The following is a 285,219-nucleotide window of genomic DNA, read 5'->3' as shown; positions in this document are numbered from 1 at the left end:
TAGAGATAATGAAGCAAGTGAATGAAAATAATTATATCCAAGAAACTACAGATTAATGTAAAATGTAGAAAGGCGGCCTAACCGTCAGATTGCTAGCAATGACTAGGATGACTTCCTAACCCTGTAGTGCCATTAACTTAGTTTGGCTGAACAGGTTAAGTAAAGTGACCATATCACTCCTGCTTCCCAAAAAATGCCTAATGACTCTACAGTGGCCCCCGAACTAAAAGGGTGGTGGATGATGATTCTCCGCACCAGGATTTGGCGATTGGGTCCCGTAATCCCCAATCGCCCTTTAAAAGAGGAAGTATATAAGCTATTTCTCCTGCCTTTCTTCGTAGTGTAGTGGTCTGCACGCTCGACGCGTATCCGAGAGGTCCGTGGTTCGACTCCTGGCGAGGGCATTGCACATTTTTCATCTCTCCAGATTAAAAAAAAAATGTCCTAATGTTTCTACAAGCTTCAGTTACTCATTTCCTCAAACATTCTTTTTAAACACTTATAAAGCAAATTCGTGGGGGGGGTTAGTTAGTATGGGAAAGCATTACCAGTAGACCCATGGTACATCGCTGATAGCCACCATACATTTTTACTTGTGCATATACCTGTCTTTTCGTTCTCCATCCAGAATGCAACTGACTTCGCATACATTTAAAGGGGGAGTTGAGATTGTCAAGAGAGCGCATTCTACCTCTTGAAAACCACGTTACTAGTTTTGCTCTTCTAAGATAAGAATTCCTATTTCCGACCTTGCATTATATTTGCCGACAGTTAAATTTGCGCAGGTGAAGTCCGAGCCAACTTCGGGGTAAATTACTCTGTGTGGTCTTTGACGATTAGTTATTTAAATTTAGCTTTACATTTAAATTTCTACTTTGTGTTTCTCCCCATAAATGCTGGCAGTCTTGTAAGCACCAGATATGCCTTCTGTTCATCATATTAAGTTTTAAATAAAGGGTCTTTTACACCCTTCTTAAGTTTTTGTTGCACTTCAGGCTTAACGATAAGTCGCTTAACGTCTAACAAATGGTTGGTAACAATGTCCAGTAGTGAAAGACTTAAAATCTTATTAGTGGAAAAATAATGTAAAGTCTTAAATGTGGAAAACATATGTGATATGTTTCTGCCTCCCAACCTAGCAACCCTGATCCAGCCGATGAATTATTCAGAAGCTAAAGAGAACTACCGATTCCGTTTCACTCATCGATAATGTGAAGGTTATGTCCTTGAATTTCAGAATCAATTCACATTTGAAAGATGCAGTATTTTCTTTAGCTCATGTCTGGAGAGATATTACTTGCCTATTGGTGTAAATTTTATTCTTGATAATGTTCGTAGATGACAAGTGAAGTGACGGAGGATTATCTCAGTTTTAAAATACGTCCAGCCTTTCCGTGTCTGACATCTTGGATTAAGTTGCATGTTCGAAGATCAAGAAGAGGAGGTGCAGGTTTGGATGGATCAATTATATTCCCGGGGCACTCTCGCAGTATGACTACGAAAATAATTTGACGTGTGCTGAGAAAGAAGAAAGATAAGGAGGAATAGGGAAAGGATGAGATGAAGACCGTACTTAGAACAAGACGTTACATGGAAAAAAGTTGAGGAAGGACTGCAGATTTTCGTACGTTTTGCCAAGCAATATTCATTGTGTTAGTACATGAGGTTATGAAGCTTCCTTATATCCGCGGCGAAATTTTGAATACTTTGACGATAATCACATAAACAGGCAGACATTTAAAGCTGTATATTATCACACGAAGAAATGTGTAGCTTTCCTGTGGTAACATACATGGTAATTTTAAAATGTTTTTTCAGCTTTTTTAATATAAAATGTTTTTTAATTTTTTTAATTTTAAATAGTATGCATGATTTCCGTTTTAGTTATTTAATAATGACCGATAGATCAAAAAATGTGACTAACGGACTTTTCATGCTGCAGTTTCTACACATGGCATCACAAAACATGAACGAATTAGCTTTAGAAATACGTATTAAATTTATCTGAATAAATCTCTTATCCGAAATCGGTGAGGTACCGTTCCTACCGGTTAAAAGAGACTCTACTGTTCCCATTCTAACGTAACAGTCTGTAACCTGCTCTCAAGTCATTGGGTATGGTCGTATCTACAGTATAGCTCAGTGATATAAAACTCAAATTGCATGCAGGCCGCATGCACGATCTCAAAACAAACGGTGGTCAAGATTTGTTTTTTAATATTTCAAAAACTAAATTTTAAATAATTAACTAAATTTTAACTTAATTTCAAACTTATTAAATATTGATCAAAATATAGATAAATGATAATAATAATGACGCAAAGGAAAAATTTCAGATTTATCTTGCTTATTTTCTATCTGTGACTGATTTCTGTTGGTTACGTTCCGTGATTCAAGTGTACTGGCAGCTAAATATAAAATTTGTGGACTGACATTTATTTCAAATCATTATAATAATGTTGATTTAATCATTAAATAACTTGCTTTTAGCATAAAGCAAACAAATTATGAAAAGTTATTTTCAGAAAACATTTCCCCAGTGGAATAGAATATGAGGAAAAATAACGGCAACCTTTTCTCTTTTATTAATGCATCAATTTTTTTACCGACACATGCAGAAAACATACGTATGACTCTATGTAAATAATTGTACATTTTTCTATTTTTCACTGCAGCTTGGCATATACTTTATGGCATATCGAATTTGCTAACGTCAGTAATCCTTAGAGAACAATTACTAGAAACTATCTTCATCACGTATTATAAATGCTCATCTGTCAATCGAACCCTTTTATTAATTTTCACCTGCGAAAAAACTGTTCACATATAAATATATTCACAGACAAGGCTAGTATTTTTATTGTAAAAATTCGTAACTGAGGATATTTTGAAAAGTAAGAATAAAAGTTAATCAGATCTGTATTTTCAAAAATCTTTGAATAAAATTTATATCCTTATTGTAAAATAATTAGATATATTTGTAGATATTTCGTAGATTAGATATATCTGATACCTTCTTCGAGTTGACTTTTAATGGTAATGCAACTAATTTAAAATAGGATTAAATCTTTAAATTCCTTTAAATGCACCTTCAAATTATTGTCGTAATAATGCTATTTTTCTTGCGTATTCTTGAGACTTTTTATTTGGAAAAATAGGGCAAGATGTAAGACATAGAAAATACGTGAAAAGTTTTGACTTCAGTTGTGTTTCCCATATTTACAATTTAACTTTGAAAGCCTTACTAGAAGCATACATGTCAGTGAGAAGTTTATCCTTTCCTTGCAGCTCTTTTTTAAGAATATGCAAATATCCGGTTAAATCAACGAGAAATGATAAATTTTTTATCCATGTGTGCTTATGCAGTTCATCGACGATATTACTTTTTGCGTCATAAAAAGTTTGATTTCATTTATTAAATGAAAAAATCATTTTAATACAGCTCCTCGACATAACCACCTTACCTCGTTATAACAAACCATTTATCCGTAATCACTTAAGTTTCTTCAAACAAGTAAAGTCTGTATGATTTAGAGCTCGGCGACGGGTAACGTTTGCTGCTGTAATTATCGTTTTCGTAATATCCATTTAGTAACATTTGACCACAGTGTGCTTCTTGATGAATAATGCAAGGAACAGCACAAAACAGATTCTAAAATATGTTCTTCTTTCCCTATATTCCTTAATTTTACCTCTACTTAATTTTTATACCAACCGTAGCAGCTGCACCATCACTAGCGAATCCAATCATCTTATATCAACTTAATTTGTTTTTATCTATTACAATTTTTATTTCAGAAAAATATCTTGGCCCACAGGTTTTCCTTTCATATGAAATGTTTCCAGTAATTCCTCAATTACTTCAACTTGAAATCTCGTATGAAACATTAACTGCTGTTGAGAATGTTATAAAATCTGCAACATTTTCATTTAAATGACATAAGAAATCCCTAGCGATTTTGCTAATACGTTCCGCTACTGTGTTGGCTGAAAAACGAACATTTTAAAATGATTTCTCATTGTCAGGGCAAAGAAATTCAGCAGATTTAATCAAATAATTAACGACATTTATTGATGTTGCCATCATTAAATCATTAACGACATTTATTGATATTGCCATCAATAAATGGTTTTTATCCTCTTGCAATTATGTGTGCCATAGCAAAACTTACATGAACTATTAATTCATTGGAATTGCTTCTGTAAAAGCACTTTGTGGTTGTTGTAAGCAATATTTTAAAACTGTAACTTTTCTTCCCTCGGTTTAGCTTTTAACTTTTAAAATTTTTCTTTATGATTCGTTTCGTAATGGCGACGTAAGTTGTATTCTTTTGGAACTGATATTTTCTTATTGCAAATAAAACACACAATTTTATTGTGCATACCTCTACAAAAATACGTAATTTCTTATTTATCTTGGAAAACACGTCCTTCTTCTGTCACTTTTCTTTTACCCTTTGTCTAGACATGGCCTGCAGTTTAATCTCTTAAAATCAAAATCACAATTTAATTTTATTTACAACTTTAATTCAGTAAGATGAATTTTCATATGAAACAACACTACTGATGTAACGTTGATCTAACAAAATGAACAAACAGCAGCTTCAATGAGCCATACGTTAGTTTGTCTCCGTCTGTTTAGGAGTATGAATTGCGTAGCTGTACATACAGCTTACAAACTACTGACTGACTCAAGGAAAGTATCAGTGCTAACTCATTACACACCAGGGAAAAAAGGACACACCAGAAATATGAAAGTTCTGCCAGCTGTCGGCTGGCGAATAAATTTGTTGATTGTACTGACGTCCCACATTAAACAGTCATGTGGCCTGGCATACAAGCATACAAAGACTGTAATTTTTTCATCTAATTGACGTCGTAATTCTATTCATTCGATTTCTTTTTCATTCCTTTGCAATCGCGCATATAAACACAGTCCATATATCAATAATGTTGTATGACAATATTTTAAATTGTCATCTCCTGAGATGGGATGATTAATGTTCTTTTTTCTCTTAACTTCCATGTGGGTCTCTCGGAACGCTGCTATACGCGTTACATATGTACTTTTGGTTATGTGCCAGGACTAACATCGAACTCAACTGGAATGTAATGACTGCTAGAAGTGTTTGATAGCACTTTTTATTTTCTTAATAAATACCACATTGCAATCCACTGCGCGGAACAATGTACTATTAAAGCAAATACATAAATGTATTGACAGGCCGCCAGTTTGTGACCAATGGTAGAGTCATCAGATATGTTCCCCTTTGTATCTACAGCGGTTGAATCTTAAACATCATTTGGGAGTGGAAATTTCATGGTATTATGTCAAAGGACATATACGTAAATTTCTTTATGTCCTCGGCGTGAAATTATAACTACTGTTGAGGATAGCTGCTGTTATGATGTTTTAATAAAATGCATCCAGTGATGTAACCATGGACTGAGAAACATGGTTGGGTGAATTTGTTTATAGCAGTAAAAAGTTCCTTTAAAGTTGATTAATTTCTGTTATCGTCTGATATCTCATCAGAATACAATGAATCTAGAAAAAAGATTCTAATAATTACAGATGCATCATGTGCATCCATTATATATAAACCGATGAAATATAAATCTATTGAACAATTAACTTGGAAAAAGATTACTTCTTGGGAAAAAAAGAAACAAATTATCCAGAAAGGAAGTATGAGAATGATTTCATCTATTCTGTATAGTCCAAGCAGTTGAATCGAGTCAATCACAATTATTTCAAGAAGGTAACGTAAAACAGCAAGTGGTTCTTTCGTAAAATGTTTTCGTCCATCTTCTATATTTTCAGAACACTAACTATCCTCTAATTACTTTCAGCAAAGAGTCATAGTGTAAGGTTTATCCCAAGCTTTTAACAATTATCTTTAGTTAAAGCTACTTTCCTATCTCTACTAATTTTAACTTACACTTTCCTACAAGAATGTGTTTTTAGAATCGTGATTAATGCAAATGAGTAAGAGCAGGTATTTGAGTGGAAGTTCCGCTGACTTCGTTAGAGAGCCAGAGATTCTGACTAGTGCGCTTTTGGCTACACTCTGCCTAAGCTATTACTACGTTCGGCCGTATCTCAGGCCCTTGATAGCTTCGCCAGCTTAATTGATATTTAGGGGCCAATTACTTAGAAATCTTGATAGCTTCGGCTATATCATTTAGTTGAGCTTTAGTTAAGTTTCATTTCTTATTATAGTTCAAGCCCAAGTGAAGGCTTTGCTATACGCCCTGAGAATAGGACCATCTGTGAAATTCTTATTTTGAAAATTTTTTGGCGAAAATTTGGCGACCAACCCTGCTACAGCAACCTGCTAGTTTTTGTTTGGACGCCACTTTGTTTTCACGAAGTAAAGACATGTTTTTGTTTTTTATACAACATTTTTTCCCCACAATCTGCTAGCCGAATTACGCTTTTGCTAGAATTTTTATGGAACAAAAGTACTTAATCATGACGAAGATTAGGTGCGAAATTGGAACAAAGTGTAGAATCTCCCACTGCTTGCCGCGTTACATACACGGTATCATCCATGTACACGTCGACCTATTTTAAAAAAACATCCCAGAATTGCACAAAAATGGCATTGCGCACACTCTTGACTTTATCCATGTACACTGCTAAAGTCCTAGCTAGTAACCTTTATCGCCTTACCAAAATGTCGCCAAACTACCTGTTACCATATTCCAAAGATTAGCCAATTTTCTATTAGGGACAAAATTTGAAAATAAATAACAGTACATATCAGCAGAAACAATTTTTATAGAAGCTATCCAGAGCAAATCATTTGAATACTTTCATGTTTACATCCCAAATAGTATAAATAGCACAGTGAATGTAAAAACGTATGACGACACTTTTAACACTCTGTAAACGTGAACATTCATCAGTTGACTGTATCCACAGCCCACACATTCACTTTTTCTAATATAAGATACTTTTCAAGACCGCAATAAGTCTATTAATTTATCTTTTAAAGACGTTCTATGTTTCGAACGCAAAAATTTCTGCTTTCAAGATGCTCCTCATGTTTCGAGTTGACATCAATTTCGTGAAAAATGGCATATTTTTAAGATTTTCAAAATGAAGCTTTTTTGTACCTAAATCTTGGGCATCAAAAATGAAATCTCTTGGTAAGAGTAAAACAGTTTATCAGCATGAACACTACATTTTCGGTTTATATCTAATTTCAAAATCAACCGGTCAGTGAAATTTTTTTCCACACTTCACAGCGTGATAACGAGTAGGTTGGATCGCAGTTACACCTTGCAGTAAAATTCCTGAATGATTAATTAATTTCTAATTTTACTTTTAATACTTCATTCCAAGATCACACCTGACTGCATATCAAACAAAGAGTTTAAATTTAGTAATCTTATTTTTTTTTTTTTTTTTTTTTTCAAATCACTTACTACTTTTACGATATTTCATTTTAAATAATTGTGTTATTCTCAGAGCATAAGCTTGTAGTTCTCTTGCATTTTTTGTTAGGAGGGGAAAGAAGAATCATATTTTGTGAGATGAGCGGATTTTTTCCCTCCTTTCTGCAGACCTTCGTGGTGTAACGGTCAGCACATTCGGCGCGTATTCGAGAGGTCCAGGTTCGAATCCCGACGAGGACATTACACATTTTTCATTGCTCCTATTTTAAAATAATAACCTAATGGCTCTACAGTGGCGGCCGAACTAAAAGTTGATGGATGATGATTCTTCAACACCAGGATTTGGCGACTGGGTCCCCTAATCCCGAGTCGCCCTTTAAAAGGGGAAGTATGTAAGTTATTTTCTCCTTCCTTTCTGCATGCTAACGTGGTGTAACAGTAGCACACTCGGCGCATATTGGAGATGTCCAGGTTCGAGTCCCGGGGAGGGCATTGCATATTTTCCTGCTTCACAAAAAAAAGCTAATCACTCGGGACATATAAAAACATTTTTTATGAATTCTCTAATTTTTCTAAGAAATTTTCTTGAAAATCAGAAATTTGGAAAAAAATGTTTCCGTGATTCGAACTCGAAACTTTCTATTTAATTCCAAGGTTTCTTGCAACGATTTCTCGAGCACAATCGCTATGTCCGATCTCGGAATGAAACAAAAAGAAGCCCTCTTGATCGTAGCCTGAGTAAGTACCATAGTAATCATCACTGCTTATAACGACCTTGCTTCGATAACAGTGAAACCATAAAGTGGAAGATTAACCTATTTCGAAGTATTTCGAAATATTAATCGTTAATCGTTAATGCAATATTTGTAGTATCACTGATAATAATGGAGTCCATCTGAGTAATAGTTCATCATCAAGTTATATCTATTCAAGGTTTCACGTACATGTCTATGAAAAGTACAATGTTATATATTTTGGATACGAAACATTCGAAAACGTTGTTCTAATAATATACGTAAGAAATAGATATTTAAACTGTTTGACGAATTAAGTTGTTTTCAATGAAAGATAAATTATAAAATTGACAATGTATGCTAGCGCACAAATAAATAGTAGAAGAGTTTTCAAAAGCAGAGAAAAGGATAAGGAAGAAATTCGGAAAAGGGTACATCAATCAAACTCTGTTGGATGAGATTAGAATCTAAAAGGAAGTGAGGTGGATATGCCTGTGGCAGAGGAATGCGCATATTTGTCTTCTAGTATTTTTACAGAATATCAAACGAATCATTAGATTTTCCAGACACGCACAAGCGGCGGAGCAGCATTTCAATGCAGCTCTGATGAAATGGTACGAACATTTAAAAACGTTTAAAGGTTTCTAATCTCCAAACCTCAAGACGAATTTATGACCTTTCCTGTGAATTTTCGTTGGCGTTTCATTACGTTTTATGCATTATTGGTTATAGTTAAAGGCAGGGCCGGTTTAAGACTTTTATAGAGCCGAAGGATTTTAGTGCCCCTACATACATTTACAGCTTAATAACCATTCTCCCCATTTCTCTTTTCTCGGTCTTGGTTTGGCTACACCATACATTGCATGGTAAAACTGTCAACGGGAAATTTTTGTAGTACCTGCTTTCCTTGATGCCTTAAGTTTTGTTTAATGCTTAATCTAGCTCAGGTTAAAGGCTACCGAATGAAAATAAATTTTAGAGTGGGTTAAATTTAACTTGTAGAGACATTAGAATTTTTTTTTATGCTGAGGGAAGTGAAAAATGAGCAATGCCCTCGCCGGGACTCGAACCACGGACCTCTCGAATACGCGCCGAGTGTGCTGACCACTACACCACGAAAGCATGCTAAGAAGGCGGGAAAATACCTTATAAACTTGAAAAATAAATTATGTTGCTCGGAACTCTCTTTTCTTTAATTCGATTAGAAGTTAATATTGAATTATTTATTTCAAACCATTAATACTTCAATATTTTACTAATTACGTATTAATAAACTACTTATTATATTTAAGTAGCATATTAAAAGCTGAATTGATTTTAAGATTATTAAATTTACCATTTAAATACGAATTAATATGTATAATATCTTAATTAAATGCTTAAGCTAGTGAGTTTATGTAAGGCTTAGTATTATTTTCATAGTATGGTCTGTAATAATGTTCTTGAAATTTTGACAAAATCACTAGGACCCAAAGGCGTACATAAAAATTACCCAGTCGAAAAACTGATAGTTTTCGAAGCTATAAATAGCAGTGACTTTAGCTTGGCATTACTGTTTTGATAAAATAAAGCGTTTTCGCTACATGCAGTACACATTTTCCTAGAATTGGCTGCAAAAACTTGATTTGCTTGTAAAACCTTATTGCTTGTGAATTGTTAAATGGGAAGCAAGTTAATGTAGCATTGGAGGATCGATACAAAATGTGCATATTTCTGGATAAGGTTTAATTGGAAAAATAGCAGAACTTAAAGCAAAACCTGATTAACTGCATTTTAATAAAGATCGTGTTAATGGAACATTGAGTACTGAAACCTTTTGTTCAAAGACTTTGTAGTTATAAAATTCAAAGCTTCCTTCTTTATGCACATGATTTCCATAAAATGAACTTGAAAATAGTCTATAAATTAAATGCATAATTAAGATCTATTTTTAAAATCTGAGTAAAATTATATAAATTTAGATACGATCACGTTTTAAGCATTTTTAATTTGATTTCAAATTCAAATTTCATAATCAGTAACTACATAGAAAGAAATGTGAAATATAAAAGCTTCATATTCACACGTGACCATATCTTGATAGTGGACCTCCATAAATAACTGTTAAAAATTGCATTTCGATTCTCACTGTTTCCAAAAATTACCAAATAAAAACTTTCAATTAAGATTTCGGTAATTGCAGCTGATAGAATAATCTCATCTATGTATTTTTTTGCTTCTTTGTTAATCGTTCTAAGCACCCCACATATTGAGGAATAATTATCCTATGAAAGTAATGAAAGATAAGCATCGAAAGCTCTAATTGAAAATGAGCTCTGTAATTTTGTAACTGAATTAATATTCTTCAGTTACAAAAGTAATTCTGAAAAATGAAATAAACTGAAGTAATTTTAGAAAAACATTCTGTAAATATAAAATGTCCTAAACCTAAAAATGGAAGTTGTCCTAAACCGGTATTCTTATGCATGCAGTTCGTAAAACATGCAATTCGAGGAAAAAGTTAAAATCTGAGTTTTTTATTACGACAAGAAATATTCACATGCTCATGCAGTTCAATTTTTGTTAAATAAAAATAATATTGATTGTACAGAGTTAAGTAAAAGCAAATCTTAATTTCTTTACTAAAATGATAAAAAAAATCTGAAAGCTTTCAGATTTTAGGCCCAAACGGGTGATTTTGTTCCATTTGCAGAACATACACGTTTCGAGAGCATTTGGGCTAAAAATATTAACATGTTTTATTCCTTACAGTGCTACCACTGCTTGCTTAGAAATTATTAAGTTTTTTAATCAAAAACTCCTTAAAGTTTTACAAACTATGAAACAGATAATAAAGCATATTCCAAATTCGGGTTTTCAGGTGCCCATGTTCGGGTGGAGGACTATGTTATTCAAAATACGACTACTCTAAGTACCGTTGTTTTTGCACACTGTGAGAAACATGCATACGTTCATGAAGATTCTTCATTATTTAGTTGCTTTAAATATAATACAGGGTGATAATATTTGGTGGCAACAGTTTGAAAAGGGATACATCGCATTTAAGTGATTCGACGCAAAATGCCGTTTTGAGACTAATAGCCCTTCTGGGTTAACGCTCCTTTGGGCTAAAGAAAAGAAAAAGAAAAAAGAACATAAAAAGCAAGCAACAGGATACAATAAAATTCTGTTTTAGATTTAATATAGATAATAATGATAATGGTACTACAGAATCTTATTCATTAGGGTTTTAGTTCTGATATAAACAATTAAAGTAACATGCTGCAAAACTTTATTATCATTTAGTTTTATTTTTGATACAGACAAAATTGCCAAGTAGAAGAGACAGAAATATATTTTGGAGTTACAGTATGCAGGGCTTAGTGCATTTAATTAACAGAAGTAGTACATTTCATTTGTAGGTACCGGCGGCAGGTAGTGCTTCTGACTCCATATAATGATTAGTACATTTGCGAGGTTGCGTAATACTTCCTGCATCTTTGAACGCAAAGTATATTTACTAAAATTACGAGAAGCTCTTTACATACATATATATAATTCATACATAGCATAGAACAGTTCTTGTAGTATAGTCCCCGTGGCGTGAGGAAAAAATCTGCAAACTGAATTAGCCACTTCTCCTTAATTTTTCAATAGTATTTTACATCCTTTGATTCGTTATATATGTAACGATATCAGAGAAAATCAAGATCATTGGTTCGTCAGCCTTCCTGAAATCAAGAGGCTTTGACGGCAGACAAAGTGCAGAAAGTTACAATCTCTTGACACTGGTCGCGAAGTTATATCTCCTGTACTGTTGTTAATTGGAACGGATTATTGTGTCTGCCATGTCAGACCATGCCGTGTGGCACATCGTAAGAGCTTGAAAACAGTGACCGCACACACGATTTTCTCATCTCTGTGTGGTTCGCCGCACGTTAAAAGAAATGAATGCATTGAATCTTCACAAAGTCAACTCGTAAATAACAGTGAAGTCATTGCCCTGAATGCTGCAGTAAATATCTTATTATTAATGTTGGTGCCATTCAAATATTTCACAATTCGATTAAGATGTAGCTGCTATTTATAAATGACTCATTTTGTTCTTATAAGAATATATTAAATGATACTGTTATGGCGTTAATGATAATGTGATTCAACATTATTAATGTTTCGTTTGATAAGGAAATGTTTCAGAAGCGAGCAGAATTATGAGCTTCGAATAAACATTTGCTTGCACTCATGATTTAATCATTTGTCAGCCTTGAAAATTTAGCGATTTAAAACTAGATTTAATAAAAGCTAAACTTAACTTACGCAAATTCATAATAGCGTTAGCTAGCTGTTGCAATTTCCACAGGCCAAAAACTGGTACTTAATTGAAGATCTAAAACTTAAACACTTGTGCGTTTTGAATTTAAAAGCTACCTTCACTGTTGCCCTTTCTTACAGAAATTCTCTCGAACATTTAAGAAGAATTCGCAATAAATCAAAAAAATATCTTAAGAAAACTGACGTTCTTTATTTGATTTTGATACGCGTGATGACTTTCTGAAATGCTTAATAACAAGCAGCGGCACAGATACTTGCTATTTTTCTCCTGTGCGTGCGTGACTTTCCAGAAATTATTTTCATCGCATGATACCCCATTGAGTTAGAATCCGGAACATAGATATCATGCTAAAGGCATTTCTATCAGAACGGTTAGAAAAAAACTTAGGTTTTGTATAATTTACATGTAATAAAAAAATTTACGAAACGTATTTATTATGTAATTTTATTGAAAGCGCAATTTAAAATTATTGAAAAAAAAATGGTATTATTTTATCTCTCAAAACTACTTAACTTTTTTTATAAACGCATTTGATAGGCTTCATGTTAACTTTTACAAATTCTCTTGAAAAGTATACCAATGTAATTACTTTGAAACTAAAACCAAATCATAAATCACTCAAGTAAAAAACTGCAAAAACCTTTTCTTATTGAAGACTTTTTGTGATTTCAATAAAATTTCATCCTTGTCATTGTTTGTCTAGTAAATCCAAGTGTCTAGACGCAGGGGTTCCCAACCCTATGCCCGTTAGCACCATGGCGCTCGTCGATCGTTAACGTGTGCTCGCTGCTGTGCGATCACAATAAAAATGTTTTAATTTTCAATAAAATTCTATGTGAAAGTTTTCTCATGTTTAATGAAAGAGAAATTGCGTCCAACACAGAAACCAGCACAAAGCGAAGTGCGACCGATCTCTTTTTTTTTTTTTTTTTTTTTAATTTTTATTAATTTATTTTTTTTATGTGCATGTATCATTAACTCTATCCAACTATAAATTCACTTCGGAAAAGTAAATGGTGCCCGCCGTCCAACAGATATTCTAAAATGTGCTCTAAGAGACAAAAAGGTTGGGGATCCCTGATCTAAAGTAAACCTAAAAAGAACTTATGCCATCAACACCTAGATTAATCTTCAACGTTTAGTTTGGGTCATTGTCACTTTGGATCACTGTTTATCAAATGATGCTTTTCTTTTATAAGATATTTTTCCCTTCTTCCAGCATGCCTTCGAAGTGTAACGGTAGCACCCTCGGTGCGTATTTGAGAGACCCAGGCTAGTCTTGGCAAAGGCTCTGCACATTTTTTCACATCTCTTGCTTCAAAATAATCTAATGATTCTACAGTTTATCCAGGAGAATATCCTACGAATAATAAGTTGACTGTAAGAATTACGGACATAATTGGTAATAAATAATAATTTGAATGTAAGAACATTGTAAGATGAACCTAAATCAACGGAGTTAATCCTCTTTAACTGAATATCGATTTAATTTTCGATTAATTTACAAATGGCGCAGTGAAATAAAATCCTAAAAAGTAATCGCTAACAGAGGAGTGCTTTTACGCTGTGAGAAGATGCTGCAATGGAGACCATTTTGATTATTCATTGTAACTGCACTGAGCACCGATACCACATTCTGTTGTATTTATGAATGCTTGTTCAAACACAATCTGCGTTTTGTTATGAGATATCTCCAGAGTAAAGCAATATTTCATATGGAATGACCATGTTAGTCACTGCATGAGAACAATTGCCTATGAATCGCTCGTAACATGCAATTAAATGTGTTAGGAAAAGAAAGAAGTACACAAGAGTCAAGGTATACATTCCAAGATGTCAGTGCAACATTATGAAAAGAGTACCAGGTGGAATAGTGCAAGTCACATCACAACGTTCCATCCTGTACTCTACTGAGTTCTGTTCTGTCATTCTTCAAACTTCAGGATTATTTAAACACAGATTCATTCACAACGTTTTCTAGTGTCCGTCATTATCATGAAGACAGCATTTCTGTCAGTACCTATCGTGTACATGGGGGAAAAAATTTTACCATTAAATAATTTAATTTCGTTTCTGCCTGCTAAAGTGTAAAAACTATTATTCGAAAATTTTTTATGCAGTCATTTCGCTTTTTAGTTTCTGTCATAGTTTATCACAGTTGCAATAGTAGACGCCGAAATATTGTAACGAATATGAAAATTTGTAATTGTGACGCATTTTGCAAGCATAAGTTAAATTCTGGGATATTACTTTTAAGTTCAACAATCGGCAGTTTATCGATATAGTAAGAAGGTAACATTATTTTCTTTTGAGAGAAAAATGTATTTTCAGCCATTTTCATTAATACGATTTACCAAATTCTATAGTTTAGGAATAATATTAGAACGCTAAACTCAATAAGCCGTTGCAAGTAGTGCTGACATTTCACAAAGTATCATTGGATAAACATGAAATTAATTCAACAAATACAAGAATAGTATGCAAAAGACTAGGAAGGTCTGAGATGTGACCCAAAGAACGGCTGCTCTGCCAATAGCTGTCTTTTACAGACACAGCATGCCACAAACTTGAATTGAAAGTTCGCAACAAGTTTTTCGTTTGTTTATTTAATTATAACAAAGCACTCGAAGGCAATCTGCCTAAGGTGTGTATTTAATTATGGCAAAGCACACTAGGGCTATCTGCCTAAGGGGAGGGATGCCTTCGTGGAGGACTTTGTGAGGGAAACTGGCTCGTATACACGTTACACATGGGGAAAACCACGAAAACACCCATGCAGCCAGCCTGATCGCGGGATTCGAACCTCGGACCGAACTACCAGTGTTCAGCGACTTTACCGCTCGGCCGCTGGTGGGCCAATCTGCTTAAGGAAGGAATGCCTTCATGGAAGACTTTCCAAAGGAAAGTGGCTCGTAGCCACATTAAGAATGAAGAAAACCGCGAAAATGCTCATGCAGCCAGCCCGTTCACCGGGATTCGAACCTCGGACCATACTACCAGTACTTAGCGAATTTAACACTCGACTGCTGGTAGGCCTAGTTCGCAGCAAGTACAGAGTGTGTTTGCTGCAAAATACTAGTCACCGTCATCTTTTTTTTAAATAAGGGCTGAATCTTTCTGATCTTTGCTATCTTAATGCCTCTGATCTGCGCTATCTTTTCTAAATATCGTTTCTATGCCTAAATATCGTTATTAACTCCTTCCTCTCGAAGAATTAGATATCGTTTACCGATAACGATAGCGTACAAAAAAATTTGGAAATTTTTTGCCGCTGCTATCGGCAATTCCTTCGTTCTTTTAGATAATAATGTTCGTCTATGCAGAGTACAAATGAATATGCTGAATAAAATGCGCCCACACATAATATGCTAAAAGATGGTATGGAGTCAATGAATTTTACCAGATTTTCTACTGCATTTTTACCAGATTTAAGTTCTGACTGAACATGTTTAGGATACAATGGAGATACTAACTGCTCGCCTTCAACTACTTCCACAGAATGTTGTTCACATTCGATGGTTGTTTCAGTAGAAGTGGATAATGCGGTACTAAAAGAATTCCCTTAATATTTTTTTATCCAGGTCACTGGAAGCTAATGTCATTATAGCAGTTCACGAAAATCATACCATCTGACAGCAGAACGTTTTCTCTTCAATATCAGATACGTTTAATTCGAGCCTGTTAGTAGGGCAGTTTATAAATTTAAATAACTATGTCATTCTTAAGACTTCGTATTTCTTTTTTGTTGTAATTTATGTAGCAGTTTAACATTGTAAGGTTATTTTAATTTTATTAACAGTTAAATTTTAAGTTCCTTTCCTGCCAAATTCTTAACTTCAACTTACTACTTCCGGCCAGAACGTAGTTTTGGAATCACTCTGAATACTTAATGAGGAAGAGCGGTATTTAACCGCGAGGTCTACTTCCTAAGTGAGAGAGAATCAGAGTTTCTGATTTGCGCGCGTCTGCCTTTTTGGCTATTCTGTCGCAAAGCTGTTATTACGCTCGGCCGTACTCAAGCCCTTGACAGCTTCGTAATCAAATAGAGTTAAGGGGCCAACTCGGTTAGAATCTTGATAGCTTCGGCTATATCTCTTTTAGTTTAAAAATAGTTTTAATTTATTTCTTAGTCTCTTAAGTTCAAGCTTAAGTGTCGGCTTTTATTGTACACTCCCAAGACGGAGTTCTGTTAAATCTTATTTCAATAATAAAGGGTTAGTTACCCTTCCATCTTGTTTCTTGTCACACGAACTTAAGCGATTATTCGCTTAGCAGATCTTAAGATACTTCACTTTCTACAGTAATGAGAAATACACAAGAAAGAATCCCAGAACATTCATCACTGTCTTAGAAAATATATATCTGTCATACTTCGTATTGCAATATACCTAACAGCATTTTTCTCATTCATAACAGCATTTATAAATTTTGTACCTTGTAAGAACACTTAGAATAACTTTTCACGTTCAAAGATCTTGGAACAAAAACTTCGATACCCACAGCGCGAAGTGTGAAGTAACAGGAAATTTACAGATGTAATGTTTGTCACTGACCCAAATTGCTTTGCTTATGTAGATGTATTCCTATTTATCACTTCCTTAACTTCGTTTTTCATGTGAATCTGCCTTCTAGAAAACATTTACAAACATTGGATAAAAAATTAGACTCTTGCAGAATTATACATTTTTATATGATGTACGTGTGAGATTATAATTATACCAGAGTTGAGTTCGAAGTACTTCGAGATCTCGGTGCGATCTTCATTCTTTAGATGTACTTTGCATTGAGTTGCGTTTAAATTTCTTAGTTTGAAGTGGTAACCACTGATTTTGTTCTGTCATACTGTGAAAAACTATGCTAGTACTTCTGTGGAAAGTTTCAGAACTGTAAAGTGTTCCCCCCCCTCCCCGGAAAATAAATTTTATCAAGCTGTTATCGGTTCTGTGTGCATTCAGTCCATTACTAACCCCCATAGGCACGTCTTCAGCTAGTTATAAATTATTCTAGTTTAACAAGCTGCATTTAATAACAATCGTATCTTGATGGAGAATTAATTATCTATCGAATGAATTAACTCATTGGCACTTAATTTAGTTATATTCGTATAGGAATTAGAACGTATAGGAATTAGAAATCGGAAGCTATCTCGTAGTATTTTTAGTATTATAGTTTTAGTTGTGAGATTAAACTATGTATAATTTCTCACGTTTCTTCTCTGAAAAATTATTTATTCTAAAAGTTTAGTTCTTTTATCAACTGATTTATTGCAATCTAACTTATCAACCTTTCTTTTTAATTTCTTGTCGTATTTTGTTTATATTATAAAGTATTTCTCCCACCTTCTTCGCGTGCCTTCGTGGTGTGGTGGTCTGCACACTGGGCCGGTATTCCATAGGTCCGCGGTTCGATTCCCTGCGAAGGCGTTGCTAATTTTTCATCTTGCCTGCTTCCAAAAATACCTAATGTCTCTACAACTGTTTATAGTTTTTCTTTCTTCAGGTACCAGTTTTTTATTATTTGTATTAAGGTAAGAAATTCCTTCCTTCAAATAACATAATAGTGAAACCTCTTGAATACGTGCGCATGGAATTCAATGCAGCGGTGCTTTATGAACGCTGAAAGTACTTATCCAATAAAGAAAAAAGTGAAAGAAAACTTTCGATTGTGTTATCTGAATCTAAATGCCCTTAATTTTGTGGAAGTTAGAATAAATTTATGCAAATTGTAATAGGATAATAAAGGAAAGAAAACGAAACTGCTTAAAAATGTATGTTATCCAAGAATACAATTTATATTTTATTCAGTTTCAATAGACATATTATTTTAAAATTGCTTCGTGTATAAAGATATTGTTATGAATAAACCTTATTTAATATATTTGCATAACATTAACGTTGAAGAACCGCAGAAGCATTGTTATTTCGAAATAAAATATAGTGTTCAAATGTGCCATAAATTGTTCTGGAAACGCGAAATGCATCTGGCTAGATATTGATCCTTTTATTTACTGGTGTCGATGGATTAGTGCGATCGTGACCTACTAGCTTCGTGACCATGCGTTCTGATATCTTAAAAGAAGTGTAGCAAAAGACAGGCCGAGATTAAGTGTTTCTGTGGAAGATCATTCTGCAAGTGCGGATCATGGTCACTAGATACTATTTCACTCTTAAAACTTCAGAAAATGTTTTTTTTTTTCTGTTGTAAATGCATTCATGAAAGTCTACATTTGTAAAATAAAATGCACAGATATATAGAGTGCAAAAATAATCAATTTTCGTTAAGAGGATGATTGTTACATTCTTTTTAAACTTTGAGAAATCTAACTAAAGAAATGACATTGGAAGATTACTTTTAATTCATCTTAAAAGCTCAGGAATTCTAAAAACCTCGTGTGTACACAACATGACTTCCTTGTACGAAATATTAAAAATATACGCATTTTTCCTGCATTTCATTTAACCGTATTTCCTCGAATTTCATTAGATATATATTTCAATTAATTCAGTTCTTATTTCGCGAAAAGGAAATTTACATAAAATCTCAAAATATCTATATTAAAAATTGAAAGATATAGAAAAATATAAAGCACCAAATACAGTTAAAAGAATTTAAAAAAACAATTTATACAATTAAAATTACAGTTTCTACTCAAAAACAAGCAATTCGGCCAGCATGCAAGAAGGCAGATGTTTCGGTGCACAAAACTGAAAGTTTACTTTTGGTTTCACTCGGGAAAAAGACACTGAATGCGTAGAAACTAACTTTATTTATTGTGAAAGCTATGCTGAGTCAGTACAAGGGATAATTAAATATATGGGACGTAAATGATAATTCCAGAATGGATTAAGCATTAACTTAATTTGTAATAATAAAAGAAGACGTTACCTTGTTCTTGTGAAGCTTAGTTTCTCTAGATTGGCAACAAATCTACTATTCTGCTAAGATTCAAATGTAAACAAATATGGAAACTATGGTAAAAAAGTTAGGCTTAGCCTCACTTAAACAACTTTTAAATTGTTAATAATTTTAAAACTATAACATGAAAGTTACCTAAAGGCATAAAAACCTTAACCGGAAGATAAGAACAACATAATTCAATCATTTTTAAGCAAAAAAATGCCCAATTTACAAACATATAAGAATAAAAAAACTGAGCTCACTGAGCCGAGTAACAAAGGGGATATATATATTATATACATATATTTAAAGAATATAGTACATTTTAAATTAAATTTAAAGAATTGTATGTGACATTGCTGCAAGGAATGAAATTTGAGTTTAACAAACATCCTCTATTCGTAAAAAGCAAATTTAAAGTTAATTGAATTTTAAATGAAAGTGAATTACAAATAAATGATTAATTATTGCTGCGAACTAATCTACAGTATCATTTAAATTCTGAGAGCATATGTAAATCAAGTGCAAGTATCAAAATAAAAAACTGAGAATTTAAATGGTATTGCTAATTTAATTCACTAAAATTTAAAGCTAAAATGAACTACTGTATTTAAACAGAAACTGTAAGTAAAATTTTAATAAAGCAAAGTAAAAAAATTATAATTCCTAAAATAAAGAAAACCAATCTATTAGAACTTGAAAGTTTCATTTTAGGAAAAAAAATATTATCAGAGAAACAAACTAGGTAATTAGCGCTAAAAGCTGCTAAGTACTCCCAAACATTTGCAAAAGCGCAAATGAACCATCGAAATCTAAAGAAGAATCATCGCCACGCTTTTGCACCATCGTCAGCTGCAAAAGCGAAAATCATTTGCGTTTTTGCAGCTGACGATGGTGGTTCGGTAAAACCATCGAAACTAGTTCTGTGAAAATTTGAAAATATAACGCTGATTTTTGTTGTTTACTTCTGAATTAGTATTTGTTCGGCGTGTTATTGTGTCTTATTTATGGAAGCCAGTTTTTAATCAGAAGTCTGAAAGAGGAAAAAAATATTGTTCCGCTGCGCCGGAACAGAACAACTCAACCTCACTCTTTCGCATTTGGAACTATGCCAAAGAACATTTTTAATTCAGTTGAATAGTCAGACTCAGACGAACGCATACGCAAGGCAGCTGGAAGGCTGTCTATTCTTCACTATATTTGTTCTGTTCTCTTATTATAAGTTTTATATGTCATTTTCTTGTTTATACTTGTATTGTGCAATTACTTAATATAAGTATGTGCTTAAAACGAGGACGGGTATCTAGTTGCTTCACATTACATCGCAACAAATATTTTAATGTTATTTATGATGTTTTATTTTTTTTCTTCCCCTATTTCTTACATTAAATTATAATTTTGATACAATTAAATTTGAAAATAAAATTAGATATATAACTGTCTTTAAAATTGTGTTATTACTTACCGTTCATTTAACCTTTTGAAGCCGGGGCTTTGGTAGCAGTAAAAGCTACCAAAGGACGGGGAATTTTGAACCGAATGCTTTCCGCCCTTTAAGAAAACACCTCTTATTTGCAACAAAGATTCTTGTGTGTAGTTTAATGGATTCTCAGAGGTGTGCATCTATGTCGCAAAAGGAAGACCTTTGAAAGAGATAAATGGTTAAAACCCCAGGGACGTCAAATTTGACATTTCACTCCACTTTTAAGCCTGGAAAATGGGGGAAAAAGACATGGCCACTAAAGTGGACAACTCCGTCTTTTCAAAGAGAGGACTCTATGGCCACTATAATGGCCATCCCGTCTTCAAAAGGTTAAAGCAAGGGTTCTCAACCGCTGGCACGCATACCACTGGTGGTATGCAAAGAAGCAAAGTATTTTTAACTATTAAATTCAAATTTAAGCACCAACATCCTGATTGAGTTTTTACTCTAACACTCGTAAATTTATGTGATATGAGCTACTTTTAAGAGTGTTGGTGGTAGTAGTACTTTGTAGTGGTGGTACTAAAGGTCTTCAATTTTTGTTTAGATGGTACACGTTAGTCAAAAGGTTGAGACCCACTGATTTAAAGCATATGTCTTTATTACATCGCTCAATCGGGAAAATTTGCTTCGCACAGAAGCTTAAATGCCGCGTATGTAAAAATTTGCTCTAGAGTGATTTCATTTCTGGCGTTTAACATCTCTATGATAGATAAATCTAATATCTATTGAGATTCTGTGATTTATTTTACTTCCCAGTTTTCTATTCCCAGTCGGCGTCTTCCCATCAAAGTAATTATCTTGTCGGAGATAATAATGGATATTGATCACAGGAAAGAATTACTGCCGACTATGAAGACCAATAAAATGGGCACCCACTTGCCATTGCTAGGTAATTGTGGGATAATCGATGATAAGATAGATAAACAAATAAACAAATTGCCTTTCAACTTTATACATGTACGATCATCAAAGAGAAACTTCTTCAGGTAGCTAACTGTTTCATTATATCATTACTGATATGAATTATCTTCATAATATTTATGTTAATTCAGTACTTTAATGCCATGCCATTATAGTTTTCTCCCACTAATGATAAGTCTTTTGTATGTATGTTGAACTGACGTAGAAGCAATTGCTATTCACTTATTTTTCAAATATTTTAAAAATATTTGCGATATAATTTAATAGATATATCGCAACAGGTTTCAAAATAAATCGTATCGTGCAAATAACATATAAAACTTTAAATGATCAGAACTTTAAATGATATATCAGAAGCAAGAATGGTATTTTATCCGGATTAAAAGGCAGAGTCTATGTCGGACAATGATTTTTCTAATAAACCATTGTAACTCTTTTCTTCAAATAAAGGTAGAAATAAATTCTCTAAACCATGTAAAGCAAAAGTATGAAACAGACAACCATCACATATTTATATAATGAAACATCCGCACAGGCTGATCTTCTTTAGAACATTTTCTCGCAATCTTTGCTATCAGTTAAACGATGCCACAGTTTCATGTATATGGTGCAAGAGCTTCATCTCTTTCTCCAATGAGTCATAATAAGCAACAGCAAAAAAACAAAATTCCTATCATTTTACTGTATCTACATCTGAGAGTTTTCCTGTTTACTAAAAATGAAAGTATGTTTCAGTTTCAGAAATTCTCTTGTGGAGTATCGTCAGCATCATTAGTTAGCCACTGAAAAATTTCGGTGACATTGAAAAGTTACTGAAAAACATTGCAAAACTCAATATGCACTGGAAAATCACTGAAAACATTCTCCGCACAAAATATGGAAAATTAAAGTGAAATATACTGGAAAACGTCTAAAAATATTTTGTAGTTTTTGATGTTTCTGTTGTTGATGAAGCATGCATGTCTAGCTTTCTACATTTATATACAAGTCTGTCTCTCTCTATATAAGTTAACGGCTTATATATTTGAGCACTTCGAGTCGAAAGTCGACATTTATTGTTATGGCTAATGTTGGAAAATGATAGCAAATATGGTGTGTGTGTGATAGCATGCTTACCTATTAAGCCTTATATACCTTTTATATTAGGCAATTAATGCAATGTAAGTCTTTTGGAAAAGCTAAGTAGAGTAATGTGAGCTTTCGCAAAACGGGGATAGTTGCATTATTGCTGAGTGTTTGTATAGCAGGTGTAGAGACATTAGGTTTTTACTATGTCAGGAAACTGAAGGAATCCTCAGTACGGGATCCGAACTCTGACCTTCCGAAAAGGCGTCGAATGTGTTTCCAGTTACACCACGAAGACATTAGGAAAGGAGAGAGAAAATACTTTATATACTCCCCCTTTTAAAAGGACATTGCGTATAAGAGGACCCAGTCCCCAAATCGTGGCGGTAACGAATTATCCTCCACCACCTTTTAGTTCGGTCGCCAGAGTAGAGTCACTAGGTTTATCGATGCAGGAGACGTGAAAAATGGGCAATGCCTTCGCTAGGATTCGAACGCCGGACGGCCTCCCGAATACGCGTCGAGTGTGCTTCCAGTTACACCCCGAAAGCATGAGGAAAGGGAAGAGAAAATATCTTATGTACTCCCTCTTTTAAACGGCGACTAGGGATGACGGGACCCAGTCGCCAAATCTTAGTGGTGTCGAATTATAGTCCACAGCCTTTTTAGTTCGGGCGCCATTGTAGAGGTGTGGGTTTTTTTTTTTTTTTTTTTTTTTTTTTTTTTCTAGTCCAAAGGAACTTTGTCCCTGAAGGATTATTGTTTTCGTTTTGCGATTTTGTGTTGAATCATTATAAATGTCCGTTTCTTTTTTCAAACTGTAGCCACCAAATGTCCTGCATCATATTTGAAGAAATTAAATAATGAAAAATCTGCATAAATGTATGTATATTTCTCGCATTGTGAGAAAACAACGGTACATAGAGCCATCGAATTTTGAATGACGTAATCCTCCTATGAATATAGTCATATGGAAAAACAAATTTGAAATTTGGAATTTGTTTTATTATCGATTTCATATTTTGTAAAACTTTAACGAAGTTTTGAGTAACAAACTAAACGAAGCGAGCGACGCAACACTCTACAGGAAAAAAAACCTTTTTATCTCCAGCGTGCGGAACTGTGTATCGGAAATTCTAAAGGTATGCTCATTTTAAAATTATTTTGCGACATTGCTATAGAACTGAATTTTATGGTTTAAGTGCAAAGAATTATAATATTTAATAAATAAAGGTAACACAAAAAACGTTAAAAAAATGTTCCTTTGGACGTAATTTAAAATTTGAATCCTTTCAGTTTTTTTTTTTTTTTTTTAAGGAAATTTTTGGTGTTAGGAAACTGAAGAGATCATCAATGCTCTCTCCGGAATTTTCAGCTCCAGACCTCCCAATACACGTCAAGTTCGCTTGCGGTTACACCACATAGGTATGTGGAAAGGAGGGAGAAAATACGTTATATAGGAATGCATGTCTTTGACTTTCACAAGTTCATATAATAATCCAAAACTGAAGCAGCTAATTAGAGATTCCCTTTTCTTATATTCATGGTATCAGACATTCAAGGCTATAATCTTAACTCCTACCTTAAGATACTGTACTAAAACAAATTATGCATTGTTAGCTCATGGATTTATCCGATTATTTTTCTACGAATAAGTAACCTGGCAAGATTCTTAATCAGAAATCAATTCTTCCTATCTCTTTCTGCAATCTCCTTATTTTCTTGAACTATCACAGAGATGATATTCTCACGAATATCTCCTTTATTTCTTTTGCTTTTGATCGTGTCATTATTTCGACTCTCCCTCTCTTTCTCACGACTTATATTTTGCTTTTCAAATTTCCATCTTCTTGTTGAAGTTAGCTAAATACCTCATGACAATCTTTCATTTCTATTTCTTTTATTGGTTTTGCCCTCAACATCTTTTCTTCTGAGATTCCTTTTCCATATCAGCTTATCCTGAAGGCAACTGTTAATATCCTCATATACTCCTTCTTAGATCACTTTTCATCTCTTTTTACCCAGTATCATTTTCCATAAGGACTTGGCTTTTGTAAGCCGGTGAATTACTATTCGTAATTATCTTCTCGTATGAATTACTATTCGTATCTTGCCGGTGAATTACTATTCGTATCTTCTCGTAATTAAGGATGGTCGTGAGGGAAGTATGAATGGCATGTTCCAGCGAGGATTGTTGCAATCAAATTTTATTTTAACCTGCCTATAAAGGTAGTTGCGATTAAATAAAAGCAGTTCTTCTGTTATTCTTCACTTGTAAATAGTGTTTGTAAGCTAGTACATAAACGTCTATTCTTGGAAAACAAAGTACTAAATATATGTACTGATTTCTAAATTTAACATGTAGCCCTTAGTTATTTTTTATGATTTTACTGCATAATGACGGTTTTATTCCTTTTACCAATTGTGAGGTTTATCTATTTATTTTTAACTAATAGTTAATTTTAAGTTGCAAGCCTTTCCTATTACTCTCTTTTCACCTACGCTTTTCATGCCAGAATGTAAATGAGATAGCGAGCCTTTGAATCAGATTGAAGTGGAAAGAAGTGTTATATTAAGCAAGAGTTTCGGAAGTTAGTGTTAGAGCGTGTCTGCCTATTCCAGGCTACGCTGTGCCGTGATTATTAGCGATCTGATTCTGTAATGCTGAGTGCTTCTAGCCATTCCGCTTGTCTCGCCGGTTTTTCTATAAACCAGAGCCTTTCCTGAGCGTTAGCTTATTCTGTGAGCCGTCTAACACATTTGAATTTGTTCGACGTTACGTATTTCTGTTAAACCAGAAGTGCCTGGCTTGCGCAAACCGAAATTGAGTCTTTCTTAATTCTTGTATTCAAGTAAAAGAGCTATTTACACACTTCTTCTGACTTTGTCTGAATGCAGTTAAGATGAGGAAAAACGGAGAAAGTTCCAGGAGTAGCTGTTTTGAAAAATAAAACCGTAATGAGCCCAAGAACGATACTGAAAATTTTAAGGTTCTCCCAGTGTCTTCTCATTCGGTAATCAAACCAAGCACATACGATGGAAAATCATTATGGAGGGTATTTAAGACCCAGTTTTCGATACTGACGGAAACTAACAAGTGGGACTCCCACATGAAGACTTCGCAGTTGGCTGCATCACTCTGAGGCGATGTTTCAGATATCTTAGGAGTCTTATCAGAAGACCAAATTTCAAACTTCAATGCCCTCTCAAATGCGCTAGAACTGAGATTCGGGGGGGGGGAGAATGCGTAAAGGACTGTAGTCGCTTGCAGATGAAAGCTTGCCAGCCGAAAATCACGGAAAACCTTCAAGAACTGGAGACTGACATTGAGAGGTTGACGCATCAAGCATATCCGGACTGCCCACCTGATGTCCGTGAAACATCTGCCCCTGATGCATTTCGTCGATACAGTCAAGGATGTGGAAATTCAGAAGGCTTTCAGATTAGTGGATCTGAAAGACCTAAAATCCTCCTTGGTCTACGCTATGAAGTTCGAGTCGACTCAACAAGTGACTCAAAAAGATCGCCATTCTATTAGAATGGCTCAAATAGTAGAAATCCCAAATTCTGATGTCTTAAAATTGAGATAAGGAATAAAAGAGATTCAGGAAGCGTTAAGAAGGCTGAATACAAGCAACACTGAAAAAAAAATCAAACGCTGGAATTGCGAACTTGAACGACATCTTCGCAGAAACTGTCACGAGAACCAAGGCCAGGAGAGAGCTCTCTTGAAACCAAACCAGGGATAACTGAAATGCTACAATCTCGCGGGGCGGAGGTATGCAGAGATGCAGCTCCTTTCAAAATTCTTCAGATATCTTTGATGAGAGACGGGAATAATTGACTGTTCGTTGAAGGATACGTGAATAAGCATCCTTGTAAGATGATCATCGAGACGGGAGCAAATATAACTATTGTCAGAACAGATGTAGCTCTCGAATTAAACGAAACGTTCGCTGGACTTCGCTCTGTGTGACTACAGACAGTGACAGGTGGTAAGATCCCGATTAAGGGTAAAATTAACATCACCATTACCTTCGGAAATGACACCTACCAGCACTTGACTTTCGTCACAAACATTGCGGACGAATTTATACTCGAATTGGACGTTTTGTGAAATACGATTTTGCACTAAGACTTACCAGCACTTGGCTTTCGTCGTTAACATCGCGGACGAATTAATACTTGGACTGGACCTTTGGCGGAAATACGGCTTCACACTAGACTTTAGACATAACGAGATGCATTCTGCAAAGGAAGATATAGCGGTACGTGAAATGAAAATAGCATCCTTTCAACTCACCAAATAACAACAAAAAGGGATGTCACCATCTCTCCGATGACAGAATTATTAATAACCGTCTCCATAGAAAACAACAATAGCTTCAAATTTGAAATAATTGAATACCCCGAAAATAGCACAATTTCGACCCTGTGATGTTGGCCACAGACCTAGAACTATCCAGAAGGGTGAAGTGCTAGCAGCATGCGCTCGGGTCGCTTGTGTTTACGAAGCCCCACTTGCAATTCCAACTGAGGCAACTGGGAAATTAATGGAAGAACTTCTGCAAAGAGCAAAATTAACCAACGAACAAAGACGTGCGGCAGAGGAAACAATTAAAGAACTTGAAGACCTAATTTCTAGAACATCCAGAGATGTTGGCCGCAAAATCTGACGCAACATCGAATTGATACAGGGGATTACTCTACGATCAAGCAACATCCCAGATGTCTTCCATTCGCAATACAGGAGGAGGTGAAAATCTTCTGAAGGAGATGCAAGAAAGTGACATCATCGAACCATCCACAAGTACATGGGTATCTCCTATAGTTCTCACCCGGAAGAAAGGCGGCTCAGTAATATTGTGTGGCAATTACCGGAGACTAAATAATGTCACTAAAAAGGCAGTTACCCTCTTCCTAGAATTGCTGATACTCTAGACACCCTATTAAGACACAAGTGGTTTTCCACGCTGGACCTCAAGAGCTGATACTAGCAAGTGGGAATTCACCCCGATGATAGAAAGAAAACTGCATTTACTACCAGCCAAGAACTCTGGTAGTTTAAAGCTATGCCATTTGGACTCTGTAACTCTCCTGCAACATTTGAACGTCTGATGGAGGCAGAGCTTCGTGGCCTAGCTTACGATTCCTGTCTGGTCTACATAGATGACATCATTATAGAAGAACCAAGAAGACTAGGATCGCAAGATGTCTCCGTTCCTGCTTGCTTACCGTAGCACCGTCCACGAGAACACAGGCTATTCTCCATCCCAGGTGCTCTTCGGTCTCGATTTCTGTCTGCCAAGTGACCGCTCTTCAGCCGCTCACCGGATGTACATTCCTTGCCTGAGGGGTATGTGCAAGACCTCCAGGCCCCGTTGGAAACAGTACACAGGTTTGCTAGTGAGCGGATCAACATTTCAACGGATAATACGAAGAAGAGTTACGACGCAAGAGCCACCGAACATCACTTCCAGGAATATATGAAATAATTGGAACATCAGTTCTAATCATTTCCTATGTAATTTGTGTATGTAACTTGTAAATAGTCTAAATACATAGTTATTTTTTTATTTGTTTGTTTTGTTACCTTTTTAACCGGACTGCTTTTGTTTGTACTGAATTTGGCTTCTAACCAAGGATTATATTTCCGAGGACGTGCAGCCGTTGGGTGAGGCAGCGTTGTGAAACGCCGAGCTGCGGTGAAATAGCTTCGCCGCAAAGCGGGGTTAGGGTTAACATAAAGTGGTAGGGAAAGGCAGCGTTGTCATATATGGCGTGAAATCGTCTATTTGGCGATAAAATTGGCGATATGCCATAGACGGAGCGACAACATTCTAGAAAGCATTCTTAGTGGTTTTCTCGGGAACATTCTCGAAGGTAGGTTAAAGCTATGTGTACCCTGCCTGTACGGAAAGAGAAGTAGTGTTTTGAGTTCAGAAATTAGCTTGAGAGCGAGAGTCGGGAGCTGTACTTTAATTCAAGTTTGTTACAGCCTGAAGGCTACGTTGCTGATTGTTTCAGTGCGTTTGTCGTAGATTTCCGAAGAGTGTGGACCTGTCTTTGGAACTGTCCTGTGCAATAGTGCTTACTGAAGAATTAATTGTGCTTTGCTTTTTCATCAAGTGTTATCATTAATTACTCCGAATCTGCGAACCCCGAAGAACATAGCAATATTACTTAAGCAACATTGTAATGTATTCCTGTTATATGTACAATGTTTAATGTATAATCTAGGCAGTGGTTTAAATGCCCTACCTGCCCAAGTCCGAACACAAAACAGGACAAATGATGACACCGCCAGAGGTGGCAGAGCTTGCAATCTCGGTTACACCAAACAACAGTAGCATCTCGGCAACAGAACGGCACCGTGCCACAGGAAGGCGATGTTAATCTGGAATGATAGTGAATAGGTCTTTACGTAGTTACTCAGGATAAATAATAGATGCGCTTTGCACTTATACTTAATCTAACTTACAGCTCTTGCTGCAAATACTGCTGAAGATGTTGTGAACTTCAATAGTTTTTAAGCTTAGTTATAGCTGAAAAGCACCACATAATATGTACCATTTCTACTTTGTGACACGTAGTGTACATAAAAGGATGTGAGAAGAAGTAGGAAAAAAGTCATAATGGAACTTCAAAGTTCCATTTATTGTACCCTTTATCGTTCCCATCTAATGTTTATTTTTTTTTTCATTAATAGATTTTAAAAAGTTCATTTTATTTTTATCTCCTCAGTAGAACAAACTGGAAATGGTTTGAAATATAATTCTTAGGGTCGTCACGAAACATGTGTTATAGATGGCATTATTCACTTTTCAGTTCAATTCATAGAATATTATTAAATTAATAATTATTTTTATTACGAAAATAATAATGATAATAGGAAAAATAATTATGATAAATAAAATGAAACTTTTTTTTAAATTTTATTTTGAGACTTAAAATTTCAGGCCCTTCGATTTAAGAGGCACCAAGATCGTGCGCCTGTGCAAAAATCAGCCACTGCATCCCTCCATGATAATAGTTTGCTTGATTTTTGAAATATTTCTTCACAAACTTTTGGTCCACCCTGTATATCACAGCTAGAACAGCGATATTTAGTTTTCGCTCACTTGCGAAACTTCTAACTTCTCAAACAAAGATATTGATTAATTGGATATATAAATGTGTCTGAAATATTTCCAAAATGTCTTTTCTCCACTCGATATTGTATTTGGTTTTATCCGTATTTTATTCCGTAACATTATAAAACGTCTGTGCTTATAATTACCTACCGTTTGTAGACTATATTTAATATGGATCAAAGAAAAGAAGACAAGACAGTTTAAAAATTTCAAATTCTGAGAAAAATTACACGTAATTTTTTATTAATGTTTATTAATGTATTTGAATCACCAGTTCTCATTGTAAGTTTATGATATCAAATTTCTTTAGGCTTTGTGAAAGAAATTCTTAAATAAATTCAATTTAAACTCTAGAAATTCTGCATAAAGCTTCTAGAATTTACTTTATAGAAGCTTTTTATTTCTTCAATAATTAAATAGTTCTTTAAATAGATCTAATCGATCGAAATGCAAATCCTGAAAACTGATCAGTTCTGCTAAAATGATAAATGAAGTTACTTTGTGTATACGTCTATGTTAGTAATTAATATTTTTCTTCGTATTTTGTTTAAACATCATTAAAACCTGAAACACAATATCTCAATCGATTTATTTTCTGCTTTTTTATCACAATGTAGCGAATTTCAATAACAGGATCCAGAAACAAGATAAAAGATTGAGAGTTTCTTAAGAACACGGTTTATTAAAAGCAGATTTTCTTTCTGAGAAGGCTTTTTTTTGTAGTGGTTATATACCAAGCTAAAAAGGAAATTTCATCATGATCAGGAAGCACTAAAATGCCTTGCTAATGAATGTATTCTTCCCTTTCTTAGTTATTCGATTCGTTGTTCAACAGCATTTAATTATTTGAATTAAACATTGAATTGTCACGAAAATTCTGTTTTATGTCTTCAGAATGAGAAACTAAAACGTGTATTTCTTTTAATTTCTATGCCAATTTTGGGGATAATAAGAGACTAAATACAGAACTAACTCTAATAAGTAACTTAATAAGTAACTCTTTTAAGAAAGTGAAGCAAATTGTAAAGAATGTGAATTAAAATGTAAAGAATGTACCTGCAACTCAAATGTGACTTGTGGAAAATCCTCAAATAGAACGTGTAAGCGACTTATCGCTGTGTCTAAGATGAAACAGAACTTAATAAAGGTATAAAAGATCCTTGTATTTAAAACTAAGTAAGTTGAACAGAAGATACACTTGATGCTTACAAATCAGCCAGCATTTACGGCGTGAATTCAAAAGTAGAATTTTAAATTAAAACTAAATCTAAGTATCTATTAGCCAAACGCCACGCAGAGAAATTTAAACGCGGAAGTTGGCTCGTAAGCCTACACCGGCCTGACAGCACTATCGGCAAGAATAAAGCAAAGCCGAAGACAGGAACGTTATCTTGGAATGACAAGTAGTAACGTGGCCTTTAGCAGGCACAACAAGTTCTGACTAATCAATCTCAAACCCTCACTTAATACATGGAAGGAAAAGGGAAAATGAGAAGTGATAGTAAAGATTCGGAACATAAAATAACTGGTTAATTAATATAAACAAACCCTACAAAATTATTACATTATCTTAAACTACCTGTCTGTCGCATGCAGCAGTTTTAATAGGTGATATTTATGTCGAATAATACATAGAGTCGAATAATGCAGAGAATTATTTAGAGTATATTATTATTCATATTAAAAGGACCAAATGATGAAAAAATATTTAATGCGTCATTTAATACAGTAAAACCTCGGGACACGAACAATTTGGCTCACGAACAAATGATCTGAACAAAACGTCTCCGCGATGACGAATGGCGCTTGAGTTACGAATATTCAAGTCGACAATAAATGATTTTCAGACAGGTTTTACACAGAATTAATACTGAGGTGTGATAGTTTGAGGGACTTTTGAAACTATCATTTTACTATTTTTCATTGCTTTGCCCTCAATAATAAAGCCTTACCTGAATGACTGAACAGAACAATGAATTCAGCCTGCAGAAAATTTCGACGAGATTGTGTTCCAGGCAACAATTTTGAGGGTTTCGCGAGTTAAGATTTTTTTTTTTTTTTTTTCTTGGATGGTTTGGTCTGGTTTATGTGCTTACGGCAAAGCCTTGACTGCTATCCGCCTAAGGAAACGGATACTTTCGTGGAGGACTTTCTAAGGGAAATTGGCTCGTATACACGTTATACATGGGAAAAATCACAAAAACGTCTATGAAGCTAACTCTTTTGCGGAGTTTGAACCTCGAACCCAACTACCGATGTTCAGCGACTTACCGCTCGGCTGCTGGTGGAAGTTAACAATACTAGCTGACCATAAAAATAAACCTCACAGTTGACAATAGATACAAAAATATTTCAATTATTCAATACTATGAATTGATAGCTTTTCTACAAAAACAGAACTCCATATGTAGAGGACTCGTTTGAATCACAGTCCCTCTGGATGAAAAATCCGAACAGATTAAACTAAATAAATAAAAGTTCAAATACCTGGAGTTCTATTAAGAAAACGCAGTCGAATTCTGGTCCATCTTCTGGTACGTATTTATTGTAATGCAAGCGAGAGAATTTTTTTTCGTTTTTCATGTGTTATTTCTAAAGAAAATATTATGTAATTAAAAAAAAATATATTTTCATGAAACACATTTTTTGAACAAAAATGTAAAATAAAAGTACTTTTACTTTCCTATATTTATTACCCATTTCTGTTTTCAACTAAAACGATAAAACTAATTTGCATTTATGTAAGACTTAAAACTAATAATAATTCCAATTTTTAATTTATTACAGTTAAATGACACTTTTTTTTTATTTACACGAAAAAAAATACATAACTTTTTTTCTATGTAACTAAAAGCAAAATTCGCCGCTGGTTTTTCATATTGACCTAAAATAATAAAATTAACAGTGCGACATATTTCATCTATCCACACTTTCATAAAATTTTCTGAAAACGACTTTCGTCTTGGAATCTCACTTTTTAAAAAATGTTTTCTTCCAATGCCATGTGTTATGAGTTTTGTTAATTTTAAAACCGCTGTATTCCGCTGTAATTTTAAAACCGCTGTAACGGTTTAGAAGTAGATATTTTGAGGATAAGGACGAACCTAGAAGAATAATACTTCTAAGAAGAAGATAATCTAAGAAGAAATAGATTCTGATACCATTCAGATAGATTCAGCTTTGAAGAATAGATTCTAGGATTAATTCAAAGGAAAATGAGGAATAAAGAATTTGAATTTTGAAATTTTTGTTTTATTTATTGAATCTTATCGGATTCGAAGAAATGTTTTAATATGTGTTAGTGAGTTCAATTTGTATAAAAAAAATCAATAAATTAATGATAATTTCACTTGGCCTAGGAAGAAGAACAAGTAATCCGGATTATTAGAAAACCGGATATCAGGATTCGAATGTTACAATTGCCCATGACTTTTATCTGCATGTGGAGTACTGAGGGAGTTGTATGACTATACAGGAGATGACAACATGAAAAGGCGTACAAAATAAAAAAATTTATAAGCTTAATTGTCAAATTAAAAACTTCCAGTAAAACGTTAATACAACAAAATGAAGTTTTTAACAATCAAAAGAGGGTATTTATGAATTAAAATAAAGAAGAAAGTTTTGTGCTGCAATACATCATTGTTCCAGTTTTGGATGTAGACTTATAGTCATTGTTTCAGTTAGTTACATGAGATCGTCCGACAAAAGATAAAAAATTTACACACAATAATTTTCTTCCTCGTGAAATTCCCCGACTTACCATTTTCAAAGTATGATTTTGAAATTTTTGATTTGTGGTTGCAAGGTGTATGATATAGGAGATAACCGTGTTCATTGTGTAAAGTAAAAAAAAAAATTGAAAATAATAACTCTAACAGATCTTTGGGGGGAGGATTTAGAATTGAATAATATTAGCGCGTCTATAAATATGTGCTTTTAACCTGCTAAGGTCTTCCTTTAATTGTTTCCCTCCGAAATGATGTACCCCTCATAAATTTCCCATTCCAGTTTTTCACGATGTTAAAAAAAACTGATGTGGACACCACATGTACGGCCTATTAAATTATGCACATTTTTTGCTGCATTTCATTTAAACACAGAATTTCATTAGAGATATATTCCTCTTTCAATCAATTCAGTTCTCACTTCGCGGCAAGGAAAAAATACATAGTGTCGCAAAACATCTTCATTAAAAGTTGTAAAATGAACAAAAAAAAACCTATACGACAAAAATAGTTAAAAACCGTTAAAAAAACAATCTTTACAATTAAAATTAGAGTATAAATTAATAGAAATTAGGCAGAAAGGCAAATTTTTCGGTGCACAAACTTTTGGCTCCACTCGGCAAAAAGACAATGAAGATCGTGCAGAAATTGACTTTATTCACTAAAAGTTTCAAATGTAAACAAATAGTGGTGTCGTTAGGCTTAGTGGAGTTTAAACAACTTTTAAATAGTTGATAATTCTTGAGTTATTGCATGCAGATTAACTAAAGGCATAAAACCTTAACCGGAACTCAAGAGCAATATAATTCAATTACTTTTAAAGCAAAAAATGCACAATTTACCAACATATAAGAATAAAAAAACTGAGCTCACCGAGCCGGTTAAGAGAGCTGGTATATATATATATATACTAGAAAGCCCGGCCGTCATACGAAATGACCGCTGTTCTAGATATTATAAATTGCAATTAAAATGATTTGTGCAAAGGTGTCTGCTAATTTAAACTGAATTACCCAGGGCCAGCGGCGAGGACGCCCCTTTGCTTACTGCCCCACGGGGTTTCCACCTTCTATTTGCTTAATTGCTTAAAGTAGAGTGCAATGAAGGAAACCACAGGCAGACATTTCTTAAGAGCCCACCGCTAGCTCAATCAATAAAGGTGATTTAAATAATGAAATGTTAATTCACATGTCAAAGATCTCTTTGTACACAACATTTCTTGTGCAGATCTTTCCATCATTTTTAAACTCACCTTGCAGAGGACCATCCATTATTTTTAATTTTGCGTCCGTTCTTTCACGAACTCTTGAACAGGCAACATAAAGTTTACTGTGTCCAAATGAGGGTCCAGGTTAAAAAAAAAATGCCAACACGCTTAAGCGTTTGGCCCTGAGTTTTATGGATGGTCATAGTAAAGTCAAGTTTTACAGTAAATTGTCTACGTCTCAATTGAAACGGCAACCCTGTGCCGTGGCAACTTCACCCCATTGGCTAGTACAGTCACGCAAGCAACCAATAAACTATCGGCGACAAACAGACACTTAAGCCGTATATATATATATATATGAGGTGAAGTAAGATCATCTCCTCCGAAACGGCTGGCTCCCGGGCTTAGCGAAGCACACCGTTGGATTCCGCAGGTCCGTGGCACGGTATTCTCGTCTTCTTGGGACATTAATTAGCCGAGATATTAATTAAAAACTAATTTTTCCCTACATTTTCCACTTTCTTTTTTGGGTTTTTCCTATTACAGGGATTTGGCTACGTGCCAAATTTTTTCTCGAATATCTACGGAACGGCGCCGAGTTGAAATTCGAGACGCGTATCCTCGGATTCCAAAAAATTCTCCGAATCCATCGATACCATTCTCATCTTCGTACGACTTTACTCGGCCGAGATTTTAATTAAAAACTGCGGAAATCAATTTATATAATTTGGTTGCGGCCTACTGCAACCAAAAACAGAGTTGCACATCTACATGTTATAACTGCCCCATATATAAAATTTCAACGGCCTGGGTCCTGGGTCTATTCGTTTTTGAGTTATGCACGATATATACATACCTACGTACGTACAGACGTCACAAAAGTAACCTCTTTTGAATCCATTTTCAATCGATTTCACAACCCATTTTGGCATAAAGCGTCCTTTATTCTGTTCTGTATTGAAGTTTTAAAGAAATCTCGTCATTTTTTGAACGAACAACCACCTTTTCTAGTCAAAACTTACAGTATAACTGAAACAATTTTTAATCTCGTGCATCGTCTGCGGATATTCTTTGCGCGCGGTTTCTTTATATTTCTTAGTGGAATTATGTTGGTAGCATAGCAACGCAAATACGTTACAGTACAGATGTACAGTACAAAAACTTCGTTAAAATGGAATCGAGAGCGGTCAAAATATATTGGTAAGACCCGCCTAACGCTAGAGGGCGCTGAGAGAGCCATTGAGTGTGTGCTGAGACTCGATGGAAGTTACTCGATGGATGATGTGCGATTTCTGAGATTGAGATATTATATTTAATTAAATCAATTTATATTTTATTGATTGGTGATTATTGATTTTGATTTATTGATATGAGATGTGATGTTATGTTTTGCTGAAGAACGCATGAAGAGCATAAAATGAACACGCTTGTGGAAAATAAGCTTGAAAAACTGTAAGTATAAACTAGAGCAAATAGTGATAAATAAAATGAAATTAAATAAAAGGAACTGCTTCAAAAGCAGATGTTAAGCCTCTTTAAAACCACATAAATGCTTAATAATTTGTTCGTAGCTTTTGTTGACGTCATATTTTTCAGAAGCAGCTTTAGCATTTAAGTATTTATTCCGTTTGGCGGTATTAAAAATAACCACGAAAATGGTCAAACATTTCGCACAGTAGAAGTGCATCTAAGCTCCTTTTTGAATCAAAATAAATTAGGAAGAAAAATCCCATCTTCTCCTTGCAGTGTCTGGAGTAATGTCTATAATTAGACAGGAATGCTGAGGATTAGGCTTATTCAAAGTAGTCAAAACAATTTGTTTATCATATAAACTCACGTTACTTATCTTATAAATTACCTCTTTTTATAGACAACTTTAAAGATTTTATGTCTTTTTTCCTGAATAATTACGTAAAATTCGAGGCTGTGTGTATTTAATTTGGAGTTTTTTTCCCTATCATACAAATATAGAATCTGTTGTTCTCTTCGAAGTTTTGCTGAAACACTGATATGATAATACTAGGTTCTCAAATATAAATTTACAAATTAAAAACCAAAAAAGAAAGATAAACAGAACACATGTATGTTTAAAAATGCTTGATTGAACAAATATTTTTATTACAGATAGTTATCCAGGAGCTAGATGTTCGACACAGCACATATATTTTTAAAGTTTTATATATAGTATAACTTTTGATGTACGAATCGTGTTGGCATTTGATTTTTTTTAATCTCCGCTACTTTTCTAATCAGTTATTTTAAACTATCGAAATAACAATATTTCACAAAGTATCAGCAAATATTTCGAATTACCGAAAGCTTTAGAACTAGATATACTTGTTAGGCAATTTTAAAAATTTTTTATATTTTTAAGACTAACGTGGAGCGGACTTGAACATTTTAGATATCTTTCTCTGGCAACTGAATCCATTTATATATCTTTTTGGGGGGTCTGCGAAGGAAAGAGTATATCGAATGCTTTCAGCCGATGCTGCAAATTCGCGTGCCTGAGTCACTGGAAAAAAGAGGACGACACAACAGCCCAAACCAGTGATGCTTTTATATATGTGGAATTAAAATAGAGTTTCGCCTAGACACAGCTCGAGCTACAAATGGCCCTAAACTAAATCAGTTCGGTTTAAAAATAAAATTAATACTCAAAATTGTGGAATACGATAGCCTGGTCATTGAGACCCGTTACACGTATGTTTGTATGGGGGCATGGGAAACCAATGGCAAATTTTAGGGGTTTTCTAAACCATTTTAAGCAATTCTTTCCAACTATGCGGACCACAATGCAATAAACACATTAATTTGTGTCGTAACTTTTCGCCACTTCTTTCCCGGATACCTTGTGTTTTCCACGCATACCAGATTTCTTCATATCTACAAAGAATTGTAAAATGTTGCTTCACTACTTAGTTACCCTGAACTTATTGTTTCTTCATTATATTAAAGATACACCGACTTCAAAATAAAGTGGGATTGATATTATATCTCCTGTGCTAATCGACCCATTTACAAAATTCAAATCTTGCGTTTCTCATGTCTCTAAAGTGCAAGTTAGGACATATATTAGATTTATATATGGCATTGTTCTAACATTCTGTTTTTGATACAAAAGCGGACTTTTTCCGAAATGACTTGCCGATTCTTTTCCATACTTCGGTTCTACGACTCAAATTAGGTCTAGAAACTTAATTTTGAAAAATTTGGCGATAAACTTAATGAATAATTCCAAAACATAATTTCATTTCTTTTTAATTACGACGTCACACACATGGATATTCGTCAAAGGGAGAAATGCCCTGTCGTGGACTTTTAAGCAAAATTCTAGTATCCACGTTACCCAAGGAAAAAAAAAAAAAAAAACACCCATACAGCCCGTCTGTTAGCCGAAATTCGAACCACGAACCGAATTATAAGTATTCATCGACAAAAATCGCTGAGCCGTTGGCGGCCCAAACTGTAGTTTGACGCCCTTTTCCACTTGAACATGTGGTATTGGCCAAAATTTCCCAAATCATCCCCATTTGGGAAAGCGTTCACTCGACGATCATGTTCTTGACTGACGAAAGACCTAAAGATTATCTAGCAACGAAGGGACCGAACGCCTTGCAAAGGATGCTTATTGATGTTAGCTTATTGTGGCCGTACCTTACTCTACAAATAAAGACTCTCTAGTATGCTAGAAATATACTGTAGCGAAATGAGCAGCGAACATCAGCAATATACTTATCAGAACGCTATCATTTTACTTAAATGTATAGTAGAGATGATCAGTTGTTGATGTTAATGGTACTCTAAACTCCACTTTAATTAGCTGTGTAACGTTCATAAGTGTCGAGAAAACTTGTCACTTCGACTGTACACTCTCTGCCAGTAGTCATCATTGTTGAGGCAGGAAAGAGATGATCAGTGGGCATAATACTGTAACATTCGTCAACCCAGGTGGCTCTAATGTGACATTACTTCAAGTATTAATGGCAGTCGTCACAAAGAACAGCTTGACTGAAAACCTGTCTCAACCAATCAGTGAGAAAATTGCAGCTTTCGATACTATAACATAATATCTGTCACTATATCCCTGAAAAAGTCAGTTGCAGATTGTGGTGCCGTTACTCTATGACTTCAAATGTTTCAACTTCGGGCTCAACCTTATTTAATCTTTAAATTACCTAAATCTAATTATATCAGTTTTCTGCCAGTCAGGAACTGGAAGTCGGTAACGATTTTGTATAATTTTTGATACTTTCAGAGAGATAATGTCTTTCATTATTTGATACTTTCAGAGATATAATGAGAATAAAATATTTATCATTTTTCTCATTTGTAAAATGAAATAGTTTTCTGAAAAGTCTTTTTAACTCATTTTGACACTCTGATTTATTAATGAATCTTTTTAACTTTTCTTCATATATTTGTTACTATATTCATTTTCAAATCTAAATTTTCACATTTCTAAGAAAGACATAATTCTTGTATTAGTTTGACTCAATATAGCAGATGTACGGGGGCTATTTGGTTAAGGAGAAGAATGCCTTCGTGAAGGATTTTCGAAAGGAAATAATTCAGCATTTCTTTCACTGATATTTTTGCCGTACGAAGACACTACTAACATTTCTTTCAACAATATTCGGAAAAGATGGACATTTGTCTCCCGCTGTTTTGCTGTTTTCAATTAGTATTTTGTTTAAAATTTCATGTTTATTTATTGCAGGCTTTCTTTACTTTCATTTATTAAAAACATTTATAAAATTTCATAAAATGCTGATAAGAAAATGAAAGGGAAACATGTGACCAATATCATTTGGCTTCAGTGGGTCAAGTAATAACAAATACATATCCAAAATCCCCGTCGGAAAAAAGTGGCGGGAATTGGAGAAATATTAAATATTCATATTTGCTGTAATAAGTTTTTTTTTTTTTTTTTTTTTTAAGAGCGGTAGAACCTAAGAAGCAAGTGGTCAGCTTTATTCGAAAAGCTTTCATGCGCTGGTAAGACAATAATGATGATTTTAAAGTAAAAACTGTTTAAATATAGTTAAAATATATTTAAAAAATATTTTCTAATATATTTGACTCATGACATATATTTTTAGAATTATTTCGTAGAGCCATCAGTTTTTTTTTTTTTTTTTTTTTTAAACATGAGACGTGAAAATGTCCTATGCCCTCATCAGGACTCGAGCCCCGAACCTTTCGAGTCTTTCGAATATGCGCCTAGTATGCTTCCAGTTACACCATGAAAACATGCGAAAAGGAGGGAGAAAACACCTTATAACTGTGTAAAATTTTCTTTCATTCCCCATTGTGTTAAATAGCACGAAAAAAATGATTTTATTGCTTTGTACAATTTTACTCTGATAATCCGGCGTATTCATGACGTTCCGAACATACCGGATTTTCGGTAGTTTATAACAAACTACTTGAGTTTATTATTAGATTTGAGTTTTCGTACTAGATTTTTCTGCAGTATATATGCATATTTACCACGATCTTGAACACTCTGTGATATGTTTATGTTTATTATTATGTTATCTCATTAACTTAGGTTCATACTTATTAGTGTAATAGTATTTTAGGAATTTTAACGTATTCTAAGCATGTAAATGAATGTAACAAAGATGGATTTTATTTTGTTATGCTAGTATATTATTAAATGCAGAGGATCATTATTTGTTTAGCAAACGCTTCTCCACATCCACTTTTTATCGTTGAGTAAAGAATTATTGAAGTTTTCTAGCATTATTCTACTTTTATCTCCTTGTAATATATTTTCTCTTTTCTCTTCATAACCATAATAGAAAATCAATTCAATATAATATCAAATGAAAGAAGCGTAGGAGGTGATTCTATTCAAAAAATTTAATTTCGTGAACGTGTAGCAGAATAAAAAAGAGTAACCCACGCAATTCTAGAACGAGCTCTTAGATACTCTTAAAATAAATAATACCATGTATATATTTTTTTAATACTGCTCTCAACATTATATTTAGATTTATGATTTGAGCGTAGGAACAAATGTCTCCAGTCATTCCATGAAAATAATATAAATATCAGTTTGAAACATCCTAAAAAAATCTAGCAGATATTTAGGAAAAGAAAAAAAAAAGAGCTATTCATTTATCGTAGAAAAAGTAGAAGAAAGAAAAGAAAAACTGGTAATAGGGTTAAAAGAAGTGACATAAGTAAACGTAAAATTCTTCAGTAGTTACAAGACTATTGTAAAAGTCACCATATTATCCTGGCTATTATTGTATTTATTATCCATATTATCCTTACATTTTAAAGGCCTAAAAACATCCCAGCCCTTTTTATATACTTGTTCCTGTATCATTGACTGCAGTTGTATAATGTTGTCTAATCCCTCCAGTAATACCTAGATAAATAATAAAAAATGGCCTGTTCTAATTGTGTAATCATTTATGCACTGGCCTTGCTGCTGCTTGCTCAGCTTCTTGCAAGTGAAGGCCCATCAGCAGCCGGGCTAAAGTCGCTGAACACTGGTAGCTCGTTCCGAGTTCAAATTCCACGAACGGCCTGGCTGTATGGGCGTTTTCGTGATTATCTTCATATGTAATGTGTATACAGGCCAGTTTCGGTTAGAAAGTCTTCCACGAAGTTATCACTCCCCTTAGGCAGATAGCCCTCGAGGCTTTGCCGTAATCACATAAACCAAACCAAATCTTACCAGTGAATGTCTGTTTGAGAGTAAATACGCAAACTTGCTGGAATAATGCAATACTGCCTTTTCTTACTTTGATAAGTAAACTTTATCTTGCTAAAAAAGGTGGTTTCGTATCTCCAGTACCAAAAAATTGGATATCTCCCTCTTCGCTCTTATATGTTTCCAATTGGTCGATCTTCTTGGCTGCTGTGTACAGACGTCTTCCATCAGGTTTAATGAACTTTTTTATGTTAATTTTTACTAAAAACTGAAAGGCTGAATACACATATTCCGCACTGTGTACTTTAATTTTTCTACGGAACACAGTCTTTAAGAAATGAACAATATATTTTATTAAAAAGAAAGAAAGAAAAGAGAAGAACTTGAAACTCGGGAGGGGGGCGTGCGATTTTGTGACTAAAAGGAAAAGAAAAGAGAATGCTAAGCATATTATTTTTGTCCTCTTTAACGAAAGAATGTTATTAATTATGGGAAGAAAAATTCTGGATTATTATTAATCAGCGACGAAATGTGAGAAATTTCTATGAACAAGCGTGATGGAATGGGAACAAGAGTGATGGATCTATGGGAAGAATAACTATGAATTACAAAAACACACAAGTCTAGAAAACGTTCATTTAGAATTTAATGGAGTGGGACTAAGTATAACAAAGAGATAAGGCGTAAGTGTAACATTTAAATTTGCTAACTATTATTATAATGTCAAGAAAGTAAAATTAACTACTGGTTTAAGAATAAACTGAAGAGCAATATCAAAATGTTGAGTAATAAGATAATTTTCTATTAGTAAAGCTCAAATGCATCATCATTTCAGAGTGCGAAAAGTAAAGGAAACACTATTTTTAACAAATTAAGAAAATACTGCATGTAAAAAATCGCTCATGAATGAAACTGTATAAATTATCCCTTACACTTGATAACAAACATTATTTTAACCAAGCTTCAAGATTTTATTTTACTTTAATTTTACAATTATATTAAGCTATTGTTATTTTATTTGTCCTCTCATTTCTTATCATTACGAGTTCATGTTAAATGTGTTCACGGGCTCCTTGGGCGCCTTGAAGTTTGATGGAAGGCTTTGAGTTCACCTTAGACACCATGAAACTGATGATCACTTTCAGTGATTGAAATTCCGTAATGATTTCTTGGAACAAGAATCAAGAAACTCAATTAGAAACCTCTGCACTTCAAAGACAGTCCTAAAGATGGTACAAAGGCATCAGTAAATCCTTATTGAGTGAACCAGGCAGCGAGAGTTATAAATTCGGGATATTTAAAACTGCTTTTTTTTTTTTTTTTTTTTTTTTGGCCATGGAGAGGGGTGAAATCAGAAGCGGGACATTTTGGTAAATATCACATTAAGGCAGAATTAACTAACCTCAATTTGTCAAAAGTACAGGTCGTAAATGTATTGCATGAAAAAAACCTAATATGAATGTTATTCAAATTATATTGCTTAGGTGGTTGCCTCAAACCGACGATTTTTTATTTATTTATTTTTTTTTGGCTTGCTACGAAACATGAGTACACTAGAATAATTATTTCAATTAGTGCTAAGTTTGAAAGCAGGCGAGTGTCGATGAGTACACATATAGCGGGATAGGAGCACAGTTTTGAGCAGACATTTTGGCAGACCTGACCAAAATTTGATGGCAGTAGATGACTTGAGAACCAGAAAAAACTTTCGTCCTCTGTACCCAAAATAAATCACAGAATAGGAAAATGGGAGAAGATAGGAAACTTTTAAACTAGGCGGATGTGCTGGAATACAGAGGGTACAGAGAGAAAAGATTCCCCTCATATCAAATGAATATGGTGCCAATTAAAAATTTATTTCTCCCGGTGATTCTGGATGTATTGGCTCTGACTCCAAATTAATCTTTATTTTTAGAACTCCGTTTCATCAAAAAACGTTAATCCATGTTTTAAATCAAAAATAATCTTTATTTCGTTTTTAGCAAATGTAAACAACTCTTTAGAACAATATCATTAGTAATCTTTTGTTGCCATTCCAAGAACAACAAAAATTGAATAATCTTTTTGTTGCCGTTCTCAAAACAACAAAAAACAAGTAAAACGATATTAATCTGTATTTAAAGTTTCTGTATAAGTTCAAGCCTCAACAGTACTCCCTTCCCAGTAACTAAGTTACGGTAGAGCATAATATTACCTTTAAAACAAACTATTTACCAAAAAAAAAAAAAAAAAAAAAGGGGGGGGGATATTAATCAGTATTTAAAGTTTCTGTATAAGTTCAAGCCACAACAGATGTGTCAAGTAGATTTTGGCAGAAAACTTTTAAACGGTACAGATTATTTGACGTAGTAGGAATGAAGGTGTAGCAGTCCAAGACAAGGAATGTGAATGCATAGAGAAAGTAACTTTGAATGAGCAGGTTAAAAACGGTGGCACTGAAATTAGACAATTCATTTGCCAACTATGTGCCATCTATAAATCTTCTACACTAATAACTGAGTTACTAAAAAAATGGGGGGAACACTTTACTAATTCATAACAAACTGATATCAAATTTTATTATACTTTAACATGTTCACTGCCATCTATCAGAATACTCGCTGCAGTTAGCAAACTTAGTTTACTTGCCTAGGTAAGAGATAACTCATTTTTGATTGCCTTACCTAAAGCACCGAGCACGAGTATCACTGTAGTAAATGCATATTGTGTTTAGGTATGTGGCACAGAAGAAGGAATTAAATATACTTAAGCGAAATGAAATAATTTATTTCATCATCTATATATTATTTGTAGATATAGTAACTAAATGTTTAGAACTCAAATTGGAGGAGGGAGGTCATTATTTACTAGGGAAATCTTACAAACAATCAGTCAAATTCTTGTTCAGTGACTTGACATATCACACATGCAAGATCTTCGCATGAATGCACAGAATGGCTGAATACTGCTTACCTAGTGCCAAATAATCTCATAGTTGGCACAGGGAGCAAAAACATTATATCATATTCCATTTATGAGTATACTTGATGAATTTATTTACTGCTAAAAGTAATCTGTCAAATCCATATTTAAATAATAATAAAAAAGAAAATAATTTAATATATAAATAATAATTTATAAAATTATTTAAAAGCATAAGAATGCAGACAGGATCTTGGCTCACGTGAATGGACTCACCATTTTAGCTCTGGTAGCGAATGTGTTAACAGCAATAAACTAATTTTTTTATGTTTCACAACACACTTAATCTATCCTCTTTAGTTGATACGGCAGACATCTCTGCATCATTTGGAACATTTACTTGAACACACTGGAAAGCTGGCTAAACATGATGTTAACTTATCTCTAAAAGAGAGTTGTCTGCGTTATTACTATGAAAATCATTTGTGACAGTATATTAATCAAAATTTTTCACCAAGATGAAAATCGTTTGTGAAAATATCACATTTAGAATTTCACTGTTAAAGGAGCTAGGATGATGAGATGATGTGTTAATGTCATAGTCACACAAAATATAATTCCATCTGACCTCTCTCTTCAGGTTTAAAGATATTATCCTCACTCCTTGCTTATCTTGAAAATCTTCACAATCACACCCCTTATGCTATGATTCTGATTGACTATGCTGTATGGAATGAAATGGCTTATCACATAGATGTCTACAATATCAGCAAAGGTGAGCATATGTAAATACGCATATACATTCATTGTCGCTAAAACTCAACAGTAAATTATAAAGAAATTTCGCTTACCTGTCAGACGCATTCTCGCCTTTTTCATTTTCTCTAAATTTTATTGACGACACAATTAAATACATTTACAACAAAGAGAGGCACATATAAACTTTAGTTAATGTTTCGCGTTCATGTTACATCTCTCGCAATCCTCAAAGTTCTGCACTAGTCCAAGGCATTCAAGCGCACACAGCGCCATCTGGTGCAATACAGTTTCTACAGACTGCCCCCCGAATGACCAGAGGTTCATTCAAACATTTACATTAATACAAATTTAGCAAAAGAAACTCTTACAATGTAAAGTTCAATCAATTCACATATTAAAGAAACTACGCTTATTTACTATATAAACAAATTATTCATCTTTAAACAGTTTGTAAAGTTACCTGCAATAATGTATAATAAAGATAATAAGCTAGCAACTCACTACCTGTACATACATTAAAACTTTCATCATATATATGGAATGATCCTGTAACAATAATACAAATTAATAAACATATAATAAACAATTAAATTTATTCATTTATTTCAAGATTATACAAAAGCTGCACAGGTCTTTTAACTGATGTACCCGTTTTAATTTCACAAGACCTTACTTTTCCATCTCTGCCAGGAAATACTATTACAACTCTTCCTAATTTCCAAAAATCTCTAGGTAGCTTTTCATCATGAATTAATACAATATCATGAACTTTAAATTCAGTAATTTTACCTAAAGGTTTAACACAATGAACAGATCTCAGCATTAATAGGCATTCATTTTTCCATTCATTCCAAAACATACTTACCAATCTTTCTCGATAATTAAATCTTTTAATTAGCATTTTCCTATTAACTAAATCAGAATCAAAATGAAGCCTGGCAGGAGGCAAACTATTCACCCTGCGCCCCAATAGCATATGAGCTGGAGTTAGAGGCATAGGTTCCTGTAATTCAGAATAAACATAAGTTACAGGACGAGAGTTAAGAACACCTTCAATTTCAATAATTAGAGTTTCTAACTCGTCTCAAGATAAAGTAGTTTTTCTGAGAGTTTTTCGTAAAGCAAGTTTTACAGATTTAATTAGTCTTTCATAGAAGCCACCCCACCACGCAGCTTTCTCAGCTATGTAGCAACATTGGATTTTGTGGGATGCGTAAAAGTCTTTTACTGTTGGATGACTAATGACAGTCCACAAAATTTTAAGTTCAAGCTCTGATCGTTTGAAAGTTTTGGCATTTTCCGTCAAAACCTGAGAACATAGACCTCGACGAGCAATGAATCGTCGAAAAGCAAGAAGAAATGTTTCTGTGGTCATGCTGCCAACAAACTCTAAATGAAGAGCTCACGTTACTCCACAAGTAAACAACACGAAGTAGTTTTTCTCATAAGTCATTAAAGTGTCACCAAAATTATCAATGGTTTGATTCAATACTTCTAAAGAACCAATTACTTCATTAATATTGTCAACTAAATTTAAAATAGCAAATGCTGATTCATTTTGAATAGTTGGTAAGCTTAGAAAACGTAAACAACAATTATGTATGAACAATTATGTCTTTGGTATAAAGTGGTTCACCGAAATCTATGCCTACTACAGAAAAAGGAGGTAATTCTTCTTTTATATTTACTGGTAAAGGAGCAGTAACTTGCACACCAGGAGAAGAATTAAATCGTTTACACAGAATACCTTAAGATATTTTTAACAGTTTGTCTTCCTTTAATTATCCAGTATCTTTCACGTATTTCTATCAAAGTTTCAGAAATTCCACCGTGAAACACCTTGCTGTGTGCATCCCACACTAATACGAGGCGTATTCGGAAACTAAGTACCGTTTTGGAAAAAAAAAAAAAAAAAATAGTAAAACAATTTTTTCGAATCCAATTTTATTTTTACATGAAAATGCATGTCTTAAACTATTTTTCAACATAGTTTCCGCCAATGATCAAACACTTGTCATAGCGGGTGACCAGTTTTTGTATACCATCGTCATCGTCCAGTTTCGATAACCACAACTCCACAGCATTTTTCGTGTCATCGTCAGATCCAAAGCGCTTGCCACCAAGCTCACGCTTCATGTGCAGGAACGAGTGATAGTCGGACGGCGCCAAGTCCAAGCTGTACGGTGTGTGATCGAACTGCTCCCAATGAAACTGTCGAATTAACGATTGAGTGACACCAGCAGTATGGGGCCGAGCATTGTCATGGAGCAACACAATTCCTTTACTGAGCATTCCTCTTCGTTTGTTTTGAATGGCACGCCTTAGTTTTGTTAGTCTCACAATATCGTGCCGCATTAATGGTTTCACCTCTGGGAAGAAATTCAGTAAGCAAAACGCCTTTCCTATCCCAGAAGACAGTGCACGATTTTTTGTGATGACATTGTCACTTTGAACTTTTTTTCGGAGAATGAGTGTGTCTCCACTCCATCGATTGTTGTTTCGATTCTGGTGTGAAATGACACACCCAAGTTTCATCACCTGTCACAATTTGGTTTAAAAAGTTTTCTCCCTCATCACTGTAGCGCGTGAGAAATGTCAGGGTACTACCAAGTCGCTTTGTTTTGTGAACATCAGTGAGCACTTTTGAAACCCATCGGGAACACAGTTTGCGATAATTCAAGCGGTCAGACACAATTTCGAACAAAACAATACGTGAAATTTGTGGAAATGCCTCTGAAAGAGTTGTCATTGTGAAGCGTCTGTTCTCATGAATTGCTTCATCAACTTTCCTTACCAAATCATCGGTGACAACAGAAGGCCGACCACTCCGAGCCTCGGCGTGGACATTTGTTCGACCTGCATTAAACATTCTTTACCCACTTTCTCACCATTCCATCACTTATCGCGTATTCACCGTAAACTTCTGTCACTTGACGATAAATTTCGGCCGGTTTAACATTCCTCGCGTTCAAAAATTTAATCATGGCACGAATCTCACAGTCAGCGGGAGAACTAATTTTCTTAAACATTTTGAATGTGCACAGCAAACTGAAAACACAACATAGAACAACCAAAATGGCGACAATTGAAAGTCAGTGAACAAGAAAGACTAGTGCGCATGCGCGGGACGCCTACCACAGCGCTAGAATGAAACGGTACTTAGTTTCCGAATACGCTACGTAAATTCACAAAGTAATGTTTTGAGGGCATAATAACTGGGTGTCTTTGAAGGTAAGAAAGTCTTGACTTCTGAAGTCTTCCACCAACATGCATTATCCCGTCATTATTAAGAAAGGGATTCAGTTCTAGAATAGAAGTCTTAGAAATTTTTTTACTCTGTCTTAAAGAGGACAGCTCTTCCGCAAAAGCTTCACTTTGAACAGTTTTTGTCCAGCTAATTTCAGCCTCATTAAGTTCTTCAGTGCTTAATTCACCACATCGTTTAGTTTTAAATTTAAGGTTGTATATAAATCATAGTATCCAACTTGTAACGCGATATAATTTTCTTAAACTACTATATCTATTCAAATCCATTAAATGTGTCAAATTCGATTGCACTTCGCACACAAAAGACGATACTTCTTCCAGTTTACTTCTTTTTTCGCAATATACTTCTGGAGAAATCTCTAGACGAATTTCATAATTAGAGCCTTTTGGCTAATCCCCTTTCTTCAAACGAAGCCATTCTGGACCTTGCATCCAAATCGAACTGGACATAAACCTTTCCACGGTAGCTCCTCGAGATATGAAATCTGCAGAATTATGCTGCCCACTACAGTGATTCCAATCAACAGGATCAGTTCTAGACTGGATTTCGGATACACGGTTCGATACAAAAGATTTCCATTTGAAGCTTTTCCTTTAATCCAATGAAGAGCGATTAAGGAATCTGTCCACATATATACCCTAGACAGAGGAAATTTAATAATAGAAATAATCAAATATTGGAAAAGTCTAGAAGAAATAACAGCTCCCATAAGTTCAAGCCTCGGTAATGTCAACCTTTTAAGCGGTGCGATTCTAGATTTCGCAGTGATAACACTTGTATAAATACAATCATCACTTGACACGTAACGGAAGTACGCAACTGCTTCGAAAGCTTGATGAGAAGCGTCAGAAAATATATGTAGTTCTAATTCTTTCACCAACTTCCATGGTATGGAGAAATATTTTCTTTCGATTGTCAAATCTTTCAACAGATAAATCTTAGAGCACCAATTATCCCATTTTTTCTTCAAGTCAGTTGATAGCTCATCATCCCATCCTAAACCAAATTCCCATATTTCTTGCATTAATAACTTTACGAGAACAATAAAAGGTGATGCAATTCCCATAGGATCAAATAACTTCGAAGCTGTCTGAAGTACACTATGTTTTGAATTCTTCCTATCATAGATCATGTCCAGTAGAGGTTTTACATCTAACTTAAAAGCATCTTCTTCGGTGTTCCATATTATGCCTAAAACATTCAAAGGATGTTCTTTAATTTCTGTCACATCAGACAAACCTCGTTCACTCCATAAATTTCTCAATTCATCCGAATTAGTATTAAATTTTCTTAAATTTATGTTCGCATCTTTAAGAATTTTTACAGCGCTCTGTGAAAGTTCTAAAGTTTTCTCTATTGTATTTGCTCCGTAAAAAAGATCATCTACATAAAGTGCCGAGTCAAGCACTTCACAAGTTTCGCTTTGTTTAAGTTTATATTTTCAAATGTGGTATTTAATAGTCGCAGCAAGGATAAATGGGCTTGATGTCACTCCAAAGGGAACGCGAGTCATTCGTAAAATCTTGTAAGTTTTTTAATCACTTTCATCTGGAAACCAGAAAAAACGTAAATAGCCTCTATCCTCTTCCGCTATTCCTATGGTCAAAAATGCTCCCTGAATATCAGAGTTGAATGCATATTCATATTCGCGAACTTGCAAGATTACATCCAAAATTCTGGGATTCAACGGTGGCCCAGGATTCAAGCATTCATTAAAAGATTTGCACCCATTACCTTTTAACGATGCATCGAAAACCAATCTGACCTTCGTAGAGTCCCTATCCGATCTTACTACAGCTGAATGAGGCATATAATAAGAATTCTCTTCTAAGCCGGAAGGACATTCTTCAACGATATTCAGTTTTAATTGCTGCTTAACTATATTCTTATATTCGTCTTATATTCTTCTTATATACCCAATCATTTTCTTTCATTTTTACACTTAAGCTACGAAATCTTCGTTTAGCTACCGCGAAGTTGTTAGACAAGTTTTCTGGTTTACCGTCCCAGAATAATTTAGTTATATACATTCAATTTTCATATTTTAAATTATTTTCGAATTGAGAAATAAATTCCTCATTAAATTTGAAATCTCCACTGTATCATTTATCCCCATTGAATCTAACTGCCAAAATTGCGTTAGTTTTTCATTTAATGCGGCTCAACATTCAATTTTCATAATAGAAATATCCCGATTCGCATTTAAATCTGATGGAGGGATTCGACCTTGAACAACCCTTCCAAACAGAGTATCAATCAGATACAAAGATTTGTTTAATCGCTGTTTTTCTCCAGTATGAATATCCCAAAAATACTGTGCTCCAATAAGCAGAGACAATTCATTTGCTGACGATTTACTAAGTTTGACAATTGAATGTTTTTCCTCGAAAGTATTTGCATTATTTTGTTATGTGATACTTTAAACTGCGATCAGGAAATACAGTCAGTCAAAAGTGCTTCAATCGTTATTTTCTTGTCCGAATCACATAAATTACAAAGTGTAAACCGAACTACGTCATACGTTTCTTGTATTGGCACTCTAGAGCCGAAGGTGTAAACAGCTAGACTTTCTTGTCTAATAACGGGTAGTTTCATTTCTACCGCTAATTCTTAAAAAAAAAAAAAAAAAAACTCTGTGACGCATGATCTAATAAAATATTAATCTCTTTACTTTTATTACTGCCGAGCAAGTTTCAAGTAGTATGTCACAATCATCTGATTCATTCATACATGCTACGGAAGACACAACATTTAATTTATTCGCATCGACGGTCTGACGAAACTCCCGAGCAGGGGAAGAAGATTAAACATTGGGTTGATCGCAAATCAATTCGTGATGCATAAAACGTTTACAAATTCCACAAGTAGTTTTTGCTTTGCACTGTTATTGGACGTGCCCCTTCGAAAAACAGGCATAACATATACCATATTTTCTAAGAACTAATTTTCTCTGTTCTACCGATAAGGGACAAGAGGTAGAATCGTGCTCCATTTTCGGTTTTGTACAAAATATACATTTTTCACATCAACAATAAAAATGCAGAAGTAATAGGAATGTTCGAATTTATTTTTCCCGCTAGATCAACTTTGGTTTTATTAAATCTCTCATACTTTTGATTAGGTTTTTGTAAAGGATCAAATTTAGTTTCCAATCGCGAATCTGAAGTGTTTAAATTAAAAGTCTCTACTTAAGTACTCGTTACGTTCACGACACTGAATTTCAAATCTAAAAATTCCAATAAATCAGATATTTTGTTGGCATCTTTCGAATGTGTTTTACGAGAAAATTCTAAAGACAAACCTTTGGGTATCGATTTTAACAACACTGAATACAGTAGGCAACTGTAACTATTAGGGTTAATTCCGTTATTTTCTAATCCTCGAATATGTGTTTCGCATTCTGAGTAAAGTCTACGCAACGCTACAGTTTCATTTGATTTTCGTACTGGACTTAAGTTTAAAAGTCTTGCCATATGCGCATCTATAATAATATCTTTTCGACCAAAGCGTTCTTTTAATATGTTCAAGGCAATTTCATAGTTTTCAGAGCTTAATGTTAAACCACGTAAAGCTACCTCAGCTTCGTCTGTTAAGTACGATTTTAAATAACTAAACTTCTCTACATTACTAAGATTCACATTTTTATGGATAACTTCTTCAAACTGAGAATAAAATTCGTTAAACCTTAATATATTGCCATCGTATTGAATTATCTGCAAGCGAGGAAGTTTTACTGTATTCCGCTGCTCACTTCTGGTTTCTACAACATTCGTTCTTTCAGTTGCGCGAACAACTTCGCTTTCTTTCGTTTTAAGGATTCTATTCGCGCGAATTTTCCAAGTAATGATATTATCATTATATTCTTGCTGTTTTTCAATTTCTTCCGTTTTGCACAGTTTTTAGAATTTCCTCGTTAAGATACTTTAAATTAGCTTCTTTATCTAAAAGTTTCGCTAAAAATTCATGAATTAAATCAACTGATCTTTCCTGTTTGTTTATTTCAGTTTCTAACAATTTCATAGTGTCAGTTGCCGCGCGTCTGACAGGTGCTCTAATCTTTTTTAAAGCTTCAATATCCATCATAACAATTTAAATTATTCAATTCGCTAAATATGTTTTTCAGTATTCAATTCGCAATTTACTTTTGCTAAAGGTCACTCCCGGGTTTCGGCACCAAAGATATGTAAATACGCATATACATTCTTTGTCGCTAAAACTCGATAATAAATTATAAAGAAATTTCGCTTACCTGTCAGACGCATTCTCGCCTTTTTCATTTTCTCTAAATTTTATTGACGACACAATTAAATACATTTACAACAAAGAGAGGCACATATAAACTTTAGTTAATGTTTCGCGTTCGTGTTACATCTCTCGCAATCCTCAAAGTTCTGCACTAGTCCAAGGCATTCAAGCGCACACAGCGCCATCTGGTGCAATACAGTTTCTACAGCATACTGAGCATTTCTGAAATGTATAAAACATGACTTAATGAATTGGCCTCTATTTCAGTACAATAAAATTTCACATCAGTTGCATAATTTATTTATGAATAACCACATCCAGTGTTTACCAACAGTCCACCCATTATGCTTGTTAATAATATTTTGATTCTTTTCAACAATAATGTAACTCTTAATAAGTCAAGCAGGTTATTTGAATGCTGATTTCATTGTTATATTTAAATATCAGTATTGCAGTCATTTTTCATACAGCCATCCTAAAGAATAAGGGATGGAATAAGCAATATGACAAGGTATGAGTATTTCTAAAACAGAGAGTTAATCAACTTGCTTAGAAAACTGTTCTTACAATACAAAATAGAAACTTAATAAAATACTTACTTAAATGTGGAAGAATACACTACATACTTAAAAAAGCATTTTAAAAATGAATTTTATTTTGCATTTTATGTTACACTATGAATATTACAAACTATATCTGTAGTTGTCTCTATATTGCCCTTTCTTATTTCATTAAAAAGGGAAAAACATAATAGAAAATTATTTGCATGAATTATTGATAGCACTATAAATGAATGAAGTTTACAAGAATCTTATATGTGAATGCTACTTAAAAGAATACAAATTAATGGTGATTAATGGCATTTGAAGAGAAGCACATCAAATTGAAATTAAGGATTAGGAAAAACTAAAACTTATATTGATATTGATTTTACAGAACAGTTCTATGCATACTGAGTAAGATTAACAGGTAATTCAGAAAATATTTGCCCCTTGGAGAAGGAGGCCTCTGAGTCAGTGTTTCTCATCAGCAGAAAGTTTTATTTCTGTAAAACTATAGTCAATTTTACATCAAATTTTACCTCATAATCAGAAAAGGATTTAATTAAAAATGATGAATTGATTTTTATGCAAATAAGCTTATTCTGAAATGAATTATACGGCAAGGGAGATTTCCGTGGTTATATACCACAGAAATTTACCACATTTAACAGATGACTTCAAAAATAACATAAAACAATTATATATCAAATTATTGCCAAAGAAAATAACAGTATGATCATTCCATTGATTTTCTATTACCAATGGGTTTGAACTTTTTAATGGATGGAATTTATAAGTACCATTTTATATAACATTTATTATAATTAAGACACAACTGGTAGTTAAAAAAATCATTCTTAATATTAGTATTATCTGATACTTTCAGCTTAAAACCTAAAACCTATTTTAGGCAACTATATTTACATTATGAGTACTTATCAATGATATGCATGCTAAGAATATAGGTAACATGTAATTAGGAAATAACTACAAGAACATCTGGATAGTTATGCTAATTTAGGTAAAAAAAAAAAAAAAAAAAAAAAAAAAAAAAAAAAAAAAAATTCTGGACAGTTCTGAACAATATTATTTTATAATTAAAATTATCATTTTAGTAAAATGCCAATTTTGTTCTCATTTTAAAAATCTGTTTAAAATGCACTGCAGGTGCTAATTTGCAGGAGTAGTTTTGAAGAAGGTTTAAATATAGGATTTTTTTTTTTTTTTTTTTTTTTTTCCCAGCAACAGAAATGCAAATTTAGGAACATTATACTGATTCTAGTTGCCTCAGTACTCCAAATAATCATTACTTAAATTTTGATCAGTCATAACAAGTAAATATGGTTGTATCAATGATATCAGGCATAACAAGTTTATATTATGAGACACTTGAAACAAGCCTGGAAAAGAAAGAACATGTACTAACAACATAATGTAAGTTTATATTAAGTTTTCTTTTCCCACTTTTTTCCTCATTTCATGGCCAAAAAGTTATTTTAAAATAAGGCAAAGTGCATATTTGATATTTATCTTCAAAAGGATTTTACTTATTAATCTGGGAAAAACATTTTGATGTCTATTTTTCTGTTGTTCATGGTGTAAACATACTAATGTAAAAATTTGGGAGGGGTGTCCTCTGAAAAATTACTTAAACATTTTTATATAATAAAAATGGAGTTTTCAAATGACATTCTATAAAATTCCTATGTCACCTTTTCATCTGATGCATTTATACTCATCATAAATATGTATCACAAGTAGTATAATTAAACCAGAAGTTTATATATAAAAATGTCACTATGAATGGTAAATCTGAAATAAGAGTAAATGTATTCTAAAGTACATTGATTTTCTGAATTCATTTGAATAAGCAAATAATATTTCTATTCAATTTCATCTCATAGTATCATTTCTTCTGCTGACTATGAAATTTAATACAGGTAATATCAGAATAATTAATAGCTGCACAAATTTTGAAATAATAACACTTATTATACTCATATTCTTTAAAAAAAGTATACAAGAGTATGAGCATAATAATTTAAAGTATGTTTAAGTCTAATTCTTATACTTTAGTTCAATGAAAACTGATACTCAACAGAAAATAACTATTTTTTCCATACATATTGAATTATGTGAATTATATCCATACATATGAATTCTTACATATGTAATATTCTTGCATGTTTCTGCATAATTACATATGTAAAATACATAAATAAAATATTTGTACATGAGAAGTTAAAAAATATCTTAATATACAAATGATCATCAGCTTTTTCACATTAAAAAAAATATATATATATATATATATTCATGTAGCACTGTTCTTCATTTGTTCTCTTTTTCTTTTCTTTGCTGCTTCACGTTCTTCTCCAGTTATATATGGCTGACACTTCATATGGAAAATAGGACACTGAACTTCACTTCTTTCACCTGCACAGAAAAACCAATACATATTTAACAAAAAACAAACTTCTGAAAATACACATAAACTTTCAGCACCCTATTTTAGTTGTTTATGACAGACAGAAATTAGATCCCTAAACTTTTCATTTAAAATGTATAGCAGGCAACGAAAGTCTTACATGTAAAAAACGTGCAACACTGATAATGCAGAAGAAGATCTGTCTTAATTTTAGACCACTTTGCTTTACCAAATAATCATAATGATCTTTTTATTCTCACTCCACGACATTTACAGACACTTTATTTAACAATGTACTTCACATTGTTCTCCTTCCTATACATTATAGGAATTGCAGTGATTTTGTGCCTGAACAAAATCTCCTCAATGACAATTGGAATGATAGGAAAACAGTACGATTAATGTTTGAACATTTTTGGAAGAGGAATCTCTGAATGCCTGTCAAACTGTAATCCTAAACCAAATGGCATAAGGTTGTAAGAAATCTAGAATCAGGAGATATTGTGTTAATAAAGTATAAAAACTTACCTCCTATACGGGCAAGCTGATATAAAAACATACCCTAATAAGGACAATAACATGCATGTGGTGGATATGCAAAATGAAAAAGAAATATTGAAATATTTAACAGCAAAGATTTATCTGTCAACCAATAACCTAGCTTAAAACAATTATGAATTTTTTGAACTAAGCGAACTTAATAAGCTTTTCAACTTAAATTTTGAGTCATGAACTTTTCTTTAATCTTATGCATTTCGTTAAGTAATATGTTTTCATTCTGAATTTTACATATTTTGATAGTTGCAGTATTTTCTGTGTAAATTTCACAGTATATGTACTCATCCTTCCTATGAGTATTTCAAGAGTGACAATACATCAGGAGTGGAAATTTCAACACAGAATTTCTATTCCCTGACAAAAAAGAAGTCTTTAAGAATTTTTTCTCAATTTATTAGTTTTGTTTTGAATCATTGTGAGAAGAGGTGTAATCGCCCCAGAAATGAAGCATGATGCTTCTGATTTTTACAATCTGAACTAAAAGTAACCATACAGGGTATCCTATCTGACTGAGTTGTGAGATAAATTATTAATAAATGTGAAAGAACATACTTGAAGTTCACCAGTGTGTTTAGACAGTTTGGTTAAACAGTAAAGCATTTCAGCTAATTACATGGTTAAATGAGGATACATTATTAGATAACTATCCACAGTTAATTATCTTCACAAAAGAATGCCTTTGTAACATTTTCTGAACATATTTCAAATCTCTGAAAGAACTATTAATTAGTATCACATTTTACATAAACAAAGTTCTTGAGCCTTTTACTTTTAAAACTGCTTTCAGTATTTATAGCAATCAATTACCCAAATTAAAGTACAAAACTTGTGATGCTATATTACTATACATAAGATTTGATATTTAGAATTCTGATATGAAGGTTAAATTTCAAAATGCAAATTTATTTTTTAGAATGAAAGTACGTCAAACACGAACAGAATTACAAATACTAATATACATTAATAGCTCTTATGCATTTGATCAGTTCTCATAGAAAACTAGTTTCACATTACAATATTATATATATATATATATACCGGTGAGCAATTGCTAAGGATGGATCATAAACACCTAGTGCATTAAAAAGTAAGCTTGTTTGGATGCCAAGTGAAATAAAATTATGCTAGAATAATAGGACATAACAATACAGACAATTTATTGTGCTCAGAAATCTAGATGGCTTTGAAAAGTGTTCAAGGACAAAATGGTCATATTATGCTGACATAAAAGTGAAAAAAAATGCAGTTACTGTCAGGAGGCATTCTGCCATAAGATGTCAATTCAGGATATGGTCACCATGGAGGGTGATGTGAGATTCCACACATCATGTCATACTTTGCACAATATTATCCAACAACTGTTAAGGTGATTTATCCCATTCCTCTCTTGTGCATGTATGAGGATGTCCTTGTTACGAGTAAGCTTATTTGGATGCCAAGTGAAATAAAATAAAACCAGAATACTAGGACATAACAACAAAGACAATTTATTGTGCTCTGAAATCTAGGATGCTTGAAGTATTCAAGGGACAAAATGGTCATATTGTGTTGAACATGTTAAAGTGAAAAAAAATGCAGTTACTGTCAGCAGGCATTCTGGTGTAAGATGTTAGTTCGGGACATGGTCACCATGGAGGGCGATGTAAGATTCCACACATCATGTCATACTTTGCACAGAAGTGTAGCTATGATTTTCAGTGCCCAGGGATAACTGAAGATTTTGTGTCCCTTTCTATGTACCAAGAATGGAAAACATTGCATTCTAAAATTCTTTGACATCAATTTGGCGCCCCCTAGATGCTGCATCCCGGGGATAGATGATCCTCTTTGACCCTCCCTAGCTATAGCACTCACTTTGCACAACAGTTTTTGGAAAATGATGGAGTAATTTATCACACTCCTCTGTTGTGCACGCATGAGAGTGCTCTTGATTACTGGAGGGCATTGATTACTTGATTACTGGAGGGCAAGACTCCTCTCCAAAGCATCCCAAACATTTTGAATGGGATTCAGATTTGGAAAACATACTGGCCATATGAGGTGTTAAGTATCCTTGCTTTCTAGACACTCCTGGACAGCAACTGTTCAATGACATGTTGCGTTGTCATCCATGAAAACAAATTTATCACCAACAGTACCATGGAACATGCCACAGCCAACTCTATAATGGCCTTGAAGTGCAAAAAACATGTGATCCAGATGGTCAATGTGCTTTTGTGGTAGTGTGTGATTGCGAACCCGTGGTCGTGAATTTTTTGGATATATATTATGCCAATAGTGTTATAAGTGGATTATTTTGCTATTCTAAGTGCTTTTAATAACTTAAGCTTTATGCAATGGTAAATAATAGTTTTATCTATATTTCGGTTTATATCTTTTTAATTTTTAGATTTGTTTGGGAAAATTTGTAGCTGTTCTCAAGCCATCCAAGTGTTTCGTTTTAGCATTGAATACATTTACTCTAGTTTTAATATTTTGCGTAGTATTGTTTGGAATATTTGTTTGGTATACTACATCAGGAATTCTTTATTTTGATTATGTCTTTCTAATAACATATTTACTGCAGTGTATTTGGTTACAAATCCAATTACGACAAAAACGAGAATGTCACTACTTATTCTTTACCTAAATCACCTAAAAGAAGAGCTGAATGGTTAAGGAAAATTCCGCAAGATTTAAGTAAATTAAAAAACCCCGTAATTAGTATAAAGCATTTTGATGAATCACGGATAATTATTAGAAAGTGAGAAGAAGCTTCGTTTTAAAAGTAATATTACAATTTGATCATTAAATATCAATGTCCCTTTAATGTCTCTTTTACAAGATTACGATAAGGATTATATAATCTTTACCTTTGTGAATATTGATGATTATTCAAATTTACTAATTAATGATTTTTCTATAGAAAATGTTCCTTCTGATATTTTATCAGTGCTAGTTTATGTTTCAGGTTATGCTTCCATGAAAGAATTAAGGGTGTTAAAATGCAGTATTTGCCAGGATTGGTTGCAAAGTGTTCATTCGGTAGATTTAGCAGATGATATTTTTGGTTTCCTTAAAGAATTAGAAGGGGAAAATTAACTTTACATTTAGTTTTTAAAATTAAATTAACATTTTGAAGTTGCTTTACTAACATCTTCAATTGTACATTTCTTATTTGGTGAAATTCCTAAAAACATGGAAGATACATTTCTTATATAAGGGAAGCAATTGGGTATTTTATATAAGATATCTTGCATACAGTTAGGTCGAATTAACTTTAACTTAACAGATTCTTGCACTTGTGGAATGACTTTGCAAACTCGGTTAGAAAATACCTGTTTGATAACTTGTAAAAACTTGTTAAATAATTATACAAAATATAAAAATGACAAAATTAATATAAAATGTTCATATAAAAAAGTTAAAAAATTTACCAATTAATTTCAATTAATAAGTCACAAGTTTATTTTTATATATGCTTCTGCATAAATTATGTATAATATGTAGGATGTGTGTATATGGTACAGCTCCAAGTTTTATGAATCTATTTTTTATAAAGGAATAGGCCTGTAATTTGGGAATACAACTTTAAAAAAAAAAAAAAAAAAAAAAAAAAAAAAAAAAAAAAAAAGAGCCTAATCACTTACCTCTTACGTGGTTTGGAAAAAGTGATACAACATAAAATTGGAGCTGGCACAAATCGAAGGCTCTCCTTTTTATGAATGTAATTAGCATTTAATTTTTTGAAATTTTCTTGAAAGATTTATTTATAGCATAACATGCATGTAAGTTTATCTTCATACACAAATTTTCTACCATTTAAGGAATTTTTAATTCATTTCCCAGTTTTGACAAAATTGTGATACCCAAGTTTTTATTAGTGAATGAATATTTGCCTTCTAAAAATTTATACAGCTGATACGATGGTAGTGACATGGATTTTTACAAAATATTCTGCCCTTAATATTTATTTTAGTATTAAGAAAATCTAAATAAAATTTACATCCATAAGTCTATTGAATTTTTCCCCTTTTGTGGATTTTATATTATTTTGGGAACATTTTTTATTTAGATTACATAAATGGATTCCATTTTTATTAAAATTGCAGAAATAAAGTTTGTATGTGGTGATTCTCAATGAAATTTTTAGTTACATAAACAAAGTACAATTGTTTTAAAAATTATTGAAGATATGCATTTTACCACCTGTGAAAATATTACACAATGAAAAATTTAATGCAAGTCATATGACCTACTCACGTTTATTAATTTTACTTATATTTATTTTAAGAGAAAACTATTATTTTCGGCAAGTTAAACTTCTCGATTATAATGAAGAGAAAAAGATCGACTATTCTGATCACGTGACCTCCCGAAACTGATTTTGTTTCAAGGCCATGATAGAATCGGCCATACGAACATGCAAACTTGAGTCAACAGGACATCCTAGTTGCAACCATATGCAAGGGTATGTGGCCACTGATCATAGTGCCAGCCCGTACCATGATACTGCATTTCGGATACCAATCATTTTCTGCATATTTTCTGAATGATAAACAGTACCACTCTCAAGTCAGATCATTTGGCATCTATAATCCAGTAACAGATAGAACCTACTTTCGTTTAAGAAAAGTACACAAAACCCAGTTCTGTTAAGTCCAATTACAATGCTTTTAATACCATTGCAAATGGGCAGTAAGTTGCTGTCTGAGCAATGGAATGCACAAACAGGATGGTGAGTGTACAGAAAACAGAAACATCTGCTTACACTTTTTCGGAAGATTTGTTTTGCAAGTAACTGTCCTTTTTGTCGATGGCACTATGTACCTATCTTCTGCAGACATGACATTGCAAACACAACCTCTCGCATGACATTTGTTATAAATTTCATTTGCGTGAAATGATTTCCAAAGCCTTGAAACAACAATGTGGCTGACCTCAAACTCCCTAGCAGCATCTATTATTTTTTGCCCTTCTTCAATGTTGCCAATAATATGGCTACCCGTAAAATCATCTATGTAATGTTGGGAAGACATACTGAAAATTGAAATTTCATCAATTGATTCTTTTCAGTTAAATTTTGCTATTGAACAAAGAGGTCAATATGTGTCAAAACCTTTATCTCTTTTATCTGCACATCATGTGATGAACAGCATCAGCAATCCGAAATTTGCATAAACACAACACATCTTGCTGTATCCTGCACTTATGCTAATTTCTACATTTTACTGCCTTTGAATGCAACTATTTCGGTATTGCAGGTATGATGGCATAAGAAAGAATAACTATCAATGAACGTACGCCCTTACACATTTTCAACAGTGGATCTGTGACCAGCCACAAGTATTGGGATGAGGTCTTAGAACATTATGTAAAACTTTTTACAGGTGCTTGTAGATCTGACTTTTCATTTAAGGATGCCGAAGGATGAGCAAACCTCATTGATGAATTCCTTGAAAGCGAAGATGAGCAATTTACCTAGACCAGGAAAATCTCCTGATCTTAAGCTGATACAGAATATATACGAAATTACCTTGGAAAAGCAACTGCGTGGAGAAATCCTCCTCCTAGAAATGTAAATGCCCAGAAGACAGCATTGCAGAAAGAGTGGAAGTTGAATACCCAAGTTGTGATTACTAACTTTATTGCTAATATGAAAATATATTGAGATATGTGTGTACATGTCAGGAGAGATCAAATTCTTCATTATTATTTTTTTATTTATTTATTGCTTTCTTTTTCCCTGAATTCTTATCCATATTCTTATAATCTTTTGTTTTGTTTTGTTCTACAGTTTTATATCATATGAAGTGTTCTTAAATTTTTCCTTTTTATTTATGTATTATGATGCTAGGTATATGTCCATGAAAATTCATAAAATTATAATTTACAGTTTTGGAGAAATCCATGATTTCATGCATGCAAAGATAATTTTGAACACAAGTGTATTACAAACAACTTTCTTTTTCTTTTCTCTCTCTCTCTCTCTTTTTTTTTTTTTTTTTTTTTGAAAATAAATGGAAATAAAGAATTTGTTTAAAACTAATAAAAAAATTGTTCACTATCATCTAAACTACAAAGTGTGTGTGTGTGGGGGGGGGGGGGGTCAGATTTAAAAAATTATGAAATACATGCATATAACTAGTGGAAGCAACTTTTCCTATAATGCACATATTTATTCCCTAACAAATGTAATTGAATAATACTATCATAAATACCAATTAAAAGTCTGTGACTTACTTGTTTGTAAATTTCTCATCCTAAAGCAACCTTTCATGTTTCCATATGTCGTGCTGAAACTGGTGCTACTAACCCAGGAAAATGAAGCACCTGGATACATGACAGGGTATTCACCTACAACACCTGGTCCATCCACTTGTTCTTCACTGCCATTGTCATCAGTTATAATCCAATGCCTAGTTTCTAACTGGCAGCTCTCTGACTGAGGAGCATCAGGTGACATAGTCATACTAAAATTTTCAAATTTTTAATAATTATTACAAAACATTTTGCTATATTAAATACATTAATAAATGAAATTATAATAATAATAAATAACTAATAATCACAAAACATTTTCATGAGACTCTATATGATACTTCTGAGAGAAATAACATTATAGATTTGCATAATTATCTCTACAACAAAATTGGCTACATCCTTTCCCCATCAGCAGTCAAGTGGCAAGATCATTGAATACAAGTAGTCTCACATATGTTCAGATCCTAATGAATAGGCTAGGTGCAAGGAAGTATTCTTAATTTTCCCTATGTCTATCATGAATATGAACCAGTTCTCTTTCAAAGTCCTCCACAAAGGCATCTCCCCTCTTATGGACCGTTCCCACTGGGGTTTATCTGAGCTAACGAATGCAACTGACATAGCTGACCCATCTCCAAAACCAGTTTTTTTCCCATAGGGCAGCAAGTTGAAAAATCTGAACTGCAGGCATAGCAGAGCTAGTCGACACAGGGGACTGACTCCGTTAGCTCAAATACACCCCAGTGGGAACGGCCCTTTAAGCAGATAGCCCTCAAGTGTTTTGACTTAATCTGTTAATTCAGCGGTTCTCAAACTTTTGAATAACGCGTAACATCTAAATAAAAATTGAAAACCTGTAGTACCACCACTACAAAGTACTACCACCACTCTTGAACAAAGCTCAGATCACATAAATTTACGATTGTTAGAGAAAAAACTCAATCTGGATGTTTGGGTTTTAAATTTTGAATTCAATAGTTAAAAATACTTTGCTTCTTTGTGTACCAATATTGTTATACATACCACCGGTTGAGAACCCCTGCTTCAGATTATAAAAGAGATTTTACCAACTGGCATTTTGCATGGTAATTACATGAAAACCACAAGTCCTTTTCAGCAGCCTATTAAAAAATTTTAAAAACGTATTATTCCTGTTTTAGTAATTATTGATCATACATTTTCTGATGTATATTTTTCTGCTTTTCACATTTTGAAACAATTTTTAGATATCAAGCTAGATCAATATAATCAGATAAATTTAAAAAATATGAAAAGTGACCTTGCAACTTTACTTCGCATGACTGCCAACAGGTTCTCTTTGAACAGCACTGCATTTTGCTTTAAAATTTCAGAATATTTTATAAAAATATATATTCAAAATAGTATTTTGAATTTCTGAACTGTTACATTATGTTTTCCAGGTCATTCTAACTGTAAAAAAATGTTTACAAAGATAATCTGAAATATATATATTTATAATATGTACTTGTTATTTCAGGATGTATACCTGTGCATTAACAAATAATACTACATATAGCCATATGCTGTGCACTTCTATACTGCTCAGTTGTTTAGAGGGGGGGACGCAAGGCATCAATTTAAGATGTGCCAATACAACATCTTAAATTAAACCTCATACAAACATAGGCCATTTCTAATATGAATGAGTAATTTAAATTGTAAGTATAATGGACAAAGTCATTTTTACCTAAAACCTAAAGAAGCTGCATAGACAGCAGTCATAAGCATATGAAGCAATCTAAAATGGAAATAGAGATGATGCATTTGGAAAGATAAAATGACAGAATATAGGCTTGAATTAAGAATAATATTATATAAATCTTAACATAAATTATATTTCAATTTTACCAGCTTGTGATATTACTATTAAATTAATATTATATCCAAATTTTTTACACTAAACAATAAAAATAACCAAATTATAAAATAAAATTTTTAGTTATATTATTCATTTACTCTAATTTACATATAGTTTATTTACTGAAAATCCCAATTTAAAAAGTTTTTTTTGGGGGGGAAGGAAGGTGTGTGTGTGTGTGTGTGTAATTATGGCAAAGCCTCGAGGGCTATCTGCCTAAGGGGAAGGATGCCTTCGTGGAGGACTTTCTAAGGGAAACTGGCTCGTATACACGTTACACATGGGGAAAACCACGAAAACGCCCATGCAACCAGCCCGTTCGCGGGATTCGAACCTCGGACCGAACTACCAGGGGGGGAAGGAAGGAATAAAGAGAAATGGTTTAGCAATATTTGTTTAACAACTGAGCAGAATACACTATGTCTGTATTGCCAAGATGAAAAAAAAAACTCACAAGACTTCAATATTCGACATTATCTAAATATCTTGTAATTGATAATGCATGCCGAAAGGTAAAATTCTGATGGAACTTCGCAAAAGTAAGTTTGCAATCATGCACACATGAAGCTTAGAAAGAATACTGTATTTAAAATAATTGATGAAAATCAATTGTTTTAAAAACAGAACTCACAAAATTGGAACTAAACTTTAAGAACAGGACTCCAATAAAGAAGTAATTCAAAGTTTGGCATTTACTAATTATCAGCTTCATATTTATTTTTATGCATTTGCAACATAGCTGTATTCACTTTCTGAGCTTATTTTCATTCCCCTTATTATAATAACACGAAACTGCAGTTGAGAATTATACTGCAGTAAAATCAATATAAAATTAGGTCTGTGAAAAACAGATACAAGCACTATTGAACAAGTACAAATTCTCATTAATTATCAGGTTTTTAAATTAAGTCCCATTAATTATCAAGTACAGAAATACCCATCATGCCCCACTAGTTCCTTTTATATACATTTTTACGGATCAAATTTGACCCAAACCATGATTTTATAATATCAGAATGACAAATTGTTATGTAGATGGTTCTTCAGCTTTTATTGCAATCAACAGCTCAGTTTAACATAGTGAAAAGGTTGACTTCAAACCTTAGCTTTATGTTACCTTATTTTAATTCAGTTAGAAATACAGGAAATTCTACTTTCTAGAAAAAGGGGCAGAGAAACTGAAATCATGAAGGAATAGTTAAACATGCTAGTTTATTTATATGCAGATATGAAGTTAAATGATCTATACACTAAGTGAGCAAAATTTGACATTTCCTTTGATTATTGCACATATTTCTATTTGTACCATTATATCAAAGATTGCAAAATACACACATTTTCTCTAATTTGCTCTTCAGCATTCTGGCCATTATCTATATATTTAGTTTCTTCAAATAGAAAATTTGCAATTATAATATTTTGCAGTGAATTTTAATTTACATTGGAATATCTTGAAATTCTGGATACATGTAAATAAAAGCAGTGCTTACAAGATATACATATGTGACATAATACATTCTCAAGCTTATATTTTTATAACAATTATTTTTTTATAATTTACATAGCTATAAAAATATATTCCCTGTCTTATTGATATTGTCACATTTACATAAAATTAAATGAAAAAAAATCACAGCTGTTACTTAAAAGATTATATTAATAAATATGGAATATTTGAGAAACTCCACTACTGGCAACAGGAATTGTTTGCACGTGGGCAGTCATAAATCAATTTACCTACTGATGACATAAAATGTAGAAACAAAAAATAACCTTTAAGACATACTCTTTTTTGAAAATGTTAGCAGAATTTACATACGTTATTCGATAAGTATGAAAAAATTTTGGTGGGTTTATTTTGCTAACTTCTGGTAGGAAACATGTTGCAACAGAGACTGTTATATAGCCTGTTGTTTCTTCTGCTGCAGGATCATGAAGAAACCTGAAATATTACATACTTAAAATGTTTTTATATAGAAAAATGCAACTAATTTTGTAATAAAAGACAAAAATAATTTAATCATACTAAAATTATCAATCCTCAACACAGAATAAAATATAATTCTTTAATGCAGATAATTTTATTTTTAACATTAAAAAAAAAAGTGTCATCCTGTTTCAGAGGACAATAATATTACTATCCTTTAAACACATTCTCACTCACATAAAATATTCATTACTCTGGAAATACATTTCTCCCTCAAATCATACTGTCACCTGTGTACAGGTTCATAATAGATTGAATGCATGCTAGGTTGCTACGATGCTAGGTTGATAAAATTTATTTTTATCAAAAGAAACACTTCAGAGAATTGGAACTTTCCAAAGAAATAGTCGTACAACTCTTCACAATATCACACAGTACAATCAGCAGTTACATTTCAAACTACAGTGAATGTCAAATACAATGCAATGCACACCTGAAGAGAAAGCTAACATCGAGATATCTCAGTACTTCTCAGTATCAGTATCTATCTTATGCTGCATTGACAACTCACTGTCTTATGCTGTATTACAACAACAACTGAAAGCAGATACTCTCTATGGCCTTATACAGTTTTCAAGTTTTTACTCAATTGCCGAGATATTTCTTGTACTTTCCATTTCTCAAAATTACTGGAAGGCAATATGAGGGTCAAATTACCGTTACAGCTAATTCAGAGGTCAATTACATTTATTCAGTTAAAATACCTATTACAGTGATACAGAGACTAGACCAAAATCTCACCAAATTTGAGGCTTTTGGCGATTTCCTGCCAAATTTGCCAATGTAAATTAGTCACCAAAAACCATTGCCAGCTTTGTGATATCTTGCCAAATTACCGAGATACCCATTTACTCAATGTTAAATGGACTTGCCCCAGTGTTCTTATTCTGGCATAGCTTGCCTCTCTTAGATTTTTCATGTTACACTACACAGGAAAATACAATTTCACATATAATTGCACTAAAATCATCTATATATGTACAAAATTTGTAACAATACTTAATGTCTGCCAGCAGAGTTTCTTAAACTCTATGTCTTATTACCATTTTAGAATACAGTATTTCAAACATTTTAATGAACAAAGTCCTCGAGATTCTTCTCAAAACTGCAATGGAGCATAAAAACGAAAATTTTAACCTACATTCTAATTACCAAATTAAAATTAAACTTAATGAATACTCCCACTGATATTTAACTTTTAATGAACATAGACTTTACACAATGAAACGTTACAATTTGCCTCCAATTAAACTTAATCAATTGAAAACTTAATTTTTAATGTACATTTGATCAAGTTTTAATGGACACTTCCACTCGACTTCCATAATCAAATAACCAACCAAGTATTATAAAGTAGTTACTAAATTAAATATCAGTTGCAAATACTTCTATATATCTCCCACAAAATACAAAAAACAACAAAGAATGCTATAAAAAATTTACTTATTTGACTCATCTGTAAAACAAGCGAAAGAAATATAAGGAAACATGCATCTAAAAATCTCAAAACAAATATCAAATTCTGGAAAAAACTATTCATTCAGCCTTGAAATTCATAATATATAGTATAGGCAAATTTGTAATAAATATTGCATGCATACATATTATAAATATTGTAATAAAATTGAACAACTAAAAATTATACTAAATTAAAAACTTTCTTTAATTTACATAATTAGTTATTATAACATACATTTGCATAAAGTAATAATTTCTAAATTCTATTATTCATTTTCATAATTAAAGTAATTACTAGTTAAGGTTAGTAAAGGGAATTAGTCTTTTACAGAAAATTGTAATAAAACAGTTACATTTCTCAAGGGGGGGGAATCATTAACAGGTAAAGAGGGCAAATACAGGTTGATAAATTTTTTTTCCAATCTTTAATTATATTTTTTCTAACTGTGGTAAATTTTTTTTAACCTGAGTTCATTTTGAGCAAAAGAAACAAAGATTGAGGGAATTCTTTATTTGCTTTCTTTTTAAGATAACTAATTTTTGTTTATATATTAATATTAAAGACATGATTATTTAAAACAATTTATGAGATTTAGCAATGATCTATGATCAGTTTTATTGTTGATCAGTTAAGATGTTTGTTTTAACACCCCAGACATTTTGAGGAAAGTTCCCAATTTTTTAAAATATTTACATTTTTCACTAACTTTTATAGGGTTTTTCCAGCTGAGTGGAACACTGTTAATTCAAAAGCACATTTAAATATACATATATATATAATGAGCTTTTTTAATTTATGTGGACTTATTAAACATAAAAAATTAATTACAATTGATGTCTACATTGGCTTCCGAATATCTTCAGATAAATTTTTAAAAACTGCAAATTCAAACAATATCAAATTTTTTTTTTTTTTTTTTTTTTTTTTAAACTTTGGTTATAATCAGTTCAAAGCATGGAAGGAAAAAAAAATCACTTTTCACTTCTGGCATATATGCATTTAGCTTTTAACTAAGTGTAAAAACCCATTGGTGAGTATTACCAAGCAGAAGATGTTTAGTAAAGAAATTTATTTGCTTAGGCATAAAAGACACAAATCTACTAATTGCAGAGAAAGCATTTTAAACTCCTAATTGATAGTAAAATGCTACCTAAAAGGCTGATCTTGTATTATAACATAATCTTCATTAGCTAAATGATCAGCATGAGTCGAAAGCCAGTCTTGAAATGATGTCCCTGTAAAAGAATGTCAAAAATATTATTAATTAAATATAAAATATAATTAATAAATATTAATCAATTAAAATATAAGTAATAAATAAAACAGTAGCTAACTAAACATTGCAAAAGTTCCCAATCCAATCAATAATAATTTTATTTCCCCTGTTTAAATTCTACATATAGTTTTCTTGACTTTTACATCTTAATAATTTTATTCTCAAACTACTTTTTAGTACTTGCTTATTATCCCATTAACCATGAAATTGTCACCAAGTAGCTTGATTCATCACCAGTTATGGATAAGCTTAACTCAACAACTTAACATCTGCATTTTCATTTGATACAGTCATGTCATTAATAATACAAATTAAATTATAAATTTAAAATTCAGGCTTCCAGGTGCCCATGATCGGGTGGAGGATTACGCTATTCAAAATTTGATGGCTCTACGTACCGTCATTTTTCACAATGCGAGAAACATACATATATGCGTGGGGATTCTTCATTATTTAATTTCTTTAAATATAATACAGGGTGATAATATTTGGTGGCAACAATCTGAAAAGTAATTCAACCATTTATAATGATTCAACACAAAATTCCATTTCGAGACTAGTAGCTCTTCTGAGCTAATACCCCTTTGGGCTAAAAAAAAAAACTAAAGGCCCACCAGTGGCCTAGTAGTTAAGATTGATGGATACTGAGAGTTTAATTTGGCTTGGGTTCAAACCTAAGGTGAACAGGTTGGTTGAATAGTTGGTTTTTATGTTATTCTCCCTGTGTAACATGAACACAAGCCAATTTCTCACACAAAGTTCTCCATGAAAGCATCCCTCCTCTTAGGCAGCCTATGTGGCTTACCACATTCAAATAACATAATCTTAAATAATAATCATTATAACATATGGATAAACCTTTATCTACGCAAGCCAAAGAAATCTATTAGACCAGTGGTTGTCAACCTTTTAGCTAACGCATACCATCTACACAAAAATTGAAAACCTTTAGTACTACCACTACAAAGTACTACTACCACCACCACTCTTGAACAAAGCTCAGATCTCATAAATTTACAAATATTAGAAAAAAAAAAAAGTCAACCAGGATGTTGGGGTTTTAATTTTTTAATTTAATAGTTAAAAATACTTTGCTTCTTTATATAACCTATTTTTCTGTTGAGTACCACTGGTTGAGAACCTCTGTATTAGAATGTAAAAATGCTGTTATATTCTAACAATCCCAAATGACTTTAAAATTTACCTTCATTACTCAAGAAAAGAAAACATAAGTTCAAGGAATTTTTTTAAACATTTGTCATGATACTGCTTATTTTATTCAATTTATGAGGTAAGGTAATATATTACTAAATAAAAGAAAACATAAGTTCAAGGAATTTTTTTTAACATTTGTCATGATACTGCTTATTTTATTCAATTTATGAGGTAAGGTAATCACTAAATGTTACTTAGATAAATAGGAGTTGGAAGAAAAATTTTATCACTCTGCATTGTACGTTTTTTGGGGGGAGCTGATTAGTTATAACAATAAATGTAATATTATGTAATAAATTATTTTTAATTACCAAACTAGACTTTCTGATTAAAAATAATCTACTAAAATAAAGCTTAACTGCCTGTAAAAATTACCCTAAATGATCACAGTCAGGAAATTATTTATTGAGCATAACATACTGAAATTTTGAATTTGAAACATTACACACCACATTTGCTTTCATAAACCAAAACAATATACTGTTAAGAAATTTTTTTAAATATCTTACATAATGAAAATATTATGCTTAGCATTAAATCTTCAGAAAAAGGCTAAAGACAAAAAGGCTTCTGTATATTCTGTTTCAAACTGCTTTACACGATGTTACAACAATAATGAAATACCCAACTTACAATGATGTAAAAAATTATTTTTACATAAATTAGTACGAAATAAATAATATATGATATAAAAACACCCATGTACCTCTGATTATAAATTTGCAGTAATACAGAAATAAAAGCATTTGTGTACCTTTGAATATGAGTATGAAGCAATTTTAAAATCGTATACCTGAAATAAAAGCATCCATGGATCTTCGATTATGAGCAGATTCACTTTGAACTGGATAAAATATAGTATTAGGTTCATACCCGTCCTCGTCCGTAACAGCTAAATACTGAGTTAAACCAGAATGGAGACAAAGAGTTAATGGAATGCAGCCTTTTAATCCTTCCCGTTCCTGAGACAAAAAGGAAGCTATAATGAGTTTCTTCCAAAGTTCTGAGCAAAATAAAAAATGGTATTTTATGATACAACAATATAATTAATACTAAAAACACAATTTCTTAATATATAAAAAAACATACCAATATCAATTAAACCAAGCAAAATCCAATATCAAATTTTTACCTGTGAAACCAATAAACTTTATGTAAATATGAGATTCAATGATACGGCGTGAGCACAATAACAGTCCTTGATTTCAAGATGTCATGAAATAAAAAGTTAACCTGAGTTGACAAGATGGTAATTGTGATATGCACACCTAAGTCAACATTTTTCTTTACTTTCCTTTTGAGTACTCTTAGCATAATTCCCTGAGCTAAACAGCAGTGACATCAAAAATGGCAATCAACCCATAGAAACAATGTTGGTGCAAGCTACAATTAGTAAAAACATGAAACATGTACTAAGATGTACATCATATGTTCAAATAAACTTTGATGTTGATCTGTCTACACACAAATTCAATATGAAGTGGCTTAAAACAATAAGCGAAACAGATCGCACTTGCAATCAAATACTTTCTGACTGATTCTAATTCTGAAAGGGATATTCTAACTGACCTTCCATCTTGAGAGGAGTTGCACATAAAATGACCTGACAGTTTGTGACTTTTATCCATGGGAATTTACATGTATCTCCATTATTTGCAACACTCAACAACCTTCACGAATACATAAACTCTACTCTCAACTTCATCACACTAGACATATTGAGAATGTGTGTTCGGAGCTGGATTACAACCTCAGTGTTTCCTGTGTTACAGGTGGCATGGACATTGAATGTTTGAAATTCAAATAAGCGTCACTAAAACTTAGTGAGCTTATACAACTGTTTATTAGTAGTTTTTTTAGCATTAAATTTATACCTTTGAAATCAGGGATGGTAATATGTACTCAGTCCATAAATGAGTGTATGTTTACACACACATCAATTAAACAAAAAAACCATCAAATGTGCTTGGCACATTTGATGGTGACAGAACCCTTAAGTGTCTTTCTGTAATATTATACATACATTTACCAAGAATTTAAAAAAAAAAAAAAAAAAAAAAATCACATAGATTTTTTAGCACTAATATATTTTTTTATTTGACAATAACATAACCTTATACTGCAACATCAATTTCAAATTTTTATGAATGGAAACTTATTAACTGCCCCATAAAATTACACTTTGTAGGGGAAACACTGAAGAAGGTTTTATTGCACTAACATTTTGATGATCATGATGAATAAAAAATTTGATGTGGAAAATACTAACATCACAGTAAACTGAATTATAATGATTACATGCAAAAAATGTATGTTACCATGATAAATATGTAATAATAACAACAGTTAGACTAAATATCTTAAAATTATATAAAATTTACTTAATTTTTTTTTTTTTTTTTTTTTTTTTTTGCAAATTATTTGTGTATTTTTCCTAAAAGCAGAATTCTTTTAAGAAAACTTTTATACTAAGCTTTCTGGATATACCTCATACTTTCAACATTACATGTAATAACATAAATTATTTCACTAGCAAATTAATAAAAATTTCTGTGAAGAACATAAGAATTCCAATAGAATAAATTCAATGTTGGTTTTCTCAATAAGTCAAGACACATAAAGCATACTGAGTAAGAAACATATTGATAGGATGAAGGGTATGCAGCTAGGATTCACTCTTAAATATAAATAATAAATCTTTAAGAAAAAAACACTACACCTAAAAATAGAAAACAGTTACATAAGCCTGATTTTAACAATATATAACCCATTGCTAAAATCAATTAGAATCTTGTGTATCAGAATGCAACAGATATTAGTCACACGGGAAAACGCAGAAAAATTTCATAAAAAATAATCAAAGGAATATTTTTGTTTAAAATCAAGGAATAAAATGATCAAATAACAAATCTTATGTTTTAACTAAATAAAATTGCAAGAGAATAAGTTCAGAGACAAAATACTTTTTTTATCAGTTCCTATTATACATCATAAATTTGACATTAACAATCTTAGTAGCAATATCTTTCAGAAAGTTCCTATTATACGTGATAAATTTGACATTAACATCCTTAGCAGCAATATCTTTCAGAATCTCTTATAATGTGCTACTTATAAAGTATTATTAACCTTAACTTATATGATGATTTTTTTAACAAATATTTTTCAAAACATTTAAATTTTTATCAAAATTTAAAGATCAATAAAAAATAACTGAAAGTATTATTTAAAAAGTGAAAATAAACTCAGAATTAGATAAAAAGCACCAAGAAAGATCAGACTGTTATTATCAATTTTCAATTTAGTTAAGCCAATAAACATGCAAAGATATTTCTTTCAATTAAACTACACACATAATCTTTTATTTTTATAATTTTTCATTTTGCATTGCTCCTTTTATTATTAATTTTTCATTGCTTTTATTATGCTAATTTTAATTTTAATGATTTTACCACTATTATAACCAGTTTTAACTTCCTGTACAAAAATCTTAAAAAAATTTTCACTTTTAATTTTAAGACCTTTAATCTTTTCCTTACACCTTTTACTTCAGACAGGATAAATATGATTTATACTCCTTTTGAACTCAAACTTATATATATTCAGTAAAGCTAGCATTAAAACTAAAGTATAATCAAATATATTTTAAATATATTTGTCATATAATTTGTTAAATAAGTAATTATATAAACTACAACTGATTCAATGTATGACATTAAAATGCACATAATTTTTAAACAAACTGTTCTTACTCTGAATCCAACAAGTATAGTATCAAGATCTAGCAAGGATTCACTTTTATAATGACCTGGAATGCTCATGCTACCCATAATCCTTAAAAGATAAGAATAAAATAAATAAAAGGCAATAAAACACAAATTTGTTACATAAAAATGTTTCAAATTATACCTAAGAGACAAAAATACATGTTACCCAGGGGAGGTTAATCGTTGGCCATTGTGGATACGATAACTACACCTCATGTCAATGGGCAGTTTTTGATTTAGTCCTAATCCTTCTTCAACAACATCTAAATCCTCTTCTGATACTCCACCTAATAAAATATACATATTTCCAATTTTTAATTTAAATGCAAATTTCAATTCCAATTTTCAGTTTAATCTCCCAATTTAATTAAGTAATTGCAGTTAAATAAGCAATATCTCTATAATCAAAAATCTCTAGTTTTCCTGATCATGAGCTGCTTTGAATGGATGAAGATTTTCTTATATAACTGATATATAGTAAAGTACAAGACAGGTGCTAAATATTAACTGAGAAATTGAGTTACAGGCCTTCTTTCTGAGATGAGAATTCCAGAAAATTCTTTCTAATCAGTGCACAGATGAAAAAAGGAAGTATTTTGAAGACGCCAATATCCACATGTGTATATTTTCTATAGATGCATTCTGGATATACATACAGGGTTATCCAAATTAAACTTCCCCAACTCAGAGGCCTGTGCAGAGTGTTGTATGGATCATAATGTGATAAAATTTTAAAAACAGACACTTCAGATCATGCGCTCGAGATTTATTACACAAAAAAATTAGTACAAGAAGTTGCCGATAGGTGGTGCTGTAACACTAGTAATGTGCATATTGCAGCAATGTGATTTGCAGAAATAAAGCTTCTGCACAACGTATCCAAAAGACGAGCCCTACAAAAGTGGAAGACAGGCCTTGCACAGGCAGTTTTTTCCAGCTCGCTGATGCACAATGGCGACATTGAAAGACAAAGCTCTGAAACTTTTCTACCAGAATGACGAGAAATCCTGTGCTGCGATAAGAGCATTCCGTTGGCTGAAGATCTTACGCCGAGGACCAATGACACCATGCGCTCTACGAGACATGATGAAGAAGTTCGAAAGAACGGGACAGCTGGGAATTTTACCAGGTAGAGGACAACAGGTTGTGGAATCTGCACGCGTAGAAGACATTGCTTTGGCTATCGTGGATACCACTAGCCAATCGCCATATGGTGTTGTCAGTGTGCCAACTGTTTCTCGTAATGTTGATATGCCCTATACGACCGTCTGGCGTGTGATGCGTCGAATCTTCGGTTATTTTCCTTACAAAATCCATAGTCGCCATCAGCTGTCCAACGGGAATCCTGTAGTTCGGGAAACATTTTCGTTGCAGTTCCTTGCCAGAATGGAAGTCGATGCTGCTTGGCCGTGGAACATCCTTTGGACGGATGAGGCCCATTTTCACCTGAATGGTCAAGCGAATACACACAACAGTCGCATTTGGCCAACTGAAAACTCGCGCGCAATCCATCAAGGGCCCTTGAACCCTCCAAAGGTTACTGTATGGTGCGGTTTCACTGCATCATTCGTCATTGGGCCTTTTTTTTTTTTTTTTTTTTTTTTGAAGAGGTGACTCCAACAGGGTTCGAAACCTGCTCTGTCACAGGAAAACGGTATCAGGACATGTTGACAACGTTTCGATCCCTGAACTGCAACAACGTGGCCGCGTCCAGGACACGATACCTATGCAGGATGGTGCACCTCGCCATATTCTTCGTGGCGTTCAACAGGTGTTACAGGCAACTTTTACCGATGCACCTGTGATCAGCCGCTGTTTCCCTACAACTTGGCCTCCCCGCTCGCCTGATCTCACGCCATGCGACTTCTGGTTATGGGGATTCTTAAAGGATCGGGTCTAGAACACCCAGCAACCTTGACACATCTGAAAGAGGCAATTATTCGACATGTTCGTGGAATTAATGTGGACTTACTGCGTTCCACTGTGGAATACACTGCTTTGTGAATGGAAAGAGTTGTGGAGAACCACGGCTCTTGTTGATCTGCAGCGCCACATGTCGGCAACTTCTTGTACTAATTTTTTTTGTTTAATAAATCTCGAGCTCATGATCTTAAGTGTCTGTTTTTAAAATTTCATCACATTATGACCCCACACAACACTCTGCACAGGCCTCTGAGTTGGGGAAGTTTAATTTGGATAACCCTGTATATATATATATATTCTTATAATGTATTCATCATGGAGAAGGAAAATTAAAAAATGCAATAACTTACCTTCATTGCCAACTTTATGATGATAAATTAATTTTACTTCAGTTTTTCAAAACTTAGATTTTAATAATAAAAGATGCTGGTTACATAGGATTAATGCTTGTTCAAAAATCAATATCCATTCATTGTAAAAATAATCAAATTTAATACATCTAATTTTGGCAAAAAATAAGCACTGCTCAGTTTCAATACAATAAAACGTTTACTGCTAAGTAAATACATGTGTAGTTTAAAGAATTACAATTTTATCAGTGACCAGGAAATGTCAAAGGACTGATAATTCTTGATCACTTCTGGAGTAATTACCAGGCAGCATCCAAATAAAATACATAATGATTTTTTTTAATTTTACAAAGTTTCAAAATTATTAGAATAACTAAAGGTTTTTATTAAAAAAAATTTTTATCATCGGAGAAAATAATGCAGATTAAATATTGGGTATACATATAAATTTATATGATATGTAAATTCTACAAAATAATAATCATCTAAAGAACTTTTTCTTACACTTAAAAAAATATTTATTATTTCATCATCTATTGCGAAAGGATAAACCCTTTGCATGCTTACTGATCCATAAAATGCATACTGAATATTTATGCTTTTCATTTCATTTTCTTAAGAAAAGGAAAATTTGTGCATCTCTTTTTGAGATATTTTACATAAATTCCATTGGCCTGTACTTTTGGAACCTTACCAAAGTAAAGCAGATACCTAACACAATACTGAACACAATAACTACACCTCATGTTCTTTGTTCTTTTATTGCATTACATATATATACTAAGCATTATATTTGTATTATGTAGTAGTATTTCAGTTTGACTGTTCAAACAAATCTGAATCATTCATAACACCTCAAAGCAACTGCTCTTTTTCTCTCAATCAATGGATGCTAATATTTTGAAGATTTACCTTCATAAATAATTAAGTTATTTTACATTTTGTTTCCTTTTCATTGAACCTTACAACCTTTGTTTCAGCCTTTTCCTTTATTTTGCTCTGCAGTATTTACTCATTACCTTAGATGCTTGCCTTAAAGATCTGCTAAGATGGTTGATGGTAAGGACTGACTGACAAATGGAGATGTTAAGCCTATGTGTCGCTGTGAGTGTGTTATACACAGACATACATGTGTACACTGCGGGGAAAAAACAGGGTGGACAGTTCTTTATCTCCCGTTCTATTGGGCTGATTGACAAAATTCAAATTGCGTTCTTCATGTCTCGAAAGCGCGACTTAGGATATATATCAGATTTATATATAGCTCTATTCTAACATAAATATTTTGACATGAAATCGGACCTTTTCTGAAATAACATACCAATTTTTTTCCATATTTCGATTCTACGACTCAATTTATGCCTAAATATGAAATTTTGTAAAAGTTGGGGCGAAATTTATGGAGAAATTCACAAATTTATGTTGGCGCTTTTTATCAGTTTTCGCCAAGAATAGTTCACTTGGCGAACTTCTTAATATATGGCAACCTATTTTTATAACCAGACAAAACACTGTGCATTCAAATTACAATTTGTAGGGGAAACACAGAAGAAAGTTTTATTGCACTAACATTTTGATAATCATGATGAATAAAAAATTTGATGTGGAAAATACTAACATCACATTAAGCTGAATTATAACGATTACATGCAAAAAATGTATGTTACCGTGATAAATATGTAATAATAAATCAAAGAATATCTTTACTATATATTAAGAATATCTTTACTTTAATTTTTAATAATACTTTTATACTTTTTTAATAATACTTTTATACTTTTTTAATAATAATTTTTTATACTTTTTTAATAATTTTATAAAATTTACTAATTTTTTTTTTCAAATTATTTGTGCATTTTTCCTAAAAGCAGAATTCTTTTAAGAAAACTTAAATTGGCCAAAATTGTGGACACTTTTGGAAATTTTTATGTTTTTGAACTTTGTATGCTTATAGAAAATGTTACGTTTCGCAAAATGCAAACTTGTATATATCATTTTAAAGAGAATTTATTACTGAATTCAATACAAAACACAAAATTAAATTATTCGCAATACAAAAAAAGTTATATGTACTTTAATATAAATAAAAAATACAGTTATGAAGTGGTTTGTAAACGTCTAGCTTTCCTGGCCAATCACTGTTCTTGTTCTGAGTACCAATCAAATGTTAGTAACTGCCAGTAGAAGCTGACATCATGTTTACACTTAAAACAATTCATTATTTTGCTTTGTTCTGTAGAATGAGGACCTGTTTCTTATACACTGTAATTACAAGTAGGAATTTTTGTAAAAATTTTTAATATTTAGTCAAGAAGCAATGACATCAAATAAAAGAGTAGATTGGGCACCTAGAAAGAGATGTAATATTATCATGTTACAAGAAAGTGGTCTTTCCTATGCTGAAATTGCAAGACAGGTGGGTGGTTCAGTGACTACATCTGGAGTCCGAAAGTTTTGTTTACTATATCAGGAGACAAATTCAATAAAAAACAAGGAAGGAAAATGCCGAAAAAGGTGCACCACATCTATTGATGACAGAAGAATAAAAAGACTATGTCTCCAAGATAGAAAAATGTCATCAGTGGCCATCAGAAGTGATCTGAATGATGCTGGTGTTTCTGTCAGTTCAAGAACAATCAGGAGAAGATTAACAGATATTGGACTGAGAGGTAGAATTCCACGAAAAAAGCCTTATCTTAATTTTCAGCAACGAAAAAAAGAAAGACTACAGTGGGCAAAGGAACACATTAATTGGACAGATGATCAGTGGTCACAAGTTCTATGGAGTGATGAAACTAAGATATCATTATTCGGTAGTGATGGGAGAAAATATGTAAGACATAGAATAGGAGAAGAGCTACATCCTAACTGCATTCAAGCAACTGTGAAGAACCCAGTTAGTGTTATGATTTGGTCATGCATGTCAGCAGATGGTATTGGTCACCTTCATGTCATCAATGGGACACTGAACGCCAGAAAATACATTGACACTATTCTAGAACCAAAACTTTTACTTTCCAACAGAGATCTCTTTCCCAATAATGCTTCGTTTATTTTTCAGCAGGATTCTGCTCCTTGCCACATGGCCAAAATATCTGAGTGGTTTCGTACAAAGAGAGTTAAATTGTTTTCATGGCCAGGAAACAGCCCTGACCTCAATCCTATCGAAAATTTGTGGCACAGTTTGAAAACTCTTGTCTGAATGAGATGCCCATCAAATAAAAGGGAACTAATTGAGGCTTTAATTATTTCCTGGCATCATGTAATAACGAAAGAAGAGCTTAAAACTCTTGTCAGCTCGATGAAACGTCAATGTGAAGCTATAATCAAAAATAAAGGGTACCCTACTAAGTACTGATAACTCACTGCAATCATCACTATCTAATGTATATCAATGACTATTATCGTTTAACTTTTTTTGTATTGCAAATAATTGAATTTTGTGTTTTGTAATGAATTCAGTAATAAATTCTCTTTAAAATGATATATACAAGTTTGCATTTTGTGAAACGTAACGTTTTCTATAAGCACACAAAGTTCAAAAACAAAAATTTCCAAAAGTGTCCACAATTTTGGCTACCACTGTATGTCTCCGACTTGCTAAATATTTTGGTTATTGATTGGGAACCATAATGCCAATTTGAAGGAAAAGGTAATTAATATTTTCATTCAGTTTGCATTGACCTACTTATGTGAAACTGGATTTATAAAATTAAATTCCATTAAAACAAAACATGCCTTGAGTGGATCCAGAAGAAGATTTCTGGCTTGTAATTTCCAGCACAAATCCAAACACAGAAGCAGCCATGAATGAGCTCTTTGCAAGCACATAACTCACACTAAATTCTTATGATAGAAAGTTTTTCAAAAGCATTTTTCACTAAAAAATATTAACATGACTTTTTCACTAAAAAATATCCATATGCATAAATACAACCACTACCTCATAAAATTATGTGCTTTATTAAGTCCGCTAATAAGGCAGAAACATAAGCAAAAATTTCTGAAAGAAAGTCTACTGTCTATTCAGGGCTCATGACAAAATTTTACACAAAATGGGAAGCTGGAAAAAAAAAAGTAGTTTGTGTACCATTGTTCTAGTAAGTAAAATTTTACATAGCAAAACAGCTAGAATTATGAGTTATTGATTAAAACAGGATAAATGCTAGAAAACAAGCATGGAAGATATTTTAAAGAATAAATTACAAAAACCAAGATAAGTCAAATACTACCTGCCCACTAGCAAGCAAGATTCTCTACCAATATACTTATGAACCAACAAAATGAAGTAAGGAGCTTCCTGTAACCTGAGAATATATTGGTTCTGCATTAAATTTTTCTATATTTAGTTACACCAGCATTAAATGATCATGCAAATGTGTGGGAAGACAGTACAGGCACTGTTTGAACTGCCAGATTCTGGCTATGTTATGGGCTATTATTACTCTGCTTGCCTTTCAAAACTTAAATTTAAAAAAACTTGTGGCATTTTTTCCCCCTCTCACTGCTCCGAACTACAGATAATATGGAATACCCAATACAACAGAATATCAAGAAGGAGACATACTTTTCAAGACTTTTGATGTCGGACTATTCTGTGTTATAATCAAATTCTATCTTTAATGTAGAAATAAAAATGCATAAAAATTTTAAATATTAAAATAAAGAAGTTAATAAGAAATAAGTTAAAATAAAGAAGGTACGACAAAAATGCATATAAAAAGAAATCAGATTACAATTATCAGAAAAATTTTAAAAAATAATACATACTTTTAATGGTTTGATATATCTGAGGACAATTGATTTTGAAAAATGTAACAATTTTTTCCCAAGTTCTTTTCAAATTAGCATAACAATCAATATACAGCCCCATGTCACTGTACCAATATGCAAAATGTTCTTCCCATGTTCGGCCAAGAGGACATCTGGAATTTCATATTTAAAATAAGTATTAAAGGAAAGAATTTTTAAACAAATAGGAAAAATAAAATATACAGTTTTGGAACTATTGCAATATCCGCACAACCAATGACAAGAATCAACGGGCAAAGCACTATGTCACCCAATGTGTGATTTTGGAGTTTGAGGGTTTTGTTTGTGATTTCTGCTAGAGATTAGATCTTTTTTTTTTTTTCCTAAAATGAATCAGACTGCAGCTGTGGAGTTTGCCTAATAATAAAAAAGAAAATGCTGGATTATTTCAGAAAAAAGGTATTTTGTCTAGTAGCAGCTGAGTGTAGAAATGTACATCCTGTGAAGTTGTATTTTACAAATGATCAAATTGTCCAAGTTATATTGGGGAATTCTTTGGAGATAATGTCTGGAAGGAAAGTAAAAAAACCAGTTTTAAGAGATTTTAACCCCTTAACTGCCACGGGCGTATATATACGCCTTGCTCAGCCGATGCGTTAACTGCCATGGGTGTATATATACGCCCTTCCAAACTACTATCATTTGCTTTGTGCTGCTACCCGCAAAATTATTCGCAAAGCTTTTAATGCAACACCACAATGACCTTGAAAAAGTATGAGAAGGATGATAATATTTCAGAGAAATTGGAGAGATAGGTGTGTCTAAAGTGATGAAAATAATGACTGCACAGTATTGGCTGGTGTTGTTTGAGTAAAATGTACTTTTTTTTTATTCTGTGTCCTCCGTTTTCATTTACATTTTGTAGTAGGTTCCAGGAATAAAGAAATATATAATGGATGTTTCAAACCCATTTATCTTTTTTGAATTATTTTTTGAAGAACTGCTTGTGCTTCATATTATTACTGAAACTAACCATTTTGTAGATGAGTATACAAACCAGCACCTTGCAAACAAAAAATCAAGAACAAAATCGTGGCATTCAACCAGTTCAGAAGAAATATATGTTTTTTTAGGCATACTGATTTCACAAGATATAACACTGAAACCTGATATTGCACTTTACTGGTCTAAAAATGAATTGATCGAAACTCCATTTTAGGGATCTTTTTTATTATAAAAAATCATTTTTATTATACTTACATCTTTTTATTATACTTTTACTCAAAACATTAAGTTTTGTGCATTCATTTTTTTTCTTTTATTCTTTATTTTGTGAAAGTAAACAGATTTTAGAAAGTAAAACTTGCACTTATTTTCCCCCTAATACATCGCATAACTACGCACGTCTGTGTGAAAACCGTGGCACTGGGAAATGAATCTTGTACGTTTTCTGCGGCAGTTAAGGGGTTAAAGCTGATAATTAAACAGTATCTACCAGCAGTTAAAATGTAAATATTGTCCAGATTAATTTTCATTATCACTGTTACATTAACTCAATGCATATAAAATGATGCATATAGATAGCTTTACTTTATCTCTGATATTACATTATTATAGAAATCTTGCAAGTCAAAAGTAGTTTATGAACTGTTCTAAGGTGATTATAATAATAATTTTCTCTATGCAACTGTTAGATTTTTTGTAAAGTTAAATCAGGTCGATGTCTACATGGAATTCAGTGCCAGTTTGCTCCGTAATATCAAGAGTTCTGTAAGTTAAAACAGATCACCGTGCATGTGAACTGGATCAAAAAAAAAAAAAAAAAAAAAAAAAAAAAAAAATAAAAAATAAAAATCAAATATTTTTTTATGGGTGTTTGCTACATTTTTAATTTAATTTCATACTGTTTTATGAAATTTGAGAGTTTTGTTACGGATGTTTGCTTTATGTAATATTTACTGTTTTATTATATATGCTTCTTGCATTTATAATTTTATTTAATTCATTGCTATTTTATATAATATTCAGTGTGCCACCATTTGTTAAAATGGCTACTGTTTTTTACATGCTAGGTTGGCAAAAAATTAATCGCCAACAATTGTGACTTGGGTGAATTATGCAATAGTATTCCCTTAAAACACTATTTCTTGCAGTAATCTCAAAATTATTTATTTCTAGCACAGATCTTCTTACTTACATTTATTTTTTGCACATAGCTTCTGGTAGCCATGTATCTACAACTGCTGTTAATATGGCTCTGAAAGGGTTTTCTTTTCCTACATATTGGCATTACATAAATTCTGCTAACTATGACTCAAGGCAATGCTGAGTGATAGCTCATTGATCTCTAAATGTTCAGTAGCCTTCTTCTCACTCCTTGCCAAACTAAAAACTGATAACAGACTTTAATCAATCAAAATGTATTTTCAGTTTGTCTACGGCATGCAAAATGTATTTCTTGTAAGAACAGGGATGTCTGTAAAAGATGTTAAATAGAGATATTTACCAATTGGCATCAAATTCAACCATTAATTATTGGAGAAGGCAATTATCTTTCACACTAACCTGCATAACATACAAGTATCCAAAACACTATATAAGTATACAGGACATATAAATATCACTTGGATACTCATTTGGATGCTTATATGTTATACAATCTAGTCTTGCATAACATATAAGCATCCAAATGAACACAAATAATGATTTAAGATTCAAAACCAGACTAAAAAAATTTTTTTTTTTAATTCTGAAAACTTTCAGATTTTATGTTATGCCCAAATGAGTGGTGTTCCCCCCCCCCCCATTTACACACAAATACACATTTCGAGAGGATTTGGGCTAAAAATATTTTAAAATAACATATCTATAGAATTTCCAATTCCTCTCACATGCTGGAAATAAAAATGTTTTATTCCATACAGTGTTGCTACTACTTGCTTTGAAATCCTTGAGTTTTCTTAATCAAAAAAATTTTTTAAGTTTCACTAAACATGAAATAGATAATAAAACAAATTCAAAATTTTGACCTCAGGGTGGCCATATTCAGGTGGAGGACTACAATGTTCAAAATTTGAAGGTTCTAGGAACTGTTGTTTTTTCATTATGCGAGAAACATACATACATTCATGCACATTTTCATTACTAAATTTTTTTAATATAATACAGGGCGACAATATTTGATGGCAACAATTTGAATTCAACGCATTTGAAGATTTTATACAAAATGCTGTTTCGAGACTAATAGCCCTTCTGAACTAATGCCCATTTGAGCTTAAAAAATAAATAAGTAAATAAATAAAATACATAGTATTAAAAGACCAATAAAAAACTTCAAATCAGAAGCAAATTAAATAATAAAAACTTGTCTCTTTTAGGAACAGAAACAAATTGCTGTTTACCTCTTTCCCAATAATAATTCAAAATGTAAATCACACCCACTAAATTACTTCAATCAAAGTTTGCTAAAATATGGACAGTCAATTAAAAAGTGATACATGGATAGAACACTATTACAGTTTGAACATACAGGTTCACTTTTTGGTCTTCAAAAGGTAATTGTGTGTGACTTGAGAGTGACCAGTTATTAAATGGGTTAACAACCCTTTCTCCCTCTGGCTTTTAGTGGTCTCCCTGTACTCTACTTTTGATCTGACACTTCTCAACTTATTCAGAAGGAGATAAGCCCAGAATAGTTGCCATGTATTTAGGATCCTCTGCATGATAGCCTTTTTGATATCACAATAAGTTACAAGATGAATAGACAAAAGAATTGCAGGCTTTGCTGTTCTGTTTGCTAGCTCATTTACTTTTATACTTACATGTTCAGGGACCCTTCAGTATAAAATCTCGTACAAATGGCTCTTTAATTCTTTATATATTCTAAGAACATAAACTAGTAGTGGATTCTGAGTATAAGAAAAACTATCAAAAGCTTTTACAACAAGAATTGTCATAAATTATAAACCTTTTCTGGAATTGCTTAGAGATGAAAGTAAGAGCAGAATATACAGCAGCCAATTCAGCACTAAATACAGAGCAGGCATTGTACAATCCTTTGACCTCAGTATGGTCTCTTGCAAATGACGCTGCTAGATGACCAACTGATCTTCAACTATTTATTTATATATATGGGAATAAAAGCACTGTATTCATCCATGTTCAAGAAAAATCTGCCTGCATATTAACACGTTAGTATTGCTCTTAACAAGATGATGGAAGATATCCAGAAGTCAAATTTCCAAGTTGTCCCACAGTGAGATTTCGAGATACTTTACAACTCGGCTTTCACATCAGCAATGTCATACTTTTCTATTAAAAGCCGAGCTCTTTCTATTAAAGTTCTCCTTTAAAGAACAGAAGTATATAGAGGCCCTGCTGCAAATAATAAATTATAAAAATCATCAAGCACATACAGTGTCTCAAAAAAGTGATGGGACACTTGTGCTTTACAAAAGGAAACTGCAATAAAATTAATTTAAAAAAACATGTAAAATTTTTTGTGGGTGTGTTTCATACTTAAATTTAGTAACGATTATTACATAACATACATTTTCTCAAAATATTAAAATATTAATTTAATAAAAATACAATTGTTTAGAACAGAGCAGAAAATGGCTCACATAAGTGATGGGACACTTACTTTTCCATCAAATATTTATCCAAAAATTTTACTTTTTAAAAGGTTTTAATATTTTGTTGGATTTCCTTTTACTTTTAAAACTTGATTTAATCTTCTTGGGATGGATTCGACTAATTTTTTTGTGATTTCTGGAGTGATTTTAACCCATTCTTCTTGAAGCACCGATTTTAATTGTTGTTTTGAAGAAATGGTGTGTTTGCGAATTCTTGATTCCAATTCTTGCCAAATATTCTCTATGGGATTTAATTGTGGAGATTGTGGGGGTGTTTTTATTATTTCAGGACAGTTATACAGCAGCCAGAGTCTAATGTTCAAAGCACTGTTCTTGGGGTCATTGTCCTGGTAGAATTTAAAATCGTTATGAAGGTTCAATTATCGTGCTGAAGATTTCAAATTTTGATTTAAAATGTCAATATACTTATACTGATCCATTATACTGTCAATAAAAACAAGATTACCAACTCCAGCGAACGACATACACCCCCATACCATAACTCCTCCTCCACCATGTTTTACTGTTGGCACCAAATTCTGTTTGCGAAATTCTTCCCTGGGTTTTCTCCACCCCAAGATTCTACCGTCAGAACCAAATATATTAAATTTAATCTCATCAGCAAATATAACTTCATTCCAGTAATCAGAATTCTTATTTATGTTGGATTTTGCGAAAGCCAGTCTGAGTTTTCTATTCTTTTCACTTACGAAGAATTTTTTCCTGGCTGCTCTACCGTGATATCCAGTAGATCGAATTACTCTTCTAATAGTCTCAGAATTAACAATTACTCCATATAATGCTTGTAAATCAGCAGCAACTTTAAGAGCACTTATTCTTGGATTTTTTTTAAATATTTCGAACGATAATTCGCTTTATTCCATTGGATAGCTTTGATGGTCAGCCAGGTCTTCTTTTATCCCGAATCATATGATTCTTTTTATATCGTTTAATGATATTGAAAACTGTTGAATGACTGAAGTAACTGTTTCAGTAGTTTCTCTTATAGATTTTCCACGTTCAATATGCAAATTAATAACTAATTTTCGAATTCAAGGCAAAGTTTCTTTTCGTTTAGCATTCATAGCTGCACAGAGCTAAAAAACACAAAAATTCCAAAACAAACTGGAGAGAAATACTGCAGACGATTTTATAAATTATTGGCAATTGCTTTTAAGTAAAAATAAATACCCCAAAAGATATTTTTATTGCTTACTTCAAACGATTTTTGTTGCATAGTACGTAGTGTCCCATCACATAAGTGAGCCATTTTCTGCTCCCTTCTAAACAATTGTATTTTTATTAAATTAATATTTTAATATTTTGAGAAAATGTATGTTATGTAATAATTGTTACTAAATTTAAGTATGAAACGCACCCACAAAAAATTTTACATGTTTTTTAAATTTATTTTATTGCAGTTTCCTTTTGTAAAGCACAAGTGTAACATCTCTTTTTTGATCTGGTTAGGATAATGTTAGCGTCCTAACTGAAGTGATGGTTCATAATAATCAACACATAGGCTCTGACCACAAGATGTCCTGAAGGCTTTTGAACAAATTCTCAAAGCCTAATGATGAAGAGGAAGTTTCACTAAAATGGAAGAGGCCAAAGCAGTGTATTGGGGACAGTACCTCGTTCCTCAATAATCAGAACCCTCCTTCCCAAACTCATGTGTGATAACACCCAACAAATGCATACACAGTTTTTTTCCCACAAGAAACTAGAAACAAAGCGATGGAAATTTTGAGTCCCAACCTCTGAAAAAGGAAAACAACAAGGAAGGAAAAAATGGAAAATGAACAGATGAAGAGAATTGAAAAGTAAAAGAAGAATGATCACTATGGCTCTGAGTTCATGAGCCCCATCTCACCAAGAGGGTGATACCTTGGATAGCTAGAGTACCTCGGGATTGCCACATAGAATACTCATATAGAGTGACCCTCTGAGAGGTTATTTTACTAAGAAAAGCACATAATACATATTTATAATTAATATATAAATAAAAGCTCAGAAATTTCAAATTAATATGTTGTATGTTATTAATGTTGTGCCATATGCTGAAAAAGTAACTGAATAATCAAGAGATAGTAATTAAATCAAAATTAAATCATAAAAAGAGGGCTACTTTCCAACAGGAAATACTGAGATCAAAATCAGTTATGATTGGATTAATTATTATTATTAAATTGTGCTTGTTTCAACTTTGATTTTCGTATTTTTCCTGTTGGAAAGTTACCCCCTTTCATAATTTAATTTTCACAAGGCCATTCCTGGTGGGTACATAGCAAATGTTTTACACAAAGGCAGCCAAATTTAAGGGTGCCAAATCCTGCAAAGTATGTATACAAACCTGCAAAGTGGAATTTACTTGTGCAAGAACAAATACATTATCCAATGATTCCCCCCCCCAAAAAAAAAAACAGTTGGAAAAGGCCTTTTTTTGTTCAAAAGCCAATTGGAGCTTACTTTTGGACAAAAGGTAAAAAAAAACTTTTCCAAAGAACCTTTGAGAGCCCTTTCTGCTGGGATTGAAATGATAACTAATGATATTTTAAAGCCTTTACTTTTAGGTGGTCACCATGGAAAAGGAATTGGAAATTTTTTGTCCAAAAGCCTTTGGAGCTTACTTTTGGACAAACCTAAGCCTTTTCCAAAAAGAGGTAAAGTTTTGAAAGATTTTCACCCTTCTTTCAACTGAGATTGCAATAATAACTACTGATCCTTTGAAGGTTTTACTTTTAGAGGGTTGCCTTTGTTAATTTTTAGAGAATAGGCTAGGTAGTATAAAGAAATTTTTCTGAGCTAATATTTCAATATATTTTGTTGTTCAGAGAACACAAAAGGGAATTTATACAGCCCCTAGTTGTGAGTAGTACATAGTAGACACTAATGTCATCGGACAAGTAGTGAGAAAAGTCCAGTCCAAGTCTCCCCAAAGGCAAAGAGTGGAAGGGCAATATTTCAGTTGGAGATGTCTTTTAATGATAATGAGACATTGCAACTCTGACTTTGTTTTTATGTCAAAATGAGTACATAAAGTTATATTCGCAAGGAAGAGTTCTTGATTTCAAAACTAATATTGAAAGACAGCAAATAAAGTATTACAAGCGAGTATTTATTAAAACTTAATGTACTTACTTTTATGTCTTAATTTATCAGTATTGTAAAGACTTGAATTTTAGTGTTGTAATTTTTACATGTTTTTAATATTTTGGTGATATCAATTTTGAATTCAATGTTTTGTTTTTTGGCAAATGGCCTGATGAAAATGGATTGATTTCCAAATAAAAACATAACAAACAACTTAAAATTTAGGAAAATACATTAAATAATTTTTTAAATAATTTATATTAATAAAAATGAACGAAAGAACTGTAATTCTAAAACTCTGGTGCTGTCATGCTCCAACAACTGACATCATATCACAATTGGATATATATATTTTGTATTTAATAGCTTCTCTTCTATTTAGAAATGAGTAAGAGCATTAGACAAAAGTTATCCAGCGTCCAATATTAAAAACTCTGGAAAAGGACCAGAAAAGAAAAAAACTAAGCAAATCTTTTAACAAAATTTTTAAAACTTAATTGTTCCATGTCGAATCCATCTGTATATCGATTCAACAAAATATATGCAAGTCTCCAATAATCAGATTGGATTGAATGTAAAGTAATAAACAGAGAGCGTTATTCCACACAACGTTTATTGACAAACACCAAAGACGAACTGATAAATGTACATAATTATGACATCACAGTTTCTTTTTACAAACACTACCGCCATCTATTGGCAATCTAAGAATACGTAGTCATAAACTTAACCCCCCCATGCATCCGTAAATGGATGCATCATTTTTACTGAACTTCAATATTATAAGGTCTTTCAATTGGTTTTCTAACAACACCCTTATCCAACTGAATCTTGCAAAATCTAATTCTACCATCTCTTCTGTGAAATAATTCCTTAATCCTACCTAACTTCCAATTACAGCATTTCACATTATCTTCTTGTACAAGTACAACATCATTCCATTTTAAACACGGGAGAATTTTTTGGAGTTTATGAAAACATGACTGATCTTAATACTAAGAAATATTCCTTATAAAACCTTTTTCAAAAATGCTCTAATAATAATTGCCTATGCTTGCATCTTTTAATTAACTGAGATCTTGTAGATTCTAGTTTAGATTCAGGTGAAGGTTTCAACTTCAACTAAAACAGTACACAGTTCTTCATAATATAAAGAAGCTTTATCTAAGCTACATTTTAAACAAGTTTTTACAGATCTTACCAAACATTCCCAAAATCCACCCCACCAAGGAGCACCTTCTACAAAAAATTTCCATTCAAATCCATTTTTCCCAAGGAAATTAAAAACCTTTTCATCTTTACACAATTTATACAAATATTTTAATTCACGATCAGCAGTTTTAAAGGTCTTAGCATTATCAGAATAAATACAAATACCTCTATGTGCGAAAAATCTATGCAAGGCTTGAATGAAACACTCTGTACTTAAATTTGATAACAATTCTAAATGGACTCCTTGAGTCACTGCACAGGTAAACAATGAGATATACACTTTTGTACCATCTTTTAAATACAAAGGGCCAGTGAAATCTATGCCACTTACCTCAAATGGTTGAGCTTTCTACACTCGGTCAGCAAGAAGAGGAGCCGATATCTCGTATCCAGCTTTAACATTATATTTGTAACAAAATCTACAATCATGTAACACAGATTTTACAAAGAGTCTGGCTTTTAAAATCCAAAATTTCCCTCTTACTTGCACTAAAGTTTCATTTACAACACTATGAAGTGCCTTTTCATGACAGTTTAAAATAATTAAATGAGAAAAATAATTATTTGGTAATATTATAGGCTGAATTTCATCGACATCTAATGATGATTTTACTAATCTACATCCAATTCTTAAACAACCTTTTTCATCCATTACTGGATTTAACCCAAACAATTTGGAATTATGAGACAATGGTTTTTTACATTTAACGGTACTTACGTATTATCGCAACCAGGTTGGCACTATTTGTAACTTTGAGTAAAAAAGTATGAATAGAAAGAAAATGTACATTTATTAATTACAGATAATTTTAATACAGTTTTTTATATTATTTTGTTTTAAAATATAAAATAGCAATTAAACCCTTCCGGTTTTGAATTTGAATAAGTTGAACCCTACTTACGGCTTTAGACCCTACTTACAACAACCCTACGTGTTATACGTAGTTTTGTAAAAAGAGCATGTGGAGATTCACAAAATTTTCCTGCATTTTCATGCAAATTTTTGTAATTTATGAGAAAATAGCAGTGTACATGGATAAAGTCAAGAGTGTGCGCAATGCCATTTTTGTGCAATTCTGGGATAAGTCGACGTGTACATGGTTATGGCGGATACGGTTTTTAATCAGTGCTAAAAGCAATAGCCAAAAGATTTCCGCCGAAAAAATAATTCTGCAACTTATTCAAATTCGAAACTGGAAGGGTTTAATAAGTTGCAGAATTATTTTTTCTGCAATTTTTTCTGAATTTATTATTATATAAATTAATGTTGCAGATTTAATATAACGTATAATTCACAGTTTCATATTTTTTATCTTATATATATAATAATAATTTATTTACTAAAGAAATGTTGATTATATTATCTCCTAATATAAATTTAGTAGAATTTTAGTTCATTCAATATTATATGCATATATTTTTCATGTTCTTTATCCCAAATTGAATAAGAGATTGACTTTAAATATATTTAGTCCAAAAGAGCAATTTGTCCAGAAGGACTACTAATTTCATTTTGGTAACATTTGATTTTCATTTTCATTTGGATAAAACAATGGTACCATTTACAGGTACCATTGTTTTATCACAATGTGAGAAATATACATACATTTATGCAGATTCTTCATTATTTAATTTCTTTAAATATAACACAGGGCTCTAATATTTGGTTGCAACAATTTAAAAAGTGATTCGCTGTTTATAGTGAAACGCCACAAAATGCAAAAGCGAAATTAATAGCCCTTCTGGGCTAACACGTTTTGCACTAATAAATTAAAAATTTCAACTTAACTACAAAAAGCATTCACAAAATTAATACAGGAATAAGTTATTGATACTACAGTTGAAAACTGAGATGCATATAATTTCTAAACAGGCAATAAAGACAAATAATTCTTTTAACAAAAGTAAAAAAAATGAAAATTCAAGGATTAAATTTTTAAGCAAATGTATTTTGTGTAATTAATGAAATATTGTTGCAGTAAGGAATAAAAGATGAATTTGTAAATACAACAAAAATTATACATTTTTTATTAGGAATAATAAATTCTACTTACTTCATTTTTTACCACTTATTTAATTTCTTCATATTAAATGAAATATTTAGTGATATTAAGTTTTAACATGAAAACACATCTGATATAAAAAATAATTTTAAGAGCTGTATCGAAGATAGATAATACTTACGAAGTTTCTAGCCAATACAGCTTGCATAATTCCCTCCAATGGTTTTCATCTTTAGCCAGTGCATAAAACCGTTTGTTTAAATACTTGCAACTATAAAAGAGATATATCATAATATACTATTACAGAAAGTTTTTTCTTCCTTAAAATCATGCAGAAAGTATCAATTATTCAACTGTGCAATGCTCAATGAGGGTTCTATCTTCTAATGCAACATTAGGAGCAGATAAGCTTTAGAAAGGAATTTTTTCTTCTCTGCTCCCCTTCAAGAAATTGATTGCAGATTAATTTATCACTGCATTCTGTTTAAAATTAATTCTTCCATTAAGACAAATAATCAATAAAGATTAAAATTAAATCTTAAATTCTTAGCTTTATCAGTAAAAGTGGTTTAGAAATATTTTGAAAAATAATTTCATACTGAAGAAACAAATTATACACACAGTTAAAAATAAAACAGCCTTTTTTCATTCAGACACAAAATTACATTAAAACAAGGTCAGAGCTTATGCATTCAGCTAGTTTGTTTCCCCAATTGGAATTTGAATGAATAGATTCAACTTAAATTGATTACATATAGATAAGTCCCTTGTCCCTGGGAGCTGTTAGCTGGTCTTAATTTTAAATACAATTTTCAAACACTAGAAAACAAATAGATAATGTGCATGGTTCTGCCAAAGTGAAAATATGAATTGATGCTGGATAACTTTCTTCACAGTCTTAAATCTAAATAGTGAGAAAGATTTGAAAGGCAGCACCAAATTTGTAGAAATGCTGCTAAAAATGGTCACTTATTAATTAGAGTTGTGAAAGATCATATGATCTTTCACATAAAGTCTTTTCTGGACATTATGTCTTTTCTGGACAACTGGCAGATCATAATTAGCTAAATCTTTTATACTTTCACAGACAGAATTTTCACTCTTTTAAGAATTTATGAATAATTATTGAAATGTAGCTGTCTATTGAATCAATCATTAAATCTTCATGGATCTGAGTGTTGCTGAAAAACTACAGTACGTTAAGAACCCGTCTAAACTTTTACTTTGTGAAACACATCTTTTCCCTTTGAGCAGGTGATATAGTCGACTAAGTAGGAATGACATATGTCAGAACTGCCCTAATCATTGTAAATAAAAGTTTTCTTTTATTTTCAAAGGAAAGCTTTGAATTCTTTCTCATAACATATTATACATTTATAAATGCTACATTCATTTTTCATATGGTTTCATTCACTAAAGAACTGAAAGTAATCTTTCTCTCTAGCATAATACTCAGATATTTCAAATGTCCACCAGCACCCAAGCGGTAAAGTCGCTGAAAATTACTAGTTCAGCCCAGGGTTCGAATCCCGGCAAACGGGCTGGCTGCATACGTATTTTTGTGATTTTTCCCATGTGTAACATGTATGAGAGCCAGTTTCCCTTAAAATAGGGGTCTTTAACCTTTCTTGCCCGAGGGCCACATCAATAAATTTGCAAAGATCTGCGGGCCACACGTCTGTCAAAAATAGTGTAGTCAGAAAATTTATATGAAAAAGGGAGGTTTGTTTTGCAAGACTATAATTGATTCTAAGCAAAGAGTTACACATTTGTATATATATTGGTTCCAAAAAGTCAAATGGAAGTCGAATTAAAATCTTTTGCAAAATTTTTAACTATGAAAAAAACAGTATAAAGATGATTGTACAGAACGATGTTACAAAATGCATTTACAATAATAAAAATTTACATTACTGGAGGGAGATGGTAGTTACTTTAATTTCACTGTGAAATTTGACATTGTTTTTACTTGATTAAAGCTTAAATATCCGGTTTAATTTGTGTTGTTGCATTTCATAAAGTTTCCTCCAAATGTCTATATGTCAGCAGTGTTCTTGTTTTTGAATTTATGATTTTCAATTTACTAAAAAGTTGTTCACATATGTAGGTACTGCTAAAGTTCGAAAACATGAAGAGTGCATTTTTATGAATTCCTGGATACTTGTCTTCGGTTACGTACTTCAAATAGAAATCAATTAATGTAGAAATTTCAAGAAACTTGCATTTTACTGCAGAGTCATACTGTAAATCTATAAATTGTAATTGAAGTTCAGGTGGAACAACTTCCAACGTCTACTGAAAATGGCGACATTCTCGTGAAAATTTCATTTTCACAGAAATTGGAAAATCAGCTTTTGAATTCCTCTTTCAATTTTAAAATTCATTGCACATAATTATTTGAATTCCATGTTGGAGAGTTCTTCAAACCATCAATTTTGTAAAGTGAGTGGAATTCTTATTTAGCAATTGACTTTCCCACAGGATTAATTTTGTCTCAAAAGCTTTCACAAAGTAATAAAAATTATGAACAAGTAGATCTTTTCCTAATAAGTGGTAGTTCAAATTATTGAGATGACCTGTAATATCGACAAGAAATGCAAAGTCTCTCTACCATTTATCGTCACTGAACTCGTGAATAGATTTCTCTTTAAATTCCATGAATTGTTGAACTTCACTCTTCAGAGAAAACAGGCACCAAAGCATCCTGTCCAGCGTACTTCCGCGTTATACACAACGTCACCACATTCAGCTTCCATGTTACTCAAGAACTGTTGAAAGTGTTGCCTGTGTTTAAGTCCTTTAAACCAGATGAAATTAACCACTTTTACAACAGAAATAAGAATCTACCCTTTTTATGGAACTGAGATTTTATGTGTAGTCAAATTTTTAATTTTTAACATAAGATAAAGTGATAATTATCTAATCTATAATCTAGTAACTGGTAGATTACTAATTAACATAAGATAAAGTGAAATTTTAAAAAAACTCGTCATTTTTAGAAAATTTTATCTCAAATAATATCAGACATGTCGATAAAATGTTTTAAATTTCAATAATACAAAAAATGAATATTTTTTACAACAAAAAGGTGACAAGGCAATTTTTCTTGAAATCAAAATTTTTTTTAATTCTGCAATTTTTCTTCAAATTGAAATGTGGGGCCATTAAAATGCCTTCAGTGGGCCACTGGTTGAAGAGCCTACCTTAAAAAGTCCTCCAATAAGGCATCTCTTCCCTTAGGCAGAGAGCCCTCGAATGCTTTGCCATAAACAATTACACGAAAACTATATATTTCAGAATACTGTTAGTGTGGATGATTTCATTATCGATAATAAGGTTTTCAATAGTATTTTTATGAGTCTTTAACAAAACTGTGTTGCATTTTGGAAGATAAATTTTAATCCTTCAAACTCGGCATTAGTGCTGAACCATATCAAAAACAGCTTCTAGTAAGTGAAAGCATGTTTGTGATCAACGGAATTTGTCAACACTAAAGCAACTTCAATGTTCTTTAAAATTTTGGGGTCAAGAAGTTTTTACATGTCATTTATAAAGATATTGAAGAGAACAGGGTTGAAGCTCGAATTTTACAGAAATACAACTCTGATTATATTTCCTTCTAAGTAACTGTTGTTAATACATTACTCGAATCATAAAAGTGCCCTTACATTTACAAAAACTCTAAAAAGCATAGTAAGATCATATCAGAATAGACATCTTTTTATACATCTGAATGACAATTCTCTATAGTACGGCAATCCTATGCTAAACAGCTAAAAAAGAAGGGAAGTGAATGGATTCATAAAGTTCGCCTCTTTTTATAGCTGTTTTGCAAGGAGTTACTGCAATACTAAGAATAGGAATCCAGATGTATGGAAGATGAAAAGGAAGGTCTCTATCATAAGTGAACCTTGTGAAAATTTTGACAGTTTCTCTCATTTTGCTAAATAGGTTTGCTGATGTTTCTAGATTTGCTCCATTCAAGTACAGAGTAAAGGTGTTCTACGAAATATTTTATTAAATACTTAATACATTCTAATTTGATAAAATTGATAAAATACTTAACACATTCTCTGAAATTTTGACATTATTTCCTCAGAATTTTCATTAGAGCTAGCCATTCTGAGAAGTAGCATCTAATTACTATGTAATTTTTATCTTAACGTTCATAAATATCTGAATAATATGTTACTTAAATATGATTTATAAAAATTTTTTGGTACCCTTCTGTTACCAGGACCAGATTCAGAAATGTATTTATGTATGAATGAATGTTTCCAATGTACGTATGAATGAATGTTTCCATGCATATATGTTCATATGTATGCAAATGTGTATGTACACATCCATATATATACACATTACACATATACATACATTTCTGAATCCGGTCCCGATAACAGAAGAGTAACTGTTTTTTCACATTTTCAGATCTAATTCTCTTACAAACTTTACATCTAGCAACAATAGTTTTAATAGCTCTATTGATCCCCACTAAAAGTAAAAAACACTTGTCCCACTCCAAGTAAAAAACACTTGTCTACTTTGGCTTTAATTTTCTCCATTCTTACGTAAACTCTATGAATCAACTTTTTTGTGCAAAATTTATTGGTACTATCACTCTAATATTTATTCTCTGAGTATGTATATTTTAAAATTTAAAATATTTCTGTGCTTAAACTGATACATTTTTCTAATTTGAAGGCCATCTCTAAACCCAAACTTAATAACACATGTATCATCATTTAGTGTTGCTTTTTCAAACTCATTTCTTATTTGCACTGATATGTAAAGTAAATACTACTCACTTAGACTGCATATCATTTCTGTCACTTCTGTAATGGGTTCAGAAATAAATTATAATAATAAATCTGCAATATATATATACTATATATTTGTCAGTAAGATACTAAAAATTTAACTGATACTTTCATAATTTTATTTTCATGCATTGTAATCACGACATTGCAGTTGATACATTTTTATTTATTATAGATGCAAAAGCTTTGTGTCAGTTAGCACTTCAGCTACTGAACACTAAATAAAATAATGGAATTTTGAAATAGCAAACATAGGATTTAATCTTTTTTTTTTTTTTCCTTTCAAACTTCATTTGAGCTTCAAGAAAGAAATGAGATTGGCTACTTTATATTCAATTTTACATTCACCTCTTTAGCATTTTTAATTACTCAAGTTAAAATCTTGTTATGCTTTACTCGTAATTTTCCATTAATAATGAAGTCATCAAAATAAACTAAAACCCCTAGAATATTCCCAAAAGTTTCTTAATTTTGATATAGAAATGTATCAGGTGCGTATGATAATCCTACTTTGCGGTCAAAAAATTTGCAGCTGCTAAATAGTGTTCTAAACATACATAAATCACTTTTTTTTCTCTTTAATGACCAGTTCAATTTGAAGATAATCCAGCTTTAGAATTAAGTACACTAAGGAGAATTTTATTACTTAATCTGGGCAAAAGTTTCTGAAATTTGGATAGTAATGCATTTTTGAAATCTTGTGGGTCCAAAGCTTATAACATTTAAGTATTTTGTACCATTCATATGCAATTAAAACTTTGCCATAGTTTTTTCTACTAGTGTCTGTTCAGTCAAAGTTATTAAAAATTCTACAGCATCTTCAACCAAATTCAATTGAACTGCAACTTTAATTCCTCACTTTGGGAGGGGGAGAAGGGGAATGGCATTACTGGAAGGGTTCATGCAGATAACTGCTTAAACCCATCCAAATTTTTGGTTACATTTCTATCTAGGCTTTACCCTACTGACAGTCTCAAGAATTCCATTGCTACTGACAGTATCAAGATTTCTATGCTGATTTATTTTCTGAGCAGCTAAAAATTTGACAGGAACTGTACCATAATTTACTTTCCTTAATGTAAGTTAATATGTTTCACTAAATATTATATTAAAACAGAAGCATATGTATTTATTAAAATTAGTAATGCTTAACTCTTATTATAAGACAAACACAACATTTAAATTAAAAATCCAACAGTTAAAATCTTCTGTTGCCAAGGCAATACCTGGCATAATATTAACTGGATGTAATAACGTCAACAAATATGTATGTAACACAGTCGTATAAAGGAAGTACAAGACACAGTGTTAATATATATGCTGTAATTGTGCAAAGGAAGTTTGACAATTTATACAGTACATGTGAAAAATGTCATTCCACAGATATTTTATCACCTGCAACACTAAGTTATTCTTGAACACTTTCTGGTACTTTACCGTTACGCACCTAGCAAGCCTGTGAAAGGGCCCACCAGCGGCCGAGCGTTCAAGTCGCTGAACTCTGGTAGTTCGGTCCGAGGTTCGAATTCCACGAACAGGCTGGCTGCATGGGCGTTTTCATGGTTTTTCCCATGTGTAACATGTATACGAGCCAGTTTCCCTTAGAAAGTCCTCCCTCCCCTTAGGCACATAGCCCTACTGTTCTTTGCCATAATTAAATACACCACCAAGCCTGTGAAAGTGATGCCAAACATATGTGGAGAGAAGATGACAGCACCATCTGGGGACTGTGTGCATATGTGTAAATAAGAATAATTAAACACATACACATTATTACACCAGTCCTGTCCAAATACATGGCAAGGAAAAAAAATCACTTTCTATTTTGTTCAAAAGTCGGTGGTGAACTAAAAAAAATATTAAAATTGTGAAAAACTGCCTACCAACAACCTTTCAGGTTTTAGGAATGAACTCTAGATAAATAAGTAATGTTTAATAATCTTATCCCCTCAGCTGCCTGGTGGTCAAACAAACTACTGAATATACAAATGGTGAAATATAACATTACACTCCTCTTAAGAGTTGAAGGAAAATAAAACAGAAAAACACATTTTGTGATTACTAAAATTCAACAAGATGCAATTTATTAAAATGTAGAGAAGATTTTTCAAATTTTAATTGTGCTTTAAAGTTATAGAGCAAGTTAACACTATTTAATTTTTTACTTAGCATAGAAAAGCCCAACAAACTCTATCTAATATAAACTGAGAAGGTGATAAGTTATTAATCTTTTGGTGTATATGATTGTGACAAAGCACTTCAGGGCTATCTGTCCAAGGGGAGGGATGCCTTCATGGAGGACTTGGGAACTGACTCATATACATGCTACACATGGAGAAAACCACAAAAACACCAATGCAGGCAGCCTTTTTACTGGTATTCTAATCCCAAACTGAACTACCAGTGTTCAGTTACTGCTCGGCTGCTGATGGGGCCGATAAGTTATTGAAATGTAGAGTTTTACTAAGAAGGAATGGGTTATTCACAATATTTGCATTCAACATTTAAATCTTTGGCAAATGACAATTTTATTAATACTTTCATCTTTGTCCAGTTTTTTTAAGACATCCAATATCATTTTCATTGTCTTGTTTTCTTTTTTTCTCATTCAACATATTCACTTGCAGAGAGAGACAACACTTTTAAGCCTGGATACAAACTGAGAAATTCAAACCAAAATGAACTGAAAATGCTGTTTATGATAGGGTACAGGTAACCTTCAGGTAAATCTGCTAATGGCCAACAACAGAAAGGAATACAAATAGTAAATGATAGTTATTACCTGACTTTCTTCAGCCACTTTGAGAGAAAGAATGGGATAGATAGAAATTTCCATGAAATGAACAAACCCTGCCAGCAAATTCATTATACAGGTTTCAAGAAATAGTGTCATAATGGGAAAGAGATAAAAATAAAGTGAGAATACCATAACAAAACTTTGACATGAAAACATGCGGACATTCATACGCATAAATATGAATTTGAATTACAACAATGCAGTAATTAAAATCTAATTACACTGTTTGCACAATACAGATGAAATTAGAAACTATTAGTCCAGCTATTAATAAAGCACCATATTATTGTTTTAAAGAATAATGCTATGCTTGAAAGGCAGAAATCATTGAATAATTAAACAAAATAAGAGATTGCTTAAGTTATACGGAATGTCAAATAATCAGGAATCGAATTGGAGGACATCTAGTGTACTAATTTATCGTATAGTAAGGGATTTGCATTACACTATTACATAAATCACAATTCAGTGCATCAGTGGCACTGTAAAAGAATCGGATATGCTAATTAATATGAAGTCATAACAGAAATAAGAGTTTTAACCTCCTTCCAATTTACAATGTATCCTAATATATATATATATAACAACTGAATAAATTAAGCAACAGTGAAAATGAACAGAAAGTTACTTTTTTAAATCATTATAATCAAGATGAGAAAAAATTTGATTTATAAGTTCTGATGGCAAATCATTCAAACTCGGCTTCAGCTCCATACTCAAACACCATTCCGGAACACGTTAGACAGACAGACAAACAAAGCAAGCAGACAGCTGTCTTGTTTTGCATCCGCGAAGTCTTCCTGCCCGCCCTCAGGGCGAAAAATCAAGCTTCGCGAAGGAAAAGTATATAGACAGAGAGCAATTTCGCATTTCAGAGGTAAATGTTTCATATATTTTTAATATATATCAAATTATCATATATTTGAAAGGCCGTATAACAACAATGGAACAAAAAGGAGAAAAGACCCGGAGAAAGAGGCCAGATTTAGAGGGTAACAGAAAAATGGAAAATAGCCTACCAGTACAGTGTCAATGAAAGTAATGAATTGACCGAGTTCTGTGTATCCTCACAGTGTATAATATCTCTCAAGAGTGTATAGTAAGCATGTGTTGCATTTTATAATGCACTGAAGATGCTGACAGTAGCAATGATAAAATAAGATTAAATTTGAGGAACTGAAGTTACTTTTCGAAAGTAAGAGAACTTCTGAACAATTGTTACTATCAGAGAGGAAAAGAGACAATCTGTCTTTATATAATATATAATAAAATTTTGATCACCACTGGCAAGACAAAGCATGCTATACCGGTAAAAACGTGTACAAACTGTTTTTAATTTTGAGATCCCCGGTCGTCGTTTGAAGGATAAATTAGTATGACTTGTTTCTGAGTCGTTGAAGCTATAGAGAGGAAAAGAAGCTGCTACTGCTAAGAACATATAGTGAATTTGAGTTTCAGAAAGCAGCACCTCCTTTTACTCTGTATCACGTGAAGAACATTAGTAAAACCAAAAGAAGAAAGTAAATATCAGCTGGCCGCCATCAGTCGACGAAAAAAGTGAGTGTCTGGTTGAAGTTCCAAATCAGTGAACTGAAGAATCTGGTATAAGTAAAAAATGTTAAGGATGGAGAATGTCAGATGGATATTTGTGCTTTTCTCTGGGAAATGGAGAATATCTAAGAGAATTGATGCAGTTATAGAAAGAGTGAGAACTGAATAGAAGAAATTTATGGCAAGTTTTTGAATATAATCTTGAATTGTATCTACTTTGAGATCACGGTGGATATAAGAATTTGGAATGAACCATGGCGCGTTGATGATCTCTCTGAGTGCTTTGTTTTGAAGAACTTGTATGTGTTGAAGGTGAGTTTTGGCAGCGTGGCCCCAGATATAGAGTAATGCTGGTCGAAGTATAGATTTATATAAGAGGAGTTTATTAGAAACGGACATATGACTTCTTCTGCCAAGAAGTGGGCGCATAGTTGCAAGCGTGATATTGATTTTTTTCAGTTTCTCTGAGATGTTTCTGAAAAGTCAATTTTTTATCAAGAATGACTCCTAGATATTTAACTTCGTCAACCCAGTCAATTTCTTCATCAAACAGAAGAGGTCTATGTGGTGTGAAATTTGTTTGACCTTTGCGAAAAATTATTGCTTTTGATTTTTCGGTATTAACTGCAATCCTCCAAAGAGTGAGCCAATTTTTTAGATGATTGAGGTAATGTTGAAGAAGGAGCTGGACATCAGTAACAGTAGAAGCTTGGGTCATAATTGCAGTATCATCAGCGAAAAGAGCAATGGTAATTTGTGGGTCCTTAGGAATATCGTAAATGTAAATATTATATAAATATGGAGAAAGTACAGATCCTTTAGGCACTCTAGCGAAAATTTTTCTCGTGGAAGAAACAGAACTGCCAATTTTCACTGCAAAGACTCTGTCTTGGAGATAGGAAGCAGTAGGTCTAATACAATGATCGGGGAAGTTTAACTTGATAAGTTTGTATATAAGTCCCCGGTGCCATACCCTATCAAAAGCTTTCGCAATATCATGGAAAATGGCTCCGGTAGGGAACTTACAATTGAAACCGTCAGTAATATAGTTGATGATGTCAATAATATAGTCACGAAGCAGCTGGTGATTAGTACTGTGAAGATGAAGGAAGCCTAACTGTTCGTCTGGAATGTAGGAGCTCTGTGGATTAATTTGCTTAAGATGATAAAGAATAACTTTTTCAACTATTTTAGAAAGTTGATTGAGAAGGCTGATTGGGCTATAGTTCTGGGAAAACGTTGAATTTTGATGCGGTTTTGGAAAGACGACGATGATGACATATTTTCATATGTTAGGAAAGAAAGAGAACTTGATGATAGACAGACAGACAAGACAAAGTAGACAGATGTCTTTCGTTGCACCCGCTAAGTCTTTCTGCATCGATGGGCGAAAAATCAAGCATAGGTGCGAAGGACAGGTATATAGAAAGAAGGGCAATTTCGTATTTCAGAGGAGAGTAAAAAGGAATTTCGTATATTTTATACGAGTTCGAAAGGCCAGGAAGAAAGATGGGACAAAATAAAGTAAAAAATAAATGGCCCAAAAGTAATGGAGAGGAAAAAAAAATTATTTATAATTAAAAAAAAAGGGCCTATAGAAAGAAAAGGAAAGGAAGTAAGAGAATTTTGTTAAAAAAAAACACGATTGTGTTTATGAGTGTAGTCAAAGTTTTTATCATTTACATTAAATAGAGTCTTCCAGGTGTGTGTAATGAGTGTGTTTTGTAAAGCTGAATAGATGTAAAGATGGGGGAAAATTAATAATAAAATAATAAATATTGGGGGTCCAGTCACATAACAGTATAACTCAAGTTTAGAAGCTAACTTTTGCTATAACAAGGAAACTAAAATTTAAAAATGTTTAAATTTAAACTTTTATTTTTTAACATGGAAACCAATATTAGCCTCTACCTTGAGACACAGTTACTGAAGACACATAAGATCAAGATACATATAATATCATGCAAAGTTATACATTAAAACTAAGTAACATCATCTATTGCGGTTTCCAACATATTTATATACTCAGAAAACACCATCAGATAAAATCATAAATCCAAAACAAGGCGAGAACATATCAACAAAAATAAATAAGTAACTAAATTACGGAGTTTTTTTTTTATTTTAATATTAATTATTTTTTTAAATAAGCATTTTATTTATTTATTAAATAAATTATTTATTTATTTATTAAATAAGCATTTTATTTATTTATTAAGTTAATGGTCATAATTTATTATATGTGTACTATTTTATCAATTTGAGGCACACTGTATTAATATATGCTTTTAATTTAAATAGATAGGAAATATAGATTAAAGGAGCAAAAACTACAACTCTATACATTCATTGAGGCCCGAGATCGTGTTTTTCCCTCTCGAGAAATTCCTCAAAGGGGCTCCAATGGGTAGTGCTAACGCTACTGATAAGGGCTACTGATAAGGATAGCGTCCCTACGAGATGGTAACCAAAAAAGAACCACATGATTTAAAGCAATTACTAAGTATTTAATGCCAGAACATAATAAAATGAGCATAATAATAATAATGAACATAATAAATAAATGAATTTAAAGGTACTTTAGTGACAGATATTTGATTTAGCTTAGAGAAAAGAAGTTCTACTTATCTGAACGCTCCGTCTTAGTGCTGCAAAAGATTGCAAGGAAGACAAGACCCCCAGGTACAGGAGAACTCCCGGCCTTGAGAACGAGACAATGCAGAGGATATTCGCGAAAATTTTCTTAAATAAATGAAGATTTTCTGGAAAACACCCTCAGGAATCGCAAACTGAAACATTAGTGCAGTCACGGTTAGTAAAATATCTGGGGCTCTTATCTTCATTATTTTCTTAGGGGCTTTAACATACTTTACGATGTTACTTAGTTGCTAACTTATCTATAATGATGTATGTAAACCTCTTGAATTAAGCTGTTTTTGAACATATTTAGAACTAAGTCAATTTTAATTAAGCATTAAAACCTTGCAGAATCATAAATATTGTTTCAAATTATCGCTTATATCTAACATTATAGGATCTACTGTAAGAATTATGATCATTAGCAAAATATTCAACTTCCATATTAAGAATACCTTATTGTCAAATACTATTATTTCCACACATACAACTGTTGCGCATTTCTGCCCTTTAAAAGTGACATGTTTACATTTTTTATTTTTGTATCATAATGTGGCATCAAAGATCCCAGTTGTCGCCATTTTGTTTGCTGTTAGTCTTGTTTCTGTGAAGTGTAAAGTGTATTTGTTTGTGTAATCTTCGTTGTGACGTAGGTATGTGACTGTTATTTAATGTTGACATACCCAATAAATTGCAGATGTAAAATAAAAGTTGCTTAATCATTAAGAAAAACTCACCTTGTTTGTGATTCTACTTGTTAGCTCTACGCGGAAATTTAATCTTCATCTGTAACCTTTCACGTAACAGTTAGATGCGCGGTGTTCTCATTACACGGCTCTTTAAATAAATAATTAAATGTCTCGCATCTAGATCTTAATGTTGTTTAGAACACGTGTTGTTTTTATAATAAAAAATTATTTGAATGAGTTATTAAGTTTTTTTCCTGTTTACGACCGCGCATATTATGACATATGGAAAAAAAAAAGTTCAGTACATGCGACTTAAAAACTTTGTAAAGTATACCGTTTCCTCTGAATCTCTTCAGGAAGATTTTAAAATGCTGCTAAAACATACTGAACCACAAGTAAGAGTTAAAAATCAAAATATTTTACTTCAGCTCATCAGAACTTTTTACATATTTAAAAGAAAAAAAAAATTAATCTTATATTTTATATCGTAGTGTTTCATGTAATTTCGTATTACCTCTCCTGTTTCATTTTTATAAAGCTTTATGCATTTATTAATTTAAAAATAATGTTCCTATTCATTAAATTTCACTTTTAAAATTGTTTTTCACTTGTTGCAAATGATTTTAATTAAACCTGTTAATAATGTTTTGATCATTTTAACTTCTTATGACTTTTAAGAATTGACAAAATTAATATTATTGGTTCTCATGTTATTTGTGCTATATTAATTCAGTTCAAAATATATTAAGTTAAATATTATTTTTCAGTGGTGATTGTCATCCTGTAGTGCTTTATCACATTGGAACTGTCCATTTTCAAGTAAGTACAGTATTATTAAATGAAATGAATTGTATACTTTTTAACACCATCCTTGCTAGTGATTAAGATATGCATTTAGTGAGATAAATAACAAAATTATTGACTTTGTACTCATTAGTATATAAACTTAATGCTTATTATGAAATTTGGTTAGAAACTCTCTTTTAGTATTTACTAACATATTGTTTGTTTTATACAAACCCAAATGTGCTTGAGTTAAATAAATTAAAAATTAGATTAAAAAAAATCTCTTAGCAGTCAGTCCAGTGAATTAAATTTTGATTCTGTAGTCTTATTTGAAGAAAATTAATATTTTATGTGATTTTGTTGAATTTTGATATTAATAAATAAAAATTTTTGTTAAAAATTATGCTGCAGGTTTTGGTACTGGCTAAATTTTCATATAGGTTCCTAGTTGATTTCATATTCTGCAAGGTTATTACTCAAAGAAGAAATTTCCTTTTCTAATATTAATGAAGAAATTTTAGTGAAATTTTTTGTTTGAAAAATTTAAATAGTTTTCTTTTCTAATATTAATGATGAAATTTTGATTAATTATTTTAAAGAACTAAACAAAGTAGTGGCAAGTAAACGATTATTTCGTAACAGAACACTGAATGTATGGCATTAAGAACATCTTTTCAGGGCCACCCGTAAGTCTAGGGTAACATAAGCAGTTGTGCTAGTTTTTAGAGAGTGTCAGTTAAGTTATTCTGGCAAGCAACAGTTAAATAGACACGTGTTTTGATTTTATTTATTAATTGTTTGAAATTATATGATGCATCAATAACTGATGAAAATAATAGAGCCTGGGCTGTATCATTTGGTAATTAAGAGTAATGTATGGCAAAAGTTTTTATTAATAAAATTTCCGTTATGTGTAGGATAATTTAAATTGTATGTACTATAAATCACTTGTATATTTTTACTAAAAGAAAGCTTTAAAATTTCGGAACTACTCAAACCTCACGCTGCCATATTGCTATCTAAATTTTTTGTCTACATTTCGAACTTTAAGCCTAAAATGTCTCCAAAAACACTGTTTTCGCGAATGCAAAAACCACGTTTTGCACACACAATTTAAGCTAAAAATCCGAAACAAAAACAAAAACTTTAGATAGCAAAACCATAAAGTTTCTAACCAAAACTATTTGTCAAGAGTCCATGTACACAGCGATATGTTTTAACTTAAAAAAACATCTACGAATGGCACAATTTAGGCAGCAAACAAATCTACGAACTACGCATACCTCACTTTAATAAATTAACATAACAACAATAAATTTTAAAGAATACCATGTATACAGTGTTCTGTTTCAACTTTAAAAAACATCTACGAATTGAACAATTTAGACGGTACGCACTAATCAACAAAATAACTAAAATAAATTTCAAACAATTCAAAAAAACAATAATGACAGAAATTCATACTAAAAAAACAATGGACATAACATTCTACAAAATAAGAACAAGAATAAAATAAAATGTACTTACCATGAATTAATGCTTTTTCGAACAGCAGAAATACCAATTTCATACCGCCTTTAACATGCTGCCACGTAATCACTATCGTATTTATATGACAGCCAGACACACTATCCAGAAAATTCATACTATGGTTCACAAATAAATAAAATAACAAATAATCACAAATCCCTACTTCTATCATGCACAGCCACTAAAAATAATCTCCCAGACCCTCTTTCCACACTTCCAAATACCCACTGCCCCTCAACAGGATGGCCACGACGATATTTCCTTTTGCCAAACTTCTATTCAACAACTTTCACCATTTTATCTTCCCCCCTAGCTTCTCAGACACAGCATGACGCGAACCAACGAACTCCACCGAAAGAATTTTCAACGTCAACAGGGTTGTCATAAAACACGCAATCGCGCCAAAAACCAGCGTAGAACGCATATTGCCACATTTGGTAAAATTAGGGCGTATATCAGAGTTGTACCAAAATTTCTTTAAGTCCCTTTCTTGTAGTGTTTAATGTGTTTTATATAGGATGCTCATTAAAGATAGCTATAGGCTTTATTTTCTTAGCTGTTGTTTCTGTGTATGTGTTTCCACCTTCATGTCAGTACTTTTCTGTTATATCCGCACCATGAAGAAACACTAGATATTCTTTCATTATAACAAGTATTAATAAATTTTGAATACATTCACTTCCCTTCATCTTTAGGTAAATTCCAGATTATGAAATCCATTTTTTCCACTATAAAAACATGCTTTTAATCAAATAATGTATATGAAGAAAGTCATCTGTCAAATTATGTTTTGTGCAGTTCTGAAAAAAGTTGCAAACTATAAACACGAATGTGGCTTAGTTTCATTCATAAAACTAAAATGGCTCAGTGGATTATATTATTGCTGTCTTTGGCATGTTATCACCCATTTTAGCAATGTTTTTTCGTAATGCTGTGATAATCGAAAAGTACCAAAATATCTTTAAAGGGGATAGAGAATTTTATGAAAAAAGGGTTGATCTTTACATTATGGTAACTTGGCGATTTTTTGGCGAAAATTTGGCAACCAACTCTCCTACAGCAACCCTGTATTTTTTTTCCCCGCCGCCATTTTGTCTTCACGAAGTAAAGACATGTTTCTTTTCTTTTTATCTACTGAACACTTCTTCCAACAATCTACTAGCCGAATTACACTTATGCTAGAAATTTTATCAAACAAAACTGCTTAATCATGACAAATGTTCACTGCAAAATTGGGAAAAAGTGCACAATACCATACTCCTTACGCGTTTTTCAAAATAACACATACACATAAACCATGTACACGCCGACTTATTTTTACTTAAAAAAACATCCCAGAATTGCACAAAAATGGCATTGCGCACACTCTTCACTATATCCATGTACACTGCTTTTTTCTCATAAATTAGAAAAATTTCACGAAAATACATGACAATTTTCTCAATTTTTAAACCCGGTAAAAAGAACATATATGAAATTACCTGATCGCGAAAAAGTAATGAACATTTCCACATATAAAATAAATAAAATATCCAAAAACTTTTACCTCTAAATCATCTATTACATTATACACGTCACCAACGAATTCATACCGCAACCATTACAAATACTTATTGTCAGATATTTAAATTATTTCCATGCACGTTTATTTCAACTAAAACGTAAAACGTATACCAAATTCCTACAAACATAAAATTCACAAGATAACTATCATTTAATTAAAATATCACTAAACCATGTACACGCCGACTTATTTTTACTTAAAATAACATCCCAGAATTGCACAAAATGGCATTGCGCACACCCTTCACTATATCGATGTACACTGCTTTTTTCTCATAAATTAGAAAAATTTCACGAAAATACATGACAATTTTCTCAATCTTTAAACCCGGTAAAATATATGAAATTACCTGATCGCGAAAAAGTAATGAACATTTCCACATATACAATAAATAAAATATCCAAAAACTTTCACCTCTAAATCATCTATTACATTATACACGTCACCAACGAATTCATATCGCAACCATTACAAATACTTATTGTCAGATATTTAAATTATTTCCATGCACGTTTACTTCAACTAAAACGTATACCAAATTCCTACAAACATAAAATTCACAAAATAACTATCATTTAATTAAAATATAATTTAATTCAAAAACACTACTTAAAATATAAATGAGCACATACATTAAATTAATACATACGTAAATACCCATTTCGAATTCACTTTAGTTACGGCCATGGGATCCAAAAATTCATGAACACTGTTTCACACAACACAGAATAAAGCCAAATACAAAATTTCCAGATTTTTTCCCGATTTGCCCCCTTTTCCGATTAAAGAACCGTAATTCGTCCGTTAATATCACATGACATATCCCATGATCTCTCATTTCCCTCACGCAAAATAATGCATAATCGGAACTGAGTACTGCTCACATTATTACCAAAGTCCCAGGTAGTAACCTTTATCGCCTCCAAAATGTCGCCAAACTACCAGTTACCATATTGTAAAGATCAACCGAAAAAAGTTTCAGCTTTAGAGATAGAACAAATTTAGCAATATAGTATTCCTTTTAGTAGAGTAGAAACTGAGTTAATAAAATATTCATTTTGTTTTAGTTCAGAATATGTAATAAGCTCTGTACCTTACATGCAGAATTCAATGAAATATTCCTAATTGTCATTTTATTACAAGCTCTGCAAAGTTAAAGATTATTTTAATCAAAAATGTGATCAATGTTGGATTTTATTTTGACAGTTTTCTGTATGGAAGAACTTTAATTTATAACTGTTAAAGCTGTATAGTAGGCCTGCTAATAATAGCATTTTTTGACATGGCTACTTTAAATTATAATATGATGTTATGTTATATTCCTTTATTTTACATTTTGTTTGTACTGTATAAAAATAATATAAGATTAGTGCAACGTATCTTTCAATCCCCAGGTAATTTTTGTGAGAAATCACTGGGTGTTCCTCAAGAAATAGTGATGAACAGTTTAATCAAATATAAATAATGTATAACAGTTTTTATGGAGGTATTCTAAGAGTACCATATAAATTAAAAAGTTGAGGAATGCTGGTTAATATGTTTGAAAATTTTTTATGCGTATTTTAGAACTTTGTTAAAAGTAATGCATTTGAACCATGAAATATTTTAATATCTGGTATATTATGTATTTATGATGTCTGAAGTTATAATGCATTAAAAATCTGAAAGTAACTGGAGTATTTAATCATATCTTTAATAATGAAGTTAACAAGTGTAATACCAAATATAATTTAAAATGTAAAGTATGTTTTTAGGATGCATTTTAGCCAAAAAAATTTTATACAATACCTTTAATAAGTAAATTTGTAATAAGTAATGATATAATAAATGAAAATTTGTGCTGGTCAAGTATTAACAATATTACTGTACTTAATTTTCTCTGAATAGAAATTCCTTCTATAAGCTTTTTGCATTGATGTCTCAGCTGTGTTAGCTGATTAAAAAAGATTGATAAGAAACTGTGAAAATGTATTAAGTACAAACTGTCATATAATGCATGATTGTTCACAGCAAATTTAACTTTCTTTTATTTGGTGCATCTTCTAGCCAGCTGTACTGTAGATGCATACATAACATCTTTTTGAGATTATAAATATCATTAAATTCTTTTTCTAAAGTATTTATATTGAGTGATTCGTGAGGGCAAAGCTAATTTTAATTTGTTAATGAAAATTTTTAGGTTTGTAAAGAAGAAAATGTATCGTATTTTTGTTAAAGGCATTCACTGAGAAGAGAATTCTGGAGATCCAGAAATCAGTGATAACCGGGGATTTGTACAGACTTAATTAGTGATTGCAAAACAGTTTTACGTGAAGGTAAAAGGCATTAAAAATTGCATGAAAGGTAAAGTGTGTTTGGTAGTAAAAAAAAAAAAAAAAGGCTAACCTTTCTTTCAATGTTCACTTATTAATATGTTGATTTGTGAAAACGATCTTAAGGTATGCCATTTCGAGTATCATGAAAGATAATAATGGAGTCTAGAAGCCCGTAGTACATAATATAAAATGATTTTGTATTTTCTGTCTGAGTATAAAATGCTAAAAGAAGTAATGCGAGATAATTTTTTTTCTGTGAAGGGTTTTGTGAATTTGGTAGATAGCAAAGTTCCGTCTGAGAACTTGCTAAACAGGTTTTAATGTATTAATTTGTGAATTTTTGTGCAAATAAAAGCATGTATGATGCAAGAAAATTAATTTGAATTCTTTTAGAGCAAATCTGGCTTGGAGATTATTTTTTCAGTCTGTATAAAAATCTTTTAAGTACTACATTTTACAACTTTTTAATATCAAAAATTGAGTGACCATGACATATGTCAAATAGAAAGTGCAGATTTGAATTTGAGATGCAAGATGCAGAAAAAGACAGTATTTGTGATTTGAATTGAATTTGAAAGTTTATGATTGTAAAATTTGATATTTCAAGGTATTGTTTGTTGAATGTGAATGATTCAATGAGTATTTTTTCATTTTACTAATTTGTTATGTACGTGCATGTTGGTGCCAGTAGTCTGAGATGATAAACATATGTACTAAGCATTGTAAGTAAATATGAAAAATTGCTTACAAGTAAATAGAAAAATGACTATCAAATATAAAACATCTTACACGTACGAAACTTTGAGCTTTAATTTGGTGATTTTCAAAGATTTGAATTCATGTGTAAAAAGAGTAATAATGTGCATTTCATATAGAAAAAATGTAGTAAAGTAAGGATATTCATAAACCTGGCTTCTTCTAGCTGAGTGCAGAATAATGAGAACTAATTTATCTTGTAATACCATATATATTGAATAGTAACTTTTAACTTGTATCTGACCATCGTACTGAATATATCAATCTGATACCAGAACGCTCTATTCATATTTGCGTAGTTCCAAACATCTTGTTTTTCTCTTTTCTCACCAGATGGCACCATGAATATATACATCTGGCACCAACAGTAAAGATCAAGTTTGACTTTTCGGAACTGCACTATGTGACATGAATGCAGGCAGAAGCATCTGAGCATCAGGATTTGCTAGCTTGAGTGGACAAGGTTAATAAAGCAGTAGATTTGTTCAACACTTAAAATGCAATCTCTGTGCCATGTGTGTGTTATGTTCGTTACCATTGTACCTCAGCTGTAAATTGTCCTTTCTTCTATTAAATCTTCAGTTACATTATTCACCATGATTTGGCTTTTTGTTGCATTGGAAGAATGTTTATTTCACTGAAATATGTGAGAATTAGGGATAATCAAAAATAATTTCTGCTACTGTAGTTTTGAAATTCAGTTATAAATTTTCTTTCTTTTATTATGTAGAGTAATATGTTGTGTTAGAAACAATGTTATATACTGTGGTAGCTCTTTTGGTTACTAGAATACTGTTAAAAAAATTCGTAGTTGGACCTGCTGATTTTGCACGAAGTTGAAAACATTTTAAAGAAATTTATGATACATGTATATGTGTATGGTTAAACTACTTCTAAATCATACAGCAAGGAACTATGTAAGGTCATGTAAAAAATGCTTGATAGCTAAGGCATTTTCTTTTTGGTAAAACATTAAAAAACATGCATTTTTCTCTCGTATAAATCATTAAAACCTTGTAAATTTACGAATCAAGCTCTTTATGTCATGCGGTATGCATCTTTAGGCCGACCAGGTTGTCTGGACAGTCAACGTATTAGCATATAATGTAAATGAAAATGCTTATCTGAAAGCTATCTAAAGGTGTTCTCTAACTTTATATGTTTGTTACGGGTTTCACTGTTTCAATTAAACTTTGCTGCAGTAGAGATTTTTAAACACAAATTACTGTCTGGAATTAATTATAATTTGCAGAAGGTTAATTTTATAAGATACAAGCTCAGTTACTAGGAATTTCTAAACCACAAAATAATGGAAAAATGGCTTGGCAAAAAAAGGCAGGTCAAGTGTGATAGATATGAAAGTAATTTTTTCTTAATAAAGAATAACATAAGTGAAAAATTTAGGCACTTATTGAAGATAGTAAAGATTTAATGAAGGTGCAATTCATTATGCATTCAATAGGTTTGGTCTTTCAGTCCATTTTTCTACTAGAATTTTTTAATTCTTTTTTGTGACGTCTTAATTGGCAGGCCAAGTGTGATAGATATGAAAGTAATTTTTTCTTAATAAAGAATAACATAAGTGAAAAATTTAGGCACTCATTGAAGATAGGAAAGATTTAATGAAGGTGCAATTCATTATGCATTCAATAGGTTTGGTCTTTCAGTTCATTTTTCTACTAGAATTTTTTAATTCTTTTTTGTGACGTCTTAATTGTGTGTAGTGATTTTAGTTTCAGTGCTGCACTGTATTGAAAACCTTTTTTAATTTGCTTGCCTCCATTTGCCTAACTCTGTCATTCTTTTAGTAAAAGATTTGCTTTCTATCAAGAATGTGGCATAGCTTTAAAATAGCTGTAATAATAATAGTCTGCAAAAAATAATGAGCTAAGTCAAATTAGAAGTTTAAGGAAAAATGCAGTTTGCTGTGTTAACTTAAAACTTCTCAGAATCTAATTCTTTTCAGCTTTATGAAAGAAAAAGAAATGAAAACCGTATAAGGAACATCTCACTCCACGGTTTTGGGCTTCATTTATTGTTTAGATGAGAGAGAAAAATGCTTTCTCCACTCCTGCACAGACATTCGAGGGTAAAAAATGTGATTATGGCCAGCATCAATCGATGAATTTTCATTGGCTATAATGTGATTTTCTAGCCATTAGGTATATGAAAGTGACATGCAGTAATGTCAGTTAGTCAGGAGGAAAATCACTTTTATGAACCTTTTTTTTCCCCTTTTTTGAGTATTATATTCTCCAGTCCTTGACTTTATAAGAAGAAAATTATTTGGTTTATTTGATTGTGGCAAAGCACTCAGGGCTCTCTTCCTTATAAAGGGAAAAAGTTGTAATTTTTCTCTCTCTGATATTTTCAATTTTGGACTTTGTATTGTTATAGGCTTTGTGATAACACTGCCAGAAAAAGCCTTACTAGTTCAAAAAACATATTTACGTACATGAAGAACGAGCTATAGAAACTATGTGAAAATTCTGATCTTGGAGGAAAAGGTAATAGCTCTATCACGCATGTTGAAAAATATAACATATTAGATGATTTGAAGAAAATGTTTTTAAAGTTTGTTGGAAACAAGTTGTCATCGTCTAGATGATAATGTATGCTGGTGCAGTAGCATGTGAAACTTAAGCGCTAGCATTTCAAAACAAACATAAGAGTTATCTGTGCTTGTGAAAAGACAAAGCATTCCTTCATCTGCAACAAGAGTTATACTTAATGGTGTCTTGTCGTTTTATTTATACAAATTGTATGATAAAGATGCAAGCTGTTTTTAGCAAGAAGGGAAAAAAAAAATGTTATATGGCTTTATTAAAAACTGCATAAAAACCAAAATTGTTATTTGATGTGTTATGGGCAAATACAGTCCATTTTTTAATGTGTGGTGTTATCGATTTATACATTTTCCATACGAGCAGCTGTATATCCATATGCATGTACAGTACAGCTACTTTGTTTATTAAGAGTGAGTATGTGATACAATTTCAGTGCTTGTTACTTTTTAGGAACTTTTTCCTTTGAATGGTTTTCCTTAAGAATGGATTAGAAGACTTATAAAATCATTACATAGTATTATTTGATGCTACTGTACAAGAAGTCATTGTCTTGGACAAAATGTGCTGCCTAGAGTCACATTTACATGTAATTTTATATCAACTATATTGCATCTTTGGAGATATGTATGATCAAAATTTATAAACAAGATCTAGTAGGTAGTACAAGATATTTTGGTTTATCATTTTGACCTTTCTTTGTTGTAAGATTCCATTCATTTGAAATAATTTCCTTCCCATTCAAGACTTGGAGACTTTGCAACCATGAATATTGCCACCAGCTGAAACTGTTTCAGATCTTGTAGAGATATTTGTTTATTATATGTTGTGGTAGTAAGAAATTGAATTAATAATAGTCGTTTTCACTTTTTAAAGCCTTTTGTTTGTGTGCTACCTTTTGTTTAATTTTCAAATTAACTTCCCCCCCCCCTCCAAAGGAATGTGCTGTTCATAACAATATTTATTGTTTACATCATATTTATGAACTTTTCTTCCCTTCCTCCATAAATCTTCAAAGTGTATTATATAGATTTCTGATACCTTCTGTTTATTTACATGCAATAAATTTTGGTACTTTTTAATTAACTGCATCCCCTCCTAAAAAGTTGGCCACTAATTGGCAATAGTTTTTTTACCAAACTAATACACAAAAGTTTCATAAAATAGCAATTGATCAGAAAAAGTAAAAAAGCAAGAAACAACCATCATAAAACACCATTCTCAAGAAATCCTAATATAATTTTTAGGTTGTTCCTATGTACACAGCATTCTCTTTTCGCTTAAAAAAATATCAAAGAATTGCACAAATTTGGCATTATGCACAAACTTGGCTTTGCACATTCTGTTGTTTTTCGCACGTGCATAGCAGTCTGTTTATACTTAATCAGCTAATCTAACAATTTGTCATTCCAGAAGTAGCTGTTCGCCCCATGCATACAGCGCTCTCTTCTTGCCTTACAAATAATCTGAGAATAGTAAAAAATCAGCATCATGCATTAACTTGGCATTGCACACTTGTCATTATCACGATCACCTAAGAATAGTTGATATACTACTCTCAATAGTTGTATTTCAAGATAATTGCAACTCTTCAGAGAACTTCACTGATGTATATTTTGCTGTCCAGCAATTTTTCACATTGCATTTATGTAAAATTCAAAGAAGTTATCTGTGCTTCTTAAATGATTAAATTCAATTATTTAAGAAACACAACTTCCTTGAATGCGAATATTTGCATTCTCTGCTGTTGAACAGAATACCATATTTTTGAAGAAAAGCAATGCTTTCTTTTCATCATCTGTCCAAGTTTACTGTACCATTGCAGTTTTTTACAAGGGGAAAAAAAATCTATTTAATGCAAAAACAAGCTCTGATCAGAAAAAATGACTATCGAATTTGAAAGGGGGAAGGAAACCTGCATGTTCTGAAATGCTGTTGTGTGGTTATATATATATATAATATATATATATTATAATAATATATATATCAAAATATAGGTCAAATATAGGTTTGACACAAATACATTTTGGCAATGTCGTAGGTTGCCATATTTTGGTGACTACATTGATTCATGAATATTTTTCAGGTGTGGATAATCAAAATGAACTGAAAATTGAAATTAACACTTGAGGTCTAAGAAATGAACTTGATATTTAAGAGAAATTAATTTTATGCTATCTTTTCAATGTGCATACCTAATATTTTGGAGGTATAAAAAACATTTTGGTACTTTTTGATCGTTCTCCCAACCCTGACAAGAATCACTAGACAAAGTGTTATTTTGCCAAAGTAGGCAATCTAGAATCTAATTAAAATGTATTTATCTAGCAACCTGTGCATAATGATAACAATTTTGGAATTCAGGGATAATTTTTGTGGCTTCAGAATGTCATGATTAGTGTGTGGAAGCTTTTGTTTTTCCTTGTAATGAACTGTCATGCTACTGTAGAATTTGACTGCTAATGAAAAACGAAAGTGTCGTATTTTTTCCAGAAATATGGTGTTTTGCCTAGTAATAAAAAACATAATTCACATTCCATGAAGTTAATTTGGGCGATTCTCTGATTGCTTATTTAAAGCTAAAACTAGTCGATTTCTACATGAAGAGTAGTAAGAACTTTTTCTGCAGTTATATGATAAGAGAATTTTTAAACAGATTGCTGTGCGTATGGCCAAAAAACTGGGAAAAAAGAAAGTTGAGCATTTTCTTATAGATGTTTTTTGCATTTTTAATTTAATTTGTTTCTGTTTTATGTAATTTTGAATGTTTTGTTATGGATATTTGTTTTATGTAACTTTCAGTGCACTGCCATTTTTAAAAATGACTACTGTTTTTCTCTTGTTATTTTGGTGAAAAATTGTGTGCCATTGTTTGCTGACTTTGCTAGAGGCTTGGGCAGATAATCAGAGAATGTCACAATTTTTATGGCATCACATCTTTTGCAGCTAAAAATGAGCCAAAATGAGGGCAAAAAGTTTGTTTCAAAAACATCACTACATTTAGTTAAATATGAGTATTGTACTGCCCATAAACATTACTAACTTGAAATAGAGAGAGCACTTAATCTGTTTTAGCCATTAACAAATGTTTCGTAGAATAAATGAAAGCAATAAAGTTTATTCATATTTGTCATTATGTTACGTTTTTTAAATCTGTAACAACTGTATGGGTAATTCTGCTGTCCAGCTTGCGTGATGGTTATTGATGCTGACTGCCACACCGATGGGCCCAAGTTCGGATCCTAGAAAAGGCTTAGATGTTTGTAAGTGTTAAGTATCTGTGTGGCAAGAAGGCATTCAAAGTACACAGCAGGCTGAACGTCTTTTCAAGAGGTTGGTGTTGGGGGAACGAGAAATGGGAGACCTTCAAACTGCCCCATGGGGTATTGGCCCTCAAAATTGGGGCAGAAATGCACATTTAATAATAGCGGGACTATACCTGTATAAAGTAGTGGTAAAATTGTGGTGGTCTGTACACATATTTATAATTTATTATAAAAGTCGTTAGTATTCCTGAATGGATATTCTATAAAGTTTAATAACTAGTCTAATCATTTGACATAATACTATATTGAATCTTCAAGCCATTCCCTTGCTTTTAAATATTCAATTTGAATATCTGATCATTTAGATTTTGTTTTCATTATATGATATTTTTTATATGTTGCACACTTGAGGCAAAGGATATCCATGTATTTATTTGTGATAGCCTTCTCCAAACAAAAAGTGTTTGTCTTTTTATTTGCATAGTCTAGCTCTTTGTTGTTTTTTAAATAACATTTCAGCTTTCTTCATGTATAGGCTTTCTTAGTTACATTTTAGTGTGTATTCAAAGGAACATTATTTACTGCTATCTGAGTCTCAGTATTAGTATTTTATGTCATCATAAGTGTTTCACAATTTTTGGTATTTTACTGAAAGTAATGAGGAAAATTGTCTTTTGCAGCATGAACTCTATCCAAAAAGATCAACCTGATCCCGATGCTATCAAAATGTTTGTAGGACAGATTCCACGTAACTGGGATGAAAATGATCTGAGAAAACTTTTTGATGAATTTGGACCTGTCCATCAAATAAATGTTTTAAGAGATAAAATAACTGGGCAAAGCAGAGGTAAAATGTATACAATTTTTATGAGATTATGGAAACTAAGAGGATTTATGTGAATATGATGATTCTCTCAATGAGGAAGTTATAATTTTAATTTGATTGCAGTTATGTTTCTCTAAATGCATGTGATTATTTAAATGCATAAGGATTTAAGCACTGAAAACTCTTCACTCCCCCTCTTTAGCTACTTCTGAAATTTTTACTGAGCTTGTTACATATTGGGGGGGGGGACTATTAGACTATAATATGAATCAGCTGATATGCATACTTATATATGTGATTTCTCATAGCTTTCAGTATAGAATGAAACCATCCTAAGTGACAAAACCATTTATGAGCTGCTTAAACATTAAATGCTTATACTGAAGAAGTAATCCCCATTTCACTAACTGTTATTTGATTTAGATATGTAAAAAGTAATAAATAGCTGTGTGTCTTTCTAATATGCCACATGGATTGCATAAAAAGATATGGTGAATGCAGTCAGTTCTAAATATCATAATAATTGTAGCTTTCCAAATTAAATATGTTTGATCCATTTGATTTTAGTTAGTTTTTCATATGTAAAATTTCAAGGAAAAAAAGAAAAAAAAAATGCAAAGCATTTGGGGTGGCACCTCCTAGACTAATTGTAACTCCTGTTAGATTAATTTTTCTGCCAGGAAAGCATACTTTGTGTTCATATAAATTTTTCCCTGGGTCATTGTGCTTTTTCATAGTTAGTTGCATCTGTTATCTTAATTAGCCTTTGAGTGTTTTTGCCGCAATTAATTAAGCATAATCCTAATGCATTTCATGTATTAAATTGTTCAATAGTTTTAGGCATAATATGCTTCTATGTGTATGAGGTGTGATCAGAAAGTTTTTGGATTAGAATGTTAAAAAAAAAAGGATCATTTACAAATTGAACATGTAATCCCTTTCAAAGTGCTCACTTTCTGAAGCTCTGCACTTTATTTGAAGTTGTTACTGTTATGAAATGTGTCTGAAACTTTTCTGGAATGATAAGTTAATTGCCTTGTTGCATTTTCTTTGATTTTTGCAAAATTTTGAAATCAGCTTCCTTTTAAGTAGAAGTGAATTTTTGAAAAGAAATAAAAGATTACAGGGTTAATTTGAAGCAAGATCTGGGAGTTCTGTGCTGAGCAAAAGCTACTGCACAATTTGACCAAGTGTGTTTGTTACCTTGGTAGTGCTGCCATTTATTGAATGCATGCAGTTTTGTCCTTTTCCAGTGAATAAGCATTCCTTAGATGTCACAGCATTTCATAATAGTACTTAGATATTCTCTAACCAGAGGGAGCATTTTCATGAAGAAAATAGTCACTAAGAAAAACAGTCACATGTCATGTCATTTATTTCTTCTATTGCAAAGTCTGAGCTTTGGTTTCAGGGGTCATAATCATAGATCTGGTAGTTATTATCTGTCACAACCATTTTCAAAAATCTGTTTAATTTTTTGTTAATGAAAAAATTATGAAACTTATATATATATATATATATATATATATAAATAAATGTTGTATGATCTTAAAATTCACTTATTTCAAAAACAAGTTATTCTAATACTTGCGCAGTAGCTGCAAAGTAAGATAATAATTTATTTACTAAATAAATATTGATTATATTATCTCCTAAGATTAATATTAGTAGAAGTATCTAAAAAGAGTGAACCCAGAGGTAGGAAGTTTAATTCCGAAAATTGTTTTAAAGTAACTTGAATCTAAATTGTTAAAAATGTTTTATGAGGACTTGAATTAAATTATGAATAACAAAATTTCAAAACTTTGAAAAAGAAATTAAATTAAAAGCAAGTAATTATTGCTATTGATCTGACATTAGTTGACTTTTCAAGGGGAACAAACCAACCTCCATTCAATGAACAATAATTAATAAATATGAAGGTGTTTCGTCTTTTACTCAAATAATAATGGTGATGCCAAACCAGCAAACCAAGTTAGACCAAATAGTTCCATGAAGTGAAGGTATCCAGAACCAAAGCAGAGTACCAAAGAACTCGCCCTGAATCCAGCATTTTCGCTAATACAAATTGTGAGTGAAAAGCAATTAATGTAGTAAAATTGATAAAATACTTGAGTAATTGTCCCCCCTCTTTATTATTATTATTATCATAGGAGATAATATAATCAATATTTATTTAGTAAATATATACAGGGAGATCTTTTTTAAAGTGACAGTGTTTGGAGCCCCCTATAGCGTGAACTAATAGCAGAAATGGCACCAAATTTGGTATGTAGACTAATCAAGGCATGGGACATCAAGACATACAATCGTACAGTTAAATAATTAATGTTTATTTACTACATTAACTTCCCCGGTGAGGAATTAGACCACATTCAATGTGAGCACCATTTTCAGAAAAACACCGTGCATTCTGTGCACAATATTCTCCACAGCCGTGTGTAACATGTCACGAGAAATATTCTGCACTGTCTTTTGTTATGTTGTCCTTTAGAAATCTCGTAAGATGGCATGCAGAAATTCTAAAATTAAAAATATGAAACTGTAATTTATGAAATAAAGAACAATTATGATCTAAAGGGTATCAAAATTTACAAAAAAAAAAGCTTAATATTTATTTGTTTACTTTATTAAACATTTCTTTCAATGTAAGTTGTTTAAGTTGCTTCGTTTTATGTGATAATACTTTCTCTTTAATTCTATAAACAGACGTAATTTCTCGTTCAGTTACAAAGTTCCGTTGTTCAAGTCCCGTAATTGCTGTGCCGAGAATACTGACTAACTTGTCAATCGAAATTTTTTCGTTTTCACTAACCTCTCTGTCACATTCTTCATGTCTTTATTTATTTTTTGCTGCAATTCCACTTTTTGTTTGATGGACATCGAAACATACTTTCGTTTTGTAGATCCTTTGGGAGCTCCAACATCGGAAATTCTAGTTGACATAATCGAAAGTTCTAGTTTACTTTTATAAAATTGCTCTTACAGTCTGCAAAAAATAATAAACCGGATCCAATTCGAAGATTAAGGAACAACGCAATCATCATTAACTGAAATAGATAATTAGTTAACTTTAGCTTATACCGTCCGTTATACATAAAACGCGCACGCGAAAACGTATTCTGCACTTGCGCACATGCATATGCGCCGTCATAAAGGTCTTACGCGCATGCGTATGCCTATGCGCATGTGTCGACGCTGTGCATGTGCAGAAAGTTTTTAGCTTTGAGGTCCGGATTATAGATCATTCCGGATTATGGGTGTCTGAATTAACGACTTTTGACTGTATAGAGAGAGAGTTTTTAGAGTACTTCTCGATTATCTGTATTCCTCTCCAAAAAGTTGCAGACTTGTTGCCTTTTTCACCAAGCTAAGAAGCATTAGCTTGGCCATTTTTAAAAATTACAGTGGGCTAAGAATTGCATGCAAGAGTAATCAATCAATTTCAAAAAAGGGGAGGAACATTGGTAATAAAACAGTTACCTTTTCAAGAATTCTTTTTTTGGGAGAGGGGGGACTGTTGTTTTTCTTATGTTCACAGTGATCTGTTTACAGTTAAAATGAAAGAAATGTATATGACTTTAATAAACATTTTTTTAGTTTGAAAATATTTTAGATACTTTTCTTTTAACAGCTAGTTAATTTGCTTAAAGTGTTTGCTGCCGATCACGTGCTGGTGCGTGATGTGTCATTATCCTTGAAGCAATCACACATTTGCGTGTGGTGTGGCCAGATGTCTCAGTGCCAGTTACACAGTGGCACGGAGAAAGCAGCACTTAATTGTTAATTCTCCATTCAGTCGGCATTACATTTTGTGAGTACGTATGCTGGAATTGACTTGGAGTTAAAGTTAAAAACTAGTTGTAAATGTATATTTTTTTGAATTAAAGCAAAGATTCATTTCACGTAAAGATTATAAATGAATAACAATCTAAAATAGTTTGTAATATATAATTGTAACTACCTCACAGCAAATTAATTTGTAATATATATATATTTGTTTGTGATATAATTTCAGACAAAAATAATGCATATTGTCACTTACTTGATTCATTTTTAAATGCCGCATGCCACCGTGTAATGTGACATTGAGGAAATAATTTCACTTGCTAGTGCATAGTCATAAAATTCTCTGATGAAAGGCTTAGTAATCAGTGTGATATGCATAATCTTCTTTTATTACCTCTTTTAAATCATATTTCTTATATTAAACGAGCCAACATATGGGTACAATCTACTTCTATTGTCAGGGCAATAACTATCAACACAGCCTCACGTGATTGGCAGCGAAAGTGTTTAAAAAAATTAGAGATTGCACAAATTAATCATATCACATAGCATTGGCATTGTGCACATTAAACATTGCACAACTATTCATGGTGTCATATTAACAGGCTACCACATTTGGTAGCTGTCACCCGATTAAGATAACAGTATCATTCTATACCCTCAGCCAGTACTATTTATGGTTTAACGAAAAAGCAGTTATCTGTTGCATTCGGACAAGCTTCTGATTTGTGTGAAAGCTATATTATTATGTACTGGAACTGCTTTGAATTAAATTAGTTTAAAAGATTGCTTATCATAAAGAGTTTGTGATACTGATAAAATTCATGACTTGTTGGAAGATTGACTATTTATTTTATATATTATGAACTCTTTCATTCTACCAATGAAGTCATCGTTTAGTTTTTGAGTTTTTAATTCTCTTTTTGGCACTGAATTTTTAATTATGCATGTGTAAATTACCAAAGCATATTGAAAGATGTTTTTAGCGTATCTGTTTTGCATGTTAGATCATATTCTTAGAAAGAAAAGATTCTGTTTTCTTCTTCTTTTGCACTCTCCTGTTTGCTCATTCTTATTTTCTCACAGTTATAAGTTTAATTATTTGAATACATTTACTATTGAAAAAGGTTTCTACTTTGTATCATTCAGCAGGCAACTGAAAAATTTTCAGTTATTAAGAAATAAAATTCTTCACTTGGAAAGAATTTTTCAATTCAGTTCTTTTTTTTTTTTTTTTTTTTCTCCCTTTTGTGTAATAAGAGAAAAAAGGATTTGAAAATTTAATTGATTAGCAAAAAATTTGCAGTTTTTTTTAAACCGTTTTGGTATAAGTTCATGCTAACTTTATAGTATTATTTGTTAATGTGATTTAGCAACTTAAGTGAGCATTGAAATTTTGCTGTAAGGACTGTGAAACTTACATTAGAAATAAATACATTTATGAGTCATCTGCTGATCGTAACTGTTTGCTTTTGACTGTGCATTCAAATTTAGTCATCTGCTGATCTTAACTTTTGCTTTTGACTACGTATTCAAATTTTCTATCAAGATTATTCAGAAAACTTCTTCCATATGTAATTTAGGTAATGATTTTAGGAAATGATTCAAATTCTCAAAGTCTTTTTTTTCAAACATTTTTATTTTTTAAATTTCTTGTTCTCTTGAGATCTGAACCTTTTTGTATGTTCTTGGGCTAACTGCAGAGGAAAATAAAATTTTTAATATCTAAATATGACATTTGCATTAATGGTATGCCGATTTTTGTCGTTCTTCTAACCATTTTTTTACCTATACATTGTTTTATATTTTCTGATCTAGTCTGTAATAATTGAAAGTAAGGGGGGGGGAAGCAATCTTTGGTTCTCGTAGATTTTGAATAAAACTATTTTAAAAGGTGATGAAATATAGGTCACTCTTCTTTGGGAGGAAAACTGTTTTGCTTAAAATTTCACCAATCTAAAAATTGGAGGGGGGGGGAATTAGTATTTTACATTGATATATATATATATTTCCCAGTTAAATAAGTAGTAATTTTCAAAATCGCAATAACAACCTTGTATTTAATGTACGTATATTAATTTAGCATACCTTCTTTCAAGTAGTAATTTGTTGAGAATAATTTTTTTGACTGTTGTAATTTTTTCTGTGTGACCTGTTTAACTAAAATTAACATTTTAATTAAGTAAAAAGTTTGCTGTTGTATATTAAATTAACTTCAGTCCTGCATATGTCTTTTGACATGGATTTTTGTTTTTGAAGAATGTTGGTAAAATCTGCTAATTATATAGTATAATTTATAATAAGAGATCTTTCCATATACTATCTCCAAGTAATACAAATTGTCAATATCTGCTTATTTAATATTTAAAATTTACTTTTGGTCTTGGATTTTTGTTTTCTTAACCGATCTGTAAATAGGAAGTTGAAATTACTATTTAAAATGCTTTTTAAATTCTAAAAATTTTTTCTTTTGTGCTTTTAAATTTAATTTGTGTTCCATGGAGATGGTATATGTAAAGATTTCTTATTATATATTATTATGAATTATTGGTTTATTACTTTGCAGCTTTAATGCAAGTTTTAGGCTTTTTAATTTACTTTTAATCACTTTATTTTGAATTTATATATATATATATATATATATATTAATTATCTGTTTCAGGTTGTTGTTTCGTCACTTTTTATTGTCGTAAATCAGCTGTCGAAGCACAGAGTGCATTACATAACATAAAAACTCTTCCAGGGGTAAGTATAATATGCTAAAACCTTCTCCCATATTTATATTGAATTTGCAGTTTTCTTTTATACACTTAAAATTTAGGTGGTGGTGTTTTTTTTTTAAAGGTTTTTATTTAACTGAACTAAATAAAATTTTAATCGCTCTACCGTGGCACCCATCCATTCCAGTGTGATATTATGATTTTCAGATTTTCACAGGTTATATAGCTACAATGATAGGAGAAGGTTGTTTCAGATTTAAATTGCATGCAATAAAGAGAGACTATCAGTCTTTTTGTTGCTTGTTACATATCTATATTGTATGGCCTTAATTAAGCTATTGCCTCACCTTGAAAGACACTGTTGTTGCATTGAAAGTGGCTTTTCCACTGTTACTTTTATCTGTTCATGGCATAGTGCTGTAAAATCACTTGCACCATTGTGCTCAACTTTTGAACCATCTGTATAAATTTCTAACTTGCTAATTGAGGTAGGAGATATGTTGTTGAATTTGATTTTGATCTGTATGTTTTATTGTGACAAGTTACATGCAGGTGTGGAGCTTGCTTTTCATATTTTTCCGGGTGAACTACTTCATCAGGTAAGGTTGCTGGCTTCTGCAGTTGTTTGACTGGTTGACATATTACAGCTTGTTCAATTTTTATGTGCAAAGATAAAAGCTTTATAAGGAACAGACTGCATTTGTGGAAATTATGCAATAGGTCCTAATGGTGTTAAGTAAGAAGAATCTCTATATACTGGATAGATATTTAATTTGTATTCTGTGCTTGAGATTAGCCCATATTGCTGCACTATATGTTAACAATTTTTGCAACAACTGTAGACTATAGAAATGATTTTCGCCACAACTGTAGATTATGGGATCTTTTGAATGTGGGGCCTGAATCCCATTTATTTCCTTGTAAATGCAGAAGTTTAACAGTGATGGTAATACATTTTTTGGTATCTATGATGTGTGAGAACCATTTTAGTTTTTCATCAAATATCAGAGCTGTGTATTGTAATTATCCTTACTATTTTTAGGCATTTACCATTAAGAGATGTAGATGGTCGATGCATTGGTGACCTTCCTTTCTTTGGGATTAGAAGGATTTATGATTTCTGTTCAGCACTTCGCAATTTTGTAACATTTCAAAGGGAGTAAAATTGATAGCAGACTTCTTTTGGAAGTTTTTCTGTAATTTATCCTCCTTCAAGAGAACTGCATCATCTGCTTGGGCAGATATTCAAGTTTGTTCTGGCCAAGATGTTGTAAAGATTTAATTAAAAGTAAGATTTCACAGTTGAGGGCAACCTCTTGTGTTTGATCATGTGTAATAACACCATTGTTGTGCACTATAATTAATTGGCAGTCCATCAGAAAATAATTCAAAGTTCTCTTAATGCTACTTGAGTAATCTGCTTGTTTTATGGCTGGCCACTACAAGGTCTGAAAGGTTTTAAATCAACACAAATTATGCTGTGTGATAGCTGTGGATTTTATTTTGCAAAATTTTGCCCTGTATGTTAATTAATGCATGTGATGTGATTTCTCTTTTCTAAACCCATACTGATTAAGGCTAAGATAATTCTTCTGATGTAGCGATAGTTTTTGGAATATTTTGTGTAATGCTGAAAGTAAGCACATTGGACGGTAGGAATTTGCAGTAGCTGGACAGTAGGAGTTTGCATTTTTTTTTGAGGAAGAGTGTGACTTGACCAGTTTTCAAAGCTTTAAAAAATGTATCTGTAGGGAGAATCTTGTAGAAGTATTTATAAAAGAGGGCTAATATTGCTATATAGATGATCACTTTAATTATTATACAGTTTATACTGTCTGGGTCTGGTGCTTTCTTTTTAAGAAGAAAGTAATCACATCTTGATTTTCTACATTAGTAAAATTGAAGTCATGTGAAATTGTTGAATTTGTTATATTTCTTGCTGCAATGGCATGTTTCCATTGGCATTTTCTTGTGTGAAGACCATTGAATATTTTATTCAAGGTATGTTCTGTGTGGTTATTGTAGAGAATTATTAGGAGAAGTAAACAGATCTGTGCTGCTTTATAGAGCTTACATAGAGTAAAAATTTTTCAACAAGAATTTATTTTGGAGTGAATTATCATGTGTTTAATTGTTGCATGCTCTTTTTGGTACTTCTGTAAGGTGGTGGATTGGATGCATTATGTCTTTCTTGTTTCAGCAGTCTTCATAATGCTGTGCACTTTTATTGTTCTTTGTGTAATTCTTTGTTCCACAAGTGCATTATGTGAAGTTTCTTAGTGGCATCTTTCTTCATTGTGACAAATAACGGCTGGCAAGTATTTTCTATATGAGACATTGGATTTATCGTTGAAATAGAGGTAAAAATACTGAAATAAATGTTTCTCTGCAAAGTGGATATGAGTTCGTAACTTTCCAGTTGTATATATTTTTTCCAAATATATCGCAACCTTTTAGTTCTGCTTCCTTTTATGCAAAAATCACGACGACATTCCATGTGCGAATATCAGGAATGATGAAACTCCATCAGTGAGATATGCAGGGGCAGAGCCCCGCACATCGTGCGTCTCGCTGATTGCCAAGCGGCAGCAGGTAGGACACGGGCGAAGAAAAAAAGAAACTAGTCTGACCGGTGATTGTATACACACGTGCAGTTCCGCGATTAAGATTTAAAATGTGGTGATGACAAACTGCGTGGTGTGAGAAGTTACTATTCTCACAGCAAGGGTATAAGTAAAATTCAAAACCAAAAGTAAAACCAAGTGTAATGAATTACTAGTAGGAATTTTGAAAAATTTAGCAAGAGACTAGGAATAAAATATTAATTAAAGTCAATTAAGAGTAGAAAACCAAATTAATTTAGAAACTCTTGCCTATTGAAAACTTCCCCTATACGAATTATGCATGTAAACCTAAAATAAGCTATATACAATCTATCAAAATATAAAAATAATAATAAGAATAAAAAGGCTAATAAATAGCAAGTTTTAGTTTAACTTACCTGGAACTACACATTTGAATTCCAAAGTGTGGATTAGCATTTGCTAACCTACGTGAAGTTGCATATTGTTACTGTTAACTGTATAAATAGAGGGTGATTATACAGTCAAAAGTCGTTAATCCGGACTCGTCGGGACTTCGGCGATTCTGGATTATTGATTTTTCCAGATTATAGATCATCAGTTTAAATCTGGTAAGATGGCATGAAATTGTATAGCTGTTCACTAAGGTAATTAATGCTGTATGCAGTTTTGTAGCATGGATGCAGAAGTTTCTCCATACCACAGACATCTTGTCTTTCTCAGACCTTTCATCTTATGACTTTTTTGTTGTCTGAAATCAAAGACTAGTTGTGTAAAACGTTTTTTTTTATTCATGATGGAGCAGCGAATGCATGAGAATGTGCCTTTCTTTCAGACCTAGTATTTTCAGGTCTACATTTTCATCTGTCTAAAAACTTTCAATATTATCTACATATAATAAAATTTTATCTGAAATAATTTTTATATATAAACCTTCATTAATTCTATTTAGTACTGATTTATTAGTAATAAATCTTCGGTTAAGTAGTGATTTATTGTTACATTAATATCTGTTTCTTGAATTATTTTTTCATTTTATAAGCAGTGTTTATTTCTGAACTGAAGAAGCATAGTTTAAAGTGAATTGCAGATTCCAGATAAAATGTATTTTTATTTTAAAAAAATGCTAGTTATTTAAATTTTTTATTGTCATGTATATTTCAATTTAGATGCATCATCCAATACAGATGAAACCAGCAGATAGTGAAAATAGAAATGGTAAATTTTATTTGTTATTGATTTTATTTATATTTGATGGTTTGATATTTCTTGTTTATTACCTATTATTTGCAGTTTGATACTTTGATAATTTCTGCTCTCTTCTCTAGCTGGATGTTTTGATGTGAATATTTACCAGGTGATCCATAATCCATTTAAATTCATAGGTTCAAGTCTCGCTAACTATTACATAGAAGTATGATGGTAAAATAGTTATCATAAAGAAGTGTAGTTTTTAAAAACAAAGTGCTCCCCTCCTATTTCAGTTGCAAAGACTAATAATAACCAAGAGAATGTTACTAATTTAGCACGGTAATTGCTTAAAATGATTGCATATGCTACCTGGTGATACATCCTTCATCATTTTGACCATCATAAGCTCTCAACTAATACTTCAATAGTGATTTTAGTTTAAAATATTTATTGTTTTTCCTACGTAACTGATGTCAGGACCAATATATGGAGGTAAAAGATAATCAGAATAATTTAATTCATTAAACATGCTTTAGATCATCAGATATATTTTTCTTCCAATGAAGTTAGAACTAGGCATATTCATAACGCCATTCATTAAGTGATATTTGAGATACATCTTTAATATAACATATGTTAGGAATTTTGTATATGTGTAAATAATTTTGTAAAATTATATGTGAAATTCTAGCATCTCTATAATGTAATATAAAATGCCTCGAGAGAGCGAAGCTCCACCATAAAAGTAAAATTACAGGGGCAGGTTCATTTAACATTAAGACAAATGGCTATTTCCTTGCCAAGCTGCTGATGGGTTTGGTGAGAAATCACCAAAAGTCGCCACTTGCGACATTTTGGTCCAGTTCCTATGTAATTTGCCTAATTCCTGTGTAATTACAATTATATCTGGCTCTATATGAAACTGTAACTATATATGCCTTCCAGCAGTTTCAAGAAATTGAAGGTACTTGGAAATTTCTTGGTGGCCAGAGAAAAACTGTATAAGACCAGAGATCACAGTTCTCAGTTTTTGTTTTGTCAGAGTTGATTTGTAAAACTTCACTCTTTAGGTGCACTTTGCATTGCATTGTGTATAACATCCTTAGTAGTTTAAGTGATAACTTCTGATTTTACTCTGCCATACTCTGAATAGCTGTACAAGTACTTCTGTGAAAAATTCCAGACCTGTAAATTGTTTCTGGTGGGAAAATAAATTTTGTCATGCTGTCATTAGTTCTGTTTGCATTCAATCCATTACGAATCTGTACACATGCAGCACAACTACACATAAGTATATTATGTGTGTAGTTGTGCTGCATGTATATTACATTCATTAAGTAAGATTTGAGACACAGTGCGCAAAAAGAAGGGGGTACAGTTTTATATCTCCCGTTCTGCTGGACTGATTGACGAAAATGGAACTGCATTTTTCATGTCTCAAAAGCACAACTTAGGCTATATATTAGATTTATATATAGCATTGTTCTAATATAGGTATTTTGACACAAAATCGGACTTTTTTTGAAATGACATGCCAATTGTTTTCCATATTTTGATTCTATGACTCAAATTATACCTAAATATTAAATTCTAAAAAATTTGGTATGAAATTTATGGAGAAATTCAAACATTTATCTTGGCACATTTTTTTTTCAGTTTGCGCCAAGAAAAATTCACTTGGCGGACTTCTTAATATATGGCAACCTATTTTGCTTTCCCTTTTTACATTGTGCATGAGTGAAAAAAAGCCATATTGTTCCTACTTTTAAATAATTTTAGCAAAGTGCCTAAACCACATTTGATGTTATTCTCACTTTCAACAAATAAGCTAAATTTCAAAATGTGCCAATATATAAATTCACATATATCTTTGGAAATTTTGAATAAAAATCTTTAATTTTTTGTAGGTATGCTTAGAAATACATCTACTTTAAGATGATGGTAAAAGTTTTATGTATTACAATTCAAAATTTTTTTTTCCAAAAATATGTAAAAATACAAATTTAAAAAATAAATCATAAAAAATGGGTGAATTGTATTTGGAATGAACCTAAATTTTAAAATGTGAAAGGAAGAAGCAAATAAGTTTATTAAACAAAGAGAGATTAATAATATGACAGTTTGGCATAATATGAGTCTTAGAATCGAAATATGGAAAAAAATTGGCGTGTCATTTCAGAAAAAGACAGATTTTGTGCCAAACTACCTATGTTAGAACAATGCTATATATAAATCTAATGCATAGCCTAAGTCGTGCTTCCGAGATATGAAAAATGCAAGTTGAATTTAATTTTTTTGCACAGTGTACATCTTTAATGTAGTGTATTTTTAATTGCTTTAGCTGCTTTCATTATAGCCTTTATATGTCTTATAATAATTTCACTGCAGTAGTAAGTTACGAACTGTTTTATATATTTTTTTAATTACTCTATGTATAATTTAATAAATTAAATTACTGATTGTTAAAGAAGCCTGCCATAGCATGATTTTCTCCTTTAAACAGAAATAATATAGAAAATGAGCCCCATTTAGGGGCCAGAGAGCTAGCTGCAACTATAAAGTTATAGTTTGTCTTTGTTCAGTGCACTAATCCTGTTCTTCCATGCAAGCCAGCAGTTATATACAATTTAATGATCTAGTATTTCTCTTTTTTAATCATGCACAAGAGGGGTGTCAACATTTTGTGTTTGTGTAGAGGGGATCCTATTCATTTAAATTTTTAACTAAAGTGAAAGCATTTACCACTTTACTAATATCATGTATAATAAATTGTGAATGAGATACATTCTGGTGACATCGGAGGTCACGTGATGTAAGAACTGCTAATGTAAACAAACAAGCTTGTGCTGTGGTAAATGTGTTGAAAATTCAGAAACTGTTTATTTTTAATTAATTATGAAATTTGCATTTCATATTTAATTATTATTTCATCCATTAATTAAGTGTTCATTCATTTGGTTAGTATAATTATGGTAACTTATATGTTATTGTTATCTTCATGATAATCTTTTGCTCACTGCTTTACCATGTTTTGATTGTTAATATTTATTTATGAATTCTTTCCTTGCTCTGATAATTAATTCTTTTATAAAAAATGAATACATTAAATCATGTTTACATAGAGTGCTCTTCCACACTGAAAAGAAAGTTACTATAAATATTTTTAAGCATAATTTTATCAGCTTAAGGAGCAGAACAGTAAATATAAATAGTTGGTTTCTAATAATCGTAATAGTCAAATATCCGTAATAGTCAAATATCCAGAGCACTGTAAAAGCAATTGGCCCTTAAATCATGTAAGAACAACGATGCCAATGTTCAAAATTAATATATAATTTTATGCAACTTAAAATTTAATTCTTAGCAACTGACTATTATCCTCTTGATAGTATAAAGTGCAAATTACACATTTTGTACACACAAACACATTTTGTATACTATAATATAAATGTCACAAAGAAAAATATAAAGATTTGTGCAACTGAGTTCACTGCAGTACTAGCTGTGAAACTAATAATTTTTCATAGTATATTTTTCTTCATTTTATAATAATAAATAATAAAAAAGTACTATCTGTATACATTTTAAATATTAAAAAAATAAATTTGAAGTTATTTTTAATTTTATGAGTTGCATAATTTATGTGCAGAATTTTTTATTTTAAATTATGTAGCTCAAAAAGATTTTTAAGTGTATTTACCATAGGACATAGACTAGTGTAATTCTAATGCATATACTTAAGGCACATGTTATAAACTGACACAACCACTGATTTTCAACAACTAAATATACATACTAATTTAATATTTAAACTAAAAAACTCGGCAATTTCCTATGAAAATTTAGAATTAAATATAAATTCTTATAAAAGCATCCTGTTATATTAATATGTTTCAGTATTACTGATGTTTCTAATATTACAGCTGTTGGTATTAATTAATTAATTAATGAAATTAGTAAAATTTTAGCAGCATAAAATGTTCTATGACTCTAATTAATATTAATGAAAGAAAATTGGCTTTGTATTTATGTTCTTGCAGATAAACAGATCTTTCTCAAATTCTGCTATTTCAGTAATTTAGAACAACTATTCATGAACTATGAATATACTATTATTACACATACATTTAAAAGTTTGGAAAATGTTATTCAAGGCCTTGGGAATAGTTTTCAATTAACTGATGTACACTTAATATTCTTAATAAAAACATTATTAATACTGGTCAGCATCCCGCATAAGAAAAATTTATAAAGTTTTCTGCAGAAATTTGCACGGATGTTTCATAATTAATTGATTTCTTCATTTCGGCCTTAACACTACTTGTTATAAGTACCGTGATATCTGGCATTACTTTGAAACAAATATTGTTCACATGTTTTTCCTTGAATAACAGAAGACCCTACTTGTTGACATCAAGAAAAGGGATGTCATTTTCAATCATATTTTTTTAATTTCTTGCAATAGCCATAAATTTGTAAATTCAAAAAATCAATTAATTTCAGCGAAATATCTGCTATCAACTCCATTGTAAACATAGCACATGCGGATGCTGTTTTTCTTAAACATGTGACCACATTTTCCCTCTTCTTCTCTTGTGGAATGTATCTCATTGTTGCACATATATGTTGCTTGAAGCTTTTCAATAGCTTAATTTGATTGGTCATTAGTTGGGGTACTAGAGAAAATTTTACTGAAGCAAATTTTTCATATTGTTGTTTGCATATTAATTAATAATTGTGAGTTTTTATTGCTTGTGTATAAATTTAATAGCCAGATGTTATTTCTCCTTTTGGATTGTTTGGAAAATTTCTTGTATGTACTTTAAATAATTAGCAATTAATATTTTTAGATTTGAAGTGATTTACCAAGTTCTGTGCCTCTTGTGCATTTGCATCATTTTATTTATTGCAAATGTAGCACTAGTCAAATGAAAGTGTTGTGTGAAAGTAACTAAAATTGGAGTGATTAAAAAAAGGGTGAACAGTGAATGGAGTAATTACAAAAGCAGCAGTCCCCCCCCCAACAAAAAGGAAAACGTTTGATGTCAAAGATTGAAAAGAGTCCTAAGTCATAAGTTGGAGGAGATATTTAAATAATAAAAAGACTGAAACTTGTTGCTGGAAAATGTAATATATTGATATAGTGTAATGATCAAGTGTGAATGTAAAGCAAATTTATCTCCAAAATTTTATTCATCAATAAAATTGAACAAAAGATAGACAATATTATTAAAACTAACAAATTTTTGTCAGTTTTTATTTAATGTTATTTTAAGTTGATTTAATGTTTTTTTACAGAAAGAAAATTATTCATCGGCATGCTATCAAAAAAATGTACCGAAAATGAAGTTCGAGTTATGTTTTCTTCTTTTGGGCAAATTGAAGAATGTACAGTTTTAAGAGATATCAATGGACAAAGCAGAGGTAAAAATTCTTTTCATTTTCTTTTGAACAAACAAAATATTTGTAGGATAATAATAATTATGAATAAAGTTTTTGTTTCCTTTGAATTTACATTTCCATCGTAAATATGTTTAATGTGTAATAAATAATTTACAACTTATAAATATATTGTTTGCTAAAATTAAATATCTGATTTTATGTCTATAGTGATTATCCTTAATCTTCTGTATCATTCGTCACTAAAAATCACAGTACCCTGCCTGCCCCCCCTTTTTAATTTTCAAACTCATAGTGAATATTGTGGTTGTTGAATTTTAATTTGGGGTGACGATGAAAGTTTTGGTACAGTGTGAAACCTGGTTCCTTTTCAAAAGAGCATACATGTAAGTTAAAGATAATCTTTAATGGGTGCTTTCCTTGAGCTTAGCAAAACTGATGAACAGGGTTTGTCAACCTATGACATGGGAGAAATAAACATAGCATGAAGAAGCTATGAATTGAATAGCAGATGATTAACTTGACTGATATGTCAGCAGGTACATGGCTGCAGCAGTTCCATATAATAGTTATAGTCATTGACAGCTGTATTCCATGTTAGGATTCCATTCATCCGCTCATTGCACTATGCTGATTGGCCACATGGATAACCAATTATGTCAGGAAGACGCACAGTCTCCTCATACACACATCCCGTCTTGCCTTCTATAGTTGGACTATATATAGCATAGAACTTTACACATCTTCAGTACTGTGCAAGGGAGAATGTAAATTTCCTAACAGTGGTGTATTATTTTTAGCAGAGAATTATGAACAGAATTGGAAGGGGATATTATGAAATTGTTTGTTTAAATACTAGTGTAACTTTTTTTTTTCATATTCCCCCTTTTTTAATTAACTCTTTGAGATACACCATAAAAAATTTTACATGGAATTTTCATTGCTTTTATTAGATTTTTGAAGATAAATATATATGATAATGTTAACTCGGTGCACAGTTGTATAAAAAATGTAATAATAGACATGGAGCAAAAAATTTGAAAACTGTCTTATTTGTTTATATATATATATAAAAAAAAAAAAAAGAAAAGAAAAGAAAAAGAAAGAAAGCCTGTAGCATTTAAAAAAATATATAAATTGCTACTAAAAAATGAACTTCAAATAAAGTCAGTGTTAAATTTTCAGTCGTAAAATTAACTAGTTTAATAGCAATTTTGCCAAAATTTCCTGCACATTGGTTTGAAATAACATAAAGAAAATATCTGATGCGTATAACTTGCAAAATCCAGTAATATTTTTAAATTTTTAAGTTTTCAAAAGGGCAAAATTAGTAAAACTTGAATTACTGTTTTTGATTGTGTAAAGTACCAGTTATTGATTATATGCATTTGTACCATATTTTATTAGTTAATTACAAACAGAATTTGAAATATATATGACTGTGTGTGTTTGAGAGAGAGATAAAAAGTAAGTAAAATGAACTTTTATTCTGTCTCCTTTTTTGATGTGATAATTTCTTTTTTGAATTCTAAAAATGGTAATGTGTCTATAGTAAATCTCTCTAAATTGCATCATTTGAAAATTCATCATTGCTCCATGATCTTATGTAATGTTAATGATGTAGGTACTTATAATATAACATTTCAACCAATCATATTTTTTAAATTATGATCTAAAACCTCTAGCAACTGGTAAAAATGAGATCAAACCAAAACTTTATTATTCTTGGCCAGACCTTTGTACTGGAAATAACAGGCAGTAACCACCGGTAGGCAGATTTTCTCTCTGGAGCTGAGATTCAGCTACAAGCTTTTTTATAACAACTTTAATATATGATATCAGAGTTGGAATTACCGTGCCCACTGGCACCAGACTTGACCTCTAGTTGATTCTCATTAACTCTTTGAAAGGCACTGGTATATAATATATACTGGTTGTTTGTCAATTTTTTAACCTCCGAAAAAAATGCCAATTTCTCTACACCAAAAGCTATAATAGTAGTAAGTTTCTATTGTTTCCTTTTGATTCTAAATGGCAGCACCACCCAACGAATGCTCAGTATTTTGCAATTATGGAATTAATGTACATTGCTCCAAGGTATCATGTTTGAAGATTGATAAATTCTCTTGGAGGGAAAGAAAAAATTTAAAATCTGTAAATATATGACGTACACATGCTGAACCTTTTAAATTTACTGCATTTTAACCAAAACTGATAATTAAAAGAAGATTATGTATACGTTTTTAATACCGGTGCGCCTCTACTGAAGGTACCTTGTCAATAGATGGCAGCACCAGGTTTCTTCTTCTCTGCTCTGTGAAATGATAGCATTTCTTTACATCGTAATAGTTTATGATGTAATAATTTCTTTATGAATGACTTACAAGTTGTTTAAGATTCGGTATTATGCTCATAAAGGGATGGGGAGTTTACGGACCCTGCACTAAGACTGTAGCATTTCTTTACATTATAATAGTTTATGATGTAATAATTTCTTTATGATTAACATACAAGTTGTTTAGGATTCAGTAGTATGTTCATGAAGGGATGGGGAGTTTACTGACCCTGCACTAGGACTGAATACAAGTATATTTGTTTCTTTTTATTCTTTTTTTACTCCGCTTGAGTTTCATTTGTCTCTATTTAGCTAAAATTTTAAATTCAGCACTTCATCCTTTTCCAAGGGAAAGACTCATCGATTTCAAAATTGCCGTCTGGGGTCAAAATTTTACACAATTGTAGGGGTTAAATGTGGCATGAAAAAAGATACCCGTTTTACTTCATGTTTTCCAAAATCCTAGAATCCAACGAAAATGAAAGGAGATGATTGAAAACTGATTTGTCATTCCAGAATCACGCCTTTTCCCTTTGTGTGGTGTGATAAGATCACACAAAGAGAAAATATGGGAATTGGCACAAAAACTGCTGATTTGAAAGCATGCTTTTATTTTTATTGTCTCTGTTAATTTCAGATGAAAGCCTAGGGAACGCAAGAAAAATTTAGGGTTAGGTTTCAAATAGGTTGTTTTTGAAATAAATTTCACAGTTTATGAAATGAGGGAAAATATTTCTAAGGCTCGTTTGAGATGCAAACTAGAATTTATCTAAAAGATGAAAAGGAGCCCCTAGGAAGCCAAAGGAGTTGAAAATCGAAATAAGAGCTTTGAGGTGTATAAAATAATAAAGTTGTTTAACGGCGTTTCTTCCTGAACAAAAGGATATATTACAACCTATATTTACAAAAAATAAGAAAGGGGCCCTTACGGTCCTCGATAATCTAAAGTGTGTGTGCAGAGGGGGGGGGCGATTCTTGATATCATAGCATGAACCATGGTTTTCTTACATATTATCTAAAGTATAAAATATGACTTCAAAAAATGCAACATACTTTCTCATCTGAGTTGTACTGTTTCATTTTAAAATTTTTTGGCTGTTATATCTCCTTGTAATATTATACTAGTTCAGTTACAGCATGATACAATTTACTCATGCAGTGTTATATTTGCTAAATTTTTTCTAAAATAATAATATTGAAGTTAAATCAAGTTCAAAAGCTTTTTACCATGTTTTACATAAGTATGTTTAGCTGGGTTGAATCATCAAAGTTCATAAAAACATAAATTTTATTTTTAAAATGTTAAATTTCTAACAAAATTTTAAAAGTTTTTGTCTTCAAACTTACATAACCATATTCAAGCACCCACTTCTACATATGCACGTCAAATGTATGCAAAATTAATTTAAAAAACAAAAATTAACAATTGGCAGCTACCTGGAAAAAAAATGTCTTAGGGCTTTTTCTCAAAACTTAGGATTTTGCTCTAGTTTTTTTTTTTTTTTTTTTTTTCCAAGTCTCAATTTTGTGTTTTCAGGGTCCATAAGTTATAGTTCATGCAAAATTTTACCACAATTTAAATTATTTTATATACTGCCCATCAAAGGGTTAAAAGATTTAAAGTGTACTCATTTCAGTTAAGGGGTCTCAAAAGAATCTCGTATTATTATTTTTCGTTACTACCTTCCCATTTTGGGAGTGGGGAATTGGCATGCCTGCTGCCTTCCTTGGATATGATAACCATTTCTTGGGCTCTCTCTCTGGAATCAGAAACCCTGATTCCCTGTCAACCTGATAGGTGTGTATAACCAACCATTGACAGTTGATAAAACAGACACTTGAAAGATATGTTGCCGAAACAAGGCCCTGCTGTGATGAGCCAAAAGTCACTACATAATATAGAATGAGATCTGATTGGTATTGGTATGATAAAAGTGCTTATCCCCAGAGTGTCAGAGCTCTGCTGCATGTAATTAGCTGTAGAATTGCCACAGTTATCCAAGTAGTAAGAACCAAGGAACCCAGAACAGGGAGTTAGTGATAAAAAATAGCAATACAGGACTTCTTCAAGACCCCGTATTTAGAATGAGTACACTAACAAGGATCAATTGAATGGCAAGTCTGGTGCCAGTAACCATGGTAATTTCAGCTTCTATAGCATATATTAAGGTTGTTGCAGTTAAAAAGCTTATAGTTGGATCTTAGTCGATTACCAACTGTGCTGTCGGTTACTGCCTTTTCTGAATAACCAGCTGTCTTCCTAGCTTGCTATGCACTGTTGTTTTTCCCCCCTCTCCAAATATATTACAAAAATGTAATAATAATCAATTTAGCTATTCAAGAACAAGCTTCCTCCCCTGCTAATTTAGCTGTGTCTAAAGATTTAATCAAGAATAAGGAAGTATTTAGTTGGCTGTGACTGCTCCTATCATCATAAGAACAAGCTTTCACATTCTATTATCATTAATTTCTGTGTCATAATCAGAAATGGTTTCATTGTATAAATATAATATTTAACTGTTTGTATAATGAAAAGTTTTTAATTATTTTTAAAATTTAGTCTCTTATTTGCTACTGTATTTCTAAATATTAATATTTTTTGCTTTACCTCCCCCCCCATTCCTTGAGATACATTACACAAATTCTGTATGAAATTTTAGATGCTTCTGTAATTAGATTTAATAATAATTTCTTGCTTTCATGCTTAGGAGAAGATCTTAATTAGTTCTGAGTTTAAATAATTTTTTTCGATAACTACAAGTATTGCTATTAGCTCTTCACTTTTTTAATCAAAAGCGGCAATGCCCCTATACATTTTTTTGTTGTTGTTGTTGTTGTTGGTTTTATATATTAAAGTATAGGTTTATGATTACAAAACTAATAAATTTTGATTTTAGCTTTAGCCTTAGTTTGGGAATATTACCGGAACATATTAAGACTAATTGAGAAAAATGTGATTCAGTATTATGAAATAAATAATTTATGTGCTAATCTTTAAACAAAGTAGATTATATGAAAATTGTTTTTTTGGTGCTCATCAAAGTGCATAAAATATCATGATCAGTATATATCTTTGGATAGTAGCATCATTAGAGTACATTCTGATGAATAAAAATATTTGATAACTTTGTGTGCCATTGAAGTATAGGGAGGTAACCATAATGTGCTTTGCCATAATCAGATTAATCAATTCCACTTTGAATATTTTTTTTTATATACAATTTCATGTAACATAAACAAAAGTATTTTTAAAGGCAGAACAAAGTTATTGCATCATGTTGAGGATATAGATATCCCTCATGATTTTCAATCTGATATTATTATATGTAGATTGTTTCGTAAAATTAATATATATTTGCTTTTTTACTTTTATACATATTTGTTAAAAATTAAATTTAAATTTGTTTAAATTTATATATATATATATATATATATATATATATATATATATATATATATATATATATATATATATATATATATATATATATATGAGTAAGGTTATTAAAGTAATTTTGAAATTATAGATTCTCAAAGAGAGGAACAGTTTATGCCATAACATGCTTTAATTATAAGAGGACAAAATGGTGTGTAGTAGCATTTCTATAAGAGATAAAATAGCTTGTGTAAATAATAGAATAGTTTCATGAGTCCCTTTAATCATATTATGGCTTATAAATGTGTGACTGTATGAAAAATGCAGTACAGTACAAAGTCCGTAATCCGAACTCGTTGGGACTTGGGCGATTCCGGATTAGGGTTTTTTCTGGATTATAGATAATTAATTTAAATCTGGTAAGATGGTATGCAGAAATTATACAATTAAAAATATGAAACTGTAATTTATGAAATAAAGAGCAATTATGATCTAAAGGGTATCAAAATTTACAAAACAAAGAGCTTTATTTATTTGTTTACTTTATTAAACATTTCTTTCAATGTAAGTTGTTTAAGTTGCTTCATTTTTTGTGCTAATACTGTTTAATTCTTCCTTCTATAAACAGACATAATTTCTTGTTCAGTTACAAAGTTCCACTGTTCAAATCCTGTAATTGCTGTGTCGAGAATACCGACTAACTTGTCAATCGAAATTTTTTCATTTTCAGTAACAATAACATTTCGTTTTCGTTTTCTGTCACTTTCTTCACTATCAGAAGCGCACATGTGTAAACGCTTTGCTGGCTTTACGCGCATGCGTAGTGGACCCGCACATCAAACGCGCATGTGTAAACAAACACATTACGCTCATGTATAAGTTTGTGGCTTTGAGGTCCAGATTATAGACCATTCCGGATATTGGACATCCAGATTACGGACTTTGTACTGTATAAGTATTTGAAAAACCTCTTAGAATTAATACTGAATGCTACCAATCTGTGTCGTGTAGGTGCATTAGTTAACTGGTTAGGAACACCTAGAAAAGTTTGCTCTAGATATGCTTTAAAATGTATGTCAATTAAGTTGAACAACACTCATATGGAAAAATTAAAATTCTTTTTGCTAAGAAATTTGCTTTTTTTTTTTTTTTTTTTTTTTTTAAGCATTTGGGTTGATCAGTTCAAAAGAAAATTTTTTTCAAACTGTACTATGATCTGTTATGTAAACATTAAAAAGATTATACATGAGTATTATAATTAAAATGTGAATGATTAAAAGTTTTTGTACACATTCTAAGTTTTATAATATCCAGAGTTACATTAAAATTATTAACAATTTGCAATATTTTTAATAGGGTGTGCTTTCATAACTTATGCATCCCGACAGTGTGCTATTAATGCCATAAAATCTATGAATCATTCACAGACCATGGATGTAAGTAATTTGTATTACACTTTATTATACTATGTAAGAAAATGCATTTGTTAAGCTAAAAATGGTCGTACTTAAAAATATCTCCAGATGAAGTTGTATTAAAGGTGTTTAAAGCCCCGTTCACATGCAACGCTCCTTCGCACAGCTGCCGTTAGCAAGGGGAGAAAAAGGAGACATGAAAGAGTTTCGTCTTTAGGACCCGTTCAGAAGACCACTGTCTTCCTTCCCCTTTACACTTAAGCCTCTGTGAACAATCACGTCTCCGAATTCACAGATTTCTAATACTGTTTACACATTTTTAACATTGTTTACTGTTGTTAATTTTGTAATCTGGACTTTCGCAACTGGTACCTGAACTTTCGTGATGGTTCCTGAAAAATACATGCGTTTTAATTATTATTATTTTATAAGCTGTTATTTAGTTCACTCTTGGTGCTTGTCGCTATTTTTAAAAGATGGTCATGGATTTTTAAACTGCTTTCCGATAAGATATAGAACTCAAACTTTGTACATACACTGCTTGTGGATGTGGAGTCACACTTTTGATTTTTAGAGGACTAGATTTTTTTTCAAATTTAAAGCTGAAACGATTTTTTGCAAATATTAACAAATAAACTGAGAATCTCAGAATATTATAGTTTGCACCATAACACACTGTGGAGGAAAAAAAAATTAAATGAAATTTTTAGCGTAATTTTTTTAAAAATATTTTGGGAGAATTTTTGAAAATTGTTCAGATTTTTAGACTTCTTGACGCCCATTAATTTTAAAATTTCATATCTAAAAATATATCGGTTACAAACTTCTGACATTTTTACAGCTTATAAAACAAGCGTTTCGCATTTAAAAAAATGATACAGAAAATTAATTGGATGATTTTTTTACTTTTTTGAAAGATGTGCAATGAATGAGAATGGGAAATACTGGTTCTTCTTGGGCATCAATTCGAAACATCGGTTTCAAAGTAATAATCTCATTATACCACACTATTTTTATGACATTATTTATGCTATATAAGTTGTTATTGTTGCCAATTGTTAGTTCAGCGTCAGATTGGAGATATTTCTGAGTTAACTTTCTCTTAAGATGCGTTTTGCATTCCGTTGTGTTTAACGTTCTTATTAGATTGAAGCATAACTACTGATTATACTTAGTGATATTCTAAACACTTATACGGGTATTTCTGTGGAAAATTCCAGAACTTTGAAGTGTTTCTGTTGATAAAATTATCAGGTTCAATGTTCCTTTTAACCTTCTTCGGGAACATACAAGGACCTGACTAGGAACAGAGAGCTTACTAAAGCTATGTTCACTAATTGTAGTAAGTAGACAGGATACAGACGAAGGGTATACAAAACCCTTTATTTTTCTCTATATACAATAACTTCCGTACTTCGGAATACACTGACCCTCCACTCGGGGTCTAACGTAAAAAAGTATAAAAATAAAACTACACTCTAATTTAACTTTAGAACAATACACGTGGAAGATTGGCCTTATAATAACAGGAAGCGTATGTAGCACAGAGACTGTGAACACTACAATACGTTTAATTTATCAAGAGGATTAAAACCTCTGGCCTGGAAGGCAAATAGCAACTGCGTAACTTCTAAGGTAAGCGGCCTGCTTCGAACTCACTGCTTCCTCTCTTTCGCTTGGCAAAAAGGCCACACTTAAATACTTGGCGTTCGCCAGACAAACTTTGCATAAAATCCTTAACGCTTATAATTCTGGCCGGAAGTAGAAAATAAGAAGTGATAGTAAAGATTTAAAATAAAATAAACGTTAGTAAAACTTAAGATCCTTACAAAATAAATTTAATTAAGCTATCATCGGATTTGAGTGCAATGACAATCATTTACGAACTATTATCAATCTATTACAAACCCGTACGCACGCAACAATATTATAATTAATTAATGTATTAAATTGTTTTGAATGTGTTTTACAAATCTAAAACAGGTAAAGAAAAATTCTGCTTGCTTTTTATGAGTTTTTGCAATTTTTCTGGCCACATAAGGTTTTAAAAAAAAGGTTTGTAATTTGTTTATATTTACCAATTGAATAAATAGCACTACATTTGATTTATATATATATGTATGTATGTATGTGTGTGTGTGTGTGTACTGAAATTCAGTAAGAAAATTTTAAAGATTTGAAATCATTAAATGTCTATTTAGACAGTTTGCATTCTTTAAACTGCAAATGCAAACTGAGAAACCTTTTGCATTTTTTTCAATAAATCCTTTTACTTAAAATCTTAAACACATACAGGTATGGACTAATTTTTTTTATTATTTTTACTGCTTATTTAAAATTATATGCTTTATAAAAACAAGGAAGGGTTTTGCAAAATACTGAAAGGAAAAAATTATTTGAAATGAAAATGTGACTGAGATCATATTTGTTTTAAAGATTTTAGATAAGAGTGTATTTTTTTTTCTCAGAAACTAATTCATTAATTGCAAAATCATTCCTTGAAGTTATTAAGAACACTCTAATAAATACAATAAAAAAACTGGGGGGGAGACATTGAAAATTGTAGGAGAAGAAAGACATTTTAATTGTAAAATTTTTCTTCAAAAATTTAAATTAAAAATAAATACTAGCAAAACTTTTTTTCAGCTTAAAATTATTTTGTCTCACAAAACCGTTTAATAATATTCATAAAAAGTAGATGAAAATGCTTAAATTTGTTTTTAAAAAAAATCATTCAAAAGGTACCGAGTCCCTTGTCGCGTTGAAGCCGATATACACTTGTCTTAACTTTAGTTTTACTTTGAATGATATTTCTGGAATACCTAGCATCAGATAACCTTGTCTGTATTTGTCTATAATTTGCGTATCTTTTACAGTTCTATCTAATTTTTGGGGGGATGTTATCACATCCCCAGACATCCATCAGCGCGATTGTTTTGCTGACAGTCCAGCGAGCAGTAACTAAAATTAAGTGAACCGCACAGTATAGTACGGGAAATCTCCCCATTTGCCCTGCTCCTGAGAGGTAAGGAACATTCAACCAAGTTCTACCTCCAATTCGGCGAGGCAGTTAATGCTTGTCCCATGTGAACGGGACACGTTGGAAGAACCGGTTTTCACTACCGGTCGAATCTGCTCTTGTGAACGGGCTTAAAACCTTTAAATTTTATCTCAATAGACCATCTGTTAATGTATATATATATATATTTAATAAGAATAGAAAAATTTCAAATTAAGATGATATTTATTATTATTAGCACATTGCTTTTAATATTTGTATTGCACATTGCCCTTGATTTTCCCATTTGGAAATTCTATATGTCTAATCATTTTATTTGTTTACAATTAAAATTTCATAATTTAAAATTTTAATTAGCTGTATATGAATGAAATAGTGATATTGTATTTGTTTTATATACAGGGTGATTCTAAATTGTTTTTACAAATTAAGAGGGGTGATAGTACTCATGCAGATAAGCAGTAATTACCATAGAACACAGGGTCACATTCCACTCTAGGAGGCAGAAAAAAGGAATATTAGAATGCCAACCTGAACTTACAACAGTGTTGGGAGAGTGAATGAACAAGACCAAAAGTTGCACAATCAGTTAAATGAAAAACTCGCAGACAGTGCACAAAATGCATAAAACCGAAACTTGGCATTCGAGATCAGACTTTGATGGTAAACACTCAATTGCACATCTTTGGTTGGCAAGGTCTCAACCTTGCAAATGATTGCAACAAGTTGATTATCTAAATTATTTGGGGGGGGGGAACTGCTACCTTGATATTAAGTATCAAGGTAGCAATTTTAAATTATGAAATTTTAATTGTAAACAAATAAAATGATTAGACATATAGAATTTCCAATGGGGAAAATCAAGGGCAATGTGCAATACAAATATTAAAAGCAATGTGCTAATAATAATAAATATTATGTATCAAGGTAGCAGTTTTTTCCCCCTTCACTATCTTGTATTCTGTCCTCCTGGACTTACTGTGCTGCACTCATTCTATGCGAAGCGCCCTTTTATGGGACACGAAGTTCTGACAGCTGGAACACAGCAAGAACTTTTCATGCTAATCTCGGCATACAGGAGAAGTTGGAGTTAGTTGATAATATTCAGCCATTGTGGTAATTCATCTGGATAAGTACTATTACCCCTCTTAATTTGTAAAAACAATTTAGAATCGCTCTGTATATATTTTAGCTCATTGCTTTTAATTTTTTTTCCCAAAGAATATTCAGAATTTTTCATTAATTTTGCATATTGCTTACAGATTACTTATGATTTTTCTGTTTCTTACTTGAGCTTTTCTTTTTAATTTAATAATGGATGTGTTCATCCAACTTCAGTACTACGGTTTACCGTAAACCTTCATCGGTTTGCCTTCCACCACACTTTAAATCATGTCATCCGACTAAACAAAAGTTAGCTTCATTTTATTCCTATGTTTTCCGTGCTCTTCAAGTTTGCTCCTCCAAACTAGCCCTTGATGAAGAACTAAAGTATTTAAAAGCAATAGCTATTGACAGGGGCTTTCCACCCAACATTATTAATCAAGCAGTTAAAAAATTCTCATCTCAACACACTAAAAGGCACAATCTTGTTTTAGGAGATTATAAAAATTCTGTTGTCATTCCCTTCTTTCCATCAATTAGCTATAAAGTTGCACATATTTTGCAGAAATTTAACTTTCGGGTTGTTTATTCTCCCATCAATAAAATTCAGAGTTCCATACTCAAGGACCCCATTCCGGATATGAATTCCTGGGGTATTTATAGGATTCCTTGCCAGTGTGGTTTAATTTACATTGGCCAAACTAAGAGAGCCTTAAAATTTCGCGTCAAGGAACATGAGGCATATGTTAGAAAAAAGGAAACACAGAAGTCTTCTGTTGCTCAACATTGTTGGTCCGAAAACCACACTTTCAGTTTTTCTGCTGCCAAAATTATTCAAAAAAATCTTCCATTGGAGAACTGGATTTTCTAGAGGCATTTCACATTCATAAAAATCTTTCTGTTCTAGTTAACGATCCTAATTCTAATCCAAATTTGCCTTCGGCCTTTAAAGAAATTATGTTTTAGTTCTGGTTTTACCAACAGATGGCGCCACTTGCTTATTCTTGTCCAGGCTTTCTTATCTTATCTAATCATTATTTCCTATCTTGTTCATTTGCGGTTTTGCAGCTGAAGATGGTGGTTCGGTAAAACCATCGAAACTAGTCCTGTGAAAATTTTGTAAATATAACGCTGATTTTTGTTGTTTGACTTCTGAATTACCCTTTTAATATCATATGGGGTGTAACATTCCCCTTCTCTAAAAGAACACTTGGTCACCCACCCTAAAAGAAGGGACAGAGAACCCTCTTTTCGACTCTGCCGGAAGGAGGGAGTGGACTTTCCCCCCTTGGTTGCAGGTGGGGAGAAAGTAAGAAGAGACTGAAATGGGAAAGAGAAAGGAGCAGACTCTAGTTTGCGCGCTCTACTGTAACGAAAATGTATTTTAAAGTATTTCTAAATTGTAATCTGTACATAGTTGTATATAAAGATAAATATTTAGCCTGGAACAGGTTTTGTTTATTTGGAGGAGATACGACTATGGTACAACTGGTGGCAGCAGTGGTGGGATTTTAAAAGGCCCACTAGTCAAACGAAGAAGTAATGCTTCAATTCGACACAGTTGAGTAGAATCATCCCGATTCTATGAGGTTTGCAGTTTCGAATCATCTAGATTCAATGAAGTTTTGACAGCACCCTCCTCATTCTGTGCAGTTTAAAAATCAGCTCAAGTTCTGATGTTGATCTGTATAAGTTGACAGAACGAAAATCATCCTGATTTTCACGTCGTATGAATCATGATTCCAGTTTCTTTCATCAAAAATCATCCTGATTTTTCTGTTGTAATCATACCAATTCCATTTCTTTGTTTGATCTAAGTGATATTTTAGAGAATCGCCATAGTTCTACAAAACGAGTTTTTTTTTTCATCAAAAATCATCCAGATTTTTGTGTTGTAATTTTCCAAATTTAGTTTCTTCGGTTGATCTAAGTGATATTTTAGAGAACCACCACGGTTCTGCACAACGAGTTTTTTTTCATTAAAATCATCCTGATTTTTATGTTATAACGTTAAAGTTCCATGTTGTGAAGGAAGAGGCAGCATGTTCTACAAAAGTTGATCACATAAATTCTGTGTTTATGGGAATGTCGTGATTCCGAATATCGTGTAAAAAGATATAGTGTCAGTGAATCTTCATCTAACAAGTCATCAAACAGGGTAAGTACCTTGATTTTTACATTAAGGCAGTGAGTGACTTATCCTAAGTAGTTAATTTTGTTAAAAGTTGATACATTGTCTTCCTTGCTATGCATTTTAACTCGTATGTATGCATATGTTATGGTGTTAGTTCATAATGATTACTCATAATAATTTGCATAATTGTTGAAATAATAAGGTAGAAATTCAGTAGCATAGAAAATACTGAAAGTCTTTTTACTGTTGTTATTCATTAGTCCAGTTTTAACATTTTTTAATGTAAGATCCAACAAAAATTAACTATGTTTGGAAGTAATGTATATTGGTTTTATTGTTATTTAACAGTATAAGAATTATTGACAATTTTATATTGGTTTTTTTAATGTACAAGAAAACACATCAGCACTACTGTTCTGAAAACTGAGATTTACTAAATTAAGTACAGTTGAAATTTATTTAATTGGATTGTTACTGATGTTGGGTTTATTGTGTACTAATTGTTATTGAAGTTGTGATTGAATTACTTACTGTTTTTATTAGTATATACTCAGATAAAAACTTGTTAAAACTCAATTCATTAATTCTGTAAATGTTGCCATAGTGTGTATTAGATTTTAATAATATTAAGGAATTTCAAGCGTTTTGAAAATTTTAGTACTGAGTATACTGAATTCTTGTTATATTAAGATTCAGATCATTTACGATGTTTGTAAAATCACTGTGCATTAATGGTTACTATTAGTAATGATAATCTCAGTAGCATTGTATTTTTGATTAGTGTGCGATAATTCTAAGTAAAGAAATTGAGTGTGGCACAAAGCTCAAAGACTTTGGTTAAAATGGCTTTCTTGGGAAAGGGAAAAAAGATTGACTTATATAACCTAGCAATAGAATTAGGAGAGGAGGATACAATGAGTCTAAAGATTGTGGAGCTAAAATCTCTGATACAAAAAAGTGCAGCGTATGACGAAGAGTTCGTTAAGGGTGTCTTCGAGGGAATAGTAAATGATAGGTTGGAGGAGGAGAGACTTCGAGAAAAAGAGAGAGAGGAGAGACTTAGAGAACAAGAGAGAGAGGATTGGCGGGCTAGGGAGATTTGACAATTTGAATTAGAAAGGCTAAGGATCGAGCCAATGGGTATATCGTCACCTGCGGTATCGGAAGATTCAAGATCGAGTAATAAGCAGTTTCATCATGAGATACAAAAAATTATTCAAAAATTTGATTCGTTGTATTTGACAATGTTTGAGAGACAAGCGAAGAGGTTTGGTATCGAGGAGAGTGACTGGGTAGCTTATTTGTTAGCACTATTGCCCATGGAAATCGTTCAACTTATATCTAAAGAACCCGAAGAAAAGGCTTGCGATTACATATATGTAAAGGCTTTGCTCTTAAAAAGATTCAAATTGAGCCCCGAAAAATTCCGTCTTAAATTCATTCAGCATCAATGAAAATCAGATGAAACATGGAGGGATTTGAGTTTTGCTCTGAGAAATTACTTAGATGGATGGTTAAGCGGTCTGGAGATAAACGATTTCGAGAAACTAAAGGTTTTGATGGTTACTGATCAAATGAAACGTCGAGTCGCCAGCGAAGTCAAGGAGCATCTGCTGGACTGGGTAAAGGTTACTTCGACAGCTAAGTTGGCAGATATGTTAGATGACTACGAAGATGTCAGAGGAATTCGGAAGAAATCAGCTCATCCAGGGTATCAAGACCAAAGGAAGAATGATAAGAATTTAACTGATCCTAAAGAGAAAAAGGGGGATGACGAGAAAAAAATGTTTCATCTCGAGCAGAACAAATGAAGACCAGCCAAAACAAAGCATTTGAAAAAAGAAAGGCTTCTAAGTATTTCGAATGAGGCTCAGAAAATCACCTTAGGTCCCAGTGCCCCAAACTCATAAAGGATAAATCACCAGCCATGGTAAACAACGTATACCAATATAAAAGCGCAGAGGAATTGTTGTCTCTGTTTATCACGGACGCATGAGTAAATGGTCATTCTATTAAAGTGCTGTGGGACACCGGAGCAAGCCTCGATTTGGTGAGTCATAACTATATCACTACGGAAATGTTTACGGGAGAAACAGTATGGGTGAGAAGTCCTTTGGATATGGAAGCGAAATGTCTACCATGCATAGAGCTTGAGATGAATGAAATTGGGCTCATCCAAACTCAAGCCGCAATCGTTGGAGTGGATTTAAACAGAGGTATGTACTTTCTGGGAAATCAAACTGCAGGAAGATTGCAATCACTAGTTCCAAATTCCATAAACGGCATAGAAACCCGGGCTATGGCCCGAAAGAAAAGTCAAAACCCACAGGAAGTGGTGGATCGGGTTTCGAGAAAAGCGACTTTTCGGGAAGACGGGGTCAGTGAGTCCCCCACTCCAATCGACCCTACCATGGGAACGGAAATTTTGCTACCGCAAACCGAGAGCAGTGGGGGAGAAATTGCTCTAATAAGGACTGACCAGAGGACATCTAGTGACTCCCAGAGAAGGTGTGAAACGTTAAAAGCGATTTACGACTCTATTAGTTCAAGAAATGGAAATCAATCATAGAAACATACTTACCGTATTGAGAACAGTCTTTTGTTTCGAGTTCAAAGAGATCGTTATAGAAATGAGAAAAAAATGCTGGTAGTGCCAATAGAATTTCAGAAGAAAATCCAAGCATTATGCCACAAAGGAATTTTGGCTCATTTGGGGGTTACAAAATCGAAGGATAGACTTTTGCGATATTTTTTTTGGCCTGGTTGTTATAAGGAAATTGAAGATTATGTTCGTTCCTGTGACAAATGTCAACGAGCCGGGAGACCAAATGAAATTAAAAAAGCCCCTCTGAAACTAGTACCCGTCATTAAAGAAATTTTTTCTAAATTAAACATTGATGCAGTAGGCCCCCTGCCTGTCAGTTCAACAGGAAAACGTTACCTAATAACAGCCATATGCTTGTCGTGTAAATACCGTGACGCTATTCCAGTGAGTGATGTGAGTTCAGTTTCTGTGACGGATGCCCTGATTAATATTTTTAGTCGTATGGGTTTTCCAAAAGAAATCCAATGTGATCTCGGAACATCTTTCGTAAATGCACTTACTACAGAATTTTTCGATAGGTTTGGGATTAAGGTTAGTCATAGTTCGGTTAGCCACCCCCAGTCGAATCCAATCGAACGCTTTCATAGAACAATCAAACAACTCTTACGAGCTCCATGTTTGGAAGCTGGAACGGATTGAGAAACACACCTTCCCTCGGCATTGTTTGCCTTAAGAACTGTAACCCATGAAAGCACCGGGTTTTCACCTGCCGAATTAGTGCATGATAGGAATTTAAGGACACCCGAAACCTTATTATTTGAGCATTGGACGGAGAAGTAGAATGAAGAAAATCCAGTAACTGAATATGTTTTCAAATTGATTAATAAATTAAAACGGTGTCAGGAGATCGCAGTGCAAAGAATGGAAGAACTGCAAATTAAACGTAAACTATGGTATGACAAAAATGCCGTGAAGCGTGAATTAAAAAAAGGGGATTTAGTGTTGGTTTTCGCTACATCGAAACTGAATAAGCTGGCAGTCCAGTGGTTGGGGCCGGGAGTTATCGAAAATAAAATATCGGATACAAATTACATTGTAAAAATGTCTGGAAAGAAGTCTCATATTTATCATGTAAATATGTTAAAACCTTAGTATAAAAGACCTGAGGAAATCAATGCTTTATCATCTGAAAGTAAGAATGAAGAAGGTGTGGATCAAGAGGTAGATTTTCCGTATCTAGATCCAAATCCTAACATTTACGATTTCGAAGACGTCATCCGATCTAGCAGCTTAGAAGATTGGTTGGAACCTCGCAATGTAGATCAATTACGAGATTTACTAAAGAGATTTTCTAAGAATTTCTCCAAAGAGCCGGGAATAACGGAATTAGTAGTGCATGGCATTGAATTAATTAGCTACAAACCAGTCAGATCTAGACCCTATAAAGCATCCCTAAGGCAAACGGAAATTTTGAAAATGGAGATTCAGAGGATGTTAGATTTGCACATAATCGAGGTAGGGGAATTGGACTACACTTCGCCTATGATTCTAGTGGAGGCGCCAGGGAAAGACCCGAGACCGTGTATAGATTACCGGCGCCTAAATGAAGTAATACGCACTGAGTTCTTCCTCCTGTCAAATATAGAGGAAAGAGTGGAGCTTGTTTCGTCTGCCAGGTATATAACAATTCTAGATTTGGCAAAAGGATACTGGCAAATTCCTCTAAGTCCAAGGGCCCAAAGATTGGCCGCTTTTGTCACGACATTTGGGACGTATAGACCACTGCGTATGCCATTTGGGTTGAAAAATGCTCCCTACTTTTTTAGTAAGTTGATGGCTGAGTTATTAAAAGGGTGTGAAGGCTTTGCTGTCCCAATTTGGACGATGTTGCTGTTTTCTCCAGTACTTGGGAAGATCATATGAAGCATTTAAATTGCATTTTGGGAAAAATAACTGCAGCAAATTTGACCATTAAGCCGTCAAAATGTCGTTTTGCTCAAAACCATGTAACGTATCTGGGGCACATCGTAGGACAGGGAATCAGACGACCAGCTGAGGAAAAGGTTAAAGCAGTAGCTGATTATCCCACTCCGAAAACAAAAACTCAAATAAGGGCATTTTTAGGTTTGGCAGGTTATTACAGCAGGTATAATTCCATGTTTTTGGTTATATCTTCTCCACTGACGAAAGCCTTAAAGGGGAAAGCAAAGAAGGGGGAAATTTTTTGGACAAAGGAATGCGAAGACGCATTTATTCAGTTGAAGGAAAAATTAACGAAGGAACCTGTGCTACACGCACCAGATTTTAATAGAGAATTTATGGTGCAAACTGATGCTTCCGATTTAGGGATGGGAGTGGTATTAACACAAATGGATGAGAGTAAAAAAATTGCATTATTATTTGGATGGTCCAAAATTTACTATAATTACTGACCACAACCCCTTAGTTTGGTTAAAAACTAATGCAAGCTCTAATCCCAGGCTAATGCGGTGGGCGTTAGCCCTGCAGCCGTATAAATTCCAAGTTATTCATCAAGCTGGGAAGAGCCATAAAAATGCTGACAGTCTAAGCAGGTGTGCAACTTAAAAAAATATGCTTGTATTTATCTCTATTCTTTTGTGAATTTTATGTATTTTAATTGTGTCACTGGCCTTGATGTAATATCACGGTACTTCTATGTGATTTTTTTCCCTTATGTATGTGTGTAACTAACTCTTTATCTCAAATATACTTAAACATTTTGATGAGCAAAATGTTTCTTCGAAAAGGGGAAGGAGCTGAAACTTTCCCCTTCTCTAAAAGAACACTTGGTCACCCACCCTAAAAGAAGGGACAGAGAACCCTCTTCTCGCCTCAGCCGGAAGGGGGAGAGTAGACTTTACCCCTTGGTTGCAGGTGGGGAGAAAGTAAGAAGAGACTGAGATGTGAAAGAGAAAGGAGTGGACGCTAGTTTGCACCCTCTACTGTAATGAAAATGTATTTTAAAGTATTTCTAAATTGTAATCTGTACATAGTTGTATATAAAGATAAATATTTAACCTAGAACAGATTTTGCTTATTTGGAGGAGATATGACTATGGTATAGGGGCTTGCTTTAGCTCAGCAAGGTGTAAGAACTTGGCATAACATGGACTGAACTAATCAGTAGAAATTCCTAAGAGACATGTCACCCATGCTGTCTCGATAGCTGCCCATGATTGCATGATTGTGATAGATACTGGATATTATGCACAAATGATTGTCATATTCCAGATGTGCTTCAGTGAATTCATATCTGGCAATCTAGGAGACCAAATCATTTCTGGAATTGTCCAGTTGTCCCGAATGCTCCTAAAACCATTTGCATTAATTCAGACCTAGTAACCGGACCTTATCATACCAGAATATATTATTATATGGGTATGTGAAAGCCTTAAAGTGCCGTGAATGGCTTCAAGCAGCCAAACATGATGATTTCCTGCTATGTTTGGTTCAGTTTGATACAGTCCTTGCCAAACTAACATGGTGCACACCATTACCAGTGTGTAGTATTGGATTGGATTGTAGTATAAGCTACATTCTTCCAGTTGTCTGTGGCTGAATGTATATATTTGCAAACACAAGTGATGTGTAAAAATCTGTTGTGCTGTAAAAACATTTGATTCGGTCTTCTGTTACCATATCTCATCAGTGCAAAATTCTACTACATGGTCCTCACTGACATTTTTCTAGTGTGTCTTTTGGCTGTTGCTGTTAGTTCATTCGGTGTCATTCATCTGTTAACATGTATGCTACTGCTCGGATGTCACTGGTCTCTATCATTTAGCATATATGGTCAGCCATTGTGCTGTCCCTTCTGGATAATGCCTTCTGTATTATGTTCTTGATATATCCTTCATAGTAAAAATCACAGCAATTTATGCCCTGCACCTCAAGCTTCAACTTCCACATTCAAACTCAGTTTGTGTCAGATACCCATTGTCACGTTATTAATCACTTGCGCTAAATGACGTGCCACACGCATCGAGATGCTTTTGTCTCAAACCGCAAACGATGTGAACACCACGTCGGTAGGCATTTATTGCAAAAATGAAAATAACGTGGTGCACACGTCGCCTAACAGTGAGATTGTTTCTCAAGTTAGAGCTCTGGATTGCAGACGTGGAGCGGCGTAAATGACATTTAACCGCTTGTTATATTGTAGCGCATGGTACCCCAACTGTGAAGTTTAGTTGTAGTGCAAGTGGTTAAACATTTCGGATGATATCTATACATAAGTCAACTGACAGCACTAATAACCACAAGTCTTTATACCCTTTTAACACAATGTGAGCATCACATGTAAACTTGCATACTAGTTTCTGTCACATGACTTTTTGCATAGCTGTGTGTGTGTATATATATATGTAATGCAAAGTAAAAAGTATGTTTAAAATTTATCCTATAATCAATGCAGAATAAACTGCATGCAGATACCAAAAACAGAAGCACAGTGGCAAATTGCAATAAATAGGATGGCAAAATATGACCAAAATGAAATTTACATTTTCCACTGCATTGTCATGGCAGTGGGGACAACGAAAGAAGCAATTGAATAAAGCAGTGTAGTTCTGAATTAACAAACACACAAAATTAACAAGATGCAAAAAGTTTAAAATTAAAAAATAATCTTAAAATCGACCAAAATAATCTGTCTTTATCAGTCCAACTTTTAGAGGCCGAAGGAAGCAGTGCCAAAAATGCAAAATTATAGCATAAAAAATATAGACAAAATTTTAAAAAATATTTTGAGTAAATCGAGTCCAAAAACAAAACTTTCAAAAATAATCTGGTACTGAGAAAATAAAACCATATGCAAAATTTTTAATCCAAAGTTAGAAATAACAAAACTGTATGCACATTTGGAAAATACACAACCCAGATCAAAAATATAATACAGTACAAAGTCCAAAATCGTTGGGACTTCGGCAATTCCGGATTTGGGATTTTTCCGGATATTAGATCATCAATTTAAAGCTGCTAAGATGGCATGCAGAAATTATACAATTAAAAATATGAAATGGTAATTTATGAAATAAATAAACAATTATGATCTAAAGAGTATCAAAATTTACAAAAAAAAGTTTAATATTTATTTGTTTACTTTATTAAACATTTCTTGTGTAAGTTGTTTGATTTGCTTCCACAAAAAATTCAAAATGTTCCTTTTTCTTATGTCATTATACAGTTGACTTTCTAATGCCATACTCCTCGCATAATTTTGAGATGGATTGTAGATATTTTGGCAGCTCCAGAATTGGAAACTCTTTTTGACATAATTAAAAGTTCATGCTTGGTTTTTATAATATTGTCGTAATAATAACAGTCTGCAATAAATAATAAGCTGGATCAAATTAGAAGATTAGGTAGCATTACAGTCTGCTACATTAACTGAAATACCTTAGAATTGGTAAAGATAATTTTAGCCTAGCTTAATAGCATTATACATTATTGGCTGTATATCACAAGATTGGCGATGAAAGCTATTTCTTGCACTTGCTTAAAACTAATCTGAGTCTTGAATAAATAAACTCCCACATATATTGAAGGCTTTATCTAGGGCCACCGCTAGATACCGCCTGGTGAAGTCTCTATGGATCCTAAATTCTGCTGCAAAGTGCCTTCCAGAGTTCTAAATTTTCACCGTGCCTAAACTTTGGATCCCAGTACTTTCCCTAAATCATAAAAAACTTCTCATCCCTTAATTTTGTCGCCCAGTGCTTCCCCAAATTCCAAAAATTTCGTCTTCCCTAAATTCTGCCATCCCATTCCGACGTATTCTGCTGCTGCTTATGGGTTTATGGTGAATAACATAGCAGTTATTCTTAATTAAAATAGCACTAAATGTAATCTTTTGGTCTGTGAGTTTCATTTACAAAACCTATTTTTTTAGTATATGAAAAGAAATTTTTTTGAATTTTTCCTCGGCAATATTTCTTAGAGCATTTAAAAATCTATAATCATCGCCAAGCGTAATGTTAGCATAAAAGGTTGCCATACTCTTGTTATTCAATTCCTAATATAAAAAAAGTTTAGACATCGCTGAATTATTACTGAAGCTGCCATGTATTGATAAACATGTGATGATGAAAGCAAAATATAATAATGACTCGCCAGATTGTCGTCAGGGATGTAAAGTAGGTGAATGTTTGGGTTTGAGATGTATGCCAAGCAGATACTCAGCTACGGAGCCAAATTATTAATCTCATAAATTTATGGTTACATGATTGTTTTTCCATAACTAGGTATTTTATTTAGTGTGTAAGTGAAATTAAGAATCGAAATTTTTAAGTGAAAATCTCTACATGTTTTATTATGGAAGGGAAAATCAAATGCGGATGCATAAAGCATACAAAAAAAAAAAAAAAAAAAAAAAGAAAGAAAGAAAGAAAAGAAAAAAATTGTGGCTTTGAGGTTCGGATTTTAGATCATTCTGAATAATGGACATCGAAATTTCGAACTTTGTACTGTAGTATATAAATCGTAAACAGAAAAACTTTAAAATCGAATAAAAAATTTTCACTATAAGTAAACCAAGTCCAAAGCATATAAAACAAGCAATCAAACATATCCAAAAATAAAAGAAATAAATGAAAATTTGATCTAAATATATACATGTACACATGTGAAAAGAGCACTTTTCCTATGAAAATTATAAAATTTTTATTCTGATTACTGAATTAAAGGAAAAAAAATGCAATGTATTTAAACTGAAGATCTAAAATCTGGAATCAGCAAAGTCCTGGTGGTTCCATATCTGAGACTTTGTACTATTCTATATTAAGAAAAATGGTGCCAATTATCCTCCAAGCAGCCAAGATTTTGGCCGCAAAACCATAAACTTCCCCGAAAGGTCATGAGTGAACTGTACTGTCGTGGTTTGTAATTCCAAAATGATCCTTCTACTTTTACCTAGATTTTTTTCCTATTTATATACTTGCTTAATTGTCTGAACATATTTCAAGATGATTGCTTGTCTGTGTACTTAAAAGCATCATGACCAATATTTTTTAACGTATGTATACTGCTTACTTAGAAGATAAAAATCTAAGTTTTATATTAAAAAGGTAAATTAGTTTTGAAAAGAATTATGTAGATTGTTGACTTTGTTTATTCTAAAATATTTTTTCTTCTAATTGAAAATCTGTGTTTTTAAAGGGTTGTAGTAGTCCTCTTGTCGTGAAATTTGCAGATACACAAAAGGATAAAGACTTAAAGCGACAGCAACAAATGATGACGAACATATGGAATATGACTAGTTTTAGCAACATAGGTCTTGGTTCTCAGTATATTGCTGCAGTAAGTTTCCTAATTTTATATTCTGTTTTTAATGCAGTTTTATTTGGAATAACTTGATCAATTTCATACAATATTTTAAATAAACCAAAGGTAAAAAGTATTGATTTCTATATCATTTTCTTTTCAGCAAGCACAAACAGGTGGTTATGGAAATTTCACTAGTCTACCTCAACTTGGAGGTGTGCTTATATCCACTATTTGTACTATTTTTATTTCTTATTGAATTCAAATGAAATATGTGTAGTAACTATTTAAGCAGTCATTCTAGGATTAAGTTTTACCTCGGATTAATTTTATTTGTTATTTTTTTAAGGCCTTTTTCTTTTCTCTATTAAGGAATGAATTCTCTAAATATGCAACAGCTTGCAGCTCTTGCAGCAGCCCAGTCACCTAATAGTACGAATACAGGTATGTTGTTTCACACATTTTTATAAATAGGGTATTTTATGTTGTTGATAATCTTGATTAATTTCTTTTTAACTTTTGTTTTTTGCTAAGCTGTAAAAAGTCAGTACACATTTAAAATTTGTATTTCATCAAGTTTATAACATATGGAAACATGTTTAGCGCAAAAATGCATAATTTTTATCTGCTTTAAAGAATATTATTATGTGAATATTTATTTATATTCATTGGAGAGGTTTTTTTTTTTTTTTTTTTTTTTTTTTTTTTTTTTTTTAATCCTGAACCTGTGGTTATATTTTTGAACTGTATGAATTATCTTTTAACTTTAGAGGTCAGCAGTTTTATTTTAACCTTGCAAAAAGATTTTGTGACTGAAGCTTGTATTTATCTCATTTGGAGTGTTCGTTACTTTGTTCAGAAGTTTGTCCTAAATTTTTAAATTACTTCCTAATAAGCTTTAAGCTCACATTTTGCACACACATCATGTGTGGTTGACAGTGTAATGTGGAGTAATAGTTTTTCAAAACTTGATTTTTTTAAAATTTAATGTTCAAATGTTTTTTTTTGGAAAATATTTAATTTAATTGACAAACTAAAAGTCTCAGAATTTTTATTTCAGCTTTTAACCTTGCAGCATGGCCTAGAATATTTTTGTAACTTTTTTAAATAAGCGTATATGCATACATCTTGAAGCAAGTCCAAGATGTTAAAGCAACATTTTAAAAGAAAAATATGTTAGGAATAAAATACAAGGATCATTTTTGGTTTTTTTAATTAAGAAAATACTGCATAAAGTTCCGAAATTTGGACTTTAGTGACTCTTTAATTTATATCAATTTAAATATGGTAAGATGGCATGAAGAAATTTTTTTTGAACACCATCGCATGAAGTTAAATTGAGACTAAAAGCCAAAATGGCAATATTTTCTGATATTGCCACACTACAAATATTTGCTGATTGATTGAAGATTGAGGCATTATCGTAGCAGTTTAATTCTCTCCACTAAACATTTCATCTCATATTTCACCAATTAGAAAATTTTCCCATTTCTTGTGATGTTCGAAAACCTTCAGATTGACAGTTCTCCCATCATCATGAAATTTCTAGCTGGCTATAAATTATGGCAAGTTCATTTAAAAATATTTGTAGACACATCACCTCATGATCTTGCATTTCCCTAAACATCAGATTTTTTTTAATGAAATATATTTCGAAATCATGAATCATTTTATTTCATCATTTTTTAACAAGCTACTTTATATCTGCATTTCAGTGAGCACAAAATTTTGATATTCATTGGCTGATTGATAGACATACAGTGTTGGGAAAAGAGTAAAACGAAGATGTGATCATTTTCTAAAACTGTAATTTTTATAGGAGTATTAATAATAGACAGACAAAATAATATGCTGCATCGAATTGGAAAGTTAAGAAAAAAGCACAGTTTGCTATGTTAACTGAATTTAGTTCCTAAAAATCTAATTCTTTCTTTCTTTCTTTTATTTTTCCACGTCATCTGAGATTGTAGTTCAAATCAATCTTCAAGTGCACACTTTTCATGAAGCAAAAAACATTAAATAAAAATGGAAGGGGTAAAATTGACTTTTTCCCCCAATGGCTGTTGTACCTGGATACTTGGTGGCAAAAAATAATGTTGAAATTCCTATTTTAAAATAACACACTGTAACAGGTGTTTTAACAAGAATCTCAGATAGTCGAAAGAAAAATTGCTTTTGCCACATATCTGCCTTTTTCTCAAGTAATATATCCTTCATTCTTCTCGCATGTATAGATGTGTCCATGTATACATGTATAGGTGTGTTCACTTATGCATGTATATATGTAAGAACAAATGTATATGTGTGTATATACACATATTTGTACATACAATACATACATATGAGCATACATTCATACATTTTTTAATCCAGTTCCGATAACAGAACAGTACCAATTTTAGGGGGAGAGGGCCTAATAGTGTGGATGTAATTCTCACAGGAGTTTTGGGGTTTTACCCAAATGTTTGTGAAAATATATTTCTTGGTAAACACCATTTTTCTTATATCTTTTATTTCAAAACACTTGGCTCAGAACTTTCAGATGTGGTAAAGAGACCAAGATGTAATTACATAAGACTATTTCTGAACAAGGAGGACACTGTTAACGTAAGTCACAGTGGGTCTTCCATGTATGTGTTTTTCTGCCACATACATAAAATGTACTGATTGCACATGTTTCACCAATATTGAGTTATTCCAGTAACCATATTAAAAGATTTGAATTCTCCTTATACAGTATGAAATTCATTTTCCTTGAGTTTTTAAGTAAAGTGTTTTTCGAATTTATATAAGATTAATTATTTTGTCAATGTAAAGTTGTTTGGGATGAAAAATTAATGCAAATATATTTAGGTTTTGTTTTGCTCATGAAAAATTATACCCTTTCTTACTTACAATAATTAAGAATTTTATTCTACTTTAAAAAATATGGTATAAAATTTTGCAGAAAAGTACATGTGTATTTTTTACAAAATAATTAACAAATGAAAAAACTCATTTGCTTTAATATGCTTCAAGCATTGTGGATTGTTTTTAAATGTTGTTAGGTGAATTATATGAAGCTTTGGCATATGAGAAATTATATTTTAATTAGAATATGTGCATTAACATCATAGGATTTTGTTTAAAATCTGGAATAAGTATTTTATTGTATAATATATATTTTCATTGAGACCTTGTTTGATTAGCATTTGTGAAAAACAGTTCCATGATCTAACATAGTCCTTTTCTGTGTTGTTCAGAACTTCATTTCAATTAGCAATTTATTTACCCTAAACAAAAATTTTTGATACAATATCATTTTATTAAAATTTGTAAAATTTCATTCAATATTGCATAAATTTCTTACTGTGTTAGATTACGTGTGAATGTTTGCATGTTAAATTATGTTTGAATTTTTGTTTATTTGTCCATTATCTGAATTAGTCAATTTAATATAAGAATGTATGTTCAGAAACCTACTTGCATGTTGCAGTAAAATTTAACAGAAAAGTTGTTAGTAGGGATTTAATGTGTTAAATGTGCTTGTGATAAAAATGTGAAGACTAAAAGATATTTCTAACATCAGCATTCTTCGAATTCTGAAGTGATGGCTTTCAATTTGTGAAATGGATGCATTATTGGTATATGAAAGATAAGCATACCAATGCAGAATATTAGCACTTTTTGAAGAGGGAGGACTGATTACGGGTTTCTGTAAAATGCGAACTTTTGCTATAATATCAGCATTATTCAAAAATTGAATTTTTCTTAATTTTAAATGTATGCTTTATCTCTGTTCTGAAACATTAAGAGTAATATTATGGTCGAAACATTAAGAGTAATATTATGGTCTTTTAACAGTGTTAAGGCTTTAATTATATTATAAAATTCAATTATATTATAAAATAATTTGGGAATGGCTTAAATATTCGTCTTGTCTTGTGTGTAAGCATTTGTAGCTTATGTAACAGCATTCTATATTTTTAAAGTCTTCATGTATTTTATTAATTTATTTAAAGACATGTAAAATGGCATTAATTTTTGTTTAAAACATCTTCCTTAAAATTTATATAAAAAGTTTTACAATATTGTCAGTGGATGGAATACTTTGATTGCATTTAATGTGATAGTTTAACAGTGTGCATCTTCTTGCTCATTCAGTTCTTCCTCCTCTTTTTAATGTCTTTTAAAGAAAGGTGATATGCATCTTTCTGGTTACAACAGATTCCGAAGAAATTAGATTAGAAGATTTATTACACACATTAATTTCATATATTTTTTGATGCAGTTGCTTACACCTGTTTCTTTCCTCTTTCTCCATCTGGAATACTGGGAATATAAGGTACAATTTCCACCTATGCAATTATGTTATAATTGATGTAATTATTTTTTGCATAAACTGATTTATTATGCAGTTCTTAATAAACAAGAACGTTTGCAGAAAATGATCATTAAAAGTGTTCTTTCTGTTAGACACACTCTGTAGGTTGTATAAATTAAGACAATTTATAATTCTTAAATTGTTTTATCTTATCTAAAGTAAAAGCAATCTGTGACAAGAGTCTCTAGAACTTTATATGAATGATTCTTAAATTAGTACTGCAATATTCATAAAAAGAAGTATTTGCTGTGAGAGGGATGTAAAAATTTTTAAACCCAGTAAACAAAATGTTGCTGATATTAGGTTTTAACAGTCTATTAGCTGAGTGGAAAGCAAATTTGTATTTAGAATCTAGCATGGGTTCCCATTAATATGCAATTTCCATAATATTTGTAAATTATATTTTATTAGTATAATGTATGCTACACATTTGCTTTTTTTTTTGTATTTTTTATGTGGAATGCTTAGCAGGGGGCATTAATTTTTTTTTACTTAAGGGTCTGACTTTAAACGATTAAGTCTCAGATCAGAGTTTTTAAAATTATCTGGCATAGTCAGTCAGATTTGAAGCATTAACAAATTTAATTCCATCATATTAAATTTTACTACAATTTGTGTACTTTTAATAAATACAGTACAAAGTCTGTAATCTGGATTAATCTATAATCCAGACCACAAAGCTGCAAACTTTATGCACATAATGCGTTCACGCATACACATTTAATGTATAATGGACGGTATAAGCTAGGCTAAAATTATCTAAGGCATTTCAGTTGCAGAATGCGCTGTTCCTTAATCTTCTAATTGGATCCGGCTTATTAAGAGCAATTTTATAAAAATTAAGCTTGAACTTTTGATTATGTCAAAAAGAGTTTCCAATTCTGGAGCTGTCAAAGGTATAAAGCGGAAGCATGTTTCGATGTCCATTAAACAAAAAGTGGAATTACTGCAGAAAATGGATAAAGGCCTATCCATCTCAAAATTATGCGAGAAGTATGGCATTTTAAAATCCACTCTATATAACACAAGAAAAAGGAACTTTTCGAATTTTTAGTGGAATCTTCCTAAACAACTTACATTGAAAGAAATGTTTAATGAAGTAAACAAATAAATATTAAGCTTTTTTTTTTTTGGTAAATTTTGATACCCTTTAGATCATAATTGTTTTTTATTTCATAAATTACGATTTCATATTTTTAATTGTATGATTTCTGCATGCCATCTTACCAGATTTAAATTGATGATCTATAATCCGGAAAAAACCCTAATCCGGAATCACTGAAGTCAGGATTACGGACTTTGTACTGTATTCCTTATGGTAATAATTAGTGTTACTTCATCATTATAGCAGCCCCGGAGAATGAATCACCAATCAACTGAGATATCTTGCCAAAATCTGGCTATGTGTTCTTATACCTTACCACGTGATCGTTAGCATTGGCTGCGTGTTCTTATACCTCGCCACATAATCGCATATTAGCAATGTATTGCATTTTTGCTCTCACCGCATGTTCTTATATTATTAATTTTTTATGAGGTTTTCGAATTTGCATTGTTTAATGAAAAGTATATTCATTCCTTTTTTTGTGTGCGTGTAAATATGACGTCAACAACAATTTTAATTGAAGTGCCACTATGTTAGAAATTGATTCAGTGGTTCCAGAATATCGTTCATTCGTGCTGTTAGATTTATGTATTTGGGGGCAGAATAGTTGACGTTCATGAAATGGTGTAACAAACAGCTTAGTGTGTGTGAAAGTGATGTGTTGTCTGGAACAATTACATGCAATAAAATAATAAGGATTCTTAAAAATACTCTTAGGAAACGAACATGGTAATAATTATATATTGTGTTGTTTATTTTTATATTTGTGCTTCATGAGCTGCTTGGTGAAATTATGACCGAGACCTTAACGCAAATCTAAATCCGACTATAGCAAAGACGTACCTACTTTTCTCTCATGTAATTATTTCAAAATATTTAGATATGTATTAGTTTTTCTTTCTTTCCCTTTAAAAAAAATCTTGAGTTTTTTCCCACCTGCAAAGTTGGAAAGTATGACAAAAGGTGACTCTTGAGGCACTTTTATTCACAGGTTTTGTATTTTCTTATTCCTTCTAAGGTTGTGGCAAGATTTAAATATCTATGATTAATGACTGAAAATCTTGTGATGAAATGAAAAATATGGATTTTAACAGAAGAAACAAATTTACATGTTTTACAAAAAGATTGTGAATTTCTCCCCCCCTTTTTTAAGATATATTGAGAAAGTAGTGAAAATGAAGTTATTTGAATTTTTTACTTTTGATCGAAGAAGTCTTTCTTTGTTGGTCCCTTCCCCTCCTTGTTTCAATGCTTTTGATTATTCACAAATGTGGAAAACTGCAAAATAATTATTCTAATGTCACATGGGCAGAAAAGAACTTCTCTATTAATAAAGATATTGAAAACTGACAATTTATAAACTTCATCTCTTATGTTTAATATCACAGACACTTTATGTCATTTCAGAATTTTTCTCAAGTTTTCTTAATACTGATACTGATCAGTGAATAAAATTAGCAGTTTCGTCTGTACATATTAAATACATACAGTTTTTAGAAGAAACAAAATACATACTTAATCTGAAAATTCAATAGTGAAGTAAAACGTATTGAGGAAGAAAATTATTCTTTAAAAATATATTTTTGAAAATATTAACAAGTTAATGGATGAAGTAGAGACTACTAGAAATATTGATTAGTTTATCGAAGCAAATAAACATAGCGAAGATGTTAAAAAGGAGGAAATGAGTATCATTTATCTAAAATTGTTAGGTTTTTTCCCTCCTTCCTTACAAGCATGCCATTGGAAAGCATAGGCAGCTGTTATTTGGAAAGTTTGGAGTTCAGTGGGGAAGGAACTGTGCATTTTCTGTGATTTCCTCTTCCAATAAAAATAACTAATGTCTCTACAATGTATCTTTAAAATTTTCAAATTTAAAAAACACATAAATATTTTCTTTTGTTATATGTATTTTGTAGCTTTTAATGCATAATTGTTCTAATATACTTTTTAAAATGAGTAATTATATGTACAATTAGCCATTATTTTGGTTTTTTACTTAATTATGGCAAAGCGCTCAAAGCCTATGTGGTCCTAAGGAGAGAGGTGACTTCGTGGAAGTCTTGTATAAAGCAAACTGGCTCATATGTACGATACACATTAGGAAAACCATGGAAATGTCCATTCGCCCCAATATGTGAACCCAGTACCGAACTACCAGTGTTTAGCAACTTTACTGCTGAGCTGGTGGGCATAATTATCCATTATTTAAAAGTGTAAAATTTTCATAGGTTGTGATTTTAATATAGTGCATTTAAATGAATTATTTTTAAATAATGAATTTTTAATAGTGACTTTCTAAATTCTTAAGATATGTGTAGTTTTTTAAAAGGAAAATATAAATATTTCAAGAAATCTTTCAATTTAGTGTTAATTGCACGGCAAATTTTAGGTTATTCTCTGAGTTCATTTTATTCTCAAGTTAGTTTTTCAGTTATGTTTGATAATAATGCATTTTACATACCTTTCTGTTTTTACTCTTAGAATAGTATTTAATACAAGAGTGAAGTTGTTTGCATAGTTAATTTCTTTAATTTATTCAATTTCAATTTCCTTATAGGTTCTAATTTTTTTTTTTCTTTGATGATCCTTAAAAATATTTTATTTCGGTGTACAGAAATTTTTACGAACCCTGAATTTCTTGATGAAGTAGAGACTAACATGTTAATTGCAAACAGAAGCAATTAACATGTTCGCTTGCTAAAATGTAGTACAGTGGAAGTCCAGAAATTCGCAGAGCTTGGGACCAGACGTTCTATGGATTTCAGGACAGAAAAGATAAATCATAATATTCAGACTAAAAGTGCAAAATAAATAAGGCATATTAGATATATTTAATTAAATTATTATATACATTATTGCAATAACTTATTATATGCATTAAATTATTATTACATATATAAATTGATTATAGTATTCATTGTATTATTATACATACACAGGATTGAGGTTTGCCGATTTTGCCTCATGCAAAGATTTCCGGTTTCGGATTCCGGTGTTAGAATCACTGTTGCTGTAAAATTTCAACAGCTTTTCTTTATTTTTCCGTATATCATACACAATCGTGTTGCAATTCCATATAATTCTGCTATAAACCAAAGAGTAGCGCCTGCTTCCATCTTTTGCAGAATTTGCACTTTTTGCGTTACCCTCAATGCAACGTGTTTACGCTTTTCAGCGTTGCAAGCAGTAAAATCATGAATATGTTTCTTATCTGTAATTGTATAAAAAAGGGCTGAAATTTAAAATATTCTTAATTTATCCACAAAATATCTGGATAAAAAAAGAAGGCAGCACCAAATAATCTCGTGAAATAACAAAGCTCAGAAAATACAACAACGTGAAACGTGAACTTGAAAGAAGAGTTGAGTGAATCGTCTGCTTTTTTACCTCGATGCAGATTAGAGGGGGAAAAACTTTTATCATGATGTCAATAATTTGGTATTTCCGTTATGACTCATTATTATTCAGTTTTTATGATGTCATTATTCGGTAACTATTTTTCTTCGATATTTCGTACTCGGTGTTGCGGTTTCTGGAAGCTATAAACTGAATGTTTATATTTTGAGAGGCAACGCGGATTTTCAGTATTTGACTGTAGTTTTAATAGAACTTTCAAAGACAGAATGGGACCATAAAGAATTTAAACAATTAATTGGTCGTGTTTGGTTAAAGCTATTTCAACTAAACCATTTACTCATTTTAACATAAATTTTGTATTATTTATTTTTAAGCAGTAATTATTTTATTTCAACATATATTTAAATTTTGCTTTACAAAATAAAGAGAAAATTTGCAAAAGTGCTCCATGGTTTTATGAAATATGTGTTGCTTTATAACAAGACCTTCCACCCTCTGTGAATTTTGAGTTAACTAACTGTTTGTTGCTTGGCATTTTCTTGAACTTAAAATAATTAAAAAAATATATGTTGTATAATTATATGTTGAAATAAAATAATTACTACTTAAAAATAAATAATACAAAATTTATGTTAAAATGAGTAAATGGTTTAGTTGAAATAGCTTTAACCAAACACGACCAATTAATTGTTTAAATTCTTTATGGTCCCATTCTGTCTTTGAAAGTTCTATTAAAACTACAGTCAAATACTGAAAATCCGCGTTGCCTCTCAAAATATAAACATTCAGTTTATAGCTTCCAGAAACCGCAACACCGAGTACGAAATATCAAAGAAAAATAGTTACCGAATAATGACATCATAAAAACTGAATAATAATGAGTCATAACGGAAATACCAAATTATTGACATCATGATAAAAGTTTTTTCCCCTCTAATCTGCATTGAGGTAAAAAAGCAGACGATTCACTCAACTCTTCTTTCAAGTTCAATGAAAGCATTTCTAATGGTAGGTGTCTGAATATTTTTCGCATATCCATATGTTCCTATAGTACCTGCGTCATCATAACTTCTATTTTAATTTTGAACAACTGTAATTGTATCACTGTGCAGGAGTAACTGAAGTGATTTTATGGAGATGCAAAAATTAAATTATGAATACTAGAAAGAAAACATTTAGAAGAATTTTCTTCATCACACGTGTACTTTATTTTTTATGATTTGGTTTATTTAATTACTGCAAAACACATGAGAGCTATCTGTCTAAGGGAAGGGATGCCTTCATGGAAGACTTGCTAAGGGAAATTAGCTCGTATCCGCACTACAGGTGGGGGAAAACTACGAAGATGCCCTTGCAGCCAGCCTGTTCGGCAATATTCAAATCCTGGATCTGTCCTACCTGTCCTCTTCGGCCATAGTATAATTTACTGTATTTTTTTTAATACATTTCAGGTGCATTTTAATGAGCTTAAAATTATTTCTCTGCTTAAGAAACAAATTATTTAAATACTTAGATATATAAAGTATTAGCATTATATTTATTCTTAGTTCTCTGAATTTGGGTAGAAAACAATACTTGGGAGTTTCATTGTGTTTTAAATGAAAGAAATCCAGTTTTATTTTTTAAGGGCCCAGTTTTGCCAAATAATTTTTCTTCAGAACATTTTTTATTACTATTAGTGCATTATTATTGCGTGAAATTTTTCTGTGGAAACGCATCTGAATTTTAAAAAATTATATCCAAATAAATACAATTTTGTTTTTATTGTTAAGGCAGTCACACTTATTTTCAAAATTAAGAGAATAAACTCATTATTGCTGTTGTTATTATTTCTCATAAGGTATCAGATATAATTTAATTTGGTGTAGATGCAGTGTAGTAAATATAAAACAGGAATTTATACCATACAGCAATGAAAGTGCTCATCTAGTAGCAGAAATGCCCAAAACATTCATTGCAAGGTGGCATCTAAAATGAGGCTAATAGGGAGTATGGTCATATCTAACAGACACATAAGTCATGCAGTCCGGCGTACTGTTAACTAGAGAGTTGATGAATCTCTGAAGTCGTAGGCTCTTCTACAGCAAAACAGTTTCTAGCTCTTGGATAATTCTTGAAGTAGGTCAGCTAAGAACATGTCAAGACATCTTAATTGGCGATTTGCTGGGCTGATATATGTCCTAGATATCTTCATATTGAAAACTACTTGAATTCTTTATGTAAGAATTAGCATTGTAAAAACAAAACTGAGAGCCTGTTGCCCATCTGAAATGTTTTATATAAGAGAGCCCCCTAAAGGTTTTATATATGGTATAGCTGTTGTAACTTGTAAAAGAATTGCCATTGCCTGGCAACCAACTATTGTTATGATGCTAATGAATTTTTACACTTTGACTGAAAGTTCTGTAATTAAACCACCATCTGAATGCTGCCTTAAATTGTATATCCCTGAGCAGTTGGGGAGACTGCTAAGCACCGATGGTGACTAACTAGATTGTGACATCTTCACCAGTGTAATGATTCCCTTCCTTAATGTTACAAGAATGGTATCAGGTTCCTGTTCCTTAGATGAAGGAACATGAAGTAAGAGTCTAGGTCAAATCTAAACTTGTCACTTAAGAGAATTCAAGCTAACTGAAAATAGGTCCAAGTCTGATCATTGCAACAGACCTACTCTATTGTATGAGAAGTTAGAGGGTTGTAAATAGCAGGTTTTCTGACAGTAATCAGTTTGGGCTAAAAGTGTTTTCACAAATTGCAAATGACACAAAACATTACATTCTTTGCAACCTTAACTAGGATGGCACTGCCTCCAGTCTACCAACAGTTAATTCTCCAGCAAATTATATTGTATAAGTCTTGATAGTTACTTATTTTGAAGCAGTGCTTAACCTCTTAGGACCATTGCTGGGAGAATGAAGCACTCTCACGGAACCGGACTCACTGAAATGGATTGTCGCTACCAGCCCACACATTTTCAGCAGTTAAGCTTAATTTTACGAACAAAATCGTATAAAATCAGTGTTTTGATATTATGACTTCAATTTTTGAAGATGCATATTTAATGTACTTGTTTTTAATGTGTATTAATATAAAGTATATCACGTTAATAGAAATAAATTAAACAGGCAAAATACTAAAATCATAACTATACACACAGAAATAAATGCTATAAACATGAAAAAAAATTACAAATACAAAATTAAAAAAAGAAAACTAAACAAAAATAAACTGTAAGTAATTAAATTCCAATTTAAAAATTCTGCTGTGTGTGAAGTAAATCAAAACAAGAATCGACACACAGTCCTACGTTGCATATTTTGCACTCAAAATACGTTGTTTGCTTTCGCTTTTCCTTGGTTTTATCGCACACAACGCGTCTTCTCCTGCCTTTATTACCTTTTCCATCAATGTAAATTTTTGGAAACTGTCTTCCAGTTAGACAGAAAGGTGGAATGTCCTCTGATTTTGGACAAGTTTTTAAGTAATGTCTCTTAGCCATAGCTAACGGAATGAAACTGAATATAACCCCAGCACATGTCCCGAAACTTCTTCCAGAGACACTGAGAAATATTTCATCCTCAAACGTTGTGTGACATCAGGCTTATGTTAGAAAACTTCCTGTTTTTCTAAATTGAAAACAGCATCCACGACGACCAAAAAGTGATCAAGGAAAGACCCCCTACTGGAGGGATATTCGGTACTGATCAATATATACATTATATGTAAATACATTATATACCAAAATATAATGCCTATGCCTTTATATATAATGACCATTCAAGGCATTATATATAATGACCTACTAAATTAAGTAAGAAAAACAAAAACGCTGGCTCTTTCCTGAGAATTGCGAGCAAGACGCATTATGCATCAAGAAAGCTGATAGTCTTTCCCCTTCTGTAATAATGTTGTAATGTTACTTTTTAATTAACCAAGAAAGTTTATGTTAAGTTTCAAAATAAATAGGGGAAAAAAATCCCAACGAAATAAACAAAAATGCCTGTGCCCCTTTAATTCACAGGTGCACTTATAAAGAGTCGTGATTTCCAGTTAGTTTATTTCAATAAATCTCTCAAAACCAGAAGCACAAAACAGAAACTAATGCCAGTACATGAAGGTCAAATGCTATATGAATCAACCCACGTGAAAATAATTACCACTTAGCTCCATTTATTGCCCTTTAAAAAATTCAAATAAATCGATCCATTTGAATGTCGCATATATGCCATGCTGGGCTCGTAGGAGCAGAATCGTTGTGTCGCATATACGGGACACCAGGCAGGTAGAAATGAAATCGTTGTGTCGCGTATTCGTGAAGCTGGTCCTGAACGGGTTAATGAAATTTAACAAAATTTTGTAACAGATGGTGTGATTTTTGATGACATATACAAATGAAGTAGGAGCAAAACAACAGATGACTTCTCTTTATGCTTATTGCTGTCATAACATTGCTTCTTGTACTGTTGTGTACTGTATTTGACAGAGCTGTTCCATTATTATTTGACCACACACTTTTTCACTTTTGTTTTAATATTTTTCTCAGAAATTATTTTTTTAAAAAAAGTATATTTTTCTTATTTTGTAATACCAGTATTTTAGTTGGAGTATTTTTATCATTACAGTTTTAAATGTTTTGGGATATCAACAATAATTACTCTTGAAAGTTTACTGTACAGAAAAAGTCTTCTAATATGAAAGTTAGTGTATTTTTTGTCTTTCCTTTTTGTTTAATGCCTGCTTTGAAATTATTTTAGGGCTGAATGCTTTAGGCCTACAAGGAATTGGTGGGCAAGGTGGAATTACGTTAAACTCAGGAAACCATACTCCAGGTAATTTATGCTGTATTGAGGGTTTTTTTTTTTTTTTTTTTTTTTTTTTTTATCTTTATGAATTAATAAATAAACTTCACCAAAACATATTGCTTTATTATTTCATATTTTTACTACAGCTTTTTATTTTAGAATGTGATAATATACATTGGCTTAAGCTTTACATTAATACAGTGGTCTCGAACTGGCAGACCGTGAAGGAATTTTATGTGGTTTGCAATTGGATTTTCTGTAAATTTATTAGAATTATTATGACAAGGATTTGAATGAGACTTAAAATTTTAATGCTTGGAGTCCAACTTTACTTTATTTTCATTACCATTAAAAACAAACATATAAACCGTTTTTATACCAAACATAAATACTGTTACTATATTATAAAGTAAATTAATAGCTTCATTTGTAGATCTAAGATGATCTACAAATATAGGTATTAATTTACTCTATGATATAAATCAAAGTTCTGAAGATAAATTAAGTTAATTTTTTTTTTTTTTTTTTTTTTTTTGGCATACTTTTCAAAAGAAAAGTATCCTCATGTATGAGTTTTTTCAGTGAAAATGATAACTTTGTTTGGAAGTACATTTATGTTTGAGCAGGTCCCCTCCCCCATTTGAAAATTTTAAAAATGAGCCAGTGAGCAACTACAATTCGGGGTGAAGATACTTCTAGTAATTTTCTCCTAATATTACAAATTTTATCAAAATTGAAATGACATCAGGTATTGTAGCAGAAAGTTGTAGTAAGAAATAAGAATTTTTATGTACAAATATCTTTTCTGTATATGCATCAAAAAAATTTTACAAATAAAAGAAAGAGAATAGGTTGCTATTATTTATTTTCAAGTTTTGCCCCTTTTGTAAAGTTTTTGCAATTTGTTTATTTTTAGTTTTAGTGGTTTATTCAACATATTAGAATTATTTGAATTACAAAGAGTAGCATTCAGAAATTTCTTGAAGACATCAATTTACTTTCTTGACGACTTTTAGATTTCAGAGAGAAAATAAATATAAATATTTAAATTTTTTCTTTGCTACATTATTATTGCTGTTTAAAGCTCTGGTTAGTATTTAGTAAATAAAATTTAGTTAAAATTGTTTTGTTGGAAAACCTTTTCATTTAATCAAAAATTCAGTGTGTTGGCTGATTTCAGATCATACATTTGACCCACATGCAATTTGAATAAGAGATCATTCATTATATTGATAAACAACTTGTACTTTTTATTAATGTGTTACTTTTAAGTAATTAGTTTGTTGACATATACACATTAGTATAATTAATAAATGGTATATTTAATTCCATATATTGTGTATCTTAGTTGCCTAATTTTTGTCGTATTCTCTTTCTTTAACACTGTCATTTGCATTAGAAATGTTGTTTAATGATGACATTAAACAACATTTCTAATGCAAATGTGTACTGTAGTAATGCAAATACAAGTTCTGTAGCATAAAGATTTCATTTGTCTGTGTACAATGTTATTATGGAAATAAACATTAGAAGAAGAATTCAAACTAAACTGAAATATAAAACTTGCAAATTGTGCCTTTGTGAAAGCTGGTTTTGTAAATGAAAATTTGAATCTCTCTTTTTTTTTTTTTTTTTTTTTTTTTTTACTGCTTAGGGGGGGGAAATCCTTTTCAGGGGCAGTTTATAATGTAAAAAGGAAAACTGTTGCTGTCAAATTTAATTTGTTTAAAAAGAGTAGCAACATATAGCTTTTTGTTAATATCAAGGAAATAAGCATCAGTAAAAATTCATATCAAAATTAATCAATAGTATCAAAATTCATATCAAAAATCAAAATAAGTAGTTATTTAAAATTTGCCATATTCTAGTTTAGCAAAGACTTTTTTTAATAAATAAAAATTTGAAGCTTTCTTTATTATGTGGAAGTAAAAAAGGCTGATTTTAGGGACAGCAAATGTGAAAGGAAAAGCTTTTTCAATCTTGCCTTATATATTTAGTGAAAAGTTATGATCTTTCTGCTAAAGTAGATGACAACTGCAAAAGTTACACTTGATCTTTTTGAAATCATTATTGTTCATCATATCTGCTTATAATATACATCTGTCTTTTTTTTAAAGGAGGAGGGACATACTTGATCTTTTTAAAATCGTTTTGTTCAGCATACCTATTTATTAAATACCTTAGATACCTCTAAAGGCTGGAACATTCATGTGGACATATAATTTTTTGCAATTTGTTCTATAGTTACTTGATATGTGAGAAAACAAAAAGGTTCATGAAATATTACACATTAAAAAAAATTCCAGGAATAAAGCTAGAAAATATTTATACAATATATTTTTATTTGTAGCAAATAAAACATGCATGCCCACTTCTGTTTTGTCTACATAAAAAATATAGTTATTTGTCTCATGTCCATTATTTCTCTGAAGATTGAATTTGTTATAGCAAAATTATGAAAACTTCCACCATGTTTAGCTTATTTTTCATACAAGAAGATTCTGAGTTAATAATTAACTCTTGTTTTGAATGACATTTAAAGTGTTTAAAGATTTGAAGATATTTTGTTCAGTGCTAATAGACAACAATTTTTAAAATCAATTATATTTTTCCATGAACTTTTTCAAATTATCAAATTGATCAAAACTTTTAATATCAACTGGAACACAATTTTATTACAAAAGAGTGGAAATTTAGATATTTTTTGCATATTTCATAAACCTGGTTTGAAGGAAAGGGTTTTTAAATGCTTAAGAAAGAAAATATGTCTAGAAAAAAAAAGGAGTACTCTAGTTATATAAATGAAACTATAAAAGAGATAATGTTTTGTTTTTATGGGCCACTGTTCCAGTGTGTGTAAAATTACTTCCACTTTTTTATTTGGAGGGGGGGGGACTTTTCCACTTTTAGTTTTCTCTATTTAACAACATTACGGTTTGAAACTTGTTTGTAAATGAATAAATATTTTTTGACATCATTAATATGCATTTTGGTGCTCTTTTGTTATCAGGACTGGATTAAAAAATGTATGTATGGATATATGTGTATGTATGTATATATATAGGTTTGTATATGTATGTATACATAGACAATATATGCACATCCATATATACACATTCATACATGCATTTGTTTCTGAATCTGGTCCTGATAACAAAAGAGTACCGATTTTTCTGATCATGAAAAATCTAATAAAACTTTAAACCTTATATTAATTCTGCATTGCATAGTTATACATATATGAGTCAGCTGAAATTTTACACTGTATATAAAATTTATGAAAAATTATTTTGCATTTATTTCATTTTAGTTCATATATGATCATATTTTTTTCACATTCATTTTCAAATTCTTTATTAGATGGTTTCACCTTTCCTTTATTTATGGAAAAATAGACTTAACCCCTTAACTGCCGCGGGCGTATATATACGCCTTGCTCAGCCAATGCGTTAACTGCCCCAGGCGTATATATACGTCCTTCCAAACTGCTATCATTTGCTTTGCGCTGCTACACCTAAAATTATTCACAAAGTTAACGCATCGGCTGCGCATCTGGGGCAGTTAACGCATCGGCTGAGCAAGGCGTATATATACGCCCGCGGCAGTTAAGGGTTTAATTTGAGCATAATCTATTTTTAGAATTCAAAAGTTCTTTTATGCGTTGTTTTTAAAGTTTTCAATTATTGATAAAGAATACATATTTTTGTATTAGTTCAAGGGGAGTACTTTTTATATGATGTTAGTATGTGGTTTTAAATAATAAGCTTACTTTTTATATAATATGAGTATGTAGTTTTAAACGATAAGCTTGAATTTCAAGTTCACTGTTTTTTTGAATCCATCAGTATACATTGTTCGAAACAAAAGCTCTAATATGAGGATTTTGAATTTATGATAATAAAGACGGTCTAAAATTTAAACTATATATATAGTTTTTCATTTTAGAAATGCATAATTCCTAAATCGTTTAACCCTTTTACGACGGCGCACCTTTGTTTAAGACGCTCGTGCGGGACGGAAGGGAATCGAAGGCAGTCACTGTACAAGACGTAGATTCTGCATTGCTAAGACTAATTTTTTAGAAACTTCTAGCATCGTAATTTTTGGTATCATTTTAGCTTATTACTTGAGCTCTTATATACAGGGGTTGGACAAAAATATGGAAACACCTTTAAAAAAATATGTTTCTTTGCTTAATATGGTGTAGGAAACCCGTTGGCATCCAAAACAGCTTGCAGTCTTCTCGGAATGGATAAATACAGTTCCTCTATGTTTGCCAAGGGAATATTATTATACTATTCTTGTATGCAAAACGGTGGCAAGTTCAGATAACGATGTTGGCGGTGGATAACGAGAACGCACTTTCCGTTCCAATGTAGACCACAAAGGTTCGATAATATTCAGGTCTGGTGACTGTGGTGGCCAGGGGAGATGGGACAACTCATCCTCATGCTCAGAAAACCAGTTATGGACAATGTGAGCTGTGTGAACAGGGGCTTTGTCGTCTTGGAAGACACCATCACCATTGGGGAACAAAGTTTGTACCATGGGATGAACTTGATCGGTCAGAACGTTTACATAAGTCTTGACAGTCATGTGCCCTGACACAGTTATCATGGGGCTAGCAGAGAACCATGATATGGCTGCCCAAACCATAACAGAACCCCCGCCATGTTTCACTCATGGCAACAAGCAGTCTGTATTATAGGCTTGAGATGGCGTTCTCCAGACGTAAACTCGGCCAGAAATGGGAAACAATGTGAAAGAAGACTCGTCAGACCATATTACTCGCTTCCACTGCTCTATAGTCCAGGCTTTATGACTTAAACACCACCTTTTCCTGTTACGGGCATTAGCATCACTGATGAGTGGCTTCTCAATTGCAGCACGGCCAGTCATTCCCTGTTTATGAAGCTCCCTTCTAATTGTTTTGGTACTCACAGGGTTCGGTAACACAACATTCATTTCAGCAGTAACTTTTGCAGCTGTGGTCTTCTTATTTTTTGTCACAATTGCCCTTAATGATCGTCTGTCATGATCACTCAGGACACACTTTCGTCCGTGCTGTGATTTAGCAGATGATGTTTTTCCGCTTTTCAAATATGCGGAAAAAATCTTCGATACAGTACCTCTTGAAACACTAAACACCTCGGCTACCTTGCTTACGGAAGCACCTACCATACGTGCTCCAACAATTTGCCCATGTTCGAAGTCTGTTAACTCTGACATAATGCAATGAAAACCTCACATAACAGTACTCCGACAACAACTGAACTGTTTAGCACATTTACGAAGTTGTATAGGTGGCGTCAGTAGTCAAAAATGCCAGCGCCACCTACATATTTCATTAAAATCAATTTTTCTTTTCAAACATGCATTTCACAAGGTGTTTCCATATTTTTGTTCATCCACTGTATGTTAAAATTAGCACTTAATAAGGGTTTTTTCTTTATTTTACATGGAAATATACTTAGAAAATTGTTTATCTTGTAAAATAACTTTCGGAAGCGTTATTCAAATTATTCCAAAGTTTTAATTGATAAAATCCATCAATAAAGTTTAAAATTAATAAAACAACACAATAAAGACTATTTAAGAAGAAACAAAATTTAAAATGAAGACTGAGTGTGGTAAATCTCGAAGCATGGAGAAGTATTACTTTCTAACTCTTAGAAAAAGTTTCACTTTCTAACTCTTTAGAAAATGAATCATCACTCTCATTTTCATTAGTAAATGGTTCACTAAGCAATAATACCAAAGTCAAGCAGAATATATCAAACTCAAGGTCAGGAACCTAAAACTGTGTTCATTTCAAAAGTAATGGACATAGGAAACGTTCCAGCTTAAAATGCGTGTACGCATCACCCGTCCTCTGAATGCAATCTAGTGATGCGTGGATGAGACGCCTGGATGTAAGAGATTTCTAAGGGAACGCATATATGGGACGCCCGTCCTGAAAGGGTTAAAATGCTAAGAAATTTAGAAAGCTTTTGGTATCTTTAGTATAGTATTATCTAATGATTAAAGCTGTTCATATTTGCTAGAGATCTAGAGAAGACAATAATTTCACTTTTAGCAGTTTTTTATTTTCCTAGTAATAATAACAATATATGTAAATTTACAGTAATAATTATGTGTTCCTGTCAATAATAACAGTTATTTTATTCCACATATATTATATGTAACATTTTAGGTTTAATTTCTCTACCAAAATGTTCGATTTTAAGATTTTGGTCCCCCCCCCCTTTTTTTTCTGAATTGCTTACAAACATGCTGAAATTTTTTAATTCTTTTATTTTTCATAAGGAAATATTATGTTGAATACATGCTTGTCTGGAGGGGAATCATTTCTTTTAAACTGAAAATCTTGAATATGACCAATAGAGTTTGCAGACCAGTTGGTGTGAAAAAATAAAAGGAAACCATGTCATGGTATTTAGACATGGAAATTAGATTATTTTGTTATTTTTATACTTTTATTCCATCAGATAGTTAGATAAATCATATTTGCTGATTGACTATCTATTGATGATTCTGTTCCACATTCATTTTTAACTTAATTTTTTTAATTGTTGTTCTTTTTGTATTTAATTGTCTGCATTTGCTTTTTATATTAAACTGGTGAATTAAAAAACGGTCAGATTTATGCGATTTGCATTGTAAATTTTCCGGTTATTTGTAATAACTGTATTTTATAAGAGAAGGAAATTTCAAAATTGTATGACTTATAAAAAATATAACAAAAAATAGAATGTGTGTTTAATTGTGCATTAAGTAATATTGTTATGTAATATCCTCAGGATTGATATACTTAAGAATATGAATGAATTTACTGTTAGACTCTTTTGCTGTTATCGAAAATTTGGAAGAAAATGTTTCAAATTTAACAAGCATAAAAAGGAAAGGAATTTTACAGAAATGTAATCATATTTAGGACACATCATTTTATGTCAGAGGCCTTCAAGAAAATCTTAAACATGACTTTTCATATCAAAGCTTGAGAATTTTATTTTGATGTAAACATGCTTTGTTACTTTCCCATAGTGCACCTGCCACTATTTTGGCAATACTATTGTAATAATATGCATGAGTGATTTTAATTATTCTAATTTACATATACACATACTTGCACACAATCCCCAGATGGTGCTATTGTTGTGTCTTGGCATGTCTTTGGCTTATCTTTCACAGAGGATAAAAAGGTGTAGCATTTTTGTAATGGAAAAGTACATATGAATGGTAACTAATTTTAAAATTCCTGCTGGGTGGAAATTCAAAATATTATATTGATTGTAAAATAAAATATTGAAGCGGCTTGCATTTATAATTACTCTTGTGTATTATTGGTAGACCCTGGCTGACGTTTAATTTGCAGTTTGTTTAAATATTAGTAACATTTTGCAGGTAGAAATTTCAAGCACCAGATTTAACAGTTTTGAAGTTTTATCAGAATATTATAGATGCAAATTTTTTAAAGCTCCACATTTGTTTTAAAATGTTTAGTCTGCATATTTTGGTATTTTTTTAGAAACAAAATAAAACCAACTATAGCATGGTGCAAAGTGTTGTAAAAATATTGTTACGAATTTGTTATTTAAAAAGCTAATGTTAGTTCAGTTACAAATTAAATGATTTTATTTCTCGCGCAGTGCAGCGCGTGACGAATATTAAAAGAAAGCTAAGCCGTAAAATTGAAATTACAAGAGCGCGTGCATTAAATAAATAAATATCTCTTTTTAATTTCGAGAAAGTACTGGAAAATTCTAGCGCGTGATTTTAAAATCTTATAAAAGGAGGAAAACATCTCAGTTTGTAGTAGTTGCTTAGTTTGTTGTTGTTTAGAAAACTGCTCTTGTCGATTGTAGCGAATTCGCGGATTAGCGTTCTTTAGCTGTTTTTAATTGCGTTCTATTGGACATTTGAGTAGTTAAAAGATAACTACTGTGAGATATTGTAATACTGCATGATAATTTGAGAAAATTTAAGCATTTTTGTTGTGATAATAATAAATTTTTTTTTGTTCATTTTTCATCGGACTTGTGCATTCATTTCATAACGAACCCGTACGCACGCAACAATTTTTGGTGTCAGGAGTGGGGTTTGAATGCCAATAACAAGAGCGATGGAAGAGCAATTAAGGCAGTTAATATCAGCCTTTGCCTCGTTTAAAGAAGAAATTAAAGAGGAAATGAAATTGGGCCAGGAATCCGTTAAGGAAGAAATGAAATTGGGCCAGGAATCCGTTAAGGACGAAATGAAAGCCATTCAAGCTGGTCAAGAAGAAATGAAAAGAGAAATTACTTGCATAATAGAAAATAAATTTGAAGCTATGGAAGGCAGAATTGACGCAGTTGAAAATAAAGTTGGACATATTGAAGAAAAAGTTTCTTCCGTAAAAGATCATATTGAAGAAAGAGTTTCTTCGGTGAAAGAAGAAATAGAAGAAAGAGTTTCTTCTGTAAAAGAACATATAGAAGGGAGAGTTTCTGCTGTGGAGGAACGAATTGAAGGAAGAGTTTGTGCCGTCCAACACCAAATCGAACAACAAATTGATGAGAGAGTTTCTGCAGTTGCCAAAGAAATGGATACTTTAAAGAAATTCGTAACGTCGGCAGGGAGCAGGAGTGATGATTTTAAATTCTTACCAATGCCTGCTCGTCCACCTCTGAAGCTATCCACGTATGATGGGAAGACCTCCTGGCAGGTGTATAAGACACAATTTTCTATCATGGCGGATGCGAATGGATGGGATTCCCAAGCTAAGGCCTGTCATCTCTCCGCTTCTCTAAGAGCCGACGCAGCGGATATCCTTCAGACTCTTCCCGAAAACAAAAGGTTAGATTTCGAAGCTCTGTCCGGCGCCTTGGAGTTGCGCTTTGGGGAGAAGTGTTTAAAAGACTACAGCAGGCTCCAATTAAAATCTCGTCAACAGAAGCCTACCGAAACACTTCAGGAGCTCGCCGCGGATGTTGAAAGGCTGTCCCATCTCGCCTTTTCGGAATGCCCGACAGAAACAAGGGAAATCCTGTCCTTGCAATACTTTATCGACGGCATCCGAGATACTGAAATACAGAAAGCTCTACGAATGGCGGATGTAAAAGATTTAAAAAGTGCTCTAGTGTACGCCATGAAATTTGAGGCAGCCCAGCAAGCCACTCGTCGAGACCGCCACCCAGTCAGAGCTGCTCAAATCCAGGAGCCAGGGGATCAAGTCACCGCTCGACTTGACGATTTAACTAGACAACTGAACGCCTTGAGACGGAATATTGGTGAGAAGAAACCGACCGTTAAGTGCTGGAACTGCGGTGCTGAAGGACACATACGACGAAACTGCAAAACACCCCAGGGTACTGATGTTAGGACCGCTTCTAACAAGCAGCAGGGAAACTAATTAGTGGCCATCTCGCGGGGCGGAGGTTGCCAGATAATGAAAAGCCCCCGTTTAAAGCGCTTCAGATTTCTGCAGTGAGAGGCGGCAGTAATGGACTTTTCATAATAGGACATATTAATGGAGTTCCGTGCAATATGACTATAGATACAGGAGCCAACGTCACCATTATCCGAAAAGATTTGGCTCAACAACTAGGAAACAAACTTATCTGGACGCCGCCCTGCGTTACCCTCCAGACTGTGTCCGGTGAGAAGATCGACATCGACGGAAAAGTAAATGTTAACATCACGTTTGGAAGTGCCGCTTACCATCACACGGCATATGTAGCAGAGATCACTGATTCTTGCATACTCGGATTGGACTTTCTAAGGAAATACAATTTTTACTTGGATTTTAAAAATAACGAATTGCACTCTACATCTGAGGACATAGCGTTATTTCTCGTTAATGATGAAGAAGTTAAATCTGTCCATAAAATCATAGCACAAGACTATATCACAATACTGGCAAGAACAGAAATTTTACTTCCTGGATCCATAGCCGAAAATAGAAATTTCCGCTACGGCATCATAGAATATCCCAATAACTGTAATATCCCAAAAGGAGTACTAGTAGCCTCAACACTCGTCGACCTATCCAGAACGGTTATCCCGGTGAGAGTCGCCAATGTAACTGAAAAGTCGAGAGTTATTAAGAAAGGTGAAGTGGTTGCAACATGTACTCCAGTAACCAGCGTTGAAAGAAAGAGTAACATCCCAGAATCCGTGTCCTCAGAGAGCATTACATCGGAGTTATTGCAGAATGCACAATTAAACGATAAAGAGAAAAATGCTGCCGATCGCGTCATTAAAGATCTTCAAGTTGTTTTCTCCCGCTCGTCTTCAGACGTGGGTCGAACTAGTTTGACACAACATAGAATAGATACTGGCGATCATCCCCCAATCAAGCAACATCCAAGACGTCTACCATTTGCTAAACAGGAAGAGGTGCGAACACTGTTAAAAGATATGGAAGAAGGCGATGTCATCGAGCCTTCAGCGAGTCCATGGGCATCTCCCATCGTTCTCGTCAGAAAGAAAGACGGCTCAACAAGATTTTGCGTTGACTATCGCCGGTTGAATGAGGTTACGAAGAAAGACAGTTACCCTCTTCCTAGAATTGATGACATTCTAGACACTCTTTCTGGAAGCAAGTGGTTCTCAACACTTGATTTAAAGAGTGGGTATTGGCAGGTAGAAATCCATCCTGAAGACCGAGAAAAGACGGCATTTACTACGGGACAAGGACTTTGGCAGTTCAAAGTGATGCCGTTTGGACTGTGTAATGCGCCGACAACATTCGAACGTCTTATGGAGACTGTTTTGAAAGGCCTTTCCTACGAAGCCTGTCTGATATACCTGGACGATATCATCATCGTCGGAAAGAGTTTTGAAGAGCATCTAGAAAATCTTAGAAAGGTGCTTCAGAAACTGAAAGAGGCCAATCTGAAGCTGACTCCCGCTAAATGCAAATTGTTTCGAAAGGAAGTGACTTACCTGGGACATGTCATCTCTGCAGAAGTTGTGCGCACGGATCCTGAAAAGGTATTAGCGGTTAAATCCTGGACGCGTCCCGAAAATGTCCATCAGCTGAGAAGCTTCCTAGGGCTTTGCACCTACTATAGGAGATTTGTGAAGAACTTTTCTTCCATCGCAAGACCACTTCACAAGCTGACAGAGAGCAAGCAAAGATTCTTGTGGACAAAGGAATGCGAGCATGCATTTAACAACTTAAAGGAAGCTTTAACATCTGCTCCAATCCTGACGTATCCTCAGCTCGAAAGACCATTTATTCTCGACACCGACGCGAGCAATGAAAGTGTCGGTGCTGTTTTGTCCCAAGAAATAGACGGCCAAGAACGTGTAGTAGCTTGCTGGAGCAAGTGCCTGTCTAAACCGGAGAGGAATTACTGTGTCACAAGGAAAGAGTTGCTTGCCATAGTCAAAGCTGTAGAACATTTCCATCATTATCTATACGGGAGAAAATTCCTCCTCCGCACGGACCATGCCTCATTGGCCTGGCTTTTAAATTTCAAAAATCCTGAGGGTCAAATAGCCAGGTGGATACAGAGACTCCAAGAATATGACATCACTATCCGTCATCGTAAGGGATCATCACACGGAAACGCCGACGCCCTGTCTAGAAGACCTTGCCAAGAAAGCTGCCGATATTGTTCCAGGGTGGAAGCGAAATACGAGCTGCTGACTCCGGTCGCAAGACAAATTACAACATCAACATCGGCTGATCGAGACCCGTGGAGTGATGATGAAGTCAGGAAAGACCAGCTGGAAGACCGCGACATTAAACCCATACTTGATTTAATAGAGTCATCAAACAGAAAACCTACATGGCAGGACATTTCTATCTGTAGTCCTACGACAAAACAATACTGGGCACTCTGGGATTCACTTCACATTCGAAACGGCGTCTTATACCGGAAATTCGAGTCGGATGATGGGAAGACGTTCCGATGGCAACTGATACTTCCAAGATCCCGGATTCCTGATGTCCTCAAAGAACTACAAAACAGCCCTACAGGAGGTCACTTTGGAATTATGAAGACCTTACAGAGAGTTCGTGAGCGCTTTTACTGGAATAATGCAAAGAATGACGTGCAAAAGTGGTGCCGATCTTGCGATGCCTGTGCAGGTCGGAAAGGACCGAGGAAACGCAGCCGAGGCAGACTGCAACGTTACAACGTAGGTGCGCCTTTTGAACGTATCGCCTTTGACATCCTGGGACCTCTGCCACGAACTGCTGATGGCAACAAATACATATTCGTTGTCATTGATTACTTTACCAAGTGGCCTGAAGCTTATCCTATTCCTGATCAAGAGGCAGTCACAGTATCTGAGGTAATGATACAGCACTGGATTTCCAGGTTCGGAGTGCCTCTTCAGTTACATTCCGATCAGGGAAGGAATTTTGCCTCGGCAGTAATCAAAGAACTATGCAAACTACTTGGCATTGACAAAACTCAAACGACGCCATTGCATCCCCAGTCGGACGGCATGGTAGAGAGGTTCAATCGAACCATCCTTAATAACCTCTCATTAGTGGTTTCCAGAAACCAACAGGACTGGGACAAGAAATTACCACTCTTTTTACTGGCTTATCGCAGTGCTGTCCACGAGACTACCGGCTATTCTCCATCACAGATGCTCTTCGGTCGTGACCTTCGTCTGCCTTGTGATCTATTGTTTGGCCGCCCTCCGGATGCTCCTTCATCGTCTGAGGAATATATTCAAGATCTCCAGGCCCGGTTTGAAGTGATGCACAATTTTGCACGAGAGCGAGTCAACTTGGCGACGGAGAAGATGAAGACCCGATACGACACAAGAGCTACTGAACATCAATTCCACGAAGGAGACAAGGTGTGGTTGTGGAATCCGACTCGACGGAAAGGACTTTGTCCGAAATTACAGTCACCTTGGGATGGGCCGTACACAGTCCTAAACAGGCTGAATGACGTCGTGGTTCGGATTCGTAAGTCTTCGAACTCTAAACCTAAAGTCGTTCATTACGACAGGTTAGCTCATTACTATGGCCATAATACATAATGTAAATAATTGTAAATAGTATAAGACCATGGTCCATTTTGTTTTTAAATGTGTATTTGATTTGTTTTATGTATTGCATTTATTGTTCATGTTGTTTATTATTGTAATGTAATGCTTATTAATGCATTTATGCCACAGTTGTAAGTTTAGCTTCCTGTCCAGGGATTGTACTGCCCGGGACGTGCAGTCCTTGGGAAGGGGGCAGTGTTACGAATTTGGTATTTAAAAAGCTAATGTTAGTTCAATTACAAATTAAATGATTTTATTTCTCGCGCAGTGCAGCGCGTGACGAATATTAAAAGAAAGCTAAGCCGTAAAATTGAAATTACAAGAGCGCGTGCATTAAATAAATAAATATCTCTTTTTGATTTCGAGAAAGTACTGGAAAATTCTAGCGCATGATTTTAAAATCTTATAAAAGGAGGAAAACATCTCAGTTTGTAGTAGTTGCTTAGTTTGTTGTTGTTTAGAAAACTGCTCTTGTTGATTGTAGCGAATTCGCGGATTAGCGTTCTTTAGCTGTTTTTAATTGCGTTCTATTGGACATTTGAGTAGTTAAAAGATAACTACTGTGAGATATTGTAATACTGCATGATAATTTGAGAAAATTTAAGCATTTTTGTTGTGATAATAATAAATTTTTTTTTGTTCATTTTTCATCGGACTTGTGCATTCATTTCATAACGAACCTGTACGCACGCAACAATATGTTTTAGTTTCCAAAATGCCAAAAATTTCACCTTCATGAACAATAAATAATACTGCTTCCTTCTCTGTATCCTGCAAAAAACTTAGCTTTGCAAAATGTTATGTGATGTAACTTTACTGAAAAGTCCAAAAATGTTTGGTTTATTTATACAATTTTTTAAAATTGTTGGCTTTTATGGAAGATAATCGAACTAATATGCAAATCTCAGATGTTGCAAAGCTTTATTTAGTGGTTGCTTTAACGAGCTGGTATCAAGATATTAATAAGCACACAAGAAATCTTGTAAAATTCTTTCTCTTCTCTTCTGAAATTATATAAAATAATATTACAAGGTGTTTGAGTTAAGTGTTGCTGTTATCATCAGATATAAGAAAACAAAGTTAATGTAGTAGATTCTTGTGATTGTTTGGTTTTTCCTGCATTGGGCATTTTATTATGTCTTTCTGTCTGGGCATTCATTCTTTCTGGGATACAGAGAAGGAAGAAATCTCTGTAACTGGAATGTCTGTGGTATGTGCATATAGATGCAGATAAAAATGTCTATATATAAGTTAGGTATTTTAAAAATCTATTTTATATTTACTGTTTTGCTGTGGTTTAAGAATGATGTATCATCAGTCAACAAGAAACATCATCAGGGAAAGAAAGGGAGGGTGCTCTGAAGCAATCACAACAAAATGCATTAAGTTCGCCTGTGGATTAAAACTTCTGTCAGACTGAAAAATATTTATGACCAGAGGCTATAAAAAGCTTTTGGATTGAATTTATTTAATTGATTTTATTGGATTTCAACACAAGTTTTAAAAATTTCAGTTCTTTGACAAACTATTATTATAGAGTAGGATAATAATGAATAGTAACTATGTTTATTTTACTTAACACCGATTATTTACTAAAAATTTATATTTTGGGTATGTCCACAATAATGAAAAAGGTGTGTACAGTTTTCTTTATTATTCTGAGATATTTATTAAAATCATTAACATTTCATTTTAGAAATTTGAAAATTTTTATTTATTTATGTATTTTTGTTCTGCTTTAAATCAGTGTGTTTTTGTTATCTTAGTTATCAAGAGTTTCATTATTTTCAAATTACTTGAAATTATTCATTCTACTAATGTACTAAGTTATTCATAATCCCCTTAATTTATTTTAGATGTGAATGCTGCCAATATACAGAGCTTGGCTGCTTTGGCAAGTTTAACTACGAACAACCCGGGTACATTTTCTTTTGTTTTACATTGTAATCAGTTTTCTCACATTTATAAATGGTACAAGAAATATAATTTAGTTATGATACCTAAATTTTGGTGTTTTAACGTACATTTCATCTGTTAAAGAATCGTAGTTTTGCTCTTTAAAAAGTTCAAATGAGTTATAATTTTGATGTGTTTATGTTTAATTTTCATATATTGTTTGCATTACAAAATTTGTGCTCTAGTAAAAAATTTTTGTAGTGTTGTGCCCACAAACTTAACTCTTTAAACCAAATCTTAAATTGATTTTCTGAATAATTTTATTACTTTTTGCATTAAGTTTATTAAAATTTAATTTTGGGATAGTCATTTTTTACATAAAGCCCAGTGCTTAATTTGCCCCACATATGTCTTGGTTCTTATTGTTGGTACAAGTGTACCAGTTGAAATGTAATTAAGCAAGCTTTACATTTAATCAAAATAAATATATCTATGTAGACAAAGTTGACTAGAAATTAATAAATGAGACAGATTTTTCCTTCTTGTTTAATTTTATGTAATATTTTTATGTAATGAAATGTCAAGTGGCATATAAATATTTGTAATTAAATGCCATGTGATTCTTTCTTCTTCTTTAATACTTTTGAATAATGAAGTTTTTTTTTTTTTTTTTTTTTCATATAGTGGGCATCAACTCTATGATGATGCAAAATTTAACAGCACTGGCAGCAGCTAGTAGTAGTAGTGGTTCAGCAGGTATTCATGGGCTTGCGGCTGCAGGTAAGATTATCCATTATTTTGAGACAAATTTTACATTTTTGGATTACAAGCATTTACAGATTATCAGAATTGTGCTGTATTATTTTTGTAAATTATTGAAAATTTAAGGAAATTTTACTAAATAGTCAGTAAAAAACTTTGCACTATGTCATGCAACAATATACCATCCTATGTTACTATTAGCAAATAGTGATACTTATAAAATACATTTTTTTTATTAATAAGCTGCGTTACAAATGTTGAATGTATAGCGGCTTGTGAGCACCACATAGTCGTGAATTTTGCGAAACCCACTTTAAACTGGGAGCTGGAATTTTTTCCCTCTCTGACAGGCCTTGGGTATAAGTCGGCTTTGTTGCATTGAACTGCTTTGATAAAGAATCTTTTGTTGAGATGGTTTATAAAATGGTTGAAATCTTTCCATTGAAAGAAAGGAAGAAAATTCTTCAGTTTTTGAGACAGTTTCTGTTACTAATTTATATATATATAAATGATTTAATTTTAGATGTTTTTGCTAAGAATGTTATTACTACTAAGCAAGCTGATCATATGAGGGTAAGGTGAAAAGTTCTCAACCTGACTAAGAAATGACGTTCCAATCAGCAAAAATTTACATTTCCTACCTGGGTGCAGGTGTTATTAGTTCATATGACAAGTTTCAACTTGTTCTCTGAAGTAGTTTGTTTACACAAATTTTTGCAGTAGACGTCTTGCGTGTCATTCTTGGAGTGTTGAGTGATTTCAGTTATTTAAAATGGATAAACTTGACTATTGTGCGGTCATAAAATTCTTTGTTTTGGATGGATTAAGCCCTAAGGAAATTCACCCGAAGTTGATAAAAGTTTATGGGGACTCTGCTCCTTCCATGTCAACCATTAAAAAGTGAGCAGCTGAATTTAAACGTGGTCGCATATCCGTCGAAAATGACCCACGTGAAGAATGGCCGAAAACCGCAACCACACCCAAAACCATTGAAAAAGTGCATGATATTATGTTGGACGACAGGCGAGTGAAGGTTTGTGAGATAGCTGAAGCTGTGAGAGGATATCAGAAGAAAGGGTGAGAAACATCTTGCATTAGGAATTAGGAATGCAAAAGCTCTGTGCAAGTTAGATGCCACATTTGCTGAATTTCGATCAAAAGAAGCAGATGCGCAAACGATTTTCGTTGCGATCTTTGGAGCAATTCAGTAGGAATCCTATGGATTTTGTGCAGTGATTTGTCACCATGGATAAGACATGGGTCCATCATTACACACCAGAAATGAAACAAAAGTCCAAGCAGTGGGTGGAAGCCAGTAGTTCAGCGTCAAAGAAAGCAAAGTCAATTGCCATGTGGTGCAAATGTCATGCCCAGTATGTTTTGGGATGCAAAAGGGATCCTATTACTTGATTACCTTGCAAAAGGGAGGAGAATTGCAGGCAAATATTACTCCAACCTTCTTGACCAGCTGGATGCCAAAATTCGCGAGAAAAGGCCTGGCTTGAAGAAGAAAAAAATCATATTTCACCAGGACAATGTACCTGTGCATAAGGGTGCATTGGCAATGGGAAAACTGCACGATTTGGGAAATTACGATTTGCTCGTTCATCCTCCCGTTCTTCTGATTTGGCACCCTCAGGCTTCCATCTGCTCTCAAACTTGAAGAAATTTGAAAATTGTTTCTGGGAAGCACTTTGCATTTAATGAAGAAGTTGAGAGAGTCATAGATGAATATTTTCACAACCTTCCAGACTCTCACTTCCGGGAAGGAATACTGATGTTGGAGAAATGCTGGACAAAGTGTGTTTCAAGTCAAGGGAGATTATGTAGAAAAATAAAATAATTTTTTAACTGAAATTTGCAGTCTTTTATTGTCAGGCTGAGAACTTTTCACCTTACCCTCATATATTTATTATAACTCATACATTTCTCATGTTTTCTATTATGATAAAGATTTTTGCATTATATATTTCTTTTGCATGTGCTGTTTGCTACATATATTGAACTTTCTACAAATATTTTGCTTTTATGTTTGGCAGGAAATATGTCTGGTAGTACATCCAGTGCCAGTTCCCCAATGAGTGGAGTGGGTTCTGTTAGTCCCGTTACTAGCATGGCTTTGGGTCTAAACAACACATCTATTTCAAACATGGGAACTTTTACTGGAGTTAATGGGTATATATAATACCTTTTTATTTACGAGAAAGTTTTGTCAATTGTTGTTTTAGCATTTTCATGCCTGTATTCCTTAAAATGTGTATTGCAAAACATAACATAAGTATGATTAAATATGTATATTTTTGCCCCAAAATGTTCATTTGTAGTGTTAAAAATGTGAGTTACTAATATTGCAAACAGGGCGGATAACCTATTGTGGCTGTAACCAGAATATATTGAAGTGAATGTAACAGGGTTGCCACTCAAATGGGAGAATGAAATTCCCTGATTTTTCCAGATGTGTTTTAAGAAAATTCCAGTCTATCCCCGTACTGTACATTAGCTGTTCTAAAAGGTAAATTAATTATTTTACAAAAACACAAAAATTCACCAATTACATATTCCCCCCATTATAACTATAATATGCGATTTTTTTTCGCACAGAAGATGCCCAATCTGGATTTAAAAATGTCTCTCTCTTTTTTTTTTTTTTTTGTGCTGACATTTTGCAACTAAAAGAAGAAAGAAATTTATTTAATGATATTTTTAAATAAATTCAGGTATTTTATATTTATTCAGCAGCATACAGAAGCAAAAAATATGTGCATTAAATTTCATGATAGTATGTCATCGTACTGCTAGAATTAGTTTCAGGATTATGCCTGAGAAAATTTCCTGAAATTTGAAAGTATTATTTACTAATAATAAATCAACTTAGAGGGAAGCAGCAACATTGATATGGGTAACATAAAAAAAAAAACTTAAAAATTGAATTAGAATAATCAACGATATTTTGGCGAATATAGAAATGGTTAGCCTGGATGACTAATTACAATTTTTTATTTTACTGCAAGATGACAAATAAGGCATTTATTAAAAAGAAAAAAAAAAGATTTAAAAGATTTTGCGGTAAAATCCTAGTAGTATACGCTTCGATGCCCTTGGAACGATCTTGAAAATTGTCACCAACATTAAAATCATCATAATGTGGCCAAATCCCGTGTGTACCGCAGATGGAGGTTATAATAGAATACATGAACCTCCATAGTACCATATACTAGGAATAAACTGATTTTGTTTTATACGAAAATACATATTTTCTTTAGTTAAACATGCACTGTACATGCAAGTCTCTCGATTCTCGACGTTACTGGAAACCAAACTTGCTGGAAACTTGCTTTGCCTTTCTAAAAGACAATCTAATTGGAGCTGCGAAAATTGGCTCTATGTCAGCTGGCCGAATGACATTCACGCAATACATAATTTGCCAAGAAAGTGACCGCTTTCAACGTTGGCACAAAACTCGCTTTTTTGGGAGGTATCGCCATATGAAATTCCCTGACTTTTCCAGATTTTGACTAAAATATTTAAATTCCCTGAGTTTTCCCTGAATTTTTTGGTCAATTTTCGAATTTCTTGACATTTTCCGGTTTTCCAGGTAGCGTGGTAACATAACATTAGTGGCACTTTCTTCTTATGAAAAGAAGGAAAAGAGCTTACGCAATGTTGCCCATTGCTCTTCCGCCATTTGATCATTTAAGTCAAAGGTTTTAAATGGTAACTCCCGTGACTAGATAAGATCCCAAACTAGATAAGATCCCAAACTGACACCAAATATATAGTATCAGCAAAAGATTCCATCTCTATATTCAGGGTTTCGGTTAAAACTTCCCAATTGGATGAAGAGCTGGTTCAGTCCCTCCCAAACCACCAAACGCAAACTCTTGACCAAACAAGGGTGGGATGTGGTGAGTCTAAAGTAAAAATAAATAAATATATATATATATATATATATATAAAAGAATAAATAAGTAAATTAAATAAGGAGGGCAGAGGTACTTTCTTAAGCCAAATGGCCAGGTGGTGTATAAAGATTTGATATCTATTTCCAAATTATATTCTAATCCCTGCATAGTTTCTTTTACACACACACACACACAAGGAAAAAAAAAAAAAAAAACTTGCAGGGCGTTTCAATGCTTATTTCTTGTGGTTTCAAATTCACCTTACTTGTAGGTGTTTAGTATACATCAGAAACCCTATTATGCCAGAGAGCCCTTTGTATAGAAGGGCTTAATCAAAGCTAATATAGGGAAAACCAAGGAATTTGTTTCTAGAGACAGAAAACACCACACATCATCCTAGGAAGTGAAAAGGTGTTTCCTCTTCTTCTCCTTCCTCTTCTCCACAAGCTGGGCAAAGAGGAGATTAGACAAGACTACATTTGTGGAGATGCTTGGCCAGATAAGCATGTCCAGTAACAATTTGAATTACCTGGCGTTAGTTCTACTGAGGTGTATGAGTTTACCTGATAAGTTAAGTGTACTGAGCACCAATTTAGAATGAGCACAGTCTGGAAGTTTAGACCATATATTATCATGTTTGTTCTTTATCCAGCTTCTTACTTCTTTTTTAACCGTTTGATATGAAACTGGGTAAAATGGTTCTGGGCCAGACATGGGTAGTTGCGAAGCATCTTTAGCTACTTTATCAGCTAGTTCATTTCCAGCAAAATCACAATGACCTGGGACCCAGACTAAACTATAATGGTGTTACAGGCCTGAGCCAGAAAATTGAAATCTTGCGTACGGTTCAAAACACAGTTTTGTAACTTGACATGATTAGCCAGGGCAAGGATGGCTGATTGGCTGTCAGAATATATATATTCTTATCAACTGTATTTTTAGCTAAGAGCTCTCTGGCGACCATATTGATCGCCAGAACCTCGGCTTGGAAAACGGTTGTTAGCTTACCAAGGCATAGATGAAATCTGATGAAATCTTCTCCAGATCCCTTGGTTCTTATAATAGCTCCAGCTCCTGTGAAATTGGATTTTGATTCATCTGTGTAACATTCAATTGATCCTGTTAGAATTAGGTCAATTAGAGATTCTATCTCATTCCTTTTTGGTATATAAGTTGAGAATAGTATATCTGGAACTATTGTTTTAGTAATTGCATTTTTGGGCATATAGATTATAGGGATCTCATTGCCCAAGTCCAGGCATATGTCAATGTGTCTTTTTAGGTGGCTTTTATGACCGAAGCTTGTCCTTTGGCGCCATGTGCCATTTTTATTCAACCTATACATGGCTTTAATTACTTTTCCGCTCAAGAATAATTTCAAGGGTGGAATTTGCTATAAAAATTCTAATGCAGCAGTAGGGATACTGTTTAAAGTCCCAATGCATAGGCAAGCAAGTCTTTGCACCTTTTGTAAAATGTTTAAATATGTGCTTTGGTTAATGACATTGATCCAGACCATGCATCCATAAGAAAGCATTGGCCGGACTATGGCAGTATAAATCCATAGAGTAGATTTTGGGTTAAGGCCCCATTGTGTTTACCAGTGATTCGCCTGCAAAGTACTAGTACATTTGTGGCAGTTTGTGCCTTTTCCTTTATATGGGTGATCCATGTGAGTTTACTGTCCAGGTAACATCCTAGGTATTTAACGCATTCCTTACGTCTGATAATCTGGTTACACTGATACAAATCTGCCAGTTTCCATTTCCTTTTCCATGTGAAAACTATGACCTCTGATTTTTCAGCAGAGAAAGATAGGCCATTTGTTCCCCCCCCCTCCAGTGTGATACTTTATTCAAGATTTGCTGAGCTTGATTGTGTAGGGTTCCAATATCGAAACCCTGTAGTAACACAATAAGGTCGTCTGCATAAGCCTGTGACGTGCCAGGTTCCTCCCGTAGAAGTACTAAGAGTGAGTCGAATACCAGGTTCTACAGGAACTGAGAAAGAATACCACTCTGTGGACATCCTTTAGTAATATCTCTCTTTACTTCTCAGTCAGTGTGACTAACGCAGATATTCCTGTTTTTAATCATAAAGATGACCCATCTAGTTATCATAGGGTGAATATGAATTCCAGTAAGGGCTTTAAGTATTTTCTCGAAACCAATGTTATCAAAGGCTCCTATAATATCCAGTAAAATCCCAATGGCAAAGTGTCCATCTATAATTGCTTTTTCTATTCTCCACACCAGTTGGTGTTAGGCTGACTCAGTGGAAAGGCTAGGCCTAAAAGCATGTTGGTCTAAGCCAAAAGTATGGTTCAGATTATTATCTGACTGGAGGTGCCAGAAAATCAATCGCTGGAGCTGGAAGGAAGGTAGCGTGGTAACCCTGGTGTAATTAATTGACTATGAAAGTATAGATTTATCCAATTTTGAATCAGATAATTATTTCTATCATATATTTAATATGACAATTTATTTCTTGATAAAATGCATGCTTTTATTTCATTCCGAGTTACCATACAGGTTTAAATGAAAGACGATTTTATCACAATGCATTTCTAAAAACTATGTTTGTCTTATTTACATAGTCTGGTATTACTTTATAAGTAATTTAGAGTTTATCCCTAACTTTAATGTTAAGTGAAACTATATTAATCTATCTCGAGGCTTAGTGTAACCCCTTGCGTAAAGTATGCACCATGTCCATAAAAGTCTTCATTTAGCTTTTATTTTTGCAACCTTTGGCCAAGATTTGTGCTTTCAGTTTTAAACTGTTTTAAATGATGCAAATATTCGTGCTTTGTCATTTTTAAATTTTGAAGATCAACAAATTTATGAACTTTAATTTCATAGAGTGTCTTGACATGTAGTTGTGTATTTAATAAAAGTAATGCTTATTAAAAATTAATAAAATGCTAAAATGTTTACTCCTGTATGGCAAAAAATTGTTGGAGATAGTTAATTTCAATATTGGAATTTTTTGCCGTCGTCGTTTTTTTTTGGGGGGGGTGTTTCACGAAAGTAGTTTATAGATTTTAAATAATAAAATTGTATGAATAATATTCACATTCAGTTTTATTTATTACTTAAGGAAACTAATCTAATAGTTATTAAAAAAGTTATTACACTAGAAATATTCTTCACTTTTAATTTATGCAAATAATGCTATGAATTGGCTATGTTCCAGTGTTGAAGCCTGCCACTGTCTTTTACAATATGATTATATGATTCCTGTAAGATCCTTTGAATGAGATCTCCCTTTAAAAAAATTTGTATCAAAATATTTCATAATGGTCTGCATAATAATGCTCATCACTTTAAAAAAAAAGTTTTCTAAACTCATATTTCATTTCTTAATTGTGTACAGATTAAAATATTTCACTCTCTGGTTTGTGTTCAGACATCAAAATATATATCTTAATCATATGAGAGCCCTTCCCTTTTTTTGAATGGATATAAATTTTTCTGTGAAGTGATAAAGATGTTTGCATTGTATATTTCTTTTGCATATGGTGTTTGCATAAGTGTTTTTAATAAGAATAATAGGTACTTATGTATTATTTCAACCACCTAGAAATCATCAAAGTTTAAAAATGCACCAAGCTCTAGTAACTACACACATAAAAATTCTTGAGTTTTAAAAACCAATGATGACATTTTCGTATGCTTTTCATGTATTCTAAATTCTGATGGTTTTTATAAATAAATCATATTTTTTGTCTTAATAGTATTTTGCACTGAAGGAAACAGTTGCTTTAAATTTCTTTTTTAAGATGATTGTTACAAAACTTTCACCTAAACAAAAGTAACTATTGCTATATATATGGAAATTTCTGTAAATATTTTGCTTTTAATGTTTGATAGCAAGTATATCTGTCAGTTACATCCAGTGCCAGTTCCCGGATGAGTGGAGTGCATTCTGTTTGTCCATAGTTTTGGTCACATGCATAGTTTTGGGTCTAAATGACATTCTGTAGGGACTGGGGGGGGGAATGTAGGAAAGGTTAGATTTTGTAATTTTGTTATTATTTTTGGTGCTTTTTTAAATTTAAAAATGACATAATATGAATATTTTCCTGTACTTACGTATTAGTGCAACTATCTTGATTACAATGTTCCAAATTTCACAGAAGAAAATGAATGTTGATTTATAATTTAAAAAAAAAAATTCATGACAAATTCCACATTTTAATGAGGCATTTATCTGGAAAACAGTTTAATAAATGTATTTACAAGTTACTTTTATTTAGGTGAAAGTTTTGTAACAATCATCTTAAAAAAGAAATTTAAAGCAACTGTTTCCTTCAGTGCAAAATACTATTAAGACAAAAAATATGATTTATTTATAAAAACCATCAGAATTTAGAATACATTAAAAAGAATGCATACGAAAATGTCATCATTGGTTTTTAAAACTCAAGAATTTTTATGTGTGTAGTTACTAGAGCTTGATGCATTTTTAAACTTTGATGATTTCTAGGTGGTTGAAATAATACATAAGTACCTATTATTCTTATTAAAAGCACTTCTGTGATTAGAATTATTGGAAGAATGTGTCAGATACACAGTTACAAAGATAAAGGCTGCATAAGGACTTCTATGAATATGGTGTATGTGAAATTTACACATGGGGGAAGATCTGCAAGTTTCTCCCCCTTTTTATTTACCTGGGAAAACTTGGGGGGGAACATTTATTCTGTTGCATTATAAACTAAGATCTAAGTAACTATTTTGTAAACATTTTTGCAAAAATAAAATTATTTTGATGTAAAATTGAGTAGAATTTAGAAAGAGCATATTTACGAAACACATAACATTAAATAAGTAAGCATATATAATTAATTAAATAAGTATACTTTACGATTTTTTTAACATTTTGCAACACCTAAGGGCCAAAGTTAAAATATTCTGTCTGTACCTGTTCATAAACTGAGTGATTTTCATTGCAAGAGGCTTGCTGCTCATGTTTGCAGTAGCTCCAAAAGGTGATTAAAAATATGCTCTTTTAACAGTAAATTAAAGGCATGTTAACTTCAGGATCAAGGGATGATTTACAAATACAGTCAAATACCGAAAATCCGCCGACCTGAAATCCGCCAACTCCTGAAATCCACGTTGCCTCTCAGAATATAAACATTCACTTTATAGGTTCCGGAAACCGCAACATTGAGTACGAAATATCGAAGAAAAAAATACTTAACGGATAATGACGCTATAATTACCGAATAATAATGAGTCAAAAGGGAAATGCCAAATTATTGATATAAAAAGGTTAAAAAAAAAATAAGATAAAATAAATAAGTTTTTTTCCCTCTAATCTGCATCAAAGTAAAAAAGCAGACGATTCACTCAACTCTTTGTTCAAGTTCACAATTCATGTTGTTGTATTTTCTGAGCTTTGTTATTTCATTTCACGAGATTGTTAGAGCTGCCTTTTTTTTTTTATCCGGATATTTTATGGATAAATTAAAAATATTTTTAATTTCAGCCCTTTTTTATACAATGACAATAAGAAATGCACTCGTGATTTTACTGTTTGCAACGTTGAAAAACGTAAACACGTTGCATTGACGGTAATGCAAAAAGTGCAAATTCTGCTAAAGAGGGAAGCAGGTGCTACTCCTCGATTTATAGCAAAATGGTATGGAATTGTGACACGACTGTGTATGATATGCGGAAAAATAAAGAAAAGCTGTTGAAATTTTACAGCAGCAGTGATTCTAACACCAGAATCCGAAACCGGAAATCTTTGCATGAGGCGAAATCGGCAAACGCCGATGCTGTGTACATATAATACAATGAATAATATAATCAATTTATATATGTAATAATAATTTAATGCATATAATAAATTATTGCAATAATGTATTTAATAATTTAATTAATTAGATGTATCTAATACGTCTTAGTCATTTTGCATTTTTAGTCTGAATATTATACTTTATCTTTTCTGTCCTGAAATCCGCACGACCTCTGGTCCCAAGCTTTGCAGATTTCTGGAATTCTACTGTATATAAAAATTTTTAATTATCTCTTATCTAAGAATTGAGAGATGACAGTGTAAAAACATTTTTAAATAACGAGATGGTCGTAGGCATTTTACTTCTGCATTACTTGAACCAGTACTGCTCTGTTATCAGGACCGGGTTCAGAAGTGTATGCATTTATGTGTTCATGTATGCAATGTATATATGTAAGTACGAATGTATGTGTGTGCATACACATACATGCAGACACATGTTCATACATTTCTGAATCTGGTCCCAATAACAGAACAGTAACCTTGATTAACTTAACCTTAACTGATGAGCCAAAACATAATAACCATCCCCACATTTTTCAGTGAACTCATCTGGATGACATGGAGGGCACGTGATTAAGCGGAAATAGTATTTAACTGCTTCTGGAGAAGATAAGGAATCATTCTTGCACTTACTTTTGTGACTGATGAGGGAGGCTGATGATCTAAGCGAATTTGATAGAGGGCAGATTGTAATGGCCCAAAGACTCAGAACGAGTATGTCCAAAACTGCTTGACTGATAGGATGTGCACAATCTGCTCTAGTTACTATTTATGCAAAGTGAATAAATAATGGAGAAATCAGCAGCAGATACCAAGGTGATGGATGTTTACACATCATCAGAGCAAAAGGATGTCAGAGAATGTTCTGCTTGGTACAGCAAAATCACGTCCAGGCAATGGCTAAACTGACAGCCCAATACAGTGCAGGTCCAGGTGAAAGTGCTTCGGAATGCACAGTTCAGCGGGCACTATTTGATATGGAACTGTACAGCAGATGTCCCACTCATGGGCCTATGTTGGCCGAGCTTCATTGTCAACCAATATTATGCTTTTGGGGATGTTCTCATGAGTCGCTCTGGGACCCTTAGTTTTGTTAGAACAGACCATCAAAGCTGCAGAGTATCTGAACATAATTACGGATCAGTTGAAGCCTTATATGGTGTCTGTCTTCTCATCTAGAAATGGAATCTTTCAAGCAGGACATTGCACCATGTCACAAGGCTTGAGTTGAATTGGAGTGGTTCGAGAAGCATAAGGATGAATTCCAATTAATGTCATGGCCACCTAACTCACCAGATTTTAACCTGAGGGAGCACTTTTGAGATGTCTTGGAATGGTAGCTCAGAGATCAAACACCACCATGTTGGAGTGTCATGACTTTGTGTGACTGCTGCTTGGGCATTTGGTGCAATCTGTCTCCACTCATCTATCAAGAACTTGTGGCATCTATGCCATTCGAGTGCGTTTATCAATGAGAGTAAGAACTCCATATTTTCTCAGGAAGTAGTGTTAATAGTGTTTTATCTTGATAAGCATGCATTTCTATGAGATTTAACAATTCACTGTGAGAATACCAAAGCAAGTACGTGCAAAAATATGTTGTATTTTATTCCTATGCTGATTAAGTGAAAAGGGTTCTGCTGCATCTTGCGCATGATAAAAATTTAAATCATTGCTTTGTCAACAGTTCAACCTCTTTTAAAAATACAGATAGAAATGACTTATATCAGAAAGATTATTTGTGTGATTTCCTTTTCTTAAGCAGATGTGATATGTGTAACAATTTGCTATTTGTATTTCTGAATGCAAGTCTTTTGTCTGATTTTTGTATTTCATCTAAAGTAAAACAAAATAATAAAAATTGTTTTTCCAAATTTTTATTTAGGATTGGGAACATGACAAATTTAGCAGCAAATGGATCAAATCTTGATGCTCTCACGCAAGCTTATACTGGTATTCAAGGAATTCAGCCATTTGCAGGTAAAAAATAAAAATTTGACTATGAATGAGTACTGGTCATCTTTTGAATTTCTTTGGTGCTGGAAAAGTTTTATTGTGGAGGATAAAGCAATCAGCATGCAGGAAATGAATGTGGTTTAAGCTTCCCGTCACTTTTTTGAAGCTAATGCTTCAGGTTAAGTTACTGGCAACAGAATGGCTAATTGTCTGCTTATTTTTCACCATATGCAACATCAGTATGAAAATTTTCATTTTCAAAATATTGCATACAAGAGTCTGTTCTGTAGCAGGTAGCTCATAGGATTTGATAGCCATAAGTTGCATTTATACAATTAAGTTATATGCATTGTATGAATCAAGATTTAACTTTCTTGTGTATGCATATTTATGAAAATTTAGGTAGATGTTTGAGGAAGTATACCGTAATTTCCGGAAGAAAGGTGGCATCAGCGGAAACGCCGCACTCGAGAAATATGGCGGGAAGCAAATTAAAATTGCACAGAAACGCCACAACAGATTAAATTGCACATGTTATCGTCGTGGGCTGTATAAATGCAAAATCTCAACCTAAGTCCTGGTATATGACATATCAGTTAAGAAAAATGCATGAAATGAAACCATAACTCAAAAATAAATTAAAGGTAAAAAATGTTGAAAATATATTTACGTTCACATATATACTTATATTTATCCACTAAAGAAGTCCATATTTGTAATACTCAGACTATATTATAAAAAATGTTGCAACAACGAAATATTAAATTTGGATGACAAAAGGAAATTTTAAATTTTACTTACAAAAGGAATTACAGCAAACTATACATCATATGAAGCCATCAAAATCTGATTCTTCACTATCTGAATTAAAAAGATTTATTAAATCCTGATCTAAGTCCAAGTCTTCCAGATCATCACATTCATCCTCTTGGTTTACAGTCTCTTTATCTAAGGATATAATTTCAGCTTCTTTAAAGCCTGCTATTATTGACGATGTTTTTACTGATTTCCACGAACTTCCTACCCGCTTTGCAACTTCTTCATAAGATGCTCTACACAATTTACCGCTTTTGGTATACGTATGCAATCCTTCACTCATCCAACACTCCCACCGCTTTCGAACTTCAGCTTTGAAGGATTTATTACCTGACAAATCTAATGGTTGTAAGATTTTTGTCGAACCACCAGGAATTATTGCTACAATCGTAGACAATTTTTGACATCTGGTTTTCACTGACTCAAGTAAATGAGCACGCATGGAATGCATTATCAATAACCCTTTTGGTTGGAAAAAAAATCCCTTACGACACTGCCAAACTTTTTGTAGCCACTCATGCATGATTGTTTTGCACATTCAGCCGTTCTCGTTTGCACAAATAATTACATCATTAGGAAATTCTTCCTTTGGAATAGTCTTTCATTTAAAAATGATCATCGGCTTTAGCTTGTCACCGTTTGCAGCACAAGCTAACACACATGTAAATGACGCTCTTTCATGCCCCGTCGTAAGCACAGATACAGTTTTTGCACCAGTTTCATCAACAGTTCTGTTTGCAGGAGAGTCAAAAGCTAACGGCGTTTCATCCATATTTATTATCTGTGACCGAAGAAGTTTTTTTTTTTGTCAATAATATCTGTCACATATTTTAGAAAAGATGCCTTTTTATCTTGCCAGTCCATTGGTAATTGTTGCCCGACTGTTGTTCTAGTACACACAGAAATATTTTTTCTTTTTATAAATCTGCATACCAGCAAGGCCTTCCTTTGAAATCATTTATGTTCATTTGTTTTGCTATAAATTTTGCTTGTAAGCAAATTTTTACAGTCGAAATTGCCATTCCCTTTCCTTGTTGCTCCTTTATCCAGTTTGCAAGGTTATCCTCTAGATTCGGCCACCTTACAGTACCACTTCTTTTGGATCGTTTCTGTTGTGGCATATTTTAAAGTTCTTTTTCAGTTCTCCCAACGTCAAATACATCTCTCGTCCACTTCAAACTCTCGAGCTGCTGCTATATTTCTAATTTGTTCAGCACGTGAAATTACGTGAAGCTTAAAACCAGCAGTATAGTTTCTGTGTCGTTTAGGTGACATTTTTAAAAATTTTCTGCTCTCTTCTTACTTAAAAACTATCCAACAAGTACTTGTACCCAAACTGATGGGATCTGTATCTAGCAGAATGTCAAGAAAACGCGGTTCATGCTGAAGGGGAAATACGTCGGAGTTCGCTATTGCGAGGCAGGTGGAGTCGTGCCGCCTTTGAAAAAAATTGCAGGAAAGGCAGGGGTGGGGAGAGGATGGGTCCTGTAAGATTCATCAAATGGCAGAGGAGAGAGAGTATTCAAACTGATGAGAATGTTGATTTGAAAGGGAGAATAATGTTATTGTTCTGAGATCCCATTTAGGGTGAATAAGGTATGTAGGTCCGTTCAAGTGAAAGAATGTAAACAAAATAATGTTCACGAAAAGCAACTGAGTGGTCTTTTGTGTGGGAACAGCACCAGTCTATGTACAATGACAAGGCCATCCAAACTATGTACAATGACCATCATAGGAAATATTTCATTTTAGTGAACCTAAACGCCGCACCCGCTGAAAATTTAAGTTTTAAACACGTAAACGCTGCGGCGTTTCTTCCGGAAATGACGGTAATTTAACATCTAATATAAATTTTTAAAACATAAATGAGTGCTTTGCATTCAGTATGATTATTTCAAAAATTTGCATTCCTAATGGGGTGCTTTTAATCCTGTTGTAATGATCATTGCATCGAAAATTTTTAAAAATGTAACAAATAAATGTTCAGCAGGTATCAGGTAAAATATGTGTGTGAAGTGAGAACATAAAATGTCAAAAAAATATACTTGTGATGTTACATATTTTTGCCATTCATAATGTACATAAATATGTACATGACACAACATATTGCATTTCAAAAAAGAAGTGATGATACTAACTAAATTATACTCATATTATATTTCACAAAATCTTGATAACTCGTTCATATATCATACATACATACATAAAATATATGTGTATGTGTGTCTGTGTGCATTTAAATATCTCATCTTATATGGTGTTTATTGTGCTTTTTGTGAAGCCATGTCTATTGCAGTGTATAATGTAATTACACTGAAAATACATTTGCTTAAAAATTTAATCCTTGAAGTTTATTTTATTTTAACTTTTGTTAAAAAAGTCATTTGTCTTCATTGCCTGTTTAGAAATTTTATGCATCTCAATTTTCAACTGTAGTATCAATAACTAATTCCTGTATTAATTTTGTGAATGCTTTTTGTATTTAGGTTGAAATTTTCAATTTATTAGCTCAAAGGGTGTTAGCCCAGAAGGGCTATTAATTTTGCTTTTGCATTTTGTGGCATTTCACTATAAACAGCGAATCACTTTTTAAATTGTTGCAACCAAATATTAGAGCCCTGTATTATATTTAAAGAAATTAAATAATGAAGAATCTGCATAAATGTATGTATATTTCACGCATTGTGATAAAACAACGGTACCTAGAGCCTTCAAATTTCGAATAACGTACGTCTGCACCTGAATATGAGCATGTGGAAGCCCAAATTTGGAATTTGTTTTATTATTTTTTTCATAGTTTGTAAAGCATTCATGAGTTTTTGAATAAGAAACTGAACAATTTCAAAGCGAGCAATGGTAACATGTACAGGGAAAAAAAAAAAAAAAATTTTTATATCCAGCGTGCGAGAGTGTGTATCAGAAATTCTAAATATATGCTCTTTTTAAATTATTTTATGATATTGCTATTGAATTGAATTTTATGGTTTAAGTGCAAAGAACATGATATTTAATAAATAAAGGAAACAAACTAAACATTCAAAAAAAAAAAAAAAAAAGGACCCTTTGTGCGTAATATAAAATCTGAAAACTTTCAAGGTTTTCTTCTTTTAAAATATTTTTGTATTTAAGAATTGTTGAGTATAAATTAATCATTTGCAAAGCCTGTCTATGTTATAATTATAAAAGTGAAACTTAAATGGTAAAGAAACTCCAATAACTCTATCTAATATAGGACAGTTAATAGCAAAGTATTACAATTAAAATGTGTAGCTGTCAGATGTCAATGCCAGAATGCAGTTGATCAGTGCATAAAGTGCAATTTTTTAAATTTTTTATTTAATAAAATTATTTTGAATTTGTGTAAGTTTGAGAGTCATGGAAAGTATGTCTATTTTATTTATTTATTTTATGCTAATTTAAATCTTTTTATCAATTCTTCTTAAAGGTACATTCCCACCTGTTGGTATTCAGCAGCCTCAGAGTTCCCCTGGGAAACAACTGGAAGGTATGTTACCGTGTATGTCAAAGATAATCTATTTTAATTTTATTATTTGAAACACATTTGATTTACTGGCTATTGGAAAAATAATCACATTTGACTATGATTCTGCATTAATTTTAATGAAAAAGGCATGTTGCTTTGGGAGAGTAATGAACTAAAATATTACCTATTCATAGTGTGAGTGCACTTTAAAATTTTTTACATCCATAAGCTATTTTTGATTTGTACTTTTATATAGATTTGCAACATATAAGTAAAACATGAAAATTTATCATTTTTCTAATAGTAAGAAATTTGCATTAAAATTATTTTTTCTTTCGCATCTAGAAATTTATTTGCACATTAGAAATAAAGTTGCTGTGGATTTACTGATATTGCATGGCAGTAATAATAAATAAAATCTATGTTGGCATTCTTTGGTGAAAATAGCTTCTGTGTGTAGAAATCACTAATAACAAAATAAACTGAAATTTGCAGTATAACTAAGTGCTTAGAAATTTTAAAGTATAGCAATTTAAATTATTTAGCAGTAAGAAAAGAATATTTCATTCGACAATTATATGAAATTTATTAAATAATTTTTTTTGGAATTGCTATGTTTAATTGTAGTATTTTACATTTCTTAATGGTAATAACAAAATTAATTTTAAATTATACTGGAGAAAGTGCTTAAAATTTATTTTAAAATTAATCTGAATATATATTTTTATGTTGTTCACTGATAGCAACAAAATCAATATGAAATTAATTTTTGTGTTATTTATGTATGTAAAATTAAAATACTCTTAATAACTAAAGTCTAAGATAAAGAGTCACTTTTCCTCTTTATCTGCAAAATAAAATCTGATGGAAATATTTATTTAGAAAGCTATTATAATAAAGAACCAAATACATAAACTGAAATGTTGTGACATGTTACTTATATTAGACATCAACATCCTGTTGTGTCACAATTCAAGATTAAGAATTAAATTTGTGACTAGAAATGAAATTATCAGTGTTTTGGCCAAATTCAAGGGTTAAGTGGTATTACTGGTGGTATTCAACAGTTAAATGGAAGCATTGCCACTCCAAGTAGAATAAGATCTTTAATTTATCATCCACACAGCCTAGCATTACCATTTGATGCACTATAAAATTTGTCCAAATTAAAATTATGCTATGTGCAACAAACTGAACTATTTGACAATAGTATTTAATTTTGATCTTTAATTTTATTAACAGTTTTAATTTTTAATATTTAATTCATGTAATTTAAATATATGTAGATGATATATATATAAATATTTTATATTCACACAGAATAATACAATTTGTAATACTGGTAATTACAAAGTCATGTTTAAGACAGCCCAACTAATTTAGTTTCATGGCATTTTTAATGCTTTTATCAGCTTTTAAAATTTCAAATAAAATGTTTAAATTTTGCATAACAAATGTGATATTTTCAGGCTTTCAAAGAATACTTAATTGTGGTATTATATGTAATAAATATAATAGATAAATGGAAAAAAAAAAACTGAAATTTTAAAGCTATGCCTAGCTGTCTAAAGTGGTAGTTGAGAGGCAGGATTAAGAATTACTCACTTACGTGTTGAATTTCAAAATTACTGCATTTCCCTTAGAAAGCCTTTCATAAAGGCATTACTTTTCATAGACACGGCCATAGTAAAAAACACGAATGGGAGCTCAAAAAGAGTTTGTTGATGGTTATTGTATTCAATTCCAAATTTGTAAATTATCAAATTTCTATTATTTATTCATATTTTTTAATCATTTCCATTCAACATTATGGTTTAACAAACTGTTTATAGAAGTAAGGATGCAGTTAATTAATCATAATCCCTTTGTTTAAAGTGAATATTTTACTTGACAGGATCAGGTATGATGATTATGTTAAAATTTTTGTTCTTATATTATTTCCACATAAACTATAGTTAGTACAAATATAAACCTATATTCACAAATCACATATACTTTACCAGTGATCTCGCTGAAATAGGAGCCTCATCTCTTTTGACAGAAAGTTGTAAAAAGTTTCTCTTCTTCAAGACTGTGTAGTCTTTCTTATATTCATTAACTATCATCATAATGCATATAGACATATGCGAGAATAGATAAGGCTTATCTTATTAAGTCACATCTCAGGTTCTCAAGTCCCTACTCTGTATGTAGCAAAGTTGAAGGTTGTGCATATTTTTTGTTAAGCATAACATAAATCTTTTTATCTGAAAGTTCGTGAAAATTTTTTTTGAAGGATAAGCAATAATGGCGTATGAGTAGACGTATCTGATAGCAATTGAGACCCATGGGAATTATATATCTAGAGAGCTCAATTGAATGGGTGTATCTGTAAGTAGTTGCTGTAGAGAAAAATTCAATTCGCTTTCGAGGAGAGGTATTCACAATCAGCAGTGGTGGAGCTCGTTCATCATCCAGTGAAGGTATCAGGTCATCTGCATATGAGTAGCTGTGTTGGAATACTAAGAGAGAAGAAAGTGCAGCACAAAAATGCTGTTGGCAGGCATATAGGAGGGGGCAGGATTTCAGAGCCATACATTTTGGGATAGGTTGGGCCAAAAAGGGAGGAGGGGTTTATAATGCATACACTAAATACTGCTAAGAAATTAGATTTACTTATGAGGATAGAGTAGTATAAAATATTATTAAATGATTATTAAAGTAGAGCCCAGTTGTGAGGCATATTATTTTTGTAGCATATTCAGCTTTACGAAGTAAATTTAGTAATCAGTAATTAATTTAATGACCTTAAGAGAGCACCAGGCCTTCTGTCATTGTTAATATCATTATAATCGTAGTTAAGTTTAGGAATACTTTCATTTTCAACTTTATGAATGTTTCTAAAGAACCTTTTGGCTAATTTAGCCATGAGTGTTTTTATTTGTAAAACTTTGAGTTCATTATGAATGCCAGCATTTCTAATAAATCGGTTGCTTTTTGTGATTTGTCTTAGGGTTACATTTTGTAATACCTGTAGTTTTTTCATATGAACTGTGATACCAAAGTGCCATACAGGACAAGCATGGGTTATTATGGAATGCAATATAGCTTTATAGAGGAGTAACTTATTATCTAAAGATAAAACTGAGCTCTGAGAGATTAAGGGGAAGAGTTTATCTTTAGCAGTTCGGAACTTATTAGTAAATTTATGTAGTGTGGAGCCTCCATGTTAAATTCCTATAACATATCACCTAGGTATTTTACTTGCTTAGCCCACAGGATAACAGTATTATACAATTTGATATTTTGTTCTATTTTTCTTTTCCTGGTGAATAAGACTTATCCACATTAATTAGTATCTTCCATTTTTGAAGCCAGGCTTCCAGTGCATGTATGTGTATCTTATCTTTCAGTTTGGTCGTAATGCTTATTTTGGAAAACATAATGTGTTTGTTTCAGATAGAGATGAGTAAAAGAAATTAACTCTTTAGTTTTGATACAGGAGAAATGAAATTGTCTGAGTCTCATTTCTAGATATTTAAGTGCACCTTCCAATGGAATATTGATGAATAATGATTTTACAACAAAAGAAACTGTTATGAAATTTCTAGGGGAAATGGTTTTTACTTTTTTAATATAAACTCTATTGAATTTTTTATGGCTTAAGTGTTATTAACTAACAAAGCCGAAAATCTGGGAACTAATTTTGCTTAAATTTGATACAATGAGGGGGAATGGGATGCAACTTTTAGAATTTTTAGTAGTGATTTTAATCTGCCACAATTTGCAGAAAATAGGCTAAGTGATTTTAAGTGGTGTGAAAGGGTTTATGAAGATCTAATCCAAGTTTTTGTTTTTGAGAGATCTTAAGGTGAAGAGACTTTGAGGATTAGATTATGTGGACCTTCTTTTAACAGTTTAGGGACACGGTGTAAGTGTTTTTAATCCATGACGGCTATCTGACCATCTTTGTCAGTCTTTGCAATGAATAGTATCTAGAATAGAATAAATTTCATGCAATGTAGCTTTTTCTCTCGCATTTAGGTTAGGTTTCAAAGGTTTACTGTGAAATTTCATGTAATGGGTGATAAGATGCCTAATAATTTCTTTCTGTGTGTCTGAAACTGTATTGAATTTGAAAGCATTTTCGATAGAAGCTAAAATCTTTGAAGTTGAAGGTTTTGAGAAGTTAAAATTATATTTCAGAATTCTCTTTTGTTTCTCTGATAAACTAACATTAGAAATATTAACTATTTGGCTGGTGTTTACAATGGGAATATTTTTTGATATACTTAAATTGGGAGACTTTGAAAAGAGGTTTTGGAATTTAACCCTTTCAGGGCGGGCGTCCCATCCACGCATCACTAGAGATTGTATTCAGAGGATGGGTTATGTGTATATGCATTTTAAGCTGGAACTTTTTTCTGAAGGCCACTAGATGGCATCCTATGTTCATTACTTTTGAAATGAACACAGTTTTAGGTTCCTGACCTTGAGTTTGATATATTTTGTCTAACTTTGGTATTTTACTGATCAACTATTGCCAGAGTGGGTGGGGGGGGGAAGCGTAAATAGAGGTGAGCTCTTTAAATCCCCACGTGCTAAAATAAATATTTGCGTGTCTGATTTATATCAAATTCCTTTTTTTATTCTATTTTTTTCTTCTACTATATATTATGGTCTTTTAGGATTACTATATGGAGTTCTGTTACATTTTGCATTGCCTTCAGATGTATTTCCGTTTCTTCTCTTTTTATTTAGGAAAGCCTCACCTCCAGTCTATTATGGCGGGAAGGCGCTATTTATCAGCAGAAGAATACCCTCGTGTGGTTAGTGAACCATTTACTAACGCAAATGAGAGTGATAATTCATTTTCTAAAGAGTTAGAAAGGGATACTTTTTCTAAGAGTTAGAAAGTGATACTTCTCCGTGTTTTGAGATTTACCACACTCAGCCTTCATTTAAAATTTTTTTACATCTTATTGTCTTATTAGTCTTTATTGTGTTGTTTTATTAATTTTAAACTTTATTGATGGATTTTATCAATTAGAACTTACTAGGAATAATTTGAATAGTGCTTCCGAAAATTATTTTACAAGATAAAGAAATTTTTAAGTATATTTTCATGTAAAATAAAGAAAAAACTGTTATCAAGCGCTAATTTTAACATATATAAGAGTTCAAATAATAATCTAAAATGATACCAAAAATTACGATGCTAGAAGTGAAACATTTTCTTTTCGAATTTTTTTTTTATAAAATTAGGCTTAGTGATGCAAAACCTCCATCCTGTACGGTGACTGCCTTTGATTCCCTTCCATCCCACACGAGCGTCTTAAACAAAGTGCGCCATCGTGAAAGGGTTAAATGCAGGGGTCTTTTTATGACGTTTAGTTGCAATCTCACTTCTAGACTAGAACTTTGTTCAATGGCAGTGAATTTTGAACAGGAATTACAGGATTGCCACGCTACCTGGAAAACCGGAAAAAGTCAGGGAATTCGTAAATTGACCAAAAAATTCAGGGAATTTAAGTGTTTTAGTCAAAATCTGGAAAAGTCAGGGAATTTCATACAACGATTCCGCCAAAAAAGGGGAGTTTTGCGCCGACGTCGGAAGAGATCACTTTTTTGGCGAATTGTGTATCACGTGAGTGTCATTCGGGCAGCTGGCATAGAGCCAGTTTTCGCAGCTCCAATTTGATTGTCTTTTTAGAAAGGCAAAGCAAGTTCCCCGCAACTTTTGGTTTCCAGTAACCTCGAGAATCGCATGTGCAGTGCATGAACTAAAGAAAGTACATGTTCTCGTATAAAACAAAATGGGTTTAATCCTAGTATACGGTACCATGAAGGTTAGAATTAAAAAATATGTATTGTAAAGAAGGAAAACCTCTCTGCAACAGACGTGGCTCGGTTCCATCACAGCGAGAAACAGCTGTGCATGTGCGATATATCTGTCGCCAAAGCTCGAAACCGGTGTCGAAGTTCGAAGGTGACTTTATCGCGAGTTCATAAAATTAATATCGTTTAAAATGTCTTTAAACTCTAAAGGAAAAGAAAATATTTTTTGGCGCAAGTAAATTAATTCATGGATTAGTTATTTTGACGGGGAAAAAAAAATCTACGAAAATCCGTTTTTAAAATTATTGCGAAAAATCCAAGAAAAAACGTTCTTTGATAAAACGTTTCTTCTTGGATTTTTCGCTCCTGTGGTTGTTAACTATTGTTATGATACTAGGGACCCCAATTTCAGTAAGCGCCCAAGGGCGATCCTAAATGTTAGTAATGTGTAATTTTGTATATGTGTTATGCAAATTGTTGCTCAAATTCTTTATTGTATATTGTTCTTTTTAAAAAATAGTTAATTATGTATGGATTAGTAATTAGGTACTTAAGGAAAAAATATGTATTTAACTATTAGCAATTATGAATTTAAACTCTTGCTCATTTAATTATTTAGCACATTCAGTTACATTTCTCATAATTCGAAACTTTTATCATGTTATTCGATGAGGGGTAGGGCTATGGCGCCCAGGCACCCTGGTGGTTAAGCACCGCAGTTCAACTCAGTATCTTGGATTTTTCGCAATAACTTAAAAACGCATTTTCGTAGTTTTCTTTTTTGTCAAAGAACGTTTCTTCTTAACACGTGTTTTTCAATTTCCTGTACACATCGCGGAGAGGGAAATTCTGGCCGTTCCGTCGTCAAATACCTTGGGAAATTTTCCCTCCGCTTTTTACATGACGTTCTTTGATCAGAATAATCTCCATGTATGGTACAGAGGGATTTGGCGACATGATGATGAGCAGTAAATGGGTCATTTTGTTCTTGGCGACAATTTTCAAAATCATGCGAAGGCCGTATTGTAAACTAGGATTTTACCACAAAATCTTTTTTTTTTTTTTTTTCTTTTCTTTTTAATAAATACCTTGTCATTTTGGCAGTAAAATAAAAAAATAGTAATCAATTATCTAGGATAACCATGTAATATAACTATATTCGCTAAAATATCGTTGATTATTCTAATTAAATTATCTTTATTTTTATGTTATTCATATCATTTAATGTTGCTTCTTCCCTCTAAATTTATTTATCATTAGTAAATAATATTTCCAAATTTCAGGAAATTTTCTCTGGCATAATCCTGAAATTAATTCTAGTAGTATGATGACATCACGAAATTTAATGCACATATTTTTTCCTTTTGTATGCTGTGAAATAAATATAAAATATCTCAATTTAGTAAAAAAATATCATTAAATAGATTTCTTTCTTTCGTTTAGCTGCAAAATGTCTGCAAAAAAAGCCTTATTTTATTCCAGATTGGGCAGATTCTAATTTCAATCTTCAGTGGAGAAAACAACTCCTATTATAATTATATTTGTGTTTTCAACTGTTAAGGTGCCTTTTAAGAATACACCTCACACAAATTAAATTTACCTAAAATCTAGCCTAACTTTTAGCATTGCGTTGTAATTTATAAGAACTGGATTAGCCTCTTGTTGAACTGGGGATGATCATGAGTAATAATTAAATAAAACGTACATTTGTTATCCAATGTATATATCTTAAATTTTATCAAGTTTTTTAAGCGGAAAAGTAAACAAAATTATCAAACAAAGTGTACCAAGAATAATTAAGAATAAATGTCCTCTGGGATTTATTGAATAATTAAGTGAATTTGCTACACAGTACAATCTTTCTTTTCAAACATAATTAATTTACCTCTTAGCAGAGCCAACGTACATTATGCGGATAGACTAGAATTTTCTCGAAACATACCTGGAAAACCTGGAAAAGTCAGGGAATTTCATTCTTCTCTTTGAGTGGCAACCCTGGAATTAGCAAGTTTCAGATGAAGCTTGTATAGCTCAAATTAAATTTTGAATGACTGCTGAAAGTCTGCAAGAATGGTTTGAAAGACAGATGATTCTGTGTCATAAAGGTACAGTGGATGGACAAAAATATGGAAACACCTTGTGAAATGCATGTTTGAAAAGAAAAATTGATTTTAATGAAATATGTAGGTAGCGCTGGCGTTTTTGACTACTGACGCCACCTATACAACTTCGTAAATGTTCTAAACAGTTCAGTTGTTGTCGGAGTACTGTTATGTGAGGTTTTCATTGCATTATGTAAGAGTTAACAGACTTCGAACATGGGCAAATTGTTGGAGCGCGTATGGTAGGTGCTTCCGTAAGCAAGGTAGCCGAGGTGTTTAGTGTTTCAAGAGGTACTGTATCGAAGATTTTTTCCGCATATTTGAAAAGCGGAAAAACATCATCTGCTAAATCACAGCGCGGACGAAAGTGTGTCCTGAGTGATCGTGACAGACGATCATTAAGGGCAATTGTGACAAAAAATAAGAAGACCACAGCTGCAAAAGTTACTGCTGAAATGAATGTTGTGTTACCGAACCCTGTGATTACCAAAACAATTAGAAGGGAGCTTCATAAACAGGGAATGGCTGGCCGTGCTGCAATTGAGAAGCCACTCATCAGTGATGCTAATGCCCGTAACAGGAAAAGGTGGTGTTTAAGTCATAAAGCCTGGACTATAGAGCAGTGGAAGTGAGTAATATGGTCTAACGAGTCTTCTTTCACATTGTTTCCCACTTCTGGCCGAGTTTACGTCTGGAGAACGCCATCGCAAGCCTATAATACAGACTGCTTGTTGCCAAGAGTGAAACATGGCGGGGGTTCTGTTATGGTTTGGGCAGCCATATTGTGGTTCTCTGCTAACCCCATGATAACTGTGTCAGGGCACATGACTGCCAAGACTTATGTGAACATTTTGGCCGATCAAGTTCATCCCATGGTACAAACTTTGTTCCCCAATGGTGATGGTGTTTTCCAAGACAACAAAGCCCCTGTTCACAGAGCTCACATTGTCCAGGACTGGTTTTCTGAGCCCGAGGATGAGTTGTCCCATCTCCTCTGGCCACCACAGTCACCAGACCTGAATATTATCGAACCTTTGTGGTCTACATTGGAACGGAAAGTGCGTTCTCGTTATCCACTGCCAACATCGTTATCTGAACTTGCCACAGTTTTGCAGGAAGAATGGTATAATATTTCCTTGGCAAACATACAGGAACTGTATTTATCCATTCCAAGAAGACTGCAAGCTGTTTTGGATGCCAACGGGTTTCCTACACCATATTAAGCAAAGAAACATGTTTTTTTAAAGGTGTTTCCATATTTTTGTCCAACCCCTGTAACTTGCTATAGCAAGGGAGAGTATTGCATTAGCAGTGGCTGCCTTAAAGTGCTCATGGGCATTTTCTTTCTTTTCTCCACATGTAATGTATAAACGAGCCATTTTCGCTTACAAAGTCCTTCACGAGAGCATTCTCTTTAGGCAGATAGTCCACGAGTGCTTTGCCATAATCAAATAAACCAAACCAGTCTGTGGCTGCTTTAGATATATTTCAAGGGCCTGTATTCATGTATTTCTGACAGCCTCTGCAACTTTCAGATTTTAAGTCTTATTGAGTAATGGATAATTTCTTCACATCCTAGTTTTGTTCCAATTTTTCTCTGTTATGCCATGTGTAATTTGCATAAAAATGCTGAAATATAATTTTTACAAAGAGAAGCATATGCTTGTCCAAATGTCAGCCAACAGTTATAATTAATTCTATTCCCTCCCATCTGCTTCCATCGTGAATTTAGGTTTTACTGTGGCTTTGTAATACTGTCTTTTCTAAAATGTGTGTATGTGCAAAAAGTAGAATTAAAAATCGATGAAGTACAGTTATTCGACATGTTTTTCATTTTGCAAGTGGCTAACCAGTCTCTAAGTGGATAAGGGTAATGAAATATTGGTAGGTTACCTTGTTTTTATTCATAGCAGTGCCTTTAGAACTAGGAAATTTCTGGTGGATATTTAAACTTCTGGTTGTGAGATCTGTCTGTTTATGTGCTAGACATTTTCATTTCTGTAAGCAGCATATTCTTTCATTAGCTGATTTGTAAAATAAGTAGCGTGTATTCTCTCTGTATGTATGTCTATTGCCCCATCATATTTAAATTTCATGGATTTTGCTGTAGACCAAGGGTACTGAACCAAGGCAGTATTTCATAGTTTCAGGGGGGGTCAGCCTTTTAGTTAAAAAATTGCTTTTATTCAAGTTTAGCTATTTACTAGTATTTTCTATACTTTTTTATGTTAAATTTATAAAGCATGTTAGAAGTAAAGGTATAGAACCATTGCTGTAGACTTCCTTTTCATAATTCTTTTTAATAAAGAGTATGTGAAAGAATATACGTCTTCAGCAAACTTTTATTTGAAATCTTGAACAGTGCATTGTAATTTATTTTTGGAAAAAAAACATTTTTTAGGGCCTGAAGGAGCTAACCTCTTCATATACCATTTGCCTCAAGAGTTTACTGACTCAGATTTAGCGCAAACTTTCGCACCTTTTGGAAATGTCATTTCTGCAAAAGTGTTCATTGATAAACAGACAAACCTCAGCAAGTGTTTCGGTAAGCATAAAGATTTATTATTTTAATTCATGTCCTTGGTGTTAGCAAAGTACGAAAATAAAAATGATAATAGAGAGTAGGTTTTAAAAGGCCAAAGTTTCAAAAATTAAATAAATAAAAATTTTAATGACAAATAATCATGAAAAAAAATCATGAATTTCCCATATACATTTAAATATTGAAGTACTTATGGAGTAAAAGGTATTTATAAATTTCATTGTGTCCTTTATTCAATTTTATGTATTTTGTTACATTTAATCAATTTTATTTAAAGCAATTTTTTTGGAGCTTATGCCCCTAAATTTCCAATTAGGTAAATACTGATATGCTGTGACAGATCAATAAAAATGAAAAACATTTGAATTAAGTATTTTTAAGGGTCATAGAAATTAGGTGAAATTTGCTGAAATATAATAAGTGTCTGCTGGAAAAAAACGTGATAGATGTTGTTCTAGATGCCATTACTTTTTTATGTGCTGCGTATATTGAGAGCAGTAGTATTGAGATGTTATTCATGACCAAAGCTTAGTAATAATAAATTTTTCTAGTACTTCTGTCCTAACATAGAAAAAGCATTACTCAATTCTTGTAAATTTATTGTCGTCTGTTTATTCTTCTGTTTTTGAAAACAATTCACTGCTTTCTGCTTCTGTCTGGAAATAAAGTTACAAAGTTTGAGATCCAGAATCATTAAGGGCTTTAGTCGCAATTCTGGATTTTTACCCGCAAGTGAGTTTGCTGGGTCCAGTGGACCCGCACGATTAAACAAACCTTTCTCAAAGCGCGACTAAGTTACGCAAATTGTTGAGATCCAGTGTAGTCGTGTCTGAAGTCGACCTCATTATGTTTTTGAATTTTTTTTTTTACTAGGGCTTTAATTTGGAGCCTTTATTTTGATCGGATTATTAGCGCACTTATTCATATTACTGTTATGTAGTTCATTTGTGGTAGTATAGAAAGCGGCAAACATGTTGCATAATTTATCTTTCAAGGAAACAATGTTGTAAAAGTTATTAGATGTATCAACTGGCAAAGAATGTATCAAAGAAAATGGAAGTGATCAGGAATTTTTAGTTCACATTATGCTGATTCTGAAAATGAGAGCAAGAATGACTTGGTTGCTTTATTAGGAAAACATTACCGGAAACGGGGGGGGGGAAGAAAAAGATGTCGTTTTTGCCCAAGGTAAAAAGCATAGAAAAATGAAAACGCGCTGAGCTGAATGTGAAAAATATTTTTATTTGGAACACATGACAACACTTTGTTCAATGTACTACTAATACTAACATTTGTTGTTGCATTTTGTCTCTGTGTCTATAGTGTTAATAAAGAAAATAAAAAACGTATACAGGGTAAAGGTATACTATTTTTTTTCTATGCTTAGCATAGGAAAAAAGTAGAATACCTGACTTCTGTATGTGTTCTTTATTTTCATATATAATATGATTTTCTATTCCTTTAACCCTCCAAGCGTTACGAGTTTAGCTCTGAAATTTTAAAGTTCCTCAAAATGTCATGAATAAATGGTATTTTCTTGAGTTTAATTTAAAAATTAATATCTCATTTTGTACCTTGATTCCTTTTCTTCCAATATACATCCAAACCGAAATCAAATACGTTAAATGTTAGCAGAAATTTTCATTTGTAATGAATATAGAAGGCAGCCTTCTATACGGAATTTTCCGGGCCGTAACGCTGTGAGGGTTAATACATTTTATTTCATAAAAGCATCTGGAGAAATTAAAAATTTTAATGTGCATAGTTTTTATGTTTTATTATTATTGGGATAGATAAAACACTTTTTTCTGAAGATCTACAATTTTTTGTTCCATTGTTCAAGTCTTGTAATTGGCATGTTGAGAAATCAGTTTAAACTTGATCAAAATCTTTTCATTCTCAAAAACATATCTGCCACTTTTCCTACTTTTGTTCATGATATTTTCTGGATTTAAAACCATACCTGTCAGTTAGTTGATCCTGATTGTGGAATTATCATCACAATGGAAAACTTCTGGTATATTATAATCATTTATTATCAGTTCTGTGCATATCTTTACAAATGTAGTAACATAAGTTTTGATTTCTGTAGCATTCGCAATCTACACACAAATGAGGTTATTGTTTTACCTAATTTTGAAATTGTGCCTTCTCATCAAAATTTTGGACCTTGTACTGTATTGTATATTTCAGCAAGTCTCAGTTTATAGTGATGCTAGATTTTTGGGAGGGGGAGGAGTAAGTATTACCATATGTTCACGAATAAGATATGCACCCGATTTTTTTGATGCGCCAAAAAAGAAAAAAAGTATGCGAATCTGGCGTGCACGCTTTCAGCAAACACACTAAAAGCTTAATTTACAGAAAGAAAACATTTTTTTTGTATTACGAGTGTAAAGAAACAAAGAAATATGATACTGATTGACGGTTATCGGGAAAGAAATCCTAGCTACTACCCGCAGCTTTTGCATCTCTTGCCTAAGTGCGTAGTAACATTGTATTAGTAACATTGTAATGGGAAGGAAGTTGGTTAGTAGAATTTAATTATGCAGTAGAAAGAAAAAATTGCTAATCTAAGTATGTTATATAAAATTGTATTCATTAGACAATAGCTTCAGTAGGCAACAATCGCTGCGCTAAATAAGGATTTAAAACTCTCAAGTGATCCTTTCAAATCCACCATTAATGTAACAAAAGCAGATAACTTACACCATAGCACTCCTTTCCACTTTTTTCAGTCTGGAAATACAATGTAGATTGTCAATCTTCCTCTCCTGCACGGCTGTCATCACTGATGCTTTCCGAAGTGCTGGTATTCTCTTCTTCCTCATCATCTCACACTGCACAATCCTGACTTCCGTACATGCTATTTGATATTTCGCACTTATTGAAGCTCTTAGCAACAAGTTCTTATGAAGCTCCATCCCAGGCAGCTCTGATCCATCCACAGATTCGGCTTATTTCTGGCTTTTTGATGCGACCACTTGGTGTCAGTGTGTCACTTTCAGCAGGCCATCCATTCCATGTACATTCTTTTCAGTGCTGCTTTAAATGGGTGGTTAATCCATACACCTAGTGGCAGTATATCCTCCACAAATCCCTGGCCAGAATTTATTATTTGAGAGGGTGTAATAGCATCATTATAACGTTGTATTTTCTGGGGATACTGTAGCTTAAAAAAAAAAAAAAAAAAAAAAAAAAAAAAAAAAAAAGAAGCTGACCAACTTGCATTTACGAGGGCTATCCAGAAAGTAGATTACGTTTTGGAATAAAAAAATAAACAAAGTATAGGAAACAAATTTTATTATATACAGATGAAAGCCACACTCAAATACTACTTTTCTACATAGTCACCATACAAATTAAGGCATTTATCGTAGCGATGTACGAGCTTGGAAATTCATCGTCGAAAAATTCGGCCGCCTGCGCCTTCAACCACTTCGTTACCTCTTCTTGCAGCTGTGCGTCGTCATCAAAACGCTGCATAGCCAGCCACTTCTTCATTGCTGGGAATAGGTGGAAGTCGCTCGGTGCCAGGTCGGGACTGTACGGCGGATGAGGAAACAACTCCCACTTAAAAGATTCAAGAACTTTATGAGTGACATTTGCCGTGTGGGGCCGGGCGTTGTCGTGAATCAACAAGATCTTAGAGCTCAACATTCCTCTGCGCTTGTTTTGAATTGCTCTTCTGAGTTTTTGGAGAGTTTGGCAATACTTTTGAGAGTTTATTGTAGTGCCTCTTTCCAGGAAGTCCACCAAAATTACACCTTTTCTGTCCCAAAAAACAGTCGCCATCATCTTCCTTGCCGACATTGTTTGCATGCATTTCTTGGGTTTTTGGGGAGAACTTGTGTGCCCCCACTGCATTGATTGCAATTTCGTTTCACAGTTCACATGTTTCACCCATGTTTCGTCACCAGTAACGATGCGATCGAGTAAAGAGTCACCATCGTTATGGTAAGCGTCCAAAAAGTTCAACGCTGCAGCCATTCGCTGATTTTTGTGGTCCTCTGTCAAGATTTTTGGAATCCATCTTGCACAAAACTTGTGGTAACCAAGCTTTTCGCTGATGATTTCGTGCAACAAACTTCGCGAAATTTGTGGAAAACTCAAAGAAAGTTCCGTTATTGTGAAATTTCGATTTTCACGGACTTTAACATCGACTTTTTCAAGAAGTTCGGCGGTCACTATGCTGGGTCTCCCACTTCGATCTTCGTCGTGAACATTGGTTCGGCCATTTTGAAATCTTATGACCCACTGACGCACTCCACCTTCAGTGATAATGTTGTCCCCATACACTTCACGAAGCTGCCGATAGATTTCTATCGGTTTACAGTTTTTTGCAGTCAGAAACCTTATTACTGAGCGCACCTCGCAGCTCGCGGGATTTTCAATTAACGCAGACATTTCAAACCGTCACAGTATCTGAACGGAGCACAGCACGAACCTCTCACTAGCACGGCTAGATGCAGACTGAGCTGTGCAACGCTCTGACCCCAAGATGGCCACGCTAGCCCCGCCCCTAGCGGACACAGACGGAAACGTAATCTACTTCCTGGATGGCCCTCGTACAATTGCTTTGTTTCGTGTAAGCCACACCCCTCGATGTTTCCAATTAAAATTATATATATATATATATATATATATAAACCTCTGTGGTATTCGTGAACATACGGTATATAGTATAGTATAAAGCAGGGGTTGAGCAGACTTTTTCAGGGTACAGGCTACTTCTGATTTTTTTCAAATTGGTGCAGTCCACCAAGTGATGTAAGTGTGGTGAGCTAAAAAAAAGTCTACGATATTTATTGTAACTTAATATGGAATATGTACTTATTTACCTAACCCTTCCTAAAAAAAAACTTAAACTTATTCTTTTATAACCGCATTTAAAGCAAAACACCAAGTACAAATATAATAATAATAGTCACAAATGTAATAATTTCAAATGATTCAATTCTTATCAAACAATTCAAAATACATTAAAAAATAAATCGTCATCTAAAGTTATTTCTCGTAGGTATAGTTAGTTGAAGACTTAGTCTGAATACTGCCCACCAATCTTAAATATCTTGGTATATAATTACTAACTGCTAATCTTGCACTGGATTCTACGTAGTCATCTGTGAGATGGAAACGATATGTTGTCTTAATTATATTCATCATTGAAAATGCAGATTCACACTTGTAGGTAGACCAAAAGAATGATGTTAAATGAAATACAACTTTTTTAAAATTAGGAAACTTTACTTCGTCCATTAGACTCGAAAAGGTATTCTTCGGTTCTTGAACTATGTGGGCTTTTAAATTATGTCATTTTGAAGAAGAAAAACTTGTTTTCCTTAAGAGATAAAGAGAATATATAATTTATATTTTCAGTTATGTCTTCCACATCAACATTCCGAAATGGGTAATATGAATGTAACAGTTGGTTTTAGTCTAGTAAATTCTTAAAAACTGTCGATTTCGGAGTGAAGTTTCATTATTTCATCAGAATATTTCTCTTTATTTAATGTACTTCTGTTTTTAAACATTTTGTCAGAAATGTTTTTGAAATTTTTTAGTTCATCATTAACTGGGAAGATAGTAGCTTTAACCTGTTTTTAATTGTATTAACAAATCCAATCAATTCTTCTATTGTTTGATTTTTTTCCTTGTAGTTGTAAGTTGAAGTCATTAAGATGGCTTGTTATATAAACAACAAAAGCTAAAGCCATCAACCAAACGTCATCACTAAGTTCATCGTACGCTTTATCATTTGATTTCAAACTATCTTTTACCTCTTGTAGTAGGTCCCTGAATCTTTGTAAAAGTGTACTCTAGCTTAACCAATGAACATCTGCATAATATAACAAATCCCCATAATCATATTTGTTTTCTTCCTAGTTGGACTCAAAACATTTTTCTCTGAAGGCTTCTTCCTCAAATTTAGTTCACAGTTTTCATGCAGATTCCCATAACATGATGCATATTTAGAATTTTACAACAGAGGGCCTGTTGGTGAATAATGCAATGATAAAAAAGGAAATGCAATGTGTCATCCTCTCGAATACACGTAGCCAAAATTCTATTGACTATGCTGGTCATTGATGTGGTCCCATCAGTTGTCTTTGATACAACTTTATAAATTGGAATTTTTTTCTCCTCTATGCATTTTTTTGATGGCACAGTAAACAACTTCTCCTTGTGTTCTCTTCTTTAGAGGTAATATTTTGTTGTTCTTAATTCTTCTTTTACACTGATGTCCTTAAAAACCATGTTTGTAGATTCGTCAAACTGCAAGGAAAAGCAAATACAGCTAGTAATATCTTCTGTCAGCTGATCAGCCAAATAGAATTTACTGTTTCTGTATGCTGCATGACAATTTTACACAAAGTTGTACATCTTTAATTTCGAAAATAATTTCGTTTCTGTTATTGAATGAACCAAATAATAATTGCTGTCTTCTAGAATTTTTTATTTTTTAAGTTATTTCTCTATCTGCGAAAGATTTCTTATGTTTTGCTAACACACGACTCACATGAAAAGATGCATCTGTTGCAGCCTTAGGTATAGTATCGCGTTTAATAAAATGTAATTGTTGTCCGATTAACTGTGATTTAAATTCTTTTAACTTTTGTTTATGTAGTTCGTTTTTTAAAGAAAAATCTGTATCAAAACTTCCATGCATGCTTTTGAAATGCCTTTCAATGTTTCTTTTTGGAAGGGGGGCCGGGAACTGCTATGCTAGCATAACATATATAACACAGACATTTTGCATTCATCCATGTAAAGAAAAACTGTTCTTACCATTCTGTATTAAAATTGTATGTTTTCCTTTCCTTAACACTTTCTTTCGACATTGCACCACTCTTAAAATATGACAGATTACTATTTTTACTACGAAAACACAAGTAGCACAAAATTGTCAAGTTGAATGTTTTAGCGACTGCTAGATTGTGGAGTATGGACATATTCATTGCAGCGAGCAACGAACATACATGAACCGATGAATCTGACTGATGTAAGTACTTAAGCACCATCATGCACTTCCATTGAATTACATGTGTCATCTACACATTTGTTGAATCATTTGCTTAAGCAAAGACAATTGCATCAATTAAGCTGATTCTCCACTCTAGCTGACATCAGTGTTCCATAAATATGTTTCTTTTAGTATGCATGTCTTAGGTCTTAGTAAAGGTGGTTGCTCCAGAATGTGTTGGTGATCCACCTGTCATTTGTGATCAACTTAATGCCCACCCCTAGTATAAAGTAATCAACCTAAAACAAACTGAATAAAAATTTATTATATTCTGTGTGCACTTTACAAAATGAAATAAAGGTTATTTAGTTTTCTTTTTGCAACATCAATTTAAATAAAAATTGTCTTATGAGACATCTCTGGTAGTTATTGATCATTAATGAAATTTTAGTATCCTATGAAAAGCATAAGTTCTTCAGGTAAATTATTTTGTGCAGAATTGTGTTGAATAGATAGTAGGAATGCATTTATTAGTTTATTACATCTTTAAAAAAGTTTTTTTATTATAGTTTTAGAAAGGCTGAGAGAACTAATTAAAAAATTAAGTCTTGGAGTTAAAGTTTTAACTTCCTTTCGTAAGAAAAAGGATACTAATTAAAATGCATGCTCAAGGCAAAATCTTCTTTATTTAAAGTTATCATTTGTGCAAGGGTTACATGTTAAAATATTTTGTTATAATTTTTGCAGTTTCAAGCACAAGTATGTGAATTAATAGTTTCAACTGTGTTCAGATCTATATTTGCATTTTTAAAAACAGAAATTTCTTATTTGCATGGCAACATCTTATATATGTGTGGGGTGTTTAGTAAACTGCAGTTTTGTCTGCAGCTTCATTAGATATATATGTTAAAAAAAATATACATTATTACATACAGAAACTAATTGTAAATATTTTCAAAATATCTTGGGGATCAAAAATTGTAAAACAGTATAAAATTAATTTTTTTAATTATCTAGATTTTTGAAAAATGTATATTAAGTATTGTAATCTTGAAAAATTTCAGGTATCATATTTCAATGAGAATATCCTTTTCGACTGTTCTTGATTCCATTTGAACGATGTTTTTGCATTATATCTGTATGTACTTACAGAATAAAGGACTCTTTTTCCCAAAATGAATTGTGAAATGGATTTAAGATGGATTCAAAAGAGATTTTTTGTGACGTCTGTACGTAATCTCGCATAACTCAAAAACGAGCAGTCTCAGAACGTTGAAAATTTGTATATGGAACCCCTATAACATGTAGATATATATGCACTTTCCTTTTTGGTTGCAATCGGCTGTACCAAAAGTATATAAATATATGTATCCACTGTGATACCCAATTAGATGAGCTAAGATTTTTATTATTATATGTTGGTAAATTGTGCATTTTTTGCTTTAAAGTGATCAAATTATATTTATTGCTCTTATGTTTCAGTTAAGGTTTTTATGCCTTTAATTAATGTGCATTAAGTCAGTTTTTTTTTTTTTTCAACTTCAGTGTCTTTTGCCAAATGAGGCCAAAAGAAAACTTTCAGTTTTGTGGATTGAAAAATGTTTCTGCCTATTTTTAATTAATTTAAATTCTAATTTTAATTGGGAAAAATTGTTTTTTGATGGTTTTAAACTCTATTTGGTATTTTTTCTGTATTTTACAATTTTTATTGAAGATGTTTTGAGTTTTTATGCATTTTTCTTTTTCTGCGAAATGAGAACTGAATTGATTGAGTGAGAAATATATCTCTACTTAAATTCGGCAAAATAAGTTTAAATGAAATGCAGCAAAAAAATGTGTATAATTTAATAGGCTGTACAAGGAAGTCATATGTCCACATTAGATGTTTTATAAATAAAATAGCACATTACTATTTTCTAAGATCTTCCTCTATGTATCAATTAAGACACATATATAAAGAATAGAATTTTTTTTTTTTTTTTTTTTTAAATGTCAGAAAGGTTCTTAGTCCATAAACTAATATCCATTAAATCACTTTCCAGAAAAGGTTGTATCATTCTGAGATGTTAGTAAAATAATATTGAACTTGAAGTATCTGTTGTACAAATTTGTGCTACTTTTGAAAGAGTAAATGTTAAAAATAGAGTTATATTTTAGTTTATTTTATCATATAGGTTTTGTCAGCTATGATAACCCAAACAATGCCCAGGCTGCCATCCAGTCTATGAATGGTTTCCAGATCGGCATGAAACGGTTAAAGGTACAACTGAAACGTTCAAAAGATGCTAGCAAGCCATACTGAATACTGTGAATCGAGCTTGCACGCAGTTTTCCTATTAAGAAAGTGTGTGTATATTGGAAGAATTTTATCCTGTCATTATTTTTGTTTAATGCTGTGTTATAAAGTATATATTTCTGTTTTTAAAAGAAAGTATATATAAATAGTGTCCTGAAGCATCCATGAAATGGCATCTGCTGAAAATAGGTTCAGCATTTTTATTAAAAAAAAGAGTCACTGCATTGCCGTCTTCCTTGCTGCAAACTGTCGTGATACCATAACATTTCATTATAAATTCTGATTGGCAGTCATGTATATGGGAACCATTTTATCTCACAGTAAATGGCATTCAAATTATGGAAAGTTATTTAATAATTTAATTAGTAGTCTTTTTTACCATAAATGTATGTGGTAAAGTAATTGTAATTAAAATATATGCTTGACTACTTATTAGCACAGTTTAAATTCTAATAAGTAATATGTAACAAGTAATTCCTTAATAGGAAGACCAAATTGAGGGAGGGACTGTATCAGTAGTTCATCATAAAATATGCTAAGCTTTAAATTCTGTATCTTTCAACTCAAATGAAGTTCTTTCATTTTTATGTGTATTTGTATGTAAATATAACGAAAAAATTCAAAATAGTTTTTAGTAGAGATAATGAATGGATATTGAATTTAAAGAACTGCTTTTTGATGAACTGATATTTTGATGTTTTCTCACTGTATATATAAATTATAAACTAATATATGTTTTTATTAGATTTAAATGGAATTATAGCACGTATCCCCAAAATGTTGAATGTCATATGCATGTCATAGATAACAGCCTACAAAATTATTGACCTCAGCAGTGATCTAAATTTTTCTGAAGTCATTTTCTGTTTTTTTATAAGAATTTCAAGCTGATTGTATTTATGTACTTTCCTACCGTAGTTAGAATGACAGTGTAAAATGTTTTTGTTTTTATAATGGTTGTGAAACAGGCTCTTTGTGGTACAGGATATTTGAAACGTGTGTAGTTTTGATAGAGGAAAAGCTCTTAGGAAATTGACAAAGTGCCTCGCCTCTTTTTGCAGGTTGCTTCCTTAAAGAATGGCATTTATGTGTGGAGCCTGATTTGTGTTGTTCTCCCCACACCTGTTATTTCTATCCCACTTTCTTAAGGCTTGAAGTCAGCCTACCAGCCTTTCATCCAAATCATGGATGCTTCAAGGACTAATTATCGGTTCACTTATACCTTTTGTTTCATAGTTGTGTAAATTTTGTGAGTAAATAAGTTAGTTCATGTATGTTGTATGGTATGTTTGGTTGCTTTGTTAATTTTGTGTGCAGTATTATTTTATCTTTAATGTAGTCTCATTGGTACTGTTAATTTTAGGTGCACCAAAGTTAGGTGCGTCTTGTGAAAAGCATTTTCCCGGGAGTTATTGGTACATATAAGAGATTTAGTTTTAGCATGCATATATCACTTTTATTTTACTTGAGAAACAATTTGTATTCATACTCTCGTCCAGTTGTACAGTTTCTAAATCGTGCAAAGTATATTAAAATATAGGATGGACTGCTCACTGCTAAATCCGACCAAGATGCGATCTCTCGGTATCAGATGCAATTTTATCCTGTCTGAGGAAACTGTTGTGAACTGTCTTTCCTTTTCTGTGTAGAGTTATATCATTTTTCAAAAATGGTTTATAGATAACTATTATTGTAACCCAGTATTATGAGACTGCTCCGCATGGGGTTGATGTTTTAAGAATTTGTGGACTCATTCTAGTCCAAATTTGTCATCTGATCGTGTTTCTTTGAGAGGAACCAAAGAAAATTTGTAAAGCATGTATTTACTAATACGTCTGCCTTAATCTGTTTGGCACTAAAAATTTTTGTGTACCAAACTTATATGTCAATTTATTGATGTGCAAATAGTGGTTAAATGAAAATTGTCTACATGTAGTACTGTGGCTAAATGTCTTGTCATACAGCACATATTTTGCATGGAAACCACCCATGCTCAGCTCACTGTCAACTGTCCTATCTGGTGTATGTCTGCTGCTTTGTGCACGATCTGTGTGTAAGTAATTGTCTGTCTTGTGACTTGCATCAGAGCTCATATTTTACATCACTCTGTGATTCGTGATAACTGCTGCCCAACTACTGAGATATGGGTGCCAAACATGTTTCAAAGATAATTGAAAATCATTGTAATTCTTAGCAAAAAAGAAAAATGTTAAAAAACAAAACTGTTTCATAAATTTGTGTTTCATTAGTTTTTCGTGCATTGTAGCTATAGGTTAAGTTATTATATTGAATTTGTTTATAAAGCATTTAAAATCTTTGTTTGCTGTTTGTTGTTATGAAATTTTAACTGTTATGTCATAATAGTGTAAAAAATGAAAAAAAACGGGTTAGCAGTACTGGACTTACTAATATGCTGTTGTGTAGCGTTGCTGTCCACTGTGTTTCTGTGACTTGTGGTCACATCCAGTGCAAGTACTTTTTGTACACATCTTCTATAGTATACTTTTAAAATTACAATCAAATTGATGAATTTTTACTTAATAGTTTGCTGTTCAGTCTTTTACTTGATGATAATTTGTTGTTGATTTTAAAAGATATATATATTTTGGTCATTTAATAGCTCTGTGATAGTGAGGTGAAGTACTTACTCTTAAATCTGGGTTTAGATTTTTTTAGTAAGTCAGTTTTTTGTCAAATACATGATAATGGTTTTTCATGCATTTGAGCAGTCTTGCAACTTTTGTCTGGGTTGTAAAAAAAATTTAAAGAGTGTATTTTATTTTATATTATTATTTTGAGTAGCGGTGTGATTGCAGTTGCTCGGAGGGAGTCATTCGAGCTGCAAAGTAATGCTATCCACTTCTGGCTTGAGAACATATCGTCATAAATATCCAAATTACTGCAGCTATACCTATTAATATAGGAAAATTTATAACATTTTGTTAACTAAAATTTTTTATAATCTTTTGTTAAACAAAGACTTACAAATTATGCTATGGAGTTTGGGAAATTTTCATTAATAAAACAAATAAGTAGTTTCTGCTCTTGCTTTGTCTTTGTCACATTATTGTATACACATCACACTTTAAAATGCCAATGATCATTGATACATTATTTGCTTCCATTTTATTCGTTATAAAAAGTAATGAAATGTACAAGAAGAACCTTCACCCTGTATTTTGTAGCATGGAAGTTTGAATTTACAATCCGAGCAATTATTCTCTTCATGTTATGTGCAATATGACATCATTTTTGGCACAGATTTTGTTAAAAAATTTTACTTTTCAAGAGATGCAAAATAAACTTTTAAGGATTTTAAACCATGTGACACATTTACATATACTTGTACTCCAGATTTAGTTTTTAATCACATAGGAGATAGTTGTGTATGTTCATACTGCCTAATTACTTTCTTGCTGCATAAAACCTTTAATAAGAGATTAGATATTTTTTTATTGGATGGTGCCTTAATTTTAAAATGTGTTTTTTGATATAACACTTAATTATCTTATAAAAAAGATATATTTTTATGTAACCGTAAATAAATGCATGAAAACCTTCTCATATTGAAATTTGTAGTCTTGCAATCTTATCAGTTTTTATTTTGTAATTTAACTCTTCCAACTTGCCAAAATGGATGTCATCCATGTAGGAGGAAAATTTGTCATTTTTGTAATCCTTTCTCTGCTTGTTTTCAAGCACAGAATATAGGATAGAAACACATTTAGCAAGTTGTTAATGTGCTGATTACACAGATCATTATTTCTGACAGATTATTCTGTTACATTACGTTTTCTTAATTTTTGTGTATTTCTTTGATAAAAATGTAAGCTCAATTCATGCAGTAGTTTCATGTGTTTTAGGAAATGATGAAAATTATAATAAATTAAAATATAATTTTCAATGCCTGTGGTAGCAGAATGGTCACATTCAGTCTTATCTCTAATGAGCACACTTCTGATATTTTTGTCTTAGAAACCTGTATACAAGAATTTTGGAGGATCCTTTTTGGAATTAGCAGAGTTAGACTGTGGTTTTTTCATATAAAGTAGAATAAATAAGAGTTCCTGATATGAAAACCAGAAAATTCAAATAACATTGTTTTCATTTCCTTCCCCCCCCCCAAAAAAAATTCAGAGTTTTTTTTTAAAAACATTTTGTGTGTTACCTTCATTTATTTATTAAATACATTCTTTGCATTTAAACCATAAAATTCAATTCAACAGCAGTATCACAGCATATCTTCCAACATGCTAGAGATAAAGAAATTTTTTTTCTCCCAGTGTTGCCATTGCATGCTTTGAAATTGTTGAATTTGTTAACCAAAATTCATTAAAGTTTTACAAAATATATATATAGAGAGAGGGAGAGATAATAAAACAAATTGCAAATATAGGCTTCCATATGTCCATATTTAAGTGGAGGACTATGCTATTCAAAATTTGATATGTCTTAAATATTGTTCTTTTTCACAGTGTGAGGAACATATATATGTTCATGCAGATTCTTCATTATTTAATTTCTTTAAATATAATGCACGGCTATAATATTTGGTGGCAACAATTTGAAAAGTAAAATGCTGTTTTATAGTGGATGGCACAAAAGGCCAAAATGAAATTAAGTCCTTCTAGGCAAATTGCTCCTTTGGTCTCCACACAGTCTGAGTTAAAGTTGTAAGAATAAGATCCGCAATTAACAACAAATTTAAAACTGTCTATAATTTTTGTTGTCGTTTTCATAAAGAGAGAGAAAGAAATTCATCACAATCTTCTTGTAAACTGCATCTATTTCATGATAGGATTTTTAGCCATTAATCATAGATTTTTGAATCTTGATAAGACCTTCCAAGATGACAAGGTCTAAAATCTGATGAAAAATAGCTTTTATCATATATGTAAAAAATCAGATTTAAAAAATTTGTTGCATGTCCCCAGTTTAAAATAGTCCATTTAGAAAATTTTAATTTAGCTCTAGCCAATCACTATTCATCCCCACACCCCTAAATCAACTGGAACTGTTTAAAGCTATGGAACTATGCAAAGAAAGGCATAAAGTGAATTTTACGGAGATGTTGCATAGAGAAATTTAATGTGATTTAAATTGGTAAATACTTAAGTATGACTCTTGGGATTGACAACTAATACTAAAAATCAATAGATATTCAATAGCAAAATAAAGATAAATTGAATACTTAAATTTGGCTGGTGATGCAAAATTCTAAGAGGAGAGGGTGGTGCAGATGGGAGCATCCCGATTTCTTCAGCTTTAAACAGTATCTAATATTTATGCTTATGCTGGTTAGAAAGCTAAATCAACTAATGCTGTATAGGCCCTTTATACAACTTACAGTCAGCTGAAACTTGAGACCTTGTTAAAATGTCCTCAGTTTAAAATTGGTTCATTTAGAAAATTTTAATTTAGCTCTAGCCTATCATTATTCAACCCCACACCCCTAAATCAACTAGAACTATGCAATAAAATCGTCAAGAACTCGCTCAAAAGAAAACAAAATATTCTTGTTTCTATCCAGTTATGCTTTGTGGATGCTACAAATGAAATTATTTTTTAAATAATTACAGCAGCTTTTCATAAAAAGTAATTTTTATATTATTTATTTTTGAGAATCAAAATATTTATACCACCAAAACAAAAAGTGACATTTTAGAATGACTAAAGAAAATAAAAATGTTTTATTTTTAATGCTGTTTTAAAGAATACTTGCATAATTTTATAATAGCCTTTTTTTCCCATTTTAATACCTTAACAATGTTATTACATATGTATATAAAAATATATACATAAACTGATCTTAAAGTTGCCAAAATGTCAATAAGTATCAAATTTAGCAATGCATAATAAAAGAATTAATATTTCAAAAAGGGGATTTTTTTTAATATAAATTAAAGAGAAATTCAAATTATAACCCAAATTATACCAAGAGTAAACATATCAAAAATATATTTGGCAGTTTCTGATACCTTTACTAAAATTAAAAATTCATAAAAATTAACTTATGCACAAGATCATAACACAAGAATAGCTCTTTTTCATAGTGAAAGAATTCAAAATGAAAATGAATTTTAAAGTGAAAACTCATAGAATTTGTCATAAATGCATTTTCCCCCCGTTAGTTTCTGAAATCTAAAATTTATACAAAAAATTCCAGTTTACATGAAAAATGCTGATCTAAATATCATTGGAACAGAACTGTTTAATAAGTAAGTGCTGTTTTACCCAGCATGAAACCACCAATTGCTAGAATGAAACAGCTAATATTTTGTAAGTTTGCTGAAAGATGTCAGATTTCAATCAATAATAAGCATGGAAAATTATTGAAAACAATTGAATTCATTCTTAAGTATTTTAAATATAAAGAGTTGGAATTTGCATCTAAAGAATCTTGTCACATCATTATTGTAAAAAAACTTAATGATACCTATCTACAATTTATCAAAATAATGCTGATATCTTTTTTCATACATAAATATACTGAATATGCTAACCATAATTTTTATGACATTTTACTTTTCGAGAATATATCAAATATGTTTTAGTTTTACATGAGCTGAGGTACAGTTGACACTTTAGAGGTGTGAGGTATCAATGGCAAAAACATTCTGTAGAGTTTCAGATCCATTAACAATTGTTGATTTTCCTCAAATTTAACTTGTATTAATGGTTTATTTTAGCATGTACCATATTGTATTATATTCCCACAACAGAGAAATTCTAAGTGCATGCAACATCTGAAATGCTAGCAGTACGAGATATATTGTGGAAAAAAGGGGAGGGACAGTTCTATATTTCCCGTTCTACTGGGCCGATTGGCGAAATTCAACTTGGGATATGTATTAGATTTATATATAGTATTGTTGTAATATAGGTATTTTGACACAAAATCAGACTTTTTCTGAAATGACATGCCAAGTGTTTTCCATATTTCGAAATTTCACTGCCTCATTTAAAACATTTATGCTGTTCATCATAATTGCATCGCCGTGGTATGATGAACTTTGGATCCTGGCCCTCGAAGCTTCATGAAAGAGCCAATAATGGCCCGCGGACTAAAATGTTTGGAGACACCTGCTATAGAGGGATTCAGAAACCAATATTGATACATTTAAATAATATATTTCATGTTTTCTCTTATAATTAATGCATAGTTACAGTTTGCAATTATTTATTTTAATACTTTAAGATATTTAATGCTTGAGTAAAATGGTTCATGTAGACCTTACTTTTGGATTTCTTAATTTTTTTCTTTTTTTACTTTTCAAATAACAGGATTCGTACACATTTCATGGAAATTAAGTATTTTGAAGGACCATTAATGAAAAAAATTGAGAACCTATGGCCAAATATGAAATAAATAAATTAAATTAAAAATGATGCCTGAACTTTACTTTTGTAATACCATCCTAAAAATAAAATAGATCCATAAGTAGGATGCATTATTATTAAACATAACTTAATTTTAACATAATTGTTAGTAAGTTTGAGAATAAAATAAACTTTATGAAATTTATAAAGTAGCATTAAATATTTTACTAAAAATAGTTGGACATATTTGATGAAAGATAAGTGAAATTTTATTTATGTTTTACTAACAGTTTGCTTTATGTTGATTTCTTTTATGTCTCATTTTGTCACCTACTTGCTCAGTCTAGGAATTTCATAAATAGCAAGTATAACCTATGTCAAGCAGCATAGGTTAAAATGAGAAATGATTAATAACATGACTGCCTGTTGTCACCGCTGTGGTTGCTTAGAGAGAGACCTGTTGATCAGAACAAACCTGAAAGGCCTGATGTAGAAGAGTTTTGAAAGTTAGTTGGGCTCTGTCTGGTGCAATCAGTGTTATAGCTTTGTGTAGAGTTTCAGGGCTAGTAACACAGGTTCCAATAAGCCACTAAAGCACCAGAGGTGATAAGTTGTTTAAGTATCACTAGATGCAAAGAATAAGTTTTACATGAATTTTTGTATTTTTCTGTTTTATCTTGTGACCACGGTAAGGATTAATGAAAGACAATAACTCACTTCAATATGCAGAGATAATTTTTAAGGATAAGCAGTTAGCTATACCTAATTAAATTAGGTCATTATGGAATAATTTGGTATTACATGGTCATTATGTGTGTGTCACTAAATTCTACAAACTCTGCCACACAAGCTGTGTAATCGGCCCTTGCTGCACATGTAATTCCATAATTAGTCATTATGGAATTACATGGCCACTATTAAATTTTATTTATTTTTTAACAATATTTGTTAAAAATGTCCTATTAAAATCTGATTTCTTAACAATATTGGGATAATTGCACATTAAAACTTACAAAACATAACACTTCAAAAAATAAGCGTCTTTTTAATTTGAAGCCTTCTCAGACATTTTGGCTAATTTATATCAATTTCCTTAAGCATCTTTTCTAAAAATTAGAAATCTGTTTTAATATGCAAACCAATGTTCTCACTAGTTTCTGTGTGCTTTACCTCCCGACTTGTCAATCTCACCACAGTGTACCTATGAGGGTTTATTTGATCTGGTAAAAGTTAAATAATCTAAAATCCTTACACAGATGTGAAGCAAATTGTCTAAAAGTAACTGCAAAATTAGACAAAGGTTTAAATATGCCTCTTATTTAAAAAGAAAAGTTTTACATAATTTTTTATATTTTTCTGTTCTATCTTGTGACCATGGTAAGGATCAATGAAAAGCAATAACTCACTTCAATATGCAGAGATAATATTAACATACGTAATACACATGCATACATACATGTTCGTATGCTAACAAATTCAATTACAGCTCGTGATGATGTAATTAAACAAGAAGAGTCAAATTCAAACTCAAAATGTGGGCTAATGGTCATTAAATTGTATAATTTTAATTTAAGCTGGCTCAGCATCTCTAACATTGTAACAAATTCAAATGGCAGCAGTGATAATGCACAGACGAATAATCAGTGATAATACAAAATATCACAGTTGGCAGCAAAAAAGCAGAGGTCAGAAACACACTCTGTCGCAAGACTCCAAAAAGCTCTGCTTAAAAACTCAAGTGATTTGCATTTTGGTGAGGAAAATATAAACAATTGGGTAATTGACATAATAACTGTAAATATTTTGAAGAATAATTTTCTTTATGTATTCAGTTTCTTTCTTCAACATGTTTCCTTTTCATTTTAGAATTCTTGAATAAAAGATTTCTGTTATTCTAAAAACTAAACACATTTAGAATGTATAGAAAAAGCTGCTAATTGTATTTCTTTAGTAATATGAACGTTCAGAAGAAATATGTGCAGCAAGGGCCGGTTACACAGCTGGTGTGACAGAATTTTTAGAATTTAGTGACATAGTAACAATGGCAAAACTTTTAGAATTTAGAACAGGCACTAGGCAGAACTTAGGACCCACAAAGATTGCACAAAAGGTAGGAAAATGCCTAACACCAGCCCTGTTTATGATGCATTAAGATATATTAGATGAATCTTTTAAATTTTCGGTTTTCAATTTATTTAATAAAAAAGTTCCTTACGATAATACCTGTCCATTTGATACGATTATAAGCATTTTTGATATTTTCCATGTTTGTGTCCGGTGGAAAAAAAAAAAAAGGGAGGAAAAGGATTTTGTATCAGAAGTAAAACATTCAAATATTATGTTCTCATTGTTGTTCCAGGCGTTCTCCAGAAAGTAAGAAATTCATTGCAAACTTTCTGTAAAATACATCCATTACGTGTTAACAGCATGGAGACATTTTTCATTTTGTCTCAATCTTTTAGAATCGTGGGTCTCTTCAAATTCTTAACTTTCCAAGCTGCATTGTCTAAAATCCTAGAGAAGAGAATTCTGAGACAGTTACATGGGAAAAACTCTTACCATGAAAAAATTTAAAAAACATTTTTAATTAATTACATACCTATTTTGCTTTTGCTAAGAACAGTTTATAAATTGTGCTTTATATATAGCATTATATACCTTATTTTTCAGATTCAAAATATTGTATGAGTGGCCAAAGTGGAACTTTGAGAGCAAAAAATAAAAATACTTTGTTCTAATGTTATTTTCTAAATATAATTTCAATATTTTAATAAAAATTTATCAATATTACAATGTTTAAAAAAAATCATCAAAAAATTCCCCGATCTCGGAATTAAAAATTTTCTACAGAAACTGACCTTAAAATAACCAAAATGTTGACAAGTACCGAAATTTAGAACCATTTAATAAAAAGAATTCACATCCCTAAAAGCAAAAAGTTGTTTAAAGAGTTCATGAGAAAAAATGAAATAATTTCAAAATGCTTACGTCTTGCTCAGAAACTCGAGTATCCTACTATTTATATTAAAAATACGTACAAATTATAACCATATTTATCAGTGAAATGCCAAAAATATTCCTCAAAAATGCTAATTCACACTCAAAATGGCAGTCGTAAAAACAGAAGTTTCAGATGATTAAAATTAAGGACCAAAATAATTTAAGGACTGTACAAAGCCTGGATAAAAATACTAGGCTACAAATTTTTAGAAAAACTCTCATAAGTAACTACCAATTATTCTAACCCAGGGGTCGGCAACCTTTTGAAACGGAAGAGCCAAAAAGTTACAATTTACAAAATTTCCCAGTTTTTAAAGAGCCACTAAAAAGTTTCGTTTCAATATTATAATTTTGCTTATATATATTTGATTTCTGACTTAAACAACTTTAAACACAGAATAATATATATATAAACATAGTTACATCAATGGGAGCATTGGCTTTGCATGCCTCATTAAATCTGGCTTATAACTTGTTTTATGTTTCAAGCCAGACTCTAGATTTCTATTTGTTAGTTGACTTCAAACATTACTTTTTATTATATTCATGCAAGAGAACGCTTGCTCACACGAATATGTCGACTCGAAGATCGTCAGTACTCCATATGCCATCTTCACCTTACTGTACCATTTTGGAAGACTTCCATGTGGAGGGCCTCAACTCGCGGAATTTCTTTTAGATCTGTCCACTTTTGCTGCTCGATGTGCCTGCTTCTCCGGACCTTAAACTCTTCCAACTTGCTCTCGAGTTCTGTGAACTTGCCATTCCACAATAATATAGCAGTTGCATTTGAAGCGATCCAGCATCAATTCCAAATGTCTCATTGTTGATATCATTTGTATTTGCATTGAGAGGATTTACTATGAATGCAAGAGTACTTTTGTTTTGAATTGCTCGAATCTCTCGGCGAATCCATCCTTCATATTTTTAAAGCTATGTTGAAGTAATTCGTGTCAATAACTGCATTGGTCTCATAGCAATATACTTCAGATTTTTAAAATTTACCGCTCTTCATGTCTTCAACAGAAATATGTATTTTGTTTTCGAAACAAACTACTACTTCAAGCAAGCCGTACGCTGGGTTGCCCTTTCCTTGCAGTTTTAAATTTAGTTCATTTAATTTCATTGCGGTATCTACCATGAAGTAGAATTTTTGCAACCGTTTGGCTTCTTCCAATTCAGGATGGTCAATACTTTCTTTCATTGAGGAATTTATTTCATGCAAACACAAAGTAAAACATTAAAATATGTTATGTCTGGAAAGCCATCATACTTTATTGTGCAGAATCAGGTTAGAACACTTTGATAAGATAATAGATAACCGATTATATCAAAGAAATCTTTAAACTGGTGATGGTAGAGTGCTTTCGCACACAAAGTGCTTCTTGGTAAATAACACAGTGAAAGATTAGAATTTCGTTTTTTTTGGTCCCCCTGAAGAATTGATGTTACCCCTCTATGTATTCCTGCCATACTTCTGACTAGCGATAGCAATCCTACAGTTCTTCGTTTGGACCTTGGGAGGACATATACCCTACGAAAAGGGTACTTGTGTTGTGTCTTTTATGTCACAAGACTCATCTAAAGCAAGTGATAACGCAGAAGTCAGCTGAATGTCTTGCACTTGCATATGTGTTACATTTGAAAACATCTTAGCAGTTCTATCTTGTACTGTTTTTGCAATTAATGGCAAATCTTTGATTTTTTTAATGATTTCTGCTTTGCTATTCAGATGGCACGTATAAAACAATCTTTGACATATTTGATGTGAATGGTTTTACTCTTTTTGCAATTTCTAATGACACTGCAGAGCTTGGAAGATTGTGCCCAGTTACTTAGCATGGAATATAACTGCCTTTTTTGGAGGGGCTCTTCAAGAGCTTTTTTCGTGCGTTCCCTGTTGGATATTTACCAGCAAACTGGGTATATTTTGTAGCGAAGTGTCTTCCCAAATTTGACTTCTTATTGTGTGCGAGTTTTTGGTGGCAAGCGAGACAACTCGGAAGGCCATCTGTGTTGCATATGAATGCAAACAACTCCACCCACTCCTGATTGAATTCTTGGTTTTCTTCTTCAGTTCTTCTCTTTTTTTACCACCTGCCATGCTGAAGGCGGAGCTGAAAAAATGAACAATAGTTCAAATTAGCAGTACAGTAACAATGATTGGTTCAAATTTACCTCATCATGGTCATGTTAAGCGTAATTAACGATTATGAAAAATAGAAGCTATTGAGAAATTAGGTACTTAAAAATATATTTTCTTATTTTTAAGGGTTTTGATAATAAATTATTAATTTTTCTGTATGGAACTGGTGAGCCGGAACTTTACATCAAAAGAGCCACATGCGGCTCGAGGTTGTCAACCCCTGTTCTAACCCAATGATGATGGATTGTGGTGATGAAAAGTTTAAATAATTTTCTTCTTTCTCATTAGCTCGGGTATCATTTTTACAGAGGCCAGTCTTCTAGAGGTCAAGGGAACTATCTTCTCAAATTGCATATCCAAAACAATTTGTAAGGGCACATGCCAAAAATATTCCTCCAAAATGCTAATTCACACTCAAAATGGTAGTCGTAAAAACAGAAGTTTCAGATGATTAAAATGCACAGCTTAAAGCATCTCTATTTTATTACTATCCATTTTTAGAAAGACTTTTTTTACCAGTTATTTACAGCAAAACATCTTAAAGCTTTTCAGGACAACATAATTTCTTGCTGAAAACTCACTTGCATATTTAAAAGGCAAAATTTTAGATTTAAAAGAGGTGTCACTAGATATGACAAATCTTATTGCTTCAATAAAAATAATTTGAAAAATACCTAATCTAAATCTATTAAAAATAAATTAACAAATAAATGTGTAGCTGAAAGAAATGACTCTGAGCACATTTCATAAATTTGTTGAGAGATCCTTTGGGATGAAAAAATAGGCAACATGGCTTTCTTTATTTAACCAAGGTGAAGGTAAGCATTCTCCTTCAAAGAAAAGAAATCTTTTTTTGACTGAATTACGTAAGGAAATATGAAATAAAGAGCAATTAAAATAAACAGAAGTTTGAAATTTTACTAGTTAAAAAAAGAAGCAGCAGTTTTTTTTTTTTTTTTTTTAAATTTGCAATAACCAAATTATGGGACTCGTAATTATGTGTGTGACATTAGCACAACTACATTATATTATACATATTGCAAAACTGAGGTATTATATAAACATACTCACTTTAAAAAAGAAGTTTTTTCACATTTAACTGCACAATAGCATGAAAGGAAAATAACAATTTTTCAATATTTCCATGAAAATTGCTCTGCCTCTGATTGGTTTTTCAATGCTTATGACAATAAATACCTTTTTAATATATTGCTTTCTAGAGATAAAAATACTTTAAACTACAAAAATCTATATTTTTACCCTTTTCACAAAATTTACATTTCAAAGATAAATAAAAATACAAAGAGAACATTTATAATTAGAAAGGTGCACATGTGTGTGTATGTGTATATATATATATATGTATATAATAATTTATTTACTAAAGAAATATTTATTACATTATCTTTTAATATTAATTTTAGTAGAAGTATCTAAAAAGAGTGAACCCATAGGTAGGAAGTTTAATTCCAAAAATTGTTTTAAAGTAACTTGAATGTAAATTGTTAAAAATGTTTTACGGGGACTTGAATTAAATCATGAATAACAAAATTTCAAACTTTGAAAAAGAAATTAAATTAAAAGCAAGTAATTTTTGCTATTGATCAGACATTAGTTGACTTTTAGGGGAACAAACCAACCTCAGTTCAATGAACAATAATTAATACATACGAAGGTGTTTCGTCTTTTACTCAAGTAATAATGGTGATGCCAAACTGGCAAATTAAGTTAGGCCCAATAGTTCCGTGAAGTGAAGGGATTTAGAACCAAAGTACCAAAGAACTCATTCTGAATTAAGCATTTTCGCTAATGCAGATTTTGAGTGAAAAGCAATTTATGTAGTAAAATTGATAAAATACTTGAGTAATTGTCACCCAACACCCTCGCTTTTATGCATGTTAATTCAAAACTATTTGTATAAAAATTAAAACATTGGTAACTGGTCCGGGGACAATTACTCAAGTATTTTATCAAAATAAAATTACATAAATTGCTTTTATTTCTTTTACATAGAACACTTTAATCTCCCTCACCTTATATATCTTGTATTAAAAGAAATCCTGATGCATTACTTCACATTTAAAACTATCCCTAGTTCTTAATGGATTATTTGAAAATTGGTGTTACTCTTAATCAATTTCTATGTGTAAGTAGAAATAACTAACAACTCATGTCAATGAAATGTATATTGATTGCAAAGACTTCTTTAAAAGCAAATATAAATTTTTGCTATTTTTAATAATATAGCAAATGCAAGAAAAATCAAGTTAACGGATAAAAACAAATTTATTGGAAAAAAAAAAAAAAAAAAATTAAGAACAAAATATAGGCTACTGTTTCATATCCAACTATGAAATAGCAGTATTTAAAAACAAAAGAGTGGGTGTTTCAAAAAAATTAAATAATACTAAAGTAAAAAAATTGACTGGCAACCATTTTAATGCTCTAAAATACTAATATGTAACTGTAAATACTAGTATGTCTGCTTTTCTGTATGGTAAACTTTTACCTATGCAGAACAAAGTTAACAGACTACAGGCAAACTTGGAACTGCATTAAAATATATGATCTTCATGGCAACAATTTACATGCAAGTTTTGAATTTTTAATGTATGTGTATTGAAAAGCAAAGATAATGTAATGTGAACTATTTTTAGATATGTCAGTATTTTATTAGACAATGTTTTTTAAATGCATGTTTAATATACATATTTTTAATACTCCACTAATAATTTGGAATTAATTACAGTAGATTATAGCAAAATCTCGTTACAAAATATTCATTTTATGAGTAGAAATTTAATTTAAGACAATTCATCAAAAATTTAGATGTGTATAACTTATGTATAATCAATAAAGCAATAAAAAACAAGGACAAGCTCAGTCTTTAAGTAATTTTATTTCACCAAAAAAACAGGCGATTATATATGGAGACAGATAAAAAAAAAAAAAAAAAAAAAAAAAAATACGGCAGAGACGTATTTTCATTGTCAAATCTACATAAAGGGGAAAAAAAAAAATCTTTCATACACATACTAAGTTTGCTGCAGGTATATGATCAAACAGTAAAAATTTGTTCTGTGGTTTATATTGTAAAATTTTACAGTAAAATCTTGGAAATTTTCTCTATATCAAATATTAATACTGTTACTTGAAATCTATGAAAAAACAAATGTATGGAATTTTGTATAAAAGAGACCTGCAACAAAACTACAAGAGATCAATCTAAGAGAATAGCTTTCTGTTTACTAAATATTCATATATTTTGACCACACAATTTACACATAGTAAAAAACAGAATGAATGAAAACTATGAGCAAGAAATGCATTTCTACATTGACCCTTTCACGCTTTGAATAAAAAAATGATTCTGATACTTGTACGAATGAACTGGTTAATCTCAATAACCATACACACATTCATAAGATGCAGAAGAATAATTAACTAATATTTTCAGGATCAAAACCAGTTCATTTTTAGGGCTTCACTGAAAAATTCATGGAAAATATGGTTATATAGATACATTTAACTAGGAATGGCCAATGTCCTCAATGTTTATCTAAAAACATTTCAAAATTACATCAGTTCCATTTTCAAATAAATAACTTTTAGAAAATGCATTACGAAAATTTTTAATACAAAATGTGCTGATTTTGTACATGTCAATAAAGGTGAAAAAAATCGTGTTTACATAATGTTATGAATGGAAAATGAATATTAATTCGTGAAAAACGAATTTTACGCATCATCATCATCATCATCCTCTGCATCATCTTCTGCTCCATCTTCATCGCCCTCTTCTTCATCAAAGTCATCTCCTTCCCCTTCTGGCCCTACATCGTCATCATCATCTTTGCTAGATTCATCTTCACCCTCCTCTTCCTTATGTTCTGATTCACCATTTTCTTCACTAGCTATAACATTAATACAAAATTTTTATGTTTAATTGCAAGACAGTATTAAGCATGCAAATTACATATTTTCACATATAAAAAATACATTTTTTTTAAATGTTAAAAAATCTTTAAATTAGGCCTCATAACCAATTAATATACAAAAAAACTGTAAAAAGAAGTGGTAGCAAAACTTTTTAGCTTAAGTAGCAAGAACAGCATAAAAAATTAACGTGATGATCATGATTTTCCCCGACGTCACAGGTACACTGATGACATCACAAATTCAGTCTCTGTGTGCTGTTAAGTTACTAACTGGCTTCTTGCTCATTTTATACATATATTTATTTGACAAAAATCTTAAAAATATATTGCTAATTTTCCATTGTTTAAATCTCTATTTCTTCTTTTTATTAATTTGCAGTTAATTTAGACTATTATTTTTCAGTTAATTTGTTCATATTACACTGCTGCTTTCTCACATTTAACATATAATTCTTTGAGTTAGTAGTTTATTTTTTATGTGACCTCAGTTAACATTTACACAGTTTGCAGTATGTTTCTGTTTTGCATATTTTCTTTCTAACCAATTCTCAAATATTTAATAATATTAAGAAACTGATTTGAAAAGTGATGCTGAATTTTTTCAGTTATACTTTAATTAACAAAGCATTTATAATATGAATTAAAACATCCAAAATCCTTCCTACAGATCACCTAAATATTAAACAAAGCAATCAATGCAACAGGGGGAAATACCAGCAACTAGTGGTGAAAACTTAAAGCGGTGGGCCACATATGCAGGATTTCCAGTTGCCAAATTTTATTTAAATAGAAATAAATAGTTACTTTTTATTATACACAAATTTTAATACAAAATTACATTAGGATATACATACTTTACAATACATTAAAAAACTTTAGGGAACAAAAAGTAGCAAGAAATGAGGAAATAGCAGAAAATTTGCAAAGTTGTATAAACAAATCTTAGCAGAAAAAACCTGTCAAAAGTAACAATTTTGCGAAAAGCTGCATAATCTGGCAATCCTGGTAGAAAACAAAAAATTCTGAACAGAATAATCACCATAAAATTTACAAGGATAAAAACTGTAACTACTTCTCTTTATGTGTTTTAATACAACAGAACACATACTAAGAGTACCACAGAAGAGATGTAATTAAACAATGGAAAAAAGAAATACAGCACATATTAAACAAAACTTTTTTTTAAGGGAAAAAGAATATTTAAATGTATACTACCTATAACTGCAAAAATTACACTAACAGAAAAATTCTCTCACTGACACTATAATTTTTCTGTATAACTCATGCCTGCTTCAATTTGAAACTGGATAATAAAATACTGCCCTACACAGTATTTTTCAGAAATATATTGGGTTTTAATGAAAGTTTTCCGCCACCACAAATAGTTTGTGTTGACATGTTTAATTACATTTTGTCAAGGGATATCTGGCGTTTGAAAGAGACTTGCTTTAGAACACCATGTTGTGAAAAAGTATCATTAAATGTCTGAAATGGCACTATCACGCTACCAGATTAAAACCATAATTTATTTCCAGTTATGTCACAAAAAGTCAGCAACAAAACATCAATCATGTGCACGCTTAAAGTACAAATGCTGTATCATATAGCACTATGAAGGATTAGTACCGAAAGTTCAAAAACAAGAGCTATGACATTCAAGAAGCAGAGCACTCGCTCTGGCCAGCCTACTGATGTTGATGAGGCCTACCTGCGAGAACTTGTAGAAGATCAGCATGCAACCATTCGAGAGCTTGTTAAGGAGTTACTCATAGACGTTAAAGCAATGCCCATTAGTCGCGCTATACATTGCATAAACTTGAAGTACAAGTTTAATCACTGGGGCCATCAGTAAGACATTATGTGTGCTTTTACATGTAATATGGGGGGGGAATCTTTCAAATTGAAAAAAACCACTCTTTCGGGTTCAAATAATGAAGCATTAAACTAAGCTACATAGAAATTGTGAATAAGAGAAAATCAGCAGAAATATACTGTAAGTTAAGCTGAAGGAAATATGGTCAGAAATCAGGAGAGTTGGCAACTCTGCACCTGATATATCATATACATGCTCAACAGCAGTTGTAAGCTGTTTTATAATGTTCATTTTCAGGAAGGGAAAAGAAAAAATAATCTTAATTTATATTTCTGCATACCAAATATCTAGAAATTGTAAAAGAAAGCTTCAAATGTTATATTTTAAAATTATTCTAAGCATAAACTATGCAGTTCTGAAATATCTGCATTTATCATGCACAATAAATCTCATATCCCTCAGTTAATCTCAAGCAATTTTAGAAGCATTATGATAATGACAAATGATCTGGAAAGGAAGGGATTTTGAATAAAATATTTCGTAAATGCATCCTTGATTTAAAAAAAAAAGTTTGCTTTACTTCATACAGGAAGAGAATTACATAACCTATTCCATAAAAAATTAAAATGCAAATAGCATAAAGCCTAAATATGCTTTTATTGTACACATTATAAATAAGATAAGACAACTATTATATGCAAGACAAAATTATACACTGAAGAGCCATTACATTATATGACAACCATGTTAATAACATGTTAACACTAAATTCTTTCATGTAGTTCAGTATTTAGTGAAAAATTTCTCTTAACATTCCATACACTTCTCTCAATACATTTGTTACCTAAATCAGTTAATGATCTGATATAATAACCTACATACATTTTCAAATACATTCTTCTTTGAGGAATATACAACAATATTAAGAATATTAGTTAGACTAACAATGCTGGCTCTGAAATTTCAATTGTTATGCATAATTTGTTTTCCATCTGCTATTACTCATACTATTTATATTTCATAGCTGATGCATAGAGCAAGCAAAGAAGTTTAATTATGTGCAAGGAATTGAAAGTACAAACAATAAGTACTTTACAAAGATCACATAGGGCCTACCATATATGCAGGAAGAGAAGAAAAACTTTTTACAAGAGAAAGAAAAACTTTTTAACACTTCATATGTTATATATAAATATACCCACTTTATATTCAGATATAGTAAAATTTCATCCTCAAATAACTAACCTTTGTCTGTCTGTAAAGAAAAGAAAAAGTAATATTAGATTTGCAACAATAATACAAAATTAATGTGCAAAAAAAGTACATAGACGCAAAATTAATGCAATAAATTCTTTAAAAACTAATTTAATATTTAAAAAAATTCAACATAAGTCCACAAAAGCACATAAAATATGAAAATGAAGAATTATAAAGCATTATTGATGTTATGCAACTCAAATTAGTTACAGAAACTAAAAATTTAGAAATTATTAAGAAAAATCAAAGTTCAAAACTTTAACACAAATTTTTATGTGCATTATAAACTACAGCAGATAAAAAGTATGAAATGCATAAAAATAAATGAAAATTTTTAAATGTAATGGAATTTATCCTAAAGTAAGCAGATTATGCAAGCTTTCTTTATTAACATTATGATACGAATTAATTTGTAATGTTGGCTTGACTTTTTTTTTTTGCTAACTTTGAATTAATTAGCTATTAGTATAATCTTTAATCCTTCTCAATGTACTTTAAAACTACTCAACCATTACTTGTCTTCAGTTACAGTCTATACTGTGAAACTAAAAAATCAATATAGGGGTATGCACATGATACACCTAATTGAAAACCTGACTGCTATCACAAAGAAAATATAAATAAATGTGATTACAAAGAAAACCTAAATTACATGGTCATCTTCCTATTCAGCATGTCTTATTTGTTGCTAAATTTGCTTGGCATAAAGCATATTTAAAACAGAACAAATATTTCAACCTTTATTACAGAATACCTAATTCATATCAGCATGGGACTACACTGTGTGCTTTAAAAAGGTGGTTTTGCAACAAATTTAACATAAAGATTGGTTTTGAGAAAGAAAATTTCAAATATCAGTGTATGCATTAATATGATGACCTCTTTTGTATAATTTTCTTCACAAAGTTGATGCTGTTGGCGGTCCCAGAGTGTGCTTGCCTTCCACTGTCGGTCAGCTTTTGCCTCATGGCATCATCTAGTAGCAAGGGAACAGCAATGCAAGCTCCTAGTGTACTTTAAGAGTTGTCAAATGACATGAAGTGGTCAAACTATATTATCAAGCACAGCTGTGCTTCACATCTTGTAGATTTTTGGATCAACTTCCAGGGAAAAGCACCTGATTCAACTGGGACTGCTACCATTTTTTATGTGATACGAGAGAATATGACTGGTCGTTATGGTTGATCTTGTGCTACGAGTACAGTTGCAAGCCCTTGTGTTCCTGCACTGTAATCAAAATGCGTGAGGATGCCCAACTGGACCCTTTGCTGCTCAGGAGAGTGAAAAGTCATGCATGTCATGTTGTTTGTCATTTATCCCAATGCATGTAGAAGTGCACAGTTTTCTCAGGTCTGTGGTCATTAGTGCTGTGCTCACCTTCTCTTGTTGTAGTTAGCTTTTGTTTCACAGTCATGTAGCAACATGGAGTGCAACACAACGAATGCTAAACGACATTGGAAGTTGATATTAAGTCTACCAAGTAAAATCCAAATACCTTACTGCATGCAAAAGTGTAATCTTTCCGATATTGAAGGTATTTGGATTTGTTTCCCATTACAAAAGCCTGATTGGTCTTAAAGACTGCCAATGTCCCTAGAAATAAGGATTTCTATGTGCAACACCATGGGTTTACAGTATCCTTGAAAGTGATAATGACCTAGGGAGTTAAGCAGAATCCAAACAATTTACTACAGGCAAAAGAGTTACCCTTCTAATCTTGCAGATATTTGGATCTGTTGCCCATTGCAAATGACACACAGGTCACCAGAATTGCTGTAAAGTTTTCTTTTTATTGTTTAGAAAATCAATTCTAAAATTTGTCTAATTTCCTTTCTCAGAAGTTCTCAAGTCAATAAAAATGTTTATATTACATGACCTTTTTGCTCTAAGGACCATTATAATTTGAGAATCTGTATGAGAAAAGCCAAACTGCTTCCTTTAAAAACTGTAAACATGATTCACTTAAAAATTAATTTCATGAAAAACTCTGTCCAAATACGACACAGTTTTTTTAACTTTCAACCAATTTTTCTCTTTTATTGCATCATTTGAATTGTATTACTGAAGTTATTGTATTTATTCTGTTAAATTTGTAGAAATGTAAAAATGATCTATGAATTTTATGTTCATGATACAGATGCTCTGGTATTCAAAGAACAAAATTCACATTAAAAATATTCATTATTTTTCATGTAATATACAGTCAAATTATCAAACTCTTGCAATTATCAGTATCTTGTATCAGAAACATTAAAGACTTAACCCATGATATAAGGAGTCTATAATTCAATTTCAGAAGAACGTTTTTATTTTTACTTTCAAGAGGTACAAAGATCCCCCCCCCCCAAAAAAAGCAGAAGACTGAAAAGATAACAATGCCCGAAATCCTCTATATTGTCTTTCACACGTTAACCCTAAATTCACAATTAATGAAATTGCAAAACTACGAAAGACTAAAAATGAAAATTGTTAGGTTCATGGCAAAGTCACTACAAAAGAAAATACTGATTGTAGAAGATATTTACCATTGTTTGTTGGTTTAAAAGACAGGGCAACTATGCTAAAATCAGATAAACTGAGTAAAAACTGTGATGTTATGTAACTGCATTATATTTGTTCTACAGTTCAGGATACGTAGATCACTAATATTTGAAAATTATTGACAAGCAGTTTTCATATTCAGTAGCAGGTTAGAGTTCTAATCAAGATTCAGTACTGAGGCAAGTTACCATATTCTGTCAATAACTGGCTTTTATAGTTATCCCTAAAAATAATTTTACAAAAGCTACCAAACTTGTATCCTTAGGTGAAAATTAAGTTGTGTCGCTCAAGCTTTGTCATCAAATATAAGTTTTGGATCAATGTATGATTTTCCTAATAGTGAAAGCTCTACATTTGCAACTTTCTACAAATTTAGAACAAAATGTAACTGGCCAGAAAAATAATGGTTTAATTTTGAAAGGAAGCACACAAATCTTAAATTTTTAACATTGTGAAAGATATTTGAAAAATGTGTACTTTTTTTTTTTTTTTTGAAAACTGTTTTCCTTTATATACTTCACATCTTTTATAACACTTATGTATTGTTCATGAAAGTTAGCTACCATTCATTCATGAAAGTTCGTGAAGACCTCACAAATGCTGAATCAATCTTTCCTGCAAAATTCTGAGGTGCATTTCTATCTGCAACTCTTACAAAAATACACTTTTCAGTTTCTATGCAGAATCCACCACACATCCACTGTTGTGAAAGTATTTCACCTGCTTCATTTTTGCACTTTAGAAAAAGGGTTTTGGTACTTATGTATTAACTCAAACACCTTGGTGCAATTTGGCTATTTTTTACGTACAATAAGAAAGACAAAAGGTTAAGTTCCCATACTACTGATATTTGTTTTAAGTTAGTAAACATTATTGACACGTGAAACAAAAACATACGTTAAAAATTTAAAACACAAATTTTAATTATTAAAGAAGCAATCTGTTTTTGTAAAAAAAAAAAAAAAGAGAGAGAGAGAGAGAGAATTGCGAAGACTCAGCTTCATGCTGCCTCGGCAACAACACCTATCTATGAAAGGTTTTTCTTCTTTGTTCTCTTAATACAAATTTCAGCAAAATTCTGTATTCCTGTCAAAAATTTTATTGCCGATTCTTCCATTCCTGGCAAATGCCACAAGCTCATACTTTATTCAGCCCCCAAAAAAGAGGGCAGCATTACTTGATTGAAGAACTGATACTGGAAGAATGGTTATGAACATGGCTATCAAAGTTTGACAAATTTTGAAAATTTGGAGAGTTCTACTATGGCGGTTGCATTAATATGTGAATACCAGGCTTTCATCTATTTCTATCATTTTGCTAAGCCCTCCAGTTTTGATCGAAGCTCTTGTTGGAACAACAAATAGTTTAAAATCCCTCAACAGATGGCAGCACCAGCCAACAGCATTTTTAGTCCCTAAATTAGGCTTAACAATAGCACATGCTAACTTTAAAAATAAGACGTACATAATGTATAAAAAAAGGTTCGGGAGTAAAATTACCATTTAAATAATAGTATATAATTTTTAAGATTTAATTCATAATTTTTATAATTTTAAACACATTTTATATTTAATTGTATGTATTCAGTATAAACTTTATCTGTGAACAAGCTGTGTGACGTATTGCCTCCTGTTATTGTTGTGGAAATGGTAGCACATGGAACTGGAGGATTGATGCTGGTGTGTTTTATCTTATGTATTTGCCAAAATAAGATGGACCTGTAATAAAATAACTATACCTCGATTAGTTGAGTGCTGACTTTACAGTGAGATAGCTACACACAAGCTAAGAATGTAAAATACCAATAATTAGTGACTTTGGACATATAATCAACATGCCGGATGATACCACAGAAACAGGAAACGTGGTTGAGGCAAGTTCAGTTAACATCAAAATTCCACCATTTTGGATTGATAAGCACGAAACGTGGTTTTACAAGGTAGAAGCCCAGTTCCATATTTGTGGTGTTAAGGCAGAGGATACAAAATTCAATTACTTGGTCGCACAATGGGAACCTCGATTCATAAAAAAATATATGGGATATCGTCAAAGATGGTCCTAAGCAGAAATACACAGCTGTAAAAGAAAGACTTTTGAATACTTTCAAGAGAGTGAGAATAAAAGAATAAGTCGTTTAATTACTGGACTGGAATTAGATAACATGATACCAAGACAGTTATTACGAAAAATGCATTCACTTGGGTCAAACGACATATCGGACAAAGTGCTGCACAGCTTGTGGCTGGATAAGATGCCAGACACTGTTAAGAATATCCTTATTAAAAGAGAAGAATATCTGGAGAAATTGGCAGAAATGGCAGATAAAATTATGGAAATGGCTGCACGATCCCCAGAATTGTCCACTATCCATGTTAAGGCAGCTGGCATGGATGAGTTAATTGCGAAAATTTCCTCACTTGAATTACAAATAGCAAGTATGCAGTCTGAGCAAAGACAGTCCCATAGTCCTAATCGTGGCTAGTCACTTCAGGAAAAGAAGCTGCAGTAAATCTCATAAGACATATGATTCCAAAGGCAAGTTGTGTTTTTATAATTTTCATTTTGGTAAAAAGTGTTTCCCTGAGAAATGTGTTCCCTCCCCTGCAGTTGGAACGAATCAGAAAACCGACCCCAGCAGTAGATGTGGTGGTAAGTTCTGCTGCAGAGGAATCCAATTGCTGCAAATTCCATCTATTTGTAAAAGACAAAAAAATGGGTTGCCAATTCCTCGCCGATAGTGGTGCTGATGTATCAATTGTACCCCTTCTAAAACTGACTCTAAAGTTTGTGACTATAAGCTATATGCAACAAACGGTACTGAGATTGAGTAATTGATGGTGTAACCAACTTTTCTGTCAATGGGGAAGTTACAGCCATTCAAAATGATAGTTTAAGTACTGTTTGTTAGTAAGTCATCAAAATATTTTGAATTGTGCAAATATCCCGATCTAACAAAACCAACTTTGTTAAGCATTATATAACTACTACAGGTCAACCTGTGTTACTCAAGAGCAAGACAGCTGAATCATGAAAAGCTGAAGTTAGCAAAGCAAGAATTTCAATTCATGCTGGATCATTCGGCCATCGAAATCGCAGTGGATTAGTCCCCTCCATTTGATTAGCAAGAAAGATGGTACACTGATGCCATGCAGAGACTATAGATGTCTCAACACGCAAACTATACCAAATAGATACCCCCATTCCCCGAATTGAAGATTTCAATTCTATTTTAAAAGATAAAACCATCTTTTGTAAAATTGATTTAGTAAAGCATATTACCAGATTCCCATTGCCAAAGAGGACAAACCCAAGACTGCTATAACACCTTTCGGTCTCTATGAGTTTAATGTGATGAGTTTTGGACTCCGTAATGCTCAATCTACTTTCCAATATTTCATTACAGAGTTATTATGTGGATTGGATTTTGTATTTTCGTACCTGGATGATATCTTAATCACCTCTGCATCAGAGGAAGAGCATAAGTTGCAATAAAAATTGGTTTTTGACCGATTGCAGCAGTATGGACTTTGTATTAACATAGCAAAATCAGACATGAGAGTTGCTCAAGTTGAATATTTGGGTTACCTCATAACTGCAGAAGGTTTTCGTCCACTGTCAGAAAAAGTTCAAGTAATTTGCAATTATAAATTACCCATAACAATACATGAGCTTCGTACATTCCTGGGTATGACCAACTTTTATCGCTGCTACTTGAAGAATGCCACAGAAACTCAAGCAGTCCTACACAAAATGTTAAAGGGCGCCAAAAACAAAGATCGTTGTAAAGTTCCATGGACAGACGAAGGAATTTGCCAATTCGATAATTGCAAATCTGATTTAGCCAATGCTGCTCTTCTGTGTTTTCCAAAACCTTGATTGCCCTTATCTTTGTGTATAGATGCATCAGACTTTGCTATAGGATCAGAATTGCAAAAGTTGGAAGATCAAGATTGGAAACCAATTTCATTCTACTCCAAGAAACTCATTGCTGCAGAGAGAGCTTATAATACCTATGACCGAGCATTGCTAGCGATATATCTTTCTATCAAGCATTTTAAACACCTTTTGGAAGGAATCATATTTACTGATAAAAAGCCCTTGGTATATACATACAAACAAAAGAATGAGAAAGCATGGCCATGGCAACAATGTCAACTTCAATATATATCTGAATTTTCAACTGATATTCAACATATTGATGGCAAAGAAAATTTAGCTGCAAATGCTTTGCCACGAATAGAAGTCTCAGTCATTGATCATAATGCAACAGCAGATGTCCAAGAAAAGAATGAAAAATTGCAACAATAAGAACAGGTAAAGAAAATTTAGCTGCAAATGCTTTGCCACGAATAGAAGTCTCAGTCATTGATTATAATGCAACAGCAGATGTCCAAGAAAAGAATGAAAAATTGCAACAATAAGAACAGGTAGTACATCTTTTAAATTTAAATCATGTACATTGCCATTTGGGAAAACATTATGGTGTGACAGCTGAACAACCAGGATCAGACCTTTTATTCCAGAATAATTCAGACAGCAAATGTTTCATCAATTTCATAATTTCGCTCACCCAGGTATCAGAACAACTGTAAAACAGATGACTGACAAGTTTATCTGGCCCAATATGAAGAAAGAAGTTCGTGAGTGAACCAAGACTTGTGTTAATTGTCAAAAGAGCAAAGTCAACAGACATAAAAAGTCAAAATTCACTGAGTTTCAAGTACTTGATGCTAGATTCAGTGTTGTGCATGCTGACCTGATTGGTCCATTACCACCATCCGAAGGGAAGATATCTGACATGCAGTGACCATTTTTCCTGTTAGACAGAAGTAGTTCCCTTATCAGACAGCACAGTATAAATGGTAGCCAAAGCATTTTACAAACATTGGAATAGTAGATTTGATATGCCTGGTTCTATAATCTCAGATCAAGAAAAACAATTTGAATCTTAGCTGTTCAGAAACTTTGCAAAAATATGTGGTGCTAAAGTTTTGCATACGACTCCATACCACCTACAGTGCAAAGGTAAAGTGGAGCGATTTCACAGAACTTTAAAAACTGCAATAAAGGCTCATAGCAACATTAGATGGACAGAAATCTTACCCACTATCTTTCTAGGATAAAGAGCTGCAATACATCCTGATACTAATCATTCACTAGCCCAAATGATATATGGCAGGGTTGGCCAAACTTCATGTCAGTAAAAGCCGCACGTTTGCATTCAGGAATGTTTGAGAGCCGCATCTAGATTTTCTAAAAGCCACAAGTTCATATTTACATCATTATACAAGTAGTGGAGGTTTTAAATAGAAAGAAATCCCTGATAACTTTGTAAAATGAGTCTAAACTAATTAATTATTTCCTTTGACACTGAAAAGTTTTAGTTTACCATATTTCATACATATATTTTACATGCATGAGCCGCACAAATTGCCTGAGAGAGCTGTATCAGGGTCGCGAGCCGCACTTTGGCCACCCCTGGTATATGGTATGCACATAAAGTTACCAGGCGAGTTTTTCAATCAGCCTACCATAAGAGTTGAACCAGAATCATTTTTTGTAACAAAGTTACAACATTTTATGGACCAGCTTACCAGCTAAATCACCAGTTACTAACAAACAATATTTATGAATAAAGATTTAGAATCATGTTCTCATGTGTTTGTGAGACTTGATCGTGTGAAAAAGGCACTTCAGCCACCATATGAAGGACCCTTTTTCATGGTGCAGAAATGTGTTACAAGTATTTCTCAGTTGACAGATTGAAACCAGCTTATCTGTCAGTTTTGGACAAAATACCAGAAACAGTGATTGAGCATAAACAACAAACTGAGATTTCTAGTGACAAATCTTTTGATACTGCATCCAACACCAAACCTACTACACGACAGGTAGAGAAATCAAAAAGCCTGTCAGATTTCAGGATTAATGCTTGTATATATTTTAGAGTACTAAATCAGGCCCATGCAATTATGTTACCTTGTACATAAATTTCAGTGATAAATTATTTTTGCTTTTTTTTTTTTAAGATTTAGAGCAAAGGTCAGTTTACTTAATATAATTTTGATTAGTTGAATCCATTGTTTTAAAATTCCAGGAATAACTATTTGACCTGATAAATATCTGCTCTATATTAATATGAAAATTAACTTCAGTGTCCAAAATCATAACTATTGATTGTATTAAGAACGTCACGCTTCATTGTATCATAACTAATGTTACTGGTAAGAGAGTAATGTTGGAACAACAAACAGTTTAAAATCCCTCAACAGATGGCAGCACCAGCCAACGGCATTTTTAGTCCCTAAATTAGGCTTAACAATAGCACATGCTAAGTTTAAAAATAAGATGTACATAATGTATAAAAAAGGTTCAGGAGTAAAATTAACATTTAAATAATAGTATATAATTTTTAAGATTTAATTCATAATTTTTATAATTTTAAACACATTTTATATTTAATTGTATGTATTCAGTATAAACTTTATCTGTGAACAAGCTGTGTGACGTATTGTCTCCTGTTCTTGTTGTGGAAATGGTAGCACATGGAACTGGAGAATTGATGCTGGTGTGTTTTATCATGCATTTGCCAAAATAAGATGGGCCTGTAATAAAATAATAATTATATCTGGATTAGTTGAGTGCTGACTTTACAGTGAGAAAGATACACGCAACCTAAGAACGTAAAATACCAATACTCTGTTTAGAAGGCTACAAGCACAAACATCTCATCTCGCAAGTTGATTGTTCCAATCTATTACTGTTTAGTCCACCATATTCAGCAAATGTTCTTTCTCCCGCTGTAAAGCTAGTAAACTGCACTCACAGATTGATTCTACAGAAATCTTACTTTTTTCCTTTGAAAACGCAAGAAAAAATACAGCAGTAATAGTTAATTTATAACACTGTTCACGAAGTGCAGAACATGATATGCTTATCTACAACTGATGCTAAACCACATTATCTGGCATCAGTTTTGGATTGACAGGATAATATGTAAATACCTTTTTTTAATATAAAATTATATATTTCATTACAAAATGATTTACTTTATGCATTTTCTTTGTAAAATTGCCAACAAGAAATTTATTGCTTTCACATTTTTCAATTTGTTCTAGCTTTTTAAAATATAATAATCTTTCGGTACTCTTCCGTTTCGCTGGCGCAAATCTCGCCACGCAGACTTTGTTGGCGGCAGCATACAGTATACACATAAAAAATGTTAACAAATGTTAGTTTTAAGAATTTTTTATTTTGAAGGCATAAACATTTTAACATGGTTTAAAATTTTGTAAAAAGCCAATAAATTTGTAAAAAGTAAAAAGATATTAATTTAAGAATTTACTATGCTTTCACGGTTGAACACCCTGATTCGCTGGTTCATATCATGTGACCCCAAGTGATATCTCACGTAGACTACGCTACAAAAATTCAATTCTCTCTAATTACATTAATTTCAAGTTAACTCTTAATTTAGAATACAAGTTTAAATGCAAGAATTACTTCAATTCGTAGAACAGCTTTTATTCAGAAATTATGTAAAACTGCAGTGCTTTACTTCGCTAGTGCATTCTCAATTAGAATTAATGAATTTAACCCTTGACTTTGCCTTTTCCATATTTTTGCCTTCGGATGAGCGGTGTGATTACATTCTAATTTACTTACTTACCTCAAATGGCCTTGGGGCATAAAATTGAACTATCTGGTTAAAAATTCTATATAATTGTACCAGTATTGAAAGAAACAATCAATCTGATAAGAAATGGCTGCGACTTGTTTTGAAAATGAAGGGTAAAAGGTTACCAGCGTAAATATTCCGTTTGGTATCAGTTGTACCATTATTGGCGACTTTATCATTTGCACCGGCAAAACGGGAAAAGTACCAATCTTTTTTTTATAATACGAAATTCACAAAACTTGGAAAAAAAAATTGCACACCTTGGGACTTTTGGCATGGACTTTCAGTTTTCTAATCAAATTCTAATCAGTCTCCTAAAATACATTAACCTTTAAATAGCAACTATTTGAAATAATGTGAACAGCAGTTTTTGATTTCATTATTTCATAATCATAGGTTTTTAATTTTTTAAAAAAATATTCAGGTTTACTCAGGATTGCCTATATTTAACTATATTTAAGATCAACAGCATCATAGTCTGAACTAAACTGGACAGAATAGCTTCTCATTAGATTTGTTAAGTTATACAAAAATTTATAGAAACACTTACACATGTGTAATTAATAAATGAATTTACCAACCTTCTGTAATTTCTGTTTTGCTTCTTCCTTTCCAGTATCATTTAACTACAAAAGAAAAAAATGGGAATCAATATAAAAATAGTTCTTAATAAATAACAAATAATGGGTCATACAGTAACGAGTTTGTTTTGGAGAGTTTACTGTAAAATCATACTTGATTTCCTCTTAATTCTCTCTTTGAAATTACAGAGCATTTTGGATTTTTAATTCTTAATTATCTATTAAGTTCCATAAAAGCAAGTCTAGCCTTCATGTATCACAAAGGAAACATTATGAAAATATTCATACAATCAGCCTATTCACATAAAAATGCAATTTATAATATATCTAATTAAAAACATTAAATATTTTTATGAAGGTGAATGGGAGCAGGTCAGAAAGGCGTAACTAGAGAACTATTCTTGCCAATATGTATAACTGCAGTCACTTACTATTGTGGAAGACAGATGAAAGTTTACTGCCATTGTTTTGCCAAATCTGATCATGGGAAAGGCAAAAATGTTAAAAAAAAAAAGTTATAAGGAGTATTTCACTTGAAGTAAGTATCAAAATGCATTTATTGCCAATTTATCACAATGCTTCAAGATAGGGGGGAAAAAAAATATTTTTCAAGATGTAAGATAATGGGTTAGAGTTTTGTTTTTGTGGCAATACACAACTGCAAACATTCTGTCGGGTGGTCGTCTTGCAGCAGACGGGCAGCAACACACAAATACTTTTAAGGATGTTTCTTTTAACCTTCCAGCAGGCGAATATGCCCAAATTTTATGACTGATGCACTATATCTTAACAGTTATGTACAGCATAGAAAATATCTGTAGATCACTGCTATTCCTCTACGTGTTCCATCTCTTTGGGATTAAATGGGTTTATCTTGTTTCAAAGGTCAAGTTTCAGTGTTTGCCTAAGTTTTATGCAGTATCGTATTTCACTCGTAAAATTTAGGATGCGCGCCCACTCTTTCTAGTAGATGTAATAATTATTCTTTTTTTGTCTTTTAAATTTTTATGCACATTATACCGAATTACTATTTTATTGTACAAAGTTTAAAATTATGTATTTTCTATATTTTTGGCAATATGTCCTCAAAACTGGTAAAATGGAAAGATATCCTCCTTATTCTTCAAGAATTGTCTGACAAAGAAAATGAAAGGACTGATGCGGAAGCGTTTTTGAACAATGACAGCAAACTTCGTGAGGAAAATATCAAAATAAATTGTATCAGCAGTGAATCTGAGCAATCTATGTCTGAAGACAATGAAGAAGAATCAACTGAAGATGAAGACTTTATATTGGCAAAGACAAAATTACTAGATGATGTAAAATGCAATATGCCAAGTTATCCAAAATTAAAAAGTTGAACACTGTGAAAGTTCTTCCTGGTATAAAAAGTTTTGCAAAAGATACAGATGATGAAATCAGACCTTTTATGAAGATGATAGGTGCAAGTATGATTGATGAAATCCTGAAGTGTATAAACCAATATATAATTCTTCTTAGAGAGAAACATGATTACTCGAGAGACAGAGATTGCCAGGATAATACAAGATGTGAAATGATGGCATATTTTGGATTATTGTATTTGATAGGAGTAAAAAAATGCATCATGCCAATGCCAAGGAGTTATTTACAAACGATGACACAGGAGTGCAAATTGCAAGGGCAGTCACAAGTTATTTCTAACCCGATGTCTTTAATTTAAAAAAACATGTTTAAGATAGATAAACTAGCAGCTATATGAACAATTTTTGACTATGACTGCTATAGTATGAATAAATTTGCTATAACAGATGAAATGTAGCATCTTTTGTGGTCGTTGCCAGTTTATTTAATATATCTCCAATAAACCTTCAAAATACGGAATAAAAATGTTCTCCACTACATATTGTAAAATGACTGGTTGAAAATTAATGCAGAAATGTAACTAGACAATTATGACAGAAATATTCCACTCGCTACCACAAAAAAAAAGCTGGCATTTGTAGGAACCCTGAAAAAGAAAAAAAGAGAAATTCTACCAGAGTTTTTGCCATGTAAAAAAAGGATGGTTAGATCGAGCAGGCTTTCAAAAAGATACACATGTTCCTTGCAAAAACAGTTATTATACTGCTTTTAACAATGCATGACACACCAAATATTGATAATGACACCAGTATACCTGAAATTATCTTGGATTACAAAAAAAGGCTGTGGAGTCAGTAGGGAAAAATGACCAACTCCTCCTGGAATTTTTAAAGATATATTCCTTCATATATGAATGTAAACATGTGCTATGCCTTATTTTTTTAATATAAAAGAAATAATAGATGCTAGAGAAGAAAAAATTGACGGCGAATTATTTATATTAATTAGCATTTATTTTGAAATGGAAAAACCAGCATTAACAATTTCTAAGAAAAAAGTATAGCTTTGGCAAGATCTTTGTTAGAAGACCATAGATCTGATTTGATAAACTTCAGAGCTAGAATCTTTCCTTACTAACGTGCGTAGGAAGATTAGCTGTTACTGTTAGGGCTACTTCTTTTAACTTTTCTGGACAGATTTTTATAAGTTCTAAAAGAAGTGTCTTGCAAGAGCAATCCTATTTCTCTATTTCTTCAAAGGCTGTGTAGAAATCTAGTTTGTATTTTTTTGTTTTTATATCTAATACTTTTGGTTCTTTATTTTCATTTGCTTTGCCCTAGCCTTTTCAATATCATCCAAATAGTTTTCAAAATCTAATTCATCACTGGAGGAGGATGATAGAAAATCGGTTGCAATGTCTGCAGTTTAAACTGTCCTGATTTGAATACTCCAATTGTTTTGAGAATAATTTCATTCTTAGTGAAAGTTCATAGATGAGTTTCTTTGCCTTTTTAATTTGTTCATCATCCAAGAAAATTCAGTGTTTCAGATCTACATATATTGAACACAGTAAGTTCTCATTGTCTTACAAACTAGTTTCTCTTTTCTTCATCGCAGAAATATTTCCTTCTGCAATAAGATCTCCATTTCAGAAAGAACAAACATTACATTCTTCCATTCTCCCCTACCATAAATTCTTCAGCAAGATCATTCCACAGTCTTTCTGTTAATGAAACATTAGGGCTATCCACATCATCTTAACTCTGACAACCTCTATACAATATGTGACAACGAAAAAAAAAAAGGGGGGAGAAGAAGACCGGTCCAATAAATCATTGTACTTAAGAAATCAGTTCTCCGTGACATTATCATCTTCAAAGTAGTTAGTCCCCTTCAGCATTCGGTGCTGCCATTGCTGGTAACAGTTCTGGAACGAGTTTTTTGGAAGGCCCTTCAGGAGATTCTCCGATTTTGCCTGAACCTCTTCAACTGAAATAAAATGTCTTTCTTCTAAGAAAGATTTAAATTTAGGAAATAAAAAAATGTTGCATGGAGGCAAATCAGGTGAATCAGGCGGATGCCCCACCACAGTAATGTTTTTGCTGGGCAGAAATTGCTTGACAGATAGGGCCGTTTGAGTGGGTGCATTGGTCCTGGTGCAACAGCCATCCATCACTCCACAACTGTGGCCTTTTCTTCCCTAATTGGGCTAATCTTTGGAATATGGTAACAGGTAGTTTGGTTGGCGACATTTTGGTAAGGCGATAAAGGTTACTAGCTAGGACTTGGATATAGCTAGCAGTGTACATGGATATAGTCAAGAGTGTGCGCAATGCCATTTTTGTGCAATTCTGGGATTTTTTTTAAAGTGAAAATAGGTCGACGTGTACATGGACGATACTGTGTATGTGCAATTCGTAAAAACGCGGCAAGTAGTGGGCGATTCTGCACTTTGTCATAATTTCGCACCTAATCTTCGTCACGATTAAGCACTTTTATTCCATAAAAGTTCTAGCATAAGCGTAATTTGGCTAGCAGATTGTTGGAAATGTTGAGTAAAAAAAAAAAAAAAAAAAAAAAAAAAAAAAAAAAAAAAAAAACATGCCTTTACTTCGTGAAAACAAAATGGCGTCCAAACAAAAACTAGTAGGTTGCTGTAGCAGGGTTGGTGACCAAATTTTTGCCGAGTTACCATAATCCAAAGATTAACCCCTAATTGTTTCATGAACTCTTTTTAGTACTTCAGTGTAGTAGTGTTCCGTAACAGTCTGACCACTGGGAACCCACTCAATCATTAGTCCATTAATGTCAAAGAAGATAACATTGCCTTGAATTTTGATTTTGACATGCATGTTTTGTCCTTTTCCCTGAAAACCTCATATGCCATTCCAACACATGTGCATGAGACAAAGTTTCACCTCCATAAGCCATAGAAAACAAATGTAATGTGATCATTCATGGAAAATAATACTGAAACGTCAAAAGCTAAGATATTGGAATTTTAAAAGTGTTGAAAAATTCATGTCACTAACTAAAAAAAAAAAGAAAAAATCGTTAATGTGAAAAGGTTCAAAGAAATCCAATTTATGTTTCATTTGTTTTTGCTTTGCTCCGCTCATTCCATATAAAATCATTTCGTTCTTCCAACTGCTGAAATTTTCTTTTCTAATAGAGACCTATATCTGATTACTCTAAAACATGATTTCAAAATCTATGCCAAAATAAGGTTGTTTTGTGTGTCTAATTTTATAATCTACAATTTCTTAAATACTCAATTAAGTAAACAAATATGGTATTTATTCATAGACAATTTCGTTGGATACCCTAGAAACAGCCTTTTCTTCCGAATAAATATGAACAAATTTTAATGAAACACTGTTGCTGTTTTGTTTTGTTTGTCTATACACAGTATCAGCTAAACATGCTGTTGGATAAATGTCCATGTTGATTAAAGGTCCTGTGGGCTAACTATCCACAACCAGAAATTTTGATGTCCAGTCAACTTCTTTTTTTAATAAATAATAATAATAATTTTAATAAAGAAAATGGTGTAACAATTTGGCTAATGATATTTTTTAAAATACTTGAATGTTAAATACTGCAACTTTTAAATGCATCACTTTAAATTATGCTTGTTTTGTAAGCATTTGCTTATTCTTAAAGAATATTAATTTTTTAACCACCTTACCATTATGTATAAACAGCTGTTTTTATGCCATAAGAAAGTAATTTTTAGGTTAATAGGTTGGAGAATTTTATTTCATAAAATTATTTTAGAATATATTTTATAATAAATTTTACAAACAGAATTGTTCTCAATGTTCCTTCATAGCTTTGAAACTTATTTTATATATTTTTCTTTAAAAAAAATTGTAAAGTTTTCAGATTAATGCTCAAAGATAATTTTTAACCAATGTAATATAAACATTTCAATTTGGAGCCTCATTCAAATAGTTTTTGATTATCATACACTGTATTCTTAAATTATTCTTCTTATCACACTCTGCATTCTATATTCTTATCACATAAAACTAGAAAACGAAGTTACAGGTAATATGAAGAACACTTTTTACTTAACAGTAGTATTTTATCAGTATTTTCCAATTAATTACAAAAGTTAGTAGCTCTTCATCACTTGTATTCGTTACATGTAAAAACTAATTTTTGAAATGAAATTAAAATACAGACACAATAAGATTAATGTAAGAAATATATCAACAAAAACTTGTAATTTGTAAACTTGGATGTTTTTACAAAACCGCTTTACAGTACAGGTATTAAGTTAAACTATGTTCTCATACAGCAATACTGAAACAGTCCTCCAACTAAAAAATTCTTGAAAATGCGATTTTTATATTCTCATTGCATTTAAAGACACTCAAAAATATCTCACCACAGTATAGAAAATAATCGTGAATTAGTGGTGAAACATAATATATGTTCTTTTTAAAAATCAATTCACAGATATCAATGATTCTCGACCACGCTGAAACTTAGCAGCTTAAAAGAAAGCAATCGGTGTATACTTTAATGAATACAAATGACAGTTATTTATCTTCAAAGTTCAAAGACAATTCATAAATGCAATGTTATAAAATACAGCGGATTAAAATTTTCTTTACGTAAAAGTAACATAATTGTTTCATCAAGAATAAGAAAAGAACAAAAGGTCGTTTCATAAATTCTTTTCAAATACACATAAAAGGCGAATTTACAGTATTAAAAATAACATTTTAATGATCATATAGTTGTGAAATGCTAAATTCTACTCAAAACTCTAAACTTTATTACTTTCAAACAGGGTAAAACAAAAAAAGTAATTTCGCCGCTTAACTATGGAGCCCGCCGAAACTAGCACTAATATACAGTATTACATACAGGAATACACTTACATCTGATGCCGGTCTTTTGAGGGATTCTGATTTATCTCCTGCTCCTTTTTCTTTATCGACGGCGTTCCTCTCAACGTCAGTGGCATTTGCTGGAGAACTCATATTTGTTTAGAGTGAAAATAAACAAAGAATCAACGACTTAAGCTTTGTTTTAAACTCAATGAAAATGGCGCGTGCACAATCAACGTTGTTGAAGCAACACTCTCTAACAAAGGGTGAGTTGGTTGTTGTTGGCCGAATATAGTGCCAAAAACAGAAAAAGATCACTGTGATACCACAAACTCCGTAGAGATTTCTAACTTTTAAAAGATGGAAATAATTAACAATTTTTTTTAATTATTATTTTATTTAAGAAAATAGTATACGTTATTCAAAAATCGAACGCCGGTAAACGGAAGACAGCAGCGACATCTGCAAAATTCTAACTTCATCACCAAATATAAAAAACAAAAATTTAGCTGTCTATCGGTTTCATAAAATACAGAAAAACGATAATTTAAATTTAAGCAACAAAAGTACCTTAACATTGTATTATTTATGCACGATCAAATAATGAAACAAATACTGAAAGAAGTAAGACGAATGCAGTGACGAATTTCCAAAAACATTATTTTAAATTTCTTACTTATGTTCGATCAGGAAATAAATAGAGAAAGGAAGTAGTATCTCGTTTTAAATATGCTTAATCCTTCAAACATGCGGGGTAGATTTTTGTTTTTCATATTAATGCAGGGTAACATTTTATGTTACTAAACACAGGTAGTTTGGTCCAGGGCTGAAGGGTTCGAATCCTGGCGAACAGGCTGGCTACATGAGTGTTTTAGAATTTTTCCCCATGGTTAACACGAGCCAGTTGCCTTAAAACTTCCTCCACAAAGGCATCACTCCCCCAAGGCAAATAATTCTCGACTGCTTTACCGCAATCTAATAAATCAAACCATAAATATTTTATGTTAAGAGGCATATAAGGTTTGAGGAAACGAAATAATTAACTTGCAGCCACAACAAACTGGTAACTAAACAATAATAGGGTAATTACAAATCAAATACGGCCTGAAAAACATAATATTCGGATAATTCAGAAGAGTACACAATAATAATCTGCTACAATACATATATATACATACGTATATTATAAAATTATTTCATTGTTTCAGATGGCTTTTGGCCTTTGGATATTATTTGAATTATTAAAAACGTTTTACAGACTTTTATTTCAGAAATATTGATTTGATCCTGGCTTCCGTGTAAACATTTAAACTAGTTGATAATAATAGGCTCTTCTTGGAAGATTTTTAGTTCTTACGTCCTTTTGTTACGCTTATTATAAAAGTTCCTCTCTCGATTTTAATGTTTTATCCCAAAACAACAGTTTCTTGAGAAGAATTGAATTGAAAATCTTCAGCTATATAAGACATAGGTCATGAAAGTTTTCACAATGTTTTTGTAGAGCTAAAAGCTAAGAAAAATTTGCCGAGATTTCTAGCTTTTCAATAAAACACAAAAAGTAATAAATAAATCACACTTCCAGTAATATATGAAATAATCCTAAATTACAGACCAGCGTCATAGCTTTTAAATAGTTACTTGCACAAAACGACCGCAGGGATTATTAACAGAATAAAAACAAGTTTCAAAAACAAATTGTATCATCAAAAAGCAATACAGCTACAACAATCGAATCGAATCGAACGCATTATGCTGCGATAGCGCAAGATTTGCATGTGAATCCCTCTTTATAAATGGGTGCTTTAAAGGCGCTTCACATGTGGAGAACATTAACTATAAGTTCCCAAGAAGAAAATTGACAAAGATTAGAAATTAGAAGAATACTTTACCTTCAGGCTTTTACAGCCATACAAAGTCTTCAGTTAGAGACATAATTGGAGAGTTAATTCCTAATAAGTTTGCAGAATATGAGGAATATGATACACAATATGTAACAGCAAAATTTTGAAGTAAAATACAAAATATAAATGATGTACAATATATGCAATTACAGGAATGCATTACGAGGGAAATTTAAGTCACTTAGGTGGGCTGCGTAAGGATGCAATTCTTTGTCTTTCGGATATTTCTCCTTCAAACAACTTTAAATTTCTCAGATGATACCAGGTATTAGGTTTCTTGTAAACGTTTTTATTAAGAAACTTGTCAATTTTTTTAATTTTTAGGTCTTCGTAAAGTCTTTGATTACACACGTATAAATGCGCATTTATAACAATAAATATGAGAATACATATTTAATAACAATAAATATGACATAATTTACAATAACAATAATTTAGAATAATAACAATAATAATTAACAATAATTTACAATAACAACACTTTAAAATAACAATAAATATGAGAATTTATAACAATAAATATGAAAGTGCCGTTTATACGAAGATATTTGCTTTGTATCTGTCGAAGTTTGACTAAATTATTTTTGGTAATAATTGTCAAAGTTGTTGATGCATTTGCGAGAATTGGCCATACTATGGAGACATAAATCAAGCGTTTCTTTCTCAAATTTAATTTTGAGTATTTACAAATAATGGGAAACAGGCAGTTAATGGCATTGGTGAATTGGTTCCTAATGTTATCAATACGATTTTTTCAATGAAATTTGTTATTAAGATAAACACCAAGGAATTCAGCTTTACGTACTTTTGGAATGACTTCATTGAAAAAAAAAATTTTCTTCGGTAATCTTTTCATGCACTTTTTAAGAATACTCAAAAACTGTGACTTTTGAGCATTGGTGGAAATTCTCCATTTTGTGCTCTAGTCTTAAAATTTTGAATTTATTCTTGAAGTTTTCGGACGGCATGCTTTGTGTTAGCCGACTAATTGCTAATGCAGTACCGCCGGCGCAGCAGCCCATAAAATAATTTGTGTTATTTTCGGATTTAGAAAATTCAGTCACTTAAAATAAATAGAGGATAAGCCCTGTTGTGAGCTCTCCGATTAATATTTTTTAGCCATATTCAACAGCTATTGTGTTCCTTTTTAGACGGAGTTTTGTTTTCTTAATTTGGCAACAGTAAGAAAGATTAGAATAATGTTTTGATTTCCTTAACTGTGTAAGCAAATAAAAAGTTTGGCTTTCTTAAGCAAGAAAATGCAATTGCTTATTTAAAATATTTCTTTTCAAGTATTATAGAATGGAGTCAGATTTAATTTAAAGACGAGAACGACTGAATGAGATGCTACTTTGGCAGACGGTTGCACGGATTTTGGCGATTTTTCTTTTGGCGAGTAATACAACTTATGGTAAACCCATTGCTGGATAAGTTATTTATGGTAACCGATACTTTGTTGTCATTTTATTAAAAAAATAATGCGTTTTATTATGCATAACTTCCGTGTTTTAAATATTATTTATGGCTTCTAAATATTAAAAATCAATTTAATTTTACATTTTTATTTGAAATAAAAATTTTGTTGTTTATAATATTTTATATAATTTTATGTTGTGGATGATGTAATCAATGACGTCACCTTACTCAAAAAAGTAATTGGTTTTATTAATATCTATAAATTTGATATAATGCTTTAAACATTATTTATGTCTGTTAAATATTAAAATACAATTTAATTTTGCATTTGTTTTAAAAATGATTTTATTATGAATGATTATTATCTCTTCGAATTCCTCAGATTTCAAATGAAATGGATATCTCCGTTTCGAAGAACAATGTTGTTATTGGTAATTACCAAGAATTATTGGTATTGGAATCAAAAAATTGCTCTTTGAGACCTTATTTTGGCCAATTTGTCTTTCCTAATCAAAGATTTATTTTTAAATTGTTAATAGCGTCAGAGGAAATTTATTTTAAATTTTTGGAGGAAATTTCGCTAATTGCTTCTTCAATGAAGTGCGAGATATGTGGATAACAGATGAAGATGGTTAAAAGAGCCGATTCAATTATGATTTCGATTTTTTTGTGGTACTTATCAATAAACAAGAGGTTAAATTACTCAAAAAAATGTAAGTACATATTTTTCTTTTATTTTATAATTGTATACTTCAATTTTTGTTAAAAAAATTAATACACTATTTTCAAAAATTGCTGAGATAATTATTGTCACATATGTTTTAATGTTAATTATATTTTATATAACGTATTTTAAAGTATTTGAATTTAATAATATTCTAATTCTTTTAAATGTTGGTAGGATGGTTTTTAATTCGATATTCAATTTCAGTAATGTTTTAATCTAATTAAACGTTGGCACAATGTTTTTATAGCGGCGTTTTTATTCTCTTTTTTGCTATATGAAAGTAATAATAGCCTTACTTTAGTATTTTATACTCATAGTAAATGTATTTATTTACACTTGCCTGCCGTCTTAAAAAAAGACATTTTCAACAAAAAATTAATCCATTACTTTTAACGATATTTTTTTTTTTTTTTTTTTTTTTTTTTTTTTTTTAAGTTTCGAATACTTTACTATGCGTAAAAACAGCGTTTTTCAAGATGGCTGACGATTGTAAAAATCGCGCCAACAATATTGCGCCAAAGTAAATCGCCAAAAATCCGTGCAACCGTCTACCAAAGTAACACCGACATTTACTTATGTGTATTTTCTGTTGTCTGCCTTCCAATGAAAATTTGATATATGTCTGCCTTCCAATGGAAAATTTGTGACCCGGTGAAAGCATTTTCTTGACTAACTTTATGGCTCATAATTACTGTTCTGTCCATTCAAACAAACAGGCAGAAAAAAAAAAAAAAAAAAAACCTTCTGTGACCAAAAATCTATATGGCTGATATTTACATCCTCACAGCCAGCAGATACTATTCAGCAAAATGAAGATCAAATAAAGCATATGAATGCGTGAGCAATCAAACATGTACGAGTTGTTTACTGTCCCATAGAACACTCGGTAATATACCTAAAACACACTAATTATACCAACTCTAGAAATTAGGTAGTGCACATCATGAGTTTGTTTTATGTGATTACGGCAAAGCCTCGAGGGATATGTGCCTAACAGGAGGGATCCTTTGTAGAAGGTTTTTTTAAAACTGGCTCGTATACCAGTTACAAATGTGTAAAACCAAGAAAACGCCCATGTTGCCAGCCCGTTCGCGGCATTCTAACGTGAGACAGAACTACCAGTGTTCAACGACGCTTCGGCCACTAGCAGGCACTTCACTGGAAAGTACAATTCATTATGTAAACAGACATGAAGGGGATAATCAGTTGTGCACTGTTTTAAGTAATCAAATGTTATAAATGCACAGCTGTTACATTTCTTATTATTTATTAGTCACGTTTTATTACGTAGATCATACATATGATATAATTATGAAGTAACCCAATAACAAAATGTGTACACTCTTTAGTACTCAAATGCTCATCAATTATTTTTCAACTGATTATTACATATCCATAATAATTTGCAAGGAACTGATGACTATAGTTGCTGCCAGTTACATGATCGTTATATGAATTAAAAGTAACTTCAAATAAACTTTTTGGCAATGTTCATTTTTGTATTCATACATACATATACATATATACACATCTAATAAGTCATATATTTACACACAGATAGAGAGATGCGATAGTTAGAAGTTCTTAATATATATTTATTAGTATTAATGTAATGAATAAGATTTATATTAATGAATGTATATACAAATGTTTTTCCTCATGCATAATAATAAATCCATAAACTTACAATGTTTCAATATGTAATATTTACAATAAAAGTATAGTTTCTAATGTATTTATAATCCAAAAAGTATTTCATTAATAACATGAAAATAATAGACAAATTTAATGAGTATTTTCATTATTAGATAATCTATGCTTTTCTTTTTTATACACCTTTTATGCTGTTTAAAATGTGTCACTGATTATGCAATTAACAATTTAAAAGGTATGTAATTAGGAGAAAAGCCGCGCATATACAAACAGATTTTAAAAAATTATTCAACTTAAATTTAAGAAATAAAATTCCATTATATAACAGTGATAATACACGATTAGCACGAAATACGACAAATTTGGCGAACTTTTGGCGACGAGCAATTTGTAAACAAATCTGAACTGCAAGAACGTCGTAAAATACTGTCAACTCTGAAATTTTTACGACTATATATTTAATGGATATTGTTACGAAATGTACAGGCGCGGTAAGATGGCTTCCCCGCAAAGCAATTTTAGGGTTGCCATAAAATGGCAAAAAGAGGGCGGGGTTTCCACATTTGGCGAGAAATCGTCAATTGGCGATATTTGGCGACCGAATTGGCGATATACCATGGACGGTTGGAGAACCTTCTGGAACGAATTCTTACCAGTTTAGCCCAGAATGTTCCCGAACACAAGCCGAAAGCTATATAAACCCTGCTGGTCCGCAGTCAGTTAGTGTGTGTGCCTTGTCTAGTGAGCGAAAAGTCATTGAGCGAGTGTTTCGAAGTCTAGCGCCGAGTTGGTCGTCGAGTGCATCGAGAGAGTCTTTTAGTGCATCGCGAATTAGTTCATCGTCGAGTTTTGTCTTAGACTGTGCTGAGTCGAGAGCTATACTTTTGTGTATCGTCAAGTGCATCACGGGGAGAGTCTCGAGAGTACGTGGAGTTCCGAGAACGATCAAACAGAGTCGGAAGATGTACTCTGGTGCTTTGCGGTGAAGCTGTCTCCACCGTTATTGCCTGACAGTATGAAGTCTGTGTCGCACAGTGTGAAGGCTGTGTGCTGAACGTGTCAGCGTGTTTATAACAGTTCGACGACTGAAAGGGTAATTTTGGAGCTGTCCTGAGAATATTGGTAAATAAAGTGTGTTTCGATACTTCATCAAGTGTCGTCGTTATGCACTTCAAATCCACACGAACCCCGTACGAACGTGAAGGAAGAAAATAACGTAACAATATATAAACATTTAAAAAATGACTGAGGCAGTTATATTACAACAAAACAGTAATAATTAAATCGGCCTCTATTTCGACCGTCCATGACTTCACAGTGAAAGCCATCGCCATATTGAAAGTTACTCGTGATCCTTCAGAAGCAGAACATTCGTCTGATTGATTGAACGTTCGAGGAACACGTCTCCAGCCGGAACATTTTCGGAAAAGTTTTAAAATGTTGCTCGTAGCCGGGACATGTTCCTCCTAATTCAGTGTTTCTTAACCTTTCTAGCGAGTCGCTCCCCATTGAATCTGATAATATATCTCCGCACCCCATTGAAAAAATGTGTTTTAATTTTTTTAGTCTAGAAAAACACATTTTTTGAGAAACTTATTGTTTATTGAAAAACATTGTACATTTTATATAAACACAAAACAATATTATTTTTATTAATGACTAGTCTGTTGTTGTTTGTTCATTATTATACTGGCGAAGCAAGGTTCCTTTTTTGAAAGAAATACGCGTAAGTCATCACTTGCATTTAAGCGATTTCTCGCTTTAGTTTTTATATGCAAAAGCGTTGAAAATCCCAATTTCGCACAAGTAGGTGGTAGCAAAGGGTAAGAGTAACTGCAATGCTCCGTTCGCCAACTCTGGATAACATTGTAACTGGGAACACCAGAACTGTTGCAATTCTAATTGTTCGAATTCCATTTGAACATGTCCACTTGCTCGCATTTCAATAAGTTGATCTTTTTTCAGATCACTATCATCCATCAAATTTAAGTCAAATAGAAATGGATCCAGTATCCATCTCTGAGTTTTGGTAATATTTCCGGTAGAAAAATATCCATTGAATGATTCACTCAATTGTCTCAAATATATTACAATGTCGGGTATAATTGTATTCTTTTTATTTTTCGCAATAACAGAATCAAGCAAGGGAAAGTTTGCAAAATTCCCCTTTTCTACTCGACGTATCCAAATTTCTAATTTTGCGATAAATGAAGATAATTTTTCACTAGATATTATTATATTTATACCAAATACTTGCATTGATAGATTAAATTCATTTAAATGGCTAAATATGTCTGCTAAGTAGGCCAGTCTCAGCATTGCATCATTACTCTCAAAATCTTATACTAAATAACAGTTTTGACTAGTCAGTAATTGAATAATATCCTCACGCAATTCAAAAACTCTGTTAAGCATGCGACTCTTCGATAACCATCGTATTTCGGTGTGATATAAGAGCACGATATGATCAGCACCGATTTCTTCGCAAAATGTACGAAAAATGCGATGATTAAGCGCTTGCCCTCGGATGTATTTTACAACCTTTACTGCTGTGGTTAGATGTTGTTTTAAACTTTCTGGCAATGCTTTCGACGCAAATGCATGACGATGCAACATGCAATGCGTTATTATAACTTCCCATAATTCTCTTTTCATGTGTGAAAAAAATCCTGAATTTTTGCCTAACATTGCTGGGGCTCCATCTGTGCATATTGAGCCAATCACATTCATTGGTAATTGATATTTATTAAAAAAATCTTTGGTGCGATTGAAAACATCAATTCCTCTCGTATTCACCTCCAGTGGCTCACAAAATAGAAATTCTTCGATCACCTCTTTTTCCTTCACATACCTGACAAATACCAAAAGTTGGCTAAAATTATCAACATCAGTTGACCATCCAGTTGCATACTTATTTTTAGTGGACTGATTTTTATCTTCAATTACTTGCATTAAAATATCTTCACTGAGATCTTGTATTCGCGATCGTATAATATCATTCGATAATGGAATCTGTTGGATTTTTTTATGTGCTTCCGAATCTAAAACTCTTTTAGCAATAATTAAAGCAGAAGGTTTAATCAACTCTTCAGCGATAGTGTGAGGTTTCTTTCTTTTGCTCATAAATATGCCACTTGATATGACGCTTCTAATAAAGGTTTTTGAATTGCTGGTCCGCACAATTTTAGGATAGTTCCACTGGTATCAATCCGAGCCTTCTTTGACTTCAAGCTGTTCATGCTATGCGCTTTTTCGCCACCATGCAGATTGCTGAAATGCTCTAATAACTTTGATAGTTTGAGATTGCTATTTGAAAATATGTTGGAACACAAGATGCATTGCGGTCGTTGTGTGCCATCTTTTTCGGTTGTGCAGGTAAATCCATAACCGGCATACTTATCGTTCCATTGTCGTTTTTCTTTGACATAGTGGGGTTCACTATAATCGATTTAATTATTTAGAAATAACGTAATATAATATATTCTTACGTTCGTAATATCACTGAATCCTATTCGGCTTGAACGGGCAATTAAGAATGTATTAGTCTCAAGAGGTTTCTGGACAAGCCAGAATACACAATACACATGTCGCAGACACAATAGTTGACTCAACTTGACTCAACCTAACACAGGCGCAGTAGATGCAGATACAAATCTGTGAATCCGTAGATTCCATTAGAGTAGCACATATTGAACTCAGCGCATGCGCAAGCTAGGATAACGTTCTCCGCTTGTATTCCCACAAAGGTTTTTTTTCTTTTCTCCGTCACCTAGCTGCCTGTTCGTGTTCGTTTGTAGCGTTTCATGCCTTTTCGTAGCGTAGTGTACTATACGCCCATCGGCATTGCTCTTTCCTGTGTCTTTACCCGATAAGTGAGCTAGGTGCTACCAATTTTTATGAGCTTCAATATTGGGGACACTAATGCAGATTTCAAATATTTTATTATAAGAAATTTAATAAATGATATTTAATAATTTTTATGGTTAGGTAGGGGCTTCTCCCGCACCCTCGGTTAAGAGCCACTGTCCTAGCTAGACGAAACATTTCTCAGAAGCCCTCTCTTAAATCAGTGCTACCAGAATCTCGTTTCTCGGAATCGTCCCTTGTTGTCGCGCGCGTCCCTAGAAGTGACAGCCTCTTAAGGCAACTGTTTGTCAACTATGAAGAACTTCACCAGCAAATTCCATGGGTCGTATTATTTATTTGGTAGTAGACAGATTTTTCCTGAATCTGAACGGTTCAGGTTGTAGTAGTTCTAAATATAGATGCATTCTATAAAAATAAATCGTTCGAATGTTTTGCTAAGCTCGATGAAAGGCTGATGGGTCTACATCTACACAGTATGGTTGTATCTTTGTTCGATTTAGGCAGAGTGATGATCTCCGCATTTTTGCATTCGTCTGAGAAGTAGGAGATAGGAGAAAGACATACATTTGTTATACTTGTATATTTTGCAATAACATTTTTGGGTAGATTCCTGATTGCCCTCTTGTAGATGGTCATTAAAACCTGATGCTTTTCGAATTTTTAATCTTTTAATAATGTTAACAACTTCATTTGGGTTGCTAAATCAGTTCGGTTTCTCACAGTACGAGCATTTAACCAATTTGTAACAAAGTAACATACTTTACGTACAAACACAATGTCACTTGAAGCATTTGGCATAAACTGATTTTCAAGATATACCACAAAGATTTTGGCTCTTTCATCTTGATAATGCAGCTTCATGTAAATTGCTCTATTAGAAGTGTAGCTTTTTTATATTTATTGGTGAGTGACCAGAAGTATCAATCAGTAGTGTCGAGAATGAAAATTTTGCTCTCTCATTTGCAATTTCTTATTTATAGTTTTTTTAGTCTGTTTTTTTCTCCAGCCTGCTAAATCTTTTTTTTTAGAATTGGATCCCAAGAGTTATCCTACAATTTTCTAAGCTTATTTCGTTGTCTGATCAGATTTTGGACGTGATTTGGCAATTTACTTACACGACAATCTTGTGGTACAGTCTGTTCGTAAAAACATCTATTGCTAGATCAATTTCATTACACGTTTGCAGTTTCAAGTTTTACCAGTTCGTAAAAATATATACTGCTAGATAAATTTTTTATAACTAAAATTTGAAGGGTTTATGTTGGAGGATAATCTCCAATATGTAAATTTTGTGGTATTCTTTTGTTTTCGTGGTTTCTAAAGTAACCAAAACTGGAATATGATCTGAAGTGAGATTATGTTTGACCTTCTAGTACTGTTCCCTGTATTGATTGAGGTGGTGATAAGAAGTATCTCAAAGAGATCTCCATGCTTGGACTATTTGGTCGAAACATATACTCCGTAGGTGCATGGAATGCAATTGGATGGTTTACAAAATAGTCGTGTAGAATTTTCCATTATTATTGTTCGTTGGTGCCCCTCTAATCGGAGTGCTTTGCACTAAGATAACTTGCGAAGACTGGAGGCTTGTCTTTTGTGAGTAATTCAGAGAAAAAATCTTCATTGAGTAGATTTTGTGACGGATTATACATAGCATTAAAGCATGGCATATTACATTTTAATAAAGCGACTGATGCAGTAGCCAGTTCAAAACCAAATGTACGTTCTTCGCCAATTAAATGATATTGCAAGGAATTTCATATATAGATTCCAACTTCTCCGTTATGACTTAATCTATCGCATTTGTACTACCTATAATTAATCTTATTATTGCAACACGGTTTGGCAAGCGTTTCGGTAATGCATGAAACGTCTACGTCGTGCTATGTTATATGAGTATGTTTATCTATTTGTTGGTTTTTCAGGTACCTTGATTGGGTTTTGCATGTTGTTCGGTTTTTTATAGCGCCCTCCAGGATCAGTGCCCTCTTGAGAGAGGAGCCAAATTTAGTTCAGTTAATAGTTGTGGAATGTACGCAGCGGACCTGTGGTGCGTTCGCACGTTCCACTTTGTCTGTGCTAATAGAGCACTTAACGTGTAACCCTGTATATTATGTAAATAATTAAATATTTCTGTGACCTAACTTAGTTTTATTTTGGAACCAGCGTTATTATCTCTCGTATTCAACGCTCGTATTTATTACCTAACATAAAATTTGGTCCGCTCTCGGAGATTGTTTTGTTTTTGTTAAATAAGTTCGTATTAGTATAGAATGGCCACTATAGTTGCTTTAAATCGAAAGAAGGGCTCACTAAAAGCCCAGTTAACCAGAATAGAGACTGTCAAGAGCGGATAGTTCCAGCACATGCACTAAAATCAAAATAGATGGCCAAGCTCAAGGCCTTCGAAAACAATAGCATTCACGTTAATATTCACATTAAAGCTATCTTAGAATTCGAAAAAAATTATTCATGAATCATCAAAAGAGTTAAGGCGTCTAGTAGATGCTGTGAATAAAAATATTAGAGCTTTAATTAATTTGGGTTTCGAACGAAACAAATTCTCTGATATTTTAATTACTACTGTCATTTTCGAAAAAAATATACAAGGAAACTCGAAAACAATTCGAATTATCTGCAAACGCTTCAGATGTTTCTTATTTCGATAACTTGATGACATTCTTAGAAAAAAGAAGTCAAACTTTGGAAAGTATCCAAAAAATCACAATAAAATCAAAACAAACGAATGAAATAAAAACAAAAAACCTTTTCGTTCATACAAATAATTCGGAAAGAAAGTGCGTAATATGTAATTCGCCACATGCGCTTTTTAAATGTAGTAAATTCCTTGATATGAAGTTTGGTGAAAGATTTACGCTATTAAAACATTAAAACGAAATAACTTAGGTCTGAACTGTTTGTGAAAAAGCACATTGCGTCGCAATGTGTTTTTTTTTTTTATAAGGCTTTTGCTATGTCTAAGAACAGTCCTCCTGTTACTTTCTTTCTTTGTAGCCCTTCACTGATAAGTTCCACAACACGGTATAGCTGGTTGACTGTAGAATGCCTGCTTCGGAATCCGAATGTATGCTGTTGACACTGCGATCCTAGTGCATTTGTTAGCCCAGCAATACAACGACTACAAGACTACATAAACATACTCTAGACTTTATAGACAACATGGAAAATCAAAGTTAATGTAGATAAGACTCAAGCAATTCTGTTCACCAAGAAGATTAAATTGAAACAAAACCTGAAACTCTTTGGAGAAGTCACCCCATGGGCCAAGTAAGTCCTTTATTTTGGGGTGATCCTCAGTAAAACTCTATCATGGTACCCACACATAACATCTATCCTTAATAAGTTTCCAGTTAGTAAAGTCACACTTCACCCCTTAATTTCACAGTGTATTTTCAATAGACAACAAGTTACTTATTTATAAAACCGTATTGCGTCCCGGATTCGTGACACTTAGCCGACGGGACACTTAACCGATACCAGTTAGCCGACAGGACATTTAGCCGAGAAGGACACTTAGCCGACAGGACATTTAGCCGACACGGACAGTTAGCCGACAGGACATTTAGCCGACACACAGAATTCGCCGTCAGGGCATTTAGCTACGGAACAGTTAACTGTCAAGACATTTAGTCAATAGGACACAAAGCCGACAGTTGACATTTAGCCTACGCGTACCCATTCATTATTTAAATTTACAATTAATTATAAAATTTCTCGAGTTCTCCATAAGTTCAATATTTAAGTTATTTTTTTCACTTATCAGTAAAATTCAGTTTTCGATTCTTGAAGATCTCATACGTGCTTTTTAATTATTGTGTTAATTTAGCATTGCTTGATATGTATATTGCTGTTTGGTGTATATTGGCCAAATTGAAAAAGCGCTGAAATTTCTCGTCAGGGAATATGAATTAAATTTCGAAAGGAAAAAGAATTTTTTTTTTTAGCTAAGGACGGAGGTCACTTAACTACATTCTAATATGTGATCTTCAAAAATTATCTGTAAAACTTCTTCATTTAATCAACTTTCACATCATTAATAATTTTTCTTGTTTACTTAATGATATTAATTTTCCTATCTCGCTCTTCCAAATGCTTTCAAATTTCTAATATCTTTACGTTACATTACTATTTTGCTCATCCCATCGTGTTACATTCCTTCACTTAAAAAATCGTTTGGCTCCTCCCACAAATGAAATTTCCTTTCCCTGTCATGAAAAATCTGAATAGAACAATAAAAATTATTGTTATTCTTGAATTATACTTTTTTATAGAAACATATGGCAGTTAGGGTTAGTTTAGCAAATATATTTTATTTTGTTTTAAAAACAATTTAAAAAAGTGAATTTTTAAGACAAACAAAGGTATAAATTATCTGTGACCTCTATAATGTGCAGTTCATGCCACCATCCTTGAGATAAAAATTCTGTAACATTTTATTGACCACGCTTCTCGTTTAAAATGCTTATTTAGGTTAATGTTTATAGCCCTAAACTAGTGCATAATGTTGAATTTAGAAGTAAAATATTTTTTAAGGTTTTGTTTTATTCATAACTGAAACTGCAGAAGAAGGCGGCCACAAACCAAGTAGGGAGGAGCAAATTTCACGTCAGACCGTGAAATTTGCTCCGCCCTACTGTTTCCGCCCTAGATTTGAGTTCTGGAACTTTCCACAAAAGCACTCAAACCGCTCTTCTCAGTATCACAGAGAACACTCAATAATTACACAACAATTACACAACTCAGTAATTACAATCAAAGCGCATTTAAAAGGCGAAGCTCCTGTAGAGGTCTCTCAATACTCCGAACTTCTGCTAAACTAAACAATTGAGAAAAACTGAGAGCTGATGCTCTCTCCGGTGTTGTATAATTTTCCTCCAGCCACTGAGAATTCTCTAGTACCTTCCACTTCTGAATTACTGGAAGGCATAAGAGGGCTGGATACATTTACAGTTACATATAGGTATCAATTACATTTAGGCAATAATAATATCAATTACAGTTATAGAGGGACCGGACCAAAGTGTCACCAAATGAGCGCGAAGTTTGGCGACATCTCGCCAATTTAGGCAGATAGCCATTTACCTTAATGTTGAATAGGCTTGCACCTGTAATCTTAGTTTTCCGGCAGAGTTTCTCTCTTTTAATCATTTCCTATTACATTATACAAAAAATACTATACAGTCGAATCCGGTTAATTGGACCACCGGATAATCGGACCAGCCGCTTTTTCGGACCAAATCCTAAAGAACCGAAACAAATCCTATGTACATAAGCCTAATATTATTCGCTTATTTGGACCAAAATTCCGTTTAATCGGACCAAAAAACGTGAAAACGAATAAGAAACAGAAGCCGCAAGTCGGCCGCGTACAGCGGATGTACAGGTGGTCTGCGACATATGGGAGGATCTGTAGTTGCTGCTCCCCAGGAAAATGCTTTATCAACAGTCAGGAATTTCTTAAAGTGCATGACAATAGCAAAACCATTGGTGGAACGCGCCAATGGTGAACACGCGCACCATTTGTTTTTACCTTTCTTTGACCTGCGCCTCCGAGTTTTAAGGAAATGAACAATACAGTGTCCGGCTCCACCTGAAAGCAATTCCTGCCTGTCAATCATGATTAAAGTTTACACGAGAAAGCTATCATTTTCTCACCTTTTTGGGAGGATTTTAGTGCCAAAGCTTTGAATGGCGAGCATTTTATCTCTCTCTTGACCTCAACATCTTGAACCCGAAACACCAAGGTTTCTTCAGACCACTTTAGTCAGTGAACTGCGCGCGTGTCTTGTCTCCTCTGCTATAATGCCACGATGGGACTTGACGTTAGCTGAAAAAAATTGGTTTCCTGGATAAGATCAAGCAACAACCACGAAACACTAGTCAGCTTCGGTTGGTGGAAATAACCGGATTGGCAAAGACTAGAATTTTGCGCTAGATAAAACAAGAGAATGAGCTGCGAGAAGAATGAGTACAATGTGAAGGACGAGGAGGAACTTCCAAAAAAACGGAAGCGTGAAGGCAAGGACCCAGATGTCGATGAGGCTCTTAATGAATGGGTTTGCCATTGTTACTGGACGATCTGTGCGAATAAGCGTCCCAATGTTAAAATGCAAAGCAGAAGAACTCGCTAAAAAGCTGGGCCACGATGAATTTAAACCTACGGATGGTTGGTTGTCTCGATGAAAATCTAGGCATGACATAAAATTCAAGAAAGCACATGGCGAGAAAGAAAGTGCTGATAGTGCAAATGCTGAAGAATGGAAATCAACAAAACTGCCCGAGCTTTTTGAAACTGTTTCAGCAGATTACATCTACAATGCTGATGAGATTGGGCTGTATTATTGTGCTACACCGGACGGCTCGTTCAGTTCCAAACATGTTGCACTCTCTGGCTCCAAAAAAGCGATGGATCGCGTAACTGACTTGTGCTGCTCAAGCATGTCAGGAACGAACAAGAGGAAGCTGTTGGTTATAGGAAAAAGCACTAAGCCTTGCTACTTTAAAGGACTTAGGATGGAGAGTTTACCAGTTCTGTATCGTGCGAACAGAAATGCGTAGATGACCTCTGAACTTTTCAAAGAATGGCTGAAGGATTGAGACAGAGAGCTACAATGACAGTCGAGAAAAGTGCTGTTTTTTCTTGACAATTGTGCAGCACATCCTAATTTAGATTGCTTGATGAACGTCTAACTGAAATTTCTATCTCCCAGGACCACAGCTTTGGTCCAAAAATGAAATGAATGGAAAAAAGTTCGACTGTATTTCTTGTTTGTACATGTATGTTCGCATACGTGTGTACTGCATCATAAAGTTCATAATTACATTTTAGTACATTATTTACATGTACATTTACTGTTTGCTACATATAGTACGTCCCGTCTTACAACATAGGATATGTTCGTGTAAACGGACCAGCCGGTTAGTAGAACCAAAACAATCGCTTCTCGATGTGGTCCGATTAACCGGAAACGACTGTAATTTCACATCTAATTTTACTAAAGTTGTTAATATATATACAAAATCTGTAACAATATCATTCATTTTACAAACACTCTATGTGAGATCAATGTGTGACTCGACAAGTGTCAAAGCGATAATCGAACTTTTGCCACGTTTCAGAAGATGATGCGGAAGAGGAGGGGGCGTATACAAAGTCCTTCCTTACAGGAACTTTTCTGTTCTGTAGGCCACTTTTCTGTTTCATACACAAATTACCCAGTTTCAACGAACTTTTACGATTCCAATTGTAGATCGTCATCCTGGTTGGTGCTGCTTTTGCATACTTCATCCTAAATTTTTGTTGGAAATCCGTTGCAGTCTTCGTTTTCTCAAATTCTGCCAGAAAAAAGACCTTCTCAGCTCCAGATAGCGCCATCTTGCTTCTAACACTACCTAGCGGCGGTATATACAAGTATTCAGTACACCTGCAACAATAAATAAAACTTAAATCCTTAGCCTTTGAAATTATATATTTTCTTACATTCTATCGCTAATAATTTGTCCACAAAAAATTTTGAAAAGTGTTCCCGTACTCTATGTATATCCTGTACTAATCTGTAAGAAGGTTTGTCTGATATTTGCTGCACAAGCAAATTCTTTCTTGCGGAAAACAAGTTAGTATCACTGATTGCTGTAATGAGTTCCATAAGATCCGTGATTTTTGAAGACATTCATTCAGATATGCCGAGCTTCTAGTACGTGCAGAGGCATCTCATACAGGCTTAATTTTCATTGTCGCTAAATTTCTAACTACCGCTCGATGAGGTAAGAAATCGCCAGGAGACATTACATCACCTTTCTTTAGTTCTTTGATTATTCCGTCCTTTAACCAGGTTTATAGGATTTCTTGATTAGGCTCTAAAACATTAGCTCTTTCAGTCTCCTGATGGTAGCGTACTATCTTCTTTCGGCTACGTCTTTATCTTTAGGGGAGAGCGGGATACCACCAGTCGGCACTAACACTGAACCTACGTTGAAAATATTCAAGTGTGGCTTAGTGTAAGTCCAGAGAAGTTTAATTTATCTTCTAAATTCAACATGTGAAAGAGTCTGTAAAGAAGTACTTAGTTTTAAATATTTACTTGTCTTTACCTTCCTTCATTTCCATTTCCTGACAGAATGATAGCTCAGTTTCGCGTGCTATGCAAAGTAGTTAGAAAGATACTGTTAAGCTGGTGTCCTAGTTATTTCAGACACAGCGTGTTCTGCCTTTTGGCCACATTGTTTCGCGGACTTTACGACCGTGCATATTAATTGCCGGTTTGTGTACCTCGGTGGTAGGGCTAAGACCCAACTCGTGTTAATTGTCTCTGTGCATCTTCGGCTGATTATTTAGTTTTAATTTCATATTTCCATTTTGAGTTTCAGCCAAAAGTATTGGCTAAATTTGTAAGCACCAGGAGTGCCATCTGCAAATTCTTTCTTGAGTTGAATAAAAGGGTCTTTTCACCTTTCTCAGGTCTTATAGTTTGAACATAGCGAATAATCGCTTCACAGTTCAAATAAAGGTCTAGCCATCAAAGTAAAGTTAAATTAGTTAGAATCTTGCAAAAATGTCGTTAATGAGATATGGCAGAGATAGTGTAATGTTTAATATTAGCGTCCAACCTAGATGAACAACAGTTCCAACAGACCCGACAGCTAAATATTGTATTTACCCATTTGAGAGTTAAGCAGTCACGTCTGATGAGATAAGTAGATGAATCATATGTGAGACATCTTCATGTGAGACATAATTGACGTTATCAGTCAAAGTTATATCTCTCTTACGAATATCTATCATCTATGATCCTCGTGGGGTCTCCATTCGCGATCGTATTTTTTTCTTTCTTTTTTTAATAGTATTTACGTTCTACTACTTTCGGGTTCCAGCACTATAATTCTTATCGAAACTAGTCAAATACGCTCTAAAACTGCGATGTTTCTGTTGAGGAGATTCAAGATCACCAAATATGCAACGAACTACAGGTATTTCTCCCAAATAACACTCATAATTCAAAACGTTATCTGCTATGGCCCCTAATATAAGAACGTTGACTTCCTGTAACATTAAGGATTCTTACGGTAGTCTGCCATTTTTTTTTTAAAAATTAGATTGACTTGTAAGAGTCTGACTTTTAAATTTGGAACAGTTTGGGTTTCCATTCAATTTCCGAGCATCTAACTTCGATTCAAATGAAGAACTTGGAAACATAGCAATTCAAAGAAATTTATTGCAAATAAATCATTTTGCTTTACTATTGCACTACTTCAAAACATGACTATTTAATTCAGGACAAGCAACAACCAATCCTTTTGGCCTATCGACTTTTTTTTTATCTAGACCCCCCTTTTTTTAGGAAGGGTAATTTTGTATATATATATATATTACACGGGTTCGTTACGAAATGAATGCACAAGTCCGATGAAAAATGAACAAAAATTTATTATTATCACAACAAAAATGCTTAAATTTTCTCAAATTATCATGCAGTATTACAATATGCAGTATTACAATATCTCACAGTAGCTTTCTTTTAACTACTCAAATGTCCAATAGAACGTAATTCAAAACAGCTAAAGAACGCTAATCCGCGAATTCGCTACAATCAACAAGAGCAGTTTTCTAAACAACAACAAACTAAGCAACTACTACAAACTGAGATGTTTTCCTCCTTTTATAAGATTTTAAAATCACGCGCTAGAATTTTCCAGTACTTTCTCGAAATCAAAAAGAGATATTTATTTATTTAATTCACGCGCTCTTGTATTTTCAATTTTTCGGCTTAGCTTTCTTTTAATATTCGTCACGCGCTGCACTGCGCGAGAAATAAAATCATTTAATTTATAATTGAACTAACATTAGCTTTTTAAATACCAAATTCGTAACAATATATATATATATAAAACCCACCTTTTTCTATTATAACCAATAGCATTCAAAGGACCAACAGCGGTGGAAATATCATATTTATTTTCATTAAAATTCCGCTTAGTTGGCTTCCTGAGGATTTTCCTTTCATTATCAAACGAATTTCTAGCAAATGGAAAATTTTTTCCATCTATTTCTAAGTTCAGTAATTCAATTAAAGCAGCTAATTTATTAGCCCAAAAGGCGTTAGCCCAGAAGGGCTGTTAATTTCGGTTTGACAATTTGCGTTGGTTTACTATAAATGTGGGTTCACTTTTCAAATTGTTGCCGCCGAATATTACAGCCCTGTATTATATTTAAAGAAATTAAATAATGAAGAATATGAATAAATGTATGTATGTCTCTCCATTGTGATAAAACAACGGTACCTAGAAACATCACATTTTGAATAACGTAATCTTCCACCAAATATTGGCATCTGGAAGCCCTAACTTGGGATTTGTTTTATTATCGATTTCATATTTTGTAACACTTTAACGAATTTTTATTTAACAAACTCAACGATTTGAAAGCGAGCAATGGCAACACTGTACGATTTTTTTTTTTTTTTTTTAATTTTCAGCGCGAGACTATGTATCGGAAATAAGGATATTTCATTTTAAAATTATTTTGCAATATTGCTGTTGGATTGATTTTTATAGTGCGAAGGGCATGCTATTTAAAAAATAAAAGTAACACGCTAAACGTTAAAAAACGCCCCTTTGGGCATAACGTAACATCTCAAAGTTTTCAGATTTTTTTTAAAAATTATTTTCTTTTTCTCTTTTTCATTAACTAAATGAGAAATGATACGCCGTTCTAATACGTTGAAAATATCCTCTGGTAAACAGCTCTCCACGAGAAGATAAAACATAGTTGCATATTTATTTATCTCAGGTATCCTAATGTACTTAAAGGTCTTAAATATGCTTCCATTTTTCACAAAATTTTACGAAGTTACATTTATTATGGTTCACCACTTAACTGAACAATTCACATACGTACACATCAACTAATACTTCATCTTTACCAAAGCCCAACTTTAATTACGACGTCAGCCTGATGTGGCGTGGGTGGAAAACATTTTGCAAGGTAACGAGAGATTGATTTTTGTATAGTATTGTTAGGAGTTTTGTATTTATTTAGCTATTTTAATAGAATTAATTAAAATTGTTTTATATCCCGTGCAATGCAGCACATGACTTATATAAAGAGAAAGACAGGCCGAAAAATTAAAAATACAGGAGCAGGCGCATTTAATAAATAGATATCTCATAATTGTACGCTTTTGCTATCCAGAAAAATCGAGAAAATACGAGAATATTCTCGTGCATGATTAAAAAGCTTATAAAACCTGTAGGAAAAGATCTCAATTCCCGTTGTTGTTTGGATAACTGTTGTTTACTGTAGAGAATTCGTGGTGAGATCGGATTAACTTTCTCTGCGCTTTGAACTGTTCTTTATTTAACGTTTTAGTAGTTCAAAATATAACTACTGTGTGATATTGTGATAGTGTATGAATATCTGTGAGGAACAATTTCAGCATTTTGGTTTTATCTCGTGTGATATGAATAAATTTTATGGCGTTTTCATCAGACCTGTGCATTCAATCTATTACTAGCCCGTACGCACGCAACAATATGTTCAGAATGTTCTAGACTATCCCAAACTTAGTCAAACATTATTTAGTTCAGATAATTATAAACTATCCAAACTAAGTCTCTCAGTGTAATTTTATAAGTGCTGAATGTTCCAATGTATTGGAATTAAATTAACAAAAAAGTTTTGCCTTTATTTTAGGAATTAATGATTTCGGTCTAAATCTTTTAAAAAAGAAAAGGTGAATTATCAGATGTAAAGGCCAATTATAAATGGAATTTAGACTTTTTGGTCACAAAAAATAGTTGATACAAATTAATTAACATGCATCTTAAATTAATGAACATTTTGAAATTCAAAAGTTTTAGCATTTTTTTAGCAGATGCTAAATTTTACAAAACTGCGAATATTGATTTACAGCTTGGGAACTGAGCTGTGTTTTGAGTTTATAAAAATGGACAGTTTCGCACGGAAGAAAATAAAGTGTTTTTTCAAGAAAATGGATTTGATTATATGGCATCGGGCTCAATTGAAACTTCTCGCTCAATAAAAACATTTAATTTATTGATAATTTAATTGTCTGTGAATATGTACACGTTAAACCAAACCTTTAAGTTCTTTTTGGAAACAGAAAATGTAGAAAGTTATTACAATCCACCTCGAAGCAAAGAGTTTAGATACTGTGAGGAACATTTTGTTCGGATTCGCCATCATAAACCCGATGGTCGCTTTGGCGTACAAATGTATATTAAAGTGATAACCGGCTTTTATTCCTTATTTTCGTTTGTTACTTTGTAGTAAAACAAAGGATTGACAATAATTTCGAAATTTACAGCTGTGTTTCTGATAGCAGATATATCCTGGTGTTCAAAATGGTCAGGATCTTTTAAGTAAGCATAAATATTTTTAAATTCCGGGAATGGTTGTAACCCAGAAATACATCGAGAATTAAAAATTTTTGAAGTTAACATAGCACATTTGAGTTCATTGCCCTCGTCACCTAAGTTAATTCTGAATACAGCATTTGAGACAGTATTTTCTTTCCCTGAGGTATGTTTTAAATATTAGGTTGTATTCTTGAAGTTTAAGGACCCATCATATGAGACTTGAGCATAAATTCTTCCCGGAATACAAACGAACCATGGCAGCACGATACGTATTAATTTTTATAGCTGATTTCCCAAAATAAACTCGAAATCTCCAAACCGTTTAAGAATTGCTAAAGTTTCCCTTTCTGTAGCCGTATAATTCTTCTGAGTTGGATTAAGTGTCTTACTAAAATATGCAGTTGACTGTGCGTCTTGCATAAGCCTACAGCAACGACAGCTACGACGCCTACAGCAAAATCTGATGCATCTGTTGAGATTTCTAATGTCCCATTGGCGTCAGAGAATTTTAATATAGGCGCTTGGATGAATGCGGTTTTTAATCTTTCGAACGCTAAGTTTCATTCTGCTTTTACTAGGTAAATCTGGCTTTCTTACATTTTAAGTTTGATAACGGCTCATCTGTATAGGTAGTATCTTTGATAAAAGCTCTATAATAGGAGCACAAGCCCGAAATCGAGGCTAACTTCTTCTCTGTATTAGGTGGAGGGTAACTGTTAGTTACAATCATTTTGAAATCTTTGATTTCGATTCACTTCTGAGGTACCTAATAGCCCATGTAACCATATTTCTTTGCAGCAAAATAACATTTGGACGCATTTTACTTTTAACTCTGCTTCTTTATTTAGCAGCTAAAACACTCTGTGTAAGTATCGAATATGTTCGCCTATAGTCTCTCTGGTTATAATTATATCATCTAGGTAAATAAATGCGGATTTTTTGAAGGCAGGTCTTAATATGATGTCCATTGCCCATTCTTCCTAACACATGGTAGGTGCTTCGCATAAGCCAAACGGCATTCTTAAGAAGCCATAATAATTCCTTACTTGGTAATAAATGCGGCTTTTGGCACATCCTCTGGTTTCACACATGAGATGAGATCTACCATGATCATGTATTTCGTTGACTTAATCTTTCTAATTATTTCTTTAATTATGGGCAATGAATAAAATGGATATTTATTTATACCATTTAATCAATTGCAAAATGCCATGGGTCAGTCAATTGCAAAATGCCATGTCCGTGGGGGAGAGATTCTTCTTCTTTCTGCATAGTATTACCAGGCACCAGGCTAGCGTAAGGGCAATTTATGTAAGTTATAACCTTCTTATCTAACATTTCTTGGATGTGTTTTTCGATGATCGTTTCTTTAACTTTATTGTAGCGGTAGGGCTTTGCTCGGTAGGGAGGATTCCTGTGTCAATGTTATGGTTTACGGTTTGAGTTAACCCTGAAGCCTCATCAAATGGTACCTAAAACTTTCTCACCAACTGGTCCATCTTCCCCTTTTCTTCAGGCTTCAGATCCTTGAAGTACAAGACTGGGTTTCTTTCTCTTCCATCTTATTCATGTCCAATTGCGGCGTCGAACCCTTCAAACTTAATTTCGCTTCTGCTGCTGATTAAAAATCCATTCCCAAATTATAGGGTGCCTGGAGATTTTCACCACAAAGGAAATCACTTTCTGGTTCTAATTTTCCACCTGAACGTTTAATGTGACCTTACCTATACACTAGCAATGATTGCCTTGGGCGGCCATAACTTTCATTCCTTCAATACCAAACACTTTGTACCGTTTCAGATTATTCCTAACACATTTTCTGCCAAGAAACTACTTTGCGTTCCTGTATCCAACAATGCGTCTGTTGGCACATTATTTAACAGGATTTGAATTAATGGCAGGGGCCAAGTTTTTAATTTTCTCCGTATTTATATGGATCCAACAGGAATTTTTCTCCATCCGGGGTAACTGTACCCTCTGTATTTGAGTATTCCTTATAGTTTAAACTTTTGCTATCTTCCCCTTGTTCCCACTTTTGTGATTTATTTTGACAATTGCCGCTCGCAGGTGAGAATTTCTGTTATCAAAGCGTTTACCACCGTTGGCCATATCCTGTCGTACGCGTATTTGCTGATACTCTCTTACTTTCAAACTTTACCATTGGCTCAAACCACTGTTCTAACATGCTCTCATTTCGCCTTTGAACAAAATCTTGAATTTAAGGAAATAACCTAGGCAGTATAATTTGAATCAAATCCGTATCGGGGTTATTTTCCACACAATAACTTTACAATAAATAAATTTACAAATTAATACAAAACAGAATAAATGTGTATATTCCTCAATATAAATTCAGATAGTGCTTCGACATTAATATAGTTGATTCTGCTTCCAGTTTGGTCCTATCTTTCACCATCGGGAATGCTTTTACTAGGGCGGTGTTAAATATTTCAAATTTATAACTCTCATTGCCTGGTTCCCCAACGAAAATGTACTGATTACTTTGTACCAGCTCATTGTCTGTTCTTGCCCTGCGGCGGTCGCTATGGTGACTTTTTGTACATCCCCAACTGGGTAAAGCAAAAAATGAGCATCCCGTTGTTCCAAAAATTTCATAACGGAGTTCCTACCATCGAAGGTAACTGCTGGTTTCATTGATTCGCATATCGTATCTACAATGAATTCAAAGTCTTCCATGACCGATGGAGCCTGTGATGCTGCACGGATCAGACTAAAAGTTGCGTTGTGTTGAGTAAAATCCAATATTTTGTTAGGGGGCCAATATGGAGTTTGACTTGTTTTGGTAGCATAAACAGATATCCAAACTCCTAAGAGATTTGGAGCGTAACGCTTTGTCAGAGAAGAACTAAGTTTTTGAAGGTTTAGCAAACCTTTTTATTAAATCAGAACTGGAATATAAATGCAAGTCTCGTCGTTGACAAGTCAGCCAACGCTAACCAACTTGTGGCGATGTAACTTAAAGTAGCAGTAAATTCAAATTTCATATTAAAACTAAGAAGCCAAAGACTGCACAATTGATTTAACGCGAAGTTGGCTCAAATATCTCACTGGCGAACAATTCAAATGTCAGCAGCTATAATACAAATCGAAAAATACAACCTTATCTGAGCTAGCAGGAATTTAGTAAAGTGGCGTTGAAAGGCAGAAACAAGATCTTTCTTACAATAAACACCCTTTGCTTAAGTACACTTAACGCTAATTTCATTCTGGTAGGGAAGCTGAAGGAGAAGTAACAATAAAGATCTAAATCATAATAAAAAGTTAAATCAACATAAAAGAATATTACATAATTATCGTTTCCTTTAATTATTTTTATTGTTATTTTATTTCTCAGCTGATGCAGTGATATCAACATCTCGGTTAATATGATTCAGAGAGGCAAAGAGAAATAACTGGCCAAAAAAAAAAAAATGTATATGTTGTGGAAGTGTACTTGCGACCGACTGCCGGTATTGCAAAAATAAAAAAATAATAACTACGTACTTTCTTCTTTAGTAAAAACAAAGACTCGAGAAAAGAACTACAATAATACATTTTGTTTTAAACGGTTACAAGCATAAAAAAAAGATCATTTTTAAAAATATGCTTATACACGTAATGAAATGAAAATAAACTGACATTTCAGTTTTAAACCACTATAGGCGCTCTCAGGTGAACTCTGTGAACGTTTATGAGTAATGTTTTCGGAAATGAGAGTGATCAAAAACAGTCTGAGAGAGGTCACTAAGCGGTAAAAAAATTTTTAGGTCTCTTTGTGAGCGCTCAAAGAGTTTCACACCAGAAAGGTTGCCTCGCCTCACACGCAAAAGTTAGATGAGACAAATCCTCTTTTATAGAAATACTTTAAGAAGGGGCCGTGGCCCGTTACAAATCTTGTTAGAAAGGGTGCCGAGATAAGTCGAGCAACGGAAACTCTGTGGTAAAATACATGGGTTCTACTACGTTGAGGAGCTGCATCCCATTCCTCTTGCCATTGTTTTAATGCCTTCTCCCAGATCTCTATCTTAAGGTGAGATCTAGGTAGCAGAATGGGCACAGGCTGAGCATTGATATTTCTTTCTGCTTCTTTGGCGAGGTCATCGGCATCTTCATTCCCCTAGTTATGTGGCATGTGCTTTATACAGGAGATATGAATAGTCCTTCGACTCTCGCTCTGTCTAAACAAACACTGGATGTAGGCTCTAAAGTTTGGAAGAAAATGTTTCTTTAAAAGAATGGTTGAAATTGAATGATCTTTTATCCATTGATTGGTTTAAGGAGGTAGTGTTCGGAGGAAGGAATAAAACTTGTATATTAGGATACTGTGAGTGCTGTAAGGACTTCAGTACCGTCTCCTGAAATATTATCAAGAATTAGGAGAAATTTAAAGCTGTTCCAAATAATGTCTGACTTCTTTTAATGACTGAATTATCAACTATAGTAATGAGGCCGATGCTCTGCAACGTACCGCATAAATCGTTTTCCTTTTAGCTTTAAAAGAGAAAGGTAAAAACAAGATTAAAGTGAAGATTTAATAAAGGAAGCTTCATTTTCTCATCTTATAAATTTTATCTTAAGTTATTAACGTTGATTCAATGCTAAAACCCACTGGAATAGGAAAGTAAAAAGACATACTTGGTATCAAAAATATGGTAGCCCACAAACCGGTTGTAACAGCATCTGTTTTCTCTATCGGTTCCCGAGAGAAAAGATATTTCTTTTGAGTCCAAGCCTATGGAATTTCCTTATATTGAAATCGAATGACCGAAAGAGAGGA

The 285,219-nt window shown here is 32.4% G+C and overlaps 2 protein-coding genes and 1 long non-coding RNA gene across 11 annotated transcripts; 1 reads left to right on the top strand and 2 right to left on the bottom strand.

Annotated features, from left to right (window-relative positions):
* Positions 1 to 53,363: 53,363 nt before the first annotated feature.
* LOC118187686 (F-box only protein 3-like) lies at positions 53,364 to 100,450 on the bottom strand. Of its 4 annotated transcripts, none has more exons than XM_035357956.2 (11): positions 100,297 to 100,450; positions 92,233 to 92,322; positions 81,128 to 81,282; positions 74,251 to 74,371; positions 74,070 to 74,151; positions 71,111 to 71,279; positions 68,977 to 69,061; positions 66,200 to 66,322; positions 64,210 to 64,260; positions 62,481 to 62,710; positions 53,364 to 55,708 (listed from the first exon to the last, which is right to left on the bottom strand). In XM_035357956.2, the coding sequence occupies exons 1-11, from the start codon at positions 100,380 to 100,382 to the stop codon at positions 55,587 to 55,589; spliced, it is 1,314 nt and encodes a 437-aa protein (XP_035213847.1). In that variant the 5' UTR covers positions 100,383 to 100,450; the 3' UTR covers positions 53,364 to 55,586. The 4 variants fall into 4 exon arrangements, with proteins under 4 accessions (XP_035213847.1, XP_035213850.1, XP_035213848.1 ...); XM_035357959.2 differs by lacking the exon at positions 100,297 to 100,450 and adding an exon at positions 83,307 to 83,501 and having other exon boundaries at positions 92,233 to 92,328; XM_035357957.2 differs by lacking the exon at positions 64,210 to 64,260.
* Positions 100,451 to 104,396: 3,946 nt separating this feature from the next.
* On the top strand, positions 104,397 to 225,070 carry LOC118188171 (CUGBP Elav-like family member 1-A). 6 transcript variants are annotated; one of them, XM_085814230.1, is made up of 19 exons: positions 104,397 to 104,509; positions 105,313 to 105,364; positions 111,830 to 111,959; positions 118,007 to 118,173; positions 124,604 to 124,686; positions 128,413 to 128,461; positions 133,733 to 133,858; positions 140,902 to 140,981; positions 156,939 to 157,079; positions 157,207 to 157,258; positions 157,416 to 157,487; positions 170,629 to 170,703; positions 185,532 to 185,594; positions 186,256 to 186,351; positions 188,373 to 188,508; positions 197,932 to 198,026; positions 202,264 to 202,335; positions 212,623 to 212,766; positions 221,902 to 225,070. In XM_085814230.1, exons 4-19 carry the CDS (start codon positions 118,008 to 118,010, stop codon positions 222,027 to 222,029), a joined length of 1,578 nt encoding a protein of 525 aa, XP_085670356.1. In that variant the 5' UTR covers positions 104,397 to 104,509; positions 105,313 to 105,364; positions 111,830 to 111,959; position 118,007; the 3' UTR covers positions 222,030 to 225,070. The 6 variants fall into 6 exon arrangements, with proteins under 6 accessions (XP_085670356.1, XP_085670347.1, XP_085670353.1 ...); XM_085814221.1 differs by lacking the exon at positions 111,830 to 111,959 and adding an exon at positions 110,605 to 110,740; XM_085814227.1 differs by lacking the exon at positions 111,830 to 111,959 and adding an exon at positions 110,605 to 110,768.
* Positions 225,071 to 238,105: 13,035 nt separating this feature from the next.
* LOC118188173 (uncharacterized) lies at positions 238,106 to 258,944 on the bottom strand. The gene is made up of 4 exons (XR_015040484.1): positions 258,534 to 258,944; positions 252,267 to 252,342; positions 241,443 to 241,495; positions 238,106 to 238,403 (listed from the first exon to the last, which is right to left on the bottom strand). It is a non-coding gene; the product is annotated as an uncharacterized LOC118188173 (long non-coding RNA).
* Between the last annotated feature and the right edge of the window lie 26,275 nt (positions 258,945 to 285,219).

Source organism: Stegodyphus dumicola, chromosome 1, assembly GCF_044657685.1.
Source record: "Stegodyphus dumicola isolate Sdum_Otavi_A_Nest chromosome 1, ASM4465768v1".
Taxonomy (NCBI): domain Eukaryota; kingdom Metazoa; phylum Arthropoda; class Arachnida; order Araneae; family Eresidae; genus Stegodyphus; species Stegodyphus dumicola.
This window is presented reverse-complemented; position numbering and strand designations above follow the sequence as displayed.

Coding starts and splice junctions, on each gene's coding strand:
- LOC118188171 (XM_085814230.1), top strand. CDS start 118,008: ATGAACTCTATCCAAAAAGATCAACCTGATCCCGATGCTATCAAAATG. Junction 188,509..197,931: donor ACTTTTACTGGAGTTAATGG/GTATATATAATA, acceptor ATTTTTATTTAG/GATTGGGAACATGACAAATT. Junction 198,027..202,263: donor AGGAATTCAGCCATTTGCAG/GTAAAAAATAAA, acceptor TTCTTCTTAAAG/GTACATTCCCACCTGTTGGT.
- LOC118187686 (XM_035357956.2), bottom strand. CDS start 100,382: ATGGAGCTGAAGCCGAGTTTGAATGATTTGCCATCAGAACTTATAAAT. Junction 71,280..74,069: donor CTATACTTGTTGGATTCAGA/GTAAGAACAGTT, acceptor TTTTTGTCTCAG/GAACGGGAAGGATTAAAAGG. Junction 69,062..71,110: donor CATGGATGCTTTTATTTCAG/GTATACGATTTT, acceptor ATTCTTTTACAG/GGACATCATTTCAAGACTGG.